Source organism: Peromyscus californicus, unplaced genomic scaffold (genome assembly GCF_007827085.1).
Source record: "Peromyscus californicus insignis strain IS unplaced genomic scaffold, ASM782708v3 Scaffold_16__1_contigs__length_79575227, whole genome shotgun sequence".
Classification (NCBI taxonomy): domain Eukaryota; kingdom Metazoa; phylum Chordata; class Mammalia; order Rodentia; family Cricetidae; genus Peromyscus; species Peromyscus californicus.
The window spans coordinates 79106362-79394719 of NW_026294458.1; the positions used below are offsets into that span (position 1 = coordinate 79106362).

At 45.4% G+C, this 288358-nt stretch overlaps 4 protein-coding genes and 2 long non-coding RNA genes across 14 annotated transcripts; 2 read left to right on the forward strand and 4 right to left on the reverse strand.

Moving 5' to 3' along the window:
- Positions 1–9681: 9681 nt before the first annotated feature.
- On the reverse strand, positions 9682–33682 carry Ripk4 (receptor interacting serine/threonine kinase 4). Its single transcript, XM_052741344.1, has 8 exons — positions 33417–33682; positions 24353–24644; positions 19642–19790; positions 18001–18050; positions 15920–16078; positions 15137–15240; positions 13742–14006; positions 9682–12091 (listed from the first exon to the last, which is right to left on the reverse strand). The coding sequence occupies exons 1-8, from the start codon at positions 33596–33598 to the stop codon at positions 10932–10934; spliced, it is 2361 nt and encodes a 786-aa protein (XP_052597304.1). The 5' UTR covers positions 33599–33682; the 3' UTR covers positions 9682–10931.
- A 23180-nt stretch (positions 33683–56862) lies between these two features.
- On the reverse strand, positions 56863–137583 carry Prdm15 (PR/SET domain 15). The gene is given in 25 exon segments (XM_052741345.1): positions 56863–58754; positions 59726–59935; positions 61514–61594; positions 63318–63493; positions 63826–63909; positions 67368–67499; positions 69525–69644; positions 70277–70356; positions 71093–71256; positions 71784–71918; positions 72798–72929; positions 75310–75404; positions 76809–76976; positions 94926–94992; positions 94994–95014; positions 95374–95468; positions 95702–95883; positions 97060–97189; positions 100732–100974; positions 110629–110730; positions 116382–116634; positions 118275–118428; positions 119993–120086; positions 120691–120736; positions 132100–137583. Coding segments are annotated over 25 exon segments (3540 nt in total). The 5' UTR covers positions 132199–137583; the 3' UTR covers positions 56863–58277.
- LOC128112309 (uncharacterized) lies at positions 121808–175622 on the forward strand. 3 transcript variants are annotated; one of them, XR_008218940.1, is made up of 5 exons: positions 121808–131627; positions 148999–149070; positions 153337–153407; positions 155557–155657; positions 157593–158089. It is a non-coding gene; the product is annotated as an uncharacterized LOC128112309 (long non-coding RNA). The 3 variants fall into 3 exon arrangements; XR_008218939.1 differs by lacking the exon at positions 157593–158089 and adding an exon at positions 169538–175622 and having other exon boundaries at positions 121809–131627; XR_008218938.1 differs by lacking the exon at positions 157593–158089 and having other exon boundaries at positions 121816–131627; positions 155557–155770.
- C2cd2 (C2 calcium dependent domain containing 2) lies at positions 137712–212671 on the reverse strand. 2 transcript variants are annotated; one of them, XM_052741347.1, is made up of 15 exons: positions 212133–212671; positions 201415–201513; positions 183671–183790; positions 180092–180196; positions 175629–175751; positions 169131–169254; positions 167371–167479; positions 165298–165362; positions 163110–163234; positions 162202–162376; positions 160985–161098; positions 155778–155905; positions 153749–154073; positions 150183–150220; positions 141672–141802 (listed from the first exon to the last, which is right to left on the reverse strand). In XM_052741347.1, exons 1-15 carry the CDS (start codon positions 212391–212393, stop codon positions 141791–141793), a joined length of 1923 nt encoding a protein of 640 aa, XP_052597307.1. In that variant the 5' UTR covers positions 212394–212671; the 3' UTR covers positions 141672–141790. The 2 variants fall into 2 exon arrangements, with proteins under 2 accessions (XP_052597306.1, XP_052597307.1); XM_052741346.1 differs by lacking the exon at positions 150183–150220 and having other exon boundaries at positions 137712–141802.
- Positions 212672–212766: 95 nt separating this feature from the next.
- LOC128112308 (uncharacterized) lies at positions 212767–215382 on the forward strand. The gene is made up of 2 exons (XR_008218937.1): positions 212767–212928; positions 214974–215382. It is a non-coding gene; the product is annotated as an uncharacterized LOC128112308 (long non-coding RNA).
- An 18983-nt stretch (positions 215383–234365) lies between these two features.
- On the reverse strand, positions 234366–249545 carry Zbtb21 (zinc finger and BTB domain containing 21). Of its 6 annotated transcripts, none has more exons than XM_052741354.1 (4): positions 249415–249543; positions 244332–244474; positions 239881–240046; positions 234366–237855 (listed from the first exon to the last, which is right to left on the reverse strand). In XM_052741354.1, the coding sequence occupies exons 2-4, from the start codon at positions 244398–244400 to the stop codon at positions 236867–236869; spliced, it is 1224 nt and encodes a 407-aa protein (XP_052597314.1). In that variant the 5' UTR covers positions 244401–244474; positions 249415–249543; the 3' UTR covers positions 234366–236866. The 6 variants fall into 6 exon arrangements, with proteins under 6 accessions (XP_052597314.1, XP_052597313.1, XP_052597309.1 ...); XM_052741353.1 differs by having other exon boundaries at positions 238456–240046; XM_052741349.1 differs by having other exon boundaries at positions 234366–240046; positions 249415–249544.
- Between the last annotated feature and the right edge of the window lie 38813 nt (positions 249546–288358).

Here is a 288358-nt window from a genome sequence, read left to right on the forward strand (position 1 = left end):
AAGCTATGCACCACCATGCCTGGCCAGTTAGTTCTCCCTTTTTTGTTTTTTGTTTTTAAAATGGGGTTTTTCTGTGTAGCCCTGGCTATCCTGGAACTCACTCTGTAGCCCAGGCTGGCCTCCAACTCACAGAGATCCACCTGCCTCTGCCTCCCAAGTGCTGGGATTAAAGGCTTGCACCACCACTGCCCCGCTCAGTTAGTTCTTCTTGAAGGCATCAGAAATAAGATGGAAACAAGATAAATCCAAGGTTGTCCTCATGGCCTTGTGCTTCTGGAAGGGGTGTGGCAGAGCTAGAGCATCCTTGTGGAGAGTTCTGTACATTCTGTCAGGGGCTATCCAGCCTAGTGTTTTGCATGTAGCTGACTGGTTACACTGGCTAGTAGTAATCAGGTGGGGTCATCCTGCACTTTGCTTGGCTGAACCTGCTGTACAGCTTTCTCAACCAGGTGATGCATAGCTATGGTCCCACCACAGGGTGTAAGATGTATGGACACCTGTTCACAGATGTACTCAGATGGCCAACAACAGATAGTAAGACTCTGTGATGTCCCAGGAGATGTTCTTTAGTAGAAATGGACTCAGAGATGGTAGGAAGGACAAAGAGTGGAAGGCATGTTCTAGAAGGAGTTAGGGGCAGCAAATTCAGGTTGAACAAGATGCAGGGAGAAGCTAAGAAGACCCAGTTTCCTAGCCAGGGGCTGGAGGCTTAGGCCATGGTCAGAGGCAGAAAGGCCTAGGCAGGACTAGGAAGATGGGGTGGACAATCTGGACATTCACAGTTGACAACATAGGACCCTGAGCTCTTGGTCCTGCAGACACAAAGTGCCCCCCAAACCCCAGACTCAGATCCAATCCCTCCCACACCAAGTCCTTGGCAACAGGCCTGCATCCAAGAGCTAGAAGAAACAAAGGCCAAGGACTCTAGACCTGCTCAGGCCAGGGTCTACAGCTGGCCCTGGTTGATGCATCATACACAAGCCCTTCAAAGGATGCTGGACTCTCCATGTTCTTTGGCACTATGCGTGCACACACTCTGAGAAGCCACTAATTCTAGCTGTCATCCTTATTCCCCCTGCCAGTTTCCCCTGGCCAGATGGTAGGAGGCTGCAGCCCTCCCCTGTCTCCAAGACAAAGGACAGTCTACTTCAAGGACAATGGAATGGATCCACCCAGAACACAAGGCCCCCACCCAGTGCAGATTGGCAGGTGATGATTTCCGGTGGCAGGTCCCAACAAGCTGCTGTTGGCCCTGAGAAATGAAGGAAAAATGTTCCCTGATGAGTAGAAGTGGTTCTTGGTGGCTTGACAGCCTATGAGAGCTGCACAGCCTCTATACTAACCCCTTCCCTCCTGAGTGTGGTCCCATCCTATATGGGGGCACTGAGACTGCCTGTATCCTGAGAAGTGTTACAACCAGTCCCTCTGCACTCCCCTGCATGCTAAGCAGTGTCCACAATGCTTGCTCAACTCAAAATGAGTCTGAAGTGTAGTGAGGAGAAAGAGGGGATATGACTCTGCCACCCCCTTGTGCTGGTTAGTTAGTTTTTGTTAACTTAATGCAGTGAAAGTCATCTAAAAAGAGAGAAACTCAACTGAGAAGATGCCTCCATCAGACTGACCTCTAGGCAAGTCTGTGGGGGCATTTTCTTGATTGATGATTCTTATAGAAGGGCCCAGCCCCCTGTTGGGTGGTGTTATCCCCCATGTGGTCCTGAGCTGTATAAGAAAGCAAGTTGAGCAATCCAGTAAGCAATGTTCCTGCTTGGTCTCTGCTTCAGCACCTGCCTGAAGTTCCTGCCTTGGCTTCTCCTGGTGATGGACTGGGACCTATGAGCCAAATAAACCTTTTACTCCTTAAGTTGATGTTGATCCTGGTGTTAATCCAGCAATAGAAAGCAAACTAGGACACCCTAGTTTTCAGTTTTCAGCATCAATCGCTACCAAGTGCACTCTGTCAGGACAACAGGGCCAGGCCCTCTGCTCTTTCCACTGCAGAGGCATCCTGGTGATAGAGGTGCATGGAAGGAGATAGAAGATGAGTTCATTTGCCTTTCTAGGTTGGGCAACACCAACCAGGCCAGCCGCAGGCAGTGTTGCTGAAAGCAGGCCTCAGTCACCTTCCAGAACATCACATCGCCCACACATGAGGCAGCTGGAGGGCACCTGGCTAGGGCCTGGGATCAAGATCAAGGTGGGAACCACCCAGGGTCAGAGACCTCTACATCCTCTAGAGGCTAAATGGGAGGCTGGGTGGAGGGAGCTAAGCAGGAGAAACAAGCTCCTCATAGTTGCTCTGCCCAGTTACTCAGACAAGGAAACACAGGAAACATGGAATGTTCTCACTGGGGCCCAAAGCAGTAGGCAGGGAAGATCTCAGAGCACTGTCTCCCCATCCCTGGGAAGTCACTGGTACCTCTGAGAGCTGGGTACATGGGAAAAAAATGTTGGGTGTGAGGTAGTAAGAAAGCCAATTGGTGAGTGCTAAGTAAAGGCCAGCTTTGCACGCCCACCAGGTTCCCTGTCTCTGTATATCTTCTGCCTCCGCCTCAGGAGGCTACGGAACCATCTGGCCCACTCACTGGCACCTGGGGGCTGAAAACATGGTGTTATAGAAGCACACCTTAAAACTCCAGGCCACCATGAAAAGTGAAAGCACTCGTCAATCCCTGTGATTCTGAGAAAGGCCCAACACAGTCAGACTCTCTCTCTGTTCCTGTGCTCTGAGCCACCCAAGACCTTCCTGTCTGCACACAAGCATAGGCAGTATCTTCAGACTTTTCCATGTTAATTTGCCTGTTTTCAAACTAACACAGTAAAAATGATGTAGTGTAAAAAATGAAAGATTTACATGGAGAAAACAGACAGCTTCTCTGTCCCATCCCCCTACTCCAACCAGGGTCCATTAGGGGCCTGGCTTCCAGTGTTCACCCATCCTGTGCTCTCTCTACCCTTTACTTTTTCTACTAAAGACTGTGAATTACCAGCTGCACAGCATGCAGATCTGCTTCTTACACAACGCCCCCCCCCCCCACACACACCCACAAGGCGGTTACGGTTGTCACTGTTGCCACTGGAATCCAAATTCACTGTGTAGACATCGTTATGACTAGGCCACGGTCATTAGGCCCACCCCTCATTGCTGATTGGGTGAGACATTGACTCCTGGCTTGGAGACACATTCCTTTTTAGCAATAGCATTCCCTTGCCACATAGCTGGCCTGTTGGCCAAAACACCAGAACCCTTGCAAGTGTAAGCAAACAAGGGGGAGAGGGGACAAATCTCCAGGGCCAGAAGTAAAGTGATGAATTCAACTGTGGCTGACAATGGCTGGCCCTGGACTGAAAGAAGGACTGTGCTAGACTCAGTACCAAAGGCGTACACGTAGAATCAGAGACCAGAAGGAAGGCCAAAGGCCCATGTGATGCAGTTGTTAAGAAGGAAACCCTGAAGAGCCACCTCTGGGGGAAAATATCCTGTCTACTTGAAAAGGGGGATGGCCTGAAAATGTATCTCAGCCTGTGCTGTGGGAGAAATTAAAATACCTTTGAGAAGCATCGTGACAAGCCTCTGTATTCTTGGCCCTTGCCATTTGAAATCATACTAATAGCGCGAACCCTTAAAAGAACATAAAACTAATCACAGGTTGGCAGCCCAGCTGTGGATCTCACAAATATAAAAAATCCCTCCCAGGCATAAAAGATTTCCACAGATTAGAACAATATTAAAAACAGCTCACAGTCCATGATGATAAGACAGGCAGAAAAACAATCTGCCAGCAGACCCAACAAACCAAGGGATTAATTCCCTGAGAACTCTAGATAATAGGGTAGGCAAGTGATGGCTCTAAGCAAGTGCATACCTGTTTAAATTATTACAGTCGTAAAGAAGGAAATGAACTCCAGACGGTACTGTAAAAACAAGACATTTGGAAAGAATGGATACGTTTTGAAGAGGAGAAATGAAGTGAGTGAAATAAAAGTCTTAGCAGTTATGTTAACAGCAGAATAGATGCAGCTCATTTTCAGCAGAGCCAGGGAGGCTCAGCAACTAGAATGGACAGTTCCTGTTGAGAGGGAAACCACAGGTTGAAGTACAAAGGACCTGAAAGTGGGGCTAAGGACAGCAAGTCCAGATTTAAACGAGTTCTAGGCTGAAGGTGATGGATGATCTCTTACCTCCTGGCTTTTGTGTTGTTCTAGACGCTGATACATTAGATTCCTGTGTTAGCACCCTCCCAGTCCCTGCTGCAAACATCAGGGTCAGCATCCCCAAGACTGCTCGTTGAGTGGGTGTTCTCACAACCCTCACTCTAACCTTCAGTTTGGGGAGCAGTCTCCTCTTTTTGCAACTCCATATTGCAGATGTTAGGCATTCTGACATAACTCTTTTTCTCTCATCTCCCCTCTCCCAAATTCTACCTTTTTTGCTTATATTTTCTGTGAAAATTCCTTTCTTTAAAAAATATTTTATCTGTTATTATTATTGGCATGGATGGGGCACACCTAGGCATACCTCCTTGTGCACATGACTTGAGAAGACAACTTTGGAGTGTCAGTTCTCTCTGTCTGAGTTCCAGGGACTGGGCCCTGTCTCTAGGCTTGCTCAGCAAGCACTTTTACCAACTGAGCCATCTCATCAGCCTCTGCGAGAATTTCTTGTTAGTGTCCAAAGCTTATTTTCTTCTTTGGAGGATTCCATATCTCTCATTAGATTTTTTTTCAATTTCTTCCCTCTGTTTCTACACGCTCTGTGTTGGTCTTCATCTATTTAAAACCTGAGATAACTGTAGACTTGAAAGTTTTCTTCTGATTCACACTTTGTTTTCTTTAGGTTTTTTTCCCCTGAGACAGGCTTCCTGTGTATCCCTAGTTGTCCCAAAACTCACTCTGTAGACCAGGCTGGCCTCAAACTCACAGAGACCTGCCTGCCTCTGCCTCCTGAGTGCTGAGATTAAAGGTATTTGCCATCATGCCACCACCTGGCTGGTTTGTTTTTATTCCATCTATTTATTCGTGTGTCTGGAAGCACATACATGTGTGCCTTCATGCCATGGTGTGCTATTAGAGGTCAGAGAGCAATTTGTAGAAGTCAATTCTTGCCTTCTCCATGTGGTTCCCAAGAATTGAACTCAGGTCATCAGTCTTGGCAGCAGAAATCTTTACCAGCAAGGGCATCTTGCTGTCATCCTGTTTCTTCTAATTTTTAAAATCTGCTTCTTGGCTTGACTGGGAAAGCTGTGGGTTTGTCCTATGAGGTGGGACATTCTGTCTAGAGGGCTCAGTTCATTTTGCACAGTGAGTTAGTGGCAGGTATTTGAAGCTCCATGTGCATGAGTGGGGCTTACCAATGATTAAGTGTCACTGTAGGATGATAGATCTGAACGTTAGGACCAAAGGTCTTTTTAGTGCTGAGAGAAAGGAGAGACAGGACACATGTGGTGGGAGAGGCTGCACTTGAGTCTTCTTTATCCCAGCTCTCTCCCAACAGCCTTCCAGGTTGCCTGGGGTCCTGAGGTCCAGACACACGTGATCCAAACTCTTCCTGTCTACTGATGGAGAGGCAGGGGAGAAGCTCCAAGGGTCAAACTGTCCCTGGTGGAGAACTTCAAACAGATTTCTTGTCCCACTCTGATTATTGCCCTGTGTCTGGTGCCTTCTTGATTGGACATGGAGAGTGCTAGAGTCAGCAGAGATAGCCTCATTGTAACTGCTATGAATTTTCTGTGTACAAGGAGCAAACAATTCCCAGAGCCTCAGCCTCCACCTGACTCACACATGGTCTGCACCAGGCCCATGGCAGGTTCATAGGGAGCCTCCAGATGTTGCCCCTGCAGGTTGAAAAGCACCTCCAGAGAGAGACCATGTGGCTTATCCAATCACACACCCCTTCCTGGTCATTTACTAGTTAAAGGGAGACAGACACTAGATACCAGCTGTGATGGCTAGCTTTCGCTTTAACTGTCAAACTGACGCAATCTAGAATCACCTGGGAACAGTCTCGCTGAGGGATTGTCTAGATCAGGTTGACCTTTGATCATGTTTGTGGGAAACTGTCCTGATTACATCACTTCATCTGGGGATATCCGGCCTAAAAGCGGGTTGTCACACTATTCACTGGGTTTTGTCCTTAACTGCACAAAAAAAAAAAAAAAAAAAAAAAAGAGCGAGGAAGTGAACTAACTGAGCACTGCTATACATGCATTCATACATTTCTCTCTGCTCTTGATTGTGGATGTGACATGACTAGCTGTTTCAAGTTCCTGCTTTGACTTTCCTGCAATGATGCATCATACCCTACAATTATGGACTAAAATAAATCCTTTCTCCCATAAATTATTTTTGTCTGGGTACTTTGTCATAGCAAATGGAAAAGAAATCATGACACTGTGAAGCCTCCTTCTACCATCAGTGAAGACATCTTCAATCTTCCCTAGATAGAGCCCTCTTTCTCCTTCCAGTCTCCCTTCTCACAGTCAGCTTCTATTACCTGTCACTCCTCCACCCACCTTCTCCATCTTTTTAGGAAGACCAGCTCAAGCTGGCTCTTCAGCAAATCCTCATCCGTACCTGGCTGGGTCCCCAAACTCACAGAGATGCTGTGCATGGATGTATAGCCGGAACATGACCACCTTCCATCATTAATGGCCCCAGCACCACCCCATCTCCATTTCCTGCCTAATTTGTCCTTTCCTTGAAGCAAAGATGGGGTCCTTGCTTGTCCCTCTCAGGGAAGAGAAGGCAAGGGTCCTCTTATAGTCTCCAGGGAAGGTGGAAAAAAAGGAAGTGTGATGAGTGACAGCTCACCCTGCAGCCTATGGAGGAGGCTCACTGTCCTTTTCCCCAAGGGCCACTTCCCACCAGCCACACCTGTCACACCAGCCACACCTGCAGCCTCTCCTGCCACCTCACTGAGCCTTGTTTTTCCAGTGGCCCAGCTGTTCCTGGCAGTGACTCCAGGAGGAAGAGGAGCTGGAGTTATGGAAGGAGATCATGAAGAGACCTCACTTTTCTGGGTTGCCACAGAGGACAAGGCTTGCTGAAACCTCCAGGCTCTGTTCCAAAAGGCAACATCATCAGATATTACAATGTAAAACCTGAGGGAGGGGGGCTCTTTTCCCTTCACCCAGAGTCCTACACTCAGGGTCAGCTCCCACTGTGGGGATCTTTCTGAAGAGCTAACCCAGCAATGGGTTTATACCTTCCATTACACATAAACTTGTGACAATGAGCAGAGAAAATAATACCCACCTGCAACCTTCTCTCCCTCCTTCCTCCTTAACCCAGCATCAGAGGGGCTTTTGTTTGAGCTTCCTTGATTCAGTGCAGATATTTTTACTGCAACAGTTGCCGTTGACCAGGGAACAACTCACAGCTTTCTGCCTTCATGATGGCCCAGGACAGCTACCCAGCAAGCTCCAGAATTTTTCACTTCCAGAACCAACTGCAGTGGTCACTCAGAGCGTGAGGTTTGTTCATCACAACAACCTTGTTCAGGCCAGCCCCCATGTTACCCCGTCAAGCAGAATTCAGTGGCTGGTGTCATTATGTGTATATATGGTGTAAATGTGGTATGTAGTCTATATTTATTGGTCTGTTTGTGTGTGGGGTATTTTGAGTGATGCATGTATACATGGTGTATACGGTGTGTTGTGGGGTGTATGCGGTATGTATGTGTGGTGAAGAGTATATGTGTGATATATATGTATGTGTGGTATGTTATGTATGTGTGTGTTTAGTATGTTGCGTATATAGTATGTTGTATATATGTTCATTACATGTGATCTGTGTAGTGCTTGCCCGTGAGCACATGTGTGAACATATGCAGAAGCCAGAGGAGGCCATCAGGTGTTTTCCTCCATCACTCTCCATCATATTGTCTCAAGAAAGGATTGTTCACTGAGGCAGAAGCCCTTTGCCTGGCTGGAGATCTGAGGGACACTGCCCAGGGCAACTCAGAGCTCTGAGACACCAGGGGCACTTCTGAAGCAGAAGGTCTAAGAACAGAGCTTAGTAATCCTTAGACCAGGAAACTGCTCCAGAGCAAAGGGCCAGGGCCAGAGGGAACAAGGAGGAGAAGCAGGATGAGTGTGAGCACCCAGCTGTATTATTCCAACCTAAAGATAGAAGAACTGTGTAGGTGCCCCAGAGGAAGGGTGGGGTGTTAAGCCAAATGGTGGTGTTGGTAAGACAAGTTCATTGGCTCTCATGCCTGAATAAGACTTATAATTATCGTTCTGCAAGGTAAAGGCTCTGGGCTGCTGGGCAGGCTGGGTGCATCAGGCTGAGTACAGTGGGCTGAGGCAGGAAAGGTTCTCCACTGAACTGATCAGTGAGGATCAATACAAAAGCTCTAGTAATCAGGAGAGCTGGAACTATTGGTGGATGGACTGTTGGTAAAGGCCTTAGTCTAGAAAGATACAGAAATCCACAAAACACTCTTCCTGACCTCTCTGCTGAGGGTATAGCAATGGGGACACTCCAGTGAACAGTGGAAACAGCACTTAGATCAGGGTTTCCAACAATATTCTCTGCCAAGAATTTTCTTGGAAAAAAAAAAAAAGGCTGCTCCTGGAAGGATGGCTGAACATATGGCAAACCTATACTGCCTCAGTCAGTCAAAGCAGTAAGTCCTCATGAGGCCAATATGCATGGAGGCCCTCAAGCTGGCCAACCTGGGGATCACTGAGCATTAAGGAATAATGGAGTCTGACCCACTGGCTATACAGTAATCTGTAACTGTGCACCAATACCAGTGAAATTTAAACAGGGAGATGGGAACACAGTATTGAGTCTGTTGTGTGCTGGTTAAAACGGGCAGACCTAAGCCATCAGTAGAATCAGATAAACCTATAGTGCTACATGTATCACAAAATAAAAAGGTTGTGCAAGACAAGAGAAGCTTGGAAATGCATACCGAACTGGGGATGTGACAACTAAATGCAAGGAATTAGATGGCATCCAGGATCTCCAAGGTTAGCAAGAGCTACTTCTGCTGCCTGAGGTCACCAAAAAAGGACTTACAGACTTGACAGTATCGTGCCAATGTTAACTTTCTGATTCTGATGGCTGTTAGGAAATTAAAGTCCTTGGTTTTGGGAAAATACACACTGAAGGACTGGGAAGTAACCAGGCATATTGTCTGCAAACTATTCTGAGGTGAGTAGATGAAGTGTAGACAGTCAGAGAGGAAGGCAGACAGGTGGAGGGAGGGTAGGTGGGGAGGGAGGATAGACAGTGGGGTAGGCAAGTGGGTGGTTGGAAGGTTAGGTATAGTGGTGGATGGTGGGTTGATGGACAGTTGGGTGGAAAGGTAGCGAGTGAAAAAAAGGATGGTCAGGAAGATACGGTCAAATGTAACTGAAAGAGAAACCCAGAGTCAATGTGAAGTTATCATAATCAATGTAACCTGAAATTATATCAGATGTAAAGTTAACATGAGAATAATAATTAAAAAATGCAAACATTGGTGGTGGGAGCTCCTCCCCACCAGATCTGGCATACGCAAGACAGAAAGATGCCCCGGGCCATTCCCTGCTTCCTGCATTTCCCAGGCCCTGAGTTGTTTCAGTATGTAACATCTCCAAACCCTGTTACTGCCTCAGATCTCTGGTTTTCAAGGACCAGGTAATTAGAGGTTAGTGATAAAAAAAAAAAAAAAAAAAAAAAAAACAGTCTTAGTGAATTCCAAAAGTAGATGAGTCCTTTATTGACATCACATAGATCTCCTATGGTTTCTGTGTTTCACACAACAGGAGCAAAAGACAGTGAAGGTAAATTGAGGCATATTAAAACATAGCCAGCTCCACGACTTCCTGTCACAGAAAAGTATCCTGTCCATGATTCATGTCAAAATACACAGTACATTAATGTCACTCTTTGTGCCACACACCAGGCTACAGCATGTGTTTGCACACAAGGCACTTCTGCAACACATATCTACAGTGACAATGTTCAGAATGCTAATGGGGAAGGTATAACAACGAGGCTATCAAATCTTTTGACCCCTCAGAGTACAACTATCTCCAATGGCCACCTCAGGCCACATTCAGCTGCTGTGGATGGAACACAGTGGGTGTCGTCACAGGGCACATCAGCAAAGCCCTTGGCACAAATCACCACTTCACCAAAAGATAAGAGCCTGAAAGAGTGATTTGTTTGATTAAACAATTTTTAGTATAAAACCTATTTATAAAGAATTTTCCACTACCTTTTACATACGTGGCTGACATTTTAGTGAGAATTCAGCAACTGTCAAGGAAGTGGGGGAAGAGGTATGGTGACCTAGACATCACCAAAAAAAAAAAAAACAAAAAACAAAAAAAAACAAAACAAAACCCAAACAACAAAACAAATGAAACAGCAGTTCAATGCTGGTAAGGCTGTTCAATGTTAAGACCAGCCTTGTGGTTTTATAATCTTCCCTTTCTAGACTCCATCAGCCAGTGCCAGTTCTATCTTCACAGGTCTCAAGCAAAGCTAGCATGTCACTCATGTATAAGAATCCACTATACCTCCAAAGACAGGATGCTCTGCCCATCGCAGTGAGAAGATGAAGGACACCACCCCTTCCATGCCTCTACCGAAGATGCTGTGCTCCAAGCAAGTAGAGGTGGCTTGCTCTGGGAAAGAGGGGCTATCCTTATATAGGCTTTGCCATGAACAACCCGCCATCAGCAGCCAATCAAGACCACAATGAAATGACACCGACCTAGTCCCATCTGACATCAGACACCATGACCGGCCACAGTGGCCAGTGGCAGCCTCTACCCTGACACAGGTATTATTGCCTTGTTCATTAGCCTCTGCTTGGTCAATGTATGGGCAGGCCACCAACAGGGTGAGCAGTGTCCCAGGACCATTCTGTTCCCATGAGGAACACAAGAATGGACCAGAAGCCTACATGGAGCCCTGGTTCTGCAGGTGGCAAGCTAGGTCTTGCTGCGTCGGAGCAGTGTGGCAGTGGGGCTCTGGCCTCCTTGGAACTTGAGACTTTGCAAGTTGATGTGGGCTCCATGTTTGAGCAGCGTCTCCACAGTCTGTGAATGCCTGCCCTGGGCAGCCAGGTGCAGTGCACTGAGGCCCTGTGCATCAGACAGGTCAATGAGGTCAGCACTGACCAGCTCTTCTACCACCTCAGAGTGCCCATTGGCAGCAGCCAGATGCAGTGCTGTCTGATTCAGGGGCCCCCGAGCCATCACGTCAGCCTTCTCCTCTACCAGCAGCTTGACAGTGGCCAGGTGTCCATTCCGGGCTGCCAGGTGCAGGGCAGTACAACCCTCCGAGGTCAAAGCCTCCTTGCCAGCACCACGATGCAAGAGCAGCCTAGCAGTGCTAGTGTGTCCAGTCTCTGCAGCAACATGCAGAGGTGTCTGTGCCTGCAGATTGCAGATGTTGATGTCAGAGCACAGGTCAATAAGAATGCGAGCCACACGGTAGTGCCCCCTCTGAGCAGCCAGGTGCAGAGGTGTCCTCCCGTCTAAGGTCTGGGCATTCACACTCACCCCAGGCTGCTTGGCTAGCAGCTTGACGATGGGCAGGTGGCCCTGCCAGGCAGCATAGTGCAGAGGCAACCAGGCATCCTTTCCCTCCAGGCTCACGTCCACGCCACGGCGTAGCAGGGTACGCACAATGTTCTCCTGTCCGTGCTGACAGGCCACATGCATAGGTGTTCGGCCCTCAAAGTCCACCTCATTGATTGAGGCATTCTTCTCCAGCAGCAGTCTCATGCTGGCCTCATCCCCATTCTGGGCCGCAAAGTGCAGGGCAGTCCACTGGTCTTCATCCTTGGCATTGATGCTGATTTTCCGAGCCAGCAGTAGCTCCACGATTCCCCGTCCCCTCCGCTCCACAGCCATATGCAGTGGTGTGGAGCCCTTCCTGTTGGTCAGGTTGGGGTTGGCGTTGTTAAGCAGCAGCCACTTGACGCACTCCTCCTGTCCTGCCTCCACAGCCAGGTGCAGTAGGCTGGCACTGCTGTCTAGAACCAGGTCCACATCCTGAGGCTGCAGGATCTTCATCAGCTTGCTGGTGTCCCCTGACATGATAGCATCCACTAGCTTCTTCTTCTGGATGTCTGTGGGGCCCAGATCTGCAGGAAGAGGGGGTACAATGTCAGAGGTCAGAGCGAGACCACTACTGCAGGATGTGGGCTTCTAAGGCCTGGGACTTAGGTGGACACATCTTCTGGGATTCTAAACAAGGACATTCAGGGTACATCCTTTACTTGCAGGCTTTAAGCATCCACTCTTGCATGCTTATTTCAGATCTAGTCTAGGGAGACCTTGGACAGTGTTCCTCTGCCAATTTGCAGACTAAAACCGCTCTAGCTTTTCCAGGGTTGGGAAAGGTGAGTGACCATACTCCTCCCTCAGCAACAGCAGGATTGCCAACAATCATTTCAAAAGAGGTACACCAAAAAGGAAAGCTGGACAGAAACACAATCTGCCTGGAGATTTAGAGAAACTCCAAGACACTCTTCCTGGGGCTCCACTGGCCTGTAGAGCTGGTTCCTGGAACTTCAAGGGGATTCAAAGCTACACTCCATGTCATGGGGACATCATATGGGTTGTTTCTGGAATGATCCTCAAAACTGGATTTCTCAGGACACACTGTTCAGTATTCAAAATGGAACTTTCTATTGAACCTAAAAATCCACTGCCATTACTGAGAGTCCTGACTCCCATGAATAGACTCTTCCTCTGCAAGTGGAACATTCTCCAGGTTGTTCTATAGAGCAGTGGGGTTGGGGATGGTACTAAGGAGATAGACCCTAATCAGTGTTTAAACATGGCATTCTTTTGTTGTTGCTTTGAGACAGGGTCTCTCTATGTAGTCCTAGCTGTCCTGGAACTTGCTTTGTAGAGTCTCAAACTCACAGAGATCTTCCAAAGTGCTGGGATTAAAGACATGCACCACCATGCCTGGCTTAAACACTAAATTCTCATAGGATGCTAATCTCTCAGGCATGAGGACAAGGCCATCACCAGAGAGGGTTCTGTCTGAAGAGAAGATTTTAGAACATATTTCTCCATGGCACACAGTGATATTTCTGTGGCTGCTGTGAAATTAGTCCTGACTATCCTTTTTGACTGTTTTCTTGGATCCAGTCCTCTCTATCCATCTTTGCAAGGCATTTCCTTAACTTTCAATGCTCTTTTACCCAACATTCTACTGGAAAAATCCCTGAAGGCTGGTAAGATCCCAAGTCTTCGGCACAGCTATCTAACTCAGCCTCCCTCACGCTACAGCCTAGACTGAAATGACTGTGCTTTACAAAGAAGCCACAGCATTCCGAGTGTCAGCACCTCCCAGGATAGCCAGCCCAGCTTGATGCAAGGCTATGAGGGTGCCCATAAACCCAAACCTTGGGACAGGGGTTATCTAGAAGTGTCTGAGTACGGGGCACAAGTAAAGTCCCCAGTGTCACTAGTTTCACTGGATGGGTCTTGGGCTTTCCAAGTTGCAGACTTAGGCCAGTCTCTGTCCCAGGGCTGGTTCAGCCAGGTTATGTGGCCTGTCTTCCTTGAAAGCTACATGATACCCAATGGAACCACACTACTGATGTGGGAATTTCTGGATCTGTGCTCTGAGCACCAACTATGCTGAGGATGCCAAAAGTTCATGAGAGAAAACGGAAAGAACACAAGAATCATCAGAGCAAGAAACCTGAACTTCTCAGACTCTAACATAACTCACAAGAGAGTCCTGTGCAAGTTTACCAGTGCTCATAGCCACTCACCACCTGTCGAAGGTTCCCGCTCAAATGACAGTGACAGCGATCCTCTGGAGGAGAAGGCTGAGTCCACTGAGGACACCCCAGAGAGCCTCTTGCCACTGCTGGACGATGGCAGCTTGCACTCAGAGGAGCTTCGGCTGAGCTCCTCGGGGCCTTCAAGAGTCTGGGAGATCCCAGAGTCCAACTGTGATAGCAGCTCGGAAAGACTGCAGTCATTATCAAAGGGGGGAGCAGAGGCACGCTTGAGGCGTGAGGACTCTGGTCTGGCCTGTAAAGGTGGAGAGGGTGGTGGTAAGGACTCTGCTCTTCTAGCCTCCATGTCAGAATAGAGAACAAGACAGGGGAACAAGAAACTATTGGCCACAAAGCAGAGATGGAGGTCCCATGGCTGTTCACTACCATGGACAGACAGTATCAAGAAGTCCTGAAACTCAGGGCTGCAAAGAAACCTCATGGGCCTCCCTGGCACATTGTAAGAATAACACCTTCAGAAAAACGGAAAAGTCTGCACAATGCTGCCTCCCACTCAGGGGCACCGTCCATGTGTAAGGACCAAAGGCCTTACCTGGGTAAGCTGCGTGAGTACAGAACAAGCAAGGCTGGACCTGGTCCACCCATAACAGACAGCCCAACAAAAAGGAAAGAAGAGTCAGGCTGGGGGTCTCCCCTGCTCTAACCAAGCTTCAGACATCTCAGGTATGTCAGTCTGGCTTGGGGCTGTGTGAATGAGGGAAACAAGGGGCTTTACAGGTCTGGCTGCTGCAAGAAAAGCAGATTTCCAGCGACTAAGTCTGAGAATTGCTCACAACTCTTTCTGAGCCCTCCTCCCTTTGGGAACCACTGGCCTTACTATGTTTGTCCCCTGCACACTAAGTCATGTCTGCTTGCTGGCCACCAGCCTATCAGAGGTAGGTTCTGCCCCTTTACTGCTGTCAGAGGCATCTCTGTCCCCAGCTCTCACCTGTCCCGTAGCTACTCTCCCTGGGTGAATGCCAGATAAACCACCACCACTCCCAACTCTCATGACAGAATTCCCTTAACCTCCAGGCTTAGCTTTAATCATTAATTACCCTGAGGCATTCAGCTAGCACTGGCCTTTGGAACTTCTCACCACGTCTGAGTAACCATGTGGTACTTGTTACATAAACAATTTATGAGCAGATAGATTATGCTCAGATCCTCAAGCTATACCATCTTCCACCTTTGTGGGGTGACCATCTGCCCTTCCATGATCTCCAATGTGCTAGGCAGGTGGGGGACCCCGGTGGGACCTACATTTCTGAAAGGAGGTGTAGGACAGGCTCAGAGAGAAATGGGGAGGAATTTTCAGAAAAGAGGTTGGACTGGAAAGTTCCACCACAAATTGGAAACCTGAAGGTGTCTGCCAGAGATGCTTACCTCACTCTTAGGCTCTGGAGAACTTTTCTCACCCGGCTCATGAGCCAGGTCTTTCACCTCCTCATCAGGTTTTTCACAAAGGACTTCAGTTTCAGAGGTAATTTCTTTGGGGGAGAAAACAGAGTTGTCACCTAGATACGACTCTTACATAATTCTATGGGGATAGAAGCAGTGATACCCCAGTCTCTAACCAGTGGAGGACATGTCTGGTACCACTGCTGGTTCGTAGGAAAAGCCCCAGGTATCCCTAGAACACAACCCACCCACCATCCTGAGTGGGCAGCCATCTGTAAGGTCTCATTAGGATCAAAATGGGTCCTCAGAAACCTACCAGACCCAAAAGATTAAAACTACCAGGACTGGCAGGTGAGCCCCAGCACACTCATGTCTCCCTGGGTTCACTGAAAAGCAATTCTATCAGGGTCACTTTCTTATCCCAAAGGTAATCTGTCCTAAGAGAAGTGAAAGAAAGGTTGCAGGCCACTAGCCACCTCCAGCTGTCTAAATATACACACTGTATCTGAACTTGAAATCCAGGATTCCAATCTACCTGGAAGCAAATGCAGCCTGCTGGGAGCAGAGGTGGATATTGGTTCTGACCATCTAGTTCTAACAACTGCAAACTCTAACACTGCTCAGCATCAGGCAGCCAGAGTAGGGGACGGGCCAATCTGTTAATGGTGGGCTTCATCCCTGTCTTTACACACATTGTTCCTCACTTGAGCTTGGCTCTCAGCCACAGGTCATCAACTCTATGGCCTGTGTCACTGGAGGGGCACTCACCTTGGAAGGTGGGCCGCATCTGTGGGTCTGCATGCCAGCACCTCTGCATAAGCCCTATCAGGTTGGCACAGGCGCGTGGCCGAGGTCTGCAGATTGGTGGCAGCTCTGGACGGTGGCCCTTCACCACTTTCACCATGATGTGCAGAATGTTCTTTTCATCTGCAAAGGAGAAGCACATGTCAAGACTGTGAGGAGCAGGGGATAGCTCCTTACTCAGATGTATGGACAAGTGCTTGGGACATGCTGTGACATGCATATCACCTGGGACACTACCATTTCCCTTTCCAAACCTGGAGATTTCTTTAACCCATATCCTTATAGGACATACCATTCTCTATTTTCCCAAGTTTAAAAACTTTGTCTCACGGGCACAGATTCTGTCATTTATTATTACCACCCTGCTCAGGAAGGACTCAAGGTAACTCTCAGTGGGTGACCTTCTGTTCATCTTATACCATGTGGCCCATCAGCCACTTGTTCCCACGGGCATTTCCCCACCCCTGCTTTCCAAGCACACCCTGTGGAGCAGCAGGAGCCTATTGGCAGGTATGGAAAATTGGCCCAAAGTCACCATCAGCTGCCAGGGTTCCACACTGAGGCTTTGTTCACTTCCCCGTTAAGTCTTGTGCAATGCCTGTCTCTTCAGTATCTGCAGGTTATTTCCATGATAATCCAACCTTCCAAAGCCAGCAAGCTTTCCAAATGCAATGAAAGTCAAGAGAACACCCAGAAGATTTTCTGCTGCCAGAGCCAGCCTGATGGAGCCTACATGACTTCTGGGAAGTCCTGCACCTTGATTCCCCTATCTAGGAGGCAATAAAACCTGAGTGCCTAGATCTTCACTGCAATCAGACAATTTCACACCCAATCTGTAAGCTGTTACACCCAAAAGAATTCAGTGGACCTCGAGGAGGGGAACACGGAAGAAAGAGCAGTGGAGGGTACTTGGGAATGAATGGAGAGTTGGCTCAATGGTTAAGAACACTGGCTGTTCTTTCAAATGACCCTGGTTCAGTTCCCAGCACCCACATGGCAGCTTACAACTGCCTGTAACACTAGCTCCAGGAGATTCAATGTCCTCTCTGACCTCCACAGACTGCTGCACACATTTATCACTCAGGCACACACATGCACACATAAAACATATTTTTTAAAAGTACAAACAATGGAGGACAAGAATACCCTACATTCTGCTGTGCTTGGAGGATCTTGTCTCCACCCTCCCTTTTTCCATGCAATGGGTCCTCACTTACTGATATCTGTCTGTCTGGTGCTGGAGACTGAACCCAGAGCCTCCTATATACTGAGCATGATCTGTATCTTCAAATATATTTGGTCACACCCCACAGTGTGAATATCCAGAAATGTTACACAAAAAAGAGACTCCTCTCTTACCAACGCAGCTAAAAGCAACGCATGTTTTATAAACTTGAGTTGATGTGGTATAAGTTCTAGAGAGAGGCCAAACACATGAACGCTTTTACTGCTATTCAGTGTGTTTAGAATAGTTAACACCGTAGATCCTGTCATGTATATTTTATACCATTTGTTTTTTAAAAGGGAGGTGGAGGGAGGGAGGGACAGAAGGAGGGATGGAGGGAGGGACAGAGGGAGGGAGGAAGAAATTAACTGTTGGATCACAGGAACAGCTAATGGAGACAGAGATCCTCTGGGGTGATGAGAATGTTCTAGAACTATATAGTGATGATGTTTGTTGAGAAGGAAATATATTGAATGTCAAGGAAATATGCACTTTAAATGTTAAAACTGATAACTTCTTATGTAGATTTTTACTAGCACAACACTAAATGACATCAAAGAACAAGGCACAGTCTGGCGGTCCCACCATTGATCTGTCTTGTATGTAAACGACAGGGCAGGAGTGTTTTGTAGCCACATGCAGTAAGCTGGTTATGGCCTCCAATGTACTTGCAGGGTGGGTATAATGCATCTACCCGAGGGTTGCCAAGTGGCTTTGAAGCCCTGGGAGTCCCAGCCCAGCCAAGCACAAACCAGAGGCACTATGGAAGGGCTGAGAAGGTTCAAGGACATGCCCATTGTTTTCATGCAGGGTCACTTACCTGCAAATGGCTTTTTCTGTGTGAGCATGCCCCAGATCACAATGGCGAAACTGGAAGAGAAACTAGGTGTCAGTTGGTGCTGGAACCTCGGGTTTGGTAGAGTTCTCAAGCTCTGAGCCACCATCTTAAGGGGCGCAGACCAAGTACTCAGAAATCTATGGGCACTTTTGCCCCTGTTCTTCTCTGCTGTGGCTTCAATCCTTTAAATCCAAGGTCTGACTAAAATGCTCTAAGAGGCCCTCAGAGGCTTCATCAGAAAGTAGCTAAAAAAATGTATAGAAGTAGTAAGACGCAACCAGCTGAGCCCGAAACCTCTCTTAGCCACTGGGGGACACATGTTTAGATAAATAAATTATTCCAGGTACACTGAAATAACCCAATCTTTAAAAAAAATAAAAAAAAATTAAAGACTGAAAATTGAGCCTAACTCATCAACTGGAAAATGCAGTTTTAAATAAAGTTAAAGCCAACTTTAAAGTACTGAACTCTCCCTAAACTCTACAAGCCCTGACTAGTCCCCAGAGGGCCATTCCCAGTGGGACTCACTGCTCAAAAGCCCAACATTGGCACATTGGCTTCTGTCAAACCAGTCAGCTGGGCCTGGTGACAAAAGACAGAGCTGGTTGAGATAGGGCCCTCACAATCTGAGGAGGAAAAGGAGGTAGGTACTCAGATCCTGGATGTCAGGTCCCAAGGAAACTCCATCTCCCCAAATTCTGATGGTTAAAAAAAGTCAGCATTTCTCAGGAACTTATGGAGTTGGTTCCCCTCTACCAAAAGGAGCCATTTCCCTTCTCACTGGCTATTGTGGTGCCTATTAGCATACTAAGGCAATGCTAGCCTCCAGGCTCCTTCAGCATCACAAGTGCCTGCCACACATTTCAAAGTCCCCGCTGGCATCCTAGCTCTTCTCACCCGCCCTAAACTTCCCCCTCTTTTGCCTGCATTTCCTTTGTCTTCCTTTCTCTTGCTCTCCTCTCCCACTCTCCCTCGGCTCTGCTCTTGCTTCTCTTCTGACCAGGTCCAGTGTGCTGGCCATGTTCAGTCTACTATTTTCTCTCTCTGCTCTGGAATCTTCCAAATGCCTCGGGCCGTTCTCTCTTATATCTATAATAAAAATCTTCTCAACCACACCATGGAGCAATCATGTTGTCAGTTTATACACTGGGGACTTGGGATGTGAGCTGATGTCCCTCCTTCAGAGGCAAGCGACCCATGTGTGTGAATGCTCACTTTGGGATTCAGAGGAGTGTGAGCTTTGAAGAGCCCAAACCCACACACCTATGGATCCATGGACTACTCAAAGCAGCAGGTTCTTCTGTCAGCTAAGTAATAAAAGCAATGTTTCACAACACTGGGCTGGAAGCTGCTGTTTCTGCTTCTGCCTAGCACCAGCCAGGAACAGCCTCTTCCTCAGCCAGCACCACCCACAAGAAATAAAAGTCTTTCCTGTGCCTGGGGAGCATATAGGCACCAGCTAAAATCCCCAAGTCCAACAGGCACACCCCATTTGCATGTGGACCAAACTCCATGGCTGAATGGTGCCTCAGAGCCTTTCTGGAAACTGCTGTCCAGGGCAGGAAGCCACAGTGAAGCTTAGAGCTCCCAGCCTGCACGAGGGCATGGTGGCATGTCACACACCTGTACACATCATGTTTGGTGTCAAACAGCCGGCTCTTCTCACGGATGCGCTCTGGAGGGAGGTAGGCAATTGTGCCAAATAGGCCATCCATGCTGAGGTCATGATTGTGGGACATGCCATTGCACTTGGCCAGCCCAAAGTCGGAAATCTGTAAAAGCAATCCAAAGGAGGCTTGTCAGCTTAAAGGGAGTCAGAAGAGGCTACGGCATATCTCTCTCTGCCAATAACAGATGGTGGTTCCCCAACACATGCTATAGGGGCTTACCCCCAAACAAAGGAGCTGAGCTCCAGGCAGCCCTGTCTCCAGGCAGGTAGGAAGCATAGGGATATAAACGGGCCAAACCTGGATGCACCATCACTATCAACTTGATGGATGGGGAAGAAAGACATCATGCTTAATAAAAGAATGGAATTATCTTGGAGACAGAACTCAAAAAGAATGACAGCCAGCCCTACTTTTGTAAGACTTCTTGTCTGCCCTGGTGGCTGATGGTCACAGTCAGCACTAAGGGAAAAGCAGCCTTCAGCTTTCAGGCAAAGGGAGCCACGTGACAGGCTGGGGCTAGGGTGTCTATCACCCATCGTCAGTCCGGTTATGCAACCTTCCAGCTGGGGAGCTACAAGTGCCAGCAGGTCCTTTAAAGCACAACACGCCTTCAGAGGGATTTAGAGGGAGCAAAACACATGCCTCATCACCTTCGGGCTCACTGGTCTACTCCAGATATGATACCCCTCCCTTGGTGATGATGTCACTGTAAGGAACCCCCATCTCTGTTTCCAGAGTTCACAGGGAGGCAGGCCCCCCATTGGTGAAGGTATCCTAGTAGCTCACTCCACTACTGCAGACTTGGCAGGTATCTCTGGGAGTCTCCCTTTTCTGCTCATGTCACCACTTCCTGGTGCAAACCAGACCCTTTGAAGCACTGTGTACTTAAGCCCCAATTCAGCACCAAACAGCCTTCCAGTGTACATAGAAATGGCCCCTTTCTAGACTCCTTCAAGGCTGATGTGGTTTTAAGCCTTTAAATTCACTCCTGGGCTGGTCTTCAAACACACCCTGGTAGTAACAGGAAATGGGCTGAGTCAGGACTCTTGTTTCCAGACTGGCCATACCCGTAAAGGGAAAGCCCATGTGCCTGGTGTCATCAGTGTCCAACAGCAGAAAGACTGAGTGGTAACTAAAAGACCCCGAGGACCAGTGGGAGCTGATAGAAAGATACCCTTCAGGGATGGCCTGGCCCTGTCTCTGCTAGCACTCTAAGCCAGTGGTGCTCAGGCTCAGCAGTCCTCTAGGGTCCCTTAGGTCTGCTGGTTCTGAAAGCCTCTACGGCCTCAGGAGAAACAAAAACTCTGGAAAATCTGCCAGTGACTATGACAAAGTCACCACTAAGTCCTGCAGATCCTTCATGCTGCTTGGAGCTGGGAGACAATGCTCAATCATTTCACCTCTCAAAAAAGTTCAGGGAGAGCAGCCTGAAATGTTTTGCATTCAGAAATGCAGACAGATTTGGGGAACCTCAGCACGGGGCCATTCTTTTTCTCTCTGCCACTGTCCCTTCACATGCACACTGGACACAGCTAGCTACTATAAAATACACTTTGAGAAAAATAGCACTGTAGGAAGCTTGGCATTGCAGGCACACCGAGGTGAGGTACCTGGGAGTTAGGGGGAGGGGGCTTTCTCTCTCACCCTCCTGCCCAGGATGTGTAGCCTCCTCACCCAGCTTTCAACAGTGGACACCTGAGGTCTCATGATACTCTCACATTGGCACCTGACTCAGTATCCCCAAGATCTCAGAGTTTACAGGAACATAGCCCTTCTAATTCAGAATAGCTAGACCAAGCCACCAAAGGCCTTTTGCTACCTCAGAAAGGCTTCTTGGGACCCAGCAGGAAAAACCCTTCTTGCAGGACACCATGAATAAGTAGTCTGGGGATATCTGGATCTGCCTCTAATTTGGATATTTAGTTTACTTAATAAAGAGTGACATAGGAAATATTTTAATACACTTGATGACCCCAGGCTGCTGGGAAGCATCAGTAGTACTCATACTCAGAGCAGCGATACCTTCCCAAACAGAGACGTGAGACTGGCATAATAGCAGCTCTTGGCCCTGCCTTAGGATCCCAACATAAGTCTGAACTGCAAATGGCCCAGAAACCCAAGGAATCTATCTGCACAGGAGGTGCAGAACCCTCAGCACCACAGGCTCCTCTGGGGAGGTTGTTTTTACAAGACAAAGAAACTGTGTTGTATAAGCACAATTCTGTTTGTTTTCAGCTTTTTGTCAGTGACTAACTTCTCTGATAATAACAGCCTGATACCACACAAAAGCAGCTTTTGCAGAGCCTTTCAGGGTGGCTCAGTTTAGGGGGTGGCCTCAGCATCCCAGCTTTGGGACAATGTCCCTTCATGTTAAAGAAACACCTTCTCAGCCAGGCGTGTTGGCATATGACTTTAATCCCAGCACTCAGGAGGCAGAGGCAGGTGGATCACTGTGAGTTCGAGGTCAGCTTGGTCTACAAAGCGAGTTCCAGGACAGACAGGGCTATTACACAGAGAAATTCTGTCTCAAAAAACCAAAACCAAACAAACAAAATGAACACCTTCTCATCATGACTCCACAGCTCCCAGCCCAGCTATCCAGCTGAAACTGTAGGAATTGCCATCAGGCTGAGGAGATCATGGCCTGAAAGGAAATATGATAGCCCAGAATTTGTCAAGGGCAGCCTTTACTTCCTCAACGAAAAAGCATTCAGTGCCTGTTGTGTCCCCAGGACTGAGAAAACACCTGGAGAAGTCAGCACTCAGACCTACAAAGTCAACCTACCAGTGACAAACCAGGTACCAGGTCATCACTTTGTACTCCCAGAGGGGCACTGTGCAAGCATGCACCCTCACTGATCCAGATGACAACCCAGAAGTAAAGTGTCTCCTTACTACACCTCTCAGCAAAGGGACAGAGCTGGGGAGCTGTGTCCTTGTCCCAACTCTTGGCTGACAAGGATGGCACTTTGAAGAGGACAGTTCTGTGCTCCCCCCCCAAGAAGTGCGCCACAGCTCTTCCAAACACCCACAGGCCTGTCAGGAGAAGAGGGCAACAAGCAAGAGAATGAGACAAAAGCATTGGCTGACCAAGGGCAGTTGAGGAACTCTGCAGAGACCCTAGGTAGAGCGACACTTGGGGCTACACCTAGGTAGTTCTAGGTGTCAGCCAGTTCCCATTCAGCAGTTCTTAAAGACACAGGAGCCTTCATACACCATCTATTACTGCCTGCTATTTTCCTTACCTCTTTTCAAATGCCCAGAGTTTTATATGACTTCTGGGCTCTTTCTTCCACCTAAAGGCTATCCTCCCTGGCACTTGCATGCCCTGCTGCATACAGAAGCAGAGCCTGCCTCCTGTGAAGGTCAGCCCCAGGTACCCAGGGGCTGTCTGCACACCCTGCTAATCTTCACAAATCACGCTGGCCTTCTGTGACTGTGGCATGTCAGTAAGCAGGTTTCCTGAACATGTCATGAATGGATGGTGGTGGGACAAGTCAAGATCTCTGGAGGCTATCATTTCAACCTCTGCTCCAGACCTGCAGCTGGAGTAATCTAACCACTCCGTGGCCACCAATACTATACCTCTGCTCTGTGGTTCGGCCTTAGCCCAGGGTAAGGGGCTTGTTATTATTGTTTTCTTTTTCTGGTATAGGTTACATATATGAGAGTAACAATCTTATGACCCACTGAGCCCACAGGTCTTGTTCTGCCCAGAAAGAATGGAAGCCAATCCCTGCCAGACACAAGGAAACAGAGGCCAGGAAACTCAGATCACAAGAAGATGCTGGAAGCCACCTTGGAGCTGGCTCACACTAAGTTGTGTGATATCCTGTCTTACTTTTCGGGATATAAAGGACATGACTGAGTAATGTTACCTAAGCCACAACTCATAGCTACTGTCCAGAGTAGAAATCAATTTCTTGGCCTGGCTGAGTCTGAGTGCTACAAGTAGCTTCACACATGCCACTCGGGCCACTGTGTGCTGAGTCAAGCTGAATGATATGACGAGCCTCCCAAAGGTCAGGCCAGCAGAGTAGATCTGGAAGTATCATGCAGTCAGACATATCACAGTGACACAGGCTGGGGACACTGTTTGCTCCTTGTATGAACATTGTTTGATCCAGGGCCCTTGGTCCTGCTCCCTTACTCACATCAATATGAATGCCCATAGCTTCCTAGCAGAGGACAAACAGGTGGTGAATGAGTCCTCTTCTATGTCTAGAACACAGCAGACCCCAGCACTATCTGTAGTCCCAGAGCAGTGAGGATAAACAGGTTCCTTTATCAGAGGACACAAGGTCTCTCTAATTCACTGCCCAACTTCTGATTTCACAAGACTATAAGTCCTAGGACCCCTAAGTCCCTGGTTTGCTTCAGGGTGCTCAGAACCTAGGACATGCCAGGATATGGGGGAGAATCCCATGGGTTTACAAGGGTCACTCTTCCAGGTACCTATCAAATTCAGATCAAGTGTGACTAGCTGGTCTCTCTAGCAGGTCTTACAGTGAAAAAGGCCCTGGCTTCAAGTTTTCTGCTCCAGGGACAATCACTTCATTTCTTAGGCTCTATTTCAGAATATAACCAAGGTCTTAGACACAGAGCCCTCCCGAAAGCATCCAGTGTCCTGGCTGCCCACTCCCTGGGAAACATGCTGTCCCTACCTTGACATGGTAGTGGGCATCCAGCAGGATGTTTGCTGGCTTCAGGTCTAGATGCAGCAGTGGTGGAGACATACAATGCAGGAAGTTCATGCCCACAGCTGTCTCATGCACGATGCGGAAGCGCAGATCCCAAGGCAGTGGCTCAGAGGCTAGCAGCTTCTCCAGGGAGCCTGTCTCCATGTACTCCATGACCAAACCAACAGGTTCCTGGCATATGCCGTACACAGGCAGAATGTAGCGGAATTTGGCCATCTCCATCTTCTTAGCTTCCTCCAGAAGTTCCATGCGTTCCCTGAAAAAGTCCATAGGTGTGAGGGCATGCAGCTATCACCGAGCAGGACAAGAGCCACTGGCCAGTATACAAGCAGTGATAAATGCGCACGTGTGCAAAGTTCACTGTCACATAATTAAACACTGGGCCTTCCAAAGCCTACAGTCCTATGCTGTTCACACCCGCCTCTTCACCTGGGGTCACTGTGAGGACAGAGCTTGGCAGTTATCTGGATACCTACAGGCAACATCACATCCCTTGTCTGGATGGAAAACTGCTAGCTAACTATCCAAGGACCTCCACCCTCACCTTTTGTTTAAACCCAACTTTTTCACTGGCCCAATCTCTCCTGGATCTAATCTCACACTTAACAGAGCAGCATGAATCTATCAGGGATTGGTCAAGGGCCACTAAGAACTGGCCACACTTTCTACTGATTACACAAAACTAAACCATATTCTTCTAATTACCCATGAATGGACGACACAGGGGCATTCCACAGGAAACCATCACCACCATCTACGCCCAGAACATTTTCATCATCCCCAACAAACTGTACCTATTAAACCCCCACCAGACCCCATATCCTTCTGTTTCTGAATTCAGGTGCCCCAAATAGGTGGAATCATCTCCATCATTCGTCTATGTCTGCTTTACTTCATGAGGTGTTTTCAAAATCCATTTATATTATTGTGCACATCCAAGTTTCATTTGTGTGGCCAAGAATAGTATAGAATTATACTACATTATGCTAACCCACCTACACGGCCATGGACAAGACTGCATGCACTAATTAGCTTGTGTGTGTGTGTGTGTGTATGTGTGTGTGTGTGTGTGTGTATGTGTGTGTGTGTGAACTTGACATAATCTGGAGTCATCTGAAAAGGAACCTCAACTGAGAAAAATGCTCCCATCATATTGGTCTGGAGGTAAGTCTGTGGGAGTGTTTTCTTAATTTATGATTGATGTGGAAGGGGCCCAAGGCCACTGTGACAGATGATCCTGGGTTTCATAAGAAAGCAGGCTGAGGGGATGGAGAGATGGCTCAGTGGTTAGAGCACTGGCTGCTCTTCTAGAGGATCGGGGTTCAATTCCCAGCACCCACATGGCCGCTCACAACTGTCTGTAACTCCAGTTCTAGGGAATCTGACACCTTCACACCAATGCACATAAAATAAATTTTTAAAAAGAGAGAGAAAGCAGGCTGAGTAAGCCCTAGGGAGCCAGCTTGGAAGCAGTATTCCGCCATAGCCTCTGCTTTAGCTTCTGCCTCCAGGCCCCTGCCCTGACTTCCTTTATGACAGATTGAGCTGTAAGATGAAATAAACCCTTTCTCCACAAGTTGCTTTTGGTCAGTGCTTTATCACGGCAACAGAAGGCAAACTAAGATACTGTTCCTACCTGTTGGCTCCTGAAAATAATGCTGCACCTTTTGGGGGGGTAAATGTCTAGAAAGCCCTTTTGTTAGTTCTTCTGGATATCTGCCCAGAAGCAGACCTGCTGGATCATAGGGCAGGTGGTGTTGCTGTCCACAGCCTGTCACCTCCTTGCCAGTGACCCCTTACTGGAGACACCTCCTCACACACTTAGATGGCAGAGACAGCTGAAGCATGGGCTGCATTCACCAGCCACAGTCAAAGGTCAATCCCCTGATGTTTGTACAGATGCGAATTGCTGTGTAATAGCCTGTGCCAGCAACAGGGGTCAAAAGTCTCAGTGTGCACTCAGGGTAAAAGGCCCTGTCCAAGAGGGTGTGGCTGAGCTACACAGGATCTGGGTCAGTGTCTCTCCAAATACACACAAGAAAGCATCCAGGAAGCTGGGAAGAGGTTCCCATAACAAAATCTGCTTTCTAGAAATAAAGAGCTCCTTAAAGGAAACTTCCAGAACCACTTTCAGAGAGACATGCTAGAGCTGAGAACTGGGCAGCCTGGGTGTCCACACACAGGCCTGGCAGGCTGAGGTGCCCTGGTACCTCCCCAGAAGGCAGTCTAGCGCAAAGACCTACCTGTAACCTGAGATAACTGGGTTTTCATTATTCTCCCAAAGCGGCTCTCTTGGGTCGAAGCAGGAGCCTGCTGGAGGACCCAGAAGGGTGCTAACAAACCACTTCCTAACGTGGCCTCCCCTTTGAAATTGTAGGGGGCCCAGGCTTCTCTGGCCCCACGCTGGAAGGACAAAGGAAAGCAGGCAGAGCCACGTGGGCACCAAAAACCACAGCAAAAAAGCAGCTCTCCTGAGCATCATGCTCTGGCAGGGGAAATTTCCACAAGTTCTAAGGGCTGAAGAGTTCAATCCTTTGCCAACCAATGTCAATCCTACAGCTAGAGCTTAGTCCTCATAAACACACACTTTGAGCTTATGCTGGGGTTGACAGGCAACAAACCTCTGGCTTAAATGAAGCATCTGAAATGAAAGACTAAAAGGCTTCAGAACAGAGTCTAGCATGGCGTGCTGTCCCAGCCTTCTGGAGACACAAGTGCAGGGCCAGCCCATGAGACCCCTGGACTGGGAGGACAAACTGCCCTCACACTAGGATCTTGTCCACTGCTCCCTTCTTTGTTGGAAGACACCGAGAGTCTGACCCCAACAGGAGGCAAACCCTTGAGCACCAGGGGGTCATCTTGCCTTGGACACTAACAGTTTAGAACAGGCTGGGAAACTCCCAGCCCTGTTCTGTACTCCACAAGAATCTGAAAAACAGGCCAGTGAACAGCTAGATGCCCAGGTCAAGCATTATCAAAATCAAGCTGGTACTTGAAGGAGAAGACAACATTTCCTGGGAAGACAGGAGCTAAGGACCGGGCTGGTCAGCCCCATACACAGCAACTGAGACCTGCTATCAGCTGCTGCTTCTGCTCTCTTTTGTGCTAAGAATGAAAGTTATAAACCAAGCAGTGGTGGTGCACACCTTTAATCCCAGCACTAGGGAGGCAGAGCCAGGCGGATCTCTGTGAGTCCGAAGCCAGCCTGGTCTACATAAGAAGTTCTAAGCCAGCCAGCGCTACACACAGAGAAATCCTGTCTTGAGGGAAAAAAAATGAAAGTTATAATTGCAACCCTCCCCACCACCCCACTACTTTCATTTTCTTCTATAAAGTGGCCAGCTTGCACCTTCCAGTGTGCATATCCTTCCTGCCCAGGTGGCGGCACTTCAGAGTGTAGGGACCCACCACCAAGTGAACTGAAAAGGTACACATGTCTATCCCCAGTCTCAGGAGCTGGCAGTATTCATGTCTGCAGGCTGGCTGCAGCATGGGCCATTTTCCCTCCACTGGACAGCCTTACTCAGCCAACCTAACCAATGTCTTTAATTGCCCAAAGGATTAAATACACACAGCAACTTCTGCTGGTAACTCTTAGAATCAACTTCCAGCAGCCTGACTGGCACAAAAATAGCTAGTTCTACCCTCCCCACCACTCAAAATTCAACAAGTTCCCCCTCTCTGCCCAGGCTCTTTCCAGAACACAAACCTCATTTAAAATGAGCGAGGGCTATAGGGTGGCTAGAGAAAGCTGACCCCTGCTGCATTTACACACTTACTCTGTACAGCAGGCTGGAAGGAGCCCATGACATCACCCCCTTGCCTGGGCTACATGCTTTAGGGCACTTCATTGGAAAATGGCCACTGTTTCCTGGGACAAAAACCAGAGACTAGCACTGAGGCAGAGTCCTGGGACATCCAGAAAAACTTTTCAAAGAATTTATTATCTAATATCTTCTGAACTTAAACACCCATATCATCATCCTGATGCTCCAGGGACATGCCACCTGGAGCCACCACTTAGGGCTGGAAGCTCCAGCCTTTAGGTGTTATCAGGAGCACCTGCCACTCCATAAGCCTAAACTGGGCCAGCTCCTAACCTGGGAGAGACCAAAGGACTCTAGTATACATAGAATTCATCATTTTAGTCATTGGTTCTTATCATTTAAAATACATATTTTGCCAGGCAGCAATGGTGCATGCCTTTAATCCCAGCATGCAGGAGGCAGAGCCAGGTGGATCTCTGTGAGTTCGGGGCCAGCCTGGTCTACAGAGCAAGCTCCAGGACAGGCACCAAAACTACATGTAGAAACCCTGTCTCGAAAAACCAAAAAAAAACACTTTCTCATAAGCAGTGTTCTGATTAGTGCTGATAACAACACAGAAGGAACTGTACATTTGTAATTATTACTATTGTTTTAAAACCTGGAGGGATTTTCCAGCTTGTTCCTAGCCTGGATGCCTGGGTGGGGCAAGGATCAGGTGGCAAGCCCAGGGCATGCTCCTGGTTGCCATTCTGTTCTTTCTGCTCACAGTGAACAAAATGCTTCTGGGCCAAGGAACCCACTGACGTCAGGTTCATTAAAACACAACCTGATCTTTGCTTCTGCACAGTGCAGGAAGGCTGGAGTTACATTCTCATCTCCTTTGTCCCTAGGAGAGGGGTGCTAATTCAGCCTCTGAGAAGGAAAAGACACCTCTGCCTCGCTCTCATCTCTGTTTTGGGGTTCCATTTAAAAAAACTGGGCACAAACAGGACCAAGTTAGAGTTACAATTTCTAAATTTGGTAGTGCTGGCTACTGAACCCAGAACCAGAACTCACATATGCCAAGTAAGTACTTAACCAGGAAGCTGTAGGCCCAGCTTCCCTCCAAGTTTCTTTTTATTTTTTGCCCAGGCTGACTCTGAACTCATGGCATCTTCCTATCTCAGCTTCCTGATTACTGAGATTACAGCCTAAGAAACTTTTCAAAAGCATTTACAATAATTTACACACATCCCATTTACACCTAGCATAGTGTAGTCTCCACCAAGTGAGGGAAATGGAGTACAGAAGCATGTCAGTGATAGCTGACATCATTTCTGGAAGGTCTATGAGAGCCATACCTCTGCCTCCAAGCTTAGCAAGAAAGTCCAAAGACCCTGGGATGGTAAGAATTGGAGGGCTCCATTATTGAAAAAGGGAAAGAGAACCCAAGACCAGCCATGAGTGAGGCTGATGCCTTCGGAGAACAGAGGAGTAGAGGGAGACTCCTTAACAGCTGCCAGGGAACCTGGGAAGCATTGCTGGGAGAAGAGAATTTCAGCCTCTCCACTAGGTTCCTGCACACCACTCCAATTACATTCCCAGGAGCCTCAGAGGGGTTCCCACACTGCTATTTTTAAAACTGACAAGAATCAGGCTTGTTCAATTGTCAGCTCTGTAGTTACAGACCTGGGGTTTGCTCGGGCTCGCCCTGACTAGCTGAGGCCCAACTCTGCATTAGCAGCTCTTGGGCCCTTGTGCCAGGGACTTTGTTATTCTAAGCTCCTCTCAGCAACAATCAGGAAGAGGCATGGGGCCCCTGGGTCATTTTGTTCTAAGGGTACCAGGCCTGTCCCCCTGTACTTGTGACCTCACAAGTCATAGCCAGCTAGGGAAGACAGCCCTCTCCCCAAAAGCCAACCAATGAGACCCTCCCAAGAGGAGAAATCTGATCAGTGGGGAGGTCACTTGTGAATTGTGCTGAGGTCTGCTAAGTGTCCCTGCTTTGGCAGAAATTTCACAAGAGGCCTTATGAGTGTCCCAGACCTCATTAAGGCCCTACCTTCCCAGAACAGAAATGGAGGGTCACAAACCACAGAATGGGTAAAGGCTGGGGCCTGGGCAGCTGCTGAGGCCAAGAGACACCCAGCCATCCTGGAGTATGAACAGCCCTTGGCTGGTGAAAATGGGACTGGCCCACAGCTGTGACTAAAGTGACCCCTTCCCCACCCCCAAGCAGCAAGTAAAGGCCATAAATGACCCCAGCTACATACTATGTAGCAGAGGTAGATGTTAGCTGGCTTGGAGGTCAGTATGGATGGTCAGTATTGATGCCCTCACAATCAACTTTGGACACCACCTCCAGTACTCCTGGGGAAATATCACAATGGCCACTCCTTAGAGGTAAAGTTAGCAGGGCTTTGTTGAGGTCCATAGAGGGAAAACTGTTTCCTCCTGGCCGCTATGGCTGGCTTACATTTTTTCCTTTAACTTTTTTTTTAAAACATGGTCTCTCTGCATCAGTGTTTGTCAACCTGTGGGTTGAGACCCCTTTGGGGTTGCATATCAGATAGTTACATTACAATTCATAACAGTAGCAAAATTGCAGTTATGAAGTAGCAACGAAATAATTTTATGAGTAGAGGTCACCAAGAGGAACTGTATTAAAGGATCACAGCATTAAGAAGATTGAGAACCACTGGTCTGCATAGTCCTGGAACTCAGTACATAGACCAGGCTGGCCTTGAACTTACAGAGATCCTCCTGAGTGCTGGGATTAAAGACGTGCACCACCACAGCCAGTTTCTTTAATTCTTTTTAATCTATTCTGGTAAACAAACAAACAAACAAAAAAACTATCTGAGTTCTACCTGTCGGTAGATGCATGCTAAATGACCAAAAGAATGCAAGATTGCAAAGACAAACTATTGTCCTTCCCTTCAGAATTAATCCAAAGGGGCCTGTCAAGCATCTGGACAGAAAAAAACCCCTCAAAAAGTTTTAACTTTAAGAAACACGATACACCTAAAAGCATGTTAATGAGATATGGGAAATAACTACCCTCTTAAGGAGATGTGTGATGCCTGGGAAGCCCCTCCTTTGGGGCAGCTGCTTATAGGTCCTCACTGCTAAGCCTGTGTACTTTCCACAGTGTTCCCTTTCTTTTTACCTGCTCCCTGATACTCTGGGCACCTTCCCACTCTCTGTCTGAAGCCCCTCCCCTCTCACTCCTTCCCCGTGTAGCTTCCTAGGTCCACTGTGGAGCCTGTCTGCTTAACCTCTTAACTCGGAAAGCAGGACTTTCTCTTTTTCTCATTTGTCTCTTTGTCACAGCTGCCAAGACTGACTGCTTGTTGGTCCTGTTGTTTTCTTCTTTCAAACCTCAATAAAATTATCCTCCAAGTCCATGTTTAAATCCTTTTATCTCTAAGGTTAAGTAAGATCCTGCAAATAAGACCCTGTGTCCTCTGGCTGGGGGCTGCTCACAAAGGCAGGACATACACCACAACCGCCCAAGAAAAGTTAGCCTCCCTCAACAGCTGTTTCAAGCTTCAGATGGCTAGCCCACAGAGCAACAGGCCGCTCTGGTACAGAAGAACCAAATGAATTCCTGAGCACTTCCCAGCCAGAGAACTGAGTTCCTAACATCGCAGTTTAAACACCTAAATGTGGCCTGGGCAGGAGAAGTCAACTCCACATACAAAGGTGTAAAGGCAGTCACCCTGACCTGGTGGCCAAGTACTTCCTGCTGGGTGCTGCTGACCTCTACCTGGCTTCTGACAAGCCACCACCTGCCTGCTTTAGGCAGGGAAGAAAAGCTTTGCAGTTAAAGAACACACACTTCAACACAGGCTCTCTGCAAGTGGAAAAACCCTGCCTGCAACCTGGCCACCCGAAAGACAAGACCTGAGGATTGGAGGACTGCATAGCACACTGTTAGCTGGGGTGGCTCATGTTTCCCTCCAATATTCAAAATCTGTGTCAAGTCTTTGATGGTGAATAATATTCACTCTGCCTAGAAAACACAGTCCCACTAAGTCTCTAAGGGCATTAAAAAAAAACATCCCAGAAGAGTTCTTTTTTTTTTTTTTTTACCTTTGAGAAATTGTTGGCTGCTATTCAAAATGGTTTGGATTTCATCAAAATAACCACAGTGCCCCTCCTGGCCTGAAGGGTTCCCAGGATTGTGTTGGGGGAGGGTTTTACACAACATGGTAAAGCTGGTGAGCTGGTAGTGATTTTAGACACTAGTCTTCACTGTACCACAGTTTCTAAGAAAAACTGGATTATAGCAAAAAAGCAAGCAAGCAACAAAACGCCCAACAGCTCTCTGATAGAGTCCAGAGTAGGGATGAGGTGTAAAGGGAATAGACTTGGGTCTCATCCTCAAACCATCCTTATTGTCACTCAGGCACTGCCATGGACACCATTCCACAGTAAAGCTGGAGTTCAGAGTTCCTGTGGTTTAAGGCTGGTCCTGCAGACAGCCATGGCTCAATGGGGTTTAAGAGGGATCTCAAACTGGTAAAATGCAAACACTACGTCCATGTCAGCTTGGTTAAAGAATAAGTCATTTAAATGTGCCATTCTGAGCCTCATACATAAACTATCACCACCCAACGTAAACAGTGCAATCTGGGGGAAATGCTTTTGAAGAATCTACTTCTACGCACAGACCACAATAGCCTTCTGGTTCACTGGGGTCAGCTCTGAGTCCTTTCCTATCGCTGAACAATCCGCTAAGAGGGACAAAGGCCCAGGGTGCCGGCGGGGGGCGGGTGGGCACTTGCCCAGGGTCAAAGCAAGATGTTCCCTGGAGTCTCGGCTTCCACCTCAAGTCCCCTAAAACGAAGGTGTGAGGAGAAAAGCGGTGGGAGGAACCAGATCCCAGACGCAAGAGGGACCCGGAGCCCTAGAAGCGGCTGAACGCAGCGGATGCCTCACCCGAATCCAGCCGGTGCTTCGGATCGAAATAATTACGGTCTTACACCAATTTGTGCTCCGACGAAAATTAGTAAGCGGAACCAAATCTAACTCATTCACAAAGCGCAGAGGCCCACACGGCAATTTCTCTAAGCCGGGCGCGGACCGCAGCACCTAGGTGGGTCCCGGGCGAGCCCGACGCGTCTCGCAGGGCTCAGGGCCACCGCGCCGGGTCAGCTCCGGATCCTAGATACTCCGGAGCTGCGAGGGGCCGATGGCCTGAGAGCCGTGAATTCTGTTTCCCGGCTCCTCACGTAGCGCGGAGCCCCCATCCAGCCCGGCCCCACCCGGCCACTGACCTGTCGTCGACGTGCAGGCTGGGCGAGCACTTGATCGCAAGCCAGGTCTTCCAGTGCACGTGGCGCACCTTGTATACCTGACCGAAGCCGCCTGAGCCCACCTTCTCCCAGCCTGCGAACTCGCCCGCGTCGAAGGTGCGCAGCAGCCCCAGCGCCCACCGGCCCCGGCCTTCGCCCTCCATCGCGTGCGTATCGCCGCTGCCTGGCTCAACCGCGACCGCCCAGGTGCTCAGGTGAGCGCCCCGCCCGTTGACGTCACTTCCGACGCTCACCCCGTCCCGCCCCGCCGAGCCTGGGCCCACCCCCTACACCCTCCCAGAATCGGCTGTGGGTGAGTGTCCAGCACCGGGAGCTGCCGACACCCTAGGGATGCATGGAATCCCTGCGCTCCCTAGGGCGCGCGCCGCGGTTGGCCGGCTTCTCACGGAAGGTGTAGTACAGTACGTGCACAGTTCGCTACTCACAGTGCCACCACTCTGCAAAACACGGACGGCAAAGAAAAAAAGGATAGTCTCTAACTGGGACGGGGACTTAGATCCGATCGCGGAGCTTGCTCAGGTTTCCCCGGTTATGTGTGTCTTCGTTTGCGGACGCTGAGCCCTACACACTGTAATCGTCTGGGTCGGTTCGTGTACCCGACTCCTCAACAGGACATTCTGTGCCCTTCTGGGGACTTTTTGTAACTGCACTCTTAGGTCCTGGAGATCTCTAATCTGTCTTTTTCTTTCTTTGTTTTCTCTCTCTCTCTCTCTCTCTCTCTCTCTCTCTCTCTCTCTCTCTCTCTCTCTCTCTCTCTCTCTCTCGCTCTCTCTCTCTCTCTTCCTCCTCCTCCTCCTCTTATTATTATTCCTCTCCTCCCCTTCCTCTTCTTCCTATTCCTCCTCCGCCTTCTTCTTTCCTCTTCTAAAATTTGTTTATATTAAAGAGTTATATAGTACCCAGTCTTTGGAATTGGTTTGCCACTCCCCTTGAGTCTTGCTTTTTCACAGAACTCCTCTTAGGAGGTAACTGGTTCTTTAAAATTCAGTCATCCCTGTCCCTTAGCTTAGTAATCACAGTACTAGGGAGGCTGAGGAAGGAGGATCAACCTTGGTTAAGGGTGAGACCTTGTTTTAAAAACAAACAAACAAACAAATGTACATAATAATTCTCCATTTCAAATACAGAAAGTCCCTTCATTATGGAAAATAGTGACCTTTTAAAGGTAAACAGAGGTTGGGAAAGGAAGGATGATGAATGTGTTCACCTTCAGGAAAACTCTCAACTTTGAGAAAACAGCTGGGTCAGAGGTGGAAGTGCCCGGGGCTTCTCCACCTTCAGCAACACTCATGCCCGTGCTTTGCTGTGTGTGAGAGAGCTATTCCTCACCAAAGCAGATGAATAATGGGTCTCATGGGAGGAGAAGAGGGGGAGTTGTGAGGACATGAATGCTGGAGAACCTCTCTCCTGAGAGGGAGGCTGCCCCAAGTCACACTTGGTGACTTCTCCCTGAGCCCCACCCACCTCCCAGCTGGCCTCCCAGTGGAAGAGCCCACAGTCCCAGCACCACATGATTGCTTGGGGGTGAGGGTGGGTCTCCTGTGAGCTATTGACACAGCCTTCCTTTTCAACAAATTTCTGAGTCCAAGGCAGCAAATCTCTATTTTAAACTCATCTGTAGCAAATATAACTATGTTTAAGCTAACACATTAAGAATAATTGGGGTTTTTCAATGCATAAAAATAACTTGAAAGTAAACATAGTCATTATTTTGGTGAGAAAAAAAAGAATTGACTAGAAAGTGAGTCATGGCACCCATTTCCGGGGTACAACCCCGGGGTGCCTTTCTCCCCAAGCTTCTAGTCTCACCCTGCCTGCTCAACACCAGGAGGGGGTGACTAACAACCCATAGCAGTCAAGTAATAAAACACTCCAATTTCATTTATTTAATCATCTGTGTGCTTCACTCAACAAATATTTATGGAGTGTCTACTGCAGGCTCCATATGGAAACTGCAGCCCAGGGAGACCAAAGCAGCCAGCCCCATCAGGACCCAGATCACAGCATGGAACTGGCTTGGAGTCTCCCTCTTCCAGACGTGTCACTAGGTTTAGTTCTCCCTTCTGACAGTCTGCTAACCTGTAAAAGGGGGCTGTCTCTGGAAGGCAGGACTTGGACCCTGCTGGAGGAGCACTCATTAGCAGATGAAGTTGACATCTCCAAGTGGGAAGGTAAAGTTGCAAGTTAAATACACTGTGGGTCAAAAGACAAATGCACAGATTAGAAGAAAAATACTAAGTGGACAATAATGCAAGTTCTGTGCCCCAGAACTGGGAGGCTGCTGTGTTGAGGATTCCTGAAACATTAATGAATCTGAGAAAGGACCTGTGTGATCTCGTGAGGAAATCGGTCAGCTCCGATCCTGACTGCAAAGCACTGTCATAGTGCATGCCTTGAGGTTTTTAGGAAGCATGATGTTCAGAGATGAGGTTGCTCACAAAGTAGGAACCTGAGGTGAGGGTGCTGCCCACATTTTGAAGTTCCCCCACCCTCCCAATGCTTATCCTACTTTTTAACTGCCAAAGTGGGTGACCTGTCTTGAAGTGAACTCTTCATCTGGATCATTTATTGAGGCAGGCAGAAGACCCTGAAGAGGACAGGGGAGTTGCCTTTGGCATCTTTCCTGGAAGGACACAGTTAAGCTTTCCAGGTCCAGAGGACTAGAGCAAAGGACTCTGGGCTTGTGGGTGTCCTACCTGAGACAGGGTCCCAAGACTGTTACTGCAAGGGGATGAGCACAACCCTCAGACACTCAGATGTTGGAGAATAGCACCTGCTTTAGGATAGTCCTGCATCAGCCCTGAGATGGTAATTTGAACACCAGCACAACCAGATGACAGCAAAAGAATGGCACTCATTTCCTGCTGCTGGTGTGTATCTGTGCCAGGGGCTTTAAGCAGCTATTTTCAACTTTGTGAACTTCAGGCTCCCTAGAGCAACCACAGCCCTGGGATGCAGTTAATCTTGAATGCCCAGGAGTGTGTGGAACTAAAGAAGCATCCTGAAGCCACCCCACCCCCACCCCCCAGCTTCCTTCCTGCCACAACTTGTGTGGTTGTCCTTGAGACTTCTAGGTTGCTTTGAGCGGTATTTCTAAAAGAATCCAGCCTGCTTTTGGCAGGGTTTCTGCCTGCCTTAATTCTAAAGACCTGGCTTGGGAGAGGCCTGAGTAGGAGTCCAACAGCCCCCTCCCTGGGGCAAAGGACTGAGACTACCCTCTTAGACTCCCCACTTCTTTGTCAAGCAAATACTTTCTATTTACACAAACACTCCCCTCTTGGAGACTCCACCCTCTTTGGCCCCAGATCACCACCACTCCCATCTGTCTTTCCCACGGTCTTCTGCAGAACTTTCATTCATTCCCTGCCCCAGAGCCTTAACTCCAGGAAGATAGCCTGACTGTCCCAGGAGCTTGCAGTCTCGTGCAGGGGGGTGATGTGAAGCATGTTGGCAATGTCCCACTTCTCAGCCTCCTCCACACCCATGCCTCTGAGACTCTATCCTTAAAGTCCTCATCCCAGGTCTAGGGGTGAAGCTCAGCAGGTAGAGTACTAACACGTGTATAAAATTCCAGGATGGAGCTCCAGATCTGCATAAACCAATCCCAGCACATTGGAGGATCAGAAGTCCATCCTCAGCTACATAACAAACTTGAGGCCAACCTAAGCTATGTGAGACAGTCCTCCAAAACAAAAACAAAATAGAGCATCCAGGAACCCCTCCAACTAGACTGACTTGCCTTCTTGGAGCCAGTGGGAGTTGTGGGATTAGAGCCTCCCTGGAGCACCCTGAGGCCTTTGCATTTAACTAGATCTTCAAGGGAGCCCTGCCTGGGGACCCCATGGTGCCCAAGAGCTACTGCATGTACTCCCCAGGTCAGACTCACTTTGCCTGAGTACCCTATCCTGGTCATCTTTGTCTAGTGTTCCCAGACCAAAAGCAGTATCTGATAGTCTCATTCATTAGATAGAACAAAACATTTTTTAAAATATGGGAAAAGAACCTGGCACTTCCTACAAAATTAAACCTCAAATTACCAGGCAACCCTGCAATTCTATTTTTTTAGGTAAACCTCCCCCAAAGAATTAAAAACAAGTATTCAAACTAAAATATGAGTATAATGTTCACAGCAGTATTATCCATAGCAACAAAGAGTAGAAATGACCCCCATACTCAATAATGCTTGGGTGGATAAACCAGCTGTGGCATCTCCACACTGTGAAATAGTTACAGCCACAAACAGAGGTAAATGCTGGGGCTGGGAAGAAAGCTCAGTAGGTAATGCCTCATAACTTGAGTTAGACCTCAGAACTCACAGAAAAGCCCAGATGTGGCCTGCATTTCCAGTCAGTAAGTGGCAGACAGGACATTCTCACAGAGGCTCCTGGATTAGTTAGGCTAGAGTACATGGCACAGAAACAAGAGAGGCCCTGCCTCAAAAGCAAAATGAAAGGAAAGAACCAACTCCCAAAAGTAGTCCTGTGACCAGCACGCCAGTGCCATGGTACAAAGACGTACACACATACACACACACACACACACACACACACACACACACACACACACACACTAATTAATTAATTTAAAAAGTTTAAAGAGTAAAGTTCTGATGTATGCCATACAGGTGACCCTCAAAGAAATGAGATAAGTAAGAGGAGTCACGTACAAAAAAAAAAAAAAAAAAGCACAATTTGACCCATTCAGATAACATGTTCAGAGTAGATGGTTTCATAGGAGCAGGATGTCAGTCCTGCAAGGGGCTAGAGGGTGACAGGAGTGAAGAGTCATTTCTTAACAGGAGTGAGATTTCCTTCAGATCTATAACTGTGTTTTAGAATTAGCATAGCCAGGCAGTGGTGGTGCACACCTTTAATCCCAGCACTCGGGAGGCAGAGGCAGGTGGATCTCTGAGTCTGGTCTACAGAGTGAGTTCCAGGACAGCCCAGGTTACACAGAGAAACCTTGCCTCGGGGGAAAAAAAAGAAAGGAATTAGAGAGCATGATGGTTGTACATCTCTGAATGCAGCAGATGGGTTGCTTGTTTTTGAATAGTTAATTTTGTATTATGTGAATTTTACCATTACTAAAATAAAATTACATCCTAACTACTTAGGAGGGTATCACAAAATTAATACACATAACTTGAAGAGCTGCGTGCAACTCAGTGGGAGAGCACTTGCCTTGCTTGTGTTCAACTCTGGATTCCATCTCTAACCCTGCAAAGAAGAAAACAATAATTCAACATGGGCCAGGTATAGTGGTGGACACCTATATCCTAGCCCTAGGAACGTGGAGGCAGGAAGATAAGGAGTTCAAGGCCATCTCAGCTATGTTGTGAGTTTATGGCCATCCCAGGCTATGTTGGTAACTAATATTTTTTCAGTAAGGCAGGTGATACACACCTGGATTCTCAGCACTCTGAAGCAGAGGCAGGAGGATGACTGCACGTTTAAAACCAGCCTGATCTACATATTGAGCTCTAGTCCAGATAGGGCTTCACAGTGAGAGAGCTGCAGGCATACTTTCTCCCAGCGTGGGAACCACACTGGGCCTGCTCTTACCCCACACTAGTTTGTACTCATTCTGTATCATGGCAATCTCTGAAAACCCAACTATGCAAAGACATGACATCATCAAAAGGAATTCATTAATACTGCCTGGCATGGCGGGGCATGCCTGCGATCCTAGCCTCCTAGCACTCAGAAGATAGAAGCAGGAAGATCAGACAGGGTAATAGGGCAAGACCTCCATCTTCAAAACCAAATAAATATACAAACAAACAAACCCAAACCAAACAAGAAATTATCTCAACCTAATGCTGAGAGTGCCAAGTTCACGTGTTTCTAACAGACATGACTGGCTCCCTCCAAATCTTGAACTATCCCACTACCTCATGTGAGTGCTCTGTGCTGCCCTTCACCACAAGTCTGGGCTGTCCTCATCTGCCTGTATGACTCAGATGACTGTCAAGCCAATACTTAAATGTATCCTTAAACACTGTTTGATTACATGCCCCCAGCTTCTCCTTCCTCTTTGTTGCCACTTTTTCCTTTCAAGTGATTTTGTAAATACCTGGCCAATTACTTCCCAAAGACACACACTTCTGGAAGAATGATCGTGTGCCCTGAAGGCTTTCTCATACTTACAAACACCCACTGTCACTGTGGCAGCAAAGGGCAGGCCATGATACCCACCTCCACTGGCGTCACACAGGATGTTTAGGGCCCATTCTGGGAACTGAGTCTAGTGTTTCCAGAGCAGGAACACAAACCATGGAAGCTGGACCATGGCTCCAAAGACAGGCAGAGAAGCACAAGCCATTCACAAGACATCAGTGAAAGTATGGAGAAAGCCCTGGAAACCTCAGAGCCTTCCAGTGTGTATGATGAACCAAGATGAACAGAGGAGAAATGAAACAGGCCTTCAACATCAGCTGCTATTACTTTGAGAGAAGGAGAAAGGGGAACAGGAAGGTTTTAGTGGTGGCAATAGCGAATGGGATTGATGGCCCTACCTACATGTGAGGGGAATCAAAACAAGGCAACCAAGGGCTATGTGAGAGCTTCCCCACACACCCACAGGAGTACCCTAGAAGCCACTTTCCAGGCAACCACCCTGGGTAGTGGAGAATGGGTCTGACTCTGTCATGGAAGGTGATTTTAGTGGCCAAGAAAGGGCTGCAGTTGGATCTCCAGCTGGAGTAAGTCCAGCACAGGGTCCAGAATCTAGCCCAGTGGGTCAGTCAGTGCTGCACGTAGACTTCGGGCAGTTACAGAGGGCAGGTTCATTGGGTCCAACCTAGAGTGTTCCAGGGAACCTTGTTTCTTTTCACTAGTGTAGAGTTCTAAGGCTTGACCAGATCATGAGCCTCTGAGGATGGCTGACCCCACTCGTTGGAGCTGGCAGCACAGGAGGTAGCCATGTACCTTCCTGGTTGCCTCCTTGGTGTTCTGATGACTGACCAGACAGGAGTACAGGAGAGAATTGAGTGACAGTCTGTAACTATGGGCCTTAAACTGGTTTTAGATGAGAATAGAATGGAGGACCTGCTAAGACCACAGAACAGAATTAAGCACATAGCAGTGCACCTGTTTGTCCCTGGGTACAGGGAGAGACACTGTTCATTAGGTAACATTAAATATTGTACACTCACAATCCAACAGGCTTTTTGTGTTAGATAACTCTGCCTGGCTGTAGGCTGATTTAAGTGTTTAGAGCATGTAAGTAAGGCTGACAAGGCTAAGCTAGGAAGGTTGGGAGGGTATATTCAATACTTTCACAACATGTATGATATTTTTCAACTTTCTGTGATTTCAATGGGACATTCTCACAGTAAGTCAGGAGCATGTGTGATTATGTACATGTTACATAGGCACATCTATTGGCCCTGCTTCTTTAGAGAGGCCACAGTGAACATGAAATCTTGAAGGTTTTGTTTTGCTTGAACCACAATTTCTATAACCAGAAGAGCCTGTTATTTCCTAGACTGATTATATTCATGTGTATCTGGGGTGGGAGGCTGGTTTTCATGTAGCCCAGGCTGGCATCCACCACTCTATGTACCAAAGATGACTTGCCCCCGTTTACTCCTTTGCAGCCTGTTTTGTGGTTGTTTTTTCTTTAAGTTGGAAATCCATTTATAAGCCTCAGCAAAAGCCTGTGGCTGCAGCCGCTCCCGCAGTACAGCATATGCAGAGTACAGAGGCCATCATCCTCTTCTCCTCTAGACCATCTGCAAGAAAGCTGCCGAAAAGCAAGCTGCAAGGCACTGTCTTCCACCTTGGAGATCAGCGGCATTAGAACAGGTTAGCAAAGTGGGAGCCGCCTCGCTGGAGCGATTCTCGATTCTCTGGGTGCTGTTCTACCCCCAGCTCGCTGCTGTTCCGAGGAGGCGATCCCGCCTGCTCCAGCGTGAGTCACCCCGCTGAGTTCTAAGCACTGCTAGCCGGGTCCTTCTTATCAATGCTCAGATCGCACACCAACAGCCAAGACTTTTCTCCCTCTGTTTGGAAAAGAATGCTCTCAGGGTTCTGTTTTTCACACGCGCCCCACACAGCTCTGCCAAAGTGTTTAGTCTGTCCCCACCGGGCACCACCTGCCACCTGCTGGCTGTGCTGGGAACCGCAGACTGGCGGCTTGGCTCTCTCTCTGCGCGCTGGCCTAATGAGCCCATCAAACTCTAGCCAGAGTTCTCATTCACCCAACAGATGCCCCAGGCTCCTGCTGGTGGTGGCCTGGCCGCTGCCTCTGGGTCTGTCTTCAGTGCCTCAGTAACAACACTTGGACCTAGCTGGAAGCAGGAACAGAGCTGTGCTGCAGTCCTACCTCTCTACACCCCAAGGTGACCTGAGTATCTTGTGGTGCTTCAGTTTCTCCCTCTGTAAACTTGGAAAGTGAAGCTAAAAACAGTTCTACTTTGCAGAACTCAAGTGTTGTGGTGTCTGTGGGGGCAGTCTTCCCTGAAGTGACAGCCCTGATGTAGGCTCTTTATGAAAGGCATATTTCAATATGACTTTGAACTTCTGGTCTCTGCCTCTTGAGTGATGAGTCTGCAGCTGTGGACCACCAGACAGTTCATGTGTTGCTGGGAATAGAACCCAGGGCTTCCTGTATACCAGGCAAACACTCTACCAACTGAGCCACATCCTCACCCCAATGTAGGTCTTTAAAAACAAACTTTTCAGCAGATATGGTAGTACAGGTCTTTAAGCTCAGTACTCAGGAGACAGAGGCAAGTGGGTCGCTATAAGTTTTAGGCCTGCAACATAGACCCTATTTCAACAAATAAATGAATTTTCCCATGCTTCTATTTGGCTTATTGACCATATGTTGTATAGTTATAATTTAAAATATCACTTTTTGTTAGTACTAACATCTCTGTAGCTTCTGGGTTAGTTTCGGTCCATTGTTTATCCTCCGTGTTTTGTGCCTCTTTTAGCCTCTCATATGTCTGGTAATCTTTGGTTGAAAGCCAGGCATCTTGGGTTTGTTCTCTTGGGTTCTGGGTATTTCCTATTGGCTCCCAAGTCCTTAAAAATACCATATATTTGCACATCTCCAGTCTGTCTCCTCCAGCACCTAGCTTGTCCCATGCGCCCATCTGAGCCCCAGATCCCCTCTTATAAGGAGATAGCCCCTGACAGGGCCACATTAATCTAGTATATCACAGCAATGGTGTGAATGTCCCTTCCAAACTTGTGTAGAAATTTCTTTGGCTTGGCAATGGTGTTGAGGGGCAGCGCATTTAAGAGATGATCAGGTCAGAAGAGCTCTGCCCTCTGGAACAGATGGATACTATCATAACTGAGTAAATTTGTTTTTCATTCTTTTTTAAAAAAAGTATTCATTTTTAATTTTATATGCATCAGTGTTTTTTGCCTGCATGTATGTCTGTATGACGGTGTTGGATCCCCTGCTGGAGTTATAGACAGTTGTGAGCTGCCATGTGGGTGCTGGGAATTGAACTTGGGTCCTCTGGAACCCAGTGCTGAGCTATCTCTCCAGCCCCACTGAGTGGATTTGTTACACCAGGGTCTCACCACCTTGTGTGATGCTTTCTGCTATGTTATGAAACAGCCAGAGGCCCTTAGCAGATGTGACCCTCCCATCCTGGACTTCTAGCCTCCAGAGTTGTGAGGCAAATAGACTGTTACTTTTGTTTGTTTTTTAATTTTCATTTATGATATATGCTGTGTGTGTGTGTATGTGTGTGTGTGTGTGTGTGTGTGTGTGTGTGTGTGTGTGTGTGCAGATACATGCCTACCATGTATGGTAGATGAGGTTAGATGACCCCTTTCAGAGGTCAGTCTCAAATTCAGGTTATCTATCTTACAAGGCAAATGCTTTTACCCACTGAGCCATCTTGCCAGACTAACTACTGCTGTTTATAAAACACACAGTCTGTGGTGTTATAGCCCCAGGAAGTGGGTCAAGCCAAACAGGATCCTTGCTAACTACAGCTGCAAAAACCCTGTTTGAGCCTGGCGGTAGTGGCACACACCTTTAATCCCAGCACTGGGGAGGTAGAGCCATGTGGATCTCTCTGAGTTCGAGGCCAGCCTGGACTACCAAGTGAGTTCCAGGAAAGGTGCAAAGCTACACAGAGAAACCCTGTCTCGAAAAACCAAAAAACAAAAACAAAAAAACAAACAAACAAACAAAAAAAAAAACACCCTGTTGACAAGAGGATCACACCCAGAGGGATGGGGACACAGCTTGTCCTCTCCACAATGATTCACTGGTAGCTTGCTAGGCTTCCCATCAGTGTGGCGCTTAGAAGATGGCCCAGCTGTCTGCTTTGGTGCTGAATTCTCACCATAGTTCATAGGCTTGCCTTGTGGAGACGTAAGAAATAGGAGATCTTCATGTCTGAAAGTCATGTTTCATTCATCCTGTGACTTTCCTCAAAAATACAATTTATACATCTGTCAGCACAGCTTTTGTCTCTATTTATCACCTTTCCAATTGATTTTTTATTAGTGTGTGCGTGTGCGTGTGTGTGTGTTTGATGTGTATGTAAGTGAAGGTGTTTCTTGTGACACAGCATGTGGAAGTCAGAGGACAACTTTAGGGATTTGGTTCTTTCCTTCCACCATGTTTTTGAGGTAGGGTCTCTCTTGCTGTTTCTTCTGCTATACATGTGCTACAGGCTAGTTGACCTTCGAGCTTCTGAGAGATTCTCCTATCTCCACTGTTTGAGCTTTTACACACATATATGTAAATATATGTTTATTAAATATATACATGTTTATTACATATATTTGTACATTACATACATTTTTATTAAGTATGTATATATATAATTATGTATATGTATATGTGTGTGTGTGTGCGTGCCTGAGAATGCATGTGCCTTTGGGGGTCAAAGACATTGGATTCTTTCCCCTGGAGCTGGAGTTACACCAGGTTGTGAGTCATCTAGTTTTCAGTGCTAGGAACTGAACTCAGTCTGTTGAATGTATGTCATATCTGGTTACTTAGTTCCTTAAAATTAAGCCCATTCCCTACCTCTTTCCCCATATTGATCACTTATTTTTGTCCATAAGCATTGGTGAAATTTTTTATTTTAAAACTCATTGTTATTGGGGTTGGAGAGGTGGTTCAGTGGTTAAAAGCACTTATACTACATCCATACATTCACACATGCAAACACTTATACAAATAAAATAAACACAAATAATAAATATTTTTAAAAAGTTGATTACTATTTATTTTAGAGGCCAGCAAAAACACAACCACCTTTCCTTATTCAACCAATATGATATTCCATTTTATTTTTTAAAAAGAGTTCAAGGCCTGGTTGAACTTTCCTTGAGAGAAAGAGAAAGAGAGAGAGAGAGAGAGAGAGAGAGAGAGAGAGAGAGAGAGAGAGAGAGAGAATAAAAAACTGCAGTTTTTTTTGTTCTTTTTTTAACTCTTTGGGGGTCTCTCACGAATTAATACATGGAGACTTATTCTTACTTATGAATGCTCAGCCTTAGCTTGGCTTGTTTCTAGCCAGTTTTTCTAACTTAAATTACCCTGTTTCTCTTCTATATTTTGCCTCTGGTCTTTTTACCTTTCTTTGTTCTATATGTCTTTCTTCCCTTTTTACTCCATGGTTGGCTGTGTGGCTGGGTAGCTGAACCCTGGTGTCCTCTCCTTCTCCTTTTCTCGCTTCTCCCTCTTCTCTAGGTCTCTTCTCCTATTTATTCTCTCTGCCTGCTAGTCCCACCTGTTTCTCTCTCCTGCCTAGCTATTAGCTGTTCAGTTCTTTATTAGACCAATCAAATGTTTTAGGCAGGCAAAGTAACACAGCTTCACAGAGTTAAATAAATGCAACATAAAAGAATGCAACACATCTTTGCACCATTAAACAAATATTCCACAGCATAAACGAATGTAACACATCTTAAACTAATATTCCACAACAAAAACCTTATGTTGCAGTCCTTAAATGCAACATAACAGTTTTTATGTAAAAAATAATAAAACAATTTGTTTAAACAAAAATAAAGAATAAAAATCATCATGCAAATAGTCAAAAGAACTATATTTGGGAGGGAAAAATAAAGAAAAGAAAATTTAAGAAGAAATGGTTATGAAAGAGTAGGCCCAATGTTTACAAGCTGGTAAAATGAACTCTTCAGATTTAGGACTTTGAGCTGCATCAAACTGCTGCTGTCCTGACTCAGGACTAGAATGTCTGAGTATGCATGTGATGAGATCACCCCATCTGTCCTTGTAGGTAGCCCCAGAAGTACCTGCTTACCTACACCCAGTGACAGCTGCCAGAATCAAATGAAAGGGACCTTGATGAACATTATCTTTAAATGATATTCCAACACACCCGTACTTTATGACTTTCACCTCATTTGTAGCCTGGAGATTAAACAAAAAACAGCATTATGTAAATGATCACTTAACTTGCCAAAAGCAAAGTCAGTATCCATCATTAAAAATGTGGCTCAAGGAGCCAGGGATGGTGGCACATTTCTTTAATCCTATCACTCTCAGGAGGCAGAGGCAGGTGGGTCTCTGTTGAGTTTGAAGCCAGTCTGGTTTATAGAGTGAGTTCCAGGACAGCCAGGACTCCGTAGAGAGACCCTGTATCAACAAACAAACAAGGGGCTCAAGTATGAATCTCTCCACTGGAAAGCAGAATATCAAGACATGACTGTAAAATATATGAAAAAAAGTTTTGAAACACCTCATTGTGTTGCCCAGGCTGGCCTGAAATCCTCCTGCCTCAGCAGCTTCTGTGCTAGGATTACAGGTATAAGCACCATGCCTAGATTTGGGATTTTTTTTTATATAAAACTTTATCCTTAGACTACTTTCCTTCATTTCCTGTACTTTTCTTCATGCGGTATTTTTGTGCACATGGGTCAAGTGTGGGGGGCATGTGCACATGGGTAGATGTGCCCTGGTTTGCTTGTGTGTTTGGATGTGTGCACACAGCAGTAAGCAGAAGATGTTCCACACCAAATCTCACTGGAGCAGCCTAAGGTGGATAGAACATGCTAGCATGGTTCACATCTTTCTCCCCCCCTGCATTTATAACCTAGAACACTGTCAACATATGCATCCCTGTCTCTCTGGTGTGTCACATTTATTATGATGGACAAATCAGCATGATTATTAATCTATGACTGAAAATTAACACTTAGGGGGCTGATTCAGCAGTTAAGAGCACTTGCTGCTCTTGTAGAGGACTTCGGTTCAATTCCCAATACCCATGTGGTAAATCACAAATATCTGTAACTCCAGTTCCAAGGATCAAATACTCTCTCCTGATCTCTTTAAGCACCAGGCATGCATGTGGTGCATAGACACACATACAGGCAAAACACTCATGCTCATAAAATTAAAAAAAAATGTTTTCCAAAAAATTAACATTTAACAAACCAACAAAACTAAAGTCCATACCTATATTTAAAAAAAATTTAAATATGTGAATGATGAAAACTTTAATTTTCTACATTTTTGATACATTTGTAAAGATGTACATACCTTCTGTAGGAATAGTCTTTGTCTGCAACTAGCCAGTACACATGTACAGTTTCAAAGATACATAACAGAGAGGTGCCTGCGTGAGAAGCAGGCCAGAGCATCCTGGCTGGGTAAATATTGACAGTGTTGGTGCCTGCAGGAGAGAACACATCCTCAAGATGGGACATACCCCAGGTGTCCAGTACAACTGGCTGGCTGCTTATAAACCCTGTGCATTAAAAGCTGTCCATTTACTTTTGGGGACTTGTGTTAAGTATAGGACACCTGTTTGTTTATTTGTGAAGGCTCATAGCAGTGCCAACAATAAACATTCCTAACTCTAAGCTAGACTCAGTGACTTTGGACCACTTTCTCATCTGTCCTTGATGTTCAGCTGGGACAAATACCATCCCAAGAGTCATCGGCTTTGCTACCTCAAGGACAGCTGGGGGCCTGACTAGAAGAAACCAGCAGGAAGCCCAAAGCAATGGGAGATGTTCTGTACCAAGAATTTGAGTCTTTAATTTGTAAAACAAAAGGAAATAAAAGCCTATGGGTTTTTTCCTTTTTCTTTCCTTCCTTCCTTCCTTCCTTCCTTCCTTCCTTCCTTCCTTCCTTCCTTCCTTTTCTTTCCTTTCTTTCTTTTCTTTCTTTTTCTTTCTTTTCTTTCTTTCTTTCTTTCTTTCTTTCTTTCTTTCTTTCTTTCTTTCTTTCTTTCTTTCTTCTCTCTCTCTCTCTCTCTCTCTCTCTCTCTCTCTCTCTCTCTCTCCTTCTTTCTCTCTTTCTCTCTTTCAATACAGAGGTTCAGGCTAGCCTCAAATTTGTGGCAATCCTCTTGTCTCAGCCTCTCTAGTACTACAGGTGTGTACCACCATGCCTCTTGTTTTTTCTCAGCAGTAAGTACCTAAGCACTTGGCCTTTCCTATTGTTGTATTTTGGTTTTTAAGAAAAAGTGAACTATTTTATTGTTTTTCTTTTTGACTTTTGTAGGCTCCAATCAAATTGCTTAGAATAGATGGCTAAATAACTCTAATAAATACAGAGTGGCATGTCTTTTTATACCTCTGCAAAGCAGTGTACATCTATGGAAAGACACACTGAGGCCTCACTCCCGCATCTGCCGTGGCTTCCTTCCCAGCCCTCCTGGTGTTTCCAGCAACACTAGCAAGCATCTGCTTGGGAATGAAATAAATTTTGTCAGTATGCTGTGGCTGTCTAAGATAGTTTTTAAAAATCTAATATACATTGCCTGGACAATCTATAAAAGTAAGAGTGATGTCCACAGACCCAGTGAAGATCCAGCACAGGTAGGACAGATCTGGTTAAAACCCAAGAACAACTCAGCAAACAAAAGCTTCTGAAAAACGCTCCCCAGTACACTTCGACCTAAACTACGGTTTACCAACATCAGGCACTTACCTGAAAAGGCAAAGCCAATATCAAAGATATAATCTATTCTGAAACCTTAAGCTTGAGAGGTACAAGGACACACACATAAACACACACACACACACACACACACACACACACACACACACACACACACACAGAGCAAGGGGAGGAGGAAAAAAATGAAACATATTTTCTTACTCCAACCACCTGTAAGGGCTTGACAGTTTGTAAGCACACATTGCAGGCTAAGAGCCATCACACACAGCTCTGTCTTATGATGTTCTCATGTCTGCTTCTCTGTAAAAACAGAACCCAAGGCCACACAGCCTGTGCTAATTCAATATAGATAGTGACAACCCAGGGCTTAGTTTATGGGCAGGAGTTCTGAACTCCCCACATCCCTGCAAAACTCAGGTTCCTGAGAACTGGGTTAAGTTGGATGGTTTAGCAGGCCTGGAAACCTGGGTTCAGTCCCTGGAATCCACCATGGAAAGAAACAACTCTCAAAGGTTGTCCTTTGATCCCTCCATCATGCCTGTGTTGAATGCTTTTGAAGACAGTGCTGACTTTTTAATTTTAATTTTTTTTTTAAAGATTTTATTTTCAAGCAGGGCAGTGGTGGCACATGCCTTTAATCCCAGCACTCGGGAGGCAGAGCCAGGTGGAACTTTCTGAGTTTGAGGCCAGCCTGGTCTACAGAGCGAGATCCAGGACAGGTACCAAAACTACATAGAGAAACCCTGTCTCAAAAAAAAAAAAAAAAAAAAAAAGATTGTATTTTCAGGGGCTGAAAAAATTGTTCAGTGGTGAAGGACACTTGCTGCTCTTGCAGAGGACCAGGGTTCATTTCAGTTCCTACATCTACATGGTGGCTCCAGTTCCAGGAGACCCAATTCCCTCTTTTGATCTCCAGGGGCATATGCATTTTTCACAGACATACTTGCAGGCAAAACACGCATATATATATTATAATGTCTAAAAAAAGATTTTATTTTGTTATTTTAATTATGTATATTCATGTATGTCTATGTTGGGGTATGTCCACATGAGTGTAGGTAACTGCAGAGGCCAGAGGCTCCCCTAAAGCTTGAGTTACAGGTGGTTGTAAGCCATTTGAGATGTGTGCTTGGGTCCTCTGCAAGAGGAGCATGTACTGGTAAACACTGAGCTGTCTCTCCAGCCCCTGAATTCTTTCCTTGCTATTATACCTGGGCCCAAGTCACCCAACAGGTGTGTGTGTACGTTTATATGTGTGTGTGTGCCTGTACATGTACCATTTCCTTACATAATCTGGAACTGTGCCAAACCTGACTGTATTAAAAAAAAACACCACCTCAGTGCATTTTTGTACATTTTATTGATAAATCTGGACCAGTGAGAACATTCTAGAAGATCCCTGTAAACTTGAGTTACATGCAAATGTAATAAGATGCTCCAGTTTTAGGGTCATTAGCCTCTGATCACATACAGTCCTTCCAGAGACGACTATCGAGCGTGTGCAGAAGAACTCCCATCCCACTGCCCTTCCTGCCTGCATTTCAGAGGGGAGAAAATGTCTGAGAAACATTGGCTGCTGCTGAAATAGCCTTGGGGTCTAAGAAGTGAAAGGCTATTAGGCAGAAGGCTATAATCAGCTCTTCTTGATCCTGACCATGGCCAAGAACAGAGCAAGAGTGGGTACTGCCAATTATCCGACACTAGGCTGCATTGGGCAGAAATGCCGTGGGAGGATTGGACATTGAGAAATCCATTCCATCTGCTCCCTTCATAATAGAATAAATCATGTCTGGGGTAGTTCACAGCCATGTTTCTGTTCTTGGCTTCAAATAATGGTCCTCAAATTATAGCAGAGGGCTATAAAAACATGATTTGTCCTTAGCTGAAGGCAAAAATGGTAGGCTCAGTCATAAGTCTGTGCAGGTGGCATGAGCTGTCCGCCCAAGAGAAGTTCTCACAGCAGCCTGCACTACAGAGCAATATGCTAAGCCTCATAGAGTCAGAAGTCTGACTTTGTCTGATGAATCAGTTCAAATATGTGATCTTTGACTCTACTTGAAGGGGGATGTGGTAGAGGAAGCTAATTGCACCCCATTGGGAATGCTGGGTTGTGGTATCACCACCTCCAGTCAGGCATAGGAGCCAGCCAAGTTTTTTCTTTTTCTTTCTTTCATCTTTTTCTTTCTCTTTTTTTCCCTTTCTTTTGTGTGTCCTCGTGTGTGTGTGTGTGTGTGTGTGTGTGTGTGTGTGTGTGTGTGTGTGTGTATGTTGGGAGATGGGGTGTACATACAAACGTGTACATTTTGTGTGGAGACCAGAGGTAGACACTGTGTTTTCCATCTTTTTTGTTAAGACACTGTCCTGGAGCTCATGGACTTGATTAGCCTGGATAGCCAGCACCATGGGTGTGATATTAGGGATCTGTTGAGACAAGACCATGTGTGGAAAACATTGCACTATGTTAACCAGCTGCCCTCCTCTCCTGACAGCTTTCCAGTTGTGTTAGACCGTCAGTTCAGGTCCCACTCTACCTCAGCCACAGCAGAAGCACTAGGACCAGAGGATTGGGTCACACCTGAAAGGCCTTCTATGTCTTTCTTTCCCTCCTACCTGAAAACCAGCAATGTGAGGTGGATTGTCTGAGAATGGCTCTGAGGATAATTCGCAATGCTTGTGTAGCTTAAGGAAGAGAGAAACACTTGTTTTAAGGTCTAAGGTTTTAGTATTAATGCATCATGACCTAGTTTATTCTGACTAGAACAGGTTGTACAAGAATTAAGTAAGACAGAGGCTAGAAAAATGGCTCAGTGGTTAAGAGCACTGGCTGCCCTCGCAAAGGACCTGGGTTCAGTTCCCAGAACCCACTTGGTGGCACACAACCATCTGTACCACCAGTTCCAGAGGATTCAATGCCCTCTTCTGGCCTCCATGGGCTCTGAATAGTACACAGATGTACTTGAAGGCTGTGGTGGTTTGAAAGAAAATGGCCCCCAAAGGGAGTGGCACTATTAGGAGGTGTGGCCTTGTTGAAGGAACTGTGTCACTGTGGGGGCAGGCTTTTTTGCTTAAGCTTCCCTCAGTGTGACTGTCAGTCTACTTCCTGTTGCCTGCAAGATGTAGGACTCTCAGCTCCAGCACCACATCTGCCTGCAGGCCACCATGCTCCCCATCATGATGATAATGGGCTGAACCTCTGAAACTGTCAGAGAGCCACCACAATTAAATGTTTTCTTTATAAGAGTTGCTGTGGTCATGGTGTCTCTTCACAGCAATAAAAACCCTAACTAGGGCTGGAGAGATGGCTCAGCAGTTAAGAGCACTGGCTGCTCTTCCAGAGGTCCTCAGTTCAAATCCTAGCAATCATATGGTGGCTCACAACAACCATCTATAGTGGATCTGATGCCCTCTTACGGCATAAAATCATACATGCAGATAAAGCACACACACACACACACACACACACACACACACACACACACACACACACACACATATATCTTAAAAAAAATAAAAACCCTAACTAAGACACAGGCAAAACACCCATACATATAAAATAAAAATAAATCTTACAAAAAAAAAATGCTGGGCATGGTGGTGCATGCCTTTAATCCTAGCACTCAGGAGGCAGAGGCAGGTGAATCTGAGTTTTTGAGGCCAGCCTGGTCTACATACAGAGAAACCCAGTCTCAAAACAAAAAACAAAACAAGACAAAACAACAACAACAAAACCTCAAACCCCCCCAAAACAAAAAACATTGGGCTAGGTAGGCTTAGGGGAATATTGAGAAAGTAAGGAAATAGAGTCCTTCTCTCTTTTTGAAGCTTATGGAAGGGCAGGATAAAGCACATGAACAGATTAGCTAGGAAGTACTCACTGCCTGCCAGTCTCAAGTGCTGTGAAGAAAAGACAGGCCATTGTCTGAGTGGGAAATGAGAGCTTCTAGAAGATTCCTGTGAGAGGTATTTGAGCCAGGATCTGAGAGGCACATAGGCATTAACTGAGGAGAGGGGCAAGGACCAGAGCTCAGTGTGGACAGTGGGTTCACAACTAAAACAGCATGAGGCCACCAGTGGGAGGAAAGCAGGCAGGTCCTGAGCACCCTGGGCCATGAAGAGGCACTGGTGACATTCAGAGGTCACCTGGCATCCAGAATGTCACCAGACACACACTGAACATATCCAGAGCCTTTTTTCACAATCTTGGGTCTGGGGGGATCTGGTGGCATTCACACGGCACTCAAGGGCCCACAGAGGGTGCTGGGCTTGGTTGTAGGTGCTACAGTGGAACACAATCTTTTTGAGTGCCACTGACAGCACAGTGATAAGTGTCTGGGGAAGGAGGAGGAACTTGATGGCTTTCTGGAGGTGAGAGCTAAAGATGCAAACTAGAGGAACATGGAAGGATGGGTATATCTGGCCATTTTCAAAACTGCTCAAGATGTCATGTAGGAAGTAGGTCTTGGTCTGAGATGATGCTAGGAGCTAAGCTGTACATTGAATGAACAATGGGCCACCACTGCTGTCTGAGTGTGAGGACAGTGGAGAGGGCTAGGTCTGTGTGGGAAGACTGTGACCATGAGTTAGATTAAGTCATCTTGATCATGCTTTGAGACACTGGGTGGAAATGGATTAGTGTTTAATCCAACAAAAAACAGCAAAACACAGATTCCAGACTTCCTGTGACTGCAATATCCCTGGTGAATCTACATCACAATGTTCTACCCATGGTATATTCTAGAAGATAGCTCCTAGCCTGGCCAGCAGCTCCACTTCCTTCTGGAAGAGAAGAGCTTATCTGGGAGTTAAGCTCCAGGCTTCATATAAGTGAACAACAGCCAGTGTTGGGACGGACCTGAATCCCATCTATGAGAAATAAGCTACGCTCAGCAGGAAGCAGTTCTTGGGTTTCCAGCCTCCCTTTTCCTCAAGAAGCCTCTGGAGACACAGGTGGGTCCATGCTGTGGCAAAGGGTACCCTCACCCATGTGTTTGTGCAAGTAAGGAGCAAGCATGTCAGGAAGAAGCAAGCTGCTGGGAACTCCCATGTTTCCAGGGTTCTGGGAATGCTAGCAGCCTGTACCCAGATACCTTAAGTCTCAGGAGAGTCAGTCCCTGAGAGAAGAATGGGATGCAAGGCTTGGGTGGAAGGCTGGCTCCAGCCAGACCAGTGCGTTCATTTTAACCTGTCACTCTAGATCTCGGGTGCCTTTGATACTGATGCATTCACATCATACAGAAACAGGTGAGAGAAGCCAATGGCCCAGTGGTTCTTTCTTTGGGATCTTGTTTTTACTGTATATGGAGAGAGAATTAATAGATAATAACTTGGCTTATGCATGTAAAGATTGGTATTTTAAGTGTTTTCCCCAACAGCTAAGGTCTGGCCACATAGCACTTGGAGGCTTCTGCAGCCACAGTCCAAGGGGATACACCTTGAACTGAGAGCAGAACTTAGCATCATTCATGTGCTGCTGGTTTTAAACTGGTGCAAAACTCCAGTTTACACCAAAGTTCCAGAGGACAGCCTGGGAGCCAGGCAATGTATAGCAGGACTGTGTTTCCTTCATGGAGTTCCCAAGCTAGAAATCTGTGAAGGTGAAGCCTCAGTTCCAATGGAGAGCCCTGGATGTTGGAGATTCCAAGAAAACAAGACATCTTCCCAGAAGACCCACAGGTACTGACTGGGCGAAGCTGGTGCTGCAGAGTGGAAAGTGGGAGCTGCTTTAGCCACTGGCACAGAGATGATATCCACTTAAGCCCCAGATGCTAGATGCGGGGGTACAGAGTCTAACGTTTACCCTGCTGGGTTTGGTATGTCCCTGCTATCCTCCCAGGTTACTCTGTGCTATTGCGGGATATCTGTACACTGTGTGAAGGTGTATTGCTGAGACTGTTATAATAAAAAGCTGAAAGGCCAATAACCAGGCAGCAGGTATAGGGGAGACCTCCAGGCAGAGAAAGGAGGAGGAGGAATCTAGGCATGTGAGAGAGATGCCAGGAGACATGGAAGAAGCAGGATGGGCTGTACATGACAAAATGTAGATTAATTTAAGTTATAAGAGCTAGTCAAAAACAAGCCTAAGCTAAGGCCAAGCTTTTATAATTAATAATGGATCTCCGTGTCATTATTTTGGGGCTGGCTGGCAGGACAGAGAAAGACTTGTTACACCGTACCTTTATTCTCTCATATCTAAGAGGTTGCCCTGAATCTCAGTAGCCACTTTGTAACAGTGAAGTTGTGAAGATCCGAGACTCTTATAGTTGAATGTAGTTGCATTTATGAGGTAGCCAAGAGTTTATGGGGACCAGGGACACAAATGTTATGGTTCAAATATGCAGTCTTCCACACACTCATGGGAAATACTGTCATAAGTTCTTGACACTACAGATGGAGCTGCTCCAACCACCCAACTTTCTCTGCCAGAGGGACTGTGTCATCTGAAACTGGGAGCCCAGGTAAGCCCTCCTTTAAGTTCTGTCAGGTGTCTTCTGATCATGTGTCTGATAGCAGAGCACTATGTGGTACCTTATGGTGCCAGTGGGAGTAAGGGCTGCCCCATCTCTCCCACTGGTACATCCAAAGTCTGCTCTGAGTGTAGAGGGATATACAGGTTTGGACCCAGAAGGAAGTGCTCCTATTAAGGTTAAATAAGTCTTACCAGCAGGAGAGCTAGCTGCTATCCAATATTAAGATATATGAAATGTAGTCCTGGTGGTTCAGCTCCTTAGAGGACTGATAACAAAGGTGTTTCATCACTTTAAAAGAACTCCTAGCTGGACATGGTGCATGCCTGTAATTATAGTACTTGGGAGGCACCAACAGGGAGACTGGAGGTTCAGAGTTTAAAGCCAGCCTGGGCTACATGAGACCTTGTCTCAAAACAAACATAAAACACACAGGGACAAATTAGAACACACCATCTAATACTTGATCAGTATCAGTAAGAGACCATCTGAGACCATAAGCCCACAGAAAAGCTTTGCCAAGTACTACCTGCTGCCTATTCTCTGACCTCAGCTTTACAAAGAAGCCCACATGCACTTTCTCTGTTGCCATCTGTAGCTCTTGGGGAAGTTTCCGACACTCACTATCTCAGGGTGTTTCAAATGGTCCAAACGTACACATCAGGCCTGCAGGGAAATGAGAACATCGCCTACAATAGGAGTTAGAGCCATTCTCAAAGGTTACCAGGCACAGCTTCATCATGGGCAGGAGAGCAGAGGGCCAGCAATTGAAAAACACAAGTCACAGCACCTTTATTCACTGTCATACAAACAGATGTGACATGAGATACCCTCAGAGTTGCAGAACGTTCTTCACAACCCTCAAAACCTATGGAGGTCACAGGTACTGCCTCTGCCTTTGTATACCAAATGAGACCGGTGTGAAGGAGGAAATCTGCCTTCCATGATGGGGCATTCTCCAGAGGGCTTCCATGCCAGACACAGAGCTTTCATGGCACAGACTCTTTTCCTGAGAACATTTCACTTGCTAACATCATCCTAGAGGGTGGAGCCCTGTGCTCCAACTGTGAGATTCATCCTGTCATGACATGTGACCCTATAGCATTACCATTCATAAGGTGTAAACAAATTCCCATTATACATTTATTTATGTGAACCAAGACAGTCACAGGGCATGCTGGACACACAGCTATGCATCTGCCCACCTTAGACTGTTTAAAAACAAAAAAAGAGAACACTTCCCACCAATGAACAATGTTTTATGTATGTAGGGCAGCCGGAGTGTGGAGACGTCTTTGATTTACTATCCAGTTTCTATATGTAGAGTAGCTGCAGCCATGCAAAGACGACCTGCTTGCCTCCATCAATGACTCTGGTAAGACCATGTGTCACAGACACTTGAGAAGAAAGGCTGGTTTTATCTGAGTTCCTGTTTATAACAGCAGGAAGTAGATGCCTCTGTGTATTTAAGCAAACAGTGGCAGCAGGAGAGACTACACCGCCTAAGCTATGTCTTTCAACAGGATTTGACAGCCTGGCTGGAGGCACAAAAATACATCTTTAAAAAATAAAAATGTGATTTCAAAAGCTTTTATTTCATAGGGAAGAGAATAAAAGTCAAATGCTAGTAAATGTCTGATTGAGCTCAACAGTCATTTGGGCTCAGCTCGTTCATGTTTGAGAGGCTGCAAAGGCAAAAAGGAATTGTGATTGAATTTTTAAAAAAATAGTATAGGAACTATGGATTGCCCACTGCTTCCACGGTTTCCTGGACTAGTTAATTTATTTGGAGAATGAAGGCAATATTTTAGAAAACAGTTCACCTTTAGCCCAAGTTCATTTGATAAGGGTACTGTGTACAAAGCAGTTAATTATACACATAAATAACATAAAATAACTGTCATAAATTAAGAAGCCCAAGACCCTCCCACCACACCAACAACTGAGAGGTGAGACTGGCCTGTGTGGATGTAGAGAGTGTGTGGACCAGGTAACCCACAGACCAGCAGGACCCATCTGAGTGCCATCTCTTCCTTAGACTCCAACTGTGTAACACAAGCTCCAGCGCCATCCTCAAAGCTTGTTCTCTGGAATGAGGTGCTGAGAAAGTGCCACCTTGTCTGACACCAGGCTGACTGCAGCTTCCTTTGCCCACTGCTGGTTAGCTGCCAGGGTCTCTGCAGGTTGGCTGCCCACATCTGGCTACATCCAGGAAATACGGGACCAAGGACAAAGTAAGGCAAGTTCATCTTCAAGTTCTTCTTCTTTTGTATGACATTAAAAACTGATGAGAAGAGCAAGACCACAGAGCAAGACTCTCCTGTCACCTTGCCTCTTTGTGTCCCTGTGCTGGGACTGTGGACACCATGATGGCAGTCTGGCCTGTTGCCACTGGGATGGTACAAGTATGTGCTGCCAAGTCCCCCCAGCTGGGTGTGGCCAGCTTGCCTGCACTGTCATGGTGACCACTTCTGCTCTCACCCCCACCCACACCTCTCTGGGTTTCCTTAAATCACTAGCTATACTTCTCTCCTGTAGAGCTGAACTCCTCCACTTCGTAGGAAATTGGTCTTCAGACACAACCACCTTTTGGAATTAAGGCTTACACAGAAAGAAAACATGGGTTCACTCCCCATTCTCCACTCAGGGGTGTGGCTAAGCTGCACCGTAATACATATGTTTGGATGGCAGAGTCCTGAGATGGCTCTGGAGGAGCATTGGGATTCGAGCATGAGGGCTTACTTTGCACACAACTGTGTGTGCCCTCATGCAAGGCACCTGTGCACAAGACAGGGACCAACACCCTACAGTGCAAACGACTTTATCATATTAAAATAAATCAATATTGGCCACAAGAGGGCCATAATACATAACGTGGTTATGAAATAAAATGAACAAACTGTTCATAAAATCAATCTATGGATGTTCCCAAGATGCCTTTTGTGCCTGATCTAGGGGCCTCCCATGAGGTTCATGATACTTCTCATACGAGGCCTCAGGCCACAGCCCTGTGACAAACAAACTGAGACTTCAGAGGAAGAGTTACTTGACTTCTTTCTCCCTGCTTGTGAATCCAGGAGCAAGGAGAAACCTGGGTTTTCTTCTGTGTGCTGCCTGAGAAGGCTAGCCATGTTTCAGTATCATTACTGGAGTGCTAAAGAAAACAGATCAAATCTCCCTAGTTCTTGGGATATCACACCTGCTTCTAGGAACCTGCTATCTGTGTCCCTGAGCCCCATGACAATTACAGACCTCTGAGGGTGACACTGTGGTCTGGCCAGACTGCACCACCTTGGGGAAGCACATGGTGGAACTCCACGGAGTGCTTTAAGCTCCTGTCTGTCAAAGGCCATGGCACCAGCTAAGCTGGTAACTTTGCAACGCTAACCCAACCTCAGTGATCCTGCCATGTGTATACTCTTCCTGTTTGGTACCCAGCAAATAAACCTCAAGGCCTCAGAGCCCTCCCTGTAGCTCAGCCAGCTCTGCAGCCGCATTATCAGTAGCTGTACATCTGTTGCTGTTCATTCTGTACCTGGGTTTGCACTGCCTGCTGTGGGGCTGCAGGAGCTTGTGGTGGCTGCAACACGTCCGTCTGGGGCACAGCCCGCCATGTGAGTGGGTGCTGCTCACTGAGCTGGTTCCCCAGGGGTGTGATGGAGTTCACCAGCGTAGTGAGGTTGATGAAGTGGGCCACTGACTGAGGGTTTGAGGCTTCTGGCTGTGGGTGGATCTGGACATCATTTTGGCGGTTATGCAACATGGCGGAGCCGCTGACAGTGTCAAAGGTCACAGTCAGGATGGAGTTATCCAGCTGTAGCTGGCGTTCAGGGTTGGTAAGGTGTCCAACAGCTACTGGCTGTAGATTGGTAAACTGAGTCCCAGCTGCAGTGGTGATGGGGGTCACGGTGATGTTGGTCAGGCCGACAGAGCTTGATGGAGTAGTCACACTCGGGTCCCCTAGGGTCACCACCACCTGCAAGAGTCACATGGAGAAAAGAGACAATGAATTATTTCTGCAAAAAGGAGAAAGGCAGAACCTCCCACAGCACCCTCCTACTGGAGGCCACAGTCTGTGCTGGAACTGCATGCTCAGGCAAAGGAGGGAGAGCCAGGCCTCCACTGGGGAAAGCAGAACACAGTGTCCTAGGAGAATTATACTAGCGGTAAAGACAAAGGAAATACGGACGTTCTCAGAGGCAATGCTGAGATGGAAAAATCAAATGAACGTCACTGGCCAGAAAAAGAGTGAAGTATGCCCAGAGCTGGGGAAGTGCTCGCCACTGATTCATGAGGACCTGAATGCTATTCCCAGTATCAATGTAAAGCCAATGTAAAGCCAGGTGCAGCAGGAGAGACAGACAGATCACAACACACACAAGTAAAGCAAGCCTGAAAAGCCAGGAAGCCAACCCTTTATCTTCATCCACCCTCTGACCTGCCTGTCTTGTGACCTGTGAAAACCCTGTGTAGCTATGGAGGTAGCCACAGCTGCAGCTTTTTCAAACCTAGTGCTGAAAGGCAAGATGGATGCAAGCAGGTTTACTGCAGAATCATCATCTCCAAAAATGAAACACACATGGAACAAGTGAGGTCTCAAACGGCAAAGTGATATAAGATAAGCAAATCAGAGACCACACAGAGAAGTCAGCTCAGTGGCTGGTGCTTGTCCATGTCCTGTTCCTTAGCAGGCCCCTTGGGGCACCCAATTGGGAACCATGTCTCAGTCTCTCACTGCTAAAGTGTCACACTGTTATTAACAATGGCATGCGTAATCTGGAGGTCACAGTTGGCACAGCTTGCGTGAGACAATGCCTACATGGAAAGCGAGGGTGAGAGTTGGAACCACTGTGGACACCCACATGGATGAATGACAGGACTCAAGTCCAGAGGAGCTGCCCCTGCAGAGGTGGCTGTCCTCTGATATAAACAAAGGCACCAACCAACCTGTTGGATACTCTGCACAGCAGAATTTGTCTCATCACCCACACTGCCTGTGAACTCTGGTTCCTTTTCAGGGTACTCGTTGAAGGTGGTGTCCTCGGGCACTGGAGCCCCTGCCTCCTCCTCCGGCTTCTGCTTTCTCTTGTGGCTGCGCTTGGCAGCCTTCCCATGCTTGCCTTCTGCCAGCCCCTCCTGCTCCAGGCCCAATGCAGGCTGTGAGGAGATGGGTGTCAGTAACCACAGGGCAGCGGGTCACATCTGGATGGGGGCCAGGGTATCATTCACTGCCTAGACACACCCACAGGGCATCAAGCTGTCACAGGAAATAGCTACTTTGTGTTCAAATAGAAACATTGTTAAATGAGAAATATTTCCCTCAGGGAAAGCGCTGGTAGCCACTATCCACAGCAGGAACAACACTGGATGTAAACGCTTGATTAAACTATGCAGGCATTTTCTGTCCCTCTCTGTTCAGGCTTATCCTTTCCCTTACACAGCTCTGAGAGTGTCAGCAAGATGGGCTGCGGCCCAGACAGCTGGAGGTCAGGGCACGGTGGCTGTAGGGCTCTCTGTCCTGCCAGTGGTACTCTCAGTGCCCCTGTGTGGTTCTGGGTGCAGACAAACCTACCAGGAGCTGGTCAGAGTATGGAGATGGAGAGTCTTTCTTTCCTGCCCTCACCTATGAATTGTCAGGCACATAAACAGCTCACAGAAGGGCTAGATGTGGATTCTATCCGTTCATTCCATAAGACATGGTCACCTGTTTTCATGGGACACTCATCAGCATAAGCCAAAGCACTCAGGTACAGATGTCTTAAACATTTACAGCATAACATATTCTCTTTGTGATTAAAAATAAAAGTGTCATAAAAATAATGAGTATATCCAGGTATGATGGTGCATACCTGGGATTTTAGCATTTGAGAGGTAGAGGCAGGAGGATCAGAAGTTCAAGGCTAGCCTTGGCAACATGGCAGGCTCAAGATCAACCTGGACTACATGAGATCATGTCTCAAAAAAAAGTATTGAGTAAAAGTTCCTTTAAAAGCTAGGTTTGGCCTGGTGTGGTGGTACACACTTATAATTCTAGTACTGGGGAGGCAGAGGCAGGTGGAGCTCTGTGAGTTCAAGGCCAGTGTGGACTACATAGAGTTCCAGGCTAGCCAGGTATACATAGTGAGGCCCTGTCTAAAAAGAAAAAAAAAAATTCTAGGTTTGCCTAACATAGTTAAGTTTAATTTTGCTTAAGATAATTTAATGATAAGAAAATTTTCTAGGAATGATCATTTAAGAATCTTTTTTACATTTGTTTTATGTATATGAGTGTCACTTGCATCTATGTATGTGCAACAAGTATGTGCATCGTGTATGTGCCTGGTGCCCACAAATGTCAGAAGAGGGTATTGGATTCCCGAGAACTAGGGTTTCAGATAACTGTGAGTCACCATATGGTTGCTGAGAACTGAACCCAGTCCTTTGAAAGAGCAACAAATGTTCCTAACCACTGAGCCACCTCTCCAGTCCCCCAAACTACCTATTTTCTTGAGACATATACACCAACATCTGAATATTTGAATTCATAGATACTACAACAAAACTAAGATATAGTCTAGAAAGCTCCAGGAGGAAGGCCTAACAAATCTCAGTGAGACTATGCTGATGTGTAAAGCATGGTCAATGGTATGACTGCAGCCTGCTCCTATGTACGGTCTGTTCCCTCAGGGTTCACTTGGTATGTGAGGTCTGCTCCCCTCACACTCCAGCCCTGCAGGTGTGCTCTGTGCTGCTTACCTGGACAATGCCAATGGAGGAGGCATCAATGGTGGTGGTCTCAGGGATGTGGTCAAGATCATCAATCCGCACAGCAAGGACCTGAAAGGGGCAGAGGGCTGTGAGTAGGGTCGCTGTGTCCACCCAATGGCTGCCCTGATTATGCTCTAGGAATCCAAACTCACTGTGCAAGGGCCACTGCTGCAGGGGACTAGCAGCTAACTTACAAACTCACCTCTGCTCTGACTCCTAGCCTCCGTTCTGACTTTGAAACTACTTCTAGAATGTTCTCTAGGGTATCCCCCAACCCTGGTCTCTGACCCCCATCTCAAACCTCTACAGTGCTCTCTGGCCTGGTGAGGACATCTGGTACCTGTCTGCTAACTTGTGGCTCCTGTCCTTAGATGGAGGCTACTTCCTGCTTCTGTGGCCTCCATGACATGTGCTCTAGTGAGGTATCAGTGCCCCCTCTGTCATCACAGGGAGCTGAGGAAGCTAAGACACAGAGCAGTAACTGTTCGATAAGGAACCACCAATGGAGGTTTTTGTGGGCCAAACACTGTGCCTGTTAGCCTAATGCATGCAGCTATGTGCATGTCAGCTTTGTGACAAAGCAAGCCTAGTCATGTCTTTCCTTTATCAGGCCCACTCACAAGGGTCCTTAGCATGCAGCACTCCCTCCATGACCTGCCCTATGAGCCCACACGGCCTCCCACCAGCCCCAGTGTCCTATCCATGGCAAGCAACACTAGTCAGTTGCTTACACTCATTGCGCATCTCGTAACTGTGACTAAGTCCTACGGAAGGCAGCAGACACAGACAGGGAGGAAAATGGATGCACTGGAAAGGTGTAAGAAAGGTGATCTGCCAAAGACACCTGCTGTAGAGAAGCTGTAAGCCTGGGGAAGGCTCTACATCTGACCTTACCCCAACATTCCTTAAATCTGTTGCTCAGCGGAAGAAAGCAAAGTGGAAAAACGTACACTATTCATGAGGATGGCAGGGAGCTCCATCTTTGAACCTCTAGACAAAAGCCCATTCTGGGCCCTTTTCTGAACCATGCTTGAGCCAAGAGAACACTAATGGGCCTCTGAGGACTGTGTCTCCTGATCGAATCAACACTCAGGGACCCACAGGAAAGCAGAAGTCTTCCTGGTGTTTCTTAAACCTATATGCATTTCTTCCATCATGAATTCTCTTTCCCTAGACACTGGGTTTTCTCACTGAGTGGTTGTCACAGCTGATGCTAAGTCTGCATCTGTTAAAGGGGATAAAGCTCATAAACGTGTTCGTTTATATTTGCCTTTTTATTTTTTTAAACCTACAGAAATCCCAAGAGTTTCCCTGCTCAGATCTAGCAATACTTTGGGTACAACTTCTTTTGTCACCCTCATGCTCAGAAAGTCTCTCTTCTTCTTAGGGGTCTAGTAACTTTAATTATTTATCTAGTTTTGTTGTGAGAAGAAGGTGGTTGGGCTAGGGCTCAGATGACTGAGTGCTTGCCTAGCATGCATGAAGCCCTGGGTTCAAGGATCAGCACCACATAAAACTGGGTGTGGTGGTACATGCCTGCAATCCCAGCACTCAGAGAAGTTCAAAGTCATCCTCAGATACATAGTGAGTTCTAGGCCAGTCTGGGCTACACATGATCTTGTCTCAGGAAGAAAAAAAAAAGATGATACAGTTCAGACATAAGACCAGGGCTCGATCTTAAACTCACATTGCATGAGGACAAAGGGGTCTCAGAGCAGTGCAGGCACCCCAAGCCCACAATGGGGCCAGGCTATGCTATGGGTAGATGTGAATGAGCCCCCACCAGGCTAACCTCAGGGTGCTTGCGCCGCATGTGTCTGCTCATGGAGGCCCGGGTGGACACCTTGGTGCCACACAGCTGGCAGCTCTGTGCTTCCACCTTGTCATGGGTGAGCTGGACATGTTTCTGCAGCATGTACTCCGTGACGTACTTCTTGTCACACACGGAACAAGTCCACTGCTTGCCCACTTCTCACACACAAGTGGGGTAGAAAAGAGAAATGCAAGTCAACAGAGAGCCGTCAATGTCAGTCACCTCTCAAGTCAAACACCTGCCATACCCTCTGCTCCTCTAGACAGCCATCACCTGGTCAGACCAGTCAGACACCAGTGCTCAAGACTAGCAGGAACAACTGACCTTTGTCCTTGAAGAACAGACGCTGGAAAGGCACAGTGGGGTTTAGAGGTCAAGGGGCTGCATCAAACCAAGAGAGTCCTATTCTGCAAGTGTTTGTGAAACAGAGCAGGTGCTCCCATTCCTGCATATTCGGACAGCTGAACCATCCTTGGGACTCAGTTACCTGTGTGGATGAGCTTGTGGGTCTCCATTGTGTTCCTCTCGCTGAATGTCTTCCCACACAATTCGCACATGAAGTCTTTTATTCCTGCAGGAAAAGTCATGTTGGATATCACATACTTGGTGAGTTTTCAATTTAAGTATACACAGAGGATGTCTCATGCTCCAGGATTTGTAGCACCTCAGAGGAATGGTAAATTGTCAGAAAACAACAACAACAACAACAAAAACAACCAAAAAACAAAAACAGCATTTATTCCCAAATTTACCCAGAAAACTGTGGCCTCAAAAATTTAGCCCTTTATATGACACTTCATATTTTTAAAAATGAAGAGATTTGGGAAGGTCCAAGAACACAGATGTAGAGAAGAGAGTCCAGGGGTAGAGACAGCAACAGTTTCTCTGAGCAGGATAATTCACCTATACCCCTACTTAGCTTTAAAAGGCCTTGGGTAGCTTCTGAGACATGCATTAAGAGATTAAACAGCAAGAGAAAGTCAGGACCCAAGACAAGAATGGGAATATCTCCCTGAGAGACAGCAGAGCTGCTGTGGTCACACAAAGTGCCAGGGATTTTTTTCACTATCTACCAGCACATCCACAGGATGAGCAAGATCAAGCAGAATCCATCCCAGGATGCAAGGATGGTTCAATCTAAGTAAATTGGCAAATGCGATATGACACATCAACAGAATGAAGGGTCAAAATATCAGCACAGAATCTCATGATCATCTCAAATAGATGGAGAAAAAATATCTGATAAAATCAAATGTCCTTTCAAAATAAAATGTTAACAAACCAAGTGCAGAAGAATCATACCTCAGCATGAGGTTATGCATGGCAAATGCAGAGCCAGCACTGTACCAAAAGGGAGACACTGAAGCAGGCTCCACTATAATCTGAAAGGAGACAAGGTGTTGATTCCCACACTTGTAGTCAAGATAGCACCTTAAGTTTTAGCATGGCCATTAGGCAAGAGAGGAACAAAAACAAGCATGCAGGAAGAGTGGAAGTTGAATCATCCCTATTTGTACACAGCATGTTTCCATGTGGTAAAGCCTGAAGACTCCACTAAGATCTTCTGAATTAGAATTACATAACACACACACACACACACACACACACACACACACACACACACACACACACACACACACACAACTGCACATACAAAGACCTGAAGGCTGAGGATATGGCTCAGTGAGCAGAGTGCTCACCTGGCATGCACAAAGCCTTGGGTCTGACCCTGTGTACTACATAAACCAGGTGTGGTAGTGCACACCTGTAATCCAGCACTCAGATCGCAGAGACAGGAGGATTCAGAAGTTCCAGGTCATCCTTAGTTACACAATGAGTTCAAGGTCAGCCTCTGGGGGGGGACGACAAAGATATGTACACACACACACACACACACACACACACACACACACACACACACACCAACAATATTTATCTGCTGGGGAAGAAAACATGAAAACATACATTATCTACATGCAGGAAAATGTTATGCAGCCTGTCATTTTATACAGTTAAAAAAAAAATCCTGAGAGTCAGTAGGGAAGTTCAGGTTGGACTTTTAGCAGATGCTTCTGAAGAGAAGAATTTCCATATTCAGGACAGGGATTCTGTGCTCAGTAGTTCAGATCTTCAGATACACAACAGATCATGACAAAACATGTGCAATCTCTCATTGGCACACACTGGATTCATCATAAATTTACCAAATTAAGACTTATGAATCAAGTCTTTCAAGCCTAGACCCAAAGATCCAAAAAATATGGTGGGGACTCCTGGCACCCAAATAAGCTACACACGGTTACCAGAATAATTAGTATAAAAAAGGTGTCCATATTGGGGAAAAGATACAATCAAGATGCTGGGACTAGTGAAAAGAGCACATCCCTCAAGTTCACAAGAACATCCCTTTAGGTAATACTAAATTGAAAGTGGTCAAACACCTGAGAAAGAGTCTAGTCCCTGGGGCTGCCACAGGGATTTCCAACAGACAGAAGATGTCCCTCACGTGCCTCAGGAGCCCTGGAGTGTTAGAGTACTGGCTGCTGAAGCCTGTGGATCATGTTGCAAAGCCTGATGCCACCACAGCTTCGATTACAAAATACAAGTCATTTTTATTTAAAAGGAAGTTTTTTCATTAAAGTATATTTTGTTTTTTGGTTTTTTGAGACAGAGTTTCTCTGTGTAGCCCTGGTTGTCCTGGAACTCAGTCTATAGACCAGGCTGTCCTCAAACTCACAGAGATCCACCTGCTCTGACTCCCAAGTGCTGGGAATAAAGGCGTGTGCCACCACTGACTAGCTTAAAGTATATTTTAAAGCCACTGATGACACCAAATACTGGAAAGATGTTCCTTATTCACGGACTGTAAGAATGAATACTGTTAAAATGTTGACACAAAGTGATTTACAGATTCAGTGCAATACACCAATGACTTCTTCACAAAACCAGAAAAGCAATCCTGAAGTTTGTGGGGAAGCCTGGCAGAAGTGACCTGGAACAAAATGCACAGAGCTGCAGGTACTAGTGCCTGGTTTCAAGACACTACCAGAATCACAGGTACAAAACCACAATGGTGCTAGCATTAGAAACAAACACACACATCCACGGAACAGATCCTAAAATAAAGTCATGCATGTACAGTCAACTGAATCTCAACAAAGGTGTCAGGAAAACTGGATGTCTACATTCAGAAGCTTCAAACTTGACCCTATCTCTACAAAAAACAACTTAGAATGGGTCAAAGATTAAATATCTTTGGTACTAAAAGAAAACTTAGGAGAAACACCTCAAGATATTGGTAGAGCGATGACTATGTGAGATGAGCCTTGAAGCCCAGGAAACAAAAACAAAACTACACATCAAACCATGAGACTTCTCCAGAGCAAAGGAAACAGCTGGCAGAGCAAAGAGACAACAGACAGAATGAGAGAAGACACTCGTCAGCCAGTCATCTGACAGAAGGTTAATATGAACAATGTATAATGAGCCAAAACTTTAGAAATAAGCACTGCAAGCTAAAAACCAGAAATGATCAGAATAGACACAAATATATGAAAAATGCTCACTACCATCAGCCACCAATGAACTGAAAACCAACACTCTAATGAGGAGCCATCTCACCCTAGTTATAATAGCTATTATTAAAAGTTAAAAAAAAAAAAAAGAAGAAAATGCTGGGCAGTGGTGGCTCATGCTTTTAATCCTAGCACTCAGGAGGGAGGTGGATCTCTGTGAGTTCAAGGACAGCCAGGGCTATAGAGTGAAACCCTGTCTTGAAAACTAAAACCAAACCAAACCAAAACAGCAACAACAAACCACTTAAGAGATGTGGAAAAAAAAGATCTCACACTGGTAGTGGGATGGGTTTGTGATCCTTTGCAGACATGGAGTGCCCCAGTAAGTGGCTATGATTTCCAGGCATCCAGTCAAAGACATTGGCAAATGCATGAAAAGGTGCCTGCACAGACCTTCAGCACTCACTCTAGGGCCATCGGTTTGGAGACCAGGCAGAACTGAGACAGGACACACCTGTGTGCCGCTTGTAGTGCTTGAGCATGTTGACCTTCTGAGCAAACTTGCGGTGGCATTCTTTGCACTCATACTCCTTGATGCCCTTGTGCAGCTTCATGTGGTGGCGCAGTGCATGCTTGGTCTTCATGCCTACAGGAGACAGATCAGCATGAGTGCCAGACTGCCCAGAATCTGCCCCAGGGCATTTGTGTCCCAATCCACTCCCCTGAAGCTCCCATCTGAACCCAGTGGGCACAATTTCCATAGACACAGAATGGGCTTGGGAGAAATAGGCTGTGGCCTCACCTCAGAGGGTCCCACTCCACCAGATGAAGTGCCCACAAAATTAACACCCAGGAGGCCACTAGGAGATTCACTGTGACATTAAGATGCAGTGTGTCAACAACAGCACCCAAGATGATGCAGTGAGATATACAGGACTAGGGCTTCTTGTCTGTCTTGATGACACAAATGTTAACTAAGATGAGGACACCAGATCTACGTTTATTTTTTTTAAAAAGTCATTCTTGCCAGGTGGTGGTGGCACACACCTTTAGTCCTAGCATTCAGGAGGCAGAGGCAGATGGATCTCTGTGAGTTTGAGGCCAGCCTGGTCTAAAAAGTTCCAGGACAGCCAGAATTACATGAAGAAACCCTTCACAACAAACAACAACAACAAAAAAAAAACCAGAAAAAGCCATTCTTTAAAAAAATATTCTTGTGTGTGTGTGTGTGTGTGTGTGTGTGTGTGTGTGTGTGAGAGAGAGAGAGATAGAGAGAGAGAGAGAGAGAGAGAGAGAGAGAGAGAGAGAGAGAGAGAGAGAGAAGGAACATGCAAGGTCAGAGGACAACTCTCCAGAGTCAGTCCTTGCCACCTTGCAGGGTACAGGGATCAAACTAAAGTCATCACACCCATGTGCAAGCACCTCGACTATTCACGCCACCTTGTCAGACCACTAGACTTTTAACTTGTTGCTGCCAATCTTAGGCATTGAAACAATCCAAAGCCATGACTTCAGACTTAGGATGAGGAAAGGGGTGAAGCATCCTTAGCAGCCAAGGCCCAGCTGGGTGAGTGCAGTCCTTAGACCACCCCGCCCCCAGCAGTGGACAAGCCACAGTGCTGCCACACTGGGTGGGAGCAGTGGGCTCAGAGCCCACTCCTGGCTCCAGCCTCAGCCAGACAATAGCCCACCCAGTCCCATTTTGTCACTACTTACCTTCACCTATCTCAGTGTGGAGAGCTGACGTCAGGCAACCCAGCTGTGCCACAGGGCTAGTCAAGTCAGAGACAGCAGAGGGCACACAAGTGTCACCCTGAGTCTCCTATCTGTCAGTCCCTGGCTGGGTAAAGTGCCAGTCCTTTCTGACTATGGAAGAACAATTTTACCTTAATTTCCCCTTCCTCCCAACCCTCCAATTAAAAATGTCATACAGCCCCCACCACCCAGGGACAAAAATTATAGGTGATGAGAGATCCAGCCAAAGCTTGACCCCTAGCAGACTATTCTTTAGGTAACTGGTCTGTTCTTGATCTGTCTTTCTTGCAAAGGACTGAAGTTAGTTGGTACAAACCTCACCCTTGCAGTTCCAACACCTATTCATGGTCTCATTTATTCACTCCCATAACTGCTATGATCTCACTATTTATGTGCCAGGCATTAGACACCAGGTGGTATGCTAGACAGAGCCCTCTGGCTTCATGGGACTTCTGTTCTAAGTGAGACTAGGGGATAAGAGAACCCACATAGTATGTGGAAAGAGAAGGGAGAGACAGGCAGAACTAGGCAGGAAGGGGCTTGGTGAGAGAGGTTGTATGCAAGGCCATCCTTGGTTACACATCGAGCAGGAGGCTAGCCTGGGCTACATGGATGCTGTCTTACACAACAGAACTTGAAACATCCAGCTTTTCCTGTAGGCTACAGAGGTGTCTTTATGGATAATTTTGTGATTCATGATGTGATTTTGAGGAAGATGGTTTCCTGTGCCTGGGACCCTTTGTCAAGAAGAACCATGGTTCCTAGCAGCTACCCACTGTCATGGGCACCGACTATGTCTAGGTTCAGGTCTACAATTTTAGTGATCATAAGCAAGCTAGATGATGACTGAACATGCTCTAGTGCCCTGGGATGTCCCATGGCTCCAGAGAGACCTCCTGGGGCTCCAGGCACACACCTTTCCCACACTCGGCACACAGGTACTCTCGGATGTTGTCATGCACACGCATGTGCTCTTTCAGCATGTCTTTCCTGGCAAAGGACTTCCCACACTGCTCACAGGCATGGCTTTTCACACCTGTAAACAAACACAGCAGCGCCTTGTAGCTGGAGAGCTTCTCTCCAGCTCCCACCAAGCCCCGGCAGTCCCGCAGCCCACTTATAAAATAAACACACAGACTCTTCCATTTCTATAAATCTACACCTTGCCACATGGCTTGTGGCTTACCAGTATCTTACATGTTGGTATTCATGGTGGCGGCTGACAGCGTCTCCTGACTCAGCCTTCCTGTTCCCAGAATTCTCTTCTCTGCTTGTCCTGCCTATACTTCCTGCCTGGCTACTGGCCAATCAGCATTTTATTTATACAGAGTGATATACACAGCACTGGGGCTGGGCAGGACTGGAGAAAACTTCAGCTACAGTGCCTGAAAGCCTTAGCCCACAAGACATCTCAGAAAGCGGTCTCAGCTCAGTGACACTGTGAGCTACCTTTTCAACATGCTTCATGGGAATCTTTGGCATGAGAAGGCCCTGAGAACCTGGAGTGGACACAGGTGGATGGGAAGGGATGTGCTGCAAGTGTCAGGGGAGGCCAGGGTGAAAGCTGGAGAAATGGGGCTGCAGTGTGAGGAGCCAGGGAGAGGGATGTAGGAATCCTGTTGCTGGGCAGGTGAGTTGGCACCATACGTCACTGCAGGAGCACGTTACCTGTGTGGATGAGTTTGTGGCGTTCCAAGTTCCCGATGCTGTTGAAGATCCGCCCACAGATCTCACAGGGATGAATGTACCTGAAAGTAGAGACAAACCTCAGGAGCGCCCCCAGGGGACTCATCACCTGAGGGGCTCATCCACTGTGAAGCCTTTGTCTGCTCTGAGGGTCTGCTCAGCTGTGAAGGGCATGTGTGAAAGTTCTACTGTTCATGGAGGTGAGGCAAGAAGATGCTATGTGTCTCAGCTTTTCTGTAATGGGCTGAACTCTGTCCCTCACATTGTTGTTGCAGTCCTAACCCAGAATGTGACTATATATGGAGACAGGCATTTACAGAGCAGATTGAGGTAAAATGGGGTCATCATGGTGACCCCAGATAAGAGATAAGAGTCATGTACTGAAGGCTGAGCCTATGAGGGCACAGAAGATGCCATTGTTAGTCAAGGAGAGTTTAGGAGGAACCAACCCCAAGACAAGATACTGGATATGGGACCCCAGGCTCCAGGACTCTGAAGTGTGAGGTACTTGGTCATGGCAGCTCTGGGAGACGAATCCAGTCATCCTGTTAGTCATGGGCTGACCTTTGATATGGGGCAGCACTAACAAAACCTAGCTACAACGGAAAGGCTGTGCTGGCTTGTCAAGTATGCCAACATACTTTAGAATCATGTAAGGCAAAAAATTAGGGTGAAAAATGGGGCCTAGGAGGCTGGTGCCCCAATATCTGGCATATGATGACTCAGTGATTGTGACTTGCTAGGCTAACACTATGGCTTTGCAGAGTCCCTCTCTTCCTTACAGCCTTGGAGTCTTACTTCTGCACGTTGGGATCAGGCAGGTTCTCTCGGTGGATGACCATGTGGGCATGGTAGGTGGCCTTGAGTGCAAAGCGCCGGTGGCAGATGCTGCAGCCATGACCCTTCTCCTTGTGCACCTCCATGATGTGCTTCAGGTATTCCTTCCCACGGCCAAAGGTGAGCTATAAGCACACAGGGTGGAGGCTGCTGACTCACTGCCATCTCTGGGCAACTCTGTTACACTTGAATCAGCCAGACACAATTGGGATGGTCAGTTATACATGGGGTGGGGGGGCGATGACTATGGTACAGAAGCTTGCCACTTACAGGATAGGCTTCTGGAAACTCAGGTCATGAGCTGCTTAGAAATCAATTGTCCTTCCTGAAAGCATGCACCCTGCCTTGTGAAGCATGGACCAGCTGCAGGCTGGACGGGGCAAGGCATACCAGTCTGAGGCTAGTGAGGCTACTTAGGCCAGTTCCCAGGACACGAGCCCCACCCTAGTCAGCAGTCTGCTTATGTGCACACCAAGCCACAAGCGGGTTCTGATGGGTGTGAGATCCCACAGTAAATATCCCTAAGCTCAAGTGATATGGGACAACCTTCTTTAGTGGAGGAAATGGACAAAACAGTGCTGTAGGTTCCCCACAGCTCCATGGTCCCAATCCCCTACCGTGCCGCTGTGCTTACAGGTGGGGTGCTGAGTACCTGGCACCTCTTGCAGCTGTATTTGTGAGGCTCGGAGTCTGCACTCTCATCAGAGTTGTCATCGTTCTCCTCTGAGGAGATCCCAATCTTGCCGATGAACTCTTCCCGCTGGTGGTCATCCATTAGTGCGATGTCCTGCAGAACAACCACAAACCCAGCCTTTAATGCAGTACGCTGGAGCTCTGGTCAGTACTTTCAGGGAATCAGTTGCTTGCCTAGTGAGCTATATCTATGTCCCTTTGGATGGCACTGGGCTTGCCATCCTAGCACTTACCAGCTCTCAGGGTCATTATGCTACCTGCCTAGCAAAATCCCACCTATGCCCAGGAGAGTCCTGGAGGACATCCCAGGCTGCTGCAGCAGTGCTCCGGACTGGGCCTTTGACTCAGGTGCTTCTTCCATCTGTCCTCACACCCAGTTTTCTCTGCCCTGGGCTCCTGCACAGCTCTTCTTTTCCCTAAAGGCAGGAAGGCAGCAAGCAGAGTGCCACCCTCCTTACACCTATTCTCCTGGGAAAGGCCCAGAAAAGAGTAATCTGTCAGGCCCCGCACTGGGAGATTCTATTTGGGCCCTACAGCTGGACAAACAGGTGTGACAGTGCAAGTCTGTATAAAGAGCCTGCCAGTACCATGACGACAACTACGGAAGGCCGGGGCAGCAATGTGAATGCCAAAACTTCACCTACGGTAACAGTGTGAGGGAGTAAGCCCTTCGGGAAATGAGAGGTCTGACAGTGGGCGCCGTGAGTAGGATTAGAGCCTCTAAAAGCAGACCCCAGGAACATTCTCATCCTTCCACCATGTGAGAGCACAGCACGAAGGTGATATATGAGTGAGGAAGCGCTCAGCAGACAATGAACACTCCAGCACCTTCATCTTACCTTCCAGCTCCAGAACTGTGAAATATAGTCTGTTGTTGGTGAATGCCTCATCTGTGTGTTTTGTCAGAGCATATAAACTAACACAGACACTGGGTGGGCCAGGTCACTGAGTGTCACCTGTGGGAGACCTGTACCTTGAAGTGGACGTGGATATGGTCCCTGAGCACGTCCACTCGGAAGAACTTGCGCCCGCAGATCTCGCAGGTGTACTTCTTGTCACCGTGGGTCAGCAGATGCTTGTTCATGTTGCTCCGGCAAGAGAACACCTGAGGACAGGGAACCAGTGCAGCGAGGGCTAGGCTATTGGACATACACAGGAGCCAATCCCTGTGGCCCCCAGGCCTAGGACATCTAGCAAGTTCTTCTAGACTTATGGTGATTTCTCTTTCCTTCCTTCCTTCCTTGCTTCCTTGCTTCCTTCCTTCCTTCCTTTTGAGACTGGATTTCTCTGTGTAACCATTCTGGGTGTCCTGGAACTTGTTCTGTAGACCAGGCTAGCCTTGAACTCAAGATACCCACCTGTCTCCGCCTCCCAAGTGCTGGGATTAAAGGCGTGCTCCACCACCACCTGTCTAAACTTATGGTGATTTAGACACACATTCAAACTACAAGACAGGACTCTGTTTCCAGTCTCTGCTGCAATTCGAGCACAGCAGAGTGCTTAACCTGAGTTCAACAGCTCAGTGGCACAGAGCCTGCTGGGGAGCCACGCAGATATACCTGCAAGTTTCTTAAAGCAGATACCAAAAAAGACACTCAACCCAGATTGAGTACTGTTTCATGTTGTTTTCTATTTCCAGCCTAGAGTGATGGATGAGGATTCACTCAAGCATCCACACCAGTCCTCCCCTGAGCTGGGGCTGGTAACATGGGGTCTACAAGGCAGATATGCAACCATCACCAGCGTCCCAGGAGCCCCACTGATCACAGAGCATCCAATAGCAGGACTTTCCTCAGATGAGGTGCCCTGGGACCTACTTGTCTATTGCCATGGGCTCCACCTCCTTGTCCCTGCACTATCTGGCCCCAAATCCACAGTTTAAGGTCAAAGGCCCCACATGGATTCACTGCTCTCCTGATCTACAGGCTTTGGCTTGCTCTGTGGGTTCAAAGAAACCAAGAAACATCATGGAAGTAGAGCTTCTCACTTCCTTCTGAAAGCACTGCTGGATCTGGCAGTGCTGCCACACGTTCACAATCAGGAGTAGACAGCCATGTGGGGCTGAGTTCCCCAGTGTGGTGGTGCCCTGGTGCCAATGCTACTCTGTGCCAGTAGCTCCCGTGTGTAGCTGTGATAGGCTCAGCAGTAGCCCCTCCTCTAAGCAACACCAGAGGCTGCTTGGGTCACACGCACAGAAGCCTCTCAAGAATCTGTATACCTAGTGTACACTTGCATAGAGAACCCTTTCTAGAACCTGCATCCTCAGCATGTGCTCTGTGCAGTAAGGGATGTGACTTCTGGTCCTCTGGGGAACAGCTAGTACTTCCAATTACTTGAATTGTCAGAGTTGAGTCTAATGAACAAGCAATGACATTTCCAGTTAAGAAGTGGTGTTCATGTGTGAAGAATGGGACAATGTGTATGTGGCAGCCTGGACAGGGGCTGGGAGCCCCAGATGCCTACACCACAGGCATGGCCACGGCCAGGGTAGATCATGTGGGGACACTGGTACAACAGCACAGGCTGTCCAGGCAAGAACCTAACCTTGATCACCATGGGGTAGGCTACTCCTAACTTAGAAAATACTACCTGGTCACTGACCAGGGGTGGCTGGCATGGACAGCCTAAAGCCCCAGGGTATCTTGCCCCTTCAAATGTGAATATGAGGACAAGGTCCAGACACTCATGAGGACAACATGTTCCATAGAGTGGAAGGGACAAAAAAAAATTCTCCATAGATTTATTGGAAACCCATCCCAGGTTGCAGAGACCATAACTCCAAATGTGTAACCTTCGGTTAAAAACAATTGATGAACACTGGTAGTCCCTGAACACTGTTGCCCTAGCAGGTGTGTCTAACCTTTTGACACTGAAACATGGTTATTGTTTACAGACTTCACACTTAAGAACTGCACAGTACAACTGAAAGCCAAAAACAAACCTCCTTGTGCTGGTTAGCTCTCTGGTCAATTTGACATAAGTTAGAGTCATCTCTGAGAAGGGAATATCAGTTGAGAAATACCTCCATCAGACTGACCTGTAGGCAAGACTGTGGGGGCATTTTCTTGATAATTACTGATGAAAGCTCACTGTGGTGGTCCTGGGTGCTATAATAAAGCAAGCCGAGCAAGACATGGAAGTAAGCCAGTAAGCAGTCCATATTTATGGCCTCCGCTTCAGCTCCTGTCTCCAGTTCTGACTGAGTTCCTGCCCTGCCCTCCCTTCATGACGGACTCTAAGCAACTCTTTCCCCTTCAAGTTGCTTTTGGTCACAGTTTACTACAGCAACAGAAACCTAACTAGGACATGTGTTATCCCTTAATGTATGATTTTGTATTGGGCTGCATTCACAGCTATCTGGGGGTGCCAGGGGACTGTAGGCTGTGGGCTGGGCATGTCTACAAGTTCCTTGTTTGCAGCTCTGAGCTTGAGCTTAGAGAGTGGGGACCTGCCATCCAACATCAACACTAACTGCAGAACATTACCTTGCCACATACTGGGCATCCAGAAGGTTCTTTCTTGTAACGAACCAGGCTTTCCCCACTGGCCTCCAAGTCTTCTCTCTTCACTCGCCGCACACCTGAAATCCCAGACCAGATAGTCAGTGTGAGGCCACACAGTACAGGTCAGATCCCAGAACTGACTGGGAACTATGCTGAAAGTATTGTGGAACCAGATATACAAGAGGCTGATAGGGGGTTGCTTGAGCTCATGAGCAACACAGCAAGACTCATCTGGCCAGGCAGTGCCGGTCTAACCCTGAGCCTGGTCTACAAGGTGAATTTCAGGACAGCCAGAGCTGTTACACAGAGAAACCCTATCTTGAAAAAAACGAAAACCAAAAAACCAAAACAACAACAACAAAAAAACCCCTAAAACTAAACAACTCCATCTAACCAACCAACCAAACAAACAAATGAAATATGTGAGTGGTGTACCTAGTCCACCCAGGTTCATCACAGAAAGCAGTGGCTTCCTGCAGGGCCCAGAGCATCCTTGGTTCTGAGCAACTGATCTATGTTGGGCCTGAAGGAACCCAATGGCAAGGTCAGGTTCAACTATGACACTGACCTCAAGAGGAACAATTATTACCACCACTATTACAAACAGGAGAACTAAGGTTCAGTGATTTGCCCATGGTTCTCAGAGGCTGGGTGGGGCCCAGAGTACACTCCTAAGGATCTCATGGGACCATGCTGTAGGTCTTTACGAACTGACAGGGAACCAAAGGGCAGGGGGAAAACAAAGTGTGGGAACTTACAAGGGATGTGACCTGATCTTGTTTTCATAAACTCATGCGCATGTATCTGGCAGTTATGCTTTCCACACAGCCTGAATTCATTCTGTAAATGGTGTTTTCAAACACTACCAAAGAGTGTTTATGTCAGTGAGTGTTACTGACAAAGGGGTTGTGACTCTTAGTGGGGAAAATAAGGATAGCCTTAATCAGAATGCTGACTTTAACCTCTGTTCCATTCTAATTCTACCCTTACGGCTGCCACACGTGTGGAGAGCTGACTCTAATGGGTCTTTTTCTGACCTCACATACTGTGTAAACTGATGGTTCCCAACCACACTTCCCACCAGCATATACCACTCCATTTACATGGCTGAGCCTGCTGTATACATGACACCATATTGGCCTTTCCTACATTCCATCACACTAAAATCATTCTTCATAGTATTAAAAAGTTCTCTAAAAAAATACTTTCAACTACACAGAGAAACCCTGTCTCGAAAAACCAAAAAAAAAAAAAAAAAGAAAGAAAAAGAAAAGAAGAAAAAACAGAAAGAAAGAAAAAAGAAATATTTTCATATAACTGCCTAACAGCCAACACTCAGAGCAGTCTAGCTGTGTTTATTTATTCCCCACTGTTCCAAGCACTTCCCTCTGTTCATGGCACTGCTAACACCATCCTAGAACACCAGGATTAAGAAGAGGGTCACCAGGTCAGAAGGAAGGCATTCCAGACCCCAGGCTCACCATCCAGGTGCCGCCTCTGGTGGTCCAGCATGACATCCTTGCGGTAGAACATCTTACTGCAGACCTCACAGGCAAATTTCTTGTCCCCATGTTTCTTCTTGTGCTTGGAGAGGTTGCTGTTGGTGGAGAAGAATCTGAAACACATCTCACATTGGAACGTCTTGTCATCTGTCCAGAGAGTAAACAAATACACAATGTTCGGTAAATCACCCCTGACCAGGCTCCAGCATGTATGCCTCAGCAGGGTGAAAAGAGGAATCCAACAGGAGAACAGCAGGGCACTGTGCTCAGAGCTCATCAGCTGTGTCCTCAGCTAGACATATAAATATGCACTGGTGTGTCAGCTCTCCTCACTGGGTAAAGCTGCCTGAACAGCTCTCTAGGCTCCTCTCCCTCTATCTGTATGTACTACAAGCTTCCTCAGACCCAGGGATGCCCTCCTTGTGTCCTCAGCATGCTCACCTGCTTCTCCAGCACAGTGCCACTAGCTGGCTTGCCTCTTCTCTGCCCGATTACCTCTTATAGCATCCTCTACGCAACACCCCCAATTTCTCTACCTTCCAGAAGAGAGGTCTAGGCCTCCCTTAGTGGACACACACTTCATACATATTTAACAACACAAGCACATCCCCCTGCTTCACTCAACACATACTCCATAAATACACATGCACATGTATGCATACACATGCATACACACCACATTCAAACCCATCTCCACCCCTATTCAACACACAGCACACAAATACACATGCTCACATTGTAAGAAGTTAGCACCCCTCCATCCTGGTCCCCACTTCAAGTACCTCCTGGAAGGCAGCTAGGCAAGTTGTAGTTCTTACCTCTACCATCTACCCCGTCCTCTCTGCTTGGTGTCTGCAGTCCCTGCTCCACATCCTTTGGGTACCATGCCTCTTTGTGGGCCAGCTCTCAAAATCACATGCTCTTTCCTGAATCATGGATGTTGATGTATATGATAGCAAGGGACAAGTGTGTCATTACTTCCCTCAGAAGCAAAGGCCCCTAGGTCAGAACACCTCGAGACTCAGCAAATGTTTTCCTATAAAGCCCTTAGTCTACACAGCCACTGTCTGCCACACACCTACCACTGGTCCTCCTGTCTGTGGGGAGAAGTCCCTACAGATACCTTGGGACCCCACTTATCAGGCATTCATTGTTAACATCTGAGCAAGTCATTCTGCTTGGGAGCTGCCTAGAACTAGGGAAGTGTTACATCCCAGGACTCCATACCAGATTCTAACCTTGACCCCAGTCAGTTGTGATAACCAAGATGTGGCTGAGAAGCCAATGCTCCTTGAAGTAGAGGTCCACTAGTAGGATTACTGAAGTGAGGCCCTACAGCTGCAGGAAGCGTCTAGTTTCACTCAGGAGACTCTATATGTAGCCAGCTAGAGGTCAACCCACCTAAACCTGAAGAAAATTAGCCATCTTTATCTCTTCCTGCCAAGGGGCCAAAGACACAGGCAGGACTATGTGCCTGGCCTCTAAGCAGGGAGGGGTAGGAGAGGGAATCAAGGCCTTAGTGGATACCACTCCTGGGACAGGGCAGCACAGCACAGGAAGCAGTGGCCTAGCTACAGCTTCCCCCACAGCATGGACCAGAAGTCCTATGTAAGTCTCAGGAGACCTGGAACCTCTCCTGGCAATCCTACTATGCAACTCATATTCCCAAGTGAAATGTTATTCATATGATTCAACTCTCTTCCTCATTTGTTTGGCTGTACTACAGAGGAGCTCTGCTAAGCACCAACTAGGTCTGCAGCACAGGTGGGCCAGTCTCCCTCCTGGGCAGGTGAGCTCTGAACATCACAGGTGAGCCTTCTTCCTTATAGGTTCTGAACAACACTGGTAACCATGGAAAACAGCATTGCTATCTTGGGCTCGAAACATTCTCCCTATGAGCAACCCAGGTATGGGGAAGGAGATCCTACTTCCAACTATTTTCTGTGCTGATCACCTATACAGTCAACTAAGATGATCTATCACACATACCTCAATAACATCCTGAGATGCAAGAACCCAGACATCTAGTCCCAGAATGACTACCCACCACCCCACCTCAGTAATCCAGCCACTATGGTGATGTGTAGTGATACCGAAGGCAAATGCTCCAGGATCTGGTAAAGGACAAGGGGACTAATGTTGCAGGATATTTGATCACACTGTGAACCCCGAGATTGCATCATTTACTGGAACAACCTGTTTCTAGTCGTGGTGTGGCTCAGCCCTAGTAAACACCTTCAGTCTAAGAGCTTAAAGTCAACCATAGGTCAAGAGGTGGAGCAACCAAGATGATTGGAAGTCAACATAGGATTATTTAAAAAAACATAGAGTAAGAGAGAGTCAGGAGGACAGACAGAGAGACCCACAAGAAGTAGAAGGGAGGGACATCCAGTTTGAGGAAGTTGGTTGGACATGGCATAGAAGGAGAGCTTCTGGGTGGTCATCAGAGAAGGAAAGTCAGCTGGGTGCTTTCTCTGCCTCTGAGCTAGCAGGTTTTCACCCCAGCATCTGTCTCCAGAGTCTTTATTGGTAAAATTGAACAACTGAGATTTTGTTAAAAACATTTGGTGCCACAATGTGTGGCATGACCACACAGACAGGGAAATCATGCCAGCTTCAGACCAACTGAGAAGCCACCAGATTTGGTAAGACACCCAATAAGTCCCCAAGGAGACAGCTAAGTAATATTAAAAGGAAAAATCTTTCTCATATTAAGGATGGGAAACATCATAATATAGGGTTAGGACCCTGTACAATGCTACTTTAGATGGCTTGAAAATAGAAGCAGAAAAAAAGATAAATGATTTAACTGAGATTGACATAATATCAATTACAATTACTATCAGTCTGGTAATTCATATTTTATCCTTAATAGCCACAGTGTTTCTTTGTACCAAATATAAAAAGTGGATTGATAAGATACAAGTCTTAAAAGACTTATAAACAAATATAAGAAAAATATTCAGACACAGACAGAAGATTTTAGACAAGAACCTACTCCACCACTCCATGATGAAACTAAAGGGGATGGCCCAAGGTTGTTAGAAAACCAACTTTAGCTTATCCAGTTACTGTACAAGAACTACCAGAAGACAATAAGACATCAGGAAGTTAAATGGAATCTATAGCAAAATTAGATTTGAGATTTAAGGAATCGGTTGTTTCATATGATATGTATGCATATGTGAAGTAGGTATTAAATTCATGGGCAACTAAGAACATAATTATCCCTCAAGACTGAAAAGGTTTGGCAACAGCAATATTGAAAGCTAGTCTTCAGTTACAATGGCAAACATGGTAAAAAGATGAAGCTAGGGCCATAGAACAATGAAAATAAGGCCAGAGGTATTAATATTTCTCAAGGTCAGTCGCTAGATAAAAGCCAATGTGCTGAGTTACAAAGGCAGCTTGAATTTGATGATCATATCTTGGTGCTATGTCATTTAGCAGCTTTAAATGCTTGGGACAAGGTTGAAGAATCAGAAAAGAGGTCTAAGTCATTTATTGAAATTATACAAGGCCCGAAAGAAACCTTCACTGATTTTTTTTGCAAAGACTGACTTCAGCTGTAAATACAATAGTATCAGATTCAGAAAACAAATATTAACCAAATCTTTGGCTTTTGAAAATTCTAATTCAGGGGGGCTGGAGAGATGGCTCAGCAGTTAAGAGCACTGACTGCTCTTCCAGAGGACACGGGTTCAATTCCCAGCACCCACATGGCAGCTGACAACTGTCTGTCTCCAAGATCTAACACCTTCACATAGACATGCATGCAGGCAAAAGCACCAATGCAAATAAAATAAAAATAAATAAATTATAAAAAAAGAAAATTCTAATTCAGAATGTAAAAGGGTGATTAGGCCTTTAAAGGCAAGATCAGCACCAACAGATGAATGGACTAGAAATACCGCTGATACTGGATCTCATGTTTATGATTCTACTCTGATAAGTGAAGTAATTTCTAAAAGTTTTAATAAAAATCAAAATGTCAGATGTTTTAATTGTGGTAAGCAGGGTCTTCTGAAAAGGGATTGTGGGAAAGGTGTTCCTAGAAACAAAGTTTTTTTTGTTTTGTTTTGTTTTGTTTTTTTTTTTTTTTACAGAAGGTATGGCAAAGGCCAGCATTGGACTAGTGAATGCAGATCAACAAGGGACAGTCAAGGTAACCCTTTGCCTTCGGGAAATGGCCTAACATAAGGCCCAGATATCAAATTTTATTCACTCATTCCCTGTCAGACTTGGAGAAAGTCATCCACAGAGCAATTAAAAGATTAATGCCTGTTGTTAAAAACAACAGTGCTCTGGATGTAATCAAGGACAGAACGGCTTCAGTAGATAAAACAAAATATTCAGGAGAGACCAGAAAACAATTATTTTGGCAAACTGCTATAAATGATGAGAGACCAAAGCTAAAAATACAAATAAACAGCATTGAAATTGAAGGTCTAATAGACACAGGAGCAGATATAACAATAATTTCACCAAAATCTTGGTATTCAGATTGGCCTCTTCAAGAGGCAATGGTCAACTTCTACCTATTAGAACTTCATGTCAGGTAAAACATAGTGCAAGAGAGGTCAAGTATATAGGGTCAGAAGGATAAACAGGAAAATTAAAGCCATATGTGGCTAATATAGTCATGAATTTATGGGGATGTGATTTGTTGCAGCAATGGAAAATACAGATTAACATTCCTCCAGTCTCAGAAACAAACCATAAAGTAAGGAATGCTCATGAGAAAAATACCAGAAGGTATTATCAAGAGCAGTCACAGACTGTTCAGGTTGTTCATAAGCAGAGGACAACAGTTGTTGGTCTTTTAAAGATACCAACCGCCCTACTTTTAAAATGGTTAACTGACAAACCTGTGTGGGTGGAACAATGGCCTTTGACATCAGAAAAATTACAGGCATTAGGACAGCTGGTACAGGAGCATCTAAATGCTCAACACATTGAAGAATTGACCAGTCCTTGAAATTTTCCTATATTTGTCATTAAAAAGAAATATGGAAAATGGAGAATATTAACAGAACCATAAATAAGGTGATTCAGTCAATGGGCTCTTTACAGCCTCAAATTCCCTTGTCTTCTTTATTACTTAAGGAATGGTCTATTACAGTGGTGGATTTAAAAGACTGCTTTTTTACTATACAAGAAAAGGATAAAGAAAAATTTGCCTTCACAGTGCCTACTTATAATAATGCTCAACCTGTAAAAAGGTGTCAGTGGAAAATTCTTCCACAAGGAAAGTTAAACAGCCCCACCTTGTGTCAATATTTTGTACAACAGCCATTAAAAATAATTTGTAAATAGTTTCCTCAATCTAAAATTTATCATTATATGGATTATATCTTACTGACTGATTCAGACACGAATACCTTAGAAAAAATGTTTGATGAAGTAAAGAGAATTTTGCCTTACTGGGGATTACAAATTGCTTCTGAAAAAGTACAGAGAGGAGACTCTATCAATTATCTAGAATATAAGACAAGTTTACAGAAAATTTGACCACAGAAAGTACAAGTCAGAAGAGATCAATTACAAACTCTTAATGACTTTAAAAAATTGCTAAGATATTAACTGGCTATGGCCCACAGTTGGATTGACTACTCAAGAGCTAAGTAATTTATTTCAAACCTTACAAGGTAATAGGGACTTAAATAGTCCAAAAAAAAAATCAGTTGAAGCTGAAAAAGAATTGGTTCTGTTAGAAAAGAAATTATAGGATTGACATGTGGATCACTTGGATCCAAAGCTTGACTGTATTTTAGTTATTTTGCTTTTTACTCATTCTCCCACAGGAATTCTTATGGAGAGAAAAGATAACATCTTAGGATGGATATTTTTAGTACATAGTAAAAAATTAAAGACTTATGTAAAAAAGGTTTCTTAATTGATTCTAAAAGAAAAAAATGACACTCCGTCAATTAGTAGGTATAGACCCAGCAGAAACTGTGGTACATTTTATCAATGCTGAAATTGCCTCATTATGGGCAGAAAATGAACACTGACAAAGAGTTTATAATAATTTTTTGGGAGAGATTAACAACAAATATCCCAAAAGCAAGAGACTTCAGTTTATAAAAAAAACTAAGTTGATTCTCCCTCATATGGTAAAAGGGACACCAATTTCAGGAGCCCCTACATTCTACACTGTTGCAAATAAATCAGGAAAGACAGGTTATATATGTCAGAAAAAAATAAGTAAAATGGCTCAAAGCGCTTATGATTCAGTTAAAAAATCAGAGCTGTATGTCATTCTTATGGTATTATTAGATTTTCCTGAATCTCTTAATATAGCTACTGACTCAATATGCAGAGAGTTGTCTTACATATTGAAACCACTAAACTCATTCCAAATGATTCAGAATTAACTTCACTATTCAACTACAGCAAATAATCAGAAATAAAAATCATCCATTGCAAGCTGGGCGGTGGTGGCGCACGCCTTTAATCCCAGCACTCGGGAGGCAGAGTCAGGCGGATCTCTGTGAGTTCGAGGCCAGCCTGGACTACCAAGTGAGTCCCAGGAAAGGCGCAAAGCTACACAGAGAAACCCTGTCTTGAAAAACCAAAAAAAACAAAACCAAAACCAAAACAAAACAAAATCATCCATTGTATAGAACACATATTAGATTCCATAAACCTATCAGGTCCTCTAACACAAGGTAATGATGAACTTGATCAGCTATTAACGGAAAATGTGCTAGGAGTCTCAAATTTTCCTAAGAAATACCATGTTAACAACAAAGGTTTAAAGTAAGATTTTTCTATCACTTGACAACAAGCCAAGGAAATTATAAAGAAATGTCCTACTTGTTCTTTGTATAACCAAACTCCACTACCTTCAGGAAGTAACCCAAAAGGTACCCAAAAAAGTGAAATTTGACAAATGTGTTTCATTTTGCACAGTTTGGAAAATTAAAGTATGTGCACCATACCTTAGATACATATTCAAGATTTTAATCGGCAACTGCTTTAAGTTCTAAAAAGGCCGATTCTGTAATTATACATTTATTAGAAGTTATGGTTATAATGGGGATCCTGTACAAACTGAGACTGACAATGTTCCAGCATATGTCTCTAGTAAAATGAAACAGTTTTTTGCAAATTACAACAAAGTGCTAGGCAGTGGTGGCAGAGGCAGGTGGATCTCTGTGGGTTTGAGCCCAGCCTGGTCTTCAGAGCAAGTTCCAGGACAGCTAGGGCTACACAAAGAAACCCTGTCTTGAAAAATTGAAAATAAACAAACAAACAACAACAACAACAAAAAGCATATTACAGGTATACCACACAATCCAAGAAGTTATAGAAAGGACAAGCAGTTATAGAAAGATGTAATCACACTTTAAAAGATATGCTTAATAAACAGGGGTAGTAAGGAGCCCCAGGGATAAGATTACACAGTGCTTTATTAACTTTAAAATTTTTAAATGCTAATGAAAAAGGAACAACAGCTGTGGAGAGATATTGGATAATAATAATAAAAAAAACCCTGCTGAATTAAATCAGTCTGTACATTTTAAAGATGTGTTGACCTCAGAATGGAAACTGGGATATGTGTTATGTTGGGGAAGAGGTTTTATTTTTGTTTCTACAGAAGAAGAAAAGTTGTGGATACCATCAAGATGGATAAAAACGTACTGAATAAGAAGAGGCAATAATTCATCAGACAGCTTGGTCATTCATTCCAAACTAACTTATAAAGACTAACAAATGCCTTTCATTTGATCAGACATAAAACAATAAAAATAAAAAATAGTATTTTCAAATGATAATTTACCAAAGGCACACTTGTGTTATGGTAATAAAATAAAAAATGGGTTTTCTTAAACCACTTGTCTTAAGTCCATGTTAGAATGCTAGGTTGTAGATGTGGTTCATGCCATCTTGTACATAAGCTTTTGCGTTTTCCTCTTAAATAAAAAGGATATTTTTGTTGTTTGGTATTAAAAACACAGTTAAGAGATTTAAAATGTTTTAAGTAACTTCAAAGGGTTACTACAGTTCAAACTTGTTTTCTAAATCTCTAAGAGTTGGAGTGGTTTGGAGCTAAGAAAAATATTTGAGCAGGATGGTGGTAGTCCACACCTTTAATCCCAGCAGAGACAGGGGGATTTCTGTAAGTTAGTTGTTTCCTAAATCCTAGAGTTACAGTGAACAAGGGGGTGGAGCACACCTTTAATCCCACCATCCAGGGACTAAACTAAGATACAGTTCCTAATTGGTATTTTGCATGCTAGAGAAGTTACATACCGCATTTATAGATTATTATAAAAACCCTCTACAGGGTTTCTAAAAAGGCAGCTAATTTCCAGTGGGGACAGGAACAAAGAGCAGCTTTTGCAACGGCTGGTAAACTCTTCTCTGTGCACACAATCCTGACCAGTATTGAACCAGATGATACCCTAATTACGGATATCATATTTATTGGTGAATTGGCAACTGGGGACTCTTCATAAAACAAAACGGAATACACCAACATTTGCCCATTGGCTTCTATTGCAAACTTTGAATATATGGAGAACAAATATTCTCTCTGAAAAACCAATATGGACATTTTATGAGACATTGTCATAAGGGTGTCCTTACAATGATGGATTGGATCCATTCGAAGGCAGAGTCCTTTGTAGGCTTAGCCATGGAAGAAAAGATATTACAGTGGAACTGTTCCTATCTGAATTCTTTCATGACTAGGATGTGATAACAAAGGGATCTGTACCTTCACACACTGAGGATATGGCTCAGTGCCTATAATCCCCATTCCTAAACTGCTCCCCTCTCCCCCCAAAGAGGCACCTATTAAACTATGGGGACCAATGGAATGGTCACAACAGCTGGCTAACACATGGTTTAATGATGGATCATCAGCCACTGATAGAAACAAAGCTAACAGAAAGCGACAGCCTATAGACTGGGGGATGGAATGGCCAATACTGAGGAAGGAACCACAAATTGGCGCAGCAAAGACAAACAAGAAAAACAAAAGAAATATCTCTATCTTCTCCAATTTATGGTACAGGTGCAATGGTCATCAAAATGAAAAAACCACTAACTGACATAAATGACAAAGACATCTGGTCATGAGAGGCATGAATGAAAATGACAAAATCTAACAAAACTTAACAAAAACATCAAATTTTATGTAGCTCATACAGACAAAACATCTAAAAATAATGAAATAGTGGACAAATTTACATCATGTTTAGTTAAGACTATAATATTAAAATTTGCTATGGAACAAATTCAAAATAAATCAACAAGAACGATAGATTACACATTCAAAAAACTTTAAAGTTTACCCCTTACACTATAAAATAAGAGAAAATAGAAAATCAAATTAAACCAGGACAATCCTATGAAAATAACTATTAAAAGGAATCCATAGCCAGGTGGTGGTTCACACTTTTATCCCAATACTTAGAAGACAAAAACAGACTCATAAAAATTACAATGATTTAAATTTAAAAGCCGTTTACAAGAGACAAGCTAAAATTCAAAGTAGATGTCCTTTGTGATCTAAAAATAAATACTCTTAAACCTTGAATTCATATATATGTATATATATATATATGCATATTTATTCACACATACTAAGGTATATTTAGTTCCAAATCTTCAAAAGAATTCTTTTAAAGGAAAGATAATACATTTTCTGTTGCCAAAAAACATTTTTCCCTAGGAAAGATATAACCTGCCAAAAAAGGATCCCCCAGTGGTAGGGTTGGGGCAGGGTTTTGCTTTTATCTTTGCAGAAGAATACAACCATCCAAACTAAGGAATTCGAAGACAACTGGACAAATGAAACATCTGAAGAAAAAGGACAAACCATCAAGAGAAAATGTCCCAAGAAAAAGAGTAAATTGACCAAGTGGTATCGCCTACCTCTAGCTAACTGGCATGAAATCCTGGCTCAGCGCCCAGGCTAACATCAGCACCCATGCTACGATCTTGCCAAAGTGGCTACCCCTTCACACTAGACAACCACCTGATGTTCTGTACAAACAGTGGGCATCTTTGGGCTGCCTGCTGTGTTCTATCTAGCTAGGATTGCCACTAAGCTGACAAACACCACCCCAAACTCAGCTTCAGACTAGACACTGCTCAGGACATTCAAATTGCTGAGTTCATATGAGACTGACAAACATTTTACAGAACTCTGAACTCAAAAGTACTCAATCCTAAGACTGCCAAATACAACCAAGCTGGACATTGTTGAAAGTCTGGCAGAAATAGCTTCATTACTGTAAATAGTTTTACTGTTAAGAGTTAAAATCTTTCCTTTTTAGTTAGACAAAAAGGAAGAAATGTTCCAGGATATTTAATCACACTGTGAACCCCTAGATTTCGTTTTTTACTGGAAAAACCTATTTCTAGTTGTGGTGTGGCTCAGTCCTAGCACATACCTTTAATCCAAGAGCTTTCTGCTTGAATATTGAAAATAGGATTAAATAAAGTCAACCATAGGTCAAGAGATGGAGCAAGCAACCAGTTGACAGGAAGTCAACATAGGATTATTAAGAAAAAAACCATAGAGAGTAAGAGGGAGTCAAGAGGATGGATAGAGAGACCCATAGGAAGTAGAAGGGAGGGACATTCAGTTTGAGGAAGTTGGTTGGAGATAAGAGTAGGAGGAGAGCTTCTGGGATGTTGGTGGAAAAGGAAGGTCAGCTGGGTGCTTTCTCTGCCTCTTTGAGCTAGCAGGTTTTCACTTAAGCATTTGTCTCCCGAGTCTTTATTGGTAAAATTGAACAATTGAGATTTTGTTAAAAACTACAGGCTTAGACACCCGAGAGGACAAGAGTCGACTGCTAGGGAGCCAAGCTGCTGGGGGTTGTATTTTGGGCCCTTGGCTTTGGCCTTGCTACCTGTTAGCACCCTCTTTGGGCTCAAAGGCAGCACAGCAAGCAGGTAGACGAGAGTGATACCAATGCACAGGGGACACAGGAACAGGCCTGGCAGAGTGGGCTGCAGAAATATTCACCCACTACACACTTGAAGCTCCCAGCCCCTTTGGATAAACCCTTTGAGGAAGCACAGTTTACTCACTTCATACCACAAAAGGCATGAGAGCATATAAACAGGCAGCTGTGGGGTCTCAAGGCTAACAGCTCATCTTCACTCTCAGCCCCCAGCCTTGAAATCTGTCTCAGGAGTAAAGCAGCTTACAGTTCATCACTGCCATGACTACCTAGCAAGGACAAGTGTCTGGTGTGACAGTTCTAACCAACACACAGCAACTGCTTCATTTTCTGTACTGCTCATTTAGAGAAATCATTAAACCTTAAACAGGAACAAGTGACATCAAGCAGGGGTTACTCTCACCCTCCTCTGCATCTCTTTGAGGAACAATAGGAAGGTGGTACCAATCCCAGTTAACAAAGAGTATGCCTGAGGATGCACTAAATGGGAACAGCTAAGAGTATGCCCAGATTCTTATAGGAACACTAAGGCAGGGAAGGTGAAGGACATATATGGTGATATTTTATTTGTATTAAAATGTTATTTGTATGTTAATAAATAAAGTTGCCCAGGGGTCAGAGCTATTAGCAAGCCATAGGAAAGCAGGGCAGTGGTGGCATATGCTTGTAATCCCAGCACTTGGTAGGTAGAGCTGGGTAAGTCTCTGTATGTTCAGGGATACAGCCAGTATTGGATACACATGCCTTTAATCTCAATACCAATCATAGAAAACCTGGAGGTCTATACAGACAGGCCGTGATGAGGCGGTCATGTGGTTGGGTTTACAACCAATGAGAAGGCAGAACAGAAACTCTATATAGAGTCTATATAAAGTCTATAAGACTTTAACACAGGAAGTAGCTCTGGTTCGGAGACGTAGGACCACCACAGGAGGAAGGGTAAGGTTTTAGCTCTTAGCTCTGACCTCTTGGCTTTCTTCTTTGCATTGGTTCTGTGTTTCTTATTTAATAAGACGGTTGGTTACATCTACATTTGGCACCCAACATGACAAGAATCCATTAAAAACCGCTTGGCTTGGCGGCAGGTCCGGTTTCCGGCCTGGGTGGCCCGCCTCCCTAGCTCGGGCCCAGGTCTGACTGGCTCCCAGTTGTTGCTACTTGCTTAAAGCTGGTGCTACAAACAGCTCAGGCCTGCCCTGCCGAACAGGGCTCCTGCCTGTAAAGTCAAGGCTTGACTCAACTCAAGCGTCTACGCTTTCTCTTTCTTTCTTTCTTTCTCTTTCTCTCTCTCTCTCTCTCTCTCTCTCTCTCTCTCTCTCTCTCTCTCTCTCTCTCTCTGGATTCACACCTTGAACACCAGGTGGCTGTTTTGAAATTCCCTCGGATTTCTACTGTTCTATGCAGACTTGGTAAGTCAATTAACATATCTATTTAAAAGAGAATTTTTTTTCTACATTAAAAAAATGGGCTTTATGTGTACATTGGAAGAAAATTGGGTTTTGTTTGAAATTTTAGGCACTCTGACAATGGAACAAATATATGAGAAGATTAATATTGATCGAATTATTCAGTTTATTACTTTTCTTATCTTCACTTTACTATTTAAAAAGATAGTCAATTTAAGTGCCAGGATAATCGTCTTAGAAAAACCTGTTAAACCTGTAAAAATGAATTATAGAGAAATTCAAATTCAGACAGAAGAAATTAACAGTGAAGTTGTTTCAAAATTGGATAAGGTTACAGAAAGAAAGCCTGTTTTCACACACTCACCCTTAATTTATCCAGTAGCCATAGAGCAGCTACCTGGTGAAGAGAATGAACAAAACACTTGGATTCCAATTAAAATGTTAGACTTACGAAGATTTAAGGAGGCAATAGCATCTTATGGCATGCATCCCCATATGTAAAGCAAATGTTAAACACCTGATCAACTTGTAATAGGATTCTACCAAAGGACTGGCGGGATTTGGCACAGGCTGTTCTTGAACCCGGACAAAATTTCCAGTGGAAAATGTGGTTCAATAATGAGGCTAAAAATATAGAAAAACAATGGAGGGATAAAGGAATACAAGTCTGCCAGGATCAGCTTATTGGAGAAGGCCAATATGCTTCAGTACAAACACAATGTTTATATGATGTCCAAACCCTAATTCTATGTCGAATGGCAGCCTTGAATGCATGGGACAGAGTTGAGGAACCAGGAAAAAAAACTGAGTCATGTACAAAGGTTATACAGGGCCCAAAAGAAGCTTTCACAGATTTCTTACAAAGATTGACTTCAGCAGTACAGAGAATGGTCCCAAATTCAGAGGCTAGTCAGATAATAATTGAATCTTTGGCCTTTGAGAACGCAAATGCAGCATGCAAAAAAATAATCAGGCCGTTAAAGGCAAGATCTGCACTTTTGGAAGATTGGATTAGAGACACGGTTAATGTTGAGGCTTATGACCATGATAATATGTGGGTACGAGAAGCAATTTCAAAAGGTTTGAGAAATGTTAGATGTTTTGGATGTAGAAAGCAAAGACATTTGAAAAGGGACTGTAAACAGGTCATTCCTAGAAATAATGTTTCTTCAAGGAACACTGGCAACAGAATGCCCCTTCCTTCTGGAGTATGCAGAAGGTGTGGTAAGGGAAAACACTGGACCAACGAATGTAGATCAACAAGGGACAGACAGGGTAATCCTTTGCCTTGGGCTTCGGGAAACTCCCAGAGGGGCCTCAGGCAGGGCCCCACAGTAAATCCAGTTCAAACCTTTCCTGCAGTTGTAGAGGAAACCCCTACTCAAAGCAACTAAATAACGAAATGCCTATTGGAATAAATCATGTTGGTCGGGATGATGAAACAGAGAGAATAGGAAATTCAGGAAAAAACATAAAGAAAATTTTTTGGCAAACTTCTATTAATGAACAAAGATCAAAATTAACAATAAAAATAAATGGTGTTTTGTTGTCTGGTCTGGTAGACACAGGTGCTGACATTACCATAATTGCACCAGAATTTTGGCATCCAACTTGGCCTCTTCAGGAGGAAAACGTTCAACTTTTAGGAATTGGGACATTATCTTGAGTGAAACAAAGTGCAAGATGGCTCGAATGTATAGGTCCAGAAGGATAGAAAGGAAAATTAAAACCATATATGGCTAACATAGCTATGAACCTGTGGGGTCCAGACTTGTTGCAACAATGGAATACTCAGATTAACATCCTTCCAATCTCAGAAACAAATCATAAACTAGTACATGTTTCTGAGAGAAATATTAGAAGATATTATTCTAATGAGTGGTCACCAGCCATCCATGTCATACAAGAACAGGGCACAACAACTGATAATCTTCCAAAAACACCAACAGCTCTACCTTTAAAATGGTCAACAGACAAGCCTGTATGGGTTCAGCAACATGGCCTTTAACAACAGAGAAACTCCAGTGTTGTGGGATGGTCTGTATGTCAAATGTGTTGCTGATTGGTCAATGAATAAATCACTGATTTGGCCAGTGGCCAGGCAGGAAGTATAGGCGGGACCAACAGAGAGGAGAATTGAGAGAACAGGAAGCTGAGTTGGGGAGACACTGCCAGCCGCCATCAGGACAAGGAAGATGTAAAGTACCGGTAAGCCACAAGCCACGTGGCAAGGTATAGATTAATAGAAATGGATTAATTTAAGCTGTAAGAACAGTTAGCAAGAAGCCTGCCACGGCCATACAGTTTGAAACCAATATAAGTCTTTGTGTTTACTTGGTCAGGTCTGAGCGGTTATGGGACTGGCGGGTGGCAGAGATTTATCCTGACTGTGGGCCAGGCAGGAAAACTCTAGCTACAAATGGTGCCCAACGTGGGGCAAGAGTTTCCACCTAAAAACTGAGAAAAAAAAGATTCTAAAATGGAGCTAAAAACAGCTTCCTAATTGTCTCTCTCAAATGAGCAGCAGCTGCCGGTTTGAGCTACTGGCAGGTTCCTAGCGTGTGAGCGCTCGACCTGCAGTACGGTGGGAATGAGGCCTCTACAAGTGGCACATTAAACTGCATGGTAGATTTAGACTTTGCTAGTACAAAACAAAAAAAGAGGTTTCTGGGCTACACGCTGCTTGGCTAAAAGCATAGACCCACGATAGCTCCCAGAGCCAGCAGTAAAGTACCACGGCCATTTTGGAAAGCTGAGGTGGGCGGAGCCAGCAGCCACAGCTGCTGCAGTTAAAAGCAATAGATTCACAATAAGACAGATTCAGATGTAATAGTTTAAAATGTGTGTAAAATCTACGTAGGCTTGAAAGAGACAAAAAAGGTGATATATACAGTTATATAAACAAATACATAGTTTTAAAAATAAAGTCTTTAAAGAGACAGTAAAATTAATATATAAAATAAGCCACGTAGAGATGACTATTACACAGAGAATCTGGATTGTGTTGTCTTTGGGATTCTTAACTACAGAGAGATATTTGATTGTAAAGGAAGCTGAGTTAAACCAGTATGTATATTTTAAAGATACTTTGACTTCAAAATTTGGATGTAAGGATATGTTGCTTTGGAAAAGAGTCTCTTTTGTTTCCACAGAAAGCAAGAGGCTATGGATTTGTTCCAAAGTAAGATACATCAGGTTTGACCAGCCAAGACCCCCTGAAAGGTCTCCGATGACACCATGGCCCAGATGATCCAACATCCAGAACCGTTTCAAGGCAACTGGCTCAGACGATACACCCTCATGGACTACTCCATAATCCTAAAGTATTCTTTATGTCCCCATAAGATACAGCGCCCCCCTCCAGCAGGAAGTAGTAAGAGAAGCTGCGCCCAAATTCCCAAATATACTAAGCTGACTTTGGAGATGTGTAAAGGTTAAAACCTTCCTTTTTAAGAAAAGAAAAGGGGAAGTGTTGTGGGATGGTCTGTATGTCAAATGTGTTGCTGATTGGTCAATGAATAAATCACTGATTGGCAGTGGCCAGGCAGGAAGTATAGGCGGGACTAACAGAGAGGAGAATTGAGAGAACAGGAAGCTGAGTTGGGGAGACACTGCCAGCCGCCATCAGGACAAGGAAGATGTAAAGTACCGGTAAGCCACAAGCCACGTGGCAAGATATAGATTAATAGAAATGGATTAATTTAAGCTGTAAGAACAGTTAGCAAGAAGCCTGCCACGGCCATACAGTTTGAAACCAATATAAGTCTTTGTGTTTACTTGGTCGGGTCTGAGCGGTTATGGGACTGGCGGGTGGCAGAGATTTATCCTGACTGTGGGCCAGGCAGGAAAACTCTAGCAACACTCCAGGCTTTAGAAGAGCTGGTAGAAGAACAGTTAAATGCTCAGCATATTGAAAAATCAACCAGCCCTTGGAATTCTCCTGTACTTGTTATTAAAAAGAAATCTTGGTAAATGGAGAATGGTAACAGACCTTAGAGCAATTAACAAAGTAATTCAGCCAATGGGCTCTCTACAATCTGGAATTCCTTTGCCTACTCTGTTACCAAAAGGATGGCCTCTCATAGTTATTGATTTAAAAGACTGTTTCTTTTCAATACCCTTACAAGAAAAAGACAGAGAAAGATTTGCTTTCACAGTGCCTACTTATAATAATTCTCAACCGGTTAAAAGATTTCAATGGAGGGTCCTCCCACAGGGAATGTTGAATAGCCCAACTCTGTGCCAATATTTTGTACAACAGCCATTGGAAGTGGTATGTAAAAAATTTCCTAAATCTATAATTTATCATTATATGGATGATATTTTATTAGCTGACTCAAATATATAGTTTTTCTTATGTTAGTTATAACCTTTTTCCTTTTTTCTTTTTATTAAAATAGAAAAGGGGAAATATGGTGATATTTTATTTGTATTAAAATGTTATTTGTATGTTAATAAATAAAGTTGCCCAGGGGTCAGAGCTATTAGCAAGCCATAGGAAAGCAGGGCAGTGGTGGCGTATGCTTGTAATCCCAGCACTTGGTAGGCAGAGCTAGGTAATTCTCTGTGTGTTCAGGGATATAGCCAGTATTGGATACACATGCCTTTAATCTCAATACCAATCATAGAAAACGTAGAGGTCTATACAGACAGGCCGTGACGAGGTGGTCATGTGGTTGGGTTTACAACCAATGAGAAGGCAGAACAGAAACTCTATATAAAGACTTTAACACAGGAAGTAGCTCTGGTTCGGAGAGGTAGGACCACCACAGGAGGAAGGGTAAGGTTTTAGCTTTTAGCTCTGACCTCTTGGCTTTCTTCTTTGCATTGGTTCTGTGTTTCTTATTTAATAAGACGGTTGGTTACATCTACAGACATAGGCTACCAATGCTGGTTAGGTACACACTCCCCCAGGTGGTTCATGTCATTGACAGGAATCCTCCAGAAACCTGCCTGGCCTGCCCTTCAGAGCAGCCTTGTCACAACAAGCCACAGCTGGGGACAGAAGAAACCAGCCACAGACACAGGATAAATTGGTAGAGATTTTGATATCCACAGGTAAGCAAAAGCATTGAGAGAAACATGACCACAGGAGTGGAGAATGTCACAGGCTGACTCTGAAGGTCTTTAATATAATTGTTACTGCCTGATTTTTCTATGAGTCCTAGAAAGAGGGAGAACACAAAGACACTGGTGACCTTCCCTCTACACTCCCTCTGGTGATTTGGCTTCATGGTCAATGCCTGGGAACTAGTGGACACAGGGCTTCTCTGGAGCACAGGGCATCCAGGCCTCAGGGAGCTGCCACCCCTCAGCCTATTTGCTGCTTGCTCACTTACATTTGCCAGCTATCAAAGATGGCAACAAAATCCCTGTCTGGGTACCAACAGCGGACAGTTTCAGGAGGCTGACGGTGGGAGGAAAGCTCCGACAAGCCTGGTGGGCATTCCCATCTCAAGCCTTGCCATTGCATTTCTTACTCACACACTTATAGAACAAACCCAACACTGTTGCTCACCCTGTTAGCAAGGATGAAAGTCCTGCATCACGGTGGCCTCAGACAGGGTCTGAGAATGCATACTGACATGAGACAACCCATCCCTTTCTGACTAAAGGAAAGTTGCTTTCATCTTCTCTAATGGCTGAACAGTTTTATTCTTCATGTTCCTCGAGGCAAGAGGATCAGGGAGATGCCAAGGCAGCTGTGTGCTCAGTGGGACCCTTCCTCCTAACAGGCAGGGTCGTGACTGGGAACGGGGTCTCACCTGTCCTACAATTGTGGAACTCCAGCGCACTCTCCATGCGGAAGGTCTTTCCACAGCTGCCACAGCGGGTAGCGGTACTCACTATCCACCTGCTCAAAGGGACACAGTAAACAAGGAAGACTGCATGAGTTCAACATAGGTGCCCCCCACCCCGTGCATGCTGTTCTAGTAACTTCCAGGGCTAGCTACACCACAGCTTTCCTCCCTGTTCTAGTGGGAATATTCCTGCTGTCCAACTGCCTGAGAAAGAGAATCCCACACTCAGGTGAGTGTACCCCAAATGCCAGCCACCTATCTTCTCCCTTGTCCCTATTGCTTCTTGAGCACTGGCCTAAGCTGGGCTCAGAATGCATGGGGGAACCTCCCTCTGGAGACTAAGAGTTCTCCTCTACCATGGCTCCTCCTCTAGGAAACACTTGTTCAGCCAGTTGTCTGGGTGCCTACTTACCTCATTCCGGCTGTGCTTGTAGGAGACATGTTGCTTTAGACTTTCTTTACGGCTGAACAGTTTCGAACATTCCTCACATTTAAACAGCTTGTCACCTAAGGAACCAGCCAACAGAAGGCAGATTCACTGCTTTGGCCTTTCTCAGCAAGTTGCACCCATCTTTGAAACATGAGGCCTCTGCTGTGCTGGGTGCCCCCTATGCTGAAGGGCACAGGCAGCCACAAGGTCACCCCTTGCAGCAGCTCTGCAGCAAGGACCTAACAATGGACACACACTTTCCTGGCCCTGCCCTGTGGGCTGGGCAGGCACTCACCGTGCGCGCACTCACCGTGCGAGCGCACGTGCCGGCTCAGGTTGCTGCTGTTCTGGAAGACCTTGCTGCAGGTGCCACACTGATGGATTCGTTTATGCTCACCCAGCTGCCGTACGAGCTTCCGCCGAACGCCATGTCTGCTGGACAGAACCAAGCCCCTCTTGAGGGCAATGGTGCTGCTTGGATGATGCGTGAACCTGCCCAGGAGATGGACAGCAGGTCAAGGAAAGGTGGTGGTTGGGTCCTCGAGAGAAAGTTTCTGATCATAGTCACCTGGAAAGTTCTCTGGCCATATTTCCCAGCTATACTTGGTCCATGAGGAAAGGAGAAGGAAGGCAGAACTCAGTATCACCCACCCCCTGGGTAGCATAGACACTCTGAGTGCATGAATAGTGGTGTCGGTGCCACCTAACAGCTGTGCAGCTCACTTGCTTCAGCCTGGCCATCAGGAAGCCTGAGCTCCATTTGTGTCCCAAACAAGGTAGCCCTGTCTGTGGCTCTCGTCCTTGCTCGGTCTCAACTCTACTCTGCTTTATGTTGACTCTGAACCTGACTTCTAAACATTTCTTCGTCCTGCCAAGTGTGTTTTTTCTGGTCAGTGCTTGAAATCCTCTGGGCAGTAAGACAGGAAAGAAATAATAAACATGTCCACATTTTCACAGGTTCATCAGGTGAATTCTGCCAACTCCAAAGGGCATAGAAAACACCAGCAGCTGAGTCAACTTCAGGGCAAAAACTCACCAGGGAATCATAACTATGTCATAAACATTTCTTTCCCTTGCACAGCAAGGTGTGAAACTGACTAAAATCCAGATACAAGCAACTGCTGAACCACAGCAGCACTGCTCACAGAGCTGGGGCAAAGCCCCCAGAAATCCCCATGGGAAACAGACAAAGCAGGTTCATACATCAGTGTAACATCAGTCCGCCTTACAGAGGAGATCTGGACATGCACTATGACATAGAAGGACATGTGCTGAGTAAAATACGCCATTCACAGAGGGCAAGTACTGTGTGCCCTACTGATGTGGGGGGCATAGGCTAGAAATGAATGTAGACAGAAAGCAGAATGGTGGGCACTAGGGGCAGTTTCAGTTTGTGTAGATAAAGGCTTGGGAGACAGATAGCTGTAGTGTCTCTGCACTGTGTCTTTAAAGAGTCCTGTGTGTTTTAAGATAAGAAAAAAGTTTTCACAGTGAATGGACTATGAAACTATGAAACTCCTGGGCTCCAGAACATACACTTCTGGCCTGAAAAGATGAAGCCTGGCTCTGCTGTGGGGATTAGAGGTGGGAGGCGCATTCCCTTTAGTACCAATTAGTTGTTCCCTGTGCTCCATCCCCAAGCACCAGCCACATACAAGCAGGACTTACTTTGGCACTGAGCTGACTTCATTTGTCGGGGTGGACAGCTTCCCCAAGACTAATTCCATTATCCGTTCGTCTGGTGTTGCACTCACAGGCTCATCTGGGGGGATTTCGGTAATGATCTCTGCCACGTGCTCTGTGCAAGAGTATTATAAAAAGGGTCATCACCGGTGTAGGGGACAGACTGTGACAAACACAGGGGAAGCACTGCCCCTGGGAGCACGTCCTAAGTGTGGATGTAATAGGGATAGAAGTAGAACATTTTAGAATTTAAGCGTTTATCTATTATATAAAGAAAATATGTTTTTAATGCAAACCTTGTAAAGCCCAAGCATCACGCTACTTCAATCTCTCCTGATCCTGCCTAGGACACTATTGATATATAGCAGATGGATATGCAGCCAGATCTTGTAGCTTATTAAATGAGCTCTGACAGAGATTTACAAGTATGATAAATCATCTTGAGGATATTCAAAGGTGAGTCAACATTCTGTTCATGGCCATGTCAGAAATGAAACATAGGAAGATTATACAGAAGAAAATTTCAACCACTGTGGGCTTTGTTGTTGTCTTTTGAAGTAGGGTCTCATGTAGCCAGGGCTGGCCTCGAAATTACTATGTAGTCAAGGATGACCTTGGATATATGATCCTTCTATTCCCAAGAGCCATAATTCTAGCTATGTACCACCATGCTCAGTTTCTGTGGTGCTTAGTTGATTCTGCGGGCTGTTTTCCTGGTGTCCTCGACCCCTCTGGCTCCTACAATTCTTCCTCCCTCTCTTCCTCAGGGTTCTCCAAGTACCAAGGGGAGGGACCCAATGGAGCTCTCCAATTCGGGCTCTCTCTCCACCCGTTATAATGTTTGGTTTGTGGGTCTCTGCATCTGCTCCCATCAGCTGCTGGAGAAAGCGTCTCTGATGATAATTGGAACCACTGGTTTCTATTGTTTCACCTACTATCACCAATTCCAAGTGACAGCCAGGAAGTAGTTCCTTCTGCTCCTTCCTGTCTATAGAGGCAGGGAAGTCCCACAGGGAGCTCAAACCACTCCTGCTCATGTGCAGATATTTCCACATGGTTCAGAGAACAGGCACTGGCCAAAGAGCAGGAAACAGGAAAGTGGAGACTGTTCCAAGGAAGCTGCTCTTCTATTCTCTTTAATTTCAAACTTGCTTCTCATTTCCACAATGGCAAGACTAAAGAGCACCCAGTGCCAGTAACACAGGCAGGAAGGGCCAGGCAGCTGGGGCAGGGGTTGCATGAGGACCACAGAGACAATGGTTTTCCAGAGACATGTACATGCTACAGAGTGGATTCCTTCAAACTCAGCTGAGGGTTCTGCATACTCAAAGAACAAGCTCAGGCCAGTGCAATGGCTCAAGTGGTGTGCTAGTTAGTTTCATGTCAACTTGACACAAGCTAGAGACATCTGAGAGGAGGGAACCATCAAAAGAGAAAATGCCTCCATATCCAGCTGTACAGTATTTTCTTAATTAATGATTGATGAGGGAGGGCCCAGCCCATTGTGGGTGGTGCTATCCCTGGACTGGTGATCCTGGGTTTGATAAGAAAGCAAGCCACTCTATGGCCTCTGCATCAGCTCCTGCCTCCAGGTTCCTGCCCTGTTTGAGCTCCTGTCCTGACTTCCTTCAGTGATGAACAGTGATATGGAAATGTAAGCTAAACAAACCCTTTCCTTCCCAAGTTGCTTTGGTCATGGTGTTTCATCACAGCAATAGTAACACTAACTAGGACAGAAACTGGTATCAGGATCATGGGGTATTACTGTGACAGACCTGACCATGTTGTTTGGGGGAGGATTGTGAAAGGACTCTAGAACTTTGGGCTAGAAAAGCCATTGAGTATTCAAAGACTGGTAAGCTTTTCTGTGGGAGCTTGGAAGAATGTTGAGAGTAATTCAGAGGATGGAGTTTTAGAGTCCCTTAAAGATTTTATCAGGGCTATTTGCTATTTTGAGTTGGGAATCTGTGGTTCAAGAATCAGCTATAATTAACAAGAGACCAGAATCTCTGAAATAAAACCTTTGCTTTAGTGAGACAATAATAGCGGTCAGCTGCAGCAAAGAAATTAGTGGCAATGAAGAAGAGACCAGCATCACTGAGGTGAAATCTGGGAAGTGTTCCCTCAGAGTCAGCACATACAAGCTGTGTTTCAGAGACAGGCAAGGCTGTACCTCCTGTTATCAGCCAAACTTGGGTAGTGTAAGAGTTACCCAGGTGGTATTGGTTTTGAAGATATGAAGGAGTCATGGAGAACTTCTGAGGCTTGGCACTGTGAGACACCAGGAAATGCCATTGGTGAAGGTGCAGCCTCAGGAGTGGCTGAAGCACCAGGACTGAAGAGGTCATGAAGAGAAGATGAGGCTATTGGTGGAAGTGCAGCCCAGCTGCAGCAAGAGACCCCACCATACTGGAGATGCAAGAACAATAACAGCCATAGAGTGGAGCTGGCTAGAACCTGGAAGACAAGCTGGGTGTGCCACAGAGGGCAGAGCCAGAGAAATTACTCGGGCCCTTTGGAGAAGCCCAGAAGATTATCAGTGAACCCCAGATATTGGACATTGAGCTATTTACACTGTTGGAGTTATGATTGTGCCTTGGCTCTTCCCTCTCAAAGTAAGAAAGTATTTAACTTAATTTTGATTTTACAGGCTCCTACAGTTCAGAGACTGAATTTTAAAAGAGATTTTGGAATTTTACAAAGACTTTGGATTTAAAAGAGATTGAATTTTTAAGTGGTAAAGATAACTACTACGCAAGCCTGGCCCCTGAGTTCCATCCCTGAATCACGTACAGAAGTGAAAGAGAACTACAAAGTTATCCTCTGGCTTTTGTATATGCTACACACACACACACACACACACACACACACACACACACACACACAGAGACACAGACAGACAGACACATAGACACACACACACAAACACACACAGAGACACAGACAGACACACACACACAGACACACACACACACACACACAGACACAGACAGACAGACACACACAGACACACACACACACACACAGACACAGACAGACAGACAGACACAGACACACACACACAGAGCCAGGGCCATGACCAACTACATTTCCACTCATAAGCAGTGGGCAACAAATACTGGGAACTCACTTGATGGACTAAGTGCTGCTGGGCAGACAGAAGAGTTGTGACCGACAAGCATGGCATGGACAAAACACACACCTGAGATAGAGAAGCACACAGACACAAGCCAGGCATGGTGGCACAGGTGTGCTATCCCAGTTCCCCAAGAGGCTTTGTGGCTAGGATCAAGAGTTCAAAGTCAGCCTGGGTAACATACTGAGCTTGAAGCCAGTCATAACAAGACTATCAGGAAACAAAGTCAGAAAAAAAGAAAGGAAAGAAAAGGAAAACAAACAAACAAAAACCCAGCCAGACTGAGGGCTCCAGTCCCGCTGAGACAAAGGCTAGTCAGGTATCTATTTAAAATCTGCTCTCTGAACACTCTAATGTGGAAGACTCTGCAAGATAATCACACTCTTAACAGCTGACTGAGGGACTGGAGAGGAGATAAGCCCACCTCATAAGCCCTCCCTGCCAAGATGGTCCCCCAAAAAACTAAGAGATGAGAAGGCACACATACCACCCACTCTGCCACATACACATCAGCGTCTCACCTGCAGGCTCCTTGTCCTTGATGATGACCAGAGGCTGCTCAACCTTGGATGCTTTGGGTTTCCTCCCCCTTCGAGGCTTTTTCTTTGGCTCTTTGGTGGCCACAGCACTCTGGATGCTCTTGCTCTCAGCTGCTGTGGGAGGCTCCCTCCTGGGTGCATCAGGCTCCTTCTCAGAAGCTGCCTCATGCTGCTGGCCACCTGCAGGAAGGCTTTTGGCTTGCTCCAGGTGGACCAAGAGATGCTCTGCAGGAGGAGAAGGGTTGCTGATGACACAATAAGGATTGGACGCCTGCCAGCTTACCACCTGCCCCATGTGTTGGCTTTCTTTGTTATATTTGCTGAATGTGCCCTCTGCACAGGTAAATAAACTTTATCTCACTGTTTTTAAAGAGAAATGGCTCCACCACTTACATATAGCTTCAAATCAAGTTTCCCTCATCTGACATGTTCAAGACCAGATGGTTCTGGATCATGGTGAACTTTGATTTTAGAAATGTATAATGCTAACTTTCAAATGGGGCCAATCAGCTTAAATCGTGTTTGCAGACTGGCCTCAACTTCTGATCCTTCTGCCTCCACCTTCAAGTGCCAAAATTAGACAAGTCCCACCATGCCTGGTTTTATGCAGCACTAGGGCTCAAACCCAGGACTTCTCGTATGCCAGGCAAGCACTCTGCCACCTGAGTCACATCCCCATCCTGGAACTATGCTTACAAGTAAATGAGACACAGGCAAGGTATGATGTTACCATGAGACAGTCTATAAATCCAGAAGGGCATGTGCACCTCTGTAGAGGCAATGTCCAATGCTGTGCAGCTCGTGTTTGACTTGATGAAACTGGGCAACTTTGACTTGCTTCCTTGATAGTTTGTATTTTCTAACTTTTCCACAGAATGTGACAAGATGGAACTTGCAGACCGAACAGACTCCCAGAGACCTGCCTACAGAGATCTCTCTGTCTCTGCCTCCCAAGTGCTGGGATTAAAGGTTTGTGCCACCACTGCCCAGCTAAACAATTCTTTATAAACCCTACAAGCAAGTGAAATGGTTTTGCTTATTTATAGCTGAAAGCAAGCCTCTAAGACCACCCAGGAAAAGGCAATGGAGACAGATGTCGGGAGCAGCCAGGTAGGCAGGGTGCCACATGGAGTGGTAAGCTTGGGAGGTAATGGTCAAATATGGCTAGGTCACAGGATACCAGGTGACAGGAAGAGGAGGTGGCAGGAAAAGCGAGTGACTAAGCACACACACAACAGAGGCAGAGTTGGTTCCTCCCTCTCAAATGTGAGTCGTTCAGCACCAGTATCAAGCCAAGTAGTCATTATCCCTGATTCCATTAGAGACTCTATGCTAGGTGGGTGGCCCCAAGGAGCAGGCCTGTGAGGGAAGTTAACATGATCTGGCATCCAGCAGAACAAGCTTACGCCGAGCTCATTGGTTGAAAATGAATGGGAGAGTGAGACAAAACAGAACACACACCCTGAAAATACAAGCTGAGCAGTATTAAGGGGAAACAAACAAGACTCTGCCAATCACACACAAGGAACTTAAAACAAGAGTGAAATTGGAGGCCCTGGGGTCTCACAGGTCATTGGGCTGTAAAGACAGGATAACAAATCACTACAGGGCCTGGGGACTGAGAGACAAACTTGGGTCTACTCTGAATCCAGGCACAGAGCAACACAGATTAAAGTTTACATAGAGTCTGGGTAGGAGATGTGGATTCATTCTACACTAGGCTCAAGTATTGGGGCAACAGAGACTGAAGTTTACACAGGGCTTAGGTTCTGAGCCAGTCAACAAAGCCTGGTTTGTGTCAAGGTTCAATGATCCAGGGAAACAGAAAGCTGTTCTCTGCAATGGTCTTATCATTCATTTATTTACTTTCATGCTTATTTATCTATTGTGTGCAGGTGTGCTGCAGCCATGGTATAAAAGTGGAGATCAAAGGACAATTTTTGTGGGAGTTGGTTCTCTGCTTCCACCACATGGGTCCCAGGGATTGAACTCAGGTGGTCAGGCTTGGAAGCAAGCACCTTTACCTGCTAAGCCAACTATTGCCTTCTTCTAAGATTTTAGAGAGGAAGGCAGGTGGTATAAAATGACTCCCATAAGGAACCGAAGCCCCAGTGGGGGTATATGACACAAATATATACAAGCTAAAACAAACCAACCAAACCTCTTCACATCCTAGTGAGAAATGAAGCCTCAACTATGAAGCTCAGGAAAGCAAAAAACAAAAAACAAAACAAAACAAAACCACCCTGTGCCAACACTTCCCCAAGCTACAGGGAAAGCACACAATGGATCAAGAAAAAGGGAAGAATTCTTGCTAAGTACATCATCAAAGCATCAGAACCCAAAGAAGTGACCCACCACACCCCAGAAAGCTTAGCAACAAAACAACTGTTAGGATATCTTGTTAGGATATCAGCTGACATAAAAACCAGGAAGACTGGAATTCCAAGATCACAGCACAAGCTACGGGCAAACTGGAGTGGAGGGGCAGACATAACCAAGTAAAGAATAAAAAGTTTGGGGAAAAGGCTAAGATAACTGAAAAATAGCAAACAAGTCAGAAAAATAAGCAAAGAAAACTTTTATAAGACTAAGACACAGAGATACAAATTAAAAACATGACAGACACTATTGAACAAGGAATCTCTTAAGCAGAACCCTCAACCCCCACCCCCTGCCCCCTGAAATGGACACATGACAAGTACCTAGAAACAGGAGAGGGAGGGCAGGAGATGTGGCATAACACTAGAAAATGGTCTGAAGTAGGTATGCAGAGCTCTCGGAGAATAGAAAGTAGAGGGAAGCAATGTGTTAGACCTGGTCACAGAGACATTCACAGTAGATGGAAGCTGCCACTCTTCAGGCCCAAGGTCCAAAATAAGGACAGTAAATAAAAGGGATAGCAAGAGCTAGGAGTAAGTGCAACCCGCTGAGTGTTTCCCTGGATGGCATGAAGCCCTGGGTCTGACACCCAGCACTGCATAAACATGTGTGATGTCACATACCTCTAATCCCAGAACTCAGAAGGTTAAAGCAGAGGGACAAGTGCTCAGGTTCAAGGTGAGACCCTGTCTCAGAAATCAGCAAACAAATGCATGAGAAGTGAGGCTGGAGAGATGGCCCAGTGGTTATGAGCACTGGCTGCTCTCCTAGAGGACAGGAGTTCAATTCCCAGTACCACATGACAGCTGACAACTAATTCCAGTTCCAGGGGAACTGATACCCTCACACAGACATACATGCAGGCAAAACACCAATGCACATAAAATAAAAATACATCATTTTTAAAAATGCATGAGAAGCACACCAACTCTGATGCTGCACTCACACAGGCCACCAAGTCTGCATAGCAAGCTCCTCAAATTTGTGTTTTATTGTGTATCCTAATAAACTTGCCTAAGGATCAGAAGACAGAGCCAGCTACTAGATTAGACATAGAGGTCAGGCAGTGGTGGCACACACCCTTAATCCTATCACTCAGGAGACAGAGATCTGTCTGGATCTCTGTGAGTTCAAGGCCACACTGGTCACGTGAGATTGATCCAGTATAGGAGAGAAAGAGAGCCAGGTGTGGTAGCACACACCTTTAATCCCAGCACTTGACATCTCATGCCTTTGCTTGGGAAGCACACACATATTTCATCCCAGGAAGTGATGTCTGGGCAGAGAAAGGTATATAAGGCGTGAGAAAACAGGAACTCTCTCTCTTTAGGCTGAGGATTTCGTAGAGATAAGAACAAGTGGCTGGCTGTTCTGCTTCTCTGATCCTTCAGCCTGCACCCCAATATCTGGCTCTGGGCTTTTTATTAAAAGGCCATCTAAGATTCAAACAACAGTGTTTGATTTACTAACTGCTCTAGTGGACATATAGGAATCTTCTACCATAAGAGGAGATAGTGCAATTTCTCCTCATACACATGCCAGTCTTTGCTTTATGAATTTCTAGTCTATGTATGGTGTGCATATGAATTTAGATGCAATATAGAATAAAATGTGGAAAGGAGCTAGCACAGCTCTTAGGGAAAATATCAGGGCTTCCATTAAAAAAAAAAACTTAAGAATGACTGAGTGAAGTCTTCAACTTAAAACTGAGAAAAGAACAAAACAAACAAACAAAGCATAAAAAGGAGCCAGATGTGGTGGCACATGCCTGTAATCCCACCACTTAGGAAGTGAAGCAGAAGTCAAGGTCATCCTCAGCTACAGCGCAAGTGCAGAGCCAGTCTAGGCTATATGAAACTGTCTCCAAAAACCAAAAAGAAATGATAAATAAGCAGAAGTTAACGTTTGAAAATAAAAATATAGTAAGAAATAAGTGAAGCCCAAAGCTGCTGCTTTGAAAAGACACACAATATTGGTAAGTCCAACAAGAAAGGTGCAAAATAACTGTAATTGGCTCATAACAGAAAACAACAGTCTCCTGCCCCATTCTGCCCATCCATTCCTCTGCATTCTCTAGTCACCCATCCACAACTATAGAGGATAATTCCAGGAACTGAGGTTATCAGTATCTACAGACACCCAAGCCCCTTCCATAAAATGGCACAGTATTTGCAAAAACCAACACACATGCCATATACATCATCACTCAAAATACAAAAATGCAGTAAAAATGCTATGCAAATGGTTACTGCTCTACATTCAGGGAATTATGACAAGAAAAAAAAATACTGTACATACTCAGTACAGACTCATGTTTTCCAAGTACTTTAAAAGTACTTTCCATTTAAACGCTGGCATGAGGATGCCACTGATAAAGAGGTCCGACTATACTAGAGTCTACTGACAGTTTAAAATGAAATATGGGGGTTCTGCTTTCTTATACATGCTACTTCCTTCTTAGAGCTCACACTCCTCCCAATCCCACCAACACACTCAGATTGCACTTTTGGTGTAAGCCAACAACTGGTATTTACAAGACCATGGCTATAAAGATCTATCCACAGCAGTTGTGGTTAGCATTCTTTCTCTTGGAGCTAATTACAGCCTTACCTTCCATCAATCGTTGTCCCATGTCTGTACTAGTTTGTACACTCCCTGCCTCTCTCGAAGTCAGGCCTTTTGGATTTCTCTCCTTTTTTTTTTTTTATTGTACCTGTTCTTCCCAGAGTTCTCTGCTCTCTCTAATTTGGACAGGTGACCTGCACATCCTTTTTTCATTCCCTGTAAAGGACTCTCTTCCCGTTCCCTATGTATAGAGAACATGCATGTTGCTTTGGGCAGGGTAGCACTGTAAAACTCAATAGAGGTGCTGGGATCTCAGAAGCTATGCATGTGGGCTCTGGAGTCCAGTGTTGTGTGGGTGGCAATGTCTTCATCAAGAGGTCTGACAGGGACAGCCTGCATACTCCAGGGTTCTCCTCACTAGATTTTTTGGTACTGTTTGGTAATTTCTGGATTTGTTGACTATCTTCACTAGGTTCCTGACAGTGAAGAACCTGATTGCTAAGTCTGTCTTCCTGTCTTAACAGTGCCCTTTTTCTAATGGCTTACCCTCTAACAGTTTTTTTTTTCTTCCCTCTAATAAGGTCCCATAATGGCACAGGTACATCTCTGTGCATTCATCATACTGGTGGCCTGTTGGGTCCTTCTAAGTTGTAAGCCTGCATCCTTTAGTGTTTCCTTGCTGACTATCTATCTATTGGTTTATTTTTGAGACAGGATCTTGTATAACCCAAGGTACACTTAAACTTACTATGTAGTTGAGGATAACTCTGAACTCCTGATCCACCTGCCTCTGCCTCTTGAAGACTGGAATTACAAGCATGTGTTACCATGTCTCAGTTTTGGGGAGCTGGAGACAGAATCCAAAGCTTGTGATACTAGGCAATCAACTGAGCTACATGCCCAGTCCACTGACTAATTCTTACTGCCTTTCCCTTTTCCCTACGGAACACTGCTGGCCACCTGCAGAGTCTTAGACCATCCTCCAGCTTCTGTATCTCTTCTGTTTGTGTCCTCCATATGCTCCTCTGTATGAAAAACTCCTCCAGTGTTTTTGGACACTCTTCCATCAGTTTTATATCTGCTACCATAGGTTTCATTTTCAGTCATCTACTGTCCTCTGATTTCTTCAGCAGTGGCCTGTTCTTATCTGAAGGATGCGGTGCCATTCTGACATCTCTCACCCAAGTGGGTACTTCAGTTTGGAGGGGTTTTTTTTTGGGGGGGGAAGGGGGTTGTTTTCAGATTCCTCAGACAAGTTGTTTGGTTTCTTGCTCACATTCAGCTTTCTTCCAGCATCCAGAGCCTCACTCTGCAGGATGGTAAGGGTTGAGCAGTCCCACTGGTGGGTCCTTGCTCTCCCTGGTTAGTTCTACAGAGAAATCCTTCCTCCCTATCTGGGTCCTGAGCCAGCTCTACCACTCTAAGGAGAAGAAATGAAGAACCTGAAGCTGCCCAAATTCTAACATCTGACCCTCGAGTCCCTGTCCTCAGTGCTATGTACCTTGGGGTCCTCAGTCTCAAGTCTCTCCCAAGGGACCCATCATTCTGCTGATGGAAGCAGAGATGTAGCTGGGTGGGGCCAGGACAGGGTTGGGGCAGACCAGGAGGTCAGGGCTTTAAGCAGGCCACCAGTTTGTGCTTCCCTGTCCTCTCTTCCCAGGCTCCTGACACTTCCCAAGCTCTGCATGAGCAGACATGTTTCTTGGGTATCCCACAGCTGGCTTCAGCTTCTCTGGCATGCTTGGTGGTTAATGCTGCTGCAAACACATCCTGGCATCTTTTCAACCTTGCTCAACGCTCTCTCCACTTTCCCTTTCTTTGTCTTTGCATTTAAGTGGAGGAGAATTCCAGGAGGGCACCAAGGCCAGTACATTCACTGTTGCTTCATGTTTAATCAGACACCCCTAAGTGGCCTCCTGAGACAGGAGCAGGGTTCCCTAAGGCGACATAGGAAATGACAGCATCAGGTGAAAGGTCAAGAACAACAACCCGTGCTTCCCATGCTGTCCAACAACCTCAGTTGGTCTCCTGGTGCTCTAAGTGGTGGGCCTGACTTTAAAAGGCACATGCTTACCTGGCTGCAGTCATGGATGTTCTATGCTCAATCACAAATAAATGCATGAAATAAGTTCAAGTTCAAAGGACTCATCTGGTTTGGAAGTTAGCCAACCACAGAGGGAGCAGACACCATAGGTTAGACCTAAACAACAAAGCCATGCCTTTCTGCTTGAGGTAAGCCTCTCAGACAAGGCTCTGCAAAAGGCAGCTTCAGGCACAGTGTGACTAAGATGGGGGATCATGGATTAACATTCTCCTACTGGACGAAGTATTACACAACACAGCCTGTTCTCCATAGATTTGTGTACCACAGCCACATCATTTAGCTCTGAGATGGTCCTCAAAGCCAGTCTGTGGGGAACAAAAGGCACCTCTGCCCTGCAGCGTAGTTTCACAGAGACCCAGCTCTGTATTCTCCTCTTCTTTTGATCAGTTTTGCACCTCAACTATCAGGTTACCCACCAGACACCCACACAAGGGTTTCAACAGAAAGAAGAGCCCCTTGACTCCCTGGTAGTAGAGGCTGGGCAGCATGCACATGGCTTCAGCATGTGCAACCACTCAGCCTGGACAGCTGGGCTATTCACTCCAGCCTCAGTCTGTTTATCCAGAAAATGGCTACCATGGTGTACAGAGACTGTTGTAAGCCTCACTTGAGTCAATGCAAGCACATGGTAAAAGGACTCACCTGAGCTGGCACCTGGAAACACTGGCCTAGCTCTACTACCAAAGTGAAGGGAGGCTTTTCTTCAACTAAAACTAGTCACCAAGGAAAATTACCCAACAAACCAAATAGCCTTTCTTTTTTTTTTGTTTTTTTTTTGTTTTGTTTTTTCGAGACAGGGTTTCTCTGTGTAGCTTTGCGCCTTTTCCTGGAACTCGCTTTGGAGACCAGGCTGGCCTTGAACTCACAAAGATCCGCCTGCCTCTGCCTCCCGAGTGCTGGGATTAAAGGCGTGCGCCACCACCACCCGTCCCAAATAGCCTTTCTTGATCGGGGCTGAGTGACCATATCTTGTGTGATGTACCTGCACCCTGTGGTTTCCACAAATGGGCCTTGCCCTCATCTAGGGGATTTGTTTTTTTACAAACCCGACACTCTTAGGAAAGCTGGCAGCAGCAGCAGATGGGGCTGGAGAGATGCCTCAGTGGCTAAGAGTTCTTGTTACTCTTCCAGAGACCAAGGTTCATGTCTCAGCATCTACATGATAGCTCACAACCCTCTGTATCTCCAGTTCCAGGGGATCTAGTGCCCTCTTCTGGCCTCCATAGGCACTGTACACATGTGGTCCACAGACATGCATGTAGCCAAAACATTCATACATATAAATATAAAGAAGAGGAGGAGGAAGAGGAAGAGGAGGAAGAAGAAACTGGCAGCTGCTCTCTGTTCCTATCTGTGATGAACACAGTTGACTTTCCTCAGGCAGAGGACAAAAGTGTTAAGGACAAGATTAGGAGGATAGCCCAGGAACATAGGGACAGCTACAATCCCTAGGAGATGAACAAGCCGTGATGGGTGATGATGTTCTGTATGCTGTGAATATGTGTTGCTCTGATAGGTTGATAAATAAAGCTGTTTGGTCAATGGTGAGGCAGAATAAGGTTAGGCGGGACATTCTAACTAGAGAGAGGAAGGGGAAAGACAGAGGGAGGAGAAGCTGCTAGCCGCCACCAGGAGAAGCAAGATGTAAAGTACCAGTAAGCCATAAGCCATGGGGCAAAGTATAGATTTATAGAAATGGGTCAATTTAAGATATAAGAGCTAGCTAGCAAGAAGCCTGAGCCATCAGGCCTTACAGTTCATAATTATTATAAGTCTCCTTGTGTTTATTTGGGACCAAACAACTGTGGGACATGGGTGGGAGAGATTCAGCAAGACCAGAAAAAACTCCTGGCTACAAAGCCCTGCCTCGTAACCAAGCTGTCTCCCAGAAATGCTCACATTAGCCTTTCTGTTGCTAAAATCTGCCCAGAAAGAACCTTCTCATAGATTCTAGAACATATTAATCACAGACTTGCTCAGGCTACAAGAGCAGAACCCAGCTGTCTCTGTCACATCCTTGAACTTGCAAACCAATGCCCCCTTGGGGATTGGCCCCCAAGCATGTTCTGCATGTGATAAAGGTCACAGTATTCATACCTAGCTTCCTTGTAGCTTATGTGACTGGCATCTTTCTCTACTGCCCAACAGAAAGGCTCCCAGGACACAGTGTAACTAGTTAACTAGGGGATGGAGTCAATTTTTCCCTGGCTACCTTCAATTAGTAAGGGAGCCTGAGGTAATGGGATTCCTGAAGACAGACAGGGGAAGGACTGTCAGATATAGAAACTAGGCAAGACTACAAGAGGCAAATCATGGTGGTTTCTGGTCCCTGCTTGTGTCTACCATATCCAGAGCTTGGTCAGCAGGACAGTAGGAAGGGTCAGGCCAAGGGGAGGAGCTCTGAGCAGCGGCTCATTGTGGGCCATGGGGCAGACAATACAAAGCCTGGGACATCCTGACAACCACAGGCATGTGCCAACATGGATGAAAAAGCTCAGCACATGGGCTAGAGAGATGGCTCAGCAGTTAAGAGCACAGGCTGCTTTTCCAGAGGACCTGGGTTCAATTCCCAGCACCGACATGACAGCTCACAACTGTCTGTAGCTCTTCTTCTAAGGGATCTGACACCCTCATAAATGCAGGCAAAACCCCAATGTACATAAAACATAAAATAAAAATAAATAATTAAAAGCCAAAAAAACCCCTAAAACAAACTAGAAAGAAAGAAAGAAAGAAAGAAAGAAAGAAAGAAAGAAAGAAAGAAAGAAAGAGCTCAGCACAACAGTCTGCCCACCTTGGGTAACCCCCGTTTGCCATTTTTACCTTACCGTTCAGGAGCTGAAGCTCCAGGAAGGAGCTGGAGCACACCTTACACACCCATTGGCCACGCTCAGGCTCTGCAGGGACACTGGGCTCAGGGGTGCCTGAAGCTGCAAGACACAAGACATAAGGGTTAGCCACCTCAGCAGAGTATGGCCTGCTCCCCAGGTATTGATGACAAGAATGGAGATGCCCACAGACTCATGAGCACTTGCATTCTAGGCAGGGTCCTCAGTTTCACACACACTGACCAAGTTCATCCCCATTTTACAGATGAGGAAACTGAGCAGATGTGATATCCTTGTTACTACCACAGGCTCAGCCCTGTCACCAGATGCATAATGTGCCCTCTTCCTCCCAGTCACCAGCCCTGTGGGACCAGAGTCCTTCATATTCTCTAAGAGAAAAACAAGCCTTCAGGACCCATACTTGAGCTGGGCCTGGTTATGCATACCTGTAATACCAGCTACTTAGTAGGCTGAACAAGATGACCAGAAGTCCAAAGCCTACCCTGGTCATAGAACAAGTTCAAGGACAACCTGGCCACTTAATGAGGCCCTGTCTCAAAGTTTTGGGGTTTGTTTTTTGTTTTTTTTAAAGGAGGGCTGGGCATGTAGCTTAGGATTAGAATGCTTTACCTGTATTCTACCTGTAACAACACACAGACACACACAGACACACAGACAGACACACACAGACACACAGACACACAGACACACACACACACACACACACACACACACACACACACACACACACACACACGAGACTCATATTTAAATCTTCAGTGGCTCACATAACAGGGTATGGTCAGATCCACAACAGCCATCTCACAGTGCTCCTGAGACTGGAATGGCTGTGGCCCTGGCCCAACATATCCCATGGAGATTTTTGTGATTGGGTTGTACCTTGTAACTGTTGTCTGGCAGTGAAGCCTGGTGCCTGGATAGGAGTGACCTTTAAAACTGTTCAATTTTTAAAAATCCCCATCTGGGGCAGGTGGCTGCCACCTGGACAGTGCCTCTAGTCCTCCAATAATGACACACAGGAACCCGAGGAGGGACAAGGACAGGGGCTCAAGAAACACAGACTGATCTTGTCAATGCAGATGGGGGCTGTGAGCTCACTTTGAAAAAGTCACAGGCACTCTCCTGGGACCTATACTGAACATGCCTTGGGATCTGGTCTAGCCAGTTTGTCTGTGGAGCCAGCCCACAGCTACCATTCCTGCCTGTCATATCCAGACCCATCACCATGTAGCTTAACACTCCAGAGGCCACGCAGAGGAAGTGCCTGAGTCTAGATAGTCTCCCAGATCTGCATATACCCACCATGCACCAGGCAAGAGCACATCCCATTTGTCTGCATCCCAAGTTAGTGCTAAGAACACGAAGAATAGGGATGAGGATGCAGACCATCATGGCTAGGGAAGAAGCATATGCAATATGGAACCTGTCAGACTGAAATCAAAGACAGGAAAAGGTCACAAAAAGGTGGCAGGTGGGAACTGCATCCTGAATGTCCCACCCAGTGTCTGAACTCATCTTTGTCACTTTCTAGGTAGGAATCTGCTGGTTAGGGACTCCCAGGAAATCGGGGAAAAAACAGAAACAAGAGCCAAATTCCCATTTCTCACCCAGGTTCCCAAACATACAGAGGTTCCCAAGAAGGGGTTCAACAAAGGAACCTGTGGGGTCCAGCAGGGGCTCAGCAGAAAAAGGCATTTGCCACCAACCCCAATGACCTGAGTTCAACGAGACCCACAGGATGAAGAACCAAATCCATGTGTGCCATTGCACACGCGCGTGCGCGCGCGTGCGCGCGCGCGCACACACACACACACACACACACACACACACACACACACACAAACACTTACACACTTAAATGTCATTTTCAAAAAGGAGGCCTTGGGACACTGAGCTGGGATTCCTCTCATCTAAGTGGCCCGCCAGCTCCTACACTAATCATCCATGAGAATTTGTACTGCCCCAAACAGGCCCCTAAGCTTGGCTACCTGCTGCTCTGGCACTGAGTGAAGACTTCTCATCGGAAGAACCAGGCAGTCATGACAACACAAGATTTGCCAAAAGGTAACTGTACAAGATTAAGAATTTTTAAGAAAAAACCCAACAGCCAATTGCCAGCAGATGAGTCCTTAAGTGCCAACTGACATTTCCAAACATAGGGAAATGTCTCAGCCAAATGACATGACACAGAGTCCACAGCAGCACTGGCAGCTCGAGAAGAAGGTTTCAGGTGAGAGCACAGGTCAAAACCAAGGAACAGCAGGGCACGCACACACCAACTGTGAGGAGTCCAGCAGGACACACAGCAGCTCAGCTTGGGTCAGAGGGTCACCAACAGTGAAATCTGAAATCGGGAGGGGAGGACAGGCTACGCTGTAGGAGTCTGTGGTGGAATCACACACTTGCATACACCTGCCGAGAGCCCCTGAAGTGGGCACTCAACATGGTGAGCTCAACTGAATGCATGGAAACTGGTTTGAAAGTTAGAAAACACTAGTTACAAAGTCAGAAGCAGAGAGAGTGAGAGAGTGGCCAGACTGCGGGCATAACATGGCTTCCCAGGGACTAGAAGATGTTACCTTCTGTCTTTCTCATTAGAAGGGTGATTCTGACCATGCTCCCCACTGCACTCACCTGTTCATGCCCTTGGGAGGAAAGCAAGCCACACTTAATGTGGGCTCAGGGAAACATGTACCCAGAACAGCAGTCGACAGCAGGACAAAGAATCCAAGTCCATTTTTTGGAGTGTCACAGCTGCAGCAGGATGAAACCTGCTTGTTTGCTTGCTTTTTTTTCTTTTTCTTCCCCTCCACCTCCCTCCCCCCGTCCTCCGAGACAGGGTTTTTCTATATACCAGCCCTGGCTGTCCTGGAACTCACTCTGTAGACCAGGCTGGCATTGAGCTCATAGACATCTGCCTGCCTCTGCCTCTTGAGTGCTCGGATTAAAGGTGTGCACCACCCACCACACCTGGGCTGAAACCTGTTTTCATTAAGCAGATGTCACTCACAGTGCTGCCTGGTGAAGCTGCTGTTAAGTGCAAATACCAAGCTTGCTGCACCCCAGCTGTGACAGCAGGTAGTGTGGCTGTTCTTCTGGTGGTCATGTGGCCACTGAGAGCTGCAGCTGCCCAGTCTTAAGAGAATCCTACCACCCATCACAGGCTGAGGGAAGAGCAAAGCTTATAGTAAAGCTTTTCTAGCAAATGCTTTCCACTCATGCCATCATAAAGAAAAAAAGAAAGAAAGAAATCATTAAATCAAACCATCAGAAGTTGGAGACCATCCATATTTCAGACCTGATTCTAGAGATCTACAAACTGACTGACTTGTGTAACAAAGATGCCCATCTAGAGGAAATATGAAAGGGGCAGGAAGAGAATGAGCCTTCCTGGCCAATGCTCATCAGAAAGCCTGGGCCACAGTACAGCTACTGAGGTCTCACCCACCTAGGCTGAGGTCAAAGTGATGTCCATAAGATTTGCCCACTCTGCCTTGGGGTGGCAAACTGTCTGGTGCATACACAAGAGCTAAGCAGAATGCAAAGCCCATGCCTCTCAGGTCCAACCAGGGAACTAGAATCAATTAGTACTCCTTTCTAGATGTCTCACACCTCTCTTCAGAGGCCTTGCTCTCTGTGGGCTTTTGAGATGTGGGCAAGGAGGGCTGCAATGCCTGGTTTCTGCTGAGGAGATACATTCAGCATATAGCCCAAGTTCTGCGTGGGTACTGTGGAGTGGGGTGTAGGGAAAGGACAGATGCGTGGCCAGGGAGGTAGGAGGCAATGTGTGAGGGAAGCTGCCACTTAAACAGCCAGTGGGGAAGCCCAGGGAAGCATATGCCAGCAGTAGCCAGCCTGAGAGGGCCAGGCAAATGCTCCACAGATAGAAAGACATGAAGACTCCATCTGGTTGACAGTAGCCAGTGACCTGCACCACTTACAAGTTGTCCCAAGACAGGGTGAAGTGTTTCTGGGCTCCAGAGCTGGGAGAAGCCGTATCTGTATTTAGCTCTCTGTTGTGTGCTGCTTTATGAGGCTGGCTCCAAAACATGCACCCAGGCTCTTCCATTCATCAAAACCACAACTGACTAGAAACATAGGACAGGCCAGAGCCCTCTCATTTAGGAACCTCCACCTGTGAGATCTTTGCAAAATGTTAGGAACAGCCCCATGAAGCCTTTCTATCACACCATACTTGGCGTAGCAAGAAACCATTTTCATGAGAGGTCACTATATCTGGGGGTCAGAAGCAGAGTTACTATCCCACTTTGATGATGAAAACTCTTTGTGACAATGAGCAAGGCTGCTGTCCTGGGAGAGGCCCAGGATCCAAGTTAACACAGTGATGGCTTCTCCATCATGAGATCCTGAACCTGGTGGCTCACTCAGATGATTCCTACATGCAGAACTATGTTTCTTGAATGCATATGCATCAGGACACACACACACACACACACATACACACACACACACACACACACACACCCCTCTGCATAGGTATACACATGCACAATCCTACCTATCTCTACATACAGACAAGTATACGCACACATCTGTACATCTGAGCACACACAGGCACATACCTAGAAATCTACACATATACTAACATAGGTACATACCTCTGTATCTGTACACACATGTAGACTCCTGCATGTCTGTACATATACTAACACATGTACACTCCCATGGATCCATACACTCTAACACATATACAAACCTATACATCTATAAGAAAACAAAATGTGCACTGTGTATTGTACACATGCTGACAAATGCACACATTTGTGCATCTGCACACACATGAAGGGATCTATGCATCTATTAATACACAAGAGCATGTCTCTGCAGCTTAAAACAATCACATGCACACACCAAGGCATCTGTCCAGACACACCACACTTTTGCCTGGGCACACACATACACATATGTGCATGAACCAGACTTGGGCAGGAGCTGCTCTCCAGTGCAGTGTCAGCACTGGCACACTGACAGCACAGTGGCCAGATCTGCTGTCCAGTCCTAGTTCCCTTACCTTCTGCATTGTGAGGTGGGCTCCCCCCTCCCCGAGTCTCACCTTCTACTCTGTCACCTGGCCTGCCCCTGGGCTTTACCTGTCACTCAGCCTGGTACCCTCACCTTCTACACCAGCATTTCTCAACCTGTGGGTCACAAACCCTTTGCTGGGGTTCAATAACCCTTTTACAGGGGTTGCCTAAGACCACCCCAAACACAAATATTTACATTATGACTCATAACAGTAGCAAAATTATAATTATGAAGTAGCAATGAAAATAATTTTATGGTTGGGGGTCACAACATGAAGAACTGTATTAAAGGGTCACAGCATTAGGTTGAGAACTACTGTTCTATACTGTCACTCAGCCTGTCCGAGGCCTCACCTTTACTATGATTTGGCCTGTTCCTGGGCCTCTGTACTCATAAGAATAAACTGCTTCCTCACAGCATCAGGAGAGTAGGTCACTGTGGGAGCCCTGAGACGAGAGCAAGAGCCAACCTGTATTATACCCAAGGGCCTCAAACCACCTAAAGACAGAGAGGCACCATCTCTCACCAGCAAGTGTCCCAAGATTTGGGTAGGCATTGTCTGTCACCCCATAGGCCCAGGCATGGGGGACAAGCACTGTTCCATCCCACCTTCCCATGTCAGCTGCTGGCACCTACATTAGCATCTCTGGCAAGGGGCCAAACTGTAGTGAAGAAATAGGATGTACCCGGAATGCTAGAGCAGGCCTGTTTCAGCATGGGCTTGTCCATCTTCTTGGCATAAAAGGCAGCATACCACACACGAAGTTCAGTGCCCGCAGGGATATCCCTTGAGGTGGTGAAATAGACATCACTGCCATGCTGGTAGGCTGTCAGGTTCTGGTGGCCCGGCTCTAGTGCTGGCCGCACCAGCATCATCCAATTGCAGTCATCCTCGTTGGAAGTGTCGAAGCACACAGGATGCCCGTCTTTCTGGAATACCTGAGGAGAGGGCCACAGACTGGTTACTGACCAGTCTATCAGTGTGCATGGGACCATGGGGGAGACCACACTGCTTCTGATAGGACCTGCTGATAAGCTGTTTACTATAGCCAGGGGATCAGAGAAAGATTCTCAGGCTTAGATGGGTCAGGCTGGTCACAGGAAAGAGGAAGACTCACTGAAGTACCTGAGTTAAGACACCTAAGCTGTTCCTACTGTGCAGACATCAAGGGGACCCTGAGCTCTCCTCCTGTTCAGGAATCAAGAGAACCCTGAGCTTTCCTACTGTGCAGACATCAAGGGGACCCTGAGCTCTCCTCTCTAGGCATCATGGAGACCCTGAGCTCTTCTCCTATCCAACATAACAATCCCAGCTTCATTGGGAATGGGACACATGAGTTCTCCCTATGACTCAGGTTGGTATCCAGACATTGGAACTCTCCTCCTGGTTCTGCTCCAAGCATGGCATCAGCAGAGTTCTTCAGTCCAGGTGAGCTGTCCCTGGTCTGCAGGTCAGTACAGCTTCTGAGTTAGAGAGCAGGGCAGAGAAAGCCTTTAGTGACTCTGAGTCAGCGCAGGTGTAGGGTCTGTTCTCTATCTGTGGAATGATGACTACTTCCTTAGGGATCCTGCCCCACTGCCAAGCTTTTCCTGAACAGATCCCTATAAGTGTAAGGCCCTCAGAAATGCAGGGGCAAACTGGGAGGCCACCAGGTGCCCAGTGACCCCTAGTGGGTGTGGAAGGCACATTTCCACCCTCCTCTCAGGGGCACAGGGCTTCCCTTGGGACACACAGGTGCTCAGCGCTGAGAACAAGTTGATACCTGAAAACATCCTTTGGAACTGAGGAGGTGAAAAGAAATCAAACAGGCATGAAGGACTTTCTCCAGCCATGTGCTGACACCAGTGTGTACCCATCACCCGGGCGCACAGAGGGCAGATACTAAGCTACTTGCCTTTCTGGGCTCAGATTTAGGCCTTTCCCAATCCCAAGAGTGCCAAACTCTGGGGCTACAACACTTAAGGCTGGTGGCTACCTCTTTTAGGTCTTAAAGAGAAGCACATTGTCCCTAGGGCTGAGAAGCAACTGAGCCTTCATTTGTTTATGTCCCAACTATTTCTGAGGTTTGTCCCACGTGTGAGCCTCCTCAGTCTCAGAGGCTTCCTGGGGTTCACTTTAGATGCTCAGCCATCCCTGGAATTGACATCGACTTTGTTTTTCTTGGTGTTATATATTTAAGTTAGAAATACCCATTCTCCCTCAGCCAGATGTGCTCTGTGCAGATGCCAAGCCCCATGCTGTCACTCAGTCTCTGAGAGCTTCCTGCAACTCACACATATGAGTGAGACTGCCACACTGGTACAGGAAGCTACACAGACCATTGCTATGCTGTAGGCACAGCACCTGCTGGGGGAGGAGAGGGCTCACACCAGCTCCCTCCTGTCTGTCCTTAAGTGCACTCCCCAAACACCTACAAGTTAGTAGGCACCGCCTCACACTGAGGTGTAAACACAGTGAAGTGAAGGAAAGACTTCTCAGCATTTACGGACCATCACCACTCAGCAGTCCTCACTCCACTCCCATCAGGAGTCATGCGATTCTGAAGGGGCCATGAAGCCCCGGCCCATGCAGCTTTTACCTTCAGAGGAAATGCGGATTCCTTCTCCCACTTGGCGACCCTCCTGGACTCGAATGGACCAAACTGTGTACGCTTGACTAACTGGGTTACTGCAAACACACCTTCAGCCCCATCATCCAGGCGTCTGATCTCCAGGTTAGAGGGGAGGGAGGACCTGAAAGTAGAAATTTCAAAGAGGTCCTGCTACCCTTCCCACTGGTCAGAGCAGTGCAATGCCTGCACGCCCCCATCGTGCTCTAAAGATGCACTTTGTCACGGAGCAGAACTGAAGCTCTCCCTATAAATGGGATAGGACTGGGGCTAGGCTTGTGAGGACCCAGAGCCCATGTACTAAGGGACACATTTAAAGCCCCACAAGACAATGCTGATGCCATGTTCCTAGGGGGCTAGGGTACAAGAACTGAATCAGAGAAGGTTATGACCTTCAAGGTTGTAGAGAAGCCTGGACGAAGGGAGAAGGAGCATGGTAAAGTGTTTTGTATAGGCTGGAGACCAGCAAAAGGGCTCTGGTCTGGGTGGGGTGGACCAGCTTCATTGAGTATGTGGCTTTATTAGCCAGACTATAAAGTCAAAGAAAATGCTGCAAAAGGAAGTCACAGAGCTGGGACCTGAGGATGGATGAAGCTTGGGCCAGTGGGAGACATGTCTAGAAGCAGAGGTGGACCATCCCCCCTGGGGATGAGCAGATGCTGGGCTAAGAAGGAAGAGTCAATGGCCAAGGGCTCTGGTTCTGCACCCAATGTCTTCAACTATATTTTGATGGACAGTTGGCACCTTACCCCCACAGGAGAGCTGATCAGCTCTCTACTTTGGGCAAAAATATTTTGAAAACCTAAGTCACAAATAAAGATAAATAAATGGGAGTAGGTACCAGTTGGGAGATTTCTAGAAACAATAATAAGACATTGAGCATTATTAGTTTAGCATCAGACTAAGTCAGGAACCGTCAGAGCCTCATAGGGGTAACTTAGGTTCTCCATGTCTCAAGCTACTGGTAGCTTATGAACCCTTACCCTAGATCTCTGAAGGCATGGGTCTCACAGGAAAATATGGGCCTGCAGAGCAATGCCTGGCTACTAAACTGCCTCAGTACATCTGCAAGGTTTGTTTTTCTTGTTAGCTACAACTTGACTTGTTCCCTGGACTACTTGTCCAGAACTCTAACCCTAGCCCATTTTGTCCACAGTGCATACCTGTTCACAGAGGCCTAGATTCAGAATACAGATGAAACCCAACAGGCAAACCTATAGTTTGCCCCCTCCCCCAAAAAAACAGTGTTTCTCTGTATACCAGCCCTTACTGTCCTAGAACTCATTCTGTAGACCAGGCTGGCCTTGAACTCACAGTGATCCTCCTGCCTCTGCCTCTTGAGTACTGAGATTAAAGATGTACACTACCACTACCTGGTGAGTTTGGCCACTTTTGCTCAATTCATAAATTAATAAAGTCCAGGCTGGCACAGCCCAGATCCCGAGGTCCCTGACTACACCAAGGAAACATACCCTCATGCTTTGAAACTGTTAGGACTCATCCCAGGAGGAGTGTGTCCAGCTCCCTGGGGGATGGACCACCCCCCAACACACACAGTCTCTCACTTTGCCTCTCAAACCTCCTTCTACCTGTAGACACTTGGGGCCTTTGCACTCTGGCCACAGTAGACAGGCAGAGAGCCCTTCTTCATAGACAGGATTACTGTGGAAGCGTAGGCACTCACTCACCTTGCCCTGCTCAGGACAAAGGAGTCCTTGACCATAACCACAGGTCCCAGTTCAGGACACTCTGAGTCGTGGTACTGGCTACAGTCTTCACACCCTGTAAACAGATGCTGAATGTCAGAGGGGACAATGTCCAGGGAAAGAGAAACCCAAAGACCACAACCCTGGAAAAGGAGACCCTAGTGCCACGGAGTTCATGAGACTTGTGTGCTAACACAAAGACAAGCAAGGGTACAGCAGATACAGGAGGCCTGGCCACAAAAGTCACCTCTTAGTGCTCCTGAAGCACAGAATGCCAATCAAGAACCCCTTCCCAAGAGCACCAGTCTATGACACTTTCAAACCCCACACATCAACTCTATGGTTAGGAAGATCAGGATCCAGGATAGTACTAACCCATTACCCTAAATCTCATACCCTTCACTCTTTTCTAAACCTTAGGTGACTTTCTGAGTTAAAGGTCACCCAGTCTTGTGCCCCTAATGGAGTCCTGAAGAGAAGTGGCCTGAGGCTACAGCTCTGTAGCAGACAGGTAATACCCAGGCTCTCAGAGCAATACAGCAAATTACAGATTCAAAAAAGGTGCACGTCTGTGCTATACAAACAAAATGTGGATGTAGCTTTGCCTAGACAGACAGTGTCAATCCCATCTGTGTTCTATGACATCACACTAGCCACAGAGAGGCCTATGGGTCACTTACAGATAAACATGATCTCCTCACTGCCATCTTCAGCCATTGCTGACACCTGTCAAGATATAAGAGAGACCCATTAACAGTGAGCTTTTACAACATAGTTTATGTGTGGGCTTTCCTGTGTGTATAGGTGCACACACACCTATGTGTGCATGTGTGTGAAGGGCAGTCACCCTTAGGTGTCAATCTTCTGGAGCCATCCAGCTAGTTCTCCAAGACAGGGACTTTCTCTGGGATCTGGAGTTTGCCAATTAGGCTAAGTGGATGGCCAGGGAGCATCAGGGATTCTGTCTCTGCCTTCCTAGTGCAGGAATTACAAGTACACACCACAAGCCCAGGTTTTAAAATGTGGGTACTGGGGATTCGAACTCAGGCCCTCGTGCTTGCCTGGAAAGCACTTAATTGACTGAGCCATCTCTTCAGCCCACTAGCAGTTTTTAGAGATAATTTCTTCTAAGGTTCCTTGATCCTGTGCAGGGATGTAACACAGTGCTTTCAAGAGAACAACTACTGGAATCCCTATTTTTAACTTTAAACATGTTCTCACCTACAGTAATACTGTTTCTTAGGAAGAGCAATGGATTTGAATGCCCTCATTGACAAGGGGGCCTTCATGAACTCAGATCTCCGCTACTTCGCAGAAGCTGCCATTTATAAAATATACACTGTATTTTAGAAGAACTTTTCTTACTGCCACTGATTCTCTGCCCTCTCCAGGCTGTGAATTCCTTGCAGACAGTCATTTCTACTGCAATCTGTCCTTCAGCATCTAACTAGTGCAATGTCCTCATCATTCCGAGTGGGTAAAAAGTAGTGTCTGACACACAGCACGGTGGGTTCTCCTGCTCCCATACAGACCTCTGTCAAGGTATTTGTATTTCCCACGCATCCTTTGAAGGTGCCTCAAAAGCAACCATAGTAGGCAGTTAAGCACAGAGCAATACTGTACCACACATACATTTCAGACAGAGTGATACAGCTGTTGTTCATTCTGGGATATCAGATGCCTAAGATATAAGATAGATATAAAAACATCTACTTCATGCAGTTTGGGAAGAAACACAAAATGAGGTGTACCCAGTATGTCCCACCCAAACATTATCCCCACCCCACATCCTTCCTGCTATCTGATCACCCTTCCTCCCTGGTGTCCACTGCTGGTTATCATCTCAGAAAAGTATGCAAGCGGATACACACTTCCTAAATGTTAGTCTCACTTGCCCTCCATCTCAACCCCAGCCAGCTTGAAGATTAGAACACAGGCAGCAAAAAGCTGCAATGAAAACTCAGACTGGCTGAACAAGTTTTTACTGAGAAAAGAAGGGAAGGGCTGAGAGCGCCATGATGGGAGAAGAAAGGTGCTATACACAATCTGGGGAGATGAGCTTCCAAGTTTCAAGTTTTCCACATCGCTTTAAAATGCTAAAAAACAACCAGGCACATTAACCCCCAACTCAGCAAAACATTTTCTTTTTCTGGAATCAGCATCTAAGCTAGAAGCGGGCTCGAGGGCCTACTAACTCTAACTTAGTTCCACGCCTCTGCCTGGCCTCTCAGGACTCCTGGCAGGTGGGTACCATGTGGAGTGGTGCATGCTCAGTGGCTGGTCACTGAGCAGAAGTCAAGGAGGGACTGGCTGTTTCAGGGGATTCATTCTGTGGTTGGTGCTGCTGGCTGGAGGCCTGTGGGAAGCAGAGCTACCCTCTTCCTGGCAGCTGAGAAGCAAATGCCCCCTGGGAAGGCATTTCCCTAATGGCTTAACTTTCTTTCACAAGGTTCCTCCTCCTAAAGGTTCTGCTATCACCCACTAGTACCATTAGCTGGGACCCAAACTTTAACCTACAAACTTCGGGACAGGGGTGGGGTGGGGTGTGTAAGATTCATAACTATAACAAGAAGCAGCATCAGGGTGACACTCGTGTCACAAGAGCCTGAGGGTCTGTGTACCACAGCAGGAACACGCTCTACATACCAGTTACACTCAGGTCAGAGAGCTCTGCAATCAGAACAGATAACAAGAGGCTACCCCAAGCCACAGCTAGATCCCAGCAGGACACAGAACACAGCCAACAAAGCTAATCAGAGCAGAGCGGACGAAAAAGAATCTGCTCTGTTCTGCTTGTTTTGAAGCTGGAATCTACACATAGAGGTGTGGTAGGATGCTTCTCCCTAGGGTAGCAGCCCAGCCTCCAGTTCCACCCCTCCCAGCAGTGCAAGGACAGGAACCCTAAGCCAGGAAGCTTTAGATGTTGCTGTGGAAAGAAAGTGAGAGCACAGGAAATGTGAAGCTTACATGGTGCTTCACATGAGAATCCTGGGCATTTTTTATTAGTAGGATCTGGTCCTCAAAGTACATCTTCTAGAATCTTCTAAGCAGAAATCACATGATGTGATGATGTGCGTTTTCAACGTTTGCTCACAACATTAATGTGCTGTGAGTGCTCCTTTGTAGAAGCCAAGTTCAGTCTCCAGATTTCTATGACCCTCCCACATTAACAGAACAGTGTTGGTGTAGTGACACTCACCTATGACCCCCTACACTAAGCATGCTGAAGCAGGAGGACTGTGAGTTCAAGGCCAGCCTGGGCTACACAGGGATAGCTTATCTAAAAACCAAAAACGAGACGGGTACTATTTGGTACAAAAATTAGAGGGGGAAAGGATTAAAACTTTGAGAGAAAACTGCCTCTCCCCAGTTTTCAAGAGTGTGTTCCATGGACCAGGAATTAGCATCTGTACTTGTTCTGCCTAGATGCTCAAACACCTGGCCAGCAGCTGGCTGGGGCCCAGCAGGTTTTCTGCATCCTCCAGCTGACTCAGTTGCAGCCCAAACCTGGTCCATAGCTACAGCACACCAACTAAACATGACCAAAGTGACAGAGGGCCACTGTGGTACTATCAGGAAACCAAATATGTTTTGAGGTTCTGTCAAGGACCTCCTGAATCTAACTGGTTGGTGATATTATTTCCTGCCTTACTTAGCCTTCCTAGTTCCTTTGCCTCTCCATAGAATTTCCCCTCCTCCTCCTCCTCCTCTTCTTCCTCCTCCTCCTCTTCTTTTTTTCTTTCTTTTTTCTTTTTTTGGTATTGTCTTACTGAGCTAGGGTCTCACTATGTATCTCTGAAACTTGCTATAGAAACCAAGCTGGCCCTGAACTCAAGACATCTGTCTGAGTGCTGGATTAAAGGCATGCATTTCCATGCTGGGCTTCTCTATGGATTTTAGGACAACCCTGTTTATAGCTGTGAAAAGATCTTAGAAGATTCAAACATACAGACTTAGCTGCCTTCACTTATTCTCATACCCCAAGCATCCTCATATATATAATTCACATTTAAGGAACTTTCTCACATTTAAGGCTAGGCAGTCTGGGCATGTTCTTCACTTATAACAGATCTTAGCTTGAACAGTCAGTCACAGCTCAAGGATTTAGAAGCCATCTCTGATCTAAAGGCTCTGGGGATTTCTGTTGAAACAAAAGGACCATCTTTGCCACTGGCACAGGCTTTTAGGACTATATTAAAAGCAATAGGGGAGAAATCTCTATAGGAAAAAAGCAAATGAACAGTTTTCCAAACTCTGTACTGTGATCTAGGTTCAATAAAGGAGGGGCCCTGGAGTAGGCAGAGAGAATCTTGAGCTAAACACTTTGGAGCACTGCAAACCAGGCACTGGAAGTCTAAGGAATCTCACAGAATACATCTGCTGGGATCAAAGCAGGCCAACAGCTCATCAGCCTAGCTAAGTTATAATCAGCCCTGTACTAGTACAAAAGGGCTAGATGCCAGATTCCAGCATGTCTGCCACTGCTGACCCTGGGGGGTGAGTATTACCCTTTCCTGGGCCTTGGTTTCCTCACTGGACTATACACTCTGAGTTCCTTTCTGGTCTGCTCCAAACAACTGCAGGAAGGTCTTCCTAGTTCTACCACCTTGTCCTGCCTATTCCTGTGCAAAGACAGACACCTAAGGGCAGGTGTATACCTAGATGCAGATGCAAAATGGTTCCAGCATGCTGTTCATGCCAGACGATCAACATGATGGGGGAATGTCTTTCTGTATGCTACAAATATGTGTTGTTCTGATTGGTTGATAAATAAAGCTGTTTGGCCTATGGCAAGACAACTTAAAGGCAGGTGGGAAATTCAAAGAGAGAGACAAGAAGGAGGAGGGAGGAGACACCAGCAAGCCACCCAAGGAGCAACATGTAATGGAACACAGGTAAAGCCAAAGAACATGTGGCGATACACAGATTAATGGTTATGGGCTAATTTAAGATATAAAAGCTAGCTAGCAAGAAGCTTGAGCCATAGGCCATTGCCATGCAGTTATAATTAATATAAATCTCTGTATGTTTACTTGGGAGATGCGAGTGGGAGAGATTTGTCCCAGCCACCAGCAGGCCGGGGCACAGGAAAACTTCCAGCTATACATAACCAACCCAGAAGGTACCCTTTACACTTCTTGGTCACCTGAGCTCTGGCTCCCATATTTGACCTTGTGGGTTCTGTGAGTTCTTCTAAGCTTGTTTCCTATGGAATGCAATGCTTTCTACTATTTAATGAGTGTTACTATCTAGACTCCCTGCCTGTTTAGTGTCTTTTTCTGCTTCAGGGATAAAATACTCTGACAAAAGCAACTTAAGGAAGAAAGAGTTTATTCTGGCTTATAGTTCAAGGGTAGCCAGTCTTAGTAGGGAAGTCATGGCAGCAGGAGCTTAAGTCATGCTTCACTTTGGATCCAGTCAGGAAGCAGACAGTGATAAATACTTCCCAATGCTCAGCTGGCTTCCTCCATTTTACACAGTCAAGATGGGTCTACCCACATCAATAAGTACAATCAAGATAAGCCCCCACAGGCTTGCCCAGAGGCCCCTCTCCCAGGTGATTCTTGATTCTGTGAGGTTGACAGTTAATATTAACCAGCAGCACACTGTGCCTGCCACCCTTCCACACGCAGCACAGCTTTGCTCTCACCCAGGGTTCACCACCCTCTGTTAATCTCACTCTCTTCACCTACCTCTTCACCCATCTTTAAAGTTCAGACTGTTCTCCTGCCCAAGTGATCACCACAGAGCAGATGCACAGCAGGACCCGCACAGCTCCACACCCACAAGTTGAACACAATGTCACCCACCTGACCCTCTGCAGGAGAAATTGGTCCTTGCAAACAGATGTGAGAGGGTCAGAGACAGGCAGGGTACACTGGTCCTCTGATGTAACCACAGTGGCCAAGCAATAGCTTCCTCCCTGCAATCTGAACTACTGCTCTTCAGAAGGTCCCATGCTTACTACCAGACATCCAAGCCTGGAGTCAGAGCACAACGGTGCCTTGCTGGGTCTCTCTCCTCTTAGCTTCATGGACCCCACAGCCCAGAGTCTCCATACAAGCCTCTCTGCTCAACAGCTCCTACAGACAGGGTTCCAGGCTTCACCTGGCCAAACTTTACCACCTGCAAGACACTGCTCCTCCACTTGACTTTCTTGTTTCGAGAGTGTATGTAGGGTTTGCTATGGGCATACCTATGTGGAGATTCTGCTGCTGGAGGAGGGGAGGCTGCACACCCTCACTTTCTCCACAGCATCGTCTAGCTGTTTAGAAGGGCAGACCAATGAGGTGGGTCCCATGTCCACCCACTTCACTGAGCCCCTTCTCAGATGCCTGCAAGTTCCAATTCTTCCCACCACTGGAATCTTGCTTTGCTATTCTCAAGTGCATTGTTTCCGATGTTTCTACTCTACTTCCTGGGTTCCCCCTCACACACACATATACCCTGAGGCTTCCCTGGAAAGCCTGGTTCTGGTCTGAGTGTGCTTATTGGAACCTTGAAGCACAGCAAGCTGCCAGGGCATGGCAATCTCACTCATAATGCCAGATACTGCAGACAGAACCCTTCTGACCTACAGCTTCCAGCACCACACCACCATGTCTGATTTCTTTCCAGCCAGCAATGTACTTGTGTGCAACCTCCACCTCCAGAATCCTCCAGGTCTGGTTTAGCCCGTTATCTGAGGTCTTAGGGCTGGACCTGCCATTCTGGCAGCTTGGAGTCCTCAGCTCTGAAGTTGCCTAATTTTTTTGTTTGTTTGTTTGTTTTCTCTTTCCTAACTTCTCCACCCTTTCTGAACTTCTTAGCTCATCTACAGTGATGTTGTATTTCCAATGTTCACTTCTGGTTCTTGCAAAGGGGTTTCTGGGCAAAAGAGAGGTGTGCAGTCTAGTCCATAAAAATAGAAACTGAGGCAGTGTGTTTAACTGTTATGATGGCAGAATTGTGGCAGCCTGTGAGGGCAGAGTTCTAGAAGCATCTTGCTTAACATACTGCACTAAGCTAAGCAGCACTGAGATCCATCACAGGAAAGAGAAACTTCCATAACTATTTAGCATGTGTTCATCAAACTTAAAAACTGCCAAAGACCTGCAGAGAGAACTGGACACAGGGAATATGCTTCTCAAAGGCAGCCTCTTAGCTGGATGTAGTGGTTCTGCACACTTCTGCAGCCCAGGCATTCATGTTTCAAACAACAGAACAATCAAGGCAGTCTCTTGACACAGTAGGTATGGTCCCTTCTCCCCAGTCAGAAGGCAGTGAAAGTCCAATCGTGTCACCCTTGCACACTCCAGCACTGCTAAGGACTCAGGACACACTTGGCTTCAGTACTGTCCCTCAAGCCATGTCATTCATTCAAGGGATCCTGTGATACTGGCACTTTCTCAGCCCTCAGAACTATGAATGAAGGCCTGGACCACAGTAGACAGAAAAATATGCCAAACAGAGCTTGGACCAGGGGGTATCTTGGCAGAAGGAAGTGGGGTCACGGGGTCTTTAAGCACCCCAGGTCTAGTTTACACAATTTACCAACAAGGCTCACAAGATCCCATGGGGCTCAGTGCCTATCCCCACCCCATGTGACAGAGGTTGGAAGAGGATGAGGGACTCAGCAAGGCATCCACCTGTACAGGTTTCCTAGGGATTTAGTTAGGTCCCCTTCCCAGACTCCATGTCACCTTTTGCTGTTTCCTCTCCCAGAACTATGTGGTCTCAAAACACTGGCTGTGATATGGCTGTCACTATGAATTGTATCAGGAGGTGAGTGGGTAGGCCTGAAAGGTGACTGAGTCACAAGATGCTGTCCCCTCTCATGGGCCTATATAGTCATGGCCCTCCCTACCCCCCGCCCTATTAGTGATGTTCTCCCACATGATACTGCAAGACAGTCCATGCCTGAAAACTAGGCCCCATCGCCCAGCCTCCTGGGCCCGAAAGGTAACCCCAGGATACCCAGCCTATGGGGTTCCTAGTGCCCTCTAACCCAGGTAGGGACAGCCTCCATATGGTCTTGCTCTTAATAAATTACCTAGTCTGGGGAATTCTGTCATTTCACCAGCAAACAGACTTAAGACAGAAATCTTCCCCGCATCTGTCAAATCCTACCTACTCTTTACAAGATCTATCCTAACATTGCTCTCTCTGCAAGTCCACTTAGTCCACGACTGCCACACACTGAAAGGATGCCTCCCCACCTCCCCCAGAAACCATTCCCACTGTACCTCTTCTGGCAGCATCTACGGACACCCAGAGCTCACACACTGAAACAAAAGGCTTTGCCTGGAGGTCACCGGTGTGACCTTCTCTTTCCTACCACCGTGTAAGTCCTGGGGAAAGTGCTGGCTTTTTCACCCCCTAGGGAAGTGGTTCTCAACTAATGCTGTGACCCCTCATGTTGTGGTGACCCCCAACCATAAAATTATTGTTGCCACTTCATAACTGTAATTTTGCTACTGTTATAAATCATAATATAAATATCTGAAATGCAAGATAAAAGGGTCGAAACCCACAGGTTGAGAATCGCTTCTATGGGCTCTGGAATGGGAGAACCATCCTTGGGTCCAGCAAACAGCTCCATAGGACACTCTCTCTGTTGCCTACATCCCCCTCCATCAATATCAAGTCCCTCCCACCCCAGGTGCTTTTCTTCAGCGACCAGTCTCCTGCTTTGCTTCCCTCTTTGGACACCCCATGCCATCTGTATGCCTGTATCTCTGTCCACATGCAGTGGCCCTGCAGTGTCTCCTTGGCCGTCCCAGCTCCCCTAGATTCGGCACATTGTAGAAAGCCACCTCTAAGCCAGGATTCTGGTGCAGCTCTTGCCCCTCCCTAGGTCTGGACCCACCTCTGAAGCTACGTAATACCTGGTACCAGGCACAACACTCTCTGCCAATATCCCCACAAAAAGTGTTTTACCATTCTCCATTCCCTGTACTTCAGTACCATCTTACCTGACCAGGCCTGGTTTAAAGAGCAGCAAGAGATGAAAGTTCCACTGACCTCTAAAATAGATCCTTAAGTCATTCTTGTAAATGCTGCTATTAAATTTTAAGGCCTATGACGGGATGGCCCCAGTCACCTCCAACTCACAGGAATCAGCTTCTCTTTAAGCATCAGCAAACTGACCCCGCCTCTTCTCTGTACCCTCCTGCCTCCTTCCCTGGAGATCCTAAACCGTCCATTACACACTGCTGCCTGCAATTGCTCTCCTGACGCCCCTGTTGTAACTTCTCGCAACACAAGTATGTCTATTCATTGAATCAGACATGATTTCACAGGACCACAGGCTGCGCTCATTTCTTCTGAGTGAGCTGTGGCAGGCTTCACTGAACTGCCACCGAGCACCAAAAGAAAGGTCTAGTTTTGAGAAGCTGGTTCAAGGAAGTACACAAGCATATTATGGTTCCCTATTACTTCACCTGCTGAGGATAAATGACCACTATGGCTCTTCTTCTGGGAGACCAGAACAGAGAGTCACATGGGTGAGATGGAGCAGGAGGCTGGGAACAGCACAGCCTCATGCCTACCCTTCTGAATTAGGAAACAAAATTGCCAACTGGGGAGGGCTTCAAGCTGCTGGAGGGTGGGCACCCACAGTGACTCCATATTCCCCACACCCATGGAAGAAGACACCCATTCTCCAGGGCCATAACTACAGCAAGCCAAAGGATGGATGGATCAGTGTGGTGTCTTGCTCTGGGCAAGGGGAGACCTGCCCTAGAGTCAGCCAGGTCCCATCCATGCCATGGCCTCTCTGAAGGGCAGCTAAGGATGCCTAGATATGGGCCAGCTGGTGCCTCCAGGACAGTAGCTATGTACTTTTTAGTGACACCCCTCATGGCCAGATCATCTCTCCTCAGTGTTTCCTTCTATTTTGGGTGTAGTCTACTGGCCTGAACTCTTGTGATTCCCTGGTTCCCCAAGACAGCTACAGGTTCAGCTCTAAGGACAGGGGCCTTGTGCCATCCCTGATCAAAGCTCTCTGTGAGCATCATCCTGCTGCTTTTCCACCTTGGTCCATTGGCCTTTCCCAGCTTGAGATCCAACTATGTTCCTACCCAGGCCTCCGTACACTAGCCGTATGTCTGTCTGCGCCCACTCTACTCTCCATCAAGAGACTAGACTCCCTCAGAGTACTGGTCTCCCACTCAGCCGTCCCTTCCTAGACAGATGGTTCTTGTCCCAGCTCTGAGTGTGCCAACCCCTGCACACCCAGCAGCCTTCCTCCTTCATGTCCTTACCACGCCTGCCTAACCATCATTACTTATGGTCTATACTGCCTCCTGCACCTCTTGCATTGTTCCCTGGGTATATGAAACATTTACCACAGAAGTGGCTTGGAAAATGAATCTGGGTAAGGTACTCTGAAGAAGTGTCAGCCTGCACATGAGAAACTGAATCTGGACAGCATTTAAGCCACTGCTGGTAACCAGTTTTAAGCTCCATTACACCTGCAAGATGCATCAGTCTCTTCCCCACCTTCTGCACAGATAACCATACAGAAAAAAAAAGACAGGAGAACCTGGGAACAGTGGTAATTCTCAAAGGTAATCACTCTAAGACAGCCTTGTAATTGTAGCTGATTTTGTTTTTAGACAAAGTCTCACTATGTAGTCCAGGGTTCCCTAGATCTCAAGACCCTCCTGCTTCAGACTCCTGAGTGCTGGGATTACAGCATTTGCCAACAGCCTAGCTGTGGTTGATGTTTTAATTTACCCATTTGTCTTCTGGAGAAATAAACTACTCTGTCTGCTCCCCAAAGAGAACAATTAGTATATTCTTTGCCGACATTTGTGTAAAAGCATGAATCATAGAAGTAAAGGGGGGGGGAGGAGAAAACTTAGCACTTTTCCCTTTAATAATCTGATGTATAGGTTTTATTTCAGAGCAAGGCAGTGACTTCAGGGAAGTCTGAGGAAGCAGCTGCAGCCAGGTAAGATGCGGAAAGCCGATAGGTTTGAAGCAAAATATGGTCGGGGTGTATAGGGGATAATGGCTCAGCAACTACATCACTGCACTCTCCAGGGAGTACTGTCCCTGCCACCTCTGAGAGGTTCCCACAGAGCCAGAGACTTCTTCAGGTTTTACCCTTAAAATCGCCTTCAGGACCCCAGTGGGGATCTGCACAAGCACCTCCATTTGAGGGTTCTGACCGGCTCCAGCATATGTGTTTTTGAAAGAAGCGTTGGCAGCTTTAAATTCAGGCACAGGTCCACGTGTCTTCAGCTCACACACTTGATTCTACCATTTTAATCCACCTCGGAGGAGGGGGATGCTTGTGAGCATGTGTGAAGAGGCCCTCCACCCACTGCAAGAAGGGCTTAGCTGGACAAGTACGCACGAGCTACCCACCACGGGCTGGTGTCCTACCTCTGCCCTCTCAAAACTCACCTCGGGAGCACTCAGTCTCTACCTGGCCCTGGACCCCTCCTGTCCACCCTCTTCCCAGATAGTAAGCGGGCACGTCTCCAGCCTCTCTTTCCAATGTGGACCCTGGGCCACCAAAAGGTAGTAAAGCGTCTGGGCCTGGAAGCCATGGCGCAGCCTCGGACTTTCTTAAACACCAAAGGGGCTGGAGACCAAGGCCCCTCCCTGGGCTGCGCCCGAAAACCGGGTAAGGCGGCAGGGTGGCCGGGAAGGGACTGTAGGGACCTGAGCCCACAGCCACGCCGGGCCTGGCTTTGGACGCACCAGGGGCACAGCGCCCGAGCCTGGGCCGGGGTACGCCGAGCCCGCGAGTGGGCGGCCGGGCGTGGGTTGGCGTGGGCCGGGCTCGTGGTGGGCAGTTGGCGCGGGCCGTGCGCGCGGGACCGAGGTCGGGCACCCAGGGCGGAGGCCAAGCCCGCGGCGGCGGAACCCGGCGGGCGCAGGGCGATCCCGGAGCGGCTCCGGAATCCAGCCGGGTTTTGACTCCGATCGCCCACGGCGCCCGCGACTGTAACAAAGAACAGGCGGCGCGGCGGCCGGACCGGGGCGGGCGCGGGGGACGCGGGTGGAGGCTAGGCCGGGGCCGGGCGCGGAGCGCGGGGCGCGGCGGGAGGCGCGCGGTGGGGCCGCGGTGGGCACGGGCCCGGGGCTTTACCTGCCTGTGGAATGTGTAGAGCGGGGTCGGATCCGGACTCCGGGTTGTGATCCGCTCCGGAAACTGCGCAGCACCGGAAGCCGGGGGGGCGGTGGCGCGGCATCGTGGGAGTTGTAGTGCACAGTGCGGGCAGACGGGGCGGGCCTTAGGGCTCAGGCTGCTGGAACCCGGAGCTGGAGACTACCGGCTGCCTAGACAAGGAGTCTGGGATAACTGGCGGCGTACTCAGGGAACCTGGGACGGACTGTGTGGAGTGGGAGCTGGCAGGGGTTTTGTGGACAGTGAGCCTACGAAACGGCGGCGTGTACCGATGAACCCGGGACAAGAGATGAGTGGTTGCAGAGATGGAAGATGATTGCCTTCCTGCATGGGGAGCTGGTAACTAACTGGCTGTGTGGATGGGTAACAGGAGACGGAATGTATGGAGAGTTGGTGGAGCAGGCTATGAGGATCCAGGGACTGAGTAGGGACTCAGTATGAGGAAGGGACTGAGTAGACAGAAAAGCTGAGGAGAGAGGCTTTTGTGGTCCATGAGTTAGTTGGCCAGACGGTATGTGGACTGAGGAGCTGGGCAGACAGGCTGTGTGTGAATGAGGGAGGTAGTGCAGTGATGAGTGGGTGGACAAAAACCATCTTTGATCTTCAAGACACCTTTAAAACAGGTACACAACCCCACTATTTCATATACCACTTTCATTGGTTTTATTCATTCTAAAGTGCCCAGAGGGCCAGTTCTCTGGGCCTCTACACATGAATAGTACTAAGTGTTTAAATAAAATCAGGCTGTTTATATGTAAATAAATAAAAATTGACAGGTCACAGCAAGAAAAGCAATTGTAAATTTGGGACTAAGGAAGGCATGGAGGTGGAATGGATCATCACCTACTAGACTATGAACGTTGCCTTGGAGAAAGTTAAGAAAGCAAACTTACTTGGAAGACTTTCCATTATGAAGAGAGCTCTCACTGTCAGGCCACCCTGCTCCTACACTCCCCCTGCCCCCAGGAAGTTGTGACCTCAAGATTGTTTTCATATTTAGCTGCCTAGGCACCCAGGCCACTGTAGTGGTGACCCAAGAGGCCAACTTTTTTTTTTGAGCTGGCAAGAGACCTTGGTGGTATCCACATAATACTGGTTTTGCATACATGCAAAATAATAAAGTTATGGGCTCACCCAGATTTCAGAGGAAGATCTTGGAGGCCAAGCAATATGTCATAGGATTAAAATAATTGTGAAGAGCCCCTGAGTGGACTATTGAAACCAACAGAGTAAAAGCTGAAGGAGCTGGGAAGTTAAGAGATGCCCAGAGTGTGGGGATCTATCTACATTCAGCAAGCTAAGCCCAGAGAGGAACATGTGAGCTGTGCAAGCCCAGTGGGGCTCACATTACACCACAATGTGCCTGGGATGCAGGAACATGGATCTGCAGAACTTAATGCTTGCTCTGCTGAGTTTTGGTCTTGGTTTGATCCCATCCTTTCTTTCTCTGCATCCATTCCTCTGGAATGGGATTACAGCTAATAGTTTACATTGAGTGTTAGAAGAAACTTTAAACCTAGACTAAGATATTCGGGACCCTTGGAGGTCGACTAAATGTATTTTCCATTAGTAAGATGGCCAATAGCCTTTGGAGTCCAGAGATAGGAAATTAAGGATTAAATATTGTATTAGTTACTTTTCTATTGCTTGATAAAACCCCATGACCAAAACTTAGGGAGGAAAGGGTATATTCCGGCTTACAGCTCTCAGATCACACTGAATCACAGAGGGGACAGTAGGAACTTAGAGACAGGAACTGAAGCAGAAGCTATAGAGGATACTGCTTAGTGGCTTGCTCCTCATGGTTTATACCACCCAAGACCATCTACCCAGGGATGGCCAGGCCCACAGTGGGCTAAGGCAACAGTTCTCAACCTGTGGGTCACAAACCCTTTGGGGTCAAACAACCCTTTCACAGGGGTCGCCTAAGACCATCGTAAAACACAGGTATTTACAATATGATTCATAATAGTAGCTTAATTATAGTTATGAAGTAGCAATGACATTAATTTTATGGGGGGGGTGGTCACCACAACATGAGGAACTGTATTCAAGGATCACAGCATTAGGAAGGCTGAGAACCACTGGACTAAGGGCCTTCCACATCAATTACTAAGAAACTCTCCACAAGCTTACCTACAGATAAATCTTACAGAGGCATTTTCTCAATTGTGGTTCTCTCTTCTCAGAGAACTCTAGCTTGTGTCAAGTTAACAACAAAAGTATCAACCAAGACAAACATGACGTGCCCTCCCAGGTTCCTGTGTCAAAAGCTTGGTGCCAAGTTGATGATGCCGTTTGTGGAAGATAGTGGGAACTTCTGGAGGTAGGGCCTACCTGGGGGAAGGAGGCCCCTGGAGGTGTGCCTCTAAAGGTTATACCTGTCCCAGGTTTCTTCTTGTTTCATGTTGGGCATGGGGTGATCTCTCCCATAAGCTTCCATTGCCATGATATACTACCGTCAACACTTGACCCAGAAACAAGTGACCATGGATGGAACCGGAATGAGTGAGCCCAAAACACCACCCGTTCCCCTACCCCACCACACACACACAGTGTCTTTGTTAGGCATTTTGTCACAGTAACAAAGAAAGGCTAACACAACACCTGAGATGTGTGTTTTCCCAGAAAACATACCTCCTCAGTTCTGGTTTTTGTGTTAATATAAATATAAAACTCCGAGCTAGGTGTGGTGGCTCACGCCTTTAATCCCAGCATTTGGGAGGCAGAGACAGGTAGATCTCTGTGAGTTTAAGGCCAGCCTGGTCTACAAAGTGAGTTCCAGGACAGCCAAGGCTGTTACACAAATAAACCCTGTCTCAAAAAAATAAACATATATAATATCCTTCATTGCAAGGCATTCCAAACATCCCAGCCACCTCTGCCTACCTCTAATGTTTTATTTCTTTAAAAAGTTCACTGAGGGCTGTGGAAATGGCTTAGCCGGTAAGAGTGGTTGCAGTGCAAACCTGGGGCAGAAGTTTGAATCTGAGCATCCATGTAAAAAGCCAAACAGGTCCATGCATGCCTGTGGCCCCAGCTCTGGGGGTGTGTATGGGGGGGGGGGGGACTAGAGACAGGAGAAACACTGGAGCTTGTTGGCACCAGCCCAGGACTAGGTTCAATAAGACCCTGTCTCAAGGAAATAAGGCAGAAAGTGATAGAGGACATCAGCATGCTCTTTTGGCCTCCATAAACACTAGCCAAGAAGTACACATAAGTGCATGTGTGGACACACGCACACACAAAACATCAGGCTAATTTTATACAGGTAAAGAGGGAAATCTAATCACGAAGTAAGTTAATTCCAACTATGTTCTCAACACTGAATTCCACTTGATAGCATCCACAGCTCAAAGGCAAGATTAGAGTGCAGAAAAGGCCAGATTAAACGACAGTCTGTAATCTCTGCATTTAACACAGGCAGAGTTGGGGACTAGAGGCCATAGTATGTTAATGGCATCAATATAGAGAGCCACACTTTTGAATCTGTTGCAGGATGACTTGGAAATGTATATTGTGGACAGCTATGGCACAGAGCTGGGCTGGGCTGTAGTCAGAAGGTAAACCCTTAGGAGTCTGGCCTGGTGCTTTCTCTTCATTGAGGTCACTATGTGGTTATTCACCTTGGTGTCTAATCTATCTGTGAGCCTCCCTGCATGCTCCTTTGTTTTTTTTTTTTTTTTTTTTTTTTTTTTTTTATGAAGTACAGGTTGACTGACATATACCTACAACACCCTGCACTTGTAGGTATGTCTGATGCCCAAATAAGATGTTACCTATGTTCCCTCCAGCATCTAACTCAGTCCTGTGCACTAGGTGAATGGGACAGGATGGACAGAAGCCAAGCTTCCATACAGAGGAGTCACCAACTGATGCCCATCTTCATGCCAATCATGCTTGTGGTGGGAAGAAAGATGAGTGCATAGCAGCAGAGACTGACAGAAGGGGGACTAATTTCATGAGAAGTCAGGGCCTGAGTCTGCCCAGTCTAATAGAAGAGGAATGATATGGGGAATGAAGGTGTACATTCTAGAATGACCAAGGGTGGCTGATATGGACCACCCAGGGCAGGGAAGATGAACTGTCCAGAACCCAGAATTCCTCTGGAGGTCCGCCTGGACAGCTGGTAAATTGTGACCAGTTTGGCCCTCTAGTCCTTTCTAGGGATGTCAGCACAAAGCAGACCTTTGTTTGAAAAAGTCCTCCTATAGGATCTTGAGGAGTATTTGAACACTTAATCCCCAGTTGATGCTGCTGTTTGGGGGAGGCCATGGAATCTTTAAAACAGCTGTTCTCAACCTTCCTAATGCTGCGACCCTTTAATACAGCTCCTCATGTTGTAGTGACCCCCCGCCATACAATTATTTTCATTGCAACTAGTTTTGCTACTATTATGAATCATAATGTAAATATCTGTGTCATTTGACTCCCAAAGGGGTTGTGACTCACAGGTTGAGAACCGCTACTTTAAGAGGTGCAGCCCTGCTGAAGGAAGTACACCACTGGGCTTTCAGGGTTTACAGCCTTCCCCACTTCCTGTTCAGATATCTGTGTGAATGAAAATGTGATCAGCCAGCTTCCTACTCCTATCCACTATGCTTTCCCTGACTGCTGTAATGCCTTTCCTGCCATAATGGACTCTAATCTCTCTGGAACTATGAGCCAAAATAAACCCTTTCTTCTCTAAATTGTTTTTTGTCAAGGTTTTTTTTTTTTAATCACAGTGACAAAAAAGTAACACATCTCCACAATAGATGCCACCTTTGATGCAAAAAATGTATGGGGCTTGGCTCAGGAGTGGCTCATCCTGAAGGGCATATGACAATGGCTGGCTACCCCACATGCTGTCCCATAGGCAAGCAGGTTGAAAGTAGAGCTGAAGAGTGAGGGAGTCTGTGAGTGGGACCTGTGGTTTCCCTGGTGGTTTCTCATTGCAGCATATCTCCAAATGCAATGCTTTTGTTTGTGCACATGGCAGGGCAAAGGGAAGGAGACCACAGGAACTGAAGACCAAAAAGGGGATGAGATGCTTGCAGCAAGGGGCAAAGCTGCGCCAATCCCACCCCAGAAACCACTGCGAGATCCTGTGCAGGCATAAACGCTGTCATGTACCCATGGCTAAGCTGTTACCCATTCCCTCTGCACTCATCTGAGCCACCTGCTGGGATGGGGCACTGATAGCAGGGACCCAGACTGATGAATGCTCCCTGCCTTCACTCCCCAAACATGTCTCCTACAGGCCATGTCAGGCACTGCTTTGGGGGACCTGGGCCAAGACCTGGCTTACAGCACCCACAATTCATCATTCCCAAGAAGGTCCCTGGAACTGCTAAAAATACTATAGTAAAATTTAGCCCCAGCCTTGGTGGTGCTCAATAGCCCACAAAATATAGGAACATGAGGAGGAAAGTCCACTGACAGGAATGAAGGTCAAAGAAGGTATCAGTACATATTTTTGGTCAGCTGGCTGCAATGGCCAGTCATACAAAGGGACAAAGGATGGCAATACTTCAAACATTATTGAAGCCCCTCGGTACTCTCGGGACAACCCAGGACTTGGAAACAACTCAGCTCAACGTTTTCCATGAGCACATTTATTTCTTGAGAGGTCAGTAAAGTTGCAGCCATGTCTCCCTGCCTAGGGTGGTGCAGGATGACAGCCACGTCTAAAGTGCTGCAACAAATACAATCATTATCACAGATGCCAGTTGCCACACACCAGCATCAGGCTCACCACATGCCTGGGAAGACTTCACTTTTATTCTCTTTGCAGTAGAGGTTCGACATGACAATGGGCAAAAAACCACAGCCTACAGCCCATGGGATAATCACATCTCCACTCCACCATCAGCAAAGTGAACCAGGCAGCTTGGTGATTCCTATACTTATTTATACACAGAACAGGGACATTTTACACAGAGAGCCAGAGGTGACAGGAGCTTGCACTGCTGGTTTGAACAGTGTCTTTGTCACCATGCAGATGCTTTGGTCCTCAGGTGTTGGCCTGTTGAGATAGTGGGGACAGTGCCTGTCATCAGAGTCAGTACCACACCTGTTTCTGTGTGACAGAGACACACTTTACCTTCTACCATCTATCAACTTGTACTTTGAAAGTTCAAGATTGACAGCCCTGAGCTTATTAACCAAAAAACATCACTTTGGTTGGCAGCAATGTAAATTAACCTTTCCCTTTCTGCTTGAGAAGAAAAATTAAAACTCTTCTGTAAATGTGGCCAGGGAAAACCCAAGCAAAAATCTGATTTGGAACTGGTCAACAGTAAATGGCCTACTTCCTTCCACAGCCAGGAAGCAGGACTGGTTTTGAACTTAAGCTAAAATTTAAAATAAAGTGCTTTGTCTAAATCCTCTTGCTTATAGTAGATTTTCAATCAGAGCGAGAGAGTCCTAGTTCTGTTACACTCACCAACATCACATACAAACAGCTCTATTTTGTCCCTTCATGAAGGAGAGGGGAAATGTGGCCAGCTCACTCCAGCCAACCTGAAATCTGCTTCTAGATTCACAGACACCTGGATTAGTGTTCATGAGAAATTGCTTTAAAACTAGCACTCTGCCAAAATTTCAAGACAGAATCTGAAGACACAAAAGAAAGCAGTGGAGATAGTGTGACAGAGGTGACTTACACGTGCGTGCTGTTGGCACCTGGTGTATAATCTTAGTGAAGAAACAGAAGTGGACAAACTGCTTGGGGAAGAGACTTCACTGTATGAGGAAGGCCCCAAGGCCAGCTGTTTGTGTCCCCCATCTCTGATCCTCTGTTGTGATGGAGTTCTCAATTGGCAAAGGATGCTCAATGGAGACCCTAGAGGACAGGTCTTAGATGTGGATGGGAAGCCAGGAACAGGATGCTCACAGGGTCATTTGGAGGCTAGGATGGCTAAAAACCATTTGTTCTTTTCTCTTGTCGTTGCTGAGAGAGAGGAAGTATAACCTAAAATTCTGATGCCTTCACACTTGAATAAACTGAACCTAAATGTCAAAACCAATCAAACCAACAAACCTGCATAAGCTGAGCATCCCTAACCCAAAAGTCTAAAGCCCAAAACTCTGCATGTACCATAGTGTCCAAAGAGTTTCGTATTTCTGAAAAAAAGTTTATATTTGGGATTCAAGGATGCTCAAATGGGAAAGACTTATCAAGATGTCCCCAGATCCAAAAGAAGTCTGAAACACTTCTGGCCCCACGCATGTTAGATGAGGGCTACTGCCCCACACTAAAAATACAGCATCAGAATCAGAATCTCTGGCACACCAGAGTCTCTGGGAATTGAAAGCAGCTATGTGTCACAATTCTGTACACTGTATAGAATAACAATACTTCAATAAAGCACAGCATTTAAATCACATCCATTCCCAAAAAGAGTAGTGGCGATTACTGGCTTTGGGAACCAATTTGGTATTGATGGATCCGTTCTGGAACTTTGCAGTGATTTAACATGAGGTGATCTTTAAAGACCAAGTATGCCAAAATGTCTCTTCAACGTCACCTGAAAACTACCTGAGATTCTTCCAGGTTTTTTACTTGTATTTTTGTTGTTTGTTTTGAGAAGGGGTCTCATGTAACCCAGGCTGGCTTGGAAGCTAACAGCCTCCTCTCTCCACCTTCTAAGTGTTGGAATCACAGGCCTGCACCACCACACCCATCATGAATTTTCAAATTCTTTTTTATCCTATGTTTATTTGGAAGTAAAATTCACTGGGCCCAGTGGCTCAGGCCTGCACCCCCAGCTATTTGAGAGATGAAGGCAGGAGAATCAGAGTTTCAAGGTATGATTGGGCTACAGAATAAATTACAGGGCAGCCCAGTCAACAACTTAGTGAGACCCAACTCAATAATAATAAGTGAAAAGAGGGCCAGGGAAATAGTTCACTGGATAAGGGCTTGTCCAGCATGTACAAAGCCACAGGTTTAATTCCCAGAATGGAGTAAACGAACAGAAAGAAAGAAAAAAGGATTACTAATGTGGTTTTCCAATCTCTTGCTAAAACAGGAAAAAAATAAAACATATTACTATAATTTTGGCTTTCATAGACATTTTTGGTCAACAACAGTGACTTTGCCCCTGATGTTTCTAATGAACAAAAGAGGCCAGAAGGAGCTTCCTGACTTTGTATCAGTGACAGAACTCAGGTCTTCCTGTTAGCCTTTCCATTGTTTTCTTCCATGGGAAGAAAAGGATCTTACTGACACGTCAAAACACCTCCTCCCAAGGATAGTGACTATGGAGAGCTGTGAGACCTTGTGAATCTACAGTGCCAGGCACACAGATGAGGAAAGCACCTTATGGATACATGGGGATATTGAACCCAGGTGCCAACTTCATAATTTTCCCACAGTAAACCAAAACCAGGATACTCTAAAATATGGCCAGAAGTCCCTGTTCACAGTAGAATTCTGAAGACCCCATAAAAAGAATTCCTGCAAGTTTGGCCCATTGTTATGAAACTTCTATGCCTAAGACCAATTGGCACCCAAGATACAGAATAATTACCTCAGTTTCCCTAAAAGTTCTTTGTTTTGGCTGTTGGCTATATTTGGCAAGAACCATATATGTGTGGTTATGTCCTACAAGCTGTCACTCATTGCTCCTGATGTCAGCCTCAGCATATTTGAGCTTAGTGTGCTGCCTGTGCCATGGGAAAAAACAGAGCCCTTGGCACGAGAAACAATCAATCAATCAGTCAAAGAAACAAACAAAAAAACTGTATCTGAATTTCTGCACCTCTACTTGCAAGAAAGCTCAAGCAAATCTGAAGTGTCTGGCATAATCTGCATAGGACACATTTAGTGTTTGCATAAGTTTTTAACTTCTATGGCTGATATCAAAGGTGAACACCTTCTCACACTTGTCAAAGTACATCTTTTTCCTATTATAATTTCTTCATGGCTCAAAAGTCCTGCCTATATCCATACCCCTGTCCCCAAGGCCAGATGCACTATTTAATTCTAAACAGCAAGACATGTGAGGTGGTACATCCTGCTCATAGCAACAGCCCACAGAGATACCTCTCCCTTATGCCATGGTCCAAACATGAACCCCAATAGTCCCTGAAGGAGAGAGGAAGAAGTAGGTAGACCGGGATCCCTCCTGCATACTACCCATAATCTATCAGAGCACACATGACTTTACTGATGCAAGTATCTGTCTTATATTCCACCTCAACACTTAGATGGCATGGTGACAGCTGGAGCCAGGTGTTCCCACTGAGTATCTGGTGGCAAACTGGACTGCATCATCAGTTGTCTTTGGGGAAGCTTCCTGGCCAAACAGGCAGATTGTTTTTTCCCCTTTAAAAAACAAGATTATTGGGGAAAAAAAAACCAAGCTAGACATGCACGCATCTGATGGCACTGGTTCTGCTGTTCTGGTGGAGGCCTTTGTGGTCCCATCCTCCAGCTTTGAGGACAGGAGGTGACTCAGGCTATGCGCAAGGTTCTCTGGGTGCTCCGTTCACGGTGTGTTTGCCTCTGTGCCTGGTAAGCAACTTCTTGTTCAGGAGCCGGCTGAGGGTTGCCCCCTTCTTCTGCCTCCCCTCTGGCTGCTGCAGGAATACCAGGTCATTATGGGACTGGCTCATGCCTGGGTCTTTCTGCTGGTGTCGCCGGCGGAAGAAGAGCTTGGCACTTTTCCTTAGAATTCCTTCTGCAAGAGGGGAGCACAAGAATGATCAGGGCTGTGGAGAAGATGAGCCCAGGCCAAGAAGAAAGCAAAATTGCCAGACACCTGTGACAAAAAGCCAGGCACTCTCTCAGGGAATGGTCACTGCCCACAGAGGCAAACACCACGGCCAAGCTGGTGGGCAGTCACTTTTCACAGTGAGAGTGAACCTTCCAACAGCAGGACTGGCAAGCCTGCGCTGTCGAGTGGGTGGGTTAGGGTCCCTTATGGCTCCTTGCCTTTACTAGGAACTCTGTGATAAGCAAGGCTATGCTATATGCCCAGGAATGAAGGACATGCTCCTAACAGCAAGCTTGGAGCCCTGTAAATCATACTTGTGTTCTTTAGTACAGACAGTATTGTTCTTCAAGGAATAAGGTGTATTTTTAAAAATTAATTCTAGATCATCCTCTACACTTGCACTAGGATATTTGTTTTATCTACCAGTCTATTCATCCACTCACCCATACTAGATTAAGCCATATGATATTTGTTAGTGGATCATTTTCAACCTAGAAAGCTTCAGGTTAGGCTGAGAATGTACCTCAGTAGTAAAGTACTTGCCTAGCATGCACAAGGCCCTGGGTTCAATTCCCATCACACACACACACACCCAACAATGAAAATAATAAAAACAAAGAAAGAAAAAGAAATGGGCAAGACAAAATGAAAAGAAGCCCTTGATTTTGTATGGTTCAACTCCTTGGCACAGATGCCAAGTATGAAACAGAAAGCAAAGAGTGGTAGCACTTGTTGGGGTGAAAATGGTTCCTGAAGGTTGAATGCAGGCATAATGCAGACAAGAAGTAGCTCAACATCACTTTTTCACCAATTAGTTTAGCATCCTATTAACCCAGACCCACCAAGGCCAGGTGATATGCCCATGAAGTTCATTACCATTTGCCTCAAGAAGTTGAGCTCAAAAGAAGAGAAGCTTGGCCATGGAGCCAGGGAGATCTGTCCTGAATTTGAAAGTTTGTTTGGCATGTGAGCCATATCCAACAGTCATGGCATATACACATGACCTCCTGTGCTGCTCATGGACAGGGGGAAGAGCATGGATGTGCTTCTGTACACCAAACACATACCAACATGTTAGGGTGGGGGAGGAGACCTGGTAGGGATCTCCTTAGCATCCATATTCACAATGGAGAAAGAAACTGGTTGCTTTAAAAATCCACCTTGGGTGATGGTGTGGTGGTGGCGGCGGCATGCATCTTTAATCCCAATACTTGGGAGACAGAGGCAGACAGATCTCTGAGTTAAGAGACTAGCTTGGTCTACAGAGCAAGTTCTAGGACAGCCAAGGCTACACAGAGAAACCCTGAATCAAAAAAACAACAAAACAGAAAAACAAAACAAACAAAAGAACCCCCAAAACAAACAAATAAAAAGCCACCTTGGCAGACTGATATTAATGATGAGTTTGCCTTGTTCTATTGGCAGAAGCAGAAGAGCTGGACTGCCCCAAAAGTGTGAGCTAATTTAATCTGCACAAATTTGCCTGAAAATGTTTAAAAACCCTCTCCCTTAACAAACAAATTGCTTGTCATGAAGCACAGTTAGGACAGAGTTTCACATTTATTCCAGAGAAATTACTAGGGTCTGGGCGATGCTAGAAAGAGATGGAAAAGAAGGTAAGTACAGTTGTGCAAATGTCAGGCTCCAAGCCACAGCCTGGTGTTGCCACAGGTGGGAGGGATTGTTCCTAGACAGTCCCATCTCTGAGCAAGAGGCCAACCACCAGTTAGTGTTTGGATGACTGGGTACTAACTTTTAGCTGGATATGACTGGAGTTGGCCCATTTGTGAACACAAAGACACTTGTGTAGGTAATTTTGTCTTATCAAAAGCATCAGCTGGGCAGAGGACGGAGCTCTAGACATAGGCCCTCCTAGCTTCGAGGGGGTTCCAAGTCCTAGGTTACCTGGGCTGGAGGTAGGGAAGGAGGGTTTGTGAGGATTTCAGACCTACATGCACCTCCTGGGTTCTGCTCTAGGTTAGCTTTGGAGTTCCCAAAGAGCACAAGCAGCTAGGGCACTCACATTTGAAACAGAGAGGGTGAAGAATAAATGGAAGCTTGAGAAAGGGAACATAATTATCCATGCCCTAGGCCAACTGTAGACCCCAGAACCCTGTGGTTGGAAGGGTCCCTGTATATCCCTGATCCGAAGCTTCGCCTGGGGTAGGGGCTGTATTATGGGTCAGCATAGTGCTATGAGCTGAATTATGTTCTCCTCAAGTTCTTGTGTTGAACTCCTAAACCCCCCAATCTCAGAATGTACCCTTATTTGGAGATGGAGTCATTCCAGAGGTGATCAAATTAAAAGGTGATAATTAGGATGGGCCTAATAAAACATTCCTGATGCCTGGTGATGCTATAGAATGATCCTTTTGTACACTGTGAAGATTTGTTGCTGTGATTGGTTTAATAAGAAGCTGACTGGCCAATAGCTGAACAGGATAAAGTTAGGCAGGAAAGCCAAACTGAGAATGATGAGAAGGGTGGAGTCAGAGGAGTCACCAGTAAACACAGAGAAAACAAGTCATGCTGGAGGAATGTAAAGCCACAAACCACATGGCAAAGCATAGGTAAGAAATATGGGTTAAATTAAAATGTAAGAGTTAGCTAGTAACAAGCCTGAGCCATTGGCTGAGCATTTATAATTAATATAAGCCTCTGTATGGTAATTTGAGAGTGGGCTGCTAGGACAGGAAAACTCTGCCTACATGGTGGCTCTATGAGAAAGGGAAATTTGGAAAGGGACAAAGAGAGGGAAAATGATGTGGAGGACAGAGGAGGCAAGGTAAAGATAGAGATATCTATAAGGCAAGGAAGGCCAAGGATTGTTGCAAACCCCTGAAGCTAGGAAAGGCCAGGGGCAGTTTCTTCCTCCTGGCCTCAGAAGGAGCCAGTTCAATGGACACTCCCATCTCAGGTTTGCATTTAGAAATAAAAGATCATAAAGCTATCATTTAAGACACTAGGTTCATGGCACTTTGCTACAGTTCCAGGAACATGAACACAGCCAGGAAAGAGGACAATAGCATCTGGATGGAGATGATGGTCAGAAACCACTGTACAGTGTTTCACTTGGTTCATACAACGCTAGCAGGCAGAGGCACAAACAGCAAAATGGTGACCAGTGGGACCATGCCCTCATCCTCCAAACAAAAATCAGTCAGCATCTTGTCCAAACTGTTGAAGCTTGGGTTTACATTGGGCCATCTGAGGTGTCATGGTCTAATACATCTAGGAAAAGGAGCATTTAATGTGGCAGGGTTGATGGCTGTTGTCCTTCCTCAAGTAATAAGTCCCTAAGGTTGCAGTGTTTATAGGGGTTGGCCAGGGACAGATAGACAGGCACTGTCTTGTGTTGTGGAATATTAGTTTAAGATGTGTTATATTTGTTTATGCTGTGGAATATTTATTTAATGATGCAAAGATGTGTTGCATTCTTTTATGTTGCATTTGTTTAACTCTGTAAAGCTGTGTTACTTTGCCTGTCTAAAACACCGGATTGGTCCAATAAAGAGCTGAACAGCCAATAGCTAGGCAGGAGAAAGGATAGGCATGGCTGGCAGGCAGAGAGAATAAACAGGAGAAGAAATCTAGAGAAGAGGGAGGAGCAAGAAAAGGAGGAGGAGAGGAGGATACCAGGGTCCAGCTACCCAGCCACACAGCCAGCCATCGAGTAAGAAGGAAAGAAAGACATATAGAACAAAGAAAGGTAAAAAGCCCAGAGGCAAAACATCGAAGAGAAACAGGACAATTTAAGTTAGAAAAGCTGTCTAGAAACAAGCTAAGCTAAGGCTGAGCATTCATAAGTAAGAATAAGTCTCCATGTATTTATTTGGGAGCTAGTGGCAGCCCCCAAAGAGTTAAAAAAAAATCCACCTACAATCTTGGCTCCCTTTTATTAGTTGTCTTATGCGGTACCATATCTTACTATCTCTGGCACATGTGACCACAGGATGTGCACAACACAAAGCAAAGTGACTTGTCCGCAGGGCACATGTGATTGTTAGTGTCAACTTGATAGGATCTAGAATCATCTGGGAAAGAGGCCTTGGGCATGCCTGTGAGGGATTACCTTGATTGCATTAACTGAGGTGGGAAGACCACAATTCCTGACTGACATCCAGACTGTAGAACTGTATGGAATTGTATAGACTCTATGGAACTGAGCACCAGCATTGATCCCTCTCTGCTGCCTGACTGCAGATGTGATGTGACAGCTGCTACAAGCTCCTGCTGTCTCTGACTTCCCTGCTAGGATGGACTGTAGCCTTGACCTGTAGCCAGAATAAACCCTTTCTCCCTTGCTTCTGTCAGAGTATTTTATCACAGCAACAGGAAAAGAAATAAAGACAACACAGGTGCCTTGGTCACAAGGGACAAGCATAGATCAGCCCAGGTTAAGGCAGGAAATCAAACCATGAAGACAGGCATGCTGAGGGCTGTGGGAGTTTACAGCAGGTGACAACTACATTTAACAGGTCCACCCATGGGGAGCCCCACTTGGCAAAGCCGTGGAGTCACTAGCTGTAAATGACTGGCCGCTCCTGTCTGTAATTCCTTTCATGTGCTACTACATTTCTTCCCTAAGAACCCGCTATGGGTGTTTTCCCACTGCTTGTGTGTTTATCTTATGAAAATATTCCATCTTTGGGAACAAATATAGCTGTGGATGGTCAGAAAGATGATTTCTGCTTAAGCTGTATAATTCTGCTAAATAGAAATAATATTAGAATATTTTTCATAACTGACACAGGAAAGTAACAGTATTCTCAGTCACAAAGATAGCTAATTTTAGACTTCAGAACAAATTCAAAACAGACTAGCTGCCCCTGCAGAGTATACACAAAGACAAATTCCCCAGGTGTTATTGTTAAATCAAGGTCAGACATTAAGCAGCTTCGGTATACATAACCCACTGCAGTAACTCTCTTTCTGCATGTACCCCAACCACTCAAGGTCTGGCCAACTGTTATTGTTAAGTCCTGAATTTCATTGTCACTTTCTTTCTGGGAAAGAGCTATGTGCATGGCCAAGCATTACTCACTGGCTGGTCAATGTGACCTTCCTAGCCTGTGAGAAACTGTGTGATTCTTTACATGTATCAGTTTGGCTCTGTCCCTCATTTACTCAAGCAACACTTTGTGACCCTGAAAATGAAAGTCATAATTGTGTGGAGTTTGTATGTGCAAGGGGGCTGTGTAGAGCCATGTAGAGAGCTGCTGTGTAGAGAGGTGTGCAGAGGGTAAGAGTGAGTGAGTGTGTGTGTGTGTGTGTGTGTGTGTGTGTGTGTGTGTGTGTGTGTGTGTGTGTGCTGAATGAGGGATGTAGCTGAATGAGCAGGGAAAAGTGTGAGAGATAAAAGAAGTAGTGTGTGAGAGAATTGGAACTAAAGAGAACTGGAACCAAAGATTTAGAACTACAGAATTGGAACTAAAGTATTAGAGATGAAGTGTGAGAGATAAAGGAAGCAGCAGGAGTGTGAGAGTGAGGTGAGAGAGTGAGTAAAGAGTGAGTGAATGATGCAGTAGTATGTGAAGGAATGTAACAGTAGAGAAGAAATGTGTATAGAAGAAAGATATGGATCTATATAAAAAAGATGTAACTGTATATATGAGTGTGCAGGAAAGAGATGTAAAGAGAGAAATATAGCTGTAAAGAGATGTACCTGTGTGGAGACAGATTTTCAGAGAGAGGATTTTTTTTAAGATGAAGTAAAAGAGAAAGTTACATCAGAAAGTGGTGTGTTTCCTTATTTTCCCCTCAGATAGATAGAAACTTCTTTCCTTTTTTTTTTTTTTTTTTTGGTTTTTCAAGACAGGGTTTCTCTGTGTAGTTTTGGTACCTGTCTTGGATCTTGCTCTGTAGACCAGGCTGGCTTTGAGCTCACAGAGATCCACCTGGCTCTGCCTCCCAAGTGCTGGGATTAAAGGCGTACGCCACCACCACCACCTGGCATAAACTTATTTCTAAAGACCCTCAGATAAAAAAAGTTTCCTAAAGTCCCTATACTCTGAGGCCTTCTATTCACTATGCTGGAGCAGTTCTGGGAGCTGGCCTCCCAGGCTGTGTTACTGACTGCATTACAGGGTGGCTATATTCAAAGGTAATGAAAAGGTAATCCTCACACTTCCTGATGATCACTACAACTTGCCCAAGAGAATTGTAGCATGAATACCTAAAGTCAAATTCCTGCCCCGACATGTCAAAGACTTTCAGCTGGAGTGCAAGACTGATGGACCTGAGAGGCTTAAATTTCATTGTTTCTCAGATGTTTGGCTGAGATCAACTGCAGAAAGATTTAGAAGGGAGAAAAGACAGAAAAAGGAAGACTAAGTATGTGCATGTTGTGATCTGTACAAATGTCTAGGGTTTAAACTGCAGGTTAGAGCACCATCCATTCAGCAGGCCTGCACCTGTTCTCTGTGGTCTATACCAGGGTTGTTTTCTGTTCTTCCAACCTCCCTCATGATCTCTGCAGCCCCTCTGCTGGTTTGTTAAACTTCATTTTCCAGCATTAGTCAGGAATGGATGCTATGCTATGTACCCCATGGCAATCCTAAACTGGTTTGTAAGACATTCTTGGAAATTATGGCCTCTGTGGGGATGACATGGGCTTCCAGACTGAAGGGAATTCCTTTGATATGGTACTGAGACCTGTTTCAGCAGGCCTACACTGCCCTGAGTCTGGGGGAACCCTCATTGAAAAATAAGGACATAAGAGTTGGAGAAGTGACTACTCAGATCACACAATGACATATATGTGGGCCCAGGGTGATTGCTCCTGAAACCAGTGTTCCCATGTCCAGCTTTTCTGGGCTGCTAGGGAAAGGGTCTGGCCTTGAATGTGAATGGGACCTACCCTTGAGAAGTGGCTGCCAGGTGCCTGAAGCAGAGTGTGCCTTACAGTCTCAGGGAGGAGAATACAGACAGGGTGAACAGATCAAGACACTGGCATGGTCTTTGGCAGGATTCCAGAAGAATCTATCTCCAGAGAAGGATACCAGGATGTGGGGAGGATGGGACATTCCAATGAGGAAAGTGCACTTGTACTTGTGAGGAGTAACTCAAATGATCTCTCTCTCTCTCTCTCTCTCTCTCTCTCTCTCCCCCTCCCTCCCTCCCTCCCTCCCTCCCTCCCTCCCTCCCTCTCTGTGTGACAGAGAGAGAAAGATCTCTGCCTTTGTCTCTCTTTTGTGGTGCTGGATATCAAGCTCACATCTCATGGATACCAGGTAAACCCTCTACCACAGAACCACACAACTGTTCTCCCAGTCATGAACTAACACATTTACTGTGTGTTTAAGCCTCACCACAACTACCATTAGGGGCAAATGATTTTGGAAGAACCATGGGCACAGATGTACGTATCTATCAGGACGAGACACAGTGTGGTGAGGGAAGCAGGCTCAGAAGACAGTGGGTAGAGTCTGCTGGAAGCCGAGAGATGGACAGAGGGAGGTTACTCACAGGGATAAGCTTTTCAGTTCTCTGGCACAGCAGATGACCAGAGTTCACAGTAAGTCATATGAATACACAGGAGCAGGAAGGCTCCATGCACCAAGTCAAGGAAACTCTCTTGACTCATCATTACTTGAGTGTCCACATGCTAAAGTATCACACTGGCCTTCCTGAGGGTGTGATTGGCATAAGGCTGTGAGAAGTTAAAAACATTCAGTGTTTAAGGAGACACCAGTGGCTTGACTTTCACACACTGTGTTTTCAAGCTTTCATGTGAGGTTATGTGAAATCTGAGGCAAATCACATAATTTTTAAATAGGGAGCCAGTCCTGGGAAAAATTCTCTCCCTGGTCTTAATCTCTCTTTAAAAACACCCCCAAGAAGACTGAAGCATGAATAAACACACAAAGGAATTTGAAAATTATTCTAAATTCTAGCTCTGCTGTCACATTTCTAAATTTATCCTGTTTATTTCTGTGGAGGGGCAGATATAAATAGGCAATGGGAGAATCTGTATTAAAATCTGCTTGTAGGAAGACAATGGCCCTAGCAACCTGGAAACGTGTGCTCTGATGTCCAAAAGCAGCCTCAGACAGACTGTGCATAAAGAGACAGCTCGAGAGACAGGAAACCAGTAAAGGGACCCCTGCCTGGCTCCCTCATCCCAGTCAGGCTGAAGCCATCACAGCAAGGTGGCTTTGTACCCTCAGAGGACAAGAGGAAGTGTCCTATCACCTAGAAACCAGGAATACAGAAAACCAGCCACAGGGAAGGTCAGGCCAGTAAGCAAGGAGAAAGGCAGTGGGCAACCTTCACTCTGCTGGGCACTCTCCACAAGTCAATTACACAGAATTTTTTTTAAAGTGAAAGACGAAAAATAACTTACTGTGTAGGTAATTAATTCTGGTTGGCATAGTGATCCTCCTAAGTTAAAGGGAACGAGCACGAAATGCAGAGATGTTGAGAGGCAAAAAGAAAAGCACGCGAGAGCAGAGTCAGAATGAAAGTCAGAGTTTGGAATCATTGTATCACAGTGCACACACATGCTTACACACCTGCACACATGTGCATTTACATGCACACATGAATGCAGACTCATGCACACACATGCTTACACTTGTATACATAAGCACAGACTCATACACACATGCTCACACTTATATACATGCTCACATGTATATACATCACACATGTACATACATACATATATGAACATGGACACTCATGCTCACACTTGTACACGCATGTACATGCATATGCATTTTTGAGCACATACATGTACACATGCAAGGTTGCCATCTAAGATATTTGGCATGTTTCTTTCCAGTTTTTCTCAAATCTCTCTACAGGATTTTGTGATGAACACAGGGTAAAATTTACCACAGTTACAGTGTGCTTATTATCACAGGCAGCAGTACTTTTTTTTCTAGTGCTGAGAACAAACTCAGGACCTCATGCATGCTACACAAAGCACTCTACCACTGAGCTACATCCCTAGTCCTGCCAATGCTTTTTGAACCTAAAATAAATTGCATTTGGGGAATCAATGTTCTGTTTTGGCTGAAGTATCATAATCTATAAATTTCCAGGCAGCAAGAGTCCAAGAGAATTGCAGTTACATGGGCTCCCTCCAAGGCCACCAATACTCTCCTCATTAGACCAGAAGAAGCAGGTGGTTTGCAAGTCATATGCAAACCTTAGTTTAAAACCAAACCAGGGGGCTGGAGAGGTGGCTAAGAGGTTAAGAGTACTGGCTGCCCTTCTGGAGGACCCAGGTTCCTTCCCAGCACCCACACGATAGCCCACAACCACCTATTATTCCAATTCCAGGGAATGGGGCACCGTCTTCTGGCCTCTGCAGGCACCAGGCATGCAAGTGGTGCCCAGATATACTTGCAGGCAAAACACCCATACACATAAATTAAAAACAAAAACAAAACAAAACAAAACAACTAAGTCCCACCAAGCCATTCCCTGTAGCACCAGTTTTGAAAAAAAAAATGGCATGAAATGAAAATGGTTTGACAGCCAGCTTAGACCTACTTAGGATCTTCCAACATCTCAAGCTAAGTACAAAGCTTCTAGAAACTGCAGGATAAAAACTAAGCATGTAGGGGGGGGTGGTGGTATTGCAGGTGTATTCACCTGTACATCTGTGTGTGGGTTAGAGGTCAATGTGGGGTGTCTTCCTCCATTTTTCTCCATCATGGTTTTTGACAGAATACCCCACTAAACCTGCAGCTCACAAATTGACTAGTCTGGCTAGAGAGAGCTCCAGGGATCCCTATGTCTCAGTCTCCCACTGGCACTGAGATTACAAGTGGATATGCTTTTGCATGGGTGCTAGGGATCTGAATTTGGTTCTTCATGCTTGCACAGTAAACACTTTACCCATTGAGCATCTCGCTAGCAATATATATATTCTCTTTATATATATATTCAAAACAAGGTCTTACCATTTAGTTCTGGCTGGCCTGGAATTCACTATATATACCAGGCTAGCCTTAAACTCAGGGATCCTCCTGCCTCTGCCTTTTAAGTGCTGGAATTAAAGGCATGTGCTATCATGCCTGAGCCCTACAAAATAATTTTTAAGACATTGCCAAATACTTTCAGAAAACTTTAGGTCAAGGCATTTCAAGGATCCAAGGACAGGTTCCACCTCAGTTCCCAGAGAAGCCAAGAGTGAAACACATAGACCAGTCAAACATGCTTGCACATCCCCTAATGCCCAGCTTCTGGGGAAGCGCTCATGCTTAGAGGCTACTTCCAGCCCCCAGAGGATGTGACAGACACCCAGATTCCCAAGAGGCATCCAGTGAGGGGAGGAGAAGGATGGCGGGTGCACAGCAAGGAGGGAACCCCAAAGGAGGCCAGAGCTAGCAGGAGCAGGAAAGGCTGGAAGAAAGGAAAGCAGCAGTGGGTGGATGCACAGGGGTGGTAGGCTGGAAATCTCTGAGAAACCTGGTGGGTGTGAAGGGAGGTTTGGGTTCTGTAGGGCCATGAGTATATGGACTATTGACTCAAAGAAGTGGAGCACAGGATATACCCCAGTCCCCTGTTCCTCCTTGCTCACTGACTTCCCCAGCAACCTCCTAGAGGCTCCCTTGCTCCCAGGACAAAGACCAGGTCAGAGTGTGTACACAGGGTATCCAGTAGACAGTCCACCTGATACTCTGGGCCACAGCTCACGAAGAGAGGATACAGGGTTCAGCTGAAGGTCCCCAAGGCCAGGATGTGGGAAACAGAGGCTGGGTGATAGGAAATCTTCTCCAGGAACACTCTTTTTCTCTTTCTTCTTTTAATGTGAAATTCCTCCCCTATTGATCCCCACTCGGTACTGGCAAAGGGCACAAGTCACAGGCAAGCAGCTACCCATCAATGGCTAAGGTGTGGGCAGAGGAAGGGTGGAGCACTCAGGGCAGGTTCTTAACCTCAGCACCTGGGACTTTTGTTCCGCTGTGTGGTGGTGTCTGTGCCACATGCCCTATAGAGTGTGGTACCTGTGACCTCTACCCCCTAGGGGCGAATAGTACCCCATCTCCCAGTTGTGACACAGCTGTTAGCAAACATTGCCCAGCAGGAGACCCCACCTGTCCTTAGCAGAAATAGCTGGCTAGGATTCCTAACACCTGGGGTGGCTAAGCTTTTTGCCCACTGCATTCCAAGGGGGCCCTGAGAACTTTGCTGGAGGGAAGTGGGCCTTGGAGCCCCAGATATAAGGCAGAGCTAGGAACTAAGTTCCACCACAGCTCCTGGTTTGACTCAGGTACCTCCTTCAGCCCTCAGGATGTGGGTTGTAGGGATGGTCCCCAGGTCTTGGAGGTGAGGCTCAGTGGGTCTGAAGTTTCTAAGTCCTGGAGCTGTTTCCAAAGGTGAGACAAAGGTCTGGGTCCAAGTGTCTACCCCCAAGAAATGCCAGGCTCTGAAATAAGGGCTCATTGTTCATGGGAAAGAATTGATTGTGCTAACAAATGACTTCATTGCTGTGTGTATGAAGACAGTGAGTAGTTATTCTGGGGGGGTTTCTTTCCTTGTAGATCCTGCTGATTCCAGGTGGTAAGGTCTGGTTTGGTTCTAGCTGGAGAAGAGACTGAGAGGAGCAAATAAGGTAAGTTGCCAATCTCTGCTCACTTTGCTCTGACTCTGGACACTAGCTCCTGGTGACACTCTGAAGCCTTGGATAGCTCTGCTTCCAGATTTAGAAAGCCAGACAGGGAGGGTGCTGGGAGGCATGAAAACACAGCAGCTCCTAGATGAAGAGATGAAGCCCCAGCTGCTCACATGCAGGCTTCCTACCTGCCTCCAGCTCTCAGTGGCTGAGCAGAATGGGAAGGAGGGGATAAGCTGGGACAGCCTCACAGAGGACAAAAGGAAGGGAGCGAGGCCAGCATGGGAGCAATGGCACAGAGGGAAGCCCAAGTGAGGAGCTGGGGGCTTGGGAACAGGTACCTTTATGCTTCTTGATGGCTCCCAGCTCCGACGCACTCAGGGAGCTCTCAGACAGTTCATCCCCATCAGGTTCCTGTAAGGCTGGACTGCTCCACAATGCTCCCGGGGATTCTTTCTCCAGGTCCCAGGAGTCTAGATCATTCTCACTAGGCTTGAGGGCAGATAGGGCCTGGGCTGGCTCATCTTCTTCAGGTGGGGTGGTGGCAGAGGCTGCAGCTGCCTCTGGAGGGCACAGAGTGGATGGGGCATCCCCCTGGTTGGTGCTGTCCATAGAAGCTGCATAGTCTAGCATGAGGGCAGCGTTGTGGTCCTGAGACAGTGAGGTCTGTCAGGGGAGATGTACAACAGAGGCTGAGGGCAAATGAAAAGTCAGCCCAGGGATGTAACGAGCACACACGGTAGGCAGGGAGGGCTTGATACCACCTGAATATCACTTTCCAGTATTGAGACTAGAAATATCAAGCAGTAACAGGGACAGCCAGCTGCAAGAAGGCTCCTGTGCTACATGGTAAATGTTTATAAAGTAGGTATCTGTCTTAGCTGAGACACAGAGGTGGTCCTGAGCGCACAGGCTGAGGGGGCTGGAGAAGAGTTAGCATACTTCCCACTGCAGACCTATCAGTAAGGAAGTCCCAGAAGGTGAGAACTAGCACTTTCTTCAAAGTAGACAAAGTATAAGGCAGTAAAGAGCATGAACTCGAGCAGATTTAGTCTTTTACACCTTTGTTACTAAGCACTTTTCTGTCTCAAAGTAGAGATTAACCAGAAAATGATGTGTCCTTTTAAGGACTGTATTTGTTTATAAAATTACAGGCACTAAACCAATAGGTAAGGTAGAAAGCTGGGAGTGGTTGAACAGGGATGCCTGAAAGGGCAGCATCCACGCTGTTCTCAACCTGGGTGGCAGTCACACAGTAGCTTTCCTAAGTGACAGCTGACAGATGTACCAGCTTACAGAAGGGCATGATGACTACCAATACAACAGTCTGCATGCCAATAAAATTAATAACCAAACTGGCCTACAGATATTAAATATGAAGATTAGCTGATGATTCTGAAGCAAAGCCAACAAGTAGAGAGCAGATGATCATGGGTTATCCTCATCTTGTTTACTTATCTAACCCAGACTGAATAAAATCTTCCACTATTTGGCCTTGTTGGCCCCAGAGATCTGCCCCTCACACCCTGGTGGCTGAAGAAGCCAGCCCAAGAGATACCCACTGCCTTGGTATTCAAGGCCACCCATGAGCTTTCTTTTGGAGTCCTGGGCCCAGGCTACCCACACATTGTGTATATCACCACTAACGGTGACTCACCATTGGCACCTGCCAGCAACTGAGAAGGTGATTTCCAGCATGCTCTCATGCCCACCCTCTCAATGACCCTGCAAGATCCAACCCAGCCTCCCTAGCCATGGCTACAACTATCTAATCTGTCACTTGTTGTAGTGCTCCCTCCATCTACATGTTTGGAAATGTCTAGAAAAAAACAGAGTTTCTTGCATGGCCCCTTGCACTGAAGATCTAGCCTGCTCTGCACTCCAGTGGCATGGCTGCAATCAGAAGCAGTTCACACCCACCTTCTGCTCCCCAAAAGATATCACAGAGTGGAAGAGCAGGGGAACTGAACTGGAACATTCTGTAAAATAATCTTTGTTTCTATCAGTAATGGAAAGGAATACAGGTATTTATTGTAAAATATTTAAATGTTTTAGAAATGAGTAATGTGGAAAAAGTGAACTTGGGAGGCAGCGAGGTGGAGCCTACACCACTGGGGGTTTCTTACATGTGCCTTTCTTTCTCTCTTAGTAATCATTCCAGAAATGACTTACCAAGCTCTCAAGACTCACTAAGCATACGGCTTCTACCTTCCTGTATCAACAGGACAAAGGGCTACTGTGGTCCCAAAGGTAATTAACTCACTGGTGGGAAGGAACTGTATTAGAATCTGTAGAGTGACCTTTTGGATGGATGGGGGACTGGGGTGCTGTGTTGACAGGCTGCCGCCTTCTGCTGCTGCCTTCGCCTACCTTGGAGATCCCTGAAATGATGATGGTGCTTTTCTTCCGTGGGGACTTCAGCTTCAGCTTTGAGGATTCACTGAGCTGCCGAATGGCAACTTCAGCCACAGGATCTGAGCCATTCAGCACCAGTAGTTCTGCCAGGAGGAAGATAGCACTGAGTTCAGTAGCAAAGTTAAAAGGCTCCAAGGGAACTCCCAGAGTCGGGGGGGGGGGGGGGGGGGCAGGAATGGTCTATAAGCAGTGGTTGGCAAACATTTTGGAGAAAGTGGGATAAAGAAAGAGGTTGAGGTTTTGCAACTAATCTCCCCATAGGGTAGAAGCAGCCAGGAGCCACATGTAAATGAACAGGCAAGGCCTGATTCCTGAAAAACTTCACTTTCAGAAACAAGGAAGGGTCACCGTCGCTTACAACTCTACTCCCTGTAGTTATGCGCTACTCATTGGCGTGTCTGTGTAAGATTCATGTGTTTTACTGTTTATAAGTTGATGGTTTTTTTTGTCAAGAAGTTATACAAAGTGGCAAAATCCAGCAGACAAAAACAAATAAACTGGCTGGATGAGATGGTGCAGTGAGTGAAGGCGCCATGCCTGATGCTCCAACTTGAGTTTGATCCCTGGGACCCAGTGGAGGAAGGCGAGAACAGACTCCTGCAGGTTGTCCTCTGACCTCCACATGCATGCAGTGACACACACACACACACACACACACACACACACAACAAAAAGAAAGTAAAAGAAAGAAGAAAAGGAAATCTTTAAACACTGGGAAAAATTTGACCTCACAAAGGCACATAACTCTTTCTCCCTCCCAAAGCCCCAACACAGAACAGTAATCAGAGGCAGCTAATAAAAGTGACTAAGAGCCGGCCCTTGCTGGCCCTTCCTGGGTCATAAATGTACGTGACAGAGCCTGCAAGTTTTACGTCATTGCTCACTCCTTAGCTCTGTGAGACAAGTTCTTCTTTCTTTTTTGTTTTCTTTATTTTTAAAAAATCTCCACTTGACAAGGAAAAAGATGTCAGGCAGGTGGCTGAGTGGAGATGCGTAGTGGAGTTCCTCCCTCACAGAACTTGTACTCACAGTTTACACTATCTGCTGAGGCAAAATTAAACATGACAAAGAGGGATGGTGGTGCAGCTCAATGGTTGAGCGCTTGCATAGCATGCCCAGGGCCCTGGGTTTGATGTCCAGGATCGCAGAAGCAAATGAAGGAACAAGAAAACAAAACCGCTTTAGGAGTGGCCATGGCTGTAGGTCACAGGGGCTGGTTTCCACAGCCAGTGACACACTTGGCCTTGCCTAGTGCCTGGCACATAGTTCCTAAACCCTTGACATTTTCTGTGATGGAGTGAAGGGAATATTTTTTTGTTATTTATGATAATCTTCATTTGTGTGTGTGTGTGTGTGTGTGTTCGTGTGTCCGTGTCCATGTATGTGTTTGTGTGTGTGTGCATATGTATGTGTTCATTCAATTCTGTGCACATGTGTAGGGGCCAGAGGTTGACAGTGGGTCTCTTCTTAACAGATCTCCCTCTTGTTTTTTGAGACAGAGTCTCTCATTGAATTTGGAGCTCACTAACTGTCTCAGACTGGCTGCCGACAAGCCCCATAGATCCCTTTGTCCCCACCTCCCCAGAGCTGGGCTTATAGGCTTGCTCAGCCACTGCCAGATTTTTAAGTGGATGCTGGAGATCAAACTCAGGTCCCTACACTGACTTATAGATAGGAACATGTTTCTTTAAGATGATGATTACATGAAAACAATCCTAAAATTGGAGAATTGATACTAATATGGCTTGAATGTGAAATGTCCCCCCACAGGCCAGTGTTTAGAGAGCCTGCTCCCCAGAGGAGGGTACCACTCTGGAGGCTGTAATACCTTTGGGGGTGGAACCTGGCTGCCCTTGAAGGTTATAGCCCAGGCGTTGGTTCCAGAATACCTCTCTGCTTCCTGGTCAGCCATCATGTGAGTAGGCTCTATTACACACTCTGGTTACCATGAATTTACTCTTGAAATAGTGAGCTAAAACAGACTTTTCCTCCCTACACTGCTTCTGCCCCATCTCTTGGTCACAGTGATATAAAATATACAAAATAAGTAATCCATAAAATTGGGGAGAAGTGGGATATGAAACCTGGATATGTGGTTCTTGGGCCTTTGGAAACAGCTTGTGAGAAGAACGTGGGAGAATTTGGAGATGTGAACTAGAATAACCCTTCAAGATGCTCTAGAAGCCCCCAAATGACACAGGCTATTGCCATTGCTCTCGCTGCTGAAGACACCACATACTTTTGTTTAGAACACAGAGAAATCTGAAACTGACCTGAAAGTTTCCTCCCTGCTGGAAGGTGCTATGCAGGCTGCTGGGGGAGAAAAAGAATCAATGGGCTTACCCAGCAGTAGACCCTGCATTCTATGATACTGACCCAACAGGCACAATATCTATTAATAGAGGCGTGGCTGCTATGAAGTAACCAACTGCTTTTGATTGGATTTGAAGTCTGTTGCATGGGAAGGAATTCACTCCTGATCCTACAAACCTGGTCAAAAACCCAGGGCTGGGAAAGAGCCCTCTATTGTTTTGTTAAATGAACATGATGCCAAATATTTGTTTATATCCACATATTAGTGTTAATCTCAACTTTTTTCAGTGAAGCCCACCCCCTTTTGGCAGTGGTAAATGCAGAGACTCATAACTAATAAAAAATGCTGAGAATAAGTGAACTCCCCAAGGCTCAGGGAACATTCTAAAAGAAGAGGAGGAAAGAGCTAGAGGCTAGGGAAGAGTGCTATAAAATGCTGTCCTCTGGATATGAAGCGGTCAGCACACTCATGAAGTCACAGCAGCAGTGACTACTTGCACAAGATCAAGCCAGTCAACATTCATCATAGATGAGTGGTTCATCTTAGCTGAAGGGCTACTGCAGTTGATGACTGCTGAGGGTGGGGAAGTCATTTTTCTTTAGGAGTTATAGTCACTGGTAGGTTACCCATGCTCTGGTGGATGTCCTATATATATGCAGGGACTCAGTAGGTTATTAAAAAAAAGAGTAAGATATGTGGGTGGGAAGTGTTTGTGTTAGAGGAGACCTGAGAAGAGGGACAGTGGGGAGCTGTGGGTGGAAATGATTAAGATACAATGTATCTTGTATATAAAGATGAAATTATCAAAAATAAAAATATTGTTTTAAAAAAGGAAGAAAATTCTAGAATACTGTAAGTTCATTCTTGTGGGTGTGTGGAAGATCTGAGTGCTGAGAGAAAAGCAGACAGTGAGACTAAGCTGCTGCTGTTGGGATGGGAACAAGGACTCCACTGGGAACAGGACTAGAGGCCATTTGTGTTATATTCTGGCACAGAATTCGCCTATATTTTAACTATGTTCTGGAAATTATAAAGAGGCCAAATTCCAAAGTAATTCAAGGCAACACAGCACTCAGGCTATGACATGGTTGCTGCTGGCTGTTTTAGCCAAGCTTACAGTGGGGTCTGAGAATAAAAATTAGAGCAGAAGGATATGAAAAACGAACTATTTGTCCAGTAAAGAAGAACATCTCGAGCTGCCAAAGCAAGTGTGACAGGTAGCTATAGTTATTTGAGATAAGCACCATTAGGAAGAAGACAAATAGTTTGCACTGGGATGTAGGAAGGATGCTTTCAGTGCATTTCAGGATTTGGTGAGACCCACGACATCACAGGCTCCAGCATATAAAACTGCACACTCATTTGAAAGAGTTTCCCTTTAAAAGACATAGCTGCAGAGGTGCCCTGCTTGAATGGAGCTGTTTAGAGAAGTGTTGTCATAGGTTCACCCACCTAGGCACTCAGAAGCCACTGTGGTCATGATATAAGGAGGCCTAGCTACATATCAAGCGATCAATGAAGCTTAGTGTTGTCCACATGGTGCTAGGTTTTCAGACATACAGTATACATGAGTTATGAGATCATGAAAGGTTGTACACCTAGGTTAAGGTAACTTTGTGAGGCCAAGTAATTCAGGGTTGGGGTTCCTGTGAGGAGGATGAAGCCTAAATTGTAGTAGAGACCCCTGGGCCATGGGACATCTCCTAAGGAAAGCTGTAGGTAATGAGTAGAGCTAGCCCCAGAGAAAGGCCACATGGGCTGCAAATGGCAAGGCTGTGGGAGTAGAACTCTCTGTCTGTTGGTACTCAGATCATTCCACCACAGCATTACATACCAGACACAGAGCTACAATGTTCAGTGCCCTACTGAGGTCCAGTCTCCCTCCAGTCACATCGCTCCTTCCATCTTCCCATTTCTCCCTTCTGGAATGGGCACATTTACTTTGTACCTTTGCAGTCTGGAAATACGTGACTTTCCTGTTGATTTTATAGGAGCTCACAGCTAAAGGACTGCCATGAGTCTCAAAAACAAAACTCTAAACTTAGATTTGAACAATGTTGGAACTATTGAGCTTATGGAGACTCATGAAGTTGGAATAAATGCATTTTGCTTTATAAGGTGACTATGAGCCTTTGGAGCCAGGGTGCAATACTATTATGGCTTGGATATCAAATGTCTCACAGGGTCATGTTCTGAACACTTGTTTCCCAGCCAGTGGCACTATTTTGGAAAGCTGTGGAACCTTTAGGAGGTGGGACCTCACTGGCAGACATCTGACACTCGGGGCAGGCCTTTGAAGGGTATAGAATCTCTTTATGTCCTGGGCTAATGTGATATTGACTCCACAACATGTTTACAATGCCATGCCCCCACCCATGGTGGACTGAAATTGAAGCCAAAACTTTCCCACCATGAAGCTGTTTCTGTCAGCTGTTTCATTGCAGCTACACAAAAATAACTAGGAGAAACACCCAGAGATCTCAGAAAACTGCTCCTAAGTGCAGAGCATACAGAAGGGACCAAGCACACATCAGCCATGCTGTCCCCAGTGTTGCTTATCCAACGGAATGATATCACCCATGTGCCAGATGATAGGAAAGACAGCTTTCAGAAAGTTACAAAGTGGGGCCCCCACCACCTGCTTGTTTTGTTAAAGCGCTCCACAGACCTAGTAGGGACCCAGCTCTGTCTTCTGTCTTCCTTCACCCGACATTCCCAGATCCTTTATCATTTTCTATTTGCCACTAAAACAAAGACTCCCCAAAGACAAAAAAAAAAAAAAAAAAGGAAGGAAGCCTTCATTCCTAAAGCTCAGAAGTGCAGAGATGAAGAAGAGATTGTGTCTTACCTGTGTCTGAAGAGGAGAATGTCTTGCTGACGGGGGCGCCGTGGCACGAAATGGCCTGGACAGAAATGTCCTTCTCAATGACCTTCACCTTGATGGGTGTCCTCACAGGGGACTCTGTAAGAACAGAAGATTCTAGAAAGTGAGAGGAGCCCCTGCTCTACCATGAGGCCCTGCAGTTGTTTCTGGCCAGGGCTAGGCTTTAAGACCTCTCAATTCCTTCACTGTGTTGGCAAAAGTGGGGCTGGGAGTTTAAAATTCAGAGCAATTTCAATAAAACTGGAGTTCCCATGTGAATTTTGGGTCCATGACCTGTGCCAAGGGAGCTACTTTGGGAAAATGGTTTCTTTACACAAACAGAAACAATATACCAACAAAATAGCAATGTGTTTTTCATTCTCCCTGCACTAGGGGCCAGCTACATTGCAATAGAAAGGTTTGTGCTGCCCCTGTTAAAGCAAATCAAAACAAACTTTTTTTTTTTTTTGAGACATGGCATCATATATCCTAGGCTGGCCTTGAATTTCATATTAGGCAAGAATGACCTTTAACTCCTGATCCTTCTACTTCCACTTCCCCAGTGCTGGGATTACAAATGTGTGCCACTATGCCTACGTGATACAATCAATGCTGGGGATCCAATCTAGGACTTCATCCATGCTAGGCCAATGCTGCCCAACTGAGCCACATCCTCAGCCCTATGTCATGTCTCTTTATCAGTGATGTTTAACATACATTCAACTAACTAGACTTTTAGCCATCATGAGTGTGATGGAGTACTGAGTCCCATGTCACTAGTCTTAGAACCAGACTGTGACTTTGGTGTAACTTCTAGGCAGAACCTCATCTCTGCCCCTCAACTATTTTTTTCTCTCTCTCTCCTCCTCCTCTTTTTTTTTTTTTTTTTTTTTTTTTTTTTTTGAGACAAGGTCTATGCAGCCCTGGCAATCCTGAAATTCACAGAGATCCACCTGCTTCTGTTTACCTAGTGCTGGAATTAAAGGCATTATCATCATGGCTCTTTGCCAACCATTTTTCATAGAATATAAAGGTAACTGTTCAATGCAAAAGTCTGATGCCAAATGTCTTTCTTTCCATGCCAACAGACTTCTCTGCCAAGCCTTTGTGCTGGAGTGCTCAGTGTTGCGGGGTGAGACCCACCCCACAGAGGCTGGGGATCTGTGGGTCTTCTGCAAAGAGACTGCACTCTGGGGTCTCACCTGAGCTCACTGGGGACGCCCTCCCAGTGTCAAAGCGAGGCTTGGTCTTCACAGCAGTGACTGTGGTGACCACAGTCCCACATGGCATCACTGTACGGTCCTTTTCTATCTTTGCAGCAGGAACAGGGGGAGGAGTGGGCCAGGACTTTGGCTCTCCAGGTTCTACGTAAGAAAACTGTGGCAAAGATAGATATTTATTTTGAAACACAGTGGAACCCAGGCTTCCATGGATGGCTGCTTCCCATACTCACTGGACCAACACCCACGTATGAGTCCCTCCCAGAACATGATGTCATGAGAACACAGAAGAGCCATTTCCTTTCCTGGTGTAGTAATGACCTCTAGCTGACCTCTCATTCAACTATGACACAAATGCAAGGGGCAGCTGTTTTTCTGTACTGCCCAAGGAATTATGATAAGAAAAAAAGGTCTGTACATGTTCAATGTGATACAGTTTGAGTGGGGTTTTTTTTGCTCTTAAATATTTTCAGGCTGGTTGGTGCAAGCTGCAGCTGTGGAGCTGCAGATATAGACTACAGATAACAGCAACAGGTAGCTTAGCAGCGGTACACTGGTTTCTGCTAGTTTCTTCACCCATGTTACTTAGTGGTTTTTGTTTTTAATCAAACTGGAATGACAAAGACCCACAAGAGCAAGCTCAAACTCTAAGCATGACCCAGCAGAGGAATTTTTTAAAGGAGGCAGCTGGGTTGGCTGAGATGACACTGGAAAGGGTCATCTCCTATAGTAGCCAGATTAAGCCAGTTGTGGCAAGATGTATCCACCTGAGCCTGAAGCCCATGCTGAGAAGAGGGCCTGTTGGGTGAGTTTAGGTGTCATAGGGAAGTGACAGTGAGTCCTGGCAGGCAGGAGACAGGATTGTAGCAGCAGAGACCATGCCATCATACCTCTGCAGTGACTGAGCCTAACACCAAGCTGTGAGGCTCTGTCCCGCTGACTAGTCGGAAGGTCTGTGGGCCATTAGGCTGCTTCCTAAATAAGTCCAGGTGAACGGTTGCTGTCCCCAGTAGACCTAGAGTGGAAGACAAGGAGGAGCAATGTTGATGTTTCCACAGTCACACACCCCAAGGGATGTCCCTTTAGCTCCACTACACAGTGTCAGTGTCACCAATAAAAAGAGGCTACGGGCATTCCAGAGGGAACTATATGCCAGGCCTGGCAGAAGCAATAACTAAACCACACAGTGTGGAACTGCACCAACCATCCTTGAACCACTGACAGAAACTGGAAAACAGACAGTGGGGGATGGAAGTGGGGGATGGAAGGGCATCAATGAAAATGAAGAAGGTACTGAATGTCCTGGGCAAAACAAACACGGGAGGATGAAGGGTTAAGGGCATAATGACAGAGGCCTACTCTCAAATGTGTGCCTGAGTGTGAAAAGCAAGAGTAAGTAAGAGGGAGCGATAGGGTGAGAAAGGAGGAAGGAGACAAAGATAGGGTGCAATGACTAATCGAACATAAAGACTGTGGGCCATAGGGCAAATATTCAGAGTGAGAATTTAAGCACAGGCTGCATGGCTTCTGTAAAGCTTCAGTTTCACAGGCTCCATCAGGCTACCCTGGAATGGACAGGTGTGAGCCAGCAGAAGCAAGGACTAGGAGGGATGAGAAGTGAATAGTAGCCTGATGCAGGATGTCTCTCATACCCACTCAAAGAAGGGAAGGTTTTTTGTACTACTTCCCCAGGTATATAAAGATGGCAGATTCAAAGAGGCTCACACAGACCTCTTGATGGCAACTTGGGTGTGATCATCTGGTCAGTCACCTGCCTTCCAACTTCCCTTCAGGAGATCACAAAGAGACTCAATGGCACAGCTGGATATGCCAATGGTCTCTTTCTTCCCAATTTTAATGTTTACATGGATTTAAAAACATCCAAGAGGTCTGAGGATGTAACTCAGTAGTACAACACTTACCTAGCATGACTGAAGCCCAGCACCACAAAAAGAAAGAAAAAATGATTTAAGGGCCAGTGAGATGGCTCATCAGGTGAAGGTACTTGTCACCAAGCCTGATAAACTAAGCTTGATTCCCAGGACCCACAAGATGGAAGGAGAGAATCAACTCATACTGCAAGTTGTCCTCTGACCTACACAGACACAGATTAAATGTAAAAACAGAAGAATCTAACAAACATTGGCACTACCAGTGTAGACCAAGGTGCACACTCAAGTCCATGTTTATGTTGGTGACTTTACCCTGAACTGTTGAGTTCCTGTGTCTGAATCATGTATCTACTTTAAATTAAGCCCAAGGGGCTTATTCTGTAGGGAAACATCGGCTGAAACTTACAGAGAAGGACATTAGGAGAGGGGCTGCCATGGCTATGATAGGAAAGTTTATTACTATTTTCTTCCTTCCTTCCTTCCTTCCTTCCTTCCTTCCTCCCTCCCTCCCTTCCTTCCTTTTTTCTTTTTTGGTTTTTTGAAACAGAGTTTCTCTGTGTAGCCCTGGCTGTCCTGGACTTGATCCGTAGACCAGGTTGGCCTCAAACTCACAGAGATCCACCTATCTCTGTCTGCTGAGTGCTGGGATTAAAGGCATGTGCCACCACTGCCTGGCTTGTTACTATTTTTTAATTTAAAAAATTGAAGGAAGTTCATTAAGTATAGAATGGTTCAAAATTGTTCCTCCAATCTAAAATTATTGAAGAAAGATTCTAGATTTGAAGAAACAGGGGCAGGAGAGATGACTCAGTACTAAGAGCACTGGTTGCTCTTCTCGAAGACCTAGGTTCAGTTCCTAGCCCTCATGTGGCAGCTCACAACCATCTGAAACTCTGGCCCTGGAAGATCTGGCATCTCTTATGACCTCTGTAGGCACTACATGCACACAGTGCATAGACATACATGCAGGCAAAATACTCACACACATAAAAATAAAGGAAAAAATTTAAAAACCAGATAACCATGTCCCCAAAATGAATGACACTGTTGATGTTTAACTTTGTACCAAACATTTCATTGGGAGACCTGTGGTTCAGAGGAGGGGGCTGCCTCCTTTGCAGAGTTTCTCCCCTCCCCATTCCAGAGCCCAGATCAGGGTGCTGGTCTGGAACACTTCTCTACCCACCTTCTGAAGAGCACTCATTCTCTGAGATCTGCAGGAGCAGCTCCTTAGATTTGGCGTTCAGTTCACTGTGGAAAGAATAAAGCCCTGTGAACCCTTCAAAGCTCAATGCTGTTGGGTTGGGTCCTCCCTCCAATGTATATATTTTGATTATGCAAAGGAACACAAGGCTGTCAGTCATTAAAGGCAGAATGCCTGCAGCCTGAAAGTTGAGAAATAGCCACTGATGCACCCAGGGATTAGCCTTTCAGAGCGGATCCATGGAACATCCTTCCGTGACAGAGGTAATACAGTAGCCAAGAGGCATATGATTGGTGGCCAGTATAGACTGAGACCTTGATTTCATTTGGTTAATTTCTATTAACTTAAAAGTCACATGTCACCATTACCATTTTAAAACAACTATGTATAATTAACTGAGTACAGAACACAGAATATCCAACAAGCCTCCCTCCTCCTTCCTAAGATACATTTTGCTTAAGATGCATGTAGTATTCCTGTTTCCATGGTATATCCACCATGACCTTTAACAGATTTAGGCGATTTCCTTGAGATATCACAGACTGCAGAACAACTGCATTTTTGACAAATGTCTAGTGCTCTGTTGCCTTGGCCTTAAGAAATTTTATTCAGCCAAGTCTTTACAGATGGACTGTTTAAAAATAGAGTCGTTGTTTCCAGAAAACAAACTGAGATTAATATCCTCACATAGTTGGAAGTCAGAGGAAAATTTGCTAGAATTGGTGCTTTCCACCAAGTGGGGCCTGGGACTTGAACTTAGGTTATCAAGTCTGGCAGCAGGTGTCTTTACCCACTGGACTATCTCACTGTCTCCCCTTCCAAGATCTGTCTGTCATTTCTTCTTCTTCTTCTTCTTCTTCTTCTTCTTCTTCTTCTTCTTCTTCTTCTTCTTCTTCTTCTTCTTCTTCTTCTTCTTCTTCTTCTTCAAGTTCACTAACCAGTTCTTTTAGATCAAAATCATCCCTGTCCTGATGCCAGTGGTCTGCTTCTGGGACTGATCATTCACGGTGAGATTTTAAACTCCTATTACGAGAGTTCATGAATTTGTCCTAATTAAGTGTTTCAAAACTGGGAACCAGTATTAAACACTACTGATTCTCTTTGGGGAAGATGTGAAGACTTTCTCTACAATCTAGTGACAAAGTGGAAGTTATTGACAGATTTTCTTATATCATTATATCAAGCCACCTTTACATTTCTGATGCAAACTCAAGTGGATTTATTTGTTATTTATTTATTTATTTATTTATTTATTTATTTATTTATTTATTTATTTCAGGCAGGGTCTCTACATGGTTCTGGCTATCCTGGAACTCAATATGTAAACCAAGCTGACCTTGAACTCACAGATATCTTTCTACCCCTACTTCCCAGATACTAGGATTAAAGGCATGCATTACCATACCTGGCTCCGATTTGTTTATTTATTTTTAATAGAATGGCTATTCAAACTTTTTTTAGATTTATTTATTCTATGTGTATGTATGTCTTGCCTGCATGTATATATACCATATGCATGCTTGGTTCCTGCAGAGGGCATCAATCCCCCAGAAAGTTTATGAGCTGCCATATGGGTACTAGGAACCAAACCCAAGTCCTTTGCAAGAGCAACCAGTGCCCTGACCAGAGCCACAGCTTCCAAATGGATGTATTTTAATGTATCATTGGATCCTATGTGATGACATATTAGTTAGGATCTGTACATTTTTATAAGTGGTTTACATGTCCCCCTTTTTCTATTTTTTCTCATCAGAGGTTGGTATCAGTTGGAGGTTTTCTTCCACGCTGTGTGGCTGGCTGCTAAGGAAAGCAGGGAATCCCGTAACAGGCCTTTATCACAACAGGGAAAGAGGAGAAAGGTGATCCCCAGAACTGCCTTAAAAAGAAGTCCATGTTGGCCACAGGGATGACTGTCTTTCAAAAACTCAGAATTTGTTTTCATTTCTTTAATTAATTTTCAGTATAAACAGTGCTATGCAATGACTCCAGGATCTCTCCATCTTGAGTAGACCTAGCTGTGGCCACCAGGCCCCTGGGGATGCAGGCTGTACTCACAAGGTGAATTCCTCTTCCCAAGTGAGGTCTGTAGTGTTTCTTACTAGGGTGCTGATGAACTGCTGTGCAGGATCATTCAGCTGGGCCACACACACATGGCTAATGCTACCTGTGATGAGACAAAGCAAGATTGTATTGGCTTTTATTTTTCAATTGCTTTAAAACTTTGCTTACCCACACAAGGAAGGGTAAATTAATTGACAAGAATCTCAGCTTACCTACACTTAAGAGAACTTTCTGTCATTTGCCATTTATACACACTCAATGCTAAGGCAATAACTTAGTGGTTACAGCCCTAGACTGACCCCAGTGTCCCACTTCCTTCCATCAGTTCATGAATTCTGGCAGGCAGGACTCTCAGGTATGGAGTCTCACCCAGAAGCAACATGCCCACGTGCTGAGGCTTGGCCCCACTTCTAGTCAAGACTGACAACCTGCTCAAAGGATGGCTGGTCCTAAGCTTAAATTGTGGCCAAATCTCACAGATAATCCATGCCCCACTTACAACAAGCAGGTGTTTTCATCCCTCATCTAATCCAAGGCCCTTCTGAGGTACTTACTTGATATAGGTACTGTGATATCTCACAGCTGTTCCTGCTCTGAGAAAAGGTTTCCTCTACAGCATCAGTCCTGAAGTCCTCTGTGTTTAGTAACTACTACAGAGCCTGACTCCTTACATCAGATCAGGGTAACTTTCACAGTCTTTTCTCAAGGGAAAACTCAGATCCATTTCCAGATGTGGACATCTTAGTGTGCATAGGGAATGGAATCTGATTTCATAGCATGTGTACCCCAAAAGCTGAGACCCTAGCCCTATCTGGTAGTCCTGCAGATCCCCTTGGCCACTAGTTGATACAGATGTGAAAGGCAACACGCAAGTATTTGCACCAAACCACCATCGATAGCCAGCTGTGTAGTTCAAACGAAGCCTTTCTATGCTTTGTAAACTGGGAGGAAGAACCTCTGCAAATAGTGACCAGCATTCCCAACTTTCTTAAACAATGACCAGAATCTCAGTTCTATTCTCATCAACATCAAGCTGCAATTGAAAAGTCACATCCTGCTTCAGACTGCTAAGCTTGGGGGTCCTTAGTGACCATCGAGAATCCAGGGCTCACAGCTGCCTTCTTCCCATCAGCAGCACCAGAGGCATCAGTAAGCCTAAACGCTCTGATGCCCCATCAGCCACCCTCATACCCCACTTTTTAAGGCAGCAGAAACTGCACTGCTCAGAGGTTCAGGGGTGCTCAACGTGAATTTATTGGCTCAGTTTAAAACAGAAAACTAGACTAGTATCTGTCAGACTGAAAACAAATAGAGCAACCATGACATTGCTCTCATGGACAGGAGTTTAGATTACAACATTTGCATATTTATGGGGTGCAGTGTGACACTTAGTGGCATGTATATCCTGTATAATGATCAGATTCTGTTACTAGCATTGCCACTGTTTCAAACATCTGCCCTTTCTCTGCATCTGGAACATTTAGAATTCTTTCCACAAGTTCTTTGGGTATGCATGATTGGCCATCACCAGCCACAGTTGCTTACTATGCTAAGGGGGTTACAGCTTGTGGCATCTGGACCCCAAGCCCATTAGCCAAAGACCAAGCCTTTCACTGTATTCCTGCCAAAGAAGGCAGGGGTCATACTGCTGACCCAACCAGGTTGCCATATGAGGATTCACCAGGCCGAGTCAAGGAAGGTCCCTCCCACAGCAGTGGCAAGTGCCATGAGGCCCTGGTGGCACCAGCACCCACCTGAAGCACCAGGGTGGGTTAGCAGGGAGACTCGGATATTCTTCACCTGCAGTTTTAGTTCATGAGCCCTTGGAGGTTTGGGAGGGCAGGGTTCCTGAGCAGTGGAGGAAGTGCACTGTAGAGTCTGTGGGGAGAAAAACAGGGTAACAGCTGTGAGGATGTGAGGGAATGGCCAGGGGCACTGGCTTCTATATGGGCAGTATCTTCAACACCAGTATCTTCAGGGATACCAGAACAGGGGACCTGACTTCTAGGATCAACTTAGAATTGACACTCATGTCTCATGGGAAGGTTCTGTTGCCTCAGAGGTGAGCCTTTTCTTTTTTTTTCCTTCCTTCCTTCCTTCCTTCCTTCCTAAAAGATTTATTTATTTATGTATATGTGTGCTCTGTTTTCATGCACATCAGAAGAGGAGTCAAATCCCATTACAGATGGTTGTGAGCCACCATGTTGCTGGGAATTGAACTCAGGACCTCTGGAAGAGCAGTCAAGCTCTTGACTGCTGAGCCATCTCTCCAGCACGTAGTGAGCCTTTTCTATCCCAAATGAAGAACCTGCCGATAGTGATGACCCTGTTCAAATTCTGCTTGTGGTCTACTTCCCAGCAAATGGATCCATGCTCAGACCCGGGACAGGTGCTTTAGACAGTGAATTGGTCTTCAGGCTGTGGTGAATGGCCATCAGTCTGTGATCACCTCTTGCCTCCAGGCAGAGCCCACCAGTTCCAGGAAGAACATCTATGGACCCCTGACATTGCACAAGTGAGGGACAAAAGCAGGTGCAGTCTCATCTCATTCTCAGAAGAGCACCAAGCACTGGCTGCCATGATGGTGCTCACAGGGGCTCTTAAATTTAGCACAAGAACCTAAGACCCCTGAAGGGTCTCTGAGAGGTGCTGGACAAACAGTGAAAGCCATGGAGGAGCTATCCGGGGTGCTAATTGGACTTGAGCTACTTCTTGGGGGATGCTTACTAACATCTCCAGAGACACTCATGGTAACACTCAGCAAACACTGTTCTGAACCAGGTTCTTCCCTGCTGTGAGTGAAGAATGGCAAAGGTCAGGAAGGACTGTAACACCCTTAAAGCACTGGGATGGGATAGAGATATGATACTTTGTCAGTTGTGTACGTGTGACTATTTTTTTCCTTTCTTTCCTGTGTATGCATACACGTATATATAAGTATTTACATGTTGGGGGATATTATTTTAATGTGTATTGCTGTGGATATCGCTTTATATAAATAAAGCACTGATTGGCCAGTGACCAGGCAGGAAGTATAGGCGGGACAAGGAGAGAGGAGAATTGAGGAAAGAGGAAGGAAAGAGAGTCCGGCTGGAGCCACCGCCAAGACAAGGAAGATGTAAAGTACTGGTAAGCCACGAGCCACGTGGCTAAGTAAAGATTAATAGAAATGGGCTGAATATAAGAGTGAGAGCTAGACAATGATAGACCTGAGCTAATGGCCAAGCAGTTTAAATAATGTAAGAGTCTGTGTGTTTATTTTATAAGTGGGCTCCGGGACTGGCGGGACTTGGTGGTGGGAGCTGGAGAAAAATTCTCCAGCTACAAATGGCGCCCAATGGCTCAAGTTTCCACCTTACACCTAACAATATTTAATAACCAATTCTAAACAGAGCCAAAACCAGGTTCCTGCTTCATGTCTCATATGGGCAGCTAGACGCCACAAAACGCGGGTTTGAGCTACTGGCAGGTTCCTGGCGTGTGCACTTGACCTACAGTATGGCGGGAATGAGACCTGTGCCAGCAGCACATTACGCTGTGTGGTAGATTTAGTCTTTACTAATAGAGAGAGAGAGAGAGAGAGAGAGAGAGAGAGAGAGAGAGAGAGAGGTTTCTGGGCTACACGCTGCTTTGATAAAAGCGTAGACCCACTATTTCTGAGACGTGATGGCTCCCAGAGCTGGCGGAACCGCCATGTTGGGAAGCTAAAGTGGGCGGAGCCAACAGCCACAGCGCTGTAGGCTTCAAAAAGAGATAAAAAGGAATATATACAGTTATATAAACAAATAGTTTTTAAAAGTAAAGTCTTTAAAGAAACAATAAAGGTAATAAGCCACGTAAAGATGGCTATCACACAGAGAATCTGGATTATGTTGTCTTTGATATTAGTAACTGAAGAAAAACATTTGATTGTAAAAGCTGTTCAGTTATGCCAAAATGTAAATTTTAAAGGTACCTTGACTTCAAAATTTGGATATAAGGATATGTTGCTTTGGAAAAGAGTCTCTGCTTTTGTTTCCACAGAAAGTCAGAGGCTATGGATTTGTTCCAGATTAAGATACATCAGGTTTGACCAGCCAAGACCCCCTGAAAGGTCTCCAGTGACACCATGGCCCAGATGATCCAACATCCGGAACGGTTTCAGGCAACTGGCTCAGATGATACACCCTCATGGACTACTCCATAATCCTAAAATTTTCTTTGTGTCCCCATAGATACAGCGCCCCCCTCCAGCAGGAAGTAGTAAGAGAAGCTACGCCCAAATCCCCAAATATATCAAGCTGGCTTTAGAGATGGAATTGGCTCACTCCCCCTCTAAACCCAGACATATTACTTAAAAAAAAAAAATGGTTAAGAGATTCTTGTGTCCCAAATCAGAAGAGCCCTCTGGTGTGGGACAGAGAAAAACCAATATTTTTATTTAAAACAGGTTGATTATAAATACAATCTCTTTCTAAAGAAAAAAAGGGGATAGTTTAGATATGATAGGATAAAAGGATAGATTAATGAACCTATTTTTAAAGAGTAACAACTTGTTTAAAATGCTTTACATTGCTATAGATTTGAGTTTATTGATACAAATTTAAACTTAATTTTGTTATACTGTATATATATTTCTATTCTTGTGTGAGGTATTATGTTTATGTAACTCATTTAAAATTGTAATGGATAATTAAAAAATAGATTAATAATTATTCATCTATGATAATCATATTTGTAGCCATGTTAGTTAAGTCTTCTAGGTATACATAGATATATTTCAGATAGGTAGTCTTCAAACACTTCAAAGACCTACAGAATATGGCATTTAAAATGTTTTAAAAATTTAGACTTTCTGGACAGTGAGACATGTCTGCTCCTGACAGCACCAATTTACTTCAGAGAAGAGTATGGGCATCAAAGACACTCCATATGGAGTTTATCTTCACCTTGACAAAAATAGCCATTTGGACAAGAAACTGTTCTTGCCTGGACTTCTTGATCAACTTGACATACAGGACCCATAGAAAGGTAACCACTGAACTTTGCTTGACAAAATGGTCCTTCAGGTTCCTGATTTACAGAGAAAACTACAAGACATTCTACAGGACACAAAAAAAAGTGAATGAGAGACTCTAGGCCTGCGGGCTGAAGACTAATGCCCCAACTTTACAAGAAAACTTTGAATAACTGTCCAGGCTGTCAGCTGTCTCTGTCTACCCTACAAGACTCCTGAAAGTTGCTTGCATCCTTTTCCCATTTCTCAGGTAGTATTATATCCTTCTGAGGTCTTTGATGTGGTTAAAGACTAGATACTTACAATTTTCCTTAGTTATGATAAAAGATAAGTTAGATATAAAACCTTAAACTCACAAATATAAGATAGATATCTTCTTTTATATTATAACTATAATTCTTACTCGATAATTATTTTGTTATATGTAATATTACTATGTTGAAGTTAAAACCTTCCTTTTTGAAAAAGAAAAAAAGGGGAAGTGCTGTGGATATCGCTTTATATAAATAAAGCACTGATTGGCCAGTGACCAGGCAGGAAGTATAGGCGGGACAAGGAGAGAGGAGAATTGAGGAAAGAGGGAGGAAAGAGAGTCCGGCTGGAGCCACCGCCAAGACAAGGAAGATGTAAAGTACCGGTAAGCCACGAGCCACGTGGCAAAGTAAAGATTAATAGAAATGGGCTGAATATAAGAGTGAGAGCTAGACAATGATAGACCTGAGCTAATGGCCAAGCAGTTTAAATAATGTAAGAGTCTGTGTGTTTATTTTATAAGTGGGCTCCGGGACTGGCGGGACTTGGTGGTGGGAGCTGGAGAAAAATTCTCCAGCTACAGTGTATTACTTTCATTTATGTTGCATTTAACTCTGTGAAGCTGTGTTACTGTGTCTGTCTAAAACACCTGATGGTCTAATAAAGAACTGAACAGCCAATGGCGAGGCAAGAGAAAGGATAGGTGGGGCTGGCAGGCAGAGAGAAGTAGGAGAAATTTGGAAGAAAGGAAAATCAAGGAATACAAGAGGAAGGAGGAGGACTAGAGGGGCCAGTCACCCAGCCACCCAGCTACACAGCCAGACATGGAGTAAGAAGGAAAGACAAGGTATACAGGAATAGAGAAATACAAAAGCCCTGAGGCCAAAGATAGACAGGATAATTTAAGTTCAGAAAAGCTGGCTAGAAATAAACCAAGCTAAGATCGGTCATTTATAAGTAATAATAAGCCTCTGTGTGAGTGATTTATTTGGGAGCTGGGTGGTGGGTCCCCCAAGAGAGCAAAAACAAACAACATTTACATGTGTGTGTGAACATGGACATGTCTGTGCATATGGAAGCCTGTGGCTGTCAGCAGGTATAATCCTCAATCACTCTACACCTTATTCACTGAGGTAGGATTTCTCCATTGAACATGAAGCTCACCAATACAGCTAGTCCAGCCAGCCAGCTTGCTCCAGGATCCCCTGGTCTCAGGCTTCTGAGGCTAGAATTAGGGTCAGACTACCATGCCCACCTGGCATTGACTTTGGGTTCTAGGGATCCAAATTCCAATCTCCATACTGGCACAAGTGCTTTAACCACTAAGCTATGAGGGTTCAACTTCTGGGCCATAAATACCCAGGTACTCAGTCAAACACCATTCTGGGTATTTCTATGATGGTGGTTTGAGATGAGTTCAATTTTCAGGACAGATATTTTTTTTGTGTGTGTGTTAACCACATTGGCCTCAGACTCATTATGTAGTGGAGAATGACCTTGAATTTCAAATCCTCTGGCCTCTACCTCCTGAGTGCTGGTATTACAGGCACGTGCCACCATGCCTGGTGTATATGGTTTAGAAATTGAATCCAGGACTTCATGCATGCTGCATGCTAGGCAAGCACTCTTCCAACTAAGCTATAGTCCAAGAGATCAACATTTAAACGGACAGACTGAGTAAAGTAGATGGCCATCCCTAATAGAGTGAGTGGGCTTTATCCCATCAGTTGAAGGTCCAAGTAGAAAAATGAGCCACCTTTAAATGAAAAAGAATTCCTCCTTCCAGATACATCAGCCAGGCCATGGTCTTTTTCTGCTTTTAAAATCAAACAGAAACACTGGTCCTCCTGGGTTCGAGCTCTGAGCCTCTGGTCAGTCTGGACTGAGGCCAAACCATCAACTCTCCTGGTTTTCAAAGCTTCAGACATGGGCTAGAATCATACCATGTATGTATCAGTCACATCTGTGGTGATATTTTGTTTGTGCTCTCACAAATAAAGCTTGCCTGGAGATTGGAGTGTGGAGCTAGCCACTAGAGCCCAGGCAGTAGTGGCACACACCTTTAATCCCAGCACTTGGGAGGAGGAACCAGGAAGTGATATGGCTGGGTGGAGACAGGAAGTAAAAGTAGGGTAGAAACAGGAGCCTGGCCCTTTCAGGCTGAGGATTTGGTAGAGGTAAAAAGTCTCTCTAGTGGCTGACTCCTTTACTGATCTTTCAGCATTTACCCTAATATCTGGCTCCAGGTTTTTATTATTAAGACCAATTAGGATTCGTGCAACAATGTTATAACATATCTTATAAATCTCTCTCACCCCCATGCCGAAGTGCTCAATTTCTCTAGAGAGCCCTGCCATGGGTATAGTACTTAATGAAACTGAACAATTTCATTTTAGAATGTGATTGGATATGATAACATAGGCCCCCCTTTTTTTAATGTGTGTTCTGAAAATACAATACTATTTTGTGAACTGTCTCCAATTTTGATAAATTTATGGTCACCAATACCCTCTGCTTTTCAAGAATCCACCATTAGCAGGATTACTGGGAGATGCAGTGGCTGAGGCTGCTCCAACCTCTGTATGACTGACTCCAGGAAAGGCTGAACCTGCTCCTCACGCCTTATGCCTCTGAGAGACCCTGAGGGAAGTCTATAATCCCCTGCTGTTCTCATCTGCTAGCTGAGCTATGCCTGCCACCCTGTAAGCAAAGTAAGGTAAAGATGACTTCTCATATCCCTGTGACTCTAGTCAGCTAGAATTTAGCACCAAACACTATCACCAGCTAAGAGTGTCTGATGAATGGTGCAAAGCAAGGGACCATAGCTTCATCAGAAGAGCAATAATGAGTGGCCTGGCAACCTCTCTCACCATGGAGCTCTCATCTTGAGGCTCTATTCTAATACTGCGGACAATATCTGCCTGTGCAATGTCAGCCCTACCATCAGAAGTGAAGGCACCAAACACAAGCTCGGAATTGTCTGTGTCCTGTGAACTGGGCTTACCTGAGCTTCTTTGACCCGTGTGGGCTTGGTGCTCAGAAACACAGATGGAGAAGCAGCACTAACTAGGTGCTTGAAAAGATCCTCAAGGGCTTCAGAAAGCATGTTTACCTCGAGTGCCTGTTTCTGGAGAGAGACAGGTCATCAGATCATTGCACGCCAGATGCTAAACATTACAACATCAGACCTCATTAAGCAACCTTGGTGTTGTTAGGACTGCAACTGTCCTGCTGGCCCATGACAGGCTAGGAACAGCAGCAGCTGCCTCCAAGAGCACAGCCAGTGAGAAATTGGAGAACTCAGTTCATAATGAACCAATTGTGCCAACAACTATGTGAGGTTGATGAGTCCCCTGAGCTGCAGAGAAGCACAGCCCAGCCAAGAACTTGATGGCAGGCAGAGAGTCAGGGCTTAGGACCAGACAAGGTGTACAAAGACTCCAGACCCCAGAAACTGCACAGCAATAAACATGCTGCTTTCAGCTGTTGGATCTATTGATTGTAGATGTCTTGGTTATCTGGTTTGTTGCTTCAACAAAAGCAACTTAAGGAAGAAAGGGTTCCCTCTGGCTCATGGTTTTTAAGGCACAGTCTTTCACAAGTTCAAGGCCAGCTTGGTCTACAGATCAAGTTCCAGGGCAGCCAGGGCTACACAGAGAAACCCTGTCTTGAAAAACAAACAAATAAATAAATAATCAAGATTCTGCAGCTCAGATATCTCCCATATTCAAGATTTCAAGGTCCCAGCACCCCATGTGGAGCCTGTGAAGGGACCAAAACAAGCTCTCTGAGACTCATTCTGCACTATTTCTAGCTGGGTACTAGTGCAGATACAGTACCCACTCATGTGTGCAAGGTTCTGTTCTGTGCAGCAGAGTGCTATAAACCAGAGGTTATCAACCTGTGGGTTGTGACCCCTTTGGGGTTGAATGACCCTTTCACAGGTGTGGCATATCAGATATTTTGCATATTGGATCTTTACATTATGATTCATAACAGTAGCAAAATTACAGTTATGAAGTTAGCAACAGAATAATTTTATGCTTGGGGTCATCACAACACAAGGAACTGTGTAAAAGGGTCATAGCATTAGGAAGGTTGAGAACCACTACTATAAATGTTTTTAGTGCACAGGTTTTGGATTTTATTTTATTTTATTTTTCAGTATTAGAGATAGAGCCAAGGGCTTTGCCTATACTGGGCAAGCATTCTATTAGTGGAATACATCCCCAATGGATGTTGGGTTTTTTTTTTTTTGGTTTTTCGAGACAGGGTTTCTCTGTGTAGCTTTGCGCCTTTCCTGGGACTCACTTGGTAGCCCAGGCTGGCCTCGAACTCACAGAGATCCGCCTGGCTCTGCCTCCCGAGTGCTGGGATTAAAGGCGTGCGCCACCACCGCCCGGCTGGATGTTGGGTTTTTAAGACAAAATCTCACTGTGTATCCCAGGTTGGCCTTAAACTCATGATCCTCCTGCTTCTGCCTTCCACAGGCTGGGTTAACAGGTCTATGGCACCACAGTCGGTTTTAAAGAATTAACTTTTAAAATCTCCATTAATGTGAAGGATAACTTGGTCTCCTTAAGTCTTGTTTCAGTATTATAGCTTTGGTTTTCACTCTTGAGGAAAAGGGCCGGGTGGATATTTGCTAAGATGACAGGTCTCACTCTGCGGGAAGCCCATGCATCCATGCCATCCTTCTGAGTTCTGGAAGAGAAGCTGTGATGATCAAGCTCTGCCAAGATCTAACACCTTAGTTCTAATTGCTGTGGTGCGCAGCTTGAAAGCACCTTGGGTGTCATTTCCCCTCACTGTGGACCCCATCTGGCTGTATAGGCAAGGCCCTTATAGGCACTGGTTCCCACTGGCTTATAGGACACTCACAACTTGTACAACAGGAACTGACTTTAGAAAGCAGACTGGAGTCATCTGTGTTGTTGTAAGACAACTGGCTGCCTGCCCCCTGTTTAATCAGGCATCCCTATAGTGAACTTGGCTTGTATCTATTAAAAGTGGACCTGAATCTCTAAAATATAAGGTCTCTAAATGCCATATAGTCCATAAATAGGAGAGCCAAAGAGTCAAATCCAAGTGGCTAAAATAGTTAAGGGCCTGTGTTTTGAACCAAGAGGCCATCACCTACTCCCTCAATGGTTCCTTGATAACCTAGCTTTCATTTTTAAGTTAAAGTCACACAATATAGAATAACTACTTAAATGTACATTTCACTGTTCTTTTGTACATACACAGTACTAAGCATCCACTACTTAAATATGTTCTCAATCTTCTCACTGCTCCCTAAAGATGAACCCCAGACTCCATCCTATCAGGAGTCATGTCCCCAACCCCTGGCATCCATCTTTCTTTCTTTGTGGATTGCCTTTTCTGGACTGGGTGGGTCATGAAGACACACGTCTCTTGAATCAGGCTTCTTTTATCGTTTGTAAGGCTAATCAGGATACAGCGTGCACCAGCAAGTCACCCCGTTTCTGGTTGAATAATACCACACAGTATGGCTTTGCCTTATGTTGGGCTCTTGTTTCTCTGACTGACCTGCACAATTGCTTCTCACTCAGTACAGGAACTCTGGCCTGATGGTTGCCATCTCAGGAGTGGTTGCCAGGGCAACCTCCTTTCACAGGCCCTGTCCCCACTGCTATTCTTATTCACTAGGGAGCTGTGGATCTGCCACTGAGCCACAAAGTAGTCCCCAGAAGCCTCCATAGAGAAATCTATAGGGTGCCTAGAGGATGAAGAACAGGAAGTACAGGTAGCATGCTGCTGGCTGGGTACAGGAGGAAGAATGAATGAGGTCATCTTTGTAAAAAGACAATGGCATAAGTCACTTTGTGCAGGTATCAGTAAGGCCAAATGGAAGGAACACAGCTTTTCCCCAGTCTGTCAGTGGTGCTGACTTTGGATCAAATTTTCTTTCTTTTTTTAAAATTTAATGTATTTATATTTTATGTATGTGTACTCTGCATGAATACCTACATGCCAGAACAGGGCAACAGATTCTATTATAGATGGTTGTGAATTGAACTCAGGTTCATGGGGTGGCTGGGAATTGAACTCAGGACCTCTGGATGAGCAGCCAGTGCTCTTAACCACTGAAGCATCAAATTTTCAACAGTCAAAAATATATACAAGGGTTGAAGAGAAGGCTCAGTAGTTAAGAGCACTGGCTGTTCTTCTGGAGGACCTATTTGATTCCCAGCACCCAGAAGATAGTTCACAACCTTTCCTAACTTCAGTCCCTAGAGATTCAGTGCCTTCTTCTGGCCTCTGCAAGCACTGCACACACATCATACACAGACACACATGTGGGCAAACCAAATTACATAAAAAATAAAATAAATATGTAAATCAACAAAGATGGGGAAATTTTATACCTGAACATTTACTGAGGCAAATGAATCAATATCAGATTGGTAACACAGTTACCCATGGGAGAAATGACTCAAGGAATCCCACAGAATGGTGTCCTTCTTTGCATTAAGAAATTCAGCATGGCTGAGCTTGCCTGTGTGTACTGCAGGCATGGACACATGATGCCATCATCAGAGAAGCAAACAGCAAAAAGAAAGAGAAGGAAGGGCTGCCCCACCCCAAATCATTCTCTATTCCTCCTCCTTCCTTTTGCTATTTGCTTCTCTCAGACAATGATATCATTTGTGGGCCTGCAGTCCACCAGACAAGCCCTGACATGTTCAATCTCTTCTACTGAGAAGGAGACCATTCTGAGTTCAAGATTCCTTGAGTCATTCCTCTCCCACCCCCGTAGCGGTGTTACCAATCTGATATTAGTTAGTTAATTTACCTTAGTCAGTAGTGTGTGTGTATGTGTGTGTGTGTGTGTGTGTGTGTGTGTGTATGTGTGTGAAACTTACCAGCTCAAACCAAATCAAAGCCAAACCAACCAAACCCACACACTGCATACATCTATGTCAAAACATAAAGCCTAAAATACTGACAGGACTGGGGTGGAACACTTGTTTAGCATGTTCAGGGCTCTGGGTTCCATTCCCAGCATCAGAGAAAAAAGACAAAAGAGAAACGAAGGAGGAGAAGGAAAGTCTTTATTAGCAAACATACTACAAGGCCCACATAGCTCTGCTGTGATGAGGCTCAGTGGCTGGCCTAGTTGAAACAGAGCAGAACTACAAGGGAATTTTGTGAAAGCCACAGAAAGGATTCCAGGTCCAGCAAAGAAAAGTGACTCCAGGGCACTTTTCACACGCACTCACTGCACCCCAGTTTCTGTCCTCATATGCTGAGGTCCCAGAAAGTGGAAAGGCAAGTATCCTCTCCATCAAAGCTGTCCCCACAGCGCCCTGTCTCTTGTGGCCTAGGTCAGCATGGGGAGAATGGCTGGCAGGGGCTGCCCACCTTAGAGATGCCCAATTTGAGACATGCTCTAGCCATGCATCCTTAAACCAGTGAAAGAATGACAAAAACTTACGGACTGACCTCCCCTGGGGCCTGGGGCTGGATCTTGATGGCTGTTTCTGGTGTATGGGTGAACGACCACCTGATCTGAATGTCCTCTCTCTTCTCTTCCATGTGAAATTCCATCTATGAGAACAAACCACCAAGAAACAGTTATTGGGTAATTGAGCTCTTCACTTGAGCCTTAATTAACTCATGTGTGCATGCATATGTGCCATGTACATGCACATTTTATGTATATGTGCTGTATGTGTGTGCATACTGCATGTGTGTACTATGTCTGTATGAGGTGTGCATGTATATTATATGTATATGTTGTGTGTTGTGTACATGTGCACTGGTGCTCTCTGTGTATTCATTTTTTAAGATTTATTTTTATTTTATGAGTTTGCTGGTTGATTTTTGTCAACTTGGCCCAAACCTAGGCATACTTTGAAATGCCCGCATCAGATTAGCCTATAGGCAAGCCTGTGGGGATTTTGGTTAAAGATTGATGTGGGAGAGCACAGTTCATTATGGGTAGTGCTACCCCTGGGTAGGTAGTCCTGGGTTGTATAAGAAAGCAGGCTAGCAAGCCATGGGGAGCAAGCCAGTAAGCAGCACCCCTCCATAGCCTCTGCATCAGCTCCTGCCTTCAAGCTCCTACCTTGAACTTCTACCCTTACTTCCTTCAGTGATGGAATGAGATTCCTTAGTTGGATGCCTTTATTTTCCTGGAAAGACAAAAACAAAACCCTGCCCCAACCCTAACTTTGGGGAAAATTTCCTTTTTGGCAAGTTATATCAATCAAATGAAAGGCATTTGTTAGTCTTATACATTAGTTTAGATTGAATGTCATGTTGTTTGATGAACTATTGCCTCTTTTAATCAAGAGGTCTCTCCTGTTCAAATCTTATCTTTATCAATTTTGATGATAACCATAGCCTCTCTCCTCCTGTGGAAACAAAAGCAAAACCCCTTCCCCAATGTAATACATATCCTAGTTTCCATTCTGAGGTCATCACATCTTTAAAGTATACAGGCTGATATAAGTCAGCAGTTTTTTTCTATTATCCAATGCCTCTCCGCAACTATTGTTCCTTTCTTATTAGCATTAAAAAATGAAGTTAATAAAGCATTGTTCAATCTGTCTCTGGGGGTCTTTATTACCCTTTTCTGTTTATTAAGCATATCTTTTAAAGTGAGATTAGATCTTTCTATAACTGTTTGCCCTGTAGGGTTATATGGTGTATCTGTAATATGCTTTATGTTATAATATACAGAAAACTGTTTAATTTTACTAGAGACATATGCTGGAGTACTGTCAGTCTTAATTTGTACAGGTATCACCATGGTGGCCATAACTTCTAATAAATGTATAATTATAGAATCAGCCTTTTGCCCATTGAAATCCTGAATATGTATCTATGGCATGGTGTACATACTTTAATTTTCTGAACTCTGCAAAATTAAACACATCCATTTGCCAAATTTCATTTCTTTGAGTACTTCCTGCAGCTAGTAGAGTTTAGTTTTACAAAGAACAAGTAGGACATTTCCTTATAATTTCCTTGGCTTGTTGCCAAGTGATGGAAAAAATCTTTTTTCAGATCACAGAGTTGTAAGCTAGAATGAACCCTCTCCTCCCCAAGTTGCTTTTAGTCATGGTACTTTATTACAGCAATAGGAAAGTAATTACAATAATGTGTATGAGTTGCCTGTGTGTATGCTTGGAGCCCCTGGAGGCCAGAAGAGGTGAGATGGCCCCTAGAACTGCAGTTATGAAAGATTGTAAACTACCATGAGGATGCTAGAAACCAAACCCAGGTCATCTGCAAGAACAGCATGGACTTTTAACTACTGTCCCAGCCCCTTGTGTGTGTTCCTGTAGTCACTTGTTCTTACAGACAATGGCTCAGCTTTTGCCTTGGTCTACAATGTTCTTTCAGAATGAATGTGAAGACCTCCTCCCAAACTCCTTTCCAGCCTCTCGTCTGCCCAGGCAGTCCCCCAGGCCAGGTGTCACTGACACTCTGCAGCCTTATTTAAATAAGGAATTCACTGTGCTCTGTGCTTCTCTTTCTGTCATGAAGGCATAGGAGAGTGGAGAGAGAAGGGACCCAGGACACTTGTCTTCAGTGCTGGGCATGGCCAGTGCCCGTGTTCAAATGTCTCTAGGACTATATATGGAACTCTTGCCCCTCTCACCTGAGCCACTCCAGCAGCCTCAGCTGGTCTCCTATATTGAATAGTCCTACTCATGTAGAGGTGGCAGAATCATGGAAACATGGCCAGGCCTTCATCCTGGAGCCTTATATATAGGGCCAGACATAGTAAAAGGGACTTGGTAGGTGTGATTAGGGTCTGGACCTTAAGGTGGTGAGAACATCTTAATGTCTCCAGATTACCAAAAGCAATTATAAGCATCCTTAACACTAAGAGAGCCTAGCAGGAGAATGGTCCAATAGGTATGGTTTGAGGACTACACCCATGGTGACTGAGCTGAAAAAGTATAAGGCACAGTGACCAAGCAAAGAGTGAGGTGGTTGGTATATGAGCTCTTTACAGCTAATGTATAGCCAACAGGAACATAAGCCTGCAGTCCTATAACCCTCAAGGTCCTATTGAACAAGGCTATCTTCAGAGTCAAGCTGCCACCATTTTCATCATCTGTATCTGCTTGCAAAAGATCATCAAAGCTGGGCTTGCAGAATGCTGACATTTCCTCATAGGAGAGGCGGGGTAGGTTACAGGACCCTCACTCAATATCTAGTTACTTCTCCAAACCAGTTATACATAATTCCGTCCTAATTCCACATGGCCTCAGAGAGTATATAGGCTGAGAGGAACTAGAGAAGGGGGCTCTCCATTTATAGCTGTAGGGAGTCATCATCCATGCTGGGTACAGACCTTACATGTTCTGAGTCATTTTCATGGTGGCTTACAGTTTAAAGATGATGAATGACCTGACTAATAATTAATAAGAACATGAGACTCAGAACTCTGTAACTCAGCATGGATGAATCCTCCCTGTGTCCCTCCTATGGCAGGGAACACAAAGTTATATCTACCATGTATGGTGGTATTGTGTTCCCCAAAATATTGTGCACTCTAATAAACAAATCTGGGGTCAGAGACAGAACAGCCACAATATTAAACATAGAAGTTAGGCAGTGATAGCACATGCCTTTAATCCTAGCATTCCAGAGGCAGAAATCCATGTGTTCAAGGATACAGCCAAGCATGGTGACTCACGCCTTTAATCCCAGAAAGCGAGCCTTTAATCCCAGGGAGTGATGGCAGATAGCAGAAAGGTATATAAGGCGTGAAGACTAGGAACTAGAAGCATTTGGCTGGTTAAGCATTCAAGCTTTTAGGTTTTGAGCAGCACAGTTCAGCTGAGAGCCATTCAGATATGAGGACACAGAGGCTTCCAGTCTGAGGAAACAAGATCAGCTGAGAAGTTGGCGAGGTGAGGTTAGCTGTGGCTTGTTCTGTCTCTCTGATCTTCCAGCGTTCACCCCAATAACTGGCCTCAGGTTTGATTTTATTAATAAGACTCTAAGATTCCTGCTACAACCATGGATTTCTTGTGACTGACAGCATCTACACAGCCTTACCTTTAAATGAAATGGTGAAAGCCGGACGTCATACAGCTGGCATTCTGAACTGGTTGTGGAGGCAGGCCCTGCACTGACCAAGAACTGAAGGGTCTCACCCACCACATGACAGATCACCACCTGGAGAGACAGGGTACATGGGATCTTCAGAGGACAGCAAGGACAGTTCTTACCATAGACACCTTCATTTCGCTGAATAACCTAGACTTTCTATGTTATCAAGGAAAGAACTTTGAGTCTCAATCTTGGATAAATACTCAGATGCACATCTTTTCTACCATGAAACAATTAAAAAAAAACTAGACACTGCCTCAGACACTTAAATTCCTGATGGATTCTCAAGATCCAAGTTCTGTCCTGCTTAAATCTAGTTGTCATGCTTTTTCCATATATAATGAAGGTTTTTTTTTTTTCCTTTAAAAAATCACCGTTATGTATTTTTCCCCAATGGCTGCTTTCAAATTACCAAGACAGGGCCAATGAGATGGATCACCACATAAAGGCACTTACCACCAGGCCTAAAAACATGAGTTCCATCTTCAGGATTGACAAGGTGTAGGTAGAGAACCAACATCTACTTGTTGCTGTTGCAGGATATTTGATCATACTGTGACATCCGGAGATGGAGTTAATAAAGTTAACCTTGAATCAGGGGGCAGAGCCAGCTACTAGCTGACCAGAATTAGCCACAGAGAAGCCAGAAATATGGATAGAGAAGACACACAGGAAGGAGCAGGGAAGGACTTAGAGATTTCATGGATCTGGGAAGTGTGTAGAGGTTAGCTGGTTACTCCTCTGCTGCTTATCTATCAGATTTTCACCCCAATACTTGGCTCCCGAGTCTTTATTGGTAATAGAACTTAGATAAACACATCAAGTTGCCTCTGACCTACACACACACACACACACACACACCACACACACACACACACACACACACCACACACATCACACCACACACAAATAATAAATGAACTTATTTTTTAAGCCCTAGACATTTGTACCCTCATGTAGAGAAAAGCCATTTGCTGTCTTTTGCTAAAAGTAAGCCTTTAAAAGAAAATAAGTCAATGATGGACTGAGTGGGATGAGACCCACAAGCAGGCCTGTGGCGGACCACCTTGGGCTCCGAGGAAAAAGCATAGTCCTGGCCAGTACCATGACAGAGTGGGTGAGACAAGGAGACCCACACACAGGTCCAGGGCAGTCTTCCCAGGGCTCCAAGGAGAAAACATGGGCCCACCTGGCACTTTGTGGTGCTAGTCAGATTTGCACTATTATGTATGGTGTGGTATGGTAGAAAGAGAGAGAGAGACAGAATGGTTCATGTCCTGTGGACAGAGACATACCTGAAGAGATAAAAGCAATGAGTAATGGGCTCATGTGGGTGGCCTGATTGCCACCCAGGGCCATGTGATATCTGGGCCTGGGCTGCTGCTGGGTCCCATGTCTGGGTTCATGGCCCTGATACAGCCATAGTCTGTGTTGATGTCCATGGCTCCTGATGCCACTGAAGGCTGAGAGGATAGAGCTGTACAGAGTTTGCTCTGTCCCCTCACTGGCAGCAACACTAGAGAACTGAGTGGGGGACCTCACTCAACCCCTCACCAGCTGCAGCACTTGGGAGAACAGGCCCTGTGCCTCACCTAGGCACCACAGTAGAGTTGACCCTGTAGACAGGGGCACGGGTGAGCCAGCCCTGAGGGTGTGAGAGGGGCATAGCTGGTACGCCTCCCTCATCTGTGGTGTGTGGTGGGGGCAAAGGAAAAATGCACTCCCTGCTCGCCCCTGCTGCCTCCAGCTGGTGAGGGAGCTGACCCTTTACCAGCTGCAACACTGCAACCAGTGGGCCCTTCATCTTGTCTGGGCAGTATAGCAAAGCTGACTCTGTTGAGTGTGTGTGTGTGTGTGTGTGTGTGTGTGTGTGTGTGTGTGTGTGCGTGCGTGTGTGAAGAGCTGCCTGAGAACGTGAGCGTGAGAGATCTGGCCCTGCCCCTCATCTGCCATATGGCAGTATGAGTTGGGGAGAGCTGTCCTTCCTCTACCTCTCTATGCCTGAGGTATGTGGGAGAGCTGGCCTTGAGGTCTAAAGAGCAGGAGAGCTGCCCCTGCCCCTCACCAGCTGCAGCACCTGTGAGAGCAGGTTCTGCACCCTGTCTGGACAGCACAGTAGAACTTACCCTGTTGTTGGAGGCATGGGTGTGCCAGCCCTAAAGTTGTGAATGTGGGAGAGTTGTCCCCACTACTCATCTGTCATGCAGAAGTGTGGGTGGGGGAGAGCCCCTCGCCCTTCAACTCTCACCACCTGTGACAGATTATGAAGCTGACCCTCCCCCTTATCAGCTGTAGCATTCAGGAAAGTGGGTTCTGCTCCTCACCTGAACAGCACAGTAGAGCTGACCCTGTTGGTGGAAGCACAAGTGAGCTGGCCCTGTGGCCCTGAGGGTGTGAGAGTGAGATAGTTGGCCACACCCCCTTGTCTGCCATGTGGTGGTGAGGGAGAGGGAAAGATGCCCTCCCCTTTGCCTCTACCACCTGTGGTGGGTGAGGGAGCTGACTCTCTCCTTTACTAGCAGCAGCACTCTGGAAGGTGGGCCCTGTACCTTACCTGGGCAGCAAAGTAGAGCTGACCCTATTCACCAAGGTGCAGGTGAACTGGCCCCAAGAAAGTGAGCATGGGAGATCTAGCCCTACCCCTCATCTACCATATGGTGGTGTAGGCAGAGGAGAGATGTCCCCCCCACACCCTTCACCACCTGTGGCAGGTGGAAGAGCTGGCCCTGAGGTCATAATAGTGTGAGAGCTGTCCCTGCTCCTCACCAGCTGCAGCACTTGGGAGAGTGGTCCCTGCACCTCACCTGGGCAACACAGTAGAGCTGGCCCTGATAGTGTAGGTGTGGGATTGTTGGCCCTGCCCTCTGCTTATCACTGCAAAGGGTGAGCTAGCCAGGTCAATGCTGGAGAACTCACCCTGGTGGTGAGGACAGGGAAAGCTGGTGGGCAGACCAACCCTGCAACTACCCAGGCCCAGAACCAGGGTTATGAGTTGGCCCACCCCAACATTCATCCCATCTGTGATCTACTGGAGCATGTGAAGGGGCCAGTCCTGCAGACTCAAAGCTGTAGGATCTCCATAACATAGGGAAACAACAGGATATCCAAGAGGAGTCTCAGTAAGGGCCCAGCATTGGTAGTGTAGCAGAAACCAGAAGCCTTGAACCAGACCAGTGACTCTTTGCAATGAACACTAGCAAGTAAAGACATATGGATAAGAGGGTTTACTGTGTGACTCACTGCATCACACTACAGCTTCCATGATGAGATTGATTTTCCTTTTTTTTCTCTTAAATTTTATTTTATTTCATTTTGCAGGGGAGGTTGCAAGGGCAGAGGAGGGATACGAAGGGATAGGGAAATGAAAGAGATTGAGATGCCCGATGTGAAAGACACAAAGAATAAATAAAAAGTAAAAGAAGAAAAAGAAAAAAGAATATAAGTCATAGGTATTAAAAGTAAAAATTTAAAAATTAGCCAGGCGTGGTGGCACACACCTTTAAAACCAGCACTCAGGAGGCAGAGGTAAGTGGATCTCTGAGTTTGAGGCCAGTCTGGTCCATAGAGCGAGTTGCAGGACAACCAGGGCTACACAGAGAAACCCAGTCTCAAAAAGCAAAAAAACAAAACAAAACAAAAAATTTAACATGCATTGATGAAGAAAAATATTAAAGATTTATCCAGTACATAAAATTTATTTCTATACAAATAATTTCAACATATTATTATTTTTTAATGTTAGAATAATTTTAAAATATACATATTAAGTAATTATGAAATTAAATAAGTCTAACAAAAATAGAATTACAACATGAGCTCAAATATAAAATGAACTTGTATTTTAGAACAAAGTTCTAGAAGACAGAGATAAGTAATTATATCAACAATAAACCAAACCACAATCTAATATGTCATAAGGCACTTCAGAGGGGTGATTTTTATGAATAATGCAGTGTTTTTTGGGGGAGCAGATCTTATAAGTTAGACTCCAGCCAGGCCTGGTAGAACCCTGGGCATGCCCAGTGTACACCTAAATACCAAGGCTAGATGCCAGGTATTTAGGGGCTGCAGCAACAGGGCTTGCTGGGTATTACACAATAGGGTGGCTAGGCAGCCTAGAAGCTGGCAGTGAGCCACTGGAAGTCTGAAGATAACACAGGATAGACCTCTGCCTTCCCCCAAGGAATGATTGACCCTAACCCTGAGGTTCACTTTGGGAGACAGAAAAGTTTTTAATTCTCTGGCGTATTTCTCAGAATCTAACACACAAAGCAGAAAGATTATGAAAATAAATACTTTGCTAGGCCTGATTCACAAGGTTCAGAGCTAGGCCATCCACCTCCTCTCTTCTCTCATCCCTGGCCTCCCATACACAGCTCTCTTCTGCCACCACTCCCCTCCCCCAACACACATACTCTAACATAACCTTTGTGTGCTCTGAGCCCCATTAAGGTAGGTTCTGTAATCTAGGAGTCCTGAGTACACAGGCCTAGCGCTAGTTTACCTAAAAAAACTACCTTGCTTCTCAATTCTAGAAGAAACTGGTTCATCTTTCTCTCATCCATTTCTGTGACACTGCTCTCAAAAGATGGATGACAGGGACTAGTATGTCTTCCCCATCCCCAGAGTTCACAGAGGGTTGGAACAAAAACAAAAAAAAAATGTTTGGATAAGAAATGTTGCTGATTCATGTTAAAAATAAATGTTCTATAAACAATCCTTTCTGGAAATTTTGATAGCAGAGAGACTCCACAGACCAATGACTGATTCAGGGAAATGTCACTGTTCCCAGGGCCTGTGCCTTTTACTGCTTGAAAATAAAACAACAATAAAACAGATGAGGGCTTGCTGCATCATTGTCAAGGTCTAGAACCTTCTACATTAGTACACTGTACTAAAAACACTGTTGGCTTGGGGTGGGGAGGTGTGCTTTAAACCTCATAATAAGCTTTGGTTTCCAAGGACACATAAAGCTGCCCAACAACCATCCATTGAGAGACACAGAGAATCTAAGTACTTGGGTAAAACTAGGAAGCAATCAGGCCAATAACTAAATTCAAGGGACCTGAAGACTTCTAGAACACAAGACTTGAAAGCTCATGATTAGCCACTTATGGTGGTCAATGTTAGCTGTAAACTTGACAGGGTCTAGAACCACCTAGGTAGAGAAGCTTCTTCCACCCCACCCATCCCCACACACACACTCATGAGGGATTGTTTAGATTAGGTTAGCCCTTGGGCATGCCTGTGAGGATATCTTGGTTAAATTAATTGAGGTGGACAGACCCATTATAAAGGAGACCAGTAGGGGTTCCTGGCTTGAGTCTTGAACAGCATAAAAAGAAGCTAACTGAGCATTCACCACTCTGCCTTCTGAATGTAGATGACAAATGATCCCAAACAAACCCTTTCTCCCTTAAGCTGTTTTTGTCAGGTATTTTACCACAGCCACAGGAAAAGGGACTGAGATGACACTCACCCCCCCTAGGCCCACAACTAGCAGAATTACTAATGGGACTTCTTCAGGTTGGAAAGTCTTTTAATGGCAGCCCAGATCTTCCCCAGCCCTATTGTAGCCCATCAGCCATGCACATTGGTCTTTGTTATTGCCTCCTGTGTATACCCTAAAAGCTCATTAAACATGCCGTCTGAGCCCACCATCAGTTGTGTGGAGTAAGAAGCTGTTCTTTCCTTTTTTCTTTCTTTCTTTCTTTCTTTCTTTCTTTCTTTCTTTCTTTCTTTCTTTCTTTTTTTTTTTTTTTTTGACAAGGTCTCACTCTAGTCCAGGCTGACCTGAACTAACTACATAGCTGAGGCAGGCAATGGAACTCTCCACTCTTCTGCCTCAGCCTCACATGCTGGGATTTTAGGCGCATGCCACAACACTTCTCTTAATCATATATATATATATATATATATATATATATATATATATATATATATATTTTTTTTTTTTTAATTTAAAAGCGCTTTGTAGCTCAGCATGGCTTGTAGCTCACTATGTAACTCAGGCTCATCTCAAACCCATGACACTCCTCTTGCCTTGGTCACCTGAGTAGCTGAGATGACAGGCATGGGCCACACCTGGCTTACCTCAACATTCTGATGTGCTAGTCAAATCAAACAGCTCTCAGTGGACAAAGAGCCATCAGGGGCTGAACCCCTCCCAGAGTTCCACCTCTGCCACCCGAGAGCCACAATGCCTCATTTGTCAAATGGAGGAGAACAAAATGGTTTTAAGTTGGTAATCTTCTTTATCCATATTAATGGCGATCTATGATAAGGATTAATTCCCCCAACCCACACAGAAGGCTTCATTTTCAGGCCTCTCAACCGAACAGCAGTAAACAGGATCCCTGTAGATATTCGAGGGACCCTGACAACTTGCCAACCATCTTAAAGGTCTAGAATGCCCAGAGCTGACACCTACTGTAGGGTCTATGAGGAGCAGAGACCTGGTAGAGAATCTAGAGCTCCCCAAAGATGATAACTAGGCTTTCTAGTTAGCCCCTCAGTGAGAATTATGTGGCCCTGACTAAGCATAGTTTTTTGGTCCTTCTGGCTTGGGTTCCAAGTATCTGTTCTGGAATGTCAGTACATAAATGCATACAAGCTTGCATGTGTGGTTTAGGCATGTGTGTAGATGTGCTAACCCACCCAGGCAAGTGGGAAAGCCAGAGGTTGATGTTGGCCGTCCTACTCAATTGCTTCTCTATTTTTTGAGACAGTATCTCTCACTGAACCTGGAGCTCACCATTTCTGCTAGACTGGCTGGCCAGCAAACCCCCAGCCTGTCTGCCCACAGCACTGGGTTATAATGGACACAGCCACACCTGACTTCTATGTGGACTCTGGGAATTTAAACTCAGGTCCTCATGACTGCACGGTAGGCACTTTTCCCACTGAGTTATCTTCCAGCCCACCCTGGTTTTTCATTTTGTTTTATTTTGATTTTAAGGACAAAGTCTCACTATGTATCCTTGGCTGACTTGGAACTCACTGTGTATGTAGACCACATTGGCCTTGAACTCTCAGAGATCCACCTGTCTCTGCCTCTTGAGTGCTAGGATTAAAAGCTTATGCCAGCATGCCCAGCTTTCTACTTCCTGTTTTGAAAGAAGGTCTCTCACTGAGCCTTAGGGCTCAACCATTATGGGAGGCTGTATGGAAAGCGGCTCCTATAGTCTGCCTGTCTCCACCTCTCCAGCTCTGGAAGTACAAGCACATGCCACTAAACAAAAAAGCAAAACAAAACAAAAAAACAGCAGAGATTCTGGGGATGGAACTCAAGTCCTCAAGTTTACAAGGCAAACATTTTATCAACAGCCATCTCCCAAGCCAAGCAGTAGCTTTTTGAAAGGTTAAGTATCATTAGTATCTACTATCAAGCTGGCACTTGCCTCCCAGAAATGAGCTTCCTAGATAACAATAAAATAAAATAAAATAAAATAAAAAATACACCACAGACCTGCCTGAGTCCTGAGATCTTTTCTCCCCAAAGCACCCACAGAACCCTCAATGACACCATTTCAGGACAGAGGCTAACTACACTTCCTACTAAATACTGTCCTTTTCAAGGGCAAGAATGGTCAAGGTGGCTGTGGTAGGCAGGTGACAGCTTGGGTAAGCATGTGTCTAGGGCACTCCTGGATGAAAGAGTGTAGCTTCCAAGGGTGAAGGAGAGAGGCATAGGTTGCTGGTACCACCCTGTCACAGCAAAAAGGAAAGAGCAGCCAGAGCCTGTTCACCATTCTTCCTTCCTTCCTTCCTTCCTTCCTTCCTTCCTTCCTTCCTTCCTTCCTTCCTTCCTTCCTTCCTTCCTTCTTTTCTCTCTGGCTTTGACACCTTACACCCACACACACAGCTCCTGTCTGGGAAATGTGCCTTGTGTAGAAGGGGAGCCCCAGATTCCTGCCAAAGGTACTTCCAAGTCACTGCTGTTACTTGCCAACAAGGAAGTCCCAAATCCTTTAAAAAAATCTCACTACTGTTTAACTTTCCTTCCCAGCTCACCTGTGGTGTGCCTCTTCTCAAAACATCTAGAACTCAAAATCATGTATTATTTTTGCCTCTAAAGGAACTAGGAGCACAGCTAAGAAAATGCATCTGAAGAAATACTAGGGGGCATTTTTCACTTGGATCACATGTTATAAGAAAGGAGCCACCAAACAAAATGGAAATAGATCCATTACCAGAGCTGTCAGGTGAGAGGGCAGGCTCTGGCATCCTCAATAAGCCAAACAAACAATAGAATAGCATAGAAAGGAGACTTATTCAATGTGGTCATATTGTGAAGAGGAAGATAAAGGAAGAGGTTCAGTTACCCCTCAAGTCTGTCTTGCCCCCCGAGTGGGGGCTGAAAGGAGGTTTAGGTTCAAATGGAGGGCAAGAGGCAGGCACAGTTAAGCAGTCCTGGTGGAGGTATCATTCCACCAGCCACTGCCCTGTAACGTCTTGGCTCCCTTTCCTCCTGCAATGTAGTCTGATAAATTGTGTGAAATCCTTTTCAGGAGGCAAGTTCCTCCTCTAGCTGACATCAGAATTTTAACCTTTTCTTTCCTCAGCATGAGATTCCTCAGGAAATTGCAGTGACTTGGGATATATTGTTTTAGTACTCTGAAAGCTAAAGGGAGGGGCATGAGTATTTCTTTCTCATTAAAGTATATTTCCTACTGGATTACAAATCCATTATCACCAGTTCCCAAATCAGGTGTCTTTCTACAACCTAGTCTCACCTCTGTAAATATTCTTAAAGATGTGAGGACGATATCAAACCCAATATCTACTCTGAAGCAGAGGGTCCTCAGTTTAAAAAGTAAAACAAGCTAGAGTTAAGCATTATCACATCTACACAATTCACTCTGTATAATGGGCAACACTAACTTGATAGGACAAGCCACTGGGTATGTCTGTGAAGGAGTTTCTAGACTAGATTAATTAGTTTCTAGACTAGGGTGTTGACCCTGAATGTGGTCAACACCATCCCCTCGGCTGGGGTCCTGGAATAATAAAGGAAAAAGCCAGCTGAGCACCAGCATCCATCTCTATCTTCCTGAGGGCAGATACACTGTGACTAGTTGCCCCCATCTCCTGCCACCGTACCTTCTCCAACAAGAGAACTATAAACAAACCCTCCTTCCCCTAAGCTGCTTTTGTCAGGAACTGCTTTTGTCACAGTGATGAGAAAGTAGCCAATGCATCCTTTCTGCCACTGAATCACAATCTATAGACCTGAAGGCTTATTTCATAAGGAATTTTCCCAGGGTGCTAAAATGAAAAATTCTGGAAACAAGATGGCAGCCAACTCCAAAGCATGCTGGGTAGATAGGGTGTGCTTGAACCACACTGGTCCCCTGTTTTGGATTCCAACTCTCACTCCAGCCATGCTTTCTGCTCATATCAGAACAGTATAAAACTAAAAAGGACACAGGCTTCCTGACAATACTGTAATTCAGGGGGGATTGTGACACTGTAATATGGCGTCACAGAGAAAGCATCTGTGTATAAGTCTTCTTCCTCAAGGATTCTACATAAAAGACATGGAGAAGATGTTTCCTTTAAAAGGAAGGCTGAAAGGAACTGGGTCTTTTCCTTGCTGGCACTTAGTACTTCTCATTAAGGGACAAGTCATTCTGTCATCTATTCAATAAACTAACTGATCTAGCAGCTTCCAAGGGTCATTTCACCATATGCCAATACCCAATCAGCATGTTCCTTCTGGGCAGTGACTACAGTGGCACCCAGAGGGTGGGACCTGCCAGGAGGAGCTTTCACCTGCCATGGGAAGATCCCACCTCAAAACAATTGCACAATCTATTAACATTTTAGCATACATACCAGGTTAATGGCAGGACTGGAATTTCAAGTCATACAAAGCAAACAAAAAGATCAGTGGAGATTTCTTTTAGGAGAAATAAAGACAAATTCACTGAATTCACTGCCCTTGTAAACTAGAGAGGAATGGACAGAGCAGGAGCCACAGTGCTCCCCAGGGTAGAAATAAGTGCACACCACCAGCTGCACACCCAAGGTGGCTGTGGTCTTCCCACTTTCTATGCTGTTTGTTACTATGGTTTCACAATCTCATGGAATGCCTCATTTTTTGTTGTATCTCCCTTTCTCAAATCTTCTATTGACGAATGTGGGTAGGTGCGAGAACACTGTGCATAGTGGCCAGAGTACCACAACTTGGTAGCTCTGTTCTTTGGCCAAGTGACTTAACCTCTTGTCTCAATTTCCCCTCTGTCCAATGGCACTGTGTCTGTCTTCTAACAGAGGAGTATCATGAACCCAAATGAAAATAAACACAGCCTGGGCCCATCACACCAAAGGCCATCACAGGTACGGATGTTGTGGGGCCCTATGGAATCCTGCCCCTGCTTTCAATGTCCAGCCCTACTGGAGAAGGATTTGCAAATGACAAACACAGACCCTGTGGCCTGGAGTGAGGAGCAAGCACCCACCCACTCCAACCCAGCTGCCTAGCTGGGCCTTTCCTGAATGCTGGGCAGGCACACACTTTTATTTAAAACTTTAGCCTAAGTTGGTCCTTATACCATTTAGGAACTTGGGCTTGAATCAATTAAAGCTTATCACAGGGCACCAGGCCCCTCATCCAGAAAGGTGACATCATCGGCAATCTTCAAGGTTGGCTCTAAGTGTGACCACTGCCGGCACTGGTAAGTTTTCCAAATACAAGTTACAGCAGAGTTTTCAGGGTACAAGCTGGGCCAGCGGACCTAATAGCCTGACTCAGCTACATGCTCCAATACACCTATTAAAGTGACAAATACTGATAAAAAGCAGAGAAAGAAGTATCCACTATGGCCATATTTCGAAGAGGAACCAATAAAGCGTCCAGTGGTCCCAAGTCTATCTGCAGGGTCCTGAAATGAGGGTGATGTTTAAATAGAGGGCAAAGGGTGTGTTACAGCTAAACAACTGTTTAAGGTGCTATTGCATCCATCACTGACCCATCACTGTCTTAGCTTCAATCTCTCCTGGCAGGAAGTCTGGTAAGCTGTCAGCACTGTGTGAAATCTCTTCCTGAGAAACAAGTTCCTCCTTTGATGTGCACTAAGCTTTAGCCTTTCTTTTCCCTGAGTACTGGATTCCTGGAGAGGTTTTAATTCTTTGGGCTTCATTGTTTCCCTAGGCTGACAGTGGACAAGAGGGACACCAGTATCTTTTTAGAATTCCTCCTCTTCTGCCAGGGGTTGCTTTACATTTAAAACAACACCCACCCCACTTGTTAAAGGAATGTGACTAAGTGGGTGGCCAAGGTATCATAGGGCTGATCTTGTCATCAGGTTTTGCATCTAGATTGTCAAGACACCAGATGGGGAAGCCTCTGTTACAGCTGAGAGACACAGGAGGGCCACATTGCACACTGTGGAGGATAGACTGGCTCCAGTCCACTCTTGTATGGAAATAGAGCCTTGTGTCTCCTGGGTGGAACATTCTAGAGCAGACCTCTCCCAGGATGTGAGGAAAGAGAATGTAGTTAGGAACTAGTTCCTCTGTAAGTACGTAATTAAGTCTAGGAGAAATCACCAGTTGGTACACGCTGAGACTAGCCAAGGAGGCAGGAAGGCCTCAGGAGAGAACAGCCCAGGCCCATGAAGCATCTCTTTACAGCAGGGCCAGGCTTGTGCCTGAAGGAAGTTTCATCTAACAGGATGCCCCTTGAAGAGAGTTACCACAGGAAAATGCCACCACTCTTCAGGGCTTGCTGTGGGAGATAAGCAAGTGTTTCTTGTGGACTAGAGACAAGTGGTGTCTGGTAGTGCCTGGACAGCTTTCAGGTGGGACTGATCAGAAAGACTAAGAGGTCAGGGAAGTCAGGGAACTGGAGGTCCAGATCAATGAGCAACTGAACAATAATCAGTCATTCGGAGTGCTGAAGCCTCCATCCAAGTTCAGGTGAAGAAGGCGGGTCCTGGGAAGAGCCATATCCAGAGGGTCCTGGGGGCTATGCCTACTCCACATATATCATGAATACATTTTTTTACTTGTCTATAGCTTCATAAACTGGAAACAGCACAAACTGTGTTCCTGGGTTCTGTGTGCCATTCCAATTAACTGTCGAACTAAAGGGGTCCTGGGATGTGGGTTCCTATGAGGAGAGAAGAATAAGGAATATGTAGATAGAAAGGTAACAGGGATGAGACAAACAGAAACACAGGATAACTTCGAAAGGACCTGGATCAAAATCCACCGGCTCCTTCTGTCTCTTCAAAAGGGCTTTTTATAACAATGCCAAGGGGCGGAGCAAAAGACCTCCCCCTTGCTAGATCAAAGCACACCGCACAGTCAAGTGCAGACCCTTCCAAATACCTGGTAACCAGGCACGAGGTCAAGCCGTCCCCTATGCAGCCCTGCTGGGTAAAGCAAGCTCAGATCTCACTAGAAAATCTATGTGGGCTCCCATACTGGGAAGCCCCAATTTGTCACCTACCAATCAGAAATGGGGTATACAGCAGGGCCAGGCCTGGAATCCAGCCAGTTACACTAGCTATGAGGGTCAGAACCGAATTGAATGGGAAGATACCCAGTCTGTGACACTAAGATAAATGCACATGTTCAGTGTCCAAAGTGCCCTGCATGAACCAGACTGCTCCAGACTCCGTGGGGAGGGCAGGGCCTGAATCTTGCCCCATCCTTGGTATTTCTCTCTGCTCAAGCCTTGAGAGATTTCACAGTGGGCTGTAGGAAGGGGCTGCTAATGAATCAATGTTTGCAAAGACTGCAACTGTGACACACAGGTGTCTTGAAAGGCTATAGGACAGAGTCCAAGCTCAAGGCCCTTTGTATAAGCTCACAAGTAGCCAGTCCTTACTCTTATTCAGTTAGGAGAAGATAATAAGGGATGGAACAAGCTGGGCTTGGGAGGACCTTCCCCCTCCCCTTTTTTTCCCCAGAGCTGAGGACTGAACCCAGGGCCTTGCGCTTGCTAGGCAAGCACTCCACCACTGAGCTAAATCCCCAACCCCTCCCTTTCTTAACACAAGATATGTATCCTTGGCTAAGGTCAAGTTAGAAAGATGAAAACAAAACAAAACAACAAAACCCTGAGGCCATGGAGGAAGCTGGCAGAGAAGGGCTTCTGAATACTCTTTGAATCAAGTTTTCTTTCTCTATGCCATGGACTTGGGGTCCTCAAGTTCTCAAGAATTCTGCACAGCACGAAGACTATGTGGGGAGACTGAGAAAGACTTCCCTGGAAATTTGCACCCTATGGGAAATGATCAGGCAGAACACAGCAAAGCTATACTCAATCCCAAAACAATATTAAAAAGAGATTTCCATGCTTCTGGTCTTCATCTAATGGAGGAATTAAGTAATGTTCCAACTGAGACATGCTTTGAGAAAAGCTTATTTTCAGGCTCCAGTCCTTTCTAAAAATGGGTGTGTTGTGGCTGGCCAAGGCATCTGTCCAAAATAAAAAGGTCACATACAGAAAACAAGTACATGAGGGGTCTTACCCTCCCAGAAGCTCAGGAAGATCACACACACACACACACACACACACACACACACACACACACACACACACACACACCACATTCCCATAGGTGAGCACAGGTCAGGTGCAGTTAAGAGCCACCTAGGGGCTCCAAAGACAAGGCCCCACCCTTCCTACACTCAGAGCCATTAACCAATGGAGGGTGACTACTCTGGGAGTGAAGAGCAGAAGGTCTGCCTACCTGCTTGGACAGCCCACTTGACCTCAGAGAACAGCACTTGGTCACATCACTGTCAACCATTTCTTCAGAAAGTTTGTCATACAGAATACTAACTCTTCCTCCTACTCCCTTCTCACTTTCTGCCTGTGCACTTGACTCTATGGACCGTATCCAGAACCTCACTTAATAACTCTTATTGTATTTGTTCTTTTATATCTCGACTTAGCAAAAGGTCTTCACAAACCTTGAAGGATATGTCAGTATTTCCCTTCATTTATGAGGCCAAGTAATATTCTATGTCCATACAGATGTATTCACATAGCTTGAACCACTTTTCCCTTTTGTCTATGGTGAATGACATAATTCTGAGTAGGATGTACAAACACTATTCACCCAAAGGATTTGGTTGAACATTCCCCCATAGATGGACTAATAGGAATGCATTTCATCTACCCACTTTTGGAGGTTGCTTTTTTGGCAATATGAAGACCTTTAAAGCCGGACTGCTGTAATGTCTGCACCTCTGTCCCTCCTCAGCTGCCAGGCCAGCCCTTGGCTTTACCTCAGACTTGGTAGTTTCAGAAAACAACAAACACAAGCTGCCCACCTCCCAAGAAGTACAGCCCTTATCTGTCATGGACAGAGACAATGCTAGCTATTGGAGCAAGCACTTCCCAATGAGGTGCCAGGAAGGTTGGGCCCTCTGCTCTATAAGCCTCAGTTTCCACCCTGTAAAAGTAGCCACAGGCTTGCTTATCTCCCTTTGGTCCTTGCCAACTGCATGGACTGTGCCAGCTTCTATATTCCAATGTCTGCCACAGGCTTCAGTTCTTTCTGCTACTGTAGTATCTTCCAGAAAGTTCTCTGGACTCACCAAGAGGGTAGCATTGGCATGTGACATCTATACTAACAAGGGTTATGGGGATGAGACTTTCCTTGGGTTGATGGCATAGCTCCACAGTAATCAATGTGGGAGTATATGGCCAACAGAATATCTTGGACCCACGTAGTCCACCCCAACCTGGCAACTTGAGTGTGCACCTGGGTAGTTGGAAGAGTAACCAAGGCCCCTGCAGCATCTGTCATTCATGACTGTGAGAAAAGAAAGCAAACTATTTATCCATCCAAGGAAGAGTAATAAATAAGTCTGATTCTATCAGACCCCGACCCTAATGACAGCCAAGCAAGTGGGATAAACAAGCCTGACTTATTCAGACCCTGACCTGTGACAGCTAAGGAAACAAAGCTATAATCAATCAGATGAATCTCCAGTTCCATGAAGAGAAATCTTGGTACTAAAGTATGCATAGTAAGTTGACAGGCGTTAATAAACACAAACAATCCTTGCTGTGAAGGTGACAAAGGATGTGTAGGAGTGAGGGATAGTAGTACTCCCTTCCCAATCTGAGCTTCCTTCCAAGCTGTCTGCTAAATGTGCCCTGCACATTTAACTTAAAAATAAAATGGGTATAGATCTGAAAATGCTGGTCTTTCACATGCAGGGGTAAGGAATACACAGAAGGCTGGGAAGGAAGAAAGTAGCCTAACTTCAGGTGGTCACCACTGTGGGTGGGAAACAAGGACAGAGGACAGGACTGTCATCTATGTCACAGCCTAGAAAATATGTTCTCTTCACAGAGACACTTGCATACCATACTGTTTCTACAACAGTATTCACTATAGCTAAGTCATGAAACAACTTAAATGTCCAACAACAGAGGAATGCATAAAGAAAAAGTGGTTTAGATAAACATGGAATTCCTTTCAGTCATTAAGAAGAATAAAGCCGTATCATTTATGGGGAAGTGGATACAAATGGAAAGAATCTCACTAAACCAGACTCAGAAGAACAAATATTGCCTGTTTCTCTAATTTGTGGTTCCTAGATTTTATATAGATACACAAAGTCACATATGTATAATATGACATACAAGCATAAGCTAAACTATTAGAACAGTGGGGACCAAGGTAGCAGGCAGGGTAGAGAGTCTTATCTTTTAAGAAAAATTTGTTTTACTTATGTGTATGTGTTTCATGAATCCTAAATGGTCTTATAATAAAAAACCAGAGCCGGATATTGGGGTAAATACTGCAAAATTAGAGAAAACAAGCCACAGTCATTTCTCACCTTGACAACTACTCAGCCAATCCTGTCTCCATGAATCCTCAGACTGAATGCCTCTGAGTCCTCAGTCAAAAGCTCTCTAGTTCCCTTCTCCTCATGCCTTATATGCCTTTCTCTGCCCAGCCATTTCACTTCCTATTCACTTCAACCTTCCTAGCACTGGGATTAATGGCATGTGTGCTTCCCAAATACTGGTAGCAAACGAATGAGATCTCAAGTGCTGGGATTAAAGGTGTGTGTTACCACGGCCTGGCTCTGTTTCTTCTAGACTGGATTAATCTTGTGTAGTCTAGGGTAGCCTTGAACTCACAGAGATTCAGATGGATCTCTGCCTCTGCCTCCTGAGTGCTAGGATTAAAGGTGTGTGCCACCATTGCCTGACCTCCCTGGCTAACTCTGTGGCTAGCCCTGTCCTCTGATCTTCAGACAAGCTTTATTTCCAAGATGACAAAAATATATCACCACGTGCGTGCAGATAGCCTTGGAGTCCAGAAGAGGGTGTCAGATCCCTTGGAGCTAGAGTTACAGGAGGTTGTAAGCTGCTCAGTGTGGGTGCTAGGAATCAAACTTTGGCCCTCTGGCAGAGCAGCAAGCACTCTCAACTGCTGAGCCATCTCTCTAGCCCAAATCTATATTCTTTTTATGTGTACAGAAGTATACTTTGAAGAGTTGTAATGAATGGCACTGACGTGGGGGGGGGGGGTCCCTTTTCCTCTTACAGCAAGACTTTCTCATCTGATGGCCATGGGAACCACAGTGGCAGGGATGTCCCACTACCCATGTGGGGAAGGTCTTTAAGTTTGGAAGATAAGCTGAATATTAGGCAAATGAGGTATTTTTAATATGGGGGCACATTTAGGGCCCAAGGATATAAAATGCATATTAATAATAATAATAATCATTAATAATAAGATAGTAAATACAAGGTGGTAATGTGAATACAGCAGGCCAAAGTTAATCTTTGATTTTTGATATTTCTTGAACTCAGTATTGAGATTTCTTTAGACTTTCTGGTCAGTCTCATGTGTGCATCTGGCTTGTAAACTCTGAGCAATAGGACTAATTCTATACCACATCTCACTGGCTCAGAAACTGCCTCGCACGGTTGACTTCACATACATACACTCACCAGCTTTACTGAGAGGCCATAAATTCGGCCTTTTAGGCTATGCATTCAAATGCTTTCAACACATTTGTAGTTGGGCAGCTATCACCAGCAACAAACCCCCTGCTTCTTGGGAACCACTCCAGTGCCCACCAGGCCCTTCCCCACCCAGGTCCTGGCATCTCTAGCCTTGTTCTACTATATCTATATATTAGATCTATTAGATCTATAGTTTATCTGTTTGGGGCATTTCAGATAATGGAATCACACAACACAGATGTTTCATGTGGCATGATGTTTGTTGTTTTTTTGAGACAAGGTCTTGTGTAACCCAGTTTGGTTTGGAACTCACTATGTAGCTGAGGATGACCTTGAGCTTCTGATCTTCCTGCCCCTACCTTCAGAGTATTAGGATTACAGGTATGCACCACCATACCTAATTTATATGCAAGAGATCAAACGCAGGGCTTCATGCATGCTAGGCAATCATGTTCCCTATTGAGCTACCTCTCTAGCCCCCAGTACCATGTTTTCCAGGTTCACAGATGGTATGCACACATGTGTTTGTATTTCTGTCCCTCTCAATGCTGATTGATATTCTCTTATGTGCAGACTTTTTTAAACATCCATTTATCCAACAATAGGCTGACCACTTCTCCCCAGAATAATGGTTCTATATTTTCAGTAATTCTGAAGCAAAGCACTTGGCTTAGCTCCAGATTGGCATTCACTCAGCATGCAGGGGAAAATAGCACAGCTCAAACACCCAGCTCACCTTCTCCTGGGCCGACTTGACCACACTAGAGACATCTCCAACTGTTAGCTGCAAGGACTGTGGCTGTGGCTTCTGCTGGAAAGAGAGATGCAGTGGGCCCTGGAAGAGAAAGGTTGTGAGGAGAAATTCATAAATGTAGCCTGGGTTTTATTTATTTCTAAATACAAATTGCTACAAAACAAACCAACAAACAAACAAAAAACACCTGTAACAGAACATCCTAGCAATGGTTAAATCAGTAGGTTTATACCCCCGAGAACCTGCCAGTGTTGGACTTGACAAGCACTTGACAAGCAGGATCCTGTGAGGAGGGAAGGATGGACAGGGCAACTGACTCAAAGTGAAGCATCATGTTGAGCCCCAAGATTCAGGATGGGAGAGAAGTGCAGCTTAGGGCAGGCTGTGGGTACATCTTGCCTTCTTTGTTGTGTCTCTTCCTTACGAAGGAAGTGCTCTTCTCTGGATGAAGGGAATTACCTCTCCTGCTTTATGAGGTTATAGAGGCATTGCTACTTGAGGTACCATCTCCCTTCTCCTCTTCCACTGCTGGGCAGAAACCCAGGACCTGGCATCTTTCTGGGATGTGAAATGACACAGAAGGCTGCTGGCTGGAAAGGAGCCTGTCTGGTGGCTGTGTCCTCAGTCTCTGCCTCACAGTCCTCCAGAGGTGCCTAACTCCCAAGCCACTGGAACTCCATGCATTCTCCAGTGGACACTGTGTCTCTCTTGTTTTTCTTTTATTTCTTTTTTTGGTGTGTATGTTTATTATGTATGTATGTAAACATTTGTGTGTGTGAGTGCATGCACATGCCTGTCACAGTCTGAATGTGGAGGTCAGAGGAAAATGTTGGGTGTCAGTCTTCACCTTGGTTCATCCTTGTTTGAGCAGTCTACATGCACCAGGCTAGCTGCCAATCAACTTCCAGATATTTTCCTGCCTCTGATCTCTCCATGTGAGCTCCAAGATTATAAAGACACATTCTACCACACATGACTTTTACATGGGTTCTGGGGATTCAAACTCAGATCCTCATACTTGTGCAGCAAGTGGTTTTACCTATTTAGCTAACCTCTCTTTTTTTTCTGGGGTGGAGGAGTCTTACAAGTTAAAAATTTCCAAATGAGGGCTGGGGATACTGCTCAGCTGGTGAAGTTCTTATCTAACATACATGAAGCTTTAGATTCAATTGGCATGGTGCTCTATCTCTGAAATCCTAGCACATGAGAGGTGGAGGCAGAAAGATCCAAAGTTCAAGGCCATTCTTGGCTACATATTGAATTTGATGGCAGCCTGGGTGACACAAGACCCTGTTGTTTGTTTTTGTTTCTTGTTTGTTCTTTAAATCTCCAAATGGTATATATATAAAATCAATGTGACTATAAGGCAGTAAAATTGATTCTTTAAAAAGTAAATATGGGCTTATACAGCAAGCCAAGGACTATCCTCTTAAAATGAGTTCTCTGGAAAGTCCCAGCTTATATACCAAGATATTCTTAGAGTGAAACCTTCTTTAACTTTTCCTGCCAGATAGTCTTTCTTGTCTAAAGTTCTGACTGAGTGTCAAGAAGCTGCTGCCTTATGTGTGTCCTGTAAGTGAGGACTCCATGGCAGTGAGCTAGTTACCTATATGGGTATGAGCAAAGATAGGAGAGAGAACTGGCATATAATGGGACCAGAGGTGCTTGGGCAGGCCTAGCACAGAAGAGTAGTGACATAACTCTCTCTATATATTTCTTAAGAATTCTCAGAGATCAAAGTCAACCATAAAACACATAGTTCATTTTTATTTAGGATTTAGAACCTCACCCTGTGCTAACAGCACCCACCTCACTCCTTAAACATCATGAGAGGTGGTAAAATCTACATTGAGGGAGGGATGAAGTCACCATCTTTAGGCTATACTGGCAGAGTCTGGGACCGGAGCTGGCTTTGGTGGCAGCAGCTGGCTAAGGACCCTATGAACTTGCTGAAGTCACTGCACTATGAGCTGACCATATGTGGCACAGAGGCCAGTGCCAAGCAGGTAGGTGCCATCAGCAGAGTGCTCAGATGCTGAGGTAAGCCAGCAGAACAGAGCACCCCAGAAAAGCCTGGAAGCACAGGGCTGCCTTCTTTCCACCGGACAGACTATGTCCCAGAGCCACAGCAGGGCAGGTAGGGTGGACACTCCTTCTTATGGTGCCTTCTGGACAAAACCTTGGAAAGACCTTTAATGACCAGGCATGCATGCTCTTACAAAGGACATACAATGCAAGTTAAAATAAGGATGGAGGAGACTACCTTTCTACTTCTAATCCACCTGCCCCTGTGGACTCAGGAGTAAAGTGAGACCACAGCTTTCAACCAATTCCTGCACTGCTGATGTTCTGCCCAAGGCTAGCAACACCAGTCCACAGCCATCTGCCCTGACTAAAGGAAGACTCTGAATACACACGAGAAAACTCTCATGTAAGAACTGCCAGAAAAACACATATTTACACACACCCCATTACAAACACACATATACACACAACAAACAAACAAACAAAACCTGAGAAGTAATGTGGGTGACCCTTAGACCCTGACCCATTTTACAGAGCTTCTGTGATTAAAACTGTGGCTCTGAGTAATGAGGGGGAAAAAAAATTCAGAACAGACCAACTGAAGTAGAAGCTCAGCCACAGGACCTCAAGTGGAAAACTCCACACCGTGAACCTTTGTTTCAAGCACAGGATTGTGCTTGAGAAAAACCTGTGTCAAGTTACTTTCAGTATGTGCTGGCCCGGACACCATGCACACTCCTTAAGGTGTACATGAAACAGAAAAGAAGTTCATATTAGGCTCAGGTCCCATCCCTGAGATATCTAATTATGCATATGCAAATATTTCAGAATCAGACATCAAGAACACTTCTGGCCCAAGAATTTCAGATAGGAATGTTGCATGTAGTAACAGTAACAACCCAAGGCACTGGGAAGGTGGGGTTAATTTTAATATTTAGTGCACTTGAAGAAGTCCTCCATGTGAATTCTGGGGGTTGAACTCTGGGCATCATGCTTGGCAGTAAGCATCCTCACTCCGAGCCTTCTCTCCAACTTGATTTTTTTCCTTAGTATTTTATTTTCTTATGTATATTTTTAGTGTAGGAGAGGGCATGTGCATGACTTAGCATGCATGTGGAGGTCAAAGGACAATTTGAGAGGGTTCTCTTCCACCAAGTGGGGTCTAATGATTGAACTCCAGTCATCAGGCTTAGCTACAGACACCTTTAAACCAAGATGTGAAAGAAACTAGACAGAAAAACAAACACTCACAAGGAAGCCTAGCATGACACATGAACTATATAACCACTCAAAGTGGGTAGGAGGATAGATATTAAGAACATTCAGAAGACCATCCTGACTGTGCACAGAGCCTGTAATCCAGCACATGTGTTTCTACAGGGTTAGCAATGTGTGAGTTACCAATGTGATCAAATAACTAACCAAGCAAAAAAACTAAAAGTGAAGAAGAGACTGATGTCTCAGTTGGTAAAGCTCTTGCTGTGCAAATTGAACACCTGAACTGCATCCCTAGTGCCTAAGCAAAACAGTCAGGTGTATTGACACTTGCTCGTAATCCTAATAGGGGAGGTTGCGCTGGCAGACACAGGAGGTTACTGGAGGCTAACAGTCAATGAGTTCTAGGCCAATGAGAGATCCTCTCTCAAAAAACAAGGTAGATGGCACCTGAGAAATGGCAGCTGAGATTTTCCTTTGGCACAGGCAAACATACACATGAGGGTGGGGACACGTACATACACACAACAGAAGAAAGAAGACTAAGATGAACCCTGCTGTTGAACTAAAAAGCAGAGTACTGATATGCATTCGTGGTTTAGAAGTCAAATACTGATAGACATGAAAACACACATTTTCATGCCCACAGTTATGCTGAAGCTCTGTCCACTGGAAGGGTCTAGAACACCGAGAGCTAAGTAGTGGTATGCATACATCCTTTTCCAAATAAATGGAACTGAAGTTTCTCAGAGAAGTGGTTTGATCCAGGGTCAGAGGAGGAGGAAATACAAGGAGAGCAACACACACACATACAAACACACAACACACACACATGCATGCACACGCACACACATACATGGCCTTATGGGACCATAAAGCAAGAAAAGAAACACAAGTGTGGGCTGATGAAGAACACAGCTGGCTAGAGAAACACACAGCAGCAATTTAGGCAGCAAAGTAATATAATGAATGGGACAGGGTTAGGACCCACAGAATAATTTAAAGAACAAACAAAACACAAGTCTACAGTGATATACAACCAGCTAAATATACGTGGAGGAGTGACCATTCCCTCTCTCAGCAGAGGTCCAGTTAATAACATAAAGGAGGAAATAGCAAATCACCATTAAGGAAGCTCTATGTAGGTAGTTGTTGCTGGTAAGTCACACTGAGGGACACTAAATTGAGAACAGAAACATCCAAGGATACATCTCCCAAGACATGGTAACTGCAGCCACATGTGGAGCCATCTCACAGGACCCACATTCCTAGTAGCAAGTTACACCAATACCGTGACCTCCTCAATACTGAACAGTCATGGAGTACTGTTTCTTGTAGCATGAATCTTAGAGAGTCTTATTAATAAAATCAAACCCGGGGCCAGTTTTGGGGTGAAATGCTGGATGGTCAGAGAGACAGAACAAGCCACAGCTATCTCACCTTACCAATTCCTCAGCTGGTCCTGTTTCCTCAGACTAGAAGCCTCTGAGTCCTCATCCAGAATGAATCTCAGCTGAACTGTGTTGCTCCAAAGCCTGAAAGCTTAACCAGCCAAATGCTTAACCAGCCAAATGCTTCCAGTTTCTGGTCCTCACACCTTATAAACCTTTCTGCTTTCTACCACCACTCCCTGGGATTAAAGGCTTGCTTTCTGGGATTAAAGGCGTGAGTCACCATGCCTGGCTGTTTCCAATGCGGCCTTGAACTCACAGAGATCCAGAGGGATTTCTGTCTCTGGAATGCTAGGATTAAAGGCGTGTGCTAACATTTTCTAGCCTAAGTATCTTGTGGCTTTTCTGTTCTCTGACCCCAGATAAGTTTATTAAGGTACACAATATTTTGGGGAACACAATACCACCACAGTTTCTGTATGTACAGCCTCAACTCAACAGCAGGGAAAAGCAGACCCGAGGGGGCCTTGAGCAATAAGATGATGTACAGAGAAAGCTGACGAGATTGAGAAATGCTTTATTTTTTTATTAAAGGGATTGTGATAATGTTAATGTCTTGTATTGTTACAATGTTAATTTCACTGTTTTTAGTTGTAGCTACAGTAGTTCCAGCTGGTAATGTAACTGTGCCCAGGTTAACACCTTGTTCTATACAATGTTAATTTTATTGCTTGGTGTAGTTACACTGTTAACCCCTTGTTAAGTTATAACAACCCTATACCAACAGTAATTCTGCTCTAATCATTGAGTGATAGTTATGGGAGGCTGGGTGAGGAACACATAGAAACTCAATTATTTTTCCAACTTTTCTGCAAATTCAAAAAGTAAATCAAATAGTTTTCAAAGGAGAGTTTACAAAAGAGCAGCCCTGGCTCATGATAGGCATTGCTCACAGCTTTATACAGGCTCACAGATCTCTATGGCATTCCCTTCTGCAGAAATAGAGAGAGATCAGACTTACCCAAGATCACATAGCTAGTGAGTATAGAGTTGGGATTCAAACTCCAGCAGTGGCTCACACATATCTTCCACACGGTTAAAGAACCCTCTTCCCTTCTCAGCCACCAGAAGTGAGTTGGAGTTAGCTTTGGCTAACTCTGGTTGGTCTGGATAAGACCAACCACCACTCTTTCCTGAATTCCTGTCTTGTTGGGAGCACAGCTGAGTACAAAGATCAGCTCCATTGGCACTTGTCCTGGGCTTCACACTGGTGATCTGCACAGTCACAGGCTAGCTTCCTTTCACATTTCTTTTCTTCAGAATGATAAAACAGAGCACATTAAACACCATGTTGTTCTTTTTGGGGCCTGTTGACTCTCACGTTTGAGGCCTGCATCCAGACATCATGGTGTACATGGCCACTATCTTCTCCTTCTACCAGGCCTATCATTTACACCACTCAGGCACAGGGCTTGTTTCCAGCCACTTCTGAGCTGAGCATGAAGTCCACCTCTGTGTGGACAGAACCGAGCTCTGCCTTAGCTCACAATGCAGAGATCAGATGGAGCCACAAGTGACGAAGAGGAGGAACAAGTGCAGACTGCTGAGTGTGTGGAGTAGGACAGCATCCTTACAGAAGGGGAAGAGTCAGGCATTTCTGAGATTTCAAGAAGTTAAATAAGGAGAAAGGGGATACATACTATAAGGAATTCTGGGGTGCCAAGTGCGAAGGCCCTTGTACTGGGATGAAGCCTGAGTGTTTGAGAGAGAGAGAGAGAGAGAGAGAGAGAGAGAGAGAGAGAGAGAGAGAGAGAGAGAGAGAAAGAGAGAGAGAGAGAGAGAGATGGGGGCATGGTAGAGTTCACAGAGCTGCCCCAAGCCCATTTTCCTTTTCAGTGGGGGGAACAAGCTGACCCAGGGCCCTTACGTGGAATGGCTGTCAGAGTCTCACTACTAGCCTTCCTGTGCACAGCTTCTGCCACTGGTTTTTGTAAGCACAACTGAAAGTCATTAGGTGATGGGAAGATTGCAGTTACTGGCCACTATTTACATGCAAGTTGCAGAGTCTCAGAGAAATCAGTGCTATTCAGAACATGTTCTAAGTTCACACTGACTCCCCATCCTCTAAAGACTGTAAACTGCCCAGCAGTCTTAGTCACTTGTGTTAGAGCATTCCTCTGAAGAAATCCTGGTTTGAAGGATTACAGAAATGAACAGATCTGAGAATATTCCTAATCTAGGGTCATTGCCAGTTGAGAGCAGGGAGGAAACGCCAGAGAAACCCATAACACCAGCAGCAAAACATGGGCTCTGAGACCAGCACGTGCTCCACAGAGCATCACAGTGGAAGGGAAGCCCTGCAGCCACATGTGAAGCTACATGCTACCAGCATGACGGCATCCCAAGCCAGGGCTGTGGAAACAGCAACCTTAGGTAATCTTGGTTGGTGTAGGGGTATGGGCCATCATGGTGTAACTGATTATTACCACAACCAAAGTGTTCATGTGACTGTAGGCCAGTCACAGGGTGACCCTGAGCAACTACCTTCAGACAATACAATACTTTCTGGGTTCTCTGGCTCTCAGTTACAGAAATCCAGCCCCATCAAGGGGCACGATTTTTTGTAATGTCAAACTCGGTGGAGAAGTGAGAGTTAACACTAAAACCACCATCTGGGACGTGTTGCTGGGCACAGCAAAACTGACTGACAGATGGCTTAGAGACAGGTGTGCACAGTGTCTTCTCACCCACGGGGAGGAAAGTATCTCCTGTTCTCTACTCTTCAGCTAACCCAAGCCTTGTGAATGTGGCACTGTGATGGAGAAGCAGGCAAGGATATTTCTAATGATTCTGTAATTCCCACACACTGGAAGACAGCTGACCAGCTTCTGGGACAATGATGGCTTCTCCTCTTTCCCACCCAACTAATCACCCTATAAACTACTTCTGGAGTGATGGTTGGAACTCACACAGCTATACTTATAAGAGCACAAAGAAGCCACCATGAGTCACAGCTTAGTTCTTGGATCACAGGGATTCAGCTACATCACTCAGGCCCTCCTCACTGGACCTCATTCAGGAGAAACACTTGGGGCTCAGGGATAACTTTGCTTCCCACAGGGCGTGGCTGTAGCTGAGACAGGAATATGAAGAAGCCAGTCCAGGCTCTAGGCTGAGCTTGACCTCTCAGCTCTCAGGCTTCAGCTCCTCACTTTTAGAGAGAGAAAGGGTTGGGCAGAAAATTTGAGAGTTTCTTTTCATTTTAAAACAACTATGGGGCTAGGAAGGTAGCTCAGTAAGCAAAGTGCTTGCTGTGTAAGCATGAGGATCTGAGTTTGATTCCCAGAACCCAGGAAACTAAATTAGGTGTGGAGGAGGAGCATGGCTGTAATCCCAGCACTGTGGAGGTGGAGACTGTAGAGGCAGAAACAGGTGGATTGTTGGGGCTTGCTGACCAGCCAGTCTAACCAATCAGTGATCTCCAAGCTAATCATAGACCCTGTCTCAAAATACAAAGTGAATAGTGTCCTTGAGTTTGTCTTCTAGTCACCACATGTACACACACAAGTGCATGTGCACCTACACACACATCACAAACACACACACACACACACACACACACACACACACACACACACACAGATACAAACCTAGGGTAAAATCTAGAATGGGACAGGTTACTGTTCCTTCCCACTGGGTAGAAAATTTCCCTTTTCATGGAAGATGCTTAATATGATCAAATACTACTAGTGTCTCTCCATTCCACTCCACCAGTGACAGACCAAGTATTGGTTGACTTCCAAGTATTAGCTGCGTCCCTGGTTAGGGCAAAAGGATTTCAGGAGAGAGTGGGGGCAGGGGACCTCTAAGCTATGGCTGTCTAAGCCTAAAGCAGTCTGAGAATGTCAGCCCTAATCAGGGATTAGTGGCATTCGAAGTTGGGGGAGGCAGGGAGAAACTCCAGCAGGCTTGGCCGCTAGGGTCAGGCTCTCACTAGTATAAATGCCAGCATCTGTTCCCTGCATATCATCACTGTAACAACAGCAAAGGCCCAAGACACTGGTGGTAGAGAGGCAAATTACTGACTTCCTCTCTGCTGCAAAAACCTCCATTTGAATTCAGTCAGAGAGCATTCCCAGGCATCTGCCAAGCAAGTACAACAAAAACCATGGCAAGAGATACTCCAACACCAATTCCTGTGCAAAAGTGCACATAAAGCCCCTGCAGGAACCACCAGTTACTTTGAGCTTAAACCCAGTACAGTACTGGCACTTTCAGGCAGGAGCTCTCGGGATAAACGGCTGAATTTGGTAAAGAGCAGAGCACAGACAGAACCATGCAAACAAACTCATGTCTTTCGAGCCCCTGCATGCCCTCCCCAACAACAAAGGCCAGGGTTACAGGTGAGAGGCTTTAACCTGCCAATAATTCCATGGAATTCACTTGCCCAACCAAGACCAGTGCTAAGGAGGGGCTTCCTCTTTCTGGCCAACCCTCCAGGCAAAAGGATCCCTGGGAGCATATCTAGAGTGATCATATCTTAGGAAATCAACCAAGAAATGACAGGAAATAAAACATCCAAAATTCACAGAAGGGAGGGTCACTGACTCTGGGCCACTAGTGTCCACCTCCTACAGATCATTAACCTGCATACCCAATAGCACCCTACAGAGAAAGAGAACAAGACTGGTCTCAGCTCAGGCAACTCTGTTTTCTCCTTGCTGAGACCAGGCTTCTGACACCAGATCAAATAGGGGTCAGTGACAGCAGCTTCATGGTGGGATAGTGTTTACACCTACATATGAGGACACGTAGCTTGTGTGCTGACCCTGGGTAAAGGTCCAGCTCTGATGACTGGGCACCTATTCTAGGTATCAAGACAGATGTCAACTGAGCTTGTAGCCTTTGCATCCAAAAATCTTTTTCCAAGAGTCCAGAGCAAAGTCTCTTGTACTGTTGGATTTGTGCTAATTTATACTTACAGCTTTTTTCTTTCTTTCTTTCTTCCTTCCTTTTCTTTCTTTTCTTTCCTTCCTTCCTTCCTTCTTTCTTTTTTTCTTTCTTTCTGTTCCATGGCCACATGTGCCAAGCTCATGGCACAAAAACCAGGCTCAGGGCCCACTGTGGAATATTCTGAAAGTGGTTAGGTTCAGCCATGACAATGACTGAACATTGTGGTAGTCACTGTGTCCAAGGCTGGTGGTGTGGGGCTTCTCTACTGGGATGCACAGCAGGTATGAGTGCCTGTGTACCAGAAGTCAAGGGACAGATACAGTGCTGACAGGTGCCAGCTCTGTCCCACAAAGCTCCTAATTCCCCTGTGGAATGCCTCCAAATTGTAGACGCCAGGAACTTGTCTTTACACTAACATCTCTTAAAAGTAAAAATAAGACAGCAAGCAATTAATAACGAAAGAAACAACCTCAGGAGTGTGAGGCACAGAGCTGGATAATAAGCCCAAGGTGTGAGGTCAGTACATTTGTGTCCATATCCTGGCCCTGACACCAAAGGCTATGAAACTCTAACCTTCCAGACATCAGTTTCCCCAGTTGTATGATGATGAGGATGTCATGCTGATTTCCAAGTGACATAAGCACTTACAGACCCCAGGGCCACATCTGGCAAGCAGTGATACCTCAAAAAATGGACATTCTTCTGTGATATACTCAGAAATGCAAAACTTTTAGCATTGAGAAGCTCTAGGCAGAGGGCAACAGATTTGAAATGGAAGCATATTTGTATCACAGCTATCCACAGTTATCGGGTTCAAAATCAATAAATGTCCACCCAGAGTCCACTAGAGACCAGCTGGGTGGGCTCAGGTTCTCTGAGCGGTTCTCCCACAGACAGCCTACTCCAGGGAGCCAAGGATGTTAGGTGTGTGAAACAGTCATGTTGTTGATTTCCCACCGCAGGTGCAGCACTCTCCCTGGTCCTAACTTCAAGGATGGAATGCCTTGCCTCTGTAGGCTTACGGTGGCGGGTCAGGGGCTGTGGTGGCCTCCAATCGACAGGGCTCTTTCTGATAGCCCCCTCACCCTCAAACACCACGCCTTCCTAGGAACTCACCCCTCTCCTTTCGGCCTCGTAGTTCAGGGCGGTCACCCAGGCCGTTTGCCACTGGCTCCCCCAGCTATCCAGTGTCAGTATCCAGGACAGGAGCGTGTCTGACTCCCGGCGCCTTCGCTCGTCCGGCTCCACCCGCCGCCGGGGCGGGGGTCGCGCCCTGGCCAGCGCCCATTGCGCCAAGTACAGGCCCACCGTGCCCAGGGCCGCGACGAAGAGCGACACCAGGATGAGCCACTGTACCTCGCCGAGCCACGAGCCCATGCTGACGGCGCATACCCGGCGTGCGCGCCCCGACTTCCCCAGCAGCCTTGGCCCTGGGGCTCGGAGCGGGCGGGTGGCGACTCAGGACATCCGCCGGGGCTCAGGGACGCGGGGTCCGGGGCCTGAGAGGCCGAGGCCGCGGGGAGGGCGGCGGGGACTGGTCTGCGCGCCTAATAGAGCGCTGTGCACCTAGGACTGGAACACGGGACAGAGGCGGCCTGTCCCTCACGCGCGTCTGGGAAGTGCGGGACCAGGCGCTTCCTCTTGGGTCCCAACCCCGGGCGTCCGGCCCGCCGCCCCGCAGTAACCGCAGGAGGACGGGCCTGGGGGCGGGCAGAAGCGGAGGCTCCCTTCACAGCTCCGCCCCCTTAAAGGCCCCGAGGGCCCCGCACAGCTTAAGCGCTCAAGGTTTCTCCCACCACAATCCTGAGTGGTGACAAGATGGTGACCTCGTTAGGGTGCTGCGTTTGGCGCAATGGACCCCAAAGGCTACGGCCGGGCGCCCTCACTGGGTTCTGTGTGCTCGCGCGCGTTGGTAAGAGATGCCCCACTGAAGTGAGAATTTCAAGACTTTCCCTACCACCAGGGCTGGGTTTCGAGGCTAGCCGCAGCTAGCTGTAACCCTAAAGTAGGCTCATGGGCCGCCTTATGGGGATGACGCCTGTGCTAATGCAAGATCTTGGAATGTGCTTGTCAAACCCAGGCCCTAGTTCAGGATGTGGATGGATCATTGACATTTTTGAAGCGCGCGCAAGTGTACATGTGCGATATGGTGGGATGTGTATCTGGCAGTGTGTGTATGGTGGTGAGATGTGTATGTGCCTTGTGTCTGTGTTTTGTGAATTTGTGACACACTTCTGCATGCTCACCTTGAGAAAGGAATGTTTAGGAAAGTTGTCAGAAACAGAGTAGCCAGATTCTCCAAGACCTGACACAGTCTTATCTCTTAACATGGTTCAGCTGTGTTTTTTGCAGCTACTTCAAAGGAATTTGACATCAAGTTGGGCTAGGTGGACCTACCATTCAGCCTTCTCTTACAATGTAGGAGTCTGCAAGCCAAAACATCAGGGGAGATTTGGGCCAAGAATCAGTGTCCCCTCCAACCCCTATCTTTGAGGAGAAAGATTGGGTGGCAGTTGGACAGAGGGATTTCCTAGTCAGGACATAGGATTAAAAACAGCCCTAGCCACCTCTTGTAAATTACCATAGGCTGATGAGCACTGATAGTCCACAGGCTAGAGGCTCAGACCTGCTCCTCTTTTCCCTCTTTACATCTGGTATTTTGAGAAAAAATAAAGGAAATCTGTTTTTGTTTGAAGAAAGGATCAGTTATTTTCTGACCTATAGCTATATCTATGCAGTTGAGTGATGTGGGTCTTACCAGGCACCTGAAAGTCTAGACTATATCTTTCTGTGCCCAAGTCCACCTGTGTTCATGTGAGTTCACATGTATGCTGGCTGCTACTGTGTGGGTGGTGATGAGGAGCTCATCCATCCTGTGTGACTGGTGCAACCAGTCTCATTCCTCCATTGACATGCCTCTGGGGCTGCTCACGCCACTGACACAGCTACAGGCTTGTAACACCTGCAAACTGACCACCACCCCTAGTCTGGAACGCATCATATTTCCATATGTGTCTGCAAAGAGATTGTTGACATGCAGATATGAAGGGTGTCAATATTTGCTTCTAGAAGCAAATTGTGGGGGAAATAATGACACTGACTTATGGGACAATGCAGGTGATCAAAACATGCTTGCAACAGAGCAGAAACACCCTGTAGGTTCATGAAGAGATCAGGCCCTTCTAGTTTCTGCTCCCAGTGGATGACCCAATGGCTCTGGGCTACTCACTTTTCTGGCAAAAGCGGCACACACCTTCCTCATCATGACATTCCTCATGGACTTGGGAAGCAGACTATAGTTCTCCTGTGAGGAGCACCACCTCACAAGAGTGGATTTTAATAGGTTTAGTTCTCAGTCACATTTGTCTGTGGCTGTTTGTGGGGTTTAACCACTGTGGTGTGTGTGTGTGTGTGTGTGTGTGTGTGTGTGTGTGTGTGTGTGTGTGTGTGTCTGTGTAATATGCCCATGTGTATTTAAGGTACATGCACCCATGCACAGCAGCAAAGGCTGGAGAAGGATACCAGGTGTCCCACTCCACTTTCAGCCTTACTCCCTTGAGATAGGATCTCTTTACTGTCTCTGGAGCTAGGTTGGTGACCAGCAAGCCCCAGCACTCCTCTATCTCTGCCCCCTTCCCACCAGCACTGGTGTTACAGTCAGGCATGCACCCACATCTGGCTTTTTACATTGGTTCAAGGGATTTAAACTCAGGTCCTACACAGCAAGTACTCTTACCCACTGATCCATCTCCCTAGTCCAGGTTTAAACACTCTTCAACTCAAAACTGTGACTCTGAGTTTCTATGAATATGTGGGGTAGGAGTCTGTACATGGAGGAGGATCCTAGGTGTTCTGGCTGCTGTCCCCAAGTCTGCTCTCCCCTTTGGTAGTTAGTGGGTGATGAAATATCTCCCAGCTGCCTAGCCTGAGCTTCAAGCATTTTACATCAATTCACAGGAGCCACCAGGAGCATCTGCCTACCTAGAGGACTTCTGAAGGCATCACTCTAAACTTGAACCAGATCTTCCTGCATTAGTGGGCTGGATATAGTAGCAGAGTGGAGGAAAGCAGAGAACCCATGTTCTGAATTCCTCTCCAGCATGCGTCCAAGAGCTAGCCTCCAGAGCCTGAAGCAAAAGACCCCACTGTTCCAATTTTCATTTCAGACATGCTCATTTCTGAGATGCTCATCATCCAGTCAAGAGTTGCCTGTTGAATGTTTTATGCTGACTCACCCTGTTTCAGGGCAATTTCCTCATCTGTATGTCAAGGTTGAACATATTTTACCATCTTACCAATCAAGTCCAGAAGATACGATGATGCTATATTTTCAGAAATTAATAAACATATCTAGTATTATAAGTTTTGTGTCTGTATACAGTTATCCTTATTCATGTGAGAAATTATTCATTATTGTTGAACAGATATTTTGTGGGGTTTTTCTTAGACAGTCTCATTTAACCCAGACTGACCTATAACTAGCCATGTAGCTTAAGATAATTCTGAACTCCTGATCCTTTTGCCTCTACCTCCAAAGTGCTGGGATTATAGATGTATACCACCATGCCCAGCTTTATGTGATACTAAGTGATAGAACCTTGGTTCTCATGCATGTTAGGTAAGCACTCTACCACCTGAGCTACATCTCCAATTCACTTAAAGGTTTATAAACATACAAAGAATTGGGACTTTTATTAAATTTCCAATATAATTATCTTAAATGTCTGAACAAAAGGAAAAAGGGGTTCCAGGAACTCTCCAGTTTGTCTCTTCTCCTGGAAGTGGTTGTTGGGATTATCAAGTTGTGCCCAGCACCCTGGCAGATAACAGTTGGGGTGGGCTATGATGGTTGCCTCCCAGGCCAGTTAAACCAGCAGGGCCCATACTCTGATGCCCTTGTCACCCCAAGAATTCCCTTCCAGCTGATTTAGTGGTGCAATACCCAGGGCTATGCTGGGGGAGTGACCAGAGAGTGTGGGAAGACATTTGGCTCAGTATCATGGCTCCATCCACTTTAGACCAGTTTCCTGTCATGCCTGTAGAGCCCAAGCAAGGAGCCAATGAACCAGGAAAGGTACACACATGCAGGCGCACACACACACACACACACACACACACACACACACACAGTCCTCCTGTCAGAGCTAGTCCCAGTTGAAACATCCCTTACTTTCATCATGTCACTTTCTGAGCTTGTGGCTCAGTACTTTTTCCTGTAGCCTTCCTTGGGGGTAACAACTGTCCCCAGCACTTTCAGTAAGAAAAAAGGGAGCCTCTATGAGTAGAGAGCATCCAGCCAGCTCCCTTCAGTGTGGCCAACAGCAACAGTATTATTGTGAAGCAGGACCCCTTCTGACAGGGATGGCACTCCAAGACCCAAAGATACACCAGCTAGGTGAGACATCTGGTAGGCACTCATGAAGGTCACCTCAGCTGCCATCAGATCCTTCCCAAGACACTGGGCTTTTATGGACTCACTTTTTGCTCCTGGCAATACTGGAAGGAAAACATCATCCCATTTTAAAAATGAAACTTAGTTCAGAGAGGAGGAACTTGTCCAAGGCCACATAAAGAAAATGGCTGAACTAATGTTTAACCCCTTTGAGTTCTTTGTGATCATACATAGCCTCCTGTCCTACTTTATAAAGACAGAGGCAAGCAACTTTTGTACTTAAAGTTTCAAAAGCTGGAAGTAAAGGAGTCCCCTTTCTCTTGATCACAGGTAGAAACTTGCCTAAAGGAAACATGTGGGCTTTTAAAGCTAAGAGATCAGTCATTTAGGAACCCACTCAAGGAACAGTATAGAGTATCTGCAGGTCTCAAGCCTGTTGTGGGAAATCCCTAAATGAATCCAGTCCCAGCACCTCTGTGGAGATGATCAGGCAATCACATGATCATCTTGAGCGGACAGCATCCTAGTGCAAACACCCATCAAACAACAGGACATGCCCTCAGCCCCCACCTAGGTGATGTCTGCTGATGAGCCTGAGTCACAGAAACATTGAGGAGGTGTTATCAGGAGCTGAGCAGGGCCACATGCTCTGGGCAGACTGAGGAATCGCCCATGATTCTGTTGAAGCTGAACATGGTTGGGTGACAGCCTGCCCCTGTCAGGTAGCTTGAGTAAACTTCCTACAGGATTTCTCATGAGCAATTGCTTGTGAGATTGGATGAGATCACCTGTAAGAGTAAAAAGCAAGAAACCAACATGCTGAGATAATTCTCTAGAACTTTCTCTTTACTGTGGGTTTTCCCAACTCCAAGGAGTACTGGCCCCTCCTGTGCATGCACATCTGATGTCTTATGACAGAAGCTGGCCTGGAAACTGACACCAAGCTGGGTTCACCATTAAAAGTGGAGTTTGTAGGGGCTGAACTACAAACTAGAGCCAGTGAGACCCATGGCAAAGGGTAAACTGAGGAACAGAGATATTAATGCATAGCCAATAGATGTGGTGATGTATTGTGTCCCCTAATATATTGTGCACCCTAATAAAGTTTATCTGAGGATCAGAGGAAAAAGTCAACCACTATAGTAAACATAGAGGTCAGGCAATGGCAGCACACACCTTTAATCCTATCACTTGGGAGGCATCTGGATCTCTGTGAGTTCAAGGCCACACTGGGAACAGAGCCAGGCAGTGGTGGCACTTGCCTTTAATCCCAGCATTAACCATAGAGGTTTGGAGGTCTGTACAGATAGACAGGAAGTGATGTAGCTGGGCGGAGAGAGGAAGTGAGATGCAGAACAGAAAGGCATATAGGCATGGGTATATGGGAAGTAGGTTTCTTTTTGGCTGAGGATCTCCAAGTGGTAAAACATGGCTGGCTTCTTTCTGCTTTTCTGATCTCTCAGATTTTTACCCCAATATCTGGCTCCAGTTTTTTGTTAATAAGACCGTTTAGCAATTTGCCTTACAAACAGATATTCCTCCCTTCATGCACCCTTGATGGACTTCATGTAAAGGCCCCATTAGATGTAGTCCAGGGTCCTTGCTTGCTGGGAAAGGTCTTGAGGGTCAGCTTCTCAGAGCCCACTAGATCTGCCTCTGTGGCCCAGCTCCATGGCTATTCCAGGGCTGATGCTGTGATCATACTATGCTAGGACTGTAGATGGGCATGCTTGTATCTTTCCACAATATCAGACTTTATTTAATATCAATATTTTAATTAATATTTAATTAATAATTACATTTAAATAAGTTTAGTATTTAATAACAAAATTTAGTGTTTCAATAGTGGCAATTTGCCAGATAATCGCATCTACCTTGGTATTCTGGCCCAGGCAGATGCAGGTCCTTTTACCTAATTTTAATTACTAATATTAACTCTTATATCATACAGTCTACAGTAAACATACCTTCAATCTCCATATATGTCGTTTATATAATGGATACAAGTTAAAGAGACTATAGCAGAGTTCAAAAGTAGATTGATAGAAATGTTAATAAAATTTGTTATAGATAAGATAATGGGCATGAACCCAGACCAGCTGCAAGCAAGCTGTTAGTTTAGAGAGGTCTTCTGAGAGTTAAGTTTGAGAGCAAGGCTCAGGGTGGAATTCAGATAGCTGTTAGGTGAAAGAGCAGAACAGACAGAGCAGTAAGCAGTGGGTTCATATCCAAATCAAGTGAACAAATGGATGGGCAGGCAGTCAAGTATGCTATATCAAGAACTGGGGCCAGAGCTAACTGAAGTTCCAAGGAGAGTCAAGAGTTTCCTGTCTGTCTGTCTGTCTGTCTGTCCCTGGCACACAGTGGGTATCAGCTTGGTGGGGTCATGTCATCCTGCTGTTAGGTGTCCATCTTTGTATGGGGTCCAGTCAAGGGAGTTACACTCTTTTTCTGTCTGGCATGTCTGTAAGTTCTTGGGCCTGGTTTTCTTGATGTGATTCTGATATACTCCCCCATGTCCCTACAGTCTTAACTCATTCCAATATATAATCTGGACTCACTTTCTGTAGGGTACAGCCTAATATCAGCGGCTGACCTTACAATAAGACCTTGACTGGATTTATTAAGCAAGCCTAATGGCTCTGTTAGAATGGAGTCAACCCCACAAGACTAGACAACCAACTTGGGGCATGGGGCAGCATCTCTTGCCAGGGAATAGTGTATATTCCTTATAATTGATGTTTGTCCTGAGTTCTGGCCTAATTTTTTCTTTATTTGTTTTTTTTTTTTTTTTTTTTTTTTCTCGAGACAGGGTTTCTTTGTGTAGCTTTGTGCCTTTCCTGGAACTCGCTTTATAGACCAGGCTGGCCTTGAACTCACAGAGATCCGCCTGCCTCTGCCTCCCGAGTGCTGGGATTAAAGGCATGCGCCACCACCGCCCGGTTTCTTTATATGTTTTTTAAAGCCTATTTGAATATAGAAACAATCCAAAGAGAAAGTATTCTCTTTAAGAGTTAAGGGATACCAGGTGTAGTGGTGAACATCTTTCATCCTAGCACTGGGGAGTCAGAGGCAGGAAAACTGTTGCAAGTTCAAGGCCAGCCAGAGCTCTCTAGTGAGACTGTCAAACAACAACAAACAAGAACAACATCAGAAAGAGCTGTGGTGGTACAGCTTATGTTATGTTACATAATGATGATCCCCAATAGGACAATTAGACAAATTGCTGGCCCAGAAAATACTAAGCACCTGTTTGATGGCACTTTGCAATTACCCTACCCCCAGTCAGAAGCATGAAGCACCACTGCACTAGGGAGAGGGTGGAGGCTTAGGATACTTAATCAAAGCAAGAGTCTGGAGCTGGGTCATGCTTGAAGCCAGTCTGTTTCTCCCTGTGCAGCAGAGACAGCAGCCCCTGAGGCACAGGCACACAGATGACCCATAACACCTCATCTTCCTGGATGTTGATGGGCATCTCCAGGGCGGGGTGTGACCACACATGTGAGTTCTGGAGTCAAAGGCCATCTCCTGCAGCATCATTCTGCACAGAGGCATGTGCCCTCTGGAATGTGCCCAGGGGAAGGAAGAGCTTTACTGAGCAGTCACCACCTCCAGGTCCTCAGGTCTTCAAGCCATCCCAAGTTTCTCTTACTGAGTCTGCTGGACTCTCCAGAAGTCAGGAGTCACAGAGACAGGAAGACGGTGTCAGGGGTAAAGTGGTCCAGTCTTCTGTCCCCAGGCTCTTCCTCTAGGCTGCAGAAACACCAGGCATCAGGAAGGAGGTAGCTGAGGGTCACAAAGGGAGAGGAGGAAATTGTCCTCTGTCCTAGCTATGAAAGCCTACTTCTAAGCAGAATTAAGGGCTGCATTTCTTTTTATTTTCCCTCCATTGTTTGTACTCTAGATCTGTATGTCCAGAAGGAAGAGCCAGTATAATCTGGGGTGAGCTATACTCCCACCCACCTGTGGAGGGGCTTGGAATTCAGCCATTATCCTCTGACTAAGTCCCAGGGCTTTCCAAGGAACAGGAAATAAGCAAGCAGCTGGGAGCTTGTGCTCTCATTGCTGTGAAACAGGCACAATACTTACTTGTCACTAAGGAGCAAGTGTGTAAAGCCACAGAGGAGCAGATAGTACCAAGACCCTACCCCCAACAGACCCTTCCAGAAAAGTAAGAGAAAGGATGCTGTGGGGACTTAGGTCATAGTCGAGAGTACTAACTCTGGTGTCACACCCTCAACTCACAACCTCAAAAATCTATCAGACAGTCTTGTGAAAGGAAGTGTGTAAGCAAGCTTTATTGGGGTACACAATATATCACCACAGAAGTGTCTTGGGTTGGGGTGTCATAACAGAGACCAGTGGCTGATGAACCAATGTCTGTAAGTTTGGAGGCTGAGGTCCAAGGCTGGGGTGCTGCATGATGTAGTACTGGTGAAGGACCTCTTCCAGTTATAAATGGTCATCTTCTCAGATGCCCTCATCTGGTAAAGAGAACTCTCCAGACCCCTTGTTTATTTAATAATTTGTTTATTATATTTTTGTGGTGCTGGGGATATAAACTGGGACCTAGAGCATGCTAGGCATAATTCTACCTCTGAATTATATATCTCCAGTTCTCTGGGCCCTTTTTATAAGAGCACTAATTATCAGACCTCCATCACCACCACACCTCCTAGTTTACTTCCAAAGGTCCCACCTCCTCAACTTATCACATTGAGTTGGGATTTCAATGAATGGATTTGGGTGGGGGAGAGAGGCATGCAGGGGTGTCAAACTGAGAGTCCTTGGCATCTCTCTCAGAAGCCCCTTTAGAAGTCAATTTTGTTGGTACCCCAGAGACTCTTTAGCTAAACTATCCCATAAAATCAGGTTCAAAGATACAGAAGCTCAAGGAAAGCCAGCAGGCACAGCAAAGACTGGCACTGGGGTCTCTGGCCAACATAACTGATTTTGGACTAGCCCATAAGTAAACTGACCAAAGATGCTTTAAAAGGAATTAGAAACACTGAAGGAATCAGATGCTGCAGGTTCTGAGTTTAGCTCTTAGAAACAGTGTGGTATGGCAAAAACAGATGTTACTATCTTTCATTTGCAAGTAAGGAACATGAAGTTCAGAGATCTGGGCTGAAGCAAAAATCCTGTGGTTCTCAACAGTCAGGTGAGGTTGCAACAGGTGTGTCCAGGCTCTGCCTTCTCACAAATAGTCCTTCACCTTCACTGGCTGCAAATTCACCTTTGAGAGAGCAGCTGCAATGACTAAGCCACTGTTCTGACAGTGTCTTGAGGTTTATATTGCTGTGATAAAACACCACAAAGAAAAGCAACTTGGGAAGAAAGGGGCTTATTTTGCTTACAGTTCCACACCACTGCCCACTTATCAAAGGCAGTCAGGGCAAGTATGGAAAAAGGGCAGGAATCTGAAGGCAGGAGCTAACGCAGAGGCCATGGAGTAGTGTAGACTATTGGCTTGCTCCTCATGGCTTGCTCAGCCTTATAGCACCCAAGACTACCTGTCCAGGGGTGGTACCACCCACAGTGAGGTGGGCCACTCTGTCCTGGGAAGTCCCCTGCCTGCTTGAGCCCAAGGCACCACAAGAAGGAGCAAGGACCTAGGAAGAAATGCCCTTGGTCCCCCAGCTCACTGACATTCACATTAGGAGCATGGCTGTGGCTGGGGCAGTGCCACACAGACACCTGTGGAGGCCTTGACCTTATGTGTTTCATGCTAGGGGAACATGTGAGCTGAGAGCTCTCTTGCAGATCAAGAGTCCTAGAGGTGAAGTGGGCTTCTGTCTGTCTGGGAGAGAACTGGAATCAGAGCCTTAAACTGACTCCTTGAAACACTGGTGGGAAATGCTACACAAAATGTGTCCCACAGTGAGTTCTACAGGACTGTCATGAGACTCTGAGGGGCAGAGGGCCACAGAGATGCTTCCAGCAGACTTTCTTCTAGGCTGAAGCTCTGTTAAGTTGGATTATGAGGAGAAACAAAACAAAACACAAAATAGCTGTACCCACTCACACAAGAAGAATTTCTCAGCTCTCTCTCTCTCTCTCTCTCTCTCTCTCTCTCTCTCTCTCTCTCTCTCTCCCTCCCTCCCTCCCTCCCTCCCTCCCTCTCTCCCTCTCCCTCTCCCCCCACCCACCATGTATGTATGTGTGTCTCAACTTCAGGTGTTGTTTCTCATTCATCCTCTATTTTGTTTTGAGACAGGATCTCTCACTGGTCCCAAGTTCACAAAGTAGATAAGGCTAGCTGATCAGTGTGTACTAGGGATCCACTAGCCTCCACCTCCACAGTGCTGGGATTATAAGCACTGGCCACTCTGCCTGGCTTTTACATGGAAGCACTTTACCAGTTACATCCTCTTCCCAGCCCTACCTTTAGCTTTGAATAAAGTCTGCTTTGTCTCTCTGGCATACTGCCACAGCTGGGGTAAGTGAGTAGAGACATTTGGAGCTTAGGGTTCTGAGTGCTGAGAATCTAAGAGTATAGCTCCAGTATCTGTGAGGGCATCATGCTTCACCATGATGTGAGGTAATGGAGGGTGAGAACCAGCAAGAGGACTGAGCCTATGGCATGACCTACCTCTCTCAGCACACCTGAGCCAGCTTCACGACACACCTTTCTCAGGATAGCTAGCCACTCCCTGGGCCTCAGCACAAATCCTCATTGCCTCAGTCCTCTTAAGGCCCATTGCCAATACTGTTGCATTAACGATTGTTTCCAGCATGAGAATTTGAGGGGACATGGCTTCTATTGAAGCCATAGTATCTGAGGTATCTAAAGGTATCTGAGTTGAAAGTGTCTATTAAATGCCTTCCATATCAGCCCAAATAATATGTCATTGTGCTTGGCTGCTTCCCAGATGCCCCCGATCTCAGCAAGTGTTTTCTAACAGTTCTGCCCTTGACTGGCTTTGATGTTAATTGTTCTGATCTGTATTCTGTTTATTACAGTTCCTTATATGACAGGAATCACACTAAGGTATGCAGATGAAAGGGGAAACCTGTGAATTAAAGCATGAAGATTTATATGAAAAGAATAATCCAGAGCTACGTGTGGTGGCTTGTGCCTATAATGACAGCACTTGAGAGACTGAAGCAGGAGGATCACTGTGAGTGTAAGGCTAGCTTGGGCTACAGTCTAAGACCCTATCTCAAAGAAACTAAGTCTATTAGTTCTCTATTGTTACTGTGACAAAATACTTAGGCAGCAAAAGGAAGGGAGGATGGGCATAGAGCTCATCAGGCTTGGGAAGCCAAGGTAGCAGGAACAAGAGGCAGTGAGTCACTCTGTGTCCATGGTCAGGGAGTGGAGAGCACTGAATACTAGTGCTCAGCTCTCCTTTTTATTCAGTCTGGGATCCAAGCCCACTGGATGGTACTACATTAATTTATCTAGAAACTCCCATCACAGGCATGCCTAGAAGTTTGTTGCCAATTCTAAATCCTATCAAGTTGATGATTGAGATGTCATTAAGTATCAAGCTGGATATGTACCAATAAAGATGGTGTCAGGGTTTTCTGGCTCTTACTCACCTGCCCTGGGTCCTCAGGGATCACATGCCCATGGTGGAGGCTGGACATTGGGTTCTGATCTCTGCTTGTCACCTCAAAGAGCAAGGAGACCATGGGCACTGGTAAGGGAGTCAGAGAACATCATAACAGCATTCTGCAAAACAAGATGTCTCTGCAAAACAAAATGTGTATGGAATCAATTTTTAATTTTTATTTGTTTTCACTTCTAATGTTCTCATTTCCATCTTTTGTTATAGAGTCAGTGTCCGTTTCCTTCTGTTTTTATAGTCTGAGTTTGTTCCCACACACCTATAGCATCCCTGTTTTGTCCCTATCCCTGTCCTACATGCTTTCAGGCCAGTTTTCCCTTGATGTTCTCCAAGACTTCTTCTCACTCACCTTGGAGAGAGCATCATTACCTGACTGGAGGTCAGGCAAGGATTCTGGGGTCCCTGCTAACCTCTCACTTCCCACTGGTGTGTGTTCTAAAGTCTTCTCTTTCTTGTCTCTCCGCTGTTTTTTGTCTGTCTGTGTTCTCTTCAGAGAAGGCTTTACCATTCCTCCAGCTTTGATTTTATCCTGCAAAAGTGATTGGTATCAGGGTGACTTCAAAGTCTTCATCATGTTGGTGGATATTGGTGGTAGATGAGGCGTCAAAGATGTGGGAGAGAAATTAGTGAGGGAGACCAGGCCTGGGCCTGCATTCTGAAGGCTGGCTCCCCATGGAGGGTCCTGTGCTTGATGCACACAGTTTCATCCTGCCCACAAGTATGCCTGATTCTGAGTGCTCATCTGTGGTTCCTTCCTTAGATACCAAGCAGGTCACTGAATGCACAAAGAAAACAAAGCTATTTGTAACACACTAGCTTACCTCTACAAAATACTCAACCTCAAGAGAGTGAGTTCCTGTTTCCTCACACCTTATATACCTTTCTCTGCCCAGACATCACTTCCTGGGATTAAAGGTGTGTGTCCTTCCCAGTACTGGGATTAAAGGTGTGTGCCACCACTGCCTGGCTCTGTTTCCAGTGTGGCCTTGAACTCACAGAGATCCAAATGGATCTCTACCTCCCAAGTGATAGGATTAAGGGTGTGTGCCACCACTGTCTGGCATCTATATCTAATCTAGTGGCTGGCTCTGTCCTCTGATCCCCAGATAAGTTTTATTGGGGTGCACAATATATCACCACAGCTATTTGCTTCTGTTCATTCTTCATCCAACATTCTAGAGTCCATGGCTTATCAATTACCAGGTGTATAGTCCATGTTCTGGGTCACAACTGAGAAGAGATGCAATGTGCCTAGGGTTACATGACTGAGGCCACACACTGGTGTCCTCTTGACCTACCTTGTGCCACAGACTTACTCTGGCATAGCCCTGGCATCATTCTGCCTCAGGTGCACCATGGCCTGACTCCTGCCTAGGTTTCTTTACTGACTCTGTGCATTCACAGGTCTTGAAGTGACATACATTATCCCTGGGAGCTAATGGGTGTGATGACTAATGGGTGCCAGGAGGTGGAGGGTAACTGACAAATGCTCACCTCTGTGTCTGTGAGATTCTTTCCAAATCTTCAGAGTGTAATCATCCTTACAGTAATGAAGATATTTAAAAAGACACACACCTGGGCCCTCACTTTGGCTGTCAGACTATGGAAATAATGGTTCACAAGGAATTAGAATTTCTGCAGGGATCTTATGCTTACAGAAGAAAAAGCCTGAAGCCTGGAGTCAGAATAAGGAGGAACCTGGACCATAAAGAGATTTCACTTGGTTCTGACAACTGTGTCAGACCATCTTGCAGAAGTGACTAGAGTTAGGACAATTACAGGTTAGTAATGGACAGGACCACACCCTGACCAGGACTACTTAGCTATGTATGCCTTTTGTCCTCTGTCTAAACCTAAAACTCCTGTACAAAGCCCCCAAATGGCATTTGTGGTCAGTGGCTGCATTGACTGTATCTTTTTTCTCTGTTACTTGTCATTTAAGTAGCCCATTGTGGACAGAATGCTGAGTCTGGCCATCAGGGCCCAGGCTCTGACCCTAATAACTCCTGAAAGGAGAAGGTCCCTACAGAAGGTAGCTCTACTTACACACAGCACAAGCAGCTCAAGGGCAACCTGGCACAGGCCCCTTTATTACCTGTCTTGTCTCTTTTTTCAGCCCTGGGGCAGCTTCCCAACATGGACTAGCAGGGAATAGCTCTCACTCTTGTGGGAAAGCACTAAGGTGGGCCACAGAGTCACATCCCTGAGATAGAAATATGTGTGCACAATTACAAAACAACTTGGTGAATCCCACAGTAGCAATTCTCCATATTTTAAAAATAGTTTGTTTTCTTTTAGAACATCAAAGTAGCTGAACATATTGAAAGGTGGGAAAATAGGCATCGCATGATATTACTTCAGGATAAAATAGTTTACCAACACCATCATCAGAATTTATTTTTTCCTAATGTGCCTCCTTGTTCATTTACTCTTTTTAGTCCTACACAAGTGTGTCCATCAACTCATTTCCAATCCACCTGCGGAGCCCCAATGATGTCCTCTTACTTGTCCTCCTCAGTGTGTACACTTTCTTCTTCCTGATGCTCTTCCTTTCTTTCTTTCTGACCAGGGCTTATGTAGTCTAGGCTGACCTTGAACTCACAATGTATCCAAGGATGACTTTGAACTTCTGACCTTCCTGCCTCTACCTTTCAAGCACTTAGATTACAGTCAAGGACCACCACGCTGGATCATGCTATGCTGGGGATTGAACCCCTATGGCAAGATGGGAAGTGGAGACTGGAGAACTTGCCAGAAGCTCTGGGTCAGATAACCACTACAGTACGGAACACAGCAACAGAAAAAGTAAAGACCTTACTTCAAACAAGGAGGAAGGAAAGAATCAAATCCTAAAATGCTTCTTCGGACCTCCCCATTCACACTGTGGCATATACATGACCAGACTCACACACACAATAAATAGATATAAAATCTTTTGCCCTCATAGCTTAGGCTCCAGTCCTCACATCTGTCAGGAGGTTGTCATCAACGGAAAACTTTCCATTCCTCTATCTGGGAATCTAGTTCTCCTAGCTGGCCTGTGCAACCTCCTCCTTCAATCCTGCTTGCCTCATTTTCCCCTCTAATCAGGGCCAACTTGACACTTTTAGGAGCACAGAATGTTCTTCCTCTCTGTTAGCTGTGTCCTGAAAAAATGCTGACCTCCAAGAACAGAGTTTTTAAATAATGTACATTGTGAGGCTGAGTGGAATTCTATTACCTCTTTCTAGCGTCACTCTGGCCAATCAAAGCATGTCCAGAGAAAATGTTCCTTGCATCACAAACCTCCCACTGGTGGCAAGTATCACCCTGCCCAAATTCTCACCCCTACAAGGCAGGGACCACCCCTTCAGTTCTACAGCAGTTTGCATGGTGGTGGTGATAGGGTTGTGGAAGAAAGCCCAGTTCTTCTGAGACACAACAGCCCTAAGGCAAGTACTTTTGTCCTAAATGAAAGGGCTAGCAAGGTGTTTCACACTATATGTTTTTGAACCTTACAAAGAAAACAGATAGCAAATAGCACCCAACTTTGCACACAGTTCAGTAATCCCCTGTGATCTCTGATCTGGTGGACAGTTTTTCCCCCCTTTTGGAAAAAAAAAAAACACTACATTTGAGGGGGGACGGTGTGCACTCGTGCATAGGCACACATACCACAGCACACATGTGGAGGTCAGAGCACAACTTTCAGGCGTTGTCTCCTTACTCTGGGCCTTGGAGATCAAGTGAACTCAGGCTGTCAGGGTTGGTGGTACTCACCAAGCCATCATCTTTTTTTTAAATTAAAGGCATGTTTCATGTAAGCTAGGCTGACCTTAACTAGATATATAGCAAAGGAAGACCTTGAACTTTATTTTGAACTTCTTGCCTCCACCTCCCTGAGTGCTTGAATTACAGGTGTGTGTCACTGTGCTAAGGAGCAAAACAAGAGCTTTTTCATGCTAGGCAAGCACTCTGCTGAGTCTTTTGATGAACTCTACAAAATTAACTTGTAGACCCACCTCAATGATCATGGAGTCTCACAGAACAAAACCTCTGCCTCCTTACGTGCCGAATGCCCTTTCCCAGTGCACTGACAAAAACTACCTATCCTGACTTCCTGATGTCTTCATTACATCAGGCAGGTCAGCATGCTTGCTTGCTCTTTTAACTACATACCACCTCTGTTACCAATCCACAGGGACTTTCTTCCCAGATGAGCAAGTCAGATGCCATTCCATCCTCCTTTTCTAGGGTATAGCCTTGCACCCAGTACACCTGAGGAGTTGGGCACAACAAAAGTTGTGCTCTGACCTCCACATGTGTTCTATGGCATGTGTGCCTATGCTCATAGACAATACACACACACACACACACACACACACACACACACACACACACACACACACACACACACACAAATATGCTGTATTTTTTTTCAAAAAAGAAAAGTAAAGGCTGTCTAAAGGTAGGGTGGCACCCATTGTCAGGTTATCAAATTCAAGTGCTAGGCTGTGGTTTAGGAGATCACTGGAAGTGAAAAACATGGTCACTCAGGTTTACTATGAAGACAATGAAGTGTCAAGCTCCTATATGCATGAGCCACTTCCAAGCTAGAAGTATCTGTGACCACACATATACCAAACATTAGAGAGGTACCGGTTTTCATTCCATTCTCCCTCCACCCTAATTAGCTCTCCTATTCCTTTTGTTTATAAATATTTATTCTAATTATACATATGCCTGTGTGTTTATGTGTGAGTATATGCACTGAGTACAGGTGTCCTTAGAGGCCAGAAAATGGCATCACATTCCCTGCAGCTGGAAATACAGGCAGTCCTGAGCTGATCAGTGTGGTGCTGGGAACCAAACTCAGGTCCTCTGAAACAGTAGTAAGTATGCACTCTAAACACTGAGCCATGTCTCAGCACCATCCTCCTTCTCCTCATGTGTGTATGTGTGTGTAGAGGACAACCTCAGGTGTTATTCCTCATATGCCATCCATTTTGTTTGTTGAGATAAGAGTCCCTTGCTGGCCTGGAGCTCACCAGGCCAATAGACTAGGGTGGCTGACTAGCAATTTCCAGGGATCCACCTGTCTACCTCCCTGGTGTTGGAATTACCATTGTAAGCCACCATCTGACTTTTCCATCCTCAGCTTTTAGGTACTTATTTATTCATTCATTTTTGACACAGGGTTTCACTATGTATTCCTGGCTGGCCTCAAACTCACAGAGATCTATTTTCCTATCTCTAACCTCCAAGTGCTAGAATTAAAGGTGAGTGCCACCATGCCTGGCAATATGGAGCTCTTTTAAAAAAAAAAAAAATAAGTCGTAGGGATAAAACTCAGGTTCTTGAGTTTGAAAGAAAACTGAGTTATCTTCCCAGCTATGTGCGTGTGTTCCCCTCTAAGCTGGGCTGCTGAAGGACATAGGGTATCCACATTTGAGTGCCAACTGAGCATCATGCTTCTCCTTTCTGACTCCCCCCCAAAATAACTGAATTTCCTAAGGAAATGGCTAGTTTCAGACATCTGGGAGGAAAGAATGCCTTAAGGTTATGTAACATCTAGTGCCTCAAAGCAAAATACATGAAGGGATATTTAGACTAATTTAAGCATTAAAGACTGCAGGCTACAGGGTATAGCCAGTTGTATAGAACAGGATCAGTGACTCTAGAGCACACAAGAGTAGACAGGGAAGTCAGTACAAGGAGTGGGGGAGTGGGGGGGCTGTGCTGTTCATTTGTTTTGCAGAAAAGAAAATCCATAAATAACTGAAGCAAGGGTGAGATGAGGGAATACCCATTTGGCAGTGACTACAAAATAAAAATAACTTTGTAAGATGATTGCTAAAGGTCTTATTAAATAAAATACATGGAGCCAGATGTTGGGTGAATTCTGAAAGATCAGAGAAACCAAACAAGCCACAGCTAACCTCTCCTCGACAACTCCTCAGCCGATCCTGTTTCCACAAATCCTCAGACTGAAAGCTTCTGAGTCCTCACCTCAATGGATCTCAGCTGAACTTCTGCTAAAAGCCTAAAAGCTTAAAAGCCTCTAGTTTCTGGCTTATATACCTTATATACCTTTCTGCTTCCTGCCATCACTTCCTGGGATTAAAGGTGTGTGTCCTTCCCAAGCAAAGACATGGGATCTCAAGTGTTGGGACTAAAGATGTGTGCCACCACTGCCTGGCTCTGTTTCCAGCGTGGCCTTGAAGTCACAGAGATCCAGATGGATCTCTGCCTCCTGAGTGATAGGATTAAAGGTTTGTGTACCACCATTTTCTGGCCTCTATGTCTATCTAGTGACTGCTCTGTTCTCTGACCCCAGATAAGTTTATTAGGGTACACAATATATTGGGGGGACACAATATTACCACATAACTTAGGCAGTGATTATTAGCCACAACTACAGGATAAGGTTGAGAAAAGGAATGGGCTTTTAGAGTCTCAAAACATCTTCCATAAATTGTGTTCTGGCTGAAAGGGAGAAAGTACAGAGAAGATGGGCAGCATCTGCCTCAGGCACAAGACTGAAAGGAACACACCAGAAACAGGACAAATACACTACAGTTGTGTATATGTTTGTGTCCCCATGGTGGGATGTGAAGAGAATATGGTTTCTGAGTTACGCTGGTGAGAGAGACAAACTCCATTTTTCCTAACAGCACTAAGATAGAAACTGAACCAAGTTCCAGACACAGCCAGCCAGCTAAGACTCTGGTCAAGGGGACCCCCACCCTCAGGATGGGCAGGCTGCTGGCCAAGTAATAGCTAAAACAAAGGCTTAATCCATCAAAGTCTCCAATAGTACTGGGAGAGTCTCCAACTGTATTTTGTCTTCTGTAGTTCTTCTCTTGGCTAAATGTTCCTGTTAACTGAAGTATGACCCTGGAATGCAAAGGCTTGTACCCCCTAGCTTTCGGTTTTTCCCTTTAAAAACCCTTCACTCTGAGAGCTCAGGGCCATCCTCCTTCATCTGGCTGGCCAGTATGTTGGACACTGACCAATCCCGGCCTTGCTTGTTTTAATAAACCCTTTTGTACTTGCATTGGATATTGGCTCTGTGGTGGTCTTGCTTGGGGGTCTCTCAACACGGGCACAACACTGCCTCCAAACATATGCATGGCAGGGGCTGATCCAATCAAGGGATACTCTACCAAAGGACCAGCTCACAATTGTCCAAACGACCAGGGCTATGAGAATCATAGGTTAAGGAATATCCACATGAAAGAAGACCAGCTATGACTGGGTTGCCTAAGATTGGAAACAGAAATAAAGTGAAAGCAAGCCCAGCTCTGGTGTCTAACAAGCACTTGGTGTCAGCTGTTACCTCTCTTCTTAGGGATACTGATGATATCATTTGAGCTGCACATTGAGAAGCACCAATGACTTGCACCTAGCTTATCTGTGTTGGTAGCACCTAGTGGTATTTGAGTATGAGGGGCTTGCCTGTCTAAATCTGGCCATTCCTTCTGGGGCTGCAACTCATCTAAAAATGAAGATACACCTTGGATCTCACTGAATAGTTGAATGTAGAAACTCACTGTTTTTACTACTAGCTGAAGATAAATTGACTTGGCTGTCCCTTGCCTGTGACCAGATTTGTTGTGAATTTATCTGCTAACTAATAGGCATCATTCTATGCCAGGCGTGGGAATACTGAAAGATACAATACCATGTCCTGGGCCTGCTTCATCTAGTAAGGTAGACAAGAAATGGATGGACTGAGGGATCTGTTATGGTTTTCATCTGAAATGTCCTCCAAAGGCTATGTGCTGTAGGCTTGGTGACCAATCAGGGTCCCAATGGAAGGTAGTATAGTCTTTGGGAGGGAAATCCAGTTGAAGTAAGTCAATGCAATTATACCTCAAAGGGGACCACAGTGCCTAGCTGTGAGGTGAACAGCTCTGCTCCACAATGTTCTCCCCATGGCATTCTGCCTTGCCACAGGCTCAAAGCAATGGAGCAGTTCACCATTGACTGCAACCTCTGACACTATGGGACAAGTAAGCCTTTCTTCCTTCAAGTCACCTTAGGGTTTTGTCATGACATGGAGCTAACACAGCTCCACTGTGGAAGACAGGGTGGACAGCCAATCACATAATCTCCAAATCAAAGCTATAGCTGGGACTCAAGTGAATATTCTGTAAAGCACTATGCATCACAGGGATGTACTCTCCAATGCCCTTGCATGAGTAGTACCTGCCACCTGGTCCTTCTGTCCCCTATAGCCCATGTCCATAAGAACCAAGACATAATGTAGTCTCTTTGGGAAACCATTAGACATTAGGCATTGCTTTTGGCAGCATGGCACTTAGAGATTTTGTGTGTGATGAGGACTGAGGAGGCTGCAGGAGAGCAACAGATCCAAACCCAGAAAGCTGATGGCTGCCAAGAAGAATGTTCAAATTCTTTAGCTCAAACTCAGTTCTGTGTTGAACTGTTGGGTAAGCAGGGGGAGGGAAGAGGTTAACAAACAGCATCATTGGTCCTTGGTGTGCTGAAGAAATTTAGGCACACATACCCAACAGACTGGCTTTGGATTCTAGCAAGGGAAGCAAAGTCGCTGGAGGGAATGCAAGCAGCTCCATCCATCGGAGGAGTTGCCCATTCTCTCTGTGCCCTTTCTGTTACCTTGGTGACATACCCACAGCCAGGTATTTGCAAAAATAAAGTGGGACTATATCTCTGTGATGGAGGAGCCTCATTACAGTGAAAAATGTTACAGCCAGGACTAGCTTAGCACGAAGGCAGGTGCTCAGACGTTGTCATGTATTTACTTACACCCTCCTCACTAACACAAGATCATCCTTGTGATAGTAAATGGTGGTTTCAAACTGAATCTGAGCAGGAATGACACAAAGCAGACAGGCACAGATGCCCATCCATCTAGTCTTAATGTTTACATACTTGTGGTACCCCACACACCTGAGAGCTCTAGCAACTTAATTCCAGAGGCAGCTTGGAATAGGGGTAGAGGGTAAGAAAATCAAGTACCCCCAAACTCTCCAGTGCTGCTCCAATCATCCTGACAGGAGAGTCCCCCTTCACTGTCATCAACACCAGTGATGATTTTCAAAGCAGAGAGGGTACCAGTGGCAGTACAACTCAGAGCACAGCACATTGTTGGTACCATTAAACGAAGGAAAGACTACAGAATTAAATAAGCAATGGAGCATCATTACATCCTTATATTACTATTCAATTTCAGTCCCCAAAAAGTTATTTCTAAAAAAAAAAAAAAAAGCCAAGCAGTCTATTCTGCAAAAGCATGTAACAACCAAACGTGTACACAATTATAAAACCCGTTTGCTTTCACTTAAACAGAATCTGATGAAAAACTGCTCTCAGTGCAATTTGGATTAAAGCCAGCTACAAATGGTCACCTTCTGAGAATCAATATTAACCAAGAACTGTGGCAATTCAGACAGTATACACAAATGACCCAAGAATGTGGAATCCAATTATTGTAAAGATTTACAGGAAAATACTTCGGATTCCCCAAAGTCTGTTTCTAAAAGGAATCTTTAAAACACCGGACACTAACTTTCTTTTCTTCTCTAGAATCTGAATCCCAATTTAGCTCCCTGTCCTGGAGAAAAGCCCTCAGCTGGAGTCCTCACAGAGGAACTGAAAAGCATGCTAAAAATCACAAAAGTATCAAATGTCTTACAGTGCTAAAGTCACAGCAATATTTGAATACTTGAAGCACCACTTGAATACTGTGACTTGTTTTTTGGAGACAGTCTCACTATGCTACTTGTGGGCTCAGCTTCTCAAACAGAGAATACAGTGATGATGGGTATGTAACTGGATTAAAATCTATTTTTAAAGAATACTTAAGAAGGTTATTCACTGGTATTATCTGAGTCGTTAATGCATTTCACAACTACCCCCAAACCACTAATCAGATATTAGAAATTAACAAACTGACTGAATTTCTAATAAAGGTTAATGGATAGGATTTATAAAGAAATCTGAAGGAATGAAAGCTACTCATTTTGTACTAAGGAAATGCACCAACTTCACACACACACACACACACACACACATATTCATGAGAGCCCAACCACAGGGAACACAGCTTCAGGCCCTGCCTTCCAGCCGACCAGGCCTGGGAAGGTGGTATTCAGGCCTCTGTCTCAAGGAGAGGCCCATCTTACCATCTCAGTCACCACTTTCATTAGTGCCAGCACAGGCTACATGTAGGTTCAGGTGGTAAGCGACTGAGTACAAGGCAATCTTTTCAAAGAGAAGGACACATTCTGAAACAGAAAAGCAGAATACACACAGCCCTGGTCAGCTGTATATCTGGCAGAACCACAGATGCATAACTAGTTTTAAAGGGAGAATTTGCTTAGCAATCTGGAAATGCTAACCCTCAGATGTAAGATCTGTTAGCTTAATTTTTTACTCTTAGTAGGAAAAACATGTTTTAGGTACTCAATCCTCCCCACATAAAGAAAACAATTCAGTAACAAGTTTTTAGGTTAACAAAGAATATATTAAAACAGTTTACATTCTTTCCACAACTGCATAAAAAAAGCAGGCATCTTAAATAATTACAGAAACAATGTGCTTTCTATACTTGCAAAAATTAATTACAATCAGAAAAACATTTACAAGAATATCTTTACTATCTAAAGATTTACAATGGTGAAAGACCTATTTATTTAATACACCAAACATCTGCCTGCTAGCTGAGATAGACATTCTCTAAAAAACTGTTTACTGAATACAGTGATTAATGTCTTTCATTATTTTGTTTCTTAGCATTTAAAATAGTTACATGAGTGGAAGGATAGTTTTTGACACCAAAATAAACTCTTTCGGCCTGACATCTTTTAAGATACAGTATAAAAAAGCAATAGAAAAACCACAACTGCATTATAAATGTTTTTGGTTCAAAATTTTATTTGAAGTCTTATGCTTTATATTCCTAGACAAAAAAGGTGACAAACACTGATAATTTGTAAAACCTAACAGATATGCAGACCCTACATTTAGATAAAAAATACTTTTTTTCTTTTTTTGTAACAATGTTATTTTATAAATCTTCAAAAATGTAGCATAGGTTCAAGTCCTGGAGCACTGATCTGGTAATGTCTGGTTTGGAGATTATCGCTCTGTAGCTACACAGGAGATGACCATGCAGGGAGATGGTCTTAAAAAAGGTGACACTCCAAGGTGTTTAGAGACCAGACACTCACCACAGGGAATGAGTGCAGTGGACAGCTACACAGCCTGGCACTAGCTTCATTCATTAAAAGGTGGACACTGTTAGTTCATCTCTAAAATGCATAGTTCAAAAAAGCAGATGGCAAGAATCAGTAACTGCAACCTAATTTTATTTCCCTTCTCTTAAAATTTAAGGAACAAAATAGGAAATGCAGACATATTTAGGAATTTTCAATAGCCTTTTCAAGTGAAAGGATAAAAGTCAAAATTCCACATACAGCTTCTATAGTATATAAAGTCAATTAGTATTTTATAAAAATGTTTGTTTTAATATAAAGACTGCCTTTGCTACCATGGGTGTAGAGTGCTGGTGAGCAGATGGGTGGTGTCTCTGCTAGAGCACACCTTGAAAATGTAAAGAAACAGCTCTTGGCAAAAGTAAATAGGGAATTTGTCTCCTAATTTCCTTTCCAGGTATGATACTCCCTTGGGGGAGTGAAATCAAAATTTTGCCTTTTTGAAATACAGTAAACTGTGGATATTGCCTATGGAGAGGCTTTTAATTATAACCTACATGGAACAGAAAAAAAAAAGAAACCCAAACCCTAAGTACCAAATCAAATTGCAAAAACTAATTTTGGACCTTTGCTAGTGACATTTTCACTGCTATCCACGTCAATACTCCCATAGACATCCTCACAAAAGACAGGCAGAAATGTGTATGTTGTGCATACAGTTCTTGGAAAGCACATGGAAGCTGCAATGTGGCACTTCCTCCAACCTCTGAAGCCCCTAGAAGGAATGGTGGTCCAGGGTGTGGTGAGGCTGTGCACCGGTAACTTCATGCTGGCTAGCACTGCTTATCCCAACAACACGAGTTTCAAGCTGGTGGAGACCAAGCACTGTCAGTTCTAAAGTGCCCGTTGAAAGCTGCTATAATGCAGAGGGCATACCACAGAGTTCAGTGGCTTTCACAACTAATCTGTTGCTGCTGACTGTTGAGCTTTTCACAAACATGCTTCCATTTCTCTGCCCTCCTTAGCACATGGCCATTACTGATTATACGAAGTGATTGACAGCTTGTCATAAAAAAATCTAATTGTGACTATTGCTGATTTAAATTCTCACAATTTTCATACAAAAAGAAAGTTTCAAAGGACCACAAAATACCAAATATTTGTCTTATCAAGTGTCAGGATAATTTACTAAAGTTGGGGTTTGTCTTTTCTTATTGCTAAGGTATTCTAAAATCTGACTCAATACTGCAAACAACTTCCTTTCTTCTTCATATGTTTTTGGCCTTAGAAACATGGCTAGGGGGTACCTCAAACTTAGGTGTCTGAAATAATAAATTAAAAAACCCAAAACCAAAACCCCAACAATACCCTAGTATCCCACTACCCAGAAAACAAAAACCAAAAACCTCAATCAAGTCATTATAGTGACACCTTGGAATGAGGAACCATGCAATTCACCAACATTAACCCAACTTCAACAGTAACAGAATCAAACCCCTGCTGACTGAGGTCCAGAGCCACAATATTTCAGAGTTTGTTTCTGAAGCTATAAGGACATTCCAAGCCAATATCAATTTATCCCAAACCTAAAATTCATACAATTTCCAACCTTTACTTAAAAAAAAAAAAAAATGTTGTCTTAGGACACAGTTCACAAGTCAGGGGCCTGCTGTTTTCTGACAGGTGAGAGGGGTAAGTCATTTAATTGTGTGTCTGCTCATGACTCCAAAGACTGAAGGCGGTCTTGAATGTCCTATGGCAGAGCTTGCACATGAACTGTCTTTTAAATGTGATTGCTGAAAGGGGAGGGGCGTGGTAGAAGAGGGTGTCTGACTCCTGGGGTGCAAACAGCTTCTCTGTGGCTGGGGTTGGGTTCTCAGGAAGGCCTGTGGGGCTGTCGGGCTCCAGGGGCTGGATCTTGGGCAAGGGTGGTGGAGGTGGCAGAGGTGGTGGTGATGGGGAGTTTGTGGGCACAGGACACACCTCAGCCTCTTTCTGTGCAGGCTCCTCTGTGGCCTGAGACATGTGGGACTGGAAGTGACTCCAAAGCCGGAAGTTGGTACGGAAGGCTTTGTGGCACACATGGCAGATGAAGGGCTTCACGGAACACAGCAGCTCCTGGTGTCGCTCCAGCTGCTTGTGTGCTGTGAACATCTTCCCACATTTCTCGCAAGGCCACAGACCAGCCTCCTTGCTGGGGCCAGCCTCCCTGGGAGCTGCACTGGCCTCAGGAGCCTCCTCCTCAGCCTCCTCCACAGGCTCCTCTTTGACTTGGACTTTCAGTTGCTTTGAAAGACTCAAGTCTTCAGGGAGGCAGGAGGAATCCTCAGAATCGAAGTTCACTTGCTCTGAAGAGTCACTAAACGCTGTGTCCTCTTTTGGAGCAGCCGCATGGTTTACCTTGGTAGGCTCAGCCTGAGGCCTGGAAGCAGCTGCCACTTCACCGTTGTGGTCCAGGGTGGGCAAGGAGATGTTCTCTGCTGAAGCCATGTTGTTCTGGTTGTGCACTTCTACCTGGTGCCGCCAGATGCTGAAGGAAGACTTGAAGGTGCGCATACACTCCAGGCAGGTCAGCTTTTTGTACTCACACCTGTCCTCATGCTCCTGCTTCAGCGCGGGGGAGAAGAACCTGAGGCTGCAGTAAGGGCAAACGGTGGCGTTCCGGCACAAGCGCTCGTGGTTGCCTTGCTCTAGAAGAGAAGAGAGCTTAGCATTACAGAGGCGGCACGGGTAAACCTCCTTGCTCTCTACCGCGCGTGCCAGAGCCCGCTCTTTCGGCTTAGCAGCTCTGCTCACTCCGAGGGGCCTCTCTCCCGGGTGCATCTTTATGTGCTGCTTAAACTGAGAGAGAAAACGGTATGCCTTGCCACAGTAGGCACAAATGTAGGCCCCTTTGGCTCGGGAGCGCAAGTTCCTCTTGATGACTTGCTGTGCTGGGGAGCTACTCTGTCCCTGGAAGCCAGGCTTGCTGCGCCTCAGCTTAATGATCAGGGCCTTCTTAATCTCCCTCTCTCTCACTATGTCAATCAGTTTTCTTTGGAATTTCTCATCCAAAACTGCATGGGAACTAGAGGCTGGCGATGGGTTCTTCACTATGCCGTGTTGGGTCTGACAGTGTGTCCACACTTTGAAGTTGGTATGAAACCTCTTGTGACAGATGTCACAAGCGTAAGGCTTCTCTGGGTTATGGTACATGTTAACATGGCGGTGAAGACCCGCGGTTGATCTAAAAATCTTAAGGCAATGTTTGCATTTAAATTTTTTGTTTGGTCTCGTCCCCTCCAACTCACCAAACTCCTCTCTGTTTAATTCAGAATCTGGGAAGTTGCTGTCAAGGGAAGGAGGGCTCCTGTCCTCCTCACAGTTCTCTTCTGAGACAGAAGGCCCATGCTCATTTGCCCTTGCTTTCTTCAAGGGTGACCTTCTGTCTGCCTGGAACCTTCTCTTTGCTGGGAGTCTGCTAATATCCCTCTGGTCTTCCTCTGCTTTGAGGGGCAGGTCTCTTGTAGACGTTGCTGCATCTCCCACGGTGACCCGGATGATGTCTGAAGGGTCCGACAGAGGGCTGCTAGGCTCAGTCTTAATGCGCACCTCAGTCACAGGGGAGGTCCCCTCCCTGTCTGTTGACTGAGAAGCACTAAAGGACCTGAGGCGATGAGGCTGGAGAGCTTGAGGCCTGTCATCCAGGGCTTTTTTTTCACTGCCATCTTTTAAAGATGACTTTTGAGACACTGCACAGAACACACTGCCTGGTGCCTCATTTGCTGCTGTGGATGATCCCTGGGATAACTTCAAATCTATAGAGGGGGAGTAAACAGGAACCTGGCTGTCCATAGACAGTGACCGCCTGAGGAGGCTTTTCACTAATGGGCCACTTCTGTCAATGCTCTGGTTTGCAGAAGCAGGCCCACTGGATGGAACCACCAGGCCTAGCTTAGAGTAGTAGAGCAAATTCCTATCCTCCCCCTGACCACCTCCTTTGCTAGTTTCTTTTAAGAGATATGGAGTCTCTGATGAGCTACGAAGAGACAGAACAGGTGGCCGTGGTCTCTTCAGAGCCAGCTCTATAGCCTTCCCCTTGGGAAGCTGGCTGCTCACCCCAGGCTTATCGTCCGTGGCCTCCCTGTCTTGTGAAGGCTTTGGGGGTAGGACTGCATTTCTCTTAACCAAATTGCCCCTGTTAGGATCATCCAAAGCCCCAGGCTGTTCCAGAGACTTTGCATATACCGCAGCACTATCCTTCGGCCAACTCTTTTCAGTTAAGGACAGACTGTGAAGCTGCTCTGGCGGCTTGGCCACATGTGGCTTATTGGTGCTGGTCTTGACTGCACCACTCGGGGAGGACCGGGCAGCAAGGCTGAGGTCCTGCACGGCTGGACCACTGGCTTTCCCTGGCACTTCGCTTCTGCCCTGACACACGATGACACTTCGCTTTTGAGAGCTGGTCTCATCATCTTCCACCGGCACTCTTTTCCTGTTGGGACAGGCTGGAAAAGGAGCCTGAGGGGCTTTGGCAACGATGTTGGTCAGGAAGGAGATACCAAGGCTATACCCCAGCTCCTGCACAGCAGCAAGGCTGCCCTTCTCCACAAAAAGGGAGGAAGAGTAAATGTAGTTCAGAACGTTGTCAAAAGCATCAGGCTCACAGAAGTCCAGCTGAAAGACAGTCTGTGCCTCGTTCTCCTTATTCGTGAATAAACTCTGGAAGTACTCACTGCTGGCAGCCAAGACGTTCTTATGAGCTCGGAACTTCTGGTCCCCAACAATCAGGAGTACATCACACAGCTGTCCCTTGAGGCGCTCCTCATTGAGGGCGCTGAGCAGAGAGATGGCATGTGCTGGGTTGATGTAATGCAGCAGTCCCTCCATCCTGCAGTTTATCTGGAAGACAGAAGGTGAGACCATCAGCATTTGTATTCCATCAAAGGTCTGCTCGAACTTAATAGGTGTACACAGAGGTGACACTTGAAAATGAGGTTTAACATTTAGGGTCCTTACCAATTTGATGCTTGGTTACATTTAGTTTATTTGAATTGTCAAAATTCCTCAAGTCTACAATTCTACTTTAGTTTTATTACTATCTTATACTTTAGGTTTTACAAGATATATACTTAAACTCAACATGACTGCTAAAAATTAATAATGGACTGTGGACTTATAAAAATGAACTTGGGGGGCTGGAGAGATGGCTCAGAGGTTAAGAGCACGAATGCCCTTCCAGAGGTCCTGAGTTCAATTCCCAGCACCCACATGGTGACCATCTGTAATAAGATCTGGCACCCTCTTCTGTATATGTAATAAATAAATATATCTTAAAAAAAAATGAACTTGGAAAGGGAATAATTACTTGCTAATTACTAGGTCAAAGTGTTTAATAAAGGTTAGAAGCATCAGAGAATTAAAAGGTTGTTTTCCTTCTTATACTAATTGCTTGTGATTTTTTTAAATGCTATTTTCTTACTACATGTCATTTTCAACAGCACAGAGAACTTTAGCCTGGCTGTAAAGCTGATTAAAGAATTTTAACTGAAGGGTCACTGAAATTCTGTTCAATTCTAAAGGTGAGAGAAGGCAACTTGGTGGGTGAGTGTGAGTTTTGGGACCAGACACTTGGCTGAGGTACAGGCTCTACCCTGTAAGCTGATGCCCTCTGTACACGGGTCCGTGTGTGAAGTGAGGTAACAACTGTGCCCTCTTGCAAGTGTGTGGCAAAGATTAGATGAGCAAGCATCTATAGCAAACACTCAATAAAGGTGCAGATAACTATCAGGACTGCAAGAATAAGTTTAACTTAGTATCAAAGAAGAAGGTCCAGGTTACCACTCCCTCCCTGGTGCTCTAGAAAAAAACAGGCTTCCCATGGGACATGATGTATGGGCTCTGCTCTATGAGCACCTCCTCTCTGCGGTCTAGTTTTATATCACTGACTCCTGCTAACAGTATTGTCATGGAGCTAGGGGGATATAGCTTAGTGGAAGAGTACTTGCCTAGCACATGTAAGGCCCTGAATCCTATCACCAGCACCACAGAATGTGTATGTGTATGTGTGTGTGTGTGTGTGTGTGTGTGTGTGTGTGTGTGTGTGTGTGTGTGAGAGAGAGAGAGAGAGAGAGAGAGAGAGAGAGAGAGAGAGAGAGACAGACAGACAGACAAAGACAGAGACACACACACAGAGACAGAGACAGACACTGATTTTTACTATTAGAACATATCCACAGTGACTAGATACATATTTGACAGGCTTATTCTAGAGGGATTGCTGCCAAGAACCACACCCAGCCCCAGACATAACAAGTCCCCAGCTCCCAGCTCTCCAGGGTCAGCCTTTACTGGTCACTTGGAGACTAGGCTCTTTGGTTTTCAGAGAGGACAGAATGCAAGATGTAGATGGGGTGTGGCTCTGCCACTAGAAATGAATCTAGCACCCACCAGGTTTCCCTTCATTCTTGCCTGCTTTTCTTTAAGAGTGACATGTAGCTCGTTTACTTGTAACAAGGGCTTGGATGAGATCCTTTTCTTCTGCCAACCATTTCCATTTCTCCTCACTGCTAGTAAACTGTAAGAACCACACATCTGTGTAAAGACATGTCTCATTTTTTACAGGGGTCAGCAGAAAAGCATTGAGCTTATACTGCCACAAGACTGACTCAGCCATGCACTGGCAGTCTGTAGCACTGAGAATTTCTCAAGATGTTGACACAAGGGAAACAGCAGACCAGAAGCAAAGGTTGGGCAGATATTTGTCAAGTGGGTTTTTTTTTTTTCTAAACTCAATTTAATGGTTTGAAAGCAGCAATTAAAAACAGATAAAGCACTAACAGAGAAAATGTCAGAAAGTACTAAATGTGGCAAGCGCTTGGGAAACCAGTTTCAGTTACAGACAGACATATGCCCTGTGTGCAAGTATGCATCCAGTTGAGTTGTAAATGAATTTTTTTCTTGGAGGTCAGAGTCACCTGTGTTCTAGGCCAGTCAGTTACTCAAGTCTTAGTCTTTCCCTTGCACAGCAAACAGGGACAGTAACTGTTTCCACACAATGTTGCTGAGGGACAAATGGGATGAGTATTCCATCAGTTGGTACCTACAAATAGTGTCTACCTACCTACCATCCATCCATTCATCAGTCATGGAAGTACATTTGAGAAGACTCAAGAGAACAGGGCATGAGCCTAGGGATTACGAAGTAAAGACAATACAACAGAGGAAAGAACCAAGGTCATGTAAAACTGGAGCCCAAAAAGCTGGGAGTCATGGATGATATCATCTCAGGAGTCAGACTGTAAGGCTGGGTAGCTGGGAGGGAATTTTACTATGTAGAAAATGGGGGCGGGGGGGGGGGCATTGGAGGACCACAGGGAAGAAGCCTGAGTCATGTCTTAATTATAACATTTCTAGCTTTATTGTGGACAGCAGGTGACAAAGCAAAGGACATTGGAGAAGTCTACTGCCATGATGGCTTGGTGGGGCTAGCATTGGATGTAAAGGCAGAGCTATTAGGCTTTCTAATGGAGTAACTACAGAGCAATGGGAAGAGTCAAGGATCCTGCCAGGACAGGGAGAAGGGTGGTCTTTGTTGAGATGGATTTGGCAGAGAAATCAGGCTGCTTCTCTCCCTGCCTCTCCTTTTCTAAGAGATTCAGTTCTGACACTCTATAAGCGAGTGACAACTTATCAATCTTGCCTCCGTATCTTTCTATTTCCTTTTCTGAGCTTTCTGAAATCTCTGCCCATACAAACATCTATATTTAGATCCTTGTTTCAAGCTCTACTTTTGAGAAAAAACCAAGATACCAAGACAATCTAAAACCACAGGTGTAAGCTAGCATCCACCCAAAATGTGCTAAAACTCTAACCACAGAGGATGTCAACAAGACAAGGACAGCCTAGCTCCTGGAGTTCAGTCTTGCATAGGAATAGCATACAGCAATCTGTTAACACTGTACAGTTATGCAGGTACAGAGAAATGTCTATGGATATCACAGAAGATGCAGTACAGGTGACAGCCACCAGACTCAGGTGAGAGGTAGCCAGATGAGGGACCAAAGCATGGGGAAGAGACAGGCAGAAAAAGTAAGGTAACTCAAATGGGGACAGGGCAGTATGTGCAGCATTACAAGAAAGAGAACAAAAGTCATCCTGGGAACTATCATGACACTGATCTAGATATTCATTTTGGCTCTGGGAACCAAAATGAAGACACTGGAAATCATAAGCAGAAGAGTGACACCTGTTCCTACAGTCTCTGGAGAGACTGAAGAGAAGGCCAGGTGGTATGGATTCACCTTTACTTATGGGTTGCTTTTACACTTTAATTCAATTATAAGGACTTGAAAGCAATGGTCCCAGTCCTGGTCTACCTGAAAACTAGGACTATTTGAATTCTTGCATTTTGATTACAGCAAGTGTAACAGCTTATTGAGTTTAGCAACTGAAGTATAAATACTATCTTGAGAGAGCAAGCAAAAGGGAAAAGCAGAGCTTCTGTGTGTTACTTGGCAATCCAGCACACTGTAGCTGGGGAAGTGCAGATGAACCCCCTGGACTTGACCTGTTGACATCTCAGCTGCTCAGCCCTCAGAACAGCAGTTGTACTGCTGTGTGTACTTTCTCAATGAATGTTAAGGTATAGAAGATTCATTTTCCTGCATGAGTTAACTACAAGTCACAGCAGCAACAAATCTCATGTACAAACCACACAGACATTGCTGTCCCTGGCCTGCTCATATCTACCTGACTCATTAATGCAGAAACCCCATCACTTAACCATGGCAAAAAAGCCTGGAAGCTCACCTATGGAAGAAAAGGCCCATTTAAGAGCAGAAGCAGCTGAGACAAACTCCCCTAAAAACTAGATTCTGAAACAGGCTGACTTCCGCATCACTTGGATCTCCCTACAAATATCTTCCCAAACTCTGCCTGAGATGGTTCTACTTAATGTTGTTTCCTGGAGATTCAAAGTGGGGAAAATGGAGAGAATTATTACAGTAAAAAGCTCATGGTAGACAGCTATCCATGGGGAAGTCTTTGGTCTACTGCCATCTATCAGGAATGCAATCTTGTCAGGACTGCTCATCCTTTCTGATAGCCCTACCTGTATCATGTGGAAATCTCATGATGCACAAACAAAACAACTTGTGAAAGGTTCAGTCTGCAGAGCAAATCCCACCTGGCAAGTACACATCTTCCTTCTCTCTTCCTCTCCCGAGTGTTTGGGAGCCCGCTGTACACTGTGCATCGTAAGAGGTGCTGATGATGGGAGGTGAGCTTGCTGGCTGGCTTCCTGTTCTCCTGCACCTCACATTCCTGTGACTGGGCAGACAACAATGTGATAAAGAAAGCACAGAATACGGAAGAACACTCATATCAGGAGACTATCAATGTGGCCAGGAGGTGGAAGGGTGGCTGAGTGACTGGTGGGACATCAGAGAGGGCTTGGGACTCACTTGATATTGAAGTTAAAACCAAAGGCTCAGAACTTCCAAGAATATTATCTGATTGGCCCAGGCTTAAAATCTTTTAAAGCTTACCCTGGCCTCAAGTCAAATCCCCAAAAGGACTCTAGAGCCCCTCACAGCTAGACTCAATGAAATTACTTCATGCCATCATGCAAATGCCTTTAATACACTAGATGCTGAAGTGAGACATCTATAATCTTAATATAAATTAATTAAGCCCAAGTATTTCCGTTGTTATATTACACAGAATAAGGACTTTGGGGTTTAAGGAAGGCAGGCAATTTTGGAGCAGAGTATTCTGGGGACAGATGCATAAGAAAGGGAAGCACACAGTCAGAAACTCAACGGATACTACGAAGGGAGGGTGAGAAGGAGATGGAGATGATTCAAAATGATTTCCCCTATTTCAATTTAAGAAAATGGTTCCATAACTAAAGATCATTACAAATGAGCTAGGCTCTGGGACTAGTCCAAAAAACTCACAGTAACAGCTCTGTGGGAACCTCAGGCTAAGCTCTGTAAACACTGCCCCTTTGCAATGTTGGAGAGTGCTTACAAAAACCTAACATGATCCTGTAACTCTAGGGATGCTGGTGACACAGGTGAACATCCAACATCTAACTACATATACACAGCTCATCCCCAAACCCTCACTTCTGGATTTAGCCCTCTTTCTCTCCACTTGATCTTATCATCACTCACCTGGTAACATTGCAGATATCCAGAAATTATCTAAAGTGCCTCAGGTTTCAAAGCCAGATTGGCTAAAGGGATCCTTCATGGTATCAAGTTACTGTACTCTACTTCAACACATTTCAGCCTCCCTCTCTCTAGTTCAAATTTGGTTCAAGGGTAGATTGTCAGCTTCAGCCAGGACAGCAAACAAGCAGTCTCTGCTGATCTGTTCTGGCCACCCAGCAGCTATTGCTCCTTCCTCAGTGACCCTCTGTGTTGCTTTGAAGAACACTCTTGCCTAGCAAGTGCAAGCTGATGGTTATAGGCACACACCCAAAACCAGGCCAACTAGAAACTTTCTCCCTAGACTATGGTTCATGACAAGACAAAGGCAACAGCTGAGTGGAACTGACTGATGGATCTCAGTGTGGTCTGAAAATTCAATGTGCTAATGTCTGACTCGTACATTCCTGCAAGTGGTTTGGTTTTGTCCTTTGTGGTCCAAGGTTTTTTTTGTTTTTGTTTTTGTTTTTTTTTAAGATTTTCCTCAAACCTCAAGAATAATCATGTATTGTTTTCAATAAATTCCCTTTTCAACCAGTTAGCCAGTTTTTATTCTGGCATATTTCTGCATGCTGCCTGCTCCTGTTCTGCCTTTCATGCTCATTCTTCATATGCTAGATTTCTCAAGCAAGGCTTTCATTAGTGTCCCAGCATACAATCTCTTCCATGAATTCAGCTTACTCACTGGCTCTTTCCATGCACAAGGCATGGTTAAATGTATATCTGAACACATGGGTACTCAAGACATAAAGCCCCAGTGTCTAGAGATAAGGAAACCCCAAAAGTTGATTTCAAAGTGCTAAATATCTTGATGGAGAGAGAAGTGTGATGGCTGGTGTAGTCCTCAGGAGTGCAGAGGGAGCTCAGGAACCGTCTTGATGTAATGTTTTGTTAAGATGAAAAAACCGAATAATGTTATAGTCTCCTCTGTTCTAGTTAAAACAGGCTAAAATACAAAATCTTTAATAAATGGCCTTCAAGCCTCTATAGACATCTATATTCAGACTACTTTTAAAATACTTTAGCTACCTACTGTGCTTTTTCCTGTTTCTGTCCCAGAGACACAATCTGCCCACCTGACCTCCTCTACCACTCAACCTGAACCATCCTAGATTGTGCCAAACTCCTTTTCCAACTCATCTCAAGTTCTAATCCTTTGGGAATCCTTTAGGGCTGAACATTCTCAGCCAATACCCCTAGTCTGTATGTCGAAGTCCTAACCTCTGCACCTCAAAAGGCAATCATATTTGGAGCTGAAATTTTTACACAGCTAAGTAAGTTAAATTGTGCCTGAGTCAATAAAATGGTATCTTTAAACAAAGAATTAGAACAGAGACAGACATGGAGGAAGATGCTATGAGGACATAAGAAGATGCTGTCTATAAGCCAAGGGGAGAGACCCCAAGAGAGACCTGGCCTTTACCTCCAATTTCCAACTTCTCTAACTATGAGAAAATAAGTTTGGGCTGTTTAGGTCACTAGGTCTGTATACTAAATTAAAGCAGGCCAATAAACACAGTCCTTAAGCTTAGAACAAGTAATAAAATACAGTGTGTGGCACACGTCTACAATGCCAGCATTTGGGAGGCTGATGGAGGGTGATTATGAATCCAAGGTCAATGCGCATTGCAAGCCCTTGTCAAAAAGAAAAGAAGAAGAAAAAAAAAAAGCAAATGCCTTCCTGCCAATTCCTTTGCCACACAGAGCAGGCACACCAATACATTGTGTTTATTCACTGTCATATGCTAGCTGGTTGCATGTCCCACCAGGATTGCAAGCTCTTTAAGGTCCAATACACTACTTCTGACATTCCTCATGATGCCCAATTTGGGATCCTACACAATAAATATGTGATTACTTTCTACTCTCTATTAAATTAAGGAGTAGAAATGAAGCTCTTTGATTACTTTCTCTAAATAAAGTTGGCCACTTTAACTGCCCTGTTTTAGAATACAGTTTGTTTTTTAAAATTATTATTTCCTAGAAAAACCCAAACTACAGACTAGCACACAGGCTGCTCTGACTGATGTCAATTCACCTCTGTACCATATCTGGGTGGCACTCCTTACCATGTAACCCACAAACCTGCATTTCCAGTTTCTGAAACCTAAAAGTACCTTCTACCTCTCCTTTACTTGGCCACTTTGTATAGAAAGATTCAACTGGAACTATAAAGCTTTTGCAATTTGCCAACAGCAACACTTTATCTCTCTGCAATTATTACCCCATAGTGATTTCAATTCATCAGCTTTTATATGTGGATCCATCAGAAGATCCCCTAGAGGCTCCCCCATAAAAGCCCTGTTTTCATCTGTGGATTCCTAGCACAAGGCTTGGAAGGTGTAGGAAAAGCTCACTAGACTTGAGGATTTAACTTGCTCATCTTTATCTATTCAGTCTTGTAAAGCACAGCACAGCACATTTTCTCAGCGTTTTCTGAGATTTTGTAGCTGTTCTAACAATTGGACTATGACACCCTCTGTATCTCTGCTCAGACTTTTCCAGACTCCAGTCCCTGGTTGCCTTCTGAACAAATACATCTCAATGAACCCACTTGTCCTACATGGTACTTGTGATCCACACTCTCACACCTGCTTGTCTTCATACATTGCCTCCTTAGGTTGAGGTGATGCCAGCCAGGTGTCCTCAGGGAGAAAGTTATTCTCTTTTCATTGCCCTTTGGCCCATCTCTGATACCTGTAAATCCAGCCCTCAGTCAGCTCTAGTACAGAGACAACTAAAATGGCTTCTCAAGTTATCTCCTTGTCTGGAGACCTCTATGTTAACTCTTTTGTTGCTTTTAGTGTTCCTATACCTAATTTCCCCCACTACATAATACTGTCAATTTCTGAGGGTGAGTTTCTATCGACAATTTCTATTTCTGCAGAACGATGCTCCCTATACTTCCACTAAACAAAAATGCTATACTGTTAAGTGCATGGGCTGAATAAGAGTCACTTTTAAGAAAGCCAAATTTCTCCTTTAATGTCAATATTTAGAGATTTGATTAAGGGTAATGATTAATTACCAGACGTGGAGGAGGGTTTTTGGTGGAAACGCTAAAATGGATTAACCTATTTTTCACCCTCTTAAACAAGGTGGGAGGATCATGAAACAAATCCAGGAACTCATGACTCAGGGTCATGCTGATGAACAATCACCGGACTATGCTGTAACACAGATGTCCGAAGACATAGAGGCAATTGGAGTTCATGCACCAACACAAAAATTCCAGGCTTCGGAGGGCTGCTCAGTGTCCCTCAACACCGCCCCTGTGTCGGGCAACCTCAAGGAGAACCTAAGGCCCCCTACAAAGTGCTACAATGTGTGGTTCTCCAGTACCCAGGGCCTCGGGGACGCACAGTGCATGGTTCTTTGATTACACGGTGCGGTCTCTTTAGAGGGGCACTCGAGATGCTCCTAATAACCAGGCCTAGGAGACGGGGAGACCCGGACGTGTGGGCTGCAGTAAGGTCTTCCGCGCTATGTCCCTGGGCGAGGAGGGTCTTTCTCGGGGGAGGGGGACGGTGAGGCAGGGTCTGCATGGGCTCAGGAGGTGTCCGCGGAGGGGTTGGCCGACAGGCTGTCACGTTCCAGCCGCGGCAGGTGCGGGGTGCCACCCAGCTCCCCGGTCTCGCGCGCGCGTGCTGCCAGGCCCTGAATGTGCCCTTGCCCGCAGCGGCATCTCAACGGCTCTCTAGGGGCGCGCGTCCCGAGACTCCACTCCCTGGCTACCCAGGCCATCCCGGTCAGGGTGAGCAGCTCAGCGGGCCCGGAGGCTGAGCATGCGCAGCAGTGAGGGTGAGGCCAAGTGCGGGCACAGAGCATGCGCAGTGTAAAGGCACGCTAGGCTACGTGGGAGTCTGAGCATGCTCGGTGAGGACCGCGGCCCCGCGCACGCGTAGAAGGGCCGGGCGCCCGTAACCCACTGGGGGAGGAAAAAAGGAGAGAAATCACCTCAGAGTTACGTCAGGAAAGGCCGCGTTTTGCGGGGAGGCCGTAACCCCCAACAGGGCCCAACGTCCTTCGAGGGCGCGAGACGTGACGGTTACTCACCACTCTTCAGCCCCCGGGCAGGTGCCTGGTCCCTTTCCTCTCACACTCGGCTAGCGCAACCCGCAGCCGCCGCTGCCGCTGTGATTCCATCCATCTTGAATTTGACGTCATCCCACACCAGGGATGAGGTCATCGCAGGCAGCGCTCGTCACGTGCGCGGCGGTGGGATTGGGTGCCGGGCGGCGGAGGGCGGGCTGGGGGCGGGCCTGCGGGAGCGTGGGTGCTTCTCCGAGGAGGCGCGGCCACGAGCCGTGGAGTTTGGGGACGCCCCGAGGGTAGGTGGCGATGTGGCTGTGGGAAGCCCCTGAATGCGGAGCTATCGGAAAGTGGCTTATTTCCATTTCTTTCTCCTGGAGAGAGCTGTAGTGAACAAAATGAGCTCTCAGGCTTGCCTCCCTTCAGATCAGCAGTTCCTCTTGTTCGCTCTGTAGCATCTGCCTGTCAATCACAGATCCAAACCTCTCCCTTTCAAAATGGTGTGGAAGCTGGGCAGGATGGTTCACGAATGTACTCCCAGCACCCAAGAGGCTGAGGCAGAATTCCTGTTAGCTGGTCTGAACTACAGAGTGAGACCCTGTCTCATTAAAACAACAACAAAACAAAACAAAAAACCCACACAACTCTTCTTCGGCAACATCAATTCTCTTTTAGCCTTTTTGTATGAAAATGACAGTTTCATTTGTCAGATGACTTTGTATTCAGCCAAAACCAGACAGCTAGGTAACAAATGCCAAACTGCAAATCCCAGCTGTAAAAAAAGGGTCTCCGGGCCACAGGACAGTCGGACAGTTCTCTAGAGCCTGGAACACAGCAACAGACAGTCACACCAAGTGAAATTTCTGTAACAGACCTTAAAAATGCCTAGATCTTAAATTAGGTGTCCTAAATTTCAAGAAGCATGTGGTTTTCAAATCTACTTCAGAAGGTGGGTTTTAGCCACATCAGTCAAGGTAAAATAGCTTTATGAAGTGTATGAGGGATATGTGGGAGAAGGAATCTTGCATTAGGTTGATCCAAATGGTCAAAACAAAACAACAACAAAAACCCAACTTCAAATGAATAGCTCTGAATTTTTAGTTTCAAGACTTCAGAATTTCACACTTAAAGTTTTCTACAGTCATTCCAGGTTTTTTGTTTTTGTTTTTTAAATGTCTTTGTATTTTGAACTGTGTGGCAGTTAAAGCAAGAAGTGATCTTGTAAGAGGGCTTTCAGAGGGCCACCTGTGATGAGGCTGTTAGCATGCACTATTGCCCTCTTTTTACAGGCCAGAAAAATCAGTATTTTGATGCAGAGCCTGAGGCCCAGAGAGAAGCCAGATTTGTTTTTTATAACCACACAGAGTGAAAAGCAGCCTCTCTCCAACTATTCCTCAGCCATCTGCAGCTCATTGGCTATGTCTCCAGTGTCTGCTGCCTGTACACTAGGCATCTCCATGTTCAACCATGGTTGCCAGTTCTCCTAACTGCCAAACACAACAGAAACTTTTGGATCTTTCAGGTGACCTTTGGCATGTGATATTTTATCAGTTCCTTCTTCAGACCCAATGGCAGTGCTATGCCACTTTGCCCTGGGCTTCCTGCCCTGGTTGCACCTTCCTGGACTCCTGTGTTGTTTCCCTGCCCATATCCACACTTTGGATTTCTGAGGGCTGTGGCCTTGCTTGTCCTGTTACATTTACTCTGCTCCACTTCTTCCATTCTAGGGAAGATGCTCTGACAATGCAGTCACTTTAAGCACCTCTCTCTCTCTCTCTCTCTCTCTCTCTCTCTCTCTCTCACACACACACACACACACACACACACACACACACACACACACACACACACACACTTTCTAACTGCTCTCCCAGCCTCCAGGTTTTACTCCACCCTGGCTTTGCAAGTGAAAAAGTCTTTTAAAACGTTCCCTTGCTCCCATGTTAACACCAGGTTCTCCATTGCTTTTAGACGAGAGTTGAACTTCACTCTGCAATAACCTGATAGCTTGGTCCACATCTATGTAGACAAGCCTTGCTTGTCTCTCCTCTCAGCTCACCTCTGAGCCTCAGGTGTATTGATTCCTCCACTGGAGCAAACCTGTACCTTCTACCTTGTCCTGTCATCTGTAATTGCTCTGGGATTCTGACACTTCTGCCCTTCTGCTATAACTTCAGCTTTGTTCTGGGGTTGATGCTACTACATCTTTGTGCTCATTAGTGTCTTTTGTAGGGTTTGGCTGTTGATACCTGTATGTGCCATTGGATTTGTCCCCCATAGGCTTCATGTCTGCCTCTGGACTGAGGAGAAATCCATCATGATTCTACCCCTTGATAAGCACTAAGCAGGATCTCTAGCTCTGCCTCCATGTCAATGTTTATACACACATTGTTTATTTAACCACCTCATTAGCAGTTATCACTTGGACGACCCCCAGCCATGGACTTCACAAGCTGGAGTCCATGAAAGGGACTCAGAGCTGAATTTATCTCCTCTGTCTATCCTTAAACCTGTTACTTGATGTCCTGTCCTACTTAAAGAGGCTGCTGTCTGCTCTACTACCCAAATTGGAAACTTGGGATTACTCTCAATTTCTGCCTTTAGCTGTCACTAGGTCTTACCAGGTTACCTCTCAGGTATCCCTTAGGTCTGTCCTCACTGGCTCTAACTCTTCCTGGGCTCCAGTCCTAACTCTGGCCAATCTGTGGCTACTCAACCAATTTCTGGTTCCCTTTCCCCTAGTGGATTCTGGTTTTAGCTGGATGTATCCTTTTAATTGAATGTCTCATCAACTTGTGCCCAGGTACTCTCTCCTGTGGCTTCCAGTGGTCTGCTGCCTCAGCAACCCCAGGCATGGCTGCTTGGCTTTCTGCCTGTCCTAGACCAGTGCTCACAACCCTCACCAAGCCCTCCTTACCAGCTCCCTCTTCCCTCTACATAGCACACCCACATTCTCTCTCATGGTCAAACCGCAGCCTCCTTCCTTATGCTTCAGTTGGCCTCTGTAACATCTATGCCATTTCTTTCTTGCTGTTTGAAGGCCTTTTTCTCCCCTAGCGTGAATGTTCCTTTGGTATGGAGACTGCCTAGTAACCTGAATGTTCCCAGACCTTTGGGCTCGTTGCTAAGGCTGTGTCTTGGCCCAGTTACTCCCCATGGCTAGAGTTTTCCCTCAGAAACTGGGTTACAATGCTGTACAATGCTGTGGTGTTATAAAATTCTGTCTGAATTTCTTGTGCTAAACAAACACATTCTTCTAGTAACTAGGGAGGCACTTCTAGGTAGGATTTGAACAAGTTCCTGCATCTTTGCAAGTGGAAAGTTTTACTCAGCTGTGTGTCTCTTAAATATCACTTCACTTTGAACACATACCTGGACATCTAAGTTTGCCCAACTTGTGGTTTAAATGGTTGTTCCTTTAAAAAATTAGGCTGGGGTAGAGGGTAGAGGTTGTCATATTAGTGTCTTATAATTGCTGTGATAAAGTACCCCAACCTTAGAGGCTTCAAGCAAGTCAGTCACAATTCAGTAGGCAAGTGTCTGAAGTTAGTACCACTAGGCTGGAGTCTGGTGTCTGCAGGGTCCTGTTCCCATGGAGGATACTGGCACAGTATCCCTAGCCTCTCTACTTCTGGTAGCTGCTGGCAACTCTGACTATAGCTGTGTCATTGAAGCCTTTGCCTCCACCATCATGTGGCCTCTCCTGTCTGCCTAGTCTTCCTCTGCTTCTTATAAAGACATCTGGAGAGGAATTCCCCCTTCCCCATCTCCCAGCCTCCTCAGCTCAGGTCCAGGTAGGTTCAGAACCCAGGATACTGTGGGATGTTCTGTATGGCAAATGTGTTACTAATTAGTCAATAAATAAAACACTGATTGGCCATTGGCTAGGCAGAAAGAGTAGGCGGGACAAGGAGGAGAATAAAGCTGGGAAATGGAAGGCTGAGTCAGAGAGACACTGCCAGCCGCCATGATGACAAACAGCATGTGAAGATGCTGGTAAGCCACGAGCCATGTGGCAAGGTATAGATTTATAAAAATGGATTAATTTAAGCTATAAGAACAGTTAGCAAGAAGCCTGCCACGGCCATACAGTTTGTAAGCAATATAAGTCTCTGTGTTTACTTGGTCGGGTCTGAGCGGCTGTGGGACTGGCAGGTGACAGAGATTTGTCCCAACTGTGGGCCAGGCAGGAAAACTTTAGCTACAAATGGCGCCCAACGTGGGGCAAGAGTTTCCACCTAAAAACTGAAAAAAAAAATTCTAAAACGGAGCTAAAAACAGTTCCTAATTGTCTCTCTCAAATGAGCGGCAGCTGCGGGTTTGAGCTACTGGCGGGTTCCTAGCGTGTGCGCTCGACCTGCCGTATGGCGGGAATGAGGCCTCTACAAGTGGCACATTAAGCTGCTTGGTGGATTTAGACTTTGCTAGTACAAAACAAAAAAAAGAGGTTTCTGGGCTACACGCTGCTTGGCTAAAAGCATAGACCCACGATAGCTCCCAGAGCTGGTGGAAAACGTAACACTGCCATGTTGGGAAGCTGAGGTGGGCGGAGCCAGCAGCCACAGCTGCTTCAGTTTAAAACAACAGATTCACAATAAGACAGATTCAGATGTAATAGTTTACAATATGTATAAAAATATACATAGGCTTAAAAGAGAAAAAAAAGGAATATATACAGTTATATAAAAAATAAATAGTTTTTTAAAATAAAGTCTTTAAAGAGACAGTAAAGGTAGTATAAAAAATAAGCCACATAGAGATGAATATTACACAGAAAATCTGGATTGTGTTATCTTTGTGATTCTTTTTTTGTTTGTTTGTTTGTTTGTTTTTGTTTTTCGAGACAGGGTTTCTCTGTGTAGCTTTGCGCCTCTCCTGGGACTCACTTGGTAGCCCAGGCTGGCCTCAAACTCACGGAGATCCGCCTGGCTCTGCCTCCCGAGTGCTGGGATTAAAGGCGTGCGCCACCACCGCCCGGCGTCTTTGGGATTCTTAACTACAGAGAGATATTTGATTGTAAAGGAAGCTAAGTTAAACCAGTATGTATATTTTAAAGATACTTTGACTTCAAAATTTGGATGTAAGGATATGTTGCTTTAAAAAAGAGTCTCTTTTGTTTCCACAGAAAGCAAGAGGCTATGGATTTGTTCCAGATTAAGATACATCAGGTTTGACTAGCCAAGACCCCCTAAAAGGTCTCCAATGACACCATGGCCCAGATGATCCAACATCCAAAATGGTTTGAAGGCATCTGGCTCAGACAATACAGCCTCATGGACTATTCCATAATCCTAAAATTTTCTTTGTGTCCCCATAAAATACAGCACCCCCCTCCAGCAGGAAGTAGTGAAAAAAACTATGCCCAAATTCCCAAATTATATGTAATTTTACTTTGTTAAGGTTAAAACCTTCCTTTTTGAAAAAAAAAGGGGGAAGTGCTGTGGGATGTTCTGTATGGCAAATGTGTTACTAATTAGTCAATAAATAAAACACTGATTGGCCATTGGCTAGGCAGAAAGAGTAGGCGGGACAAGGAGGAGAATAAAGGTGGGAAATGGAAGGCTGAGTCAGAGAGACACTGCCAGCCGCCATGATGACAAACAGCATGTGAAGATGCCGGTAAGCCACGAGCCATGTGGCAAGATATAGATTTATAAAAATGGATTAATTTAAGCTATAAGAACAGTTAGCAAGAAGCCTGCCACGGCCATACAGTTTGTAAGCAATATAAGTCTCTGTGTTTACTTGGTCGGGTCTGAGCGGCTATGGGACTGGCAGGTGACAAAGATTTGTCCCGACTGTGGGCCAGGCAGAAAAACTTTAACTACACCAGGAGACTTGCATCATCATGGTCCCCTTGGCATGGGTGAAGTTGGATTGGATTAAATGTTTATTTCACTGCTGAGAACCCTGGTCATTAAAAATAGCATAAACATAAAAGGGGCTGAAGAGATGGGTCATCGGTTACTATCCTTGCAGAGGACGTGGTTCAGTTCCCTTTACCCATATCAAGCTTCTCACTATAACTCCAGTTCTGGGAGATCCAACACCCTTTGGCCTTAATGTGCATTTGCATGCATGTAGGACACATAAACTTGTACAGCAACACACACATAAACAATACATCTTTAGTAAATATGATAAAAGAAAATGGATGCTAGGCTGAAGGAAAGCACCCTAACAGAACAGTAGTCACTACTGTGTTTTTCTTTTCCCCTCAGCATCCAACCTGCTTCTTGTTACCTTGAGACCAGCCTTGCTGTACTTGCAAGTCAGCAAATGGCACAAGTAGTATCTGGATTGTGTGGTCCACCTTCTGCATTTAGTTAAGTAGGAAGTAGGGGCGTGCATGCGTGCGTGCGTGCGTGCGTGTGTTTGTAGTAATTCTGGCATACATAATCACCATGCCTAACTGATTATGGACTGTGCACAGTAATAAGACAGGTTGAGATAGAAGGAAAGAGGATGCAGAATACGGTACCTTTGAACTATGCACCACAGGGTTTCTTTGGTAAACCCCAAAGAATGGGGTCCCTGGGGTTAGGGATGGCAGCTATAGTTTAACCGTATCCACCCTTGCCCTCAGCTGTGACTATGTGTACAGACAATCATACTTAAGGGTAGTAATTCCCATTTCACCCACTGAGAAAGTGAGGCTCACAAAGATGAGAGTGAGAACATCTAGTGAAGTCATTCAGGATATTCAGTTCAAGCTACTCTGAGATCATTTCAGATTCATGAGGTTGAATCTGTTAAACAAGAAGCCCATAGCTTAGTTTTCCCTTGATTGGAAAGGGTGAGTTTAGAGCACATCACTCTGATGCAATGAATCTGGAAGGGAGAAATATGTGCATGCCTGAGAGCAAGCTGGAATGAAGCAGGAAGCACAGAGCTTCCCACTGCAGGGCATGTGTTTGATCAGTGACTTGTGGATGAGCTATTTTATGAAGAGGTATATGGGGGCATGGAGCTAGCCCACCTCTTTGCCAACACTCTCTGAGGTGATATTTTGTTTGTGCTCTAACAAATAAAGCTTGCCTGGAGATCAGAGTAGGAGCTAGCCACTAGTTAACCATAGAGGCCAGGCAGTGGTGGCACACACCTTCAATCCCAGCACTTGGGAGGAGGAAGCAAGAAGATCAGGGGTTCAAGGCCACCATGAGCTACACAAGATTGATCCAGTCTAAAAGAGAAACAGCCAAGCATGGAGGCTCAAGCCTTAATCCCAGCACTAGGGAGGATCATGCCTTTGATCCCAGCACTTGGGAAGCTCAAGTCTTTAATCCCAGCACTAGGGAGGTGGAGACACTAATATAAAGTGGGAGGAGACAGGAGCTCAGCCACCTTTTAGTCTGAGGATTCAGAAGAAGTAAGAAGTCTCTCTAGTGGCTGGCTCCTTTACCTTTCTGATCTTTCAGCATTTACCCTAATATCTGACTCAGGGTTTTTTATTATTAAGACCAATTAGAATTCGTGCTACAACTCTCACTTTCTCTCTGCCTTCACTTTGTTTACTAGTCTGTTGGGCTTTGGTACTATGAAAATGAATACCATGAAAATGGTTTCTGCCATCGGGGAACTGGTGTCTTCTCCAGAAAATCATATATGAGCTGAGGTCACAGTGACAAACACCAGAAGCCTATGCACTCAGGGCTGTGAGTAAGAAGAAAGAAGAGGGTCTGCCTGTTGGCAAGGGTCATATTGGCTCCTGGGTAGACAGAAAGAAGCTGACCATTGCTGTTCTGGGAATGTAGTAGAGTCCTCAGAATGTGGGGCAAAGCTAGCAGACTAGAACACATATTCAGTCATCTCCTTCCTGGCAGTCTTTTGGTCGGCAAGGAAGTGACATCATTCCTGTACTTCAACCATCAGCATATACTGATGCTAAGCGTCATTACCCCAGAGCAGCTTAAGGCCAGAAAGGAGATTGGCTTTGGTTTGGCTTTCTAGCTTTGTTTTTAAATCTTGGAGACTTTAGTGTTTAGCCTCCCCTGTGGTGAGAATCATCTGGCTGACTGTATTATTGAGAACAGAGATGGTAACTACTGAATTTCATCTTCACCAGCATTCATATTCCAGCTTGCCATGCTTACACTGTAAATATGATGTTTACAATTTTTTTGATATAGCCCCTAACATTGTACATTTTAGCACTAGACTTTCTTTTTATGACAGGGACTCATAAAGCTCATTCTTGCCTCAAATTTGCTATGTCACCAAGGAAGATGACCTTGAACTCCTGATCCTTCTGCCTCCACCTTCCAAGTGCTGGGTTTTTTAGGTGCTGGATATTGAACTCATAGCTTCATGTATGCTAGGCAAGCACTCTGGAGCACTTTCACTGAAACCAGGTCAAATGACTTAATCTGTTTCCTATGTTAATGGACAGCCTCCACTTCTTCTCCCCTCCAGGATGTGACTCAGTTGATCTGGCATACTGTTAGGTCTCCGATATGTCTGAAATGACTTCTAAAAATGGGTTAATGTCCCTTTCCCACTTAGCTCCCCAGGCAGGCTAATAGCCACGCTGCACTTTGGAAATTGTTAGGAAGAAATGCCTGGCGAGTGGAAACCATGGTGACATCATCTGTGGTTCTACACAGTCTGCATGTTGAATTCATTTGACATGCTCTTGACTAGAAGAAGTCTAGAATATCCTAGTAATACTGGCAATATTCCCAAGATTTTCCCCCTTATAAAAATCAGCTAGGATTTTACAATGAGATGGTGCAAGCATGTGCCAGGTCTGTGGAAGGAACAAGACTTGGCCTCTTGACAAAACCTGCTTTTCTGTAAATGCTCAATTCTCTCACCATCAGTGGACAAGAGTGATCACTTGATTCCATCATGATGGCCCAGCTGCAGGAAAAACAAACTCAAATTGGTTTTCCTACTCCATTTTTACCCAATGACGTGATTCTTACCGTAGTTATTGGGGCAGGGGGTGTCCATTTCCCAAAAATACTCACAGAAGCCAGGCTGTGGCAGTATTATGGGATTATTCAGGGTCCGAGCCTGGGCCCTGGCTGCCCTAACAAGGTTGATCATCTGTTCTCAAAATCCAATTAAAGAGGCGAGTGTAGAAAGGAAATTTATTCAGTGTCACTGCTCTGGGAGGAGAAATAAAGAGGTACAGTGAACACACACACACACACACACACACACCTTTTTATAGTCTGGACAGGCTTAGGTTTAAGTAAACAAAGGTATGCATAGTTGAGCAATCCTAGTCAAAATGTAATCTTACCTCATTGGCCCATCATTGTCTCAGCTCCAGTGTCTCCTGAAATGTGGTCTGAAAAGTTGTCAGAACTATGTGAAGTCTATTCTTTTTCTGTCTGACCCCCAGCTTCAGGCTTTTCCTTCTCTCAGCAGGAGACTCCTGAGGAAATTCCAGTTTCTTGTGGACAATTGTTTCAGTAGTCTGACAGACAAAGGGTAGGACACACATCTCTTTAGAACACCAACATTATTTCCATGATGGTGGGTACCATCTGTAATTCTCTAATTAGAACACCATCTACCTGGGACTCGTACATAATTCCTGAAGTTAGGGGCTCTGACACCCAATCTTCTCCCCATTTTCAGCCAGTTGCAAGCTCCAGGTTCTGACCTATCCTGATGGCTGATAATATATTGGGGCTCCACATTCATGTCCTAAGGTGTGACTGGTGGAATGGCCCATAGAACCCAGAGGAATACTTATTTACATTTGCAGTTTATAGCAAAGACAATTACCAAGGAGCTCTGTATGGTTTGGGTTTTAATGAATGAGTTTTAAGTACAGATGAAAGTCCAGCTTCCAGTTCCCTCTGTAGGCACTTTTATATTATAGGATAAACGATGGTGATGTTGTACTCGGAGTCCCCGAAAGACCACCAAGAGACTGAATCCAGTGCAAAAGCAAAGAGTCTTTGTATTGCGAGTTAACTCAGGACTCTCTGTCCATCTGACGCAGCAGCAGAGCAGGAGAGACCCCAGGTAGTGATGGGGCAGGGTTTTTAAAGCAAGCGGGGCTTGGGGGTCTACAGACTACATAGGAACAGACTCAGTATTGGTTTATGCGAGTGTCAATCATGTTAGTAACTTTTAATTGGCTAGAGTTAGTTGGAGGTTACAGTTATCCATTTTTGGGCAGGTCTGGACAAGTTCCAGGATTTGCCCTTGAGCTGCCATGGAGGATGGCTGGCCTAACACATATTTTTTTGTGGGGGCTGTCTCAGTGGCCCAGGCTTTCACATTGGCCCATACACATAGCTCTAAGTTAGTGATGGGTCCCAGACAGTAAACAATTGACTGAATCTTGAGCAGTCAGAGTACATGCAGAAAGGGAGCTACTGCAAGGACTATTTCTTTTGTTCATAGCCCTCCTAGAAACTGCTTGCTCAAGTCTCAGGAAACTAAAATTGAGGACTGATCTCTGAGAGAAGACTGAGCAGCCTGTTATGACATCTGCTTGGTCCTTTCAGTGACACAGCAACCTCAGTTGGATAGGATTTACCTTGTAGCTGATCTTAAGGCCACATTATTTTTAATCCTTTTATCTGCTGGCTGCTTTTCCTTCTCCCCATTACAGATCTGGAGCTAGTGTGCTGATCAAGGACAATAGTTGAGGATGTTTGACATAAACATGGTTGTGTTTAAATGAGGAGGAGAGGGAGCCCAACTTCCAAACTCAGCTTTTCAGTGAGTTCAAACAGTACTTGACAATTACCAATAAAATGTTCCTTAGAAAAGGGCACAGAAGAGAGGAGTGGGGTGAGGCATGGGGGAGTGTAGACACTTAGCATCTAGACAATCTCCTGAGGCCCTACCTTCCAGGAAGCTCCATAAATTCTCACCCTTTGGGTTGGTATAAAGTCTCCTTCATACAGGATTGACTAACTCAAGAAGGTTTTATTGTAGATATGAATGAGAGCACAGCCAGGGGCATTTGGAAGAATCCAGACTGAACATAGCCGTCAGAATAGACAGGGCCAGGAGAGAAAGGCAGGGGAGAGCAAGAGAGGAAGAGAAAAAAGGGGAACCAAGGACCAAGAGAAGCACAAAGGACCAAGAGAGCACATAGGCAAAATGACTGGGTTATCTAGGAAAAAAGACAAACTGAAGGAAGGGAAGCCAAGCTCAGGGACTGGGGAGCTTTAGCACAGGGGTGTGAGTGAGAAGTTCTGAGAGGAGCCAGAATTCAGGTAATGGGAGAGCCTGGCATCCAGCATTTGCTTTGGTATGTTAACAGGCACCCCAGTTAGCCATTTGTCTGGGGTTGGCTGTTGAGCCTCAAGCTTCAGTCCATCAGCTCTACCTGGAGATTGGTGCTGAAATTCCACACCCTCTGGTCCTGTCTTGGTCTTTTTGTGACCTGCCTAACCCCCCAAGCCACCTAAAGGCTGCTAGCTAGCATTCTGCTTACCGTTTACGGAAAGATGACCTTACCACTTTGAAGAGCCCAAGGACTTAAGGAGTTGTGTGCCAGGAAATAGGGATAAAGACTGGGATACATTTGATTGTTACATTTGAATATTAAGATCACATTGGCATTAAGCAATATAAGTGTCTGTGTATGTGTGTGTGTGCGTGTGTGTTATGTGTGTTGTATGTATGCATTCATGTAGTAGACGCCAGAGTTCAACCACTTTCCATCCATTTTCTTTTTCTTTCCTTCTTTCTTTTTTTTTTTTAAGACAGGATCTTACTGTGTAGATCAGGCTGGTCTTGAACTCACAGAGATCACCTGCCTCTGCTTCCCAAGTGCTGAGATCAAAGATGTACATCAGCATGTGGTGATATATTGTGTATCAAATAAAGCTTGCCTGAGGATCAGAGGACAGAGCTAGCCACAAGATTAACATAGAGGCCAAGGGCTGGAGAGATGGCTCAGTGGTTAAGAGCACTGACTGCTCTTCCAGAGGTCCTGAGTTCAATTCCCAGCAACCACATGGTGGCTCACAACCACTTATAATGAGATTTGGTGCCCTCTTCTGGCCTGCAGGGACACATGCAGGCAGAATACTGTATACTAAATAAATAAATCTTAAAAAACAAAAACAAAAACATAGAGGCCAAGCAATAGTGGCACACACCTTTAATCCTAGCACTCAGGAGGCAGAGATCTATCTGGATCTCTGTGACTTCAAAGCCACCCTGGACTACATGAGATTGACTCAGTCTAGGAAAGAAACAGAGCCAGGCAGTGGTGGCACACACCTTTAATCCCAGTATTTAGGAGTCACATGCCTTTAATCCCAACCCTTGAGATTTTATGCCTTTGCTACCAGTATTTCTGAAGCACACACACCACTAATCCAGCACTAGGAAGGAAGTGAAATGGCTGGACGGAGAAAGGCATATAAGGCGTGAGGAGACATGAACTAGACCCTTTCAGCTGAGGACTCAAAGGCTTTCAGTCAGACAAGTTGTGGAGATAGGATCTCGCCTTCCATTCATTCAGCCTGAGGATTCAGTAGTGGTGAGAAGTTTCTCTATTGGCTTGTTGCTTTGTCTCTCTGATCTTTCAGTATTAACCCCAATATCTGGCTCAGGGCTTTTTTTTTTTTTTTATTATAAGACCTTAAGGAATTCGTGTTATACCAGCACACTCTTCTATCTTATTTTTGAAGCAGGGTCTCTCTGAACCTAGAGCTCACTAATTCAACTGGACTGTCTGGCCAGCATGCTCTTTCTGTCTCCACCACCCCAGCATTGGGATTACAGGTGTACACTCCACATCTGGGTTTTATGTGGGTATTGGCATCTAAACCCAGATCATCAAATTTGCACAGAAAGCATTTTATTGAACCACCTTCTGGCCCCACCATGATCTTCTAAAAGTAAATCCTGCGTTCTCTCTTCTAGGTTTGATGTTAGCTCATCATAATTCAAAATTAAAATGAAGGAGAGGACACTGCAGTTTTAAGTATCTTCTGGCCAGTTCAAGGGCCCATCCTGGGATCAAATGCCAAAAGAGTCTCAAGTGGCTCTAAAACAACCGCTACAATAAAGACATGATTGGAGTTTGAGTGTGAACTGTTTGAACACTTAATCCTCAGACAGTGACAGTTTTGAAAGGTTGTGGAACCTTCAGGAGGCAGAGCCTTGCAAGAGGTAAGGGGATGGGCCTTGATGGTTTAAATCTGGGTCTCACTTCCTATGTACTCTTTTCTTCCTGTTCTGCCAAGATGGGAGGAGATTAGGTGTCCCAGCTGCAAACTCCTGTCACTGTGGAGTGTCCTGTCACTGTGCCTTTTCACTACAATGGACTGTATCCCTTAAAACTGTGGCTAAAATACACCCTCCATTAATTCACTTCTTATCAGAAATTTGACCACAGCAATGATAAAGATAACTAATGAGAACACCAGCTGCTTGCTTGTTTAGTGCTGGAGACCAAATCCAGGGCTGCACATAGGCTAAACATAAATGCAAGCCCAGCCTTGGTTGTCCTAGCAGGTGAAAAGTGGTGTTCTGAACAGCCCAGAGACCAAACAGACCAAAGTGTGGAGAACACAGACAAAACATATATGAACATTGCATCAAGTATAAAAACAAATTGTCAGAAACAAAAATGCATGACAATGAAGAATGTTTATGAAACTGGAAAGGCCTCCAGGCCTTAGGACTGATACTTACTGTTCTGTAAGGAAGCTTCATTTAGAGACTGAGAAATTAAGGAAGAAGAACAATAAAAGTAGTTATGTTAGGCACAAGTACTGTGCCTGAGACATAGACACACAAATGTATGGTTTACATCAAAAGGCAGAATACAGCATGTTGGTGTTGGGCTACTAGTCTCTGAGTTCAAATGCCAGCTCTTCAGCATAGCAACTGGGTGACCCTGGGAAAGTGCCGTGACCTATGCAGTGTCATCATCAGTGAAAAGAGAGATTGACAGTCTGCCTCTTGGCTTGTGAATGAAGAGTGAGTAAGATGACATGGGCCAGGGACTTAGTACAGAGCAAGCACTGAACTGGAGGCAGTGATTGTCTTCACAACTTCTTCCTTAGAGTGTGACTTGAGGACTGAAAGACATTTTAAAAAAGTGATCAGATATGAAACAAGTTACCATCAAGGTAGATGTGATCATGATGCACATGGTAAGAGGAGCAGGGGTATGTGTGTATGGAGGGGGAGCTGAATCTGCACATGCTCATGCCAGGGAGATTCTGATTTTTGATTAGAAAATGGTGACTACATTAACTCATGGCTGTAAGATAAAATGGAATGCCTTGTGTGAGATAACTTGTGTGGAGATAAATTGGTAGAGACAGTGTAAAATATCACATTTTGGGGCTGGAGAGATGGCTCAGAGCACTGGCTGTTCTTCTAGAGATCCTGAGTTCAATTCCCAGCAACCACATAGTGGCTCTCAACCACCTGTAATGAGATATGGTGCCCTCCTCTGGAGGGCAATAACAATAAACAAATAAATCTTTTTTAAAAAATCACATTTTCACATTCATAAAAGCTAGGAAAGTAGAACATAGTACTTACAGAAAAATTCAAAGAAATTCCATACTAACATATAATATTTTAAAGTTGAATGCTAGGAAAGTGTGATGGTTGATTTCACTGTCAAGTTGATGATGTTTAGAATTATTGAGAAAATATTCATCCTCCTGTGTCTGTGTTTCTGAAAAAGGTTAACTGAGAAGGGAGGACTCACTTGGAAAATAAGTGCCATTATCCCATGGGCAGGGGCCTGGTGGAATTAAAATTGGAGAAAGTGAGCTGAGCACCATCATTGTCTCTCTGTTTCCTGACAACAGAGGCAGTGACCAGCCACCTCATGTTTCTGCTGCCTGCCATGATGTACCTTCCCCACCATGATGGACTGCACCTTTAAACCCTTCCTAAGTTCTCCTGTCAGGTATTTTGCCACAGCATGAGAAAAATAAATGATAAAGTAAGGCTGATAAAGAGGAATTAAATTTGGTCAGGTTGAATAGTTTCTTAACGATTACAAGAGGCCATTGTCTTAGACTGGGCTCGTGCTCTGGGCCTCAGCAAGTTGGCTAAAAATATCAAAATGGAGTCACTCATGCTAAAATTCCAGGTCACTAAGCTGAAACTGGCAGTTAGCATTAATTAAAGAGATAACATTCTTCCCCAAAGAGGCCACTTCAGGGGTATGATAACCCTTAACCCTTACACAAAAAGGGTAACCCAAAGTAACTCAGTGTCAGTTGGTTCTCCTATGGCTTTTCTCCCTGTTTCTGCCAGACATGGAAGTGAGTTTGAAATGAGACATGTACCTTTTGTTTTTTTGTTTTTACTGTCTTCTACCTTTCTCTGTTGGTTCAGTGGGATGCATCAGGTCTCCTATGGAATGAGGAGCAGCCTGATTCTAGAATAGGAGCCAGTTAAGATCTGTAAGCCAAATTGCTGTGGTTTTGACTTTTGATTAGATAAATGTGATAAAGGAGGTGACAGAGAGATTATCAGAAAATGCTCAGTTTCCTCTCATGGGACTATAAAAGAGCTGTCCTTCTGTAGTTTACATTAACTAGATCTGGCTTTTCCTTTCTCCTTTGGGGTACAGGATCTGTTATGTGTAATGTTGTCCTGTCCTGGAGAGGAGAGCTGGAAACCTTCATCCCCCTCCAAAGTGTTGAAGAGGCAGATATGCGGTGTGGCACAGCCTTTACTGTCCTCCCAGCCAGAGCCACACCTCCAGCACTTCCAACAAGCAGCTCAGATACAAAGAGGCCCCAGGAAAAGGCAGCGACACTTGCCTGTCTGCAGCTTTTCTTCTTGAGTGAGTATTATGTTGATGCTGCTGCTGCCATGGCCACCATCCTCCATTGACATCAGACTCCAGCTTCTTCGGTCTTCCAACAGAGACTAAATACCAGCGACTCTCCAGAGAGTTTCCAGGTTTTCAGAATGGACTAGGCCCTCAGTAGTAGATTGAGACTGCCGATGTATTCATCTTCGTGGAGTGGGTTTCTCAGCCTCTTTGGCTTGCATGGCTATTGATGGGCTAGCCAGCCTCTATAGTATATATATACTCATTGGTTCTGTCTCTCTAGAGAACCTTGCCTAAAACAATGTCCAATGGAAGAAAACACCAATACCAAATGGCTGGCCTTGAAAACATACATGCAAGTAATATTATACAGACTGAGCGGGTTGTATTTAGGAAAAAAAATATATACATGGAGGGGTATATGGGAGGATTTGGATGAAGGAAAGAAAGAGGAAATAATGCAATTATATTATAAAAAATATAAAATAAGTAATAACAAAGAGGGGAAAAAGAATGGAGATGCAGAAAAATAGGAACCAGATATATGGTAGGGTCTCAATTTATAACCCAGGCTGCCCTCAAACTCACATTAACACTACTACCTCAGCCTACTGACTACTGGGATTACAGAGCCACCACACCCAGAAAAAGATTTTCATTTGAACAGAGTTAAAAAATATGTGTTAGAGATCACCAGTTCTCACTTGGTTTTATTTGGGACAGCAATGTGCTTCACTAAATAACTGCCCTTTCTAACCTCTTGGCTCCCATTTGATGTTCTATCCAAGAGATGTCCATAGAAACATACTTCATGGGACTGTGGGATGTTCTGCTCCATTTCTCTTAGACTGGCTGCCTTAAGATGGTTTTTCTTATCAGAATTAAGCCTGCCTGCATTCAGTGATAGGTCCAGGTATTCAGCTGAGCTGAATCCTAACATCTACCATGATTTAAGGTGGAATGAAGAGATTTTAGTCCATAGAGGTTATTTAAAAAGTACATGAAGACACCCAGTACCCAGAAAGATTTCTGTTCTCTCTGTGTGTTTTATTCATTCTATTAGGCACAATACCTAACATTTATTAGGGAGGTGTTCTGGTTAGTTTTTTGTCAATCAAGGAAATGCCTCCATCAGATTGGCCTGTGGACAAGTCTTTCAGACAATTTTTTGATTGATGTGGGAGGGCCCAGTCCACTATGAGCAGTGCCACCTGTGGGTACATGGTTCTGGATTGTATAGGAAAGCTAGTTGAACAAACCAGTAAACAGTATTCCTTTATGGCCTCTGCTTCAGTTTCTGCCTGTAGGTTCCTGCCTTGACTTCCCATCCTGACAGTCTTGGACAATGGACTACATGTTGTAAGCCAAAAAAAAAAAAAAAAACAAAAAAAAAAAAACCCAAAAAAACCCAAAACCTTTCCTCTCCAGGTTATATTTGGTCATTGTGCTGGATAGTTTTATGTCAATTTGACACAAACTACAATTATCTGAGATGAGGGAACCTCAATTAAAAAAATGCCTCCAGGGGCTGGAGAGATGGCTTGGCTGTTAAGAGCACTGGCTGCTCTTTTAGAGGACCCAGGTTCAATTCCCAGCACCTACATGGCCCCTCACAACTGTCTGTAACTCCAGTTCCAGGGAATCTGACACTTTCACACCAACACACATAAAATAAATTTAAGTTAATTATTTAAAAAAGAAAATGCCTCCATAAGATCAGGCTGTAGGCAAGTCTGGAGGGCATTTTTTTAATTAGTGATTGGTGAGAGAAGGCCAAGCCCATTGTGGGTGATGCCATCCCTGAGTTGGACGTCCTGGGTTCTATAAGACAACAGGCTAAACAAGTCAGTAACCATCACTCTTCCATTGTAACATGAATTGCTAAATGGTCTTATTAATAGAAAATCCAGAGCCAGACATTAGGGTGAAAGTTGAAAGATCAGAAAAGCAGAGCAAGCTAGTCACAAGTTCTTACGTCTATGAAATCCTCAGCCTAAAGAGAGAGAGTTCCTGTTTCCTCACTTTCTGGGATTAAAGGCATGTGTCACCACTACTTGACTCTGTTTCTCTCATGTAGCCCAGTGTAGCCTTGAACTCACAGAGATCCAGTCAGATCTCTGCCTCCCGAGTGATAGGATTAAAGGTGTGCCACCACTGCCTGATCTCTATGTCTAATTTAGTGGCTAGCTCTGTCTTCTGATCCCCAGGCAAGATTTATTAGGGTACACAATATATCACCACATTCCATGGCCTCTGTGTCAGCTCCTAACTCCAGGTTTCTGCCCTGTTTGAGTTCCTGATCTGACTTCCTTCGCTGATGGACTATGATGTGGAAATGACTTCCCTCAATGATGGATTGTTACCTGGAAGTGTAAGTGAAATAAACTCTTTTCTTCCCAAGTTACTTTTGATCATGGTGTTTTCATCACAGCAGTAGTAACACGAATTAGGACAAAAGTTGATAACAGGATAGTGGAGGAGACTGCTATCCTGTGGTCTGTGACATACCTGACCATGCCATTTTGGGAAGGATTGTGAAAGGACTTTGGAACTTTGGACTAGAAAAACCATTGAATATTGAGATCTTAGTGAGCTGTTCTGTAGGAGCTTGGAAGATAAGAATGTTGGGAGCAGTGCAGATGATGGAGGCTTGGCTTGTGAAGTTTCAGAGGAAAGCAAATACTCTACTGGGCCTTTTGTGTGAAGAATCTGTGGTGTCTGGTCAGCTGGAGCCAAAGGATCAGCTGTGATTAACAAGAGACCAGAAACATTAAAGTAAAATCTTTGCCTTGCTGAGACAATTAATGCTGGTCAGCTGGGGCTGAAGAATCAGCTATGACTAAAAAGATACCAGCATCATTGAGGTGAAGTCTTCTGGGAAGTGTCTTCTTAGTGTCAGCATACAGAAGCTGTGTTCCAGAAGCGGCCAAAGTTGTATCTTATCCTGGTATATGAGTATTACAGGTGATACTGGTTTTGAAGGCATGAAGGGGTCATAGAGAGCAGCTGAGGCTTGGCATTGTGAGAGGCCATTGGTGAAGGTGCAGCTTGAGTAGCCGTGGAAGCCCTAGGATTGAAAGGGTCATGGAAAAAAGTTGAGGCTTTGGACCATAAAGAGAGCATTATTGGTGAGGCTACTGGTGAAAGTGCAATCCAGTTGCCACAGAAGACACCAGCATTTTGGAGAAGCCAGAATCATGGGATGACTGCCAAGAATAGCAGCAGCCATAGAGTGGAGCCTGTTTATGTCTAGAAGACAAGCTTTGTGTATTACAGAGGGTGGAGCCTGAGAAGTGCCACAGGCCCTTTTGAAGAATGCAGAAGATCCTAAGTGATTCCCAGGTATTAGAAGTTGAGTGATATACACTATTTGATTTTGCTTTGATCTGATTGTGACTATGCCCTGTTTCTTCTCTCTTCAAATAAGAACATATTTAACTTATTTTTTTTATTTTGTTGGAACCCACAATTGAGACTTTTGATTCTAAAAGAGACTTTAGATTTAAAAAAACCCGAATATTGAAAAAAGTGGGACTTTTAAAGTTTGTAAAATATTTATATTGTAATGTTTAATTACAATTAAATACAACTAATATTAATGTGTGCTGTGGGATGTTCTGTATGGCAAATGTGTTGTTAATTAGTCAATAAATAAAACGCTGATTGGCCAGTGGCTAGGCAGGAAGTATAGGCGGGACAAGGAGGAGAATAAAGCTGGTAAGTAGAAGGCTGAGTCAGAGAGACACTGCCAGCCGCCATGATGAGAAACAGCATGTGAAGGTGCCGGTAAGCCACGAGCCATGTGGCAAGGCATAGATTTATAGAAATGGATTAATTTAAGCTGTAAGAACAGTTAGCAAGAAGCCTGCCATGGCCATACAGTTTGTAACCAATACAAGTCTCTGTGTTTACTTGGTTGGGTCTGAGTGGCTGTGGGACTGGCAGGTGAGAGAGATTTGTCCTGACTGTGGGCCAGGCAGGAAAACTCAAGCTACAAATGGCGTCCAACGTGGTGGCAAGAGTTTCCACCTAAAACCTGAGAAAAGATTCTAAAACGGAGCTAAAAACAGCTTCCTAATCGTCTCTCTCAAATGAGCGGCAGCTGCCAGTTTGAGCTACTGGTGGGTTCCTAGCATGTGCGCTCGACCTGCAGTATGGCGGGAATGAGTCCTCTGCAAGTGGCACATTAAGCTGCGTGGTGGATTTAGCCTTTGCAGGTACAAAACAAAGAGGTTTCTGGGCTATACGCTGCTTGGATAAAAGCATAGAGACCCACGATAGCTCCCAGAGCTGGTGGAAAACGCCACGTTGGGAAGCTGAGGTGGGTGGAGCCAGCAGCCACAGCTGCTGCAGTTTAAGGCAATAGATTCACAATAAGACAGATTCAGATGTAATAGTTTACAATGTGTGTAAAAGATGCGTAGGCTTGAAAGAGACAAAAAAGATGATATATAGAGTTATAGAAACAAATACATAGTTTTAAAAAATAAAGTCTTTAAAGAGACAGTAAAGGTAGTATAAAATATAAGCCATGTAAAAATGGATATTACACAGAGAATCTGCATTGTGTTGTCTTTGGGACTTGTAACTGCAGAAAAACATTTGATTGTAAAAGCTGTTGAGTTATGCCAAAATGTATATTTTAAAGGTACCTTGACTTCAAAATTTGAATATAAGGATATGTTACTTTGGAAAGGAGACTCTGCTTATGTTCCCACAGAAAGCCAGAGGCTATGGATTCGTTCCAGATTAAGATACATCAGGTTTGACCAGCCAAGACCCCCTGAAAGGTCTCCGATGACACCATGGCCCAGATGATCCAACATCCAGAACGGTTTGAAGGCAACTGGCTCAGACGATACAGCCTCATGGACTATTCCATAATCCTAAAATTTTCTTTGTTTCCCCATAAGATACAGCGCCCCCCTCCAGCAGGAAGTAGTAAGAGAAGCTATGCCCAAATTCCCAAATTATATGTAATTTTACTTTAAGGTTAAAACCTTCCTTTTTGAAAAAAAAAATGGGGGAAGTGCTGTGGGATGTTCTGTATGGCAAATGTGTTGTTAATTAGTCAATAAATAAAACGCTGATTGGCCAGTGGCTAGGCAGGAAGTATAGGCGGGACAAGGAGGAGAATAAAGCTGGTAAGTAGAAGGCTGAGTCAGAGAGACACTGCCAGCCACCATGATGAGAAACAGCATGTGAAGGTGCCGGTAAGCCACGAGCCATGTGGCAAGGCATAGATTTATAGAAATGGATTAATTTAAGCTGTAAGAACAGTTAGCAAGAAGCCTGCCATGGCCATACAGTTTGTAACCAATACAAGTCTCTGTGTTTACTTGGTTGGGTCTGAGTGGCTGTGGGACTGGCAGGTGAGAGAGATTTGTCCTGACTGTGGGCCAGGCAGGAAAACTCAAGCTACAAATGTGTGATTTTGGGGATGAACAAGAAAGGAAAGGTTGTGGCTTTACAGTGATTTGTTTGTGTGTCAGGTTGATAAGGGGTCAATTGTGCTGGATAGTTTGACACAGCTAAAGTCATCTGAAAGGAACCCTCAATCAAGAAAATGTCTTCATAATATCAGACTGTAGGCAAGCCTGGAGGGCATTTTCTTAATTCATGATTAATTGGGAGGGCCATGCCTATTATGATTGGTGCCATCCCTGAGCTGGAGTTCCTGGGCTCTATAAGATAGCAGGCTAGCAAGTTAGTAAGCAGCACTATTCCATGGCTTCTGCATCAGCTCCTGCCTCCAGGTTTCTGCCCTATTTGAGCTCCTGCCCCGACTTCCTTCATTGATAGACTGTGATATGGAAATGAAACAAACCCACTTTTCCCCCCAACTTGCTTTTGGTCATAGTGTTTCATCACAGCAATAGTAACCCTAACTAAGACATTCATGGAATTTTGTAACAGCAATGGAAAATCATTCTAGAACATGAGGATTCTCAGTCAAGCTCATGTGAAAGAAGACAAGAAGTTGTAAACACATCTCAGTGGGATTTGTTTTAAGTAAAGACAGTATAAGCAAGAATGCACATTTCCCTGCAGTGGAAGGTCTGGACCTCAATATTTTGAGTGGTCATGTAGGTATGGGAAATTCTCCAGGTTATGCACACCTCCAGGTTTAGTTGATGGTTATGAAAGCTGATATTCACATCAGGAACACTAACACTGTGTGGTGTTGAGCAGGGCACCTAAGATTTAGCCTTACCCCTTAGCTGTTATTGAGCACTGACCACATGGGTGAGTCAGGGTTGGTGGCTAGTAGGGAGAGGCTTGATGACTCACCTCATATTCTCTGGGACAGTGAGATGAGTCTATGGTTTGACCATGTGGTGAGCATGGCCCATTGTAAACACTTAAAAAAAGATGTCAACTATTGTACAGCACTGTCTGTTTTCCCCTATTTTCCAGCCAGAAGCATTGGTCAGTTTTAAGATTGGGAACATTGTTAGCTCAGTGGGAGCTGGGTGCTCCTCACCCTCCACAGGATGTATCATGGAGTTGACTGCTCCCTCTAGTTTTCCACCACATTCTTTATGGAATTGGGTGCTCCTCACAGCCCTTCACGGGATGCTCCCATGGAGCTGGGTATTCCTGAAGTAATCCACAGGATGCACCATGGAACTGAATGCTCCACACAACTCTTTTTAGGGGACAGGAGAGACATCACAGTGCCACCATCAATTTGGTTCTAAGCTGGCAAAAGGTACCTTGCCTTTATCAACAAATACAATTCTTCCACAAGAAACCAGAACTCAGGAAACACCATAGCACCTCAGCTGGTTAGGGATGTGACTCAGCTCAACACAAGTTTTATGTTCCAGACTTGACTGTTGACTTTGTACCTATACTGGTCTGAGTATCCCCTGGTAACTCTCCTGGATTCTCAAGACTTAATTTGACTTGGAATCCTGGACCCTCTGACTCCAAGACCTCAATCTTAGAGCTAATTCAAGCACTGCTTTATTGTGTGTACCATGCATGAAGAACAAATCCATTTCTGTTCTTTCATTTTTGCTTTGAGACAAGGCCTTGCTGTATATGCTTAGCTGGCCTCAATTTCCCAGAAATCCTCCTGTTTCAGCTTCCTGAATTAGGTGTTATAGGCATTGACCACATCATCCTGGTCCCTTTTCAGTCCAAAGGACTATGGCAAACAGATGGATGCTGTTATAATACGGATGTAAAATATCCCCAAAGGCTCCTGTGTTGAAAGCTTGATCTGCATCTGGTAGCACTATTGAGAGATTACTGCATCATAGTGATGGACTGGAACATGGGATTGCAAAACACTTGTCAGAGTATTTTCTCACAGCAACATAAATGAAACAAGACTACTCTTAGGTTGTTTATCTTCAGGATTTTTGTCACAGCAATGAAAAGTTGGGTAACACAGATGTCCTCCAAGATGTCCTCAACCTTGTCTTCAGACCTGTGAACTAGCATCCTTACTGGGTAAGGCACTTCACAGATGTGTTAGGTGAAGACTTTGAGATGGGTAGCTGACCTTGGGTTTTCCAGGTGGGCAATTAATGTCTTTACAGGGTCCTGATCAGGGTGGAATCAGGAGAGGTAGAATAGGAGCTATAGCAATGGATGAAGATGTCAGAGTTGGAGACAAGCCAGAGCATGTTGCTGCTGCTGCTACTGGCCTTGGTAACAGTAGGAGGAGACATGAGCCAAACATATGGTGCCTCTAGGTAGCACATCTGTCTGTTTTGACTATGATAATAGAGTGTCACAGCCTAAGATACTATCTTAGTTAAGATTTCTATTGCTGTGAAGAAACACCATGATCACAGCAACTCTTATAAAGGAAACCATTTAATTGGGGCTGGCTTACAGTTCAGAGGCTTAGTCCATTATTGTCATGGTGGGAAGCATGGTGGCATATAGGCAGACATGGTACTGGAGAGGTAGCTGAGAGTTCTACACCTGGATCAGCAGGAAACAGGAAGAGAGTGAGATACTGGGCTTGACTTGAGCATCTGAGACCTCAAAACCCACCTCCAATGATACATTTCATCCAAATCCACACCTACTCCAACAAGGCCATACCTCCTAATAGTGCCATTCCCTGTGTGCCTATAGGGGCCATTTTCATTCAAATCACCATAGGCCTGAACCATCTTCCAGCTATAGGCAATGCTGAGGTGAGTCTTGCTGTCCCACAAATCTCAGTAGGACCCAAGTGCCTGCCTTCCCCCTCCCTTACTGTGCTCCTGGGATTACTCCCCAGGAAAACTGCTCTGAAATCATTCTTTGTCTTATGATGTTGGTTTTTTAAAAAGCATTTACCTTTATTTTTATTTTATGTATATGGGTGTTTTACCTGTATGCATGCTTGTCTGTTCCATGTATGTGCAGTGCCTGTGGGAGCCATAAGAGGGCATCAGATTTCCTGGAACTGGAGTTACAGATGGTTGCAAGCTGTCAACTAGGTGCTGGGAACAGAACCTGAGTCCTCTGCAAGTGCACCCAGTGCTTTTAACCATTGAGCTGTCCCTCCAGCCTCATGTGTTATGGCCTTTGAGGGTGAGGAATAGTACCACCTAGGCATAAGTGAAAGTCTTTATGGAATATGCTAGATTATGGTTGTTCGACTGAAAAATGGATGAAGGCATACTTGTTATTTTAGGAGTAAGTGTTCTGATAAATTTTCCTTTGTGTGTGTGTGCGCGTGCGTGCGTGTGCGTGTGCGCTATGTGTGTTTGTGAATGCTTGCATGTATGTGGGTACAAAGTGGATATGTGGGGGTGTACATGTACATGTGGAGGCCTGAGGTTGATGTCAGGAATCTCACTAGCATCTTGCTCTGGGCATCTATTGTCTCTGTGTCCTGAGGCTGGAATTACAGGCCACCCATTTACATGGGTTCTGGGGACATGAACTCCAGTCCTCACACTTGTGTAACCAAGCACTTTAATCACTGATCACTAATCTATCTCCTGTTGTGGAGTAATCTTTTTGTACATTGTGAAGATGTGTCTTTGCCAAGGTGTCTTCTTATTGACTTAATAAAAAGCTAAATGGCCATTAGCTACACAGGAGGTATAGGTGGGATGGACAGACACAGAGGACTCTGGGAAGAAGAAAGCCAGGGTCACCAGGAGATACAGAGGGAGCAAGACATGCTGGAGGATACGTGAAGCCACGAGCCCTGTGGCAATATGTATATTAATAGAAATGGGCTAATTTAAGTTATAAGAGCTAGTTGATAACAAGTCTAAGCTATACAGGCTGAGGTTTCATAATTAATAAGAAGTCTCTGATTTGGGAGCTGACAGGTGGGACAGAAAAATTCACCTATAATCTCCACACCCTGGAGCAAAGTGTTTTGTTCTTATATTTAAAATTTTTTGTCTAAACTATTTTGTCTATAGAATGGACACACAGCTACATAGTGCCTTCCATCTCTGAGTCAGAAAAAGTGGAGGAGAAGAAGGTGGTGGTGGTGGAAGAAGAAGAGGGTGTGTGATAAACCTTACAGGGCTGTAGTTTGTGCAGCTTTAGATCCCACATGAAGGCTCTGAGGTAGGTTTCAGCCCCAGCCCAGGCTGTGAGCCCACTGTCTTCCCCCATCACACCTGATCTAGTCTCTTGCAAGGTAAGATCTTAAGACAGACAAACACTGGGAGCTGTCTTGGTGAAAAGAAGGTGTCCACAGGCATCCTGAACTCTTGAGCCTGTAGCTGGGATCCACAGGTATTAGGCCTCAGATAGTTTTCACTGTAGTGAGTGAAGGTGAGCCAAGTAGGTTGATGCCTTGCTGTGATCCAACACAGGGACCAAAGTTGGCTGAGAGGATCACCAGCCAACCTGTGTCTGTTGCTCCAGGCTTATGATGTAACCACAGCTCCGATATGAAGTAGCTTAAGCTGCTCTACAGCAGGCAATGAGAGTTATCTCTCTGGTCATAGGTCCTGATGGGTGCAGGCTTATTGGACCAGCCATGGTCCCTATGTGCCATGGAAGACTGATGGCTCAATCATGTGCTCTAAATTTAGTCCAGCCTAAGTACTCAGAGCCCCAGTGTGACAATCTTGTACTGGCTACCTCGTGTGGGACAGGGGTTAGAGCTTCAGTCTGAGGCTGTGCAGAGGTGAAGGTGGAAACTTCAGGGCACCTCCTGGCACTGAGGGATGGGGGTCCCTGTGAAATCCTAACCTTCCAGCAATGGGCTGCCAGCACTGTATCTACATTAATACCCCTAATTGAGGTTTCTAACATTAAGCAATAATGAAAACAAAAACACTTTATATTTAATAAGGGCTTTCACAGATGAGGTTTCATTTGCTCCTGATAAGAACTTGTATGAGCTGGGTATTATTGCTTGTATGTGTGTGTATATACATTCATGCATGGGGAAGCCAGAGACCGACATCAGGTGTCTTACTCTATTGCTTTATCACTATTATCATTATCTTCATTACTATTTTATTATTATTAGAGACAAGATCTTTCACTGTACCTGGAGCCCACCAAATTGCCAGATTCAGCTAGACTGACTGGCCAATGAGCCCCTGGGACCCACCTATTATACCTACTTCAGTGATAGGGTTACAGGTGAACACTGCTGTACCCAACTTTTAGTGGGTGCTGGGAATCTGAACTTAGGTCTTCAACCTTATACAGAAAGCCCTTGAAATTATTATTTTTAAAATTAATTCCTTGTCATTTTACCCAAGATAAAACAAAGGCTCTGAGAAGTCAAGGGTGTTGAATAAAGGATGGGTCTGGACAGCTTCACTTTCTGGGGCTCATGACTCTGCTCTGGCTGGGATGATGGTTCTTCTCTGGACAGTTGTGGTACACAGGAAATCAGCCATCTGGGCTTGGACACTCTCCAAAGTATACACATGCCTCTCCAGTGGTGCAGCACTTTGGGAAGATGTCTTCATTTGGCTCTCCTTTTGTTGTCTCTAAATGCTAACAACAAAGAAGCCAGGGCCATTTTAGAAGATTCAGGCCATAGCAAGAGTAGATAGAGTCTTAAGTCTTTAAAAATTGTTGTTGATCTCTGTGAGTTTGAGGCCAGTCTGGTCTACAGAGCGAGTTCCGGGACAGGCTCCAAAAACTGCACAGAGAAACCCTGTCTCAAAAAACCAAAAAAAAAAATGTTGTTGGCCTGGGGAGATGGCACAACAGTTAAGACAACTGGGTGCTCTTCCATAGGACCTGATTTTTTTTTTTTTATTGATTTATTTTGCAATACAATTCAGTTCTACATATCAGCCACGGATTCCCTTGTTCTCCCCCCTCCCGTCCCCCTCACCTTCCCCCCAACCCCCCCCCCCCATTCCCATCTCCTCCAGGGCAAAGCCTTCCCCACAGACTGAGGTCAACCTGGTAGACTCAGTCCAGGTAGGTCTAGTCCCCTCCTCCCAGGCCGAGCCAAACAATCCTGCATAGGCCCCAGGTTTCAAACAGCCAACTCATGCAATGAGCACAAGATCTGGTCCCACTGCCTGGGTGCCTCCCAAACAGATCAAGCCAATCAACTGTCTCATCCATTCAGAGGGCCTGATCCAGTGGGGACCCCTCAGCCATTGGTTCATAGTTCATGTGTTTCCATTCATTTGGCTATTTGTCCCTGTGCTTTATTCAACCTTGGTCTCAACAATTCTCGCTCATATAAACCCTCCTCATTCTCGCTAACTGGACTCCCAGAGATCCACCCTGGGCCTAGTCATGGATCTCTGCATCCAGATCCCTCAGTAGTTGGATGAGGTTTCTAGCACAACAATTAGGGTGTTTGGCCATCCCATCACCAGAGTAGGTCAGCATAGGACCTGATTTTGATTTTCAGCATTTACATGGTGGCTCACAATCATCTGTAGCTCTAGTTCCAATGGATCCGACACCTTCTGGCTTCTCAGGGCACTGGATGCACTTATGTGGTACTCAGATATATGTGGAGGCAAAACATCCACACATATAAATTTAGAGACAGAGACAGATGGAGGAGAAAGTAATTGGAACCTGCATTGGGAACCTGTATCTGACCTCCTAATTTATCCTTGAGAGCAACACCCTTGATGAAAACTTTTGCCTTTCTCCTTGTGCTGGTAAGTTTTAAATGTCAACTAGCCACAGCCTAGAATCACCTGAGCGGGGGGAGGTTTGACTGAAGAATTGTCTAGGTCAGTTTTGCCTATGAGCATATCTGTGGGGGATTATCTTGTTAAATGGTGTAGGAGGGCCCAGCCCACTATGGGTGGCATCATCCCTAGGCAATGAACTCTAAAAGCAAGCTGGTTGAGCACCAGCTGGCAAGGAACATTCTCTGTGGTCCTGTCAACTTCTTTGGCTGTGAAGTAAGTTCCTGGTCAGAGGTGATACTATGTAACAAAGCAAGCAAGCCTGCCTTTGAGACCTGCCTTGAGTTCCCGCCTTGGTTTTCCTCAATGATGGAGTGTGAACAGGAAGTGTAAACTGAACAAACCCTTTCCTCACCTAAGTTTCTTTTGTTCAGAGTGTTTTTTCACAACAGAAAGGAAACTAGACCACTAACATTTCCTACTTTCCTTTTGGTTCCACATAATTGACACCCCTTTTATCTTTCTATCATCTGTGAAGCAAAGCTCATCAGGAGACCCCACCATACTGTTCATCTGGACTCAGCAGCTAGAGCTCAGGTTCCCAGGTAATGCTGAAGTTTCACTACAGAGATAGGACCCTGCCTCCTCTGACTGTATCCAAGACTGGCTTGCTAGCCTTGTGATGTTGTGCCTGTCCTTGGTGCTGGGAACATTTCTGCACAGTCATTACAGGTTGGCATGGAACTGACCTCTCTCTAGTCTGGTGGTGACAACATGAGTATGGATATGAGGTAATTTTTATTTTAATTTTTCTTTAATGAGAAGCTAAGTAAAGACCAGCTTAGCCATCATTGATAAGTATGTGGGTAGGAAACTATAAGATCTAAGGAGAAGAGTGAATCCAGGATAAAGGCAAGACTAAAAGAGGACCAAAAGGGTTCTGTGCTATGATATGTATATGCGTTTAAAAAGAGAAATTTGAAAAAAACCTTTCAGGATTTTTTGTGCTTCTTGTCTAACAGTAAATATCTAGATTCTTTGTGAAAACATTTAGAAACTGTTCTAGAGCTGGGGATTGACTCAAAAGAGTGCTTGCTATACAACCAGGAGGACAACAGTTAAGATTTCCAGCAAACCCCCCCCCCAAAAAAAATCTGAGTATAGTGGCACACACTTGTAACCCCAGTGCTGGTATGGGGTGGGGTGATGAAAGGTGAATCTCTGGAGCTCCATGGCCAGCCAGTCTAGCCAAATAGGTGAATTCCAGGTTCAGTGAGATACCCTGTTTTCAAAAACTAAGGTGGGGAGCAATTGAGGAAGATACCCAATGTCCACCTTTTACTTCCACATGTGCATGTGCAGCCCCCACACACTGTTCTTAGCATGGGCCCCACAATGCATTTTCCCATGGTGCATTGCAGGAAATCCCATTGCCTGACAGTGATGAGAAATAAAGGATATTCTAGAACACTTGTCTCCACCTGAATGAGAGGAAGGTAAAGTGCCGAGGGCACAGTCAGGCTGCTGGGCTGGGGAAGAGCCAACTGGATTAAAAATCACCTAGTGCATTGTGAGAAACACCTCTGGATGTCAGTAAGGACATTTCCAAAGAGGTTTAATTGAGGGAGAAGACCTGCCTTGAATGTGTATGGCACCATCTCATGGGCTGGGTTTTGTACTAAATAAAAAGGGAAAAGGGGAAAAGAGAGCTGAGTACCAGCATGCTTCTCTTTCTCTGCTTCCTGACTGTAGACGCCATGTGACAGCCATCTCACACTTTCCACACTGTGACTGTGGACAACATGCCCCTGAACTGTGAGACAAAGAAAACTTTTCTTTCTTTAAGTTCCATTTTGTAAGATATTTTACTTACAGCAATGAAGATATGCAGCTATGTCCTAGAGGACCTCAGAAGTAACAGTTGAAGATCTAACCCAGAAGCCATTACTCTAGAGGTCACCAGCTTTGGGGTCACCACAGTGTCACCTTACTCAGGTCACTGACAGAAAGCTCTAAGATGGGACTGTGGGGACTGACAGTGCTCTGGGACCACTGTGGCAAGCAGCCACAGCATCCTGCATGTGGGAATTTCACCTTAACTGTGACATCTCAGGTGCCATCTTGCCGTTGATTGACATAGTTTACACAATAAAGAGGGCCTTGTGGAGGCAGGTAAAAGTTTGAAGCAAGTATCCTGGCCTTAGGTATTGGCACATTTTCCTCTTGACACTGGGTGCAGTTTTAAGGATCACACAAAGGAAAGCCACACACAAAAGGATCCAGCAGTTTTCTTGGATTATGACAGGTACCCAGGAGAAAGAGTGGATTATTATGTAAGAGAAAAAAAACAGGGCACATGAAAGTGTAGCCAGCTCTGTGCTTTAGGCAGCAGCTAGAATTTTCTTCTAAATATTGCAGGCTCTGTTATCCTGTTAGTCACTTCTGTACCCCTGTCCATTGACCATGGTCTCCTCTTTCTGACACTACTTTGTGACAGGATCTTACCATGTAGCCCTGGATGGTCTCAAACTCATAGATAGCCTTCTGCTTCTGCTCCTAAGCACTGGTATCAAAGGCAAGTGTCACCACACCCCACTGTTTCATCACTCTTACCATCCATCAACTCAGCATTTGCAGCTTCTTGTTTTTCTCACTTTCTTGGTGTTTCTGGCCCCAAAGACTTGCCCAATGATTCATCTATGGGCAAAGAATCTGGGAAGGCCTCAGCCCATCTCAGCTGGGGGGGCATGCTATCCTGCTCTCTTCCACACTTGGCTTCCTTTGGGGGTCCTCATGTGGATGTTGGCCTTTGGACATTTTGAAGTATCACAACTGTGACTGTCTGCTGCTGTCCCCTCCCCCAAAGCTCCCTTTCCACTCTGAACATATTCTTGTTTCCCTCTGGGGACCTCTGTGCTTGAGTGCTCCATGTGGACTGTTGCTGCCCAGCTGTCCTATGAGAATGGCTTCCTGATCTGGAGATGGAATGAGTCAGAGGAAAAGAAAAAGGTGAATTTAGACAAAGAACTTGAATGGGGACAGGAGGAGCAGGTGAAACGCCACTCAGCACAGTGGAGTAAAACTTCTCTGCCCAACTGCTCATTAGCAAGCATGCCATTGTGCCAAGAGCACAACCTCAAATGTTCCTGCGGCAGGTAGTCAAATCAGGTCCCCAGTACTTGGACCATTCTGTGTGATGAATGCTAGATGATGTCAAGCAGGCCAGTGAGAAAGGCCTCTGTTCTCCTTCCTTGAGTCACTGGAGTGTCTGGCTGGCAAGGGGTGTCATTTTTAAGGTTCCTAAGGCTAGAGGGCAAAGCCATAGTCATTCTTTGCAGAAGCATCTACAGACACAAGACCCATAGCTAGACTCACAGTTAGAGGCAATTTGAGCTCTGAAGTGGGGTGGAATGGATGTGCAAGAAGATAGCCTGACCTCCAAACATCTTCCCCTCATTCTCTACTCTTTAATCTTGTTTTTCCTTTCATCTTTCCTTTCTTCCCCTTCTCCATTCTGTTCTAGGAAGTACATTGCATTCTCAGCAGGATAAATTGGATCCTTATGAATGATTTTATTTCCATTTTATAACATTAACAAAAATGGGGAGAACTCAAATCAATTCACATCTTGTGTTGCTAGGTTTCTACTCTGGAAGGCCCCTGGGCCACAAACTTGGCCCCTCCCTTGGCTGAGTAGACTGAAGGTCACCATGGTTACATGATTACAGCACTGGTGCTGGTCCCTCAAAGCAGGCCTGGCTGGCCACTTAGGTCCTGACTCCCAATCTGGAAGTGAGACTGGAGGAGGATGGGGCCTGGAAGTCAGGGTGGGGATGCAGAGGCCTGAGTGGTGTTTATGCCCATCCCAGTGTGGCCAGCAGGTGGTTTCTCATCTCATTTTTCTCAACATCTAGCAGATTTTTATTTATATATTTTTTGAAATAGTGTCTCTCTATGTAGCTCAGGCCAGCCTGGAACTCAGCTACTCTGCCTCAACCTCCTAGCTTCCTAGTGTGCTGGGATTACAGGCATACACCATCATGCCTATCTTAAGCAAGGCCCTTGAAATATTTGTGCCATTACTGGTGTCCCCTTCTATGGACAGACAGATCTTGTTCATACATAAGTGATCCCCCTGTTTGTGCTTGGTGGGCCCACAGTATTCTCTCCTGTTTCTCCCCGATTGCTGCTGGTGTTCCTTTGCTCCAGGCTAAGTAACATGCTGTGCTCCTCTGTGTGTCCTTTCCTGTGTCTTATCTCCAATCCAGATCAACTTCATCCACTTCCTTGCCTTAGTCATATCTGCTAAGATTCTTTCCAAATATGAAAATTGTAGCCTCAGATCCTGAGTGGGTGTGAATTTTGAAGGGGCACTGTTTAAATAATACAACTACTGCCCTTGTTTGGCAGCTCTTCCTTAGAATGCTCCCTCTTCCATTCTATCAAACACTTTGTGGAGATTCCTGCAGAGGGCAGAAATCTTGTTACTAGTTGGCAAGTTCAACAGGTCACACTATAAGCTGGGGCATAGCTGGGCAGTGGTGGCGCACGCCTTTAATACCAGCACTCCGGAGGCAGAGCCAGGTGGATCTCTGTGAGGCCAGCCTGGTCTACAGAGTGAGATCCAGGACAGGCACCAAAACTACACAGAGAAACCCTGTCTCGAAAAAAAACCAAAACAAAACATAACAAAAAAAAAAGCTTGGGTATAGATACTTTTATGCTGAGGTATAGATGCTTTTCTCATAGATATGACGAAAACAATGTATGGAAGGAAAGCTCATCCTTTAAGGGTATTGTCCATGGTGGAGGGGAAGGTATGGCCGCAGGAATGTAAGAGAGATGGCTACATTGTAGCTACAGTTAGGAAACACAGAGTGATGGATACTGATACTCACCTCACTTTCTTCCTTTTATCCAGAAGTCCAGCCCATGAATTTGTACCACCCATATTCAAGATGGGTCTCCCACCAGTCAGTCCTTATTGGAGTCCCTTCCACATACTGCCCAGAGGCACATCTCCTAGGTAATTCTGTCAGACTGATAAGACTAACCTTCTCAGCTGGTTGTCTTTTGTCTTTGGGGATGGAAAAGGTGAAAGGACCCAAATCAGCACAGAACACACCAAGACCAATTTCTCTGCACAAAGGAGATTTATTTGCTCCAGAGTGACAAAGGGCAGGGAATAAGAGACAAAGATAGGAGATAGAAGATGAGGTATAAGGGATATTTGCCCTGGAGGGACAAAGGACTGCCTCTGGATAGGGAGGAGACAGATGTGGCCCACAGGCAAATGACAGTTTATAAGAGAAAGGCAGAAACCCTGTGTTAGGATGAGGTCTTAGCTAGGGTGTGAAGAGACACCCTTCTATTGCTGTGAAGAGACACGATAATCAAAGCAATGCTTATAAAGAAAAACATTTATTTGGGTCTGCCTTACAGTTTCAGAGATTTAGTCCATTATTGTCATGGTGGGAAGCATAGTATACAGGCAGACATGGTGCTGGAGAAGAGGCTGAAATTTCATCTAAATTTGCAGGCAGCAGGAAGAGACTGCTACACTGGGCATGGCTTGAGCATCTGAGACCTCAAAGCTTGTCCTCCAGTCCTCTCTTCCTCCAACAAAGCCACACCCACTCCAACAAGGTCACATTTCCTAATAGTGTCACTCCCTATGAGCCTATGAGGGCCATTTTCTTTTAAACCACCACAGATGAGTTGGTTAATTTTGACTGGGCATCTTAATTAGGGTAGCAAAAGGGGGGCTTTTAATACTTTGGTATCTGGGCCTTGGTGGTCAGCCTCAGAAGGAAGAAGTGGCCAAATTTAGGAATGTAATCTAACAGTTTTTGACAAGGGGGCAAGGGAAAGGTGAAGGGCAAAACCTGCCAGAGCCATGTTTGCTATGCTCAGGCCTGCTAGAGCCCTTCAAAAGGGTTCTTTGTGGCTCCATCCATCAGTGAGATGTCTTGCGTTAGTCTGTCTTTGGGCTTTCTTGTCTGTCTGTCTTTTGTTTATGCAAGTTCCAAACCACAGAACCCTCTTGGTAAACAGCTGATTATAGCATCAATGCTCCATGTTGTCCCTTCCTCAGGAGAGCTTTAAGGTCTCATCTCACATACTTTATAGTTTGAATAAATGGTCTGTTTCTCCTAACAACACTTAAGTATATTTCTTAACAAAAACTTCCCAGATTTTGGGAAATAAAGATGTTACTCATTTGGAAGGAAATTTTTAGTTTTAAAACCTGTAACTAAGCCTGTCAGTGTTACTGTCTCCCCTGTGGCTGAGCATCTATGATGACAGAGGTATACATTTTCATTCTTGTCCAGGGGCTTTCAGTGGGATCTTCTCACCCTGCAGAAAGACCCTGTGAGTCATGTCAGCTCTGCATCCAGCTTGTTTTGCTGCTGCATTTTCCCACTGCCTGGAAATTCACAGGGGGATGAGCAAGAGGGCCAATCCACTCTCCAGTGAGTCACCATTTGGCTTACTGGCACAATGGCTAGTGTCTTCCTCTGCTAGTGATTTGCAAAGTAGCCAGCTCTAGAGGGAATGGTCACTGTTGTACACGTATTTCTCAGCTGGGAATAACAACTTCTCTCACTGGATTTTTTTGTCAGAAAGTAGGTTAAAAAAAAAAAAAAGCTTCAGAGAGCCACTTTTTCTGTGAACTCCTTAGGAAAGGTCATACTAGTGAACCTTACAGCTAGGGTTAGGGACGGGGGGTTAGGGTTAGTGTAGATGTAACCAACCGTCTTATTAAATAAGAAACACAGAGCCAATTCGGAGAAGAAAGCCAAGAGGTCAGAACTAAGAGCCTTACCCTTCCTGCTTCAGCCAAGAGAGCTCTCCGAAAAGGGGCCTACTTCCTGTGTGTATGTCTTTATATAGTCTAGCTGTTCTGCCTTCTCATTGGTTGCAAACCCAAACACGTGACTGCCTTGTCACTGCCTGTATGTACAGCCCTCCAGGTCCTCTATGGTATTGAGATTAAAGGCGTGTGTCTCCAATGTTGGCTGTATCCTTGAACACACAGAGATCTACCTAGCTCTGTCTACCAAGTGCTGGGATTAAAGGTGTGCACCACCACCGCCATGCTCTTGCTATGGCTCTAATAGCTCTGACCCCTAGGCAACTTTATTAACATACAATTAAAATCACATTTCAGTACAAATAAAATACCACCATATTTCCCCTTTTCTATTTTAATAAAAAGAAAAAAGAAAAAGGTTATAACTAACAAAAGAAAAACTATATACAAAAGTACAATAACTATATACAATATATACAAGTAATAAATGCCTAAACAATGTCTAGTCCGTTTGTATTTGACAAATTCAGAGAAAGTAATTTCATTATCTATCCTATTTTGGTAAGTCCAAAATGTGTCTAATTCACTTTCTATCCTAATTAATCTTCAACTATAACTAACTAACCTTCAATTATAACTAACTAATCTTCAACTCCCTCAGAGACCCAAGAAGGAAATAATATTAGCTAACAAAAATAAAAACAGAAAGTGCATGTAAGCAACTTCCAAAAAATTTGCGAGTTGACAGAAACAGCCAGCTGCCTGGACAGTCACCTGAGGTTTCTCCACAGTGCTGGGGCATCATCTTCAGCCTATAGGCTTAGCGTATCTGACAGACTCATTTGTGAAGTAGGATGTACACAAGGTCAACAGTTCAACCTCACATTGGGTGAGAGCAGTCCATGTACCAGAAACACCTGAATTCCACTAATGTCATGTCATGATTCAGGATTTTAAATTCTGGAAATTGTTCATGGTTTTTTAATTCAGCTGTCCATTCTTCTTGGCTGTGTATATATGGCTTCATCTCAGCATCCAGTTATTCTCCACTTCCCTCTATCAAATGCCAGTCTACTATTGAGAGGTGTGAGCTTAGTTACTCTTCAAGAATAACTGTTTCAGCTGCTGTTCCATTGCACATCAGAAGCCATCGGCCCTGTTCAGCTGCCTTCAAAGAAAAGGGCACTGTACCTTTTCCAAATTGCGAAGGCCTCTTCAGGGATGGTGCCATATTGTCCTGGCCTCAGAAGATGCCTTTTGATAAAGCCATAACCACACTTGTTTTGGCAAGATTCAGTAGTCCTTTGTTTCATGTCCTGTCTGTCCATTTTGTCAGCAGTTGATTCGAGGATACTTTGTTGTCCAGTGGCTAACTTTTGCCACAATGAAAGTTAACTCCATATGCAGTTTCTTCAATGTCCATATTTTCTCTGAAGTAGATTGGTACTGCCAGGAGCTGACATGTCTCATAGTCATAACAAAAAATAAAAAAAATTCTAAGTTATTAAAACATTTTAAATGCCATATTCTGTAGATCTCTGAAGGGTTTGAAGATGACCTGTCTAAAATATATCTGCTCAATTTTTAAAACATATCTAATATGACTACAAGTTCTATTGTAATGTCTAATTACTAACTTTCATTTCTTTTTTTTTTTTTTTTTTTTTGGTTTTTCGAGACAGGGTTTCTCTGTGTAGCTTTGCGCCTTTCCTGGAACTCGCTTTGGGGACCAGGCTGGCCTCGAACTCACAGAGATCCGCCTGGCTCTGCCTCCCGAGTGCTGGGATTAAAGGCGTGCGCCACCACCGCCCGGCTAATTTCTTTATATCCTAATAGTTGGTAATAATAACATTCAAGGATCAGAAGATTGCATTGTTAAATGAACGGTATAAGTACAATTAGAAATATACATATAGCATTTTCTAACAATATCAATTTCAATATATATAATTTGTATACAACATAAAACAATCCAATCCAATGTAAAGTATTTAAAACTAGTAATTGTCTTTTTCTTCTTTTCTTTCTTTCTTTCTTCCTTTCTCTCTTTTTTTTAAACAAGAACCTTAAATCTAATCTCCTTTGCTTAGCCTTTTTCCTAACCCTTGACAACAACTTGTAACCAACCCCCCTAAACAATGAAAATTATCCCAGACCCAAAACCCATTAAAAAGACAAAAAAACCACCCGCCCCACACCACCTCTTTGGGAATGTGGGCGTCGTATTCTTAAAATTGCTTCCTGCTGGGTATGGGCTAAGTTATCTTTATCCTGAAAGAAAAATTTTAGGTTAATTGTCAAATTCTAGGAAAGGTAACTATATCCTTCATTATTCAGTCTGTGTATAATGCCAAAGTTCAGGGTTTATCTCAAGTCCTTTTTCAAGTAGTCTTAGAGACTGGATCATCTCAGCTAGTCATCTCAAAATTGCTCTGAGCACCTTGTAGTTCAAAGCTGATCTGTATATGATGTTTGTCAACTTAGTGATATTATTATTGTCCATGTGGAATTGTTGTTGTTGTTGTGGGGCCCCATCTTCTTCCTGGAGACTTCAGTTGATGTTAGGCCTGGCCGTGATTTCCTGTAGAAAACTGATAAGAGACTCGAACACAAAGACATATATATGCAGCTAATTGAAGCCTTTTTTTCTAGAATTAATTAGTACTCTATATGACCATTCATATCTTAACAGTTTAAAATGTATATATATCTATATACCTATATATTAATCTTGTAAATTTTGATACAAAATTTATACTTTAAAAAAAGTTTAAAGAATCAGAATAGAATCAAAGAGTTGAGATTCGTAATAGAATAGTCCCTTAATTAATTTGGCTTTTCTCCTGTCCCATAGCAGAAGATGGCTCTTTTATTCTGGCATGATACAGGGAGTTTGCATTTTCCTTTTAACAACACGCTTGAGTTTAAAGAAGGAGAGAGCCATTCTCCAAGTCCAAAGTCAGCTTTAAATTTTAATTGAACTGGGACTATTAGAAGACCAATAGTGTTAAATCTTTAGAGAAAAGCAGAAACAAACATTTAGGAAGACATAAAATTTTTTTAGATAATATATACCCATACGCCGTTTCACTCTGTTTCCTGGGATAGATGATTTGTCCCTTTTCTTCAGTTGTCTCATTTGTCCAGTGTTCTTCAGATTCCTTAACCTTCATTCTCCTATAAGACAAAAACAAAAACCTTTCCCCAAGACTAATTTTGGGGATGTTCCTTTTTGGCAAGTTATTATCTGTTTAAATGAAAAGACATGTGTTACTGGTATAATTTAGTTTAAATTGGATATTCATGCTGGTTGAAGAACTATCACCTCCTCTAATTAAGAGGTTTCTCTTGTTCAAATCGAATCTTTATCAATTTTGATGGTACCCACAGCTTATCTTCTCCTGTAGAAATAAAAGCAAAACCTCGTCCCCAACGTAACATGTACCCTGGTTTCCATTCTGAGGTCAGCACATCCTTAAAGTATATAGGCTGATTTAATTCTATAGTTTTTTCTATTATCCAATGTCTCTCTGCAGCTGTTGTTCCTTTCTCATTGGCATTAAGAAAATTCAAAGTTAATAGAGCATTATGCAATCTATTTCTGGGGGGTTTTGTTACCCCTTTTTGTTTATTTAGCATATCCTTTAGAGTTCTGTTTGATCTTTCTATAACTGCTTGACCTGTAGGATTATGTGGTATGCCTGTAATATGCTTTATATTGTAATAAGCAAAAAACTGTTTCATTTTAACAGAGACATATGATGGAGCATTGTCAGTTTTGATTTGTGCAGGTATACCCATGATGGCCATAACTTATAGCAAATGAGTGATTACAGAATCAGCTTTTTCAGAACTCAAAGCAGTTGCCCATTAAAATCCTGAATAAGTATCAATAGTATGGTGTGCATATTTCAATTTTCCAAATTCTGCAAAGTGAAACACGTCCATCTGCCAGATTTCATTCCTTTGAGTACCTTTTGGGTTACATCCTCCTGGTAATGGTGTTTGATTGCAGAAGGAACAAGTAGGACATTTCTTTACTATTTCTTTGGCTTGTTGCCAGGTTATGGAAAAATCCTTTTTTAAACCTTTACTATTGACATGATGTTTTTTATGAAATTCTGAGGCCTCCAGCAAATTTCCTATCAATAATTTATCAATCTCATCATTGCCTTGTGTTAGAGGGCCTGGCAGACCAGTATGAGATCGAATGTGAGTTATATATAAAGGATGACTCCTTTTCCTGATTGTATCTTGTAATTGAATGAATAGTGAAGTTAATTCTGAAGCATCAGGGATAAATTCTGCAGTCTCAATATGTAATACTACTCTTTCAGCATACTGAGAGTCAGTTACTATGTTGAG

Excerpts from the sequence above, each read along its gene's own strand:
- Ripk4 (XM_052741344.1), bottom strand. The coding sequence starts at position 33,598 with ATGGAGGGCGAAGGCCGGGGCCGGTGGGCGCTGGGGCTGCTGCGCACC. Across the intron at positions 16,079-18,000 it reads ACAGAAAAAGCCATTTGCAG|ATGAAAAGAACATTCTGCAC; the intron begins GTAAGTGACCCT and ends TCTCCTTTGCAG. Across the intron at positions 15,241-15,919 it reads GATGCGGCCCACCTTCCAAG|AAATTACCTCTGAAACTGAA; the intron begins GTGAGTGCCCCT and ends TCTCCCCCAAAG.
- C2cd2 (XM_052741346.1), bottom strand. The coding sequence starts at position 212,393 with ATGGGCTCGTGGCTCGGCGAGGTACAGTGGCTCATCCTGGTGTCGCTC. Across the intron at positions 180,197-183,670 it reads TTTCACCATTTCATTTAAAG|ATGGAATTTCACATGGAAGA; the intron begins GTAAGGCTGTGT and ends TTGTTCTCATAG. Across the intron at positions 141,803-153,748 it reads AGCCATCAAGAAGCATAAAG|AAGGAATTCTAAGGAAAAGT; the intron begins GTACCTGTTCCC and ends CCCCTCTTGCAG.
- Zbtb21 (XM_052741349.1), bottom strand. The coding sequence starts at position 244,400 with ATGCACAGTGTACAGCGGGCTCCCAAACACTCGGGAGAGGAAGAGAGA. Across the intron at positions 240,047-244,331 it reads GGAAGATGTGTACTTGCCAG|ATAAACTGCAGGATGGAGGG; the intron begins GTGGGATTTGCT and ends TCTGTCTTCCAG.